The 288,358-nt window shown below is 37.8% G+C and overlaps 9 protein-coding genes and 1 long non-coding RNA gene across 22 annotated transcripts in view; 6 read left to right on the top strand and 4 right to left on the bottom strand.

The window, feature by feature from the left end:
* Positions 1 to 55,442, bottom strand: part of khdrbs3 (KH domain containing, RNA binding, signal transduction associated 3) — a 115,983-nt gene extending 60,541 nt beyond the window's left edge. For all 3 annotated transcript variants that reach the window (XR_015864068.1, XR_015864069.1, XM_088405666.1), the window contains exons 1-2: positions 55,035 to 55,442; positions 1,130 to 1,248 (exon numbers count right to left, since the gene is read on the bottom strand). Coding sequence is in view for 1 of the 3 variants with exons in the window: in XM_088405666.1 (XP_088261792.1) it covers positions 1,130 to 1,248; positions 55,035 to 55,125 (210 nt within the window). In the remaining 2 variants the exon portion in view is untranslated. The remainder of the gene's footprint in view (positions 1 to 1,129; positions 1,249 to 55,034) is intronic.
* Positions 55,443 to 66,364: 10,922 nt separating this feature from the next.
* On the top strand, positions 66,365 to 68,503 carry LOC148406612 (uncharacterized). Its single transcript, XR_015863921.1, has 2 exons — positions 66,365 to 66,520; positions 67,539 to 68,503. It is a non-coding gene; the product is annotated as an uncharacterized LOC148406612 (long non-coding RNA).
* A 320-nt stretch (positions 68,504 to 68,823) lies between these two features.
* On the bottom strand, positions 68,824 to 75,788 carry LOC148406613 (CMP-N-acetylneuraminate-beta-galactosamide-alpha-2,3-sialyltransferase 1-like). Its single transcript, XM_088404207.1, has 7 exons — positions 75,654 to 75,788; positions 73,534 to 73,779; positions 72,291 to 72,490; positions 71,995 to 72,162; positions 71,610 to 71,655; positions 71,391 to 71,510; positions 68,824 to 69,207 (listed from the first exon to the last, which is right to left on the bottom strand). Exons 2-7 carry the CDS (start codon positions 73,768 to 73,770, stop codon positions 69,040 to 69,042), a joined length of 939 nt encoding a protein of 312 aa, XP_088260333.1. The 5' UTR covers positions 73,771 to 73,779; positions 75,654 to 75,788; the 3' UTR covers positions 68,824 to 69,039.
* A 9,405-nt stretch (positions 75,789 to 85,193) lies between these two features.
* On the bottom strand, positions 85,194 to 91,937 carry LOC148406614 (uncharacterized). 8 transcript variants are annotated; one of them, XR_015863919.1, is made up of 6 exons: positions 91,788 to 91,924; positions 91,147 to 91,199; positions 90,676 to 90,752; positions 88,611 to 88,679; positions 87,130 to 87,352; positions 85,438 to 85,612 (listed from the first exon to the last, which is right to left on the bottom strand). XR_015863919.1 is itself a non-coding variant. In XM_088404209.1 (5 exons), exons 1-5 carry the CDS (start codon positions 91,846 to 91,848, stop codon positions 85,328 to 85,330), a joined length of 699 nt encoding a protein of 232 aa, XP_088260335.1. In that variant the 5' UTR covers positions 91,849 to 91,924; the 3' UTR covers positions 85,194 to 85,327. The 8 variants fall into 8 exon arrangements, 4 of the variants coding, with proteins under 4 accessions (XP_088260335.1, XP_088260334.1, XP_088260338.1 ...); XM_088404209.1 differs by lacking the exon at positions 88,611 to 88,679 and having other exon boundaries at positions 85,194 to 85,612; XM_088404208.1 differs by lacking the exon at positions 88,611 to 88,679 and having other exon boundaries at positions 85,194 to 85,612; positions 87,019 to 87,352.
* Positions 91,938 to 119,735: 27,798 nt separating this feature from the next.
* On the top strand, positions 119,736 to 170,549 carry LOC148406615 (CMP-N-acetylneuraminate-beta-galactosamide-alpha-2,3-sialyltransferase 1-like). 2 transcript variants are annotated; one of them, XM_088404206.1, is made up of 8 exons: positions 119,745 to 119,982; positions 148,331 to 148,732; positions 148,859 to 148,901; positions 156,810 to 157,003; positions 162,688 to 162,867; positions 166,210 to 166,255; positions 167,490 to 167,609; positions 167,677 to 170,549. In XM_088404206.1, exons 2-8 carry the CDS (start codon positions 148,617 to 148,619, stop codon positions 167,848 to 167,850), a joined length of 873 nt encoding a protein of 290 aa, XP_088260332.1. In that variant the 5' UTR covers positions 119,745 to 119,982; positions 148,331 to 148,616; the 3' UTR covers positions 167,851 to 170,549. The 2 variants fall into 2 exon arrangements, with proteins under 2 accessions (XP_088260331.1, XP_088260332.1); XM_088404205.1 differs by having other exon boundaries at positions 119,736 to 119,982; positions 148,331 to 148,901.
* Positions 170,550 to 171,555: 1,006 nt separating this feature from the next.
* Positions 171,556 to 184,870, top strand: cpsf1 (cleavage and polyadenylation specific factor 1). Its single transcript, XM_088405043.1, has 38 exons — positions 171,556 to 171,699; positions 172,319 to 172,484; positions 172,565 to 172,592; positions 172,672 to 172,805; positions 172,886 to 172,966; positions 173,168 to 173,319; positions 173,972 to 174,118; positions 174,182 to 174,321; positions 174,423 to 174,533; positions 174,626 to 174,719; positions 174,787 to 174,874; positions 175,046 to 175,186; positions 175,277 to 175,328; positions 175,404 to 175,477; positions 176,242 to 176,316; positions 176,391 to 176,471; positions 176,751 to 176,840; positions 176,914 to 177,093; positions 177,167 to 177,308; positions 178,120 to 178,298; positions 178,400 to 178,539; positions 179,824 to 180,004; positions 180,089 to 180,295; positions 180,383 to 180,472; positions 180,550 to 180,693; positions 180,768 to 180,920; positions 180,998 to 181,114; positions 181,182 to 181,272; positions 181,497 to 181,581; positions 181,689 to 181,830; positions 181,911 to 182,063; positions 182,132 to 182,308; positions 183,778 to 183,844; positions 183,919 to 183,966; positions 184,029 to 184,184; positions 184,264 to 184,393; positions 184,470 to 184,608; positions 184,682 to 184,870. Exons 2-38 carry the CDS (start codon positions 172,341 to 172,343, stop codon positions 184,727 to 184,729), a joined length of 4,401 nt encoding a protein of 1,466 aa, XP_088261169.1. The 5' UTR covers positions 171,556 to 171,699; positions 172,319 to 172,340; the 3' UTR covers positions 184,730 to 184,870.
* A 31-nt stretch (positions 184,871 to 184,901) lies between these two features.
* adck5 (aarF domain containing kinase 5) lies at positions 184,902 to 191,998 on the bottom strand. The gene is made up of 15 exons (XM_088405044.1): positions 191,879 to 191,998; positions 190,631 to 190,716; positions 190,408 to 190,557; positions 189,856 to 189,931; positions 189,572 to 189,772; positions 189,373 to 189,513; positions 188,623 to 188,736; positions 188,423 to 188,554; positions 188,255 to 188,338; positions 188,091 to 188,172; positions 187,160 to 187,238; positions 187,000 to 187,091; positions 186,682 to 186,934; positions 185,584 to 185,700; positions 184,902 to 185,510 (listed from the first exon to the last, which is right to left on the bottom strand). Exons 1-15 carry the CDS (start codon positions 191,963 to 191,965, stop codon positions 185,408 to 185,410), a joined length of 1,797 nt encoding a protein of 598 aa, XP_088261170.1. The 5' UTR covers positions 191,966 to 191,998; the 3' UTR covers positions 184,902 to 185,407.
* An 822-nt stretch (positions 191,999 to 192,820) lies between these two features.
* On the top strand, positions 192,821 to 242,866 carry ctdp1 (CTD (carboxy-terminal domain, RNA polymerase II, polypeptide A) phosphatase, subunit 1). 2 transcript variants are annotated; one of them, XM_088405658.1, is made up of 13 exons: positions 192,821 to 193,282; positions 194,194 to 194,277; positions 194,686 to 194,779; positions 195,073 to 195,201; positions 195,388 to 195,538; positions 196,105 to 196,195; positions 197,559 to 197,725; positions 199,023 to 199,991; positions 202,528 to 202,669; positions 204,316 to 204,531; positions 205,303 to 205,456; positions 217,515 to 217,735; positions 240,796 to 242,866. In XM_088405658.1, the coding sequence occupies exons 1-13, from the start codon at positions 192,987 to 192,989 to the stop codon at positions 240,935 to 240,937; spliced, it is 2,856 nt and encodes a 951-aa protein (XP_088261784.1). In that variant the 5' UTR covers positions 192,821 to 192,986; the 3' UTR covers positions 240,938 to 242,866. The 2 variants fall into 2 exon arrangements, with proteins under 2 accessions (XP_088261784.1, XP_088261785.1); XM_088405659.1 differs by having other exon boundaries at positions 199,026 to 199,991.
* A 14,713-nt stretch (positions 242,867 to 257,579) lies between these two features.
* Positions 257,580 to 288,358, top strand: part of kcng2 (potassium voltage-gated channel, subfamily G, member 2) — a 44,883-nt gene continuing 14,104 nt past the window's right edge. For both annotated transcript variants that reach the window (XM_088404421.1, XM_088404422.1), the window contains exons 1-2: positions 257,580 to 257,877; positions 266,297 to 267,143. In XM_088404421.1, the coding sequence (XP_088260547.1) occupies positions 266,370 to 267,143 (774 nt within the window). In that variant the 5' untranslated portion in view covers positions 257,580 to 257,877; positions 266,297 to 266,369. The remainder of the gene's footprint in view (positions 257,878 to 266,296; positions 267,144 to 288,358) is intronic.
* LOC148406620 (uncharacterized) overlaps positions 286,594 to 288,358 on the top strand; it is a 2,291-nt gene continuing 526 nt past the window's right edge. The window contains exon 1 of the mRNA XM_088404423.1: positions 286,594 to 288,358. This exon is cut by the window's right edge and continues 526 nt beyond it. Coding sequence (XP_088260549.1) covers positions 287,251 to 288,358 — 1,108 coding nt within the window. The 5' untranslated portion in view covers positions 286,594 to 287,250.

Genomic DNA, 288,358 nt, shown 5'->3' on the forward strand with positions numbered 1-288,358 from the left:
AATGTGCATTGTCATTCGTGACACAATTTCCAGTAATGAAATTGACACAATCTGTCTTTTGGAGTCGCTGACTATAATATGTGTAGGAGGTGACTAAAATGTAATTCTAAAATTTATCAAAGAAAACAAAGCTTCTGTATTGTTTTTATTTTTCATCCCAGAATGGTTTCTGCTTGTTTGGGACACCTGGCTGAAAAAATTTTTCACGGGAGGTACGGCGCTGAAAGGTTTAGAACCACTGTTTAATTATCCAAATCTTTCTGAGATCCAAGGAACTATGTTGAAGCAAGATGAGGAACTTTGTTAGTCGTGTTTGTCCAAATATAGAGCTTTCAATTACTCATGGTACTGTTCTATGATAATTTTATGACTTGTTCTGTTTTTTTTTCTTGGATGATAACACAATTTTATTCCTTTTTTATTTATTTATTTTTTTTCAGCAGAGCCGTAATATCCTGTTCATTCATGTCACTGCAGCGTCCATTGCATCTTGACAAAAGGGCAAAATTACGGTCAAACACATTCCACATAATTGGAAATGTTATGTAGCCATAAGTTAGCTCTGGTTAGTTATAAATAAGTTAGGTCTCAGAATGATCTTGCTAAAATGTCAAAAATTCATCAACCCATGAAAGTGTGGCATGACCTCAGAAACCAGTTGACCAATCTTCTACTGTGAAGCCTTCTAGTGCCCATTTTGGTTCGTAACGATGCATTGAAATGTCTTCCTGTTTGCTAAAAAATGCCTTGGGGAACAGCGAAAATGGCTGTTAGTTACCGCATGTCGAGAGAAATCCATCGCAGGAGGCAAGAAAATGAAATTCGCTGTGAGATAATTCTCCTCAATCATATATTCATAAATATTCATAGAGGTATGAATATGGTGAGACATCAAAGTGGCATTGATCAAGGTCAGTATAATAGAGATGTAGTGTGCGTTTGTGCGAGCGAGAGGAGGAACGACTCCTGAATACTGTTCGACTAGCGAGGATTTCTTTTTGATATGGTACATATAATAACACACAACGATAACAAAATATCATGGTGTTGTTGTAAGGAATTGACAAGCAAACTAGAGCAGGTTGCATTTTCTATAAATAAATCCTGCGCATTCGATGTCTCCACTTACTTTAGGAAACTGCTTGACTGGTATCAAAACTTTCTGGCCCAGTTTCATGTTCTTGTTGATGACGACGTCGATAAACTTCTCTTCCTCCTTGCCTTCGTCCTTCTGAATCTTCTCAATTTCTGAAAAAATAAAAAAAGGAAAGAAGTGATCAGATATTTGTATGGGTGCAATTATGTTCAAATGCATGTTCTCTCGATGCTTGAGTGTTTTATATCTTGGTACTCTGGCTTCCCCTCACTTTATTGAAGTCTTGAAATTGTCACTAGGTGTGAAAGTGGGTGATTTTGGATGTGCCATTCAATTGACTGGCAACTATTTCAGGATGTACCCAACCTTTAGCCCAAAATCAGCTGGGATGATGGGAGGGATGGTACAATTTTTCATTTTTTTTGTTGTTTTTTGAGTATCATATTTCTCAGAGTACAAGTTGACCTCGCTTAGCGAACCCCCCCCTTTTTTTTTTTTTTTTTTTTTTTTTACTATAATTTGGGTGAATTTTACACAATTTTTTTAGTGGTTACATAGATCCTGGCTTTCCAATTATAACACATGGTGTGTGCTTTTAAAATGATGAGATTACGGTCCTTTCAGAGTCATTTCTTCATCGTATCGAATAACATACTGTTGCGGTTATAAGGGGTAGGGTGGAAGTGAGACGAAGCAATCTATGCATGCACGTAGATGCAAATACTGAATAAAGTTTATCTGGGAAGGCAACTTCTTAGAGTGCCAGCGATTTTGAGCATTTTGATGCAGCTTTCAAGGCTGACAGAATATTGTATTGTATGACTATGCAGACATTGGTGGTATCATATGAAAGATTGGATTTAATTCTTTACCTAAAAAAACAAAGTCAGGTTCTACCTTATTTCATTGTCTCGTAATCACTGTTTGAAAATAGGTCATTTGAGTGACACCAAGCTATTTTGGACAAAAGGAGAAAGTAAAATTCTCACACATTTACACTTTGACACAAATATAGATTTTTAGTGTAATCTGAAACATTTCACCATTCCTTTTTTATGATTAAACCTGAGCAAAAACAGTGAAAACCTTTTTTTGATGGCAAAATAACAGTTTGTGTATGTATATAACTACATAACAACAGTGCTCGATTGGTATATAATTAAGAGGAGTACTGGCCACAAGTGACATCTATCCATTCATTAAAAAAAAAAAAAAAATCACACACCAAATAGTTCCTCGCATTTCAACGCATGGATATAACTCCTGAATGTGCTCTTCATCCTCATCATTTGTTCAAACGTCCTCATTCATTTTCCAAGAGCAGTCATCTTCAGACCCCATCCATTTTTTTTTAAATGAAAATCTCCAGAAGTGCTTTGCTGGAGCTTTTTTTTTTTTTTTTTTACCCAAGTGACGAGTGTGGCAAGATCAGAGCATGGAAAGTACATGCGTGCCACTGCTCTTGCATTTTTGTCTTGAACAGACAAGTCAATTCAGTCTTTCCTTTTCATAACCCGTCAAAGTCCACTTGAAAAATTGTTGACAGCAAAGAGGCAAATAGGCGGAACTTGACGAAAGTGCATTTAGCTATGTTCTGTGAACTCGTAAAAGGAAGCATACTACTGTATATCGATTTAGATATATATAAAAATTTTAAGCCTAGTACATAATATGATGTTAGTATTTCACATTAAAATTACTGTCATTCAAACACAGATATGTGGAGAAAATTGGTCTGGTTTTGAGTTATGCGATTATGAGTCGACCCCCCTTAATATGGGGAAAATGAGGGAAAAAAACTCAGAGAAATACAGTATTTTCTTTCTTTACTTTGTGCGTTGGAGAAAAAAGAATGCTTTTGTTTAGTGTACGGGATTTTATTCAATGAATGATACAATCTTTTTTCTTTGATCACTTTATTCAAAAACAGGATATTATATCAAACTAGTATATAGTGACTCCGCCCAAGTGTCAGACAGATAAGTCTGCTTAGTTGGAAGACAAAAGAAGGACAATGTTAAGAGGTGAGGAACTAAAATGCAGAGTATGTGACTAAAATAAACTATAAACTCAAAGCAATCAATTTCCAATCAATTGATTAATCGTTCAAGCTATAAACATACTTTCAAATTGTAAAACCGCCTCTCATTGCTTGACTGTATGCAGTTGTGGTGAATTTCTTTTATGCTTGTTGTGGTTCTGGCCCAGCAGCATTTCAGGAATCTGTTGCCAGGCAAAGCTGGTTGGTTGGAAAAAGATTTATTCTATAGTCTCATACTGCTGATGTTAGTGCAGACTCGCTCGTGAGGTCAAGATGGCAAAGGTGCACGTGCCCCTTTGTTCTTGCTTTTTAAAACCCTTTATCACCTCCTTTGCTACCCAAATTGTCCCGGCAAATGTTCATTGATCGAGTGGTCAGGGGTCCAGCAACCCCCAGCCCGCTAGGCTGGCCCAAGAGGAATGCCTTTGTTCTCTGTAATCTGACTTATAAGGTACATTGACAAAAACTACTACAATGAGACTCGGGTAAAATACTGTATTTTCCACACTATAAGGCGCACCGGATTACTCACACACCTTCACACACGCACACCTTCAATTAATGACATATTTTAAAACTTTTTCTACATTTAAGGCGCACTGGATTATAAGGCGCACCCTCAATTAATAACATATTTTAAAACCTTTTCAATCACAATATAGTAATACTCAAAGTAATAACAATAATTACTCAAATAATACCTCTAATCTCTCAATAGCATAACTCAATGTCAACAAGACCAACCTTGTTCAACGGTAAACACACAAAAAAAACAGGTAAAGCTTACTTTATCACTTCATTCCCCATCTACGAATCCCAATCTCAATATTGATCCATATATAAGGCGCACATGATTATAAGGCGCACCATCAGCTTTTAAAAATAATAAGGTTTTTAGGTGCGCCCTATAGTGCAGAAAATATGGTACTAAAGAAATTAATAAAAGTAAACAAACATCCCTAAATACTCTTCACAGTCACAGTCAATAGTTTGAAATAACTTTCATATTCAGTTTTCTTTTTTCCACTACTTACAATTTTCCTCAGTTGTATTAAATTACGGACTTTGACTTTCCCAAGTTCTACACCATTTCAATGTGGCTGCACGTACAATCATTCAATATTCATATTGCTATTTAGCCTTTACAGTGTACGGGTAGAATCAAATACATTTCAACTTAGTTATTACTTATATTGGATATTATTTGACTAATATTCACAGGCATACAACACCGTCCCATAAAGTGAAATCAAATGTAAAATAAAGTAATAGCAAGATTATTATTCATCATTACTATTCCTAGTCACTGACCTTTAAATTCCGCATTTCACACAAAGCAAAAAGAAAGCAAATAAGCACCTGTGTAATAATCTTCACTTCATCTTGCAGTTATTGAAAGGTCATAGAAAACATTTTAAAAAACTTTCATTCTAATAACTAAAGCAGCACAAAGGCCAGATCACAAATTTCCCCTGATTAAAAAAAATAAAATTGGAGGAAGAATGACTCTAAGCTCAGGCTTTGCCACTTGTTGAGAATACAAGCTCTATAAATGATCATCAAAATGAAATTTGGATCCCCTGAGCGACACTCATGCATGTGTTGCTACTCCAAACCTAATTTTCTTTTCATTTGCGCTGATATCAATTTACTTGTGCAGACTTCTATCTTTCATGTTCTCGGTGTGGGCGGACACTTGAGCATGTACTTTGCAAGGCACGGCAAGGGGAAAAAAAAAAGGTTGCTCCTGACACCTTTTTCTTGTAGCAGCAGTAGACTTTGATGTATTTGGAGGCGTAACCTTGAACACTTAATCAGATGGATAACAGCGCCCTTTCAGTGCTGGTGAAATGATTTTTGCAGAAAGGGCAGTTTGTGAATGCGAAGAAGCGACAAGGGAAAAAAAAAAAACTCCTAGGAAGAGGAAGGGTGAGACTGAGGGCAAACTATCTCAGATTTGTTTCGTGTAACAAAAATGATTTAGAAAAGAGATGAGGGCAGCCCAAGACTTTAGTGTTGTTTTTTTTGTTTTTTTTACTTTTTTTATTATTACTTTTGGTGACTGCTTCATATGCTGTGACTGAGTTTTAGAGACACACTCAAAAGAAAAAAAAGAAATAACACTAGGAGCCACAGAACCACAAAAAAAATGGTAGTGAAATGTAAGTCTAAAAATTGCAGGGATAGTAAAAAAAAAAAAAAAAAAAACATTTGTGATAAGCTAAAAACCATGACTTTTTTTTGCATAACTTTTTCCTTTTTTTAAGGTTGAACACACATTTTTTTTCCTAATTTTGGGCATAATTGAAGTTAATTATGATTTTTTTTTCCACTTCAACCACTCACATTGTTCAGTGGCATCAGTTCTATCCATACATATGTAGGTTGAATTTATTTACACACACGAAAAAAAAAAAAGAAAAATGGTCTGTCTTTGTAGTCTGTGACATAATGACACTTGATTAGCAATTAACTGGTCTCTACTGCCACCTACTGTCTTGAAATGAAACCCAAGTCAATAAAGAGTTTGCTGACATAGTTTGACCGCAACTCAACAAATTGTTTCAAAAATGACAGGAAAAGCAATGTCATAAAGCCTATCAAAACAAATCTCAAAATTTGTAATTATAATTGTTTTATATGGTCCAAAATTTGGAATACTTTTATTTTTTGCACACAAAATCTCACACATCAATCTGCAATCACATAGAAATGTCAGAATTAACATTTTTTACACGTGTTAATCATCTGCTAGAAATTTCAGGTCCCTAGTGTTTTTTTCTCATTAATACTTACTGATATCATGAAAAAAATCAAAGGAATTTCCATAATTTGCAATATAATGCCACAAGGGTTAAGTAAACCTCTAATATATCTGTGTATCATAATGTGCAGAAATCTTTCTGTCATTTTTGTGGACTACCGCTTTTCAAAAATGATGTTAGTCTTAAATCATTTTATTCATACTTTTTTAAAATCACAAGAAAAAATGTCATAAACAAAAATATTTATTATTTAGTACAGTGAAAGTTTCCGCGCCTACTATATACAAGATAATCAATTATTGAAAATTGTATAAGTACGCCTCACTGCATCCTTTTTCACATTAATGAAAGAAAAAAGCAAAATAAATCAATTTCCAACAACTGTTAATTACTTTTTTACAGCATTTTCAACAGGTTGCAGGTTAGTCATAAACAATAAATAAATAATAATAATAACCAAGTACCTCAAAGTGGAAAAAAAAAAAAAAGATTGACGATTTTATGATTATGGACAATTATAAAAGATATTATGTAATATCAGAACAATGCATTTATTTGTTGTACAAATTATTATATTGTTATCCACAAATCACTGTGTAAAATGTAAATAAAATTATATTTAATATAAATAAATATATAATATATGCTGGTAATATATGTGTGTAAATCTACATAAAAACTATTATCAAAATGTGAGAACATAAAATTTAATCTTACGAATTATACTAATGATGTAGGGCATAGAAGAAAAATCGTTTTACATTGTCTGTTTTATTTCTGGCTCACCACTTGTGGCAACCGATACAAATAACAAAAAGGTATGTCATGTTTTCCAAAGGAGTCACTATAACACAGTTTTACAATGCTGATTCATGTTCAAAATAATTTGCTCTTATTTTGAAAAGAAAACTGGACTATTCCTGTCACAGCATGAAATTAGATGATTAGATGATACCTGTAGAAACCCTGTTAAAATCTCACATATCCTCTGATTTAAATAAACATCTTTGAACAGAATGATGTAATAAAAGCAATTTGCGGACAAAACAGAACTCTAATCAAATAAAAAGGCTCAAAATGATCAAAATCTGTATGGTTATCCCTGTCTCATAAATTAGTAGAATGAGAGTTGAAAACAAATGTTTTACACGTAGACCGATGAACTACATACGCACATTTTTAAATTATGCTAATCCAAAGAAGTGCAAATTAGAGACAAAAAAGAGCCTTGTGATTTATCGATAAAACTCCCGCTTCATTAATATTGCAGGAAGTAATTAAAATTCTTTGATATGACTATTTTTTTCCATCATAAAGGATAATTGAGCTATCAGGGAGATAGAGGTATCTTTGAGCCCCAGTTCATCCTGAGGGTAGAAGAAAGGCACGCATTCTGAGAAAAATGAAAAAAAAAAAGGAAAAACAACATTAATATTAATGCATCACCTAGCAACATTCCTATTGCTCTCCAAACGCTCATCCTGTGATGTGTCACTGCGGAGATTATTGCAGAGATTGTTTCAGCTTCAATTTGACCTGATTTAATGATTTGACTCATTAAAAAAAAAAAAAAAAAAAAGTCACCTCCAAATTGACCTGTGGGTGAGCAGGTGCATTTTAGCAGTGGAAACACAGCCCGAACAAAGACCCATTTCTTGCGGGAATGTTGTTTAAAAAGCGTGTATCACTTTGGCGTTGTTAACAGCTGTTCAGAAGGAGGTGATCCAAACACCGAAGCCAGCATGCGCATGTTCTGCTGCATTTTTTTTTTTTTTTTAAGGAGACTCTCCCACGCCTGCAGATGATATTCTAATGGGGCCGCTTGGAGAAACACAAAAAAGACCTTCTATGAAGCTTCTTGGACAGTTAAGTACTGATAAGATTTTTAAAAAGCCACAAACTTCCCGCTCATTTCAAGCTTTCTCACTAAACAGTTTGTGCTGTTTTTTTTATTTTTTTGAAGATAAATGATCAAACTAGAGTTACCCAAATCCTTTCTCTATCCATTTCCATTTAAAAAAACTAAAAAAGAATAACACACAGAATTGATGTGAATTGACATGGTTGGTGCTCTATGTAGGCTTCCCATTAGCATTCTTTTAAAGGGACAATGTGCAAGATTTAGACAGGTTTTCATTACGAACAGCAGGAGGTGCTGCATTTACCCATGTCCGAAGCTATAATAGACATGGCAGCCTCCAGAGTGCCACTCCCCATCTAATATCAATTCATGATAACTACACCTACGATTATATTTAAAACATACTGTTGGTTGTTACACACATATTTATATTTTTAAATTCATGACCATTTAATTTATTCATTTTTAATGAAAAACGGTCTAAATCTTACACAGCGTCCCTTTAACATCAACGGCATTCAAAGTGTTGATGATAGGCTATGGAATTGTTTCCAACTATGGAACCTCTCAAGTCAAAAGACCTAAAATTTGTGTTGAAACATGTTCAGTGGAAAATGAAATGCTTTTCCAGAAATAAAGTATTTGTTTACCCGGACAATAAATGTGTCATATTGTTACTTTAAATGCATAAAAGTTATGTAAAAAAGTCAAAAAATTTTCACACCAAGTTTTTTTGCATTATTCTGATTAATATTGCATTTGTGGAATAAGACTTAAACAGCAAAAACCTGCATTGAAATTTGTCATTTTTTTGTTTTTTACATGAAATTTCGAACTCGACTCCAGGAAAACCAATTTTAGAAAGAAAAAAAATTGCAGCGGAATATTCAAATTGATGCAGTATTTCCACCTTTAAAAATGTCACATAAAATATGAAAAATGAACGGACACCGCTTCATCGCTTCTTGGTTTTGATTCCTTTCTTAGTAAAATTTGTGTTTTTATCAAGTGGTCCCATCCTTATGGCCTGTACCCATTTGTCATTAAAATTGTTTGAAAGTACACCTCTAATATGCCTTGCTCACCCACTAGTAATGAAAGCATCACTGCCACCTACTGTAGTGGATATGCAACTACACTTCATTCTACAACTGCATGCAAAGATGTATAAATCCAGGCAATAAAAACTCATTTTGCATTTTGTGAGGCGGCAAGTTTACGGCTACCCAATATAATGAGTCCATATGCAGGGGTGCACATAATTTATTTATTTTGTTTACTCACATGAGTACCAGGACATAGTATTTGGCACAGACCCTTTATTTCATTTAAAAACAGTCTTCCTTAAAGTCCTGTCTGTGTGCACACAGTCAACCTGCGAAAAGTTTCATAAATCCATCAGTTATGGTTTGCACGGTTGGTTCGGGACCCGGTTCAAATAGTCCAAGGCAGTCAGACGTAAATTTTCCATCAACTGTAAAGTGACAAAGAAAGCAATCTCCTTCATGAGAATGATATGAAGCCCTGACAGCCAGTCCAAGCTGCTTCAGTAAATAACCAAATGTCTTCAGAATAGTAAGACATAGGATACACGTGCTAAGCTTTGTGAAAGATAATGACAAAACTATTACATAGATCTTTCATTGTTCCTGCAGTTTGTTTGCCACCCAGCACTTCCCAACTAGCTTGTTTTTTAGCCATAAGTTGACCTACATTTACATGCTCTTTTCATGCCTGTCAGATAAAGCACAACTAAAAACTTTCAAACTTTTCAAACACACCGGTCTTGTTTGATAGATGAGGACATGAGCAATAAGTCGTGCACCACATTTAGGTGGGCTTCAAGCCATGGCACATCTTGGAGCCACTTTTCAGAAAAAAATAATTTTCAGCTCTGGCTCGGTTGTTGTCATGGGTGAAAGTTGAATGGAAGCACAGGACCTTATGCATCAGTGATTTCTGTTGCACATGCACACCTGCATACCAGCTATGTCCATCCCTCCCCATATGCCCAAAACTACATTCATATTCAATTGTGATAGTAGTTTGAGACTGGCCCTCGAAATGACTCGAAAAAAAAGTGTGAATTAATTAGTGCATTAAAAAAAAAAAAAAACGCAAGGGGCATGTGACTCAATTACAACCTACTTTATTGTTTATTGTAGCAAAACTCTGGTGCTTTACAATTAGTTGCAGATTTAGGTGTTTCATGGCATATGTTTTGTGCATTACCGGCTCAAGCTACAATGTGGAATTCACCTAAGTGGTGGTATTTATCTATGAGCAGTGTCTTCTGAAGATTTTTGCCTCAAGCATAAAAAATAAATAAATACATGCTGACAGGAGCTAGACTAGCATTAATGATCTCTTTGGTGAAAAAAAAAAGTTTGACATTTTAATTAAGCATCACGACATGTTTTTTTTTTTTTTTTTTGCACAGCCTTTGACGCTAAAGTGCTGTTACGTATGTTACCTTAAAGCGATATTGCTCTCACTTCTAATCATGCAGCGTGACAAAAGTGACACGTTATTTTGTTGTGGTTGAGCCGCTTTATCAATTGCCAAGTGCAAACACGGAAAAAATAATTGAGTCGGACGTAGGAGGAGAGTGAGTTTCACCGGCAAATGTTTCAGGCGGTAAAAAAAGAAAAAAAAAAAATCAAATGAAACACAACTAGAGTTTATATGTTACTGTTTAGTGCATCTGATGCCGACAGACTCATTACTTTTGTTTTGCAATGGAGCAGAAATGTCGCATTTATTATTCATCCGCTGAAAAAGATATACCTTAGCACTTAGCTTGAAAGGGAGGGGAAAAAAAACTTGCCCTCTGTACAAGTGACACAAGAATACATTTGAACTCAATTATGTGCAACTCCTATTTTATACTCACACTTTTTTGACATGCATCTCTTTACACATATTTAACATGATTCACATAATTCTAATTTCATATTTCAAAAATATACACCGTGGGGCCTACCATCTCAGATGGTATTGTGATTGTTCATCTCTCGATGAACAAAAATAGTTCTTGATAAATTTGATGAACGATTAGAGGTAGATTAATCATTTGCAGCTCTTTGTTCCATGTTTTTTCACATTTCAAAGTTATTCCACATTTTGTTTAGCATTTCAACATTCAAATAATTCCACAAAATGAAAATGCTTAGTTAATCAAAAATTAAACATTAAACACATCGTAAGCCCAACTGCTACAGATGAAAATCTGAAATAAATGGAAAATGTGAAAAAAAAAAATACATTTTATCCACTTTTACCTTTTTCCCCAGTATTATTGGTGCTGTCGAGCACTTAAATTTGGTCATATATTCATTAAATTGTCAAGATTAATCACGATTAATGACATTTTTAAACAATTGTTTTTTATGAAGCTTGTAATAGATATTTTTTTTAAATATTCAGTCAAACTACATAAATGTCCATTATTGTTAATTATTTCTTACACTTTATAAAACAGATTTAACCTCTATAAATAGAATAAGTTTTCACTTTGAAAAGATTTATCTGTTGATTATTTGTCAGTTAGTTTATTAATGGCATTAAAACAAATGTTATTGTCTATCTCTTTATTGGTAACTTACTAACTTTGTTTTTCGTGATGTGGTTGTTGATTGTGTCCATAATATGTCAGAAAGTCGGCATTAACTTTGAGCGTAAAAGTGGGCTTATGATTTATGACTTATTTTAGTTCAAGGCTAATTTGTCTGCTTCACAGAGGATGAATGAAACCTGGAAATTATGATCATTGGTACAATTTTCGGTCTCTGAACAACGAATTGATGAATTTGGTAACCAATTAATTGTTAATTAATCCCCGCACCTCTATTTTCAGTATTTCAATATCAAATAGAAGCTAATGTATGCACAGTGTGCAAGTAAAGTAAATGTTTTTAACGTAGTAAGGTCATACATAAATTCATTATGGAGATCACAGGGAATGCAAGCAGTAAAACCCTCATTAATGTTGCACTCAACTGTATTTGCATAAGACGATGCTTCCCCGTGTCTCAATAAATTAGGACAAACGAGCGTTCATGTTTCTGTTGTTTGTCGGGCTAGCCTGTGCCAAGACTCGTAGGCAGTCTGGTCAGTGCCAGACTCAGTTTGCCTCACACACATCTCAAGAGTGCTGCCAGTATGATCGCAAATTCGAGGCTGAGACCCTTGAAAGGGAAAATGCTACCCCAAAAAAAAAAAAAAAAAAATGGAACCCCTTAGCTGACTCCTGCACCGAAATCTTAATTTGACTGCAACTCCGCCAATGCCTCGACAAGGTCAGGCTGGCAGCGGGAATTCGTCTCGCCCCCCTAATCTGGAGATTACATTCTGAGCGGTCGGGGAGGCCCCCCCCCCTCTCTCTCTCCGTCCTTCCCTCCACTCATTTTGCCTCTGCAGCTCTGCCAGACTGGCTCTCGACTGCGAGGTAACGAGCCAAGACCCGCTTACAGTGTCGAGATAATTTCCTCGGATTAAGACAGAGAGCCCCTTGAGTGGCGCCTTCTTCATTTCAGACCGCGGTCTGTGAAGTGTCAGGGATGCATCCAGCTAGTAACAGACACTGTTCACAAGTCCTCTAAAAAAGGTTTTTTCCATTTGAGCAAAAAAAAAAATCCACTTCTAGAAGAATGCCAAAATGGCTCCAGGCATCCCGTTCCGAAGCGACATCACATGATCAACTTCAGAGCAGTGTTATTTGATCATCATTTCAATAGTTGCAGGGGGAATTCATCTTGGCGCCCATTCACTTGAAAACACACTTTGGCGAATGGGATTATCGTTAAGAGTTTTCTACCTGCCAAAATTCTCACGCCTCATCCACCAAATCACAACGAGCAGCAAAGTATCATGGGAGGAATGTCTGCAGCAAGAGCGCCTCTCCTCAAGGTGTAAGTTTTACTGCCAGGAATCTTAGAAGTTATGGTAAATTATCAATATCACAGTTTCGAACATGCCTTACTGTCTTATCCGTAATGCTACTTGCTAGCTGGAATCAAGCAAAACAGCACAAGTAAACTTTGAAATTTTGAATATAAAATTAGTTTGTTCCTTAGGCGTCATAAATAGGTTAATAGTATTCCAACAGTACTGGTACGAACGCAGCGTCATTAAATATTCGGTTTAAAGATATGAAAAAAATGAGCAAAAAGTCCCCCAAACAAGTTAAGACTGGGGATGCCACGATTTAATCTTTTCCAAATCAAATCTTCTATCAAATAGTCATTATGTAAATAGTCCAACAAAGACCCTCTGCTAAAATAAAAACATAGTTGATATATTTTTAGTATTTTTATTATTATTATATTAAATTAAACTATGTTTTGCTAAGTTTGAACATGAGTTGGTAAATGAATACAAATGCTCATTGTTCATTACCTTTTACACACATGAATTAATAGATCCCAACAAAACTTGTTTGTGCCGAGCATCAGCAATTACAATAAGCATTAGCATGCTAGCAATTACGTTTAAGGTCACCAGACACGAGCCATCACTGTTATATGTACAGGGTATTTAAAGTCACTTCAAGGCGATGCTGCAACAATATTCTATAGGTAAATCTAAGAACTGCCTGTTTGCTTCTATGAGGTCAATAACTTCCTGTTCTTTTTCTTTTTGATAAGCAGACCGGAACAGAGCAGTGTATGAAGACTGTGTTTGCGTATGTGCTGTCCCCCAGGGGGTACTGCTGTGGCATGCAAGGTGCACTATGAAATACTTTACTTATACTTTATTTTAGGTGACTAGAAAACGGTGGCGCAAAGCTTTAAGGTAGATATTTTCAGTGTACCTATGTTTAAAGTGGACCCTCCTGACTTGGTCGAATTTTCTTTTTACCCAGCTCTACTTGAGGCCTTTCGGAATTCAGAGACAAAGGCTTTTTGTTTTTGAATTCATTTGTTTTTTTTATTTTGTCGTTGTGTGCTGCCTCGTAACGTGAAAAAATCAGTTTGATTATGATTTTATGTTACTCTGAAGATGACACAAAGTGGCTTGGAAATACTTGTGAAGGCTCTTAATTGTCTCTTGTGACTGAAAGGATGTTTTGATTGATGTCTTGTTTGATCAATAGCTAGCCAATTACACAAAATAAACAGAAGTGGAAGCTACAAATCAGGACCAGACCCTCTGTATTTTTGCAACAGAGATTTTGATGAGCAACAAAACATTTAACAGTGCTCAAAGTTGGTGCAAAAGAGATTTGATAGAGGAAAAATGACTATTGTTTACTTGCTTTCAACCAAAACAAAAAAATGTTTTATTATTACTTATTATACAATTATTATTATTATTTATTATACAAAAATCTGATATTATTCTTTTAATCGCAAACACATATTTTATCTTTGTTAATAATCTAGACAAATACTACCAGGTACACATTAATATTGTTTATAATATTCTCAGGGTTTTGGCTAGAAGGTCTAAAAATGGCTGCAAATGGCTGCCAACCAGTCCAGGGCCTTCTTCTGCAAGACTGCTAGGATAGGCACCAGCAAGCCAGTGACCTAGTGAGGATAAAGATAAAGATATATTGTATTTCTCTGAATACAAGTCAAGTTTTTTTTTTTTTTTGTTTTTTTTTCTCATTTTCAACCCCATATTAGGAGGGGTCGACTTATAACTTAAAACAGAGCAAGTTTTTTCCACATCTATGTTTGTAAAACATTAATTCGAATGCAAAATAAGTAATATCATATCATTTATAAATTGCTTAATGGCTTAAATTGACTATATATACCTCTAATTTGTTATAGTTTGCATCTGTATTAGAGCGTTTTCATACAACGTAGAAAAATGCACTTCCCTCAAGTGCTTTCCTCCATTGCCTCTTTGTTGTTAACAACGAAGCTGCGTGAATAATTTTTCTGAAGGACTTTGACGCATTATGAAAAGGAAAAGACGACTTGATTTGTTGCCTTCAGCCCTTGGATGTGCACTCGATCAAGCTGGCATTGATGTCGGCAGGTGGAGGGAGAAACAACGATGGGCAACCTTCCATGCTCTGACCTCACAAAAGTCGTCCCTTGGGTAAAGAACATCCCAAGTAAGATGATCAGCAAATCATTTCCCAAAACCTCCATTTCAAATGGATGAGTCCGAAGATGACTACCCGTGAAGAAGTAACAAGGATGTTTGCGCAAATGACGAGCAGGAAATATAAAACGTCAGTAAGTTAAATGGGAGGCGATATTTGGCGTGTCAGTGATGATGACTATTGAGGCTTTTCGACAAATTAATTTTCAGCTGTGTCAAAAAAAAAAAAATAAAGCAGTGAAACTTCAAATCATTTTCAGCAATTAGCATCATTGTCTCGCACTTCTCTCGTTTGCTCCCCCCACCACAAAAACAACAGTATGTTATTCAATACACGGTGAAGAAATGCATCTAAAAGTACCGTAATTTCCTCATTTTAATAATACACACTATATGTTATATAAACGGACAGCCACAATCTCAGAGAAAATATTATATATATATATATATATATATATATATATATATATATATATATATATATATATATATATATATATATATATATATATACATTCTCTTCAACTACTAGGCCAAAGGAGGGTCTACCACAAAAAGGCTGGTAGCAAATGAGTTAAATGTAGGACAGGACTCTCAAATTGTTTGAAGAACTGGCAGCAAACTCTAAACTTCATACCTCATTCATAACTGTATCTAGGTCTCCAAGTCACTTGAGTGCACTCACCTGGAAAAAATACTGCTCGCTCTCTAGAACCAACAAAGAAGTGCCTGCAGTCTATTATGAAACAATTATGTGTAATATTTATAAAAAAAAAAAAAAAAAAAAGGAGTGCAGTATAAACCTACAGGGTGACCTGCAGTGCACATAATGAGCAGATGCAGTGATAGCATACAGGCTGCCTGTGCTGGTGACCCATCACTGTCTCTTAAGCACAGCACTGGCAAGACTCCACAGCTTTGTCTTCATTAGGCTATCAGCACACCACTGTGTACAACAAAACAGCATGGCCAGAAGACGCGAAAGTTCTGCCTGAGCGAAAAAGCAGCCTTTAGAAAAAATAAAGCCCCAGAGATAAATCAACATATTAATAATAAATCATCCAAACTGACTTCTCTTTTTTTGGAGGGGAACTCAAGAAAAAAAAAAAAAAAAAAACAAGGCCACCACATTCCACAATTAAGAGGCGCTGATATTTATGCTTTCGGTATCCTTTTCCTTAATGAAGTTACCCATAAAAATGTCATTAGGCTGTGAGAAAGGAGGCGGGTCAATGGGGGAAGGGGGGGGATCTGAGGATAAAACTGTGGGGCTTAATGAACATCATTATCTCCACCTCATCGTCAGGAGTTTTATCAAGATACGCGCTGAAATCATCATAATGAGCAGTTACTCCTTCACTTTCAAAGTCAAGCATCCCAGGTTCCATGACCCGCTGGGGATTAAATGGTTTGCACAAAATTCCAGATGGTTAGTATCCATCCATCCATGTTCTATTCTGCCAGCCGTGTTCAAGTTCATAGCTGACTTTGGGTGTTAGACACGGCACATATCTTACAATCACACCATCACCGAGTCGGAATTGAACCAACGCTGCCTTCACGGATGGAAGGTGAGTGAACCATTACACAACCAGTGACCTGATCTTTTCCAACACCAATGAAATGGAAAAAGAGGATGTGAATGACTGAAAATGATCAAGAAGAAGAGAATATGAAGACAACACAACCATATTGTCATTGTGGGCTATACCCTATTTGGCTTGATTTTAAGGTATCTATGTGAGGGTGTGCATGTGTGTGTGTGTGTGTGTGTGTGTATGTATGTGTGTGTATGTATATATGTATATATATATATATATATATATATATATATATATATATATATATATATATATATATATATATATGAGAAACTTGAGAAAGAGCAGCTGGAACGGATGTGAAAGGTTTGGGGTTGCGGGGTCCCCGTGGCAGTGGGGGTACTTGGACCAGCAACCCCCAAATTGGGTGAGTGGCTCTAGGAAATCCCGGGAACAACATCTGAAGCCTCAGTCCAGATGAGTGCAGTACTAGGAACATCGAAGATACTGCGCAAAACCCTCAAGCTCCCAGGCCTTTGGTAGAGGACCCAAACCTCAGGAGACACGGTAAGAAGGAGATTTTTTCCTACAAAAACTTTTTTTTCAATATTTTGGATTGGTACTAAAGTAATTGAGTACTAAAATAATTAAATCCAGAAGGTAATTAAGTACTGAAGTTTTTACTTTGGGTATTGAAGTGGTTAATTACTAAAGTACAAAAAAACAATCATTTTGTTAATTGAGTTCTTTAACACTTAAATACACAAATGATTATTTTAATGCTTGATTGCCTAAAATATTTGATGAAATTAATCGTATACTCAGATTTAGAAATCAGAAATGGATGACTGAGCACGCTGTTATAAGACTTTTTTTGCGGTGTTTTAGTAGGTAATATTTCAAATATATATTATAATATAAATATTTCACAAAGGGTACACTGAAATAAGGTTGAAGACCTCTGACATAGATTATATTATTGTTAAAAAAAAAGAAAAAATCCTTGACTTTGCGATCGTAAGTGTAATTTCTTTCAATTGTATGTAATTGTTACATTTATAACCATGAGAAATATGGTGACTATAATCTCAAAAATAAAAGCCATTTCATCTCTTTTTCTCTCTCTCATTTCCAGGATATTTCTTCACCGTTTGTCCTCTCCTGAGACTCAAACAAGCTAAGACAAGTCCTATTCTTAAATCAATTACGCTGTCGCTCTTGCATGCGAGAGAGCAGCAAATCCCAGATTATTGGGCAGAGGAAAGATCAATATTGCAAATGAATTAGGGTACTTTGATGTTCTGTGCTGGCGTGACCTTAGGTCAGCCTAGCTCTACTGTAGAAGAGTTTGACACAAACTAAGGATCAGCTTTACAATACAGAACATTTTGTTTTACCACATGTTTTATTGACAGCTAGGTCATATGCCTCCAGCTGTCCACCCGTGTTATTTATTTATTCATATTGGCCACACACACTCACGTAGAATGCACAACACAACACCACTTGAAGGTTGCATATTGATTTCGGATTTTGCGGATCACTGGCTTGGAAGTTATCAATACGTCAATAAACACATACGTGGATATTTATCAAATTAGAGTGAACGTACATTTCTGCCCGTGGACTTTCTTTCCACTTGCTGTATCGGTAGTCGGCAAGTAGACTGTAAACTTTTTAATAAGAAAGACTGACTGTTTTTTTTTTTTTGTTTGTTTTATAACCAGAGGGGTCAGACTGACCCATATAAAAGTTAGAGTAAATGTTGAATGTGCTTTTTCAGTACAAGACTTCTGCTTGGCTTGTGTATAATCAACGTATCAATCAAAAATTTCAATTTTATCAATCGTTTTGACCCTGGTAGATTTGTTAATCAGCGGGACTACCCTAAAAAAAAAGTTTCTGAAATTGGTGAATAATTACATTTGACTCCAGGTCAAAATTAACCCATTATTTCATACTATTCCAAAAAAAAAAAAAAAAAACATTAACAGAAGGGTTAAATTAAGTGTTGCCTTTGTTACTTTGTGAGTGGGTTTCCACAAAAAAAAAAAAAAAAAAAAGTTTTTGACGATTAAACACACCTCTGGGTCACAGGTCACACTGACCCAAAACACATTATTGTTGGTCCTTAGAAACGCAAATAAAATGCTGGATAAAAAGACATATTAGGTTTGTATTACATAGATTTAGAATACTAAAATCTATGTAAACTCTGGTAATTGGTTAATAATAATGGTAATAATTCCCACTTTACTTTTATAATAAGTTTAAGAGGCTTAAGTGGTGTCATTGCAACAAAACTGCAAATAGAAAATGTCAATGTAATGTCAGACATCTACATAGGTTTTTGCATAATCCACCATCTTTTTGTATGAATTCCCACTTGATTATCTTGAAGGCATTCTTTTCCATCAAAGTCCAAATCTATTACTCACGCTGGACAGTTTTTGTGCCTGTAAGCATTCCAACACTTTGGTATCACGGGACATACAGACACTGGGTCAATGTCGCATCTGCAGAGTACTGGTGTGTCCTCAGGTGAATTTAACACCCACACTACATTTGAGCCTGCCATGTGGTTTCATATATATATATATATATATATATATATATATATAAAACATTTCCGCAAAGAGATGGTATGTGAAAGGTTTTTTTTGTTTATTTGTTTTTATTTCTGTATTTATTTTTTACTGCCTGCCTGCAGCAACATCCTCTCTTTAATAGACTGAACATGCCTGCATCCTTAGCCCCAACATATTTATAGAAAATGGATGGATGGATGAATGGATATTTTCAACATAACACCAACAGAATACTGCAGAGTTGAATAGCAGTTCAAACTCAAAATCACTACTTTAATAGCATCTTCTTATGACTCCCTTTGTAATAATTGATGGATTATTTTGGTGAACATATAAAGACATTGCACATGGTGTGTGTGTGGCTACACAAAAAAATAAACAACCTGATAAACTGGACTATAAGCCGCAGGACTCAAATCATGACGAAAAAAGTCACAGCTTGTAGTCGGAAAAATAATGAAGACAACACAACCATATTGTTGTTGTAGGGTATATCGTACGTCCAAATTTGGGCAATCTGGCATGATTTCAAGGTATCTGTATATGTATATATATATATATATATATATATATATATATATATATATATATATATATATATATATATATATATAGGTATACGAAAACGTATTTTAAAGTTGTGGGAATTGTCACCTGAAGATATAACACAGAAGTGGAAAACTTGACAAGCACAGTGAGCATCAGAAACTAGACCTGCAAAAGTAGATATGAAACTTGACTCAGAAACTCGACACAAAGTAGACTCAAGTGAAAATTAGCAATGGTATATGATAAATATGTGATCCCAAATGGCAGAGGTGCTATATACATGTTAATAAAAGATGACAAATACATGAGCATTATGACAAAGGTGATACATACATGACCATAGGAACTACATAGCAAACTCATCTCAGAACCCCGTTAACTCATTCAATCCCAAAGACATATTTATATGTGTCTATAAAATCCACACATTCAAACAGTTACTTATTTACAATATATGTTTTTTTTTAATATTAATGTAAAGGAGGATCTGAAAATATAATAAGTTAAGAAAAGTTAATTTCCCAGTGTAAATGTACCATTAATCTCTAATCAAGTCCAGAAGGTCTGGTGTGCTCAGACCATATCAAAAAAGATTTTGATAAAGATGAGGCCAAGATGCAGGCTTAAAACGGTCTTCTGTTCATGGAACTGTGACAGGTTTTACACCTCTCAGCGAGGCCTTAACGGGTCTCGCTGGACACTAAGAAGGCAAAGGGGACTTGGCGCTATCTTCAGAGTTGTTTCAGACAACTGCACAGATGATGTACTTCCTATCCAGGGAGTAAAATGTGTCAAATGTGAGATCTAAAATTTAGCCAGGCTTTTTTTTTTCTGATGTGCATAGCTGGGTTAAAATTCATAGCTTTTTCATATTCGCCATAATATACGCTCGTTTGGGGGCCGTTTAGGATAATCAAATTAATTTACATCATTTGGACCAAGATAGTCTCGCATTGAGGGACAGAGTTACCTAAAAGCAATATCTTTGTAAAGAACACAAGTTGACACACTAAGCTCTTGTTTGAACACGCACATACATTATAAATATTCTTACACACTTTTTTTTTTTCATTAGCAACTACGCCTTGTTTTATAGCAATACAAGTTCTAAGTCGGTTAAGTGAGAAATGCTACCTGTGAGGCACGGATACTAGCTGAGCGAGTAATCTGCGATGTTTTATGTGGCATCTGCGTATTTAATGCATCATGTATTTAAGAAAAGGGGAAATAGTCTTTAATGGAGAATGCATCTTTTGTATTGTTTCATGAAGATTTGACTTGCATTAAAAAAATAATAATAATACAATGGTAAACTTGCAAGACTAAATCCCTGGCATTTATTTCTACAAATGACGTTCAGTGCGCTGTTAACTTGATTTACAAGTTTAATTGTTATTTCTGGAAATCCTTCTTAACAAGCTACAGTTAAGGAAAATGATTAGGACCAGTGAAGGGGGAAAAAATAATAATCATGAAAAAAACAAGATTCTCAATATCCCGTTCTCTATCTAGAAAAAGAAAGTAAGATTCTGTCTTACTCCGTTCTTTAGTAATCACTGAAAACAGTTCATTTGAGTGACACCAAGCTATATTCGAGAAAATGAGCTTTTTTCTGCACAACAGTGACTTTGACACAAATATATTTTGTTTAGTAGCATCTGAAACACATTAGCAGTCTTCCCTTCGATAAAACATGAACAAAACTGTGAAAATATGTTTTTGATGGCAAAATATGCTTGCCTATGTTTCTAACTACATTATAACAGTCCTCGATTGGCATAATATTTAGGGGAGCACTGGCCACGAGTGTCATTTATCTATTCAATAAAAAACAAAACAAAACAAATTAAAAAAAAAAAAACATCAGTGATAAAATTTCTTGTCCATTGCACTGAAAGAGTTAAAGTCAGAAGTCTCAGAATTGTTTTGTTTTTTTTTGTCAGAGTTCGGGGAATGAAGTCAGAATTCTTATCCTGAGAATAAAATACACATTTTTGTCATATATTCTGAGAACTCAAAATGTGGAAATTGTTTTAGGAAATTTGACTTCATTCTCATAATACCCACTTTAAGAGCGTTTTTTTTTCACCTTATTTTCAGAATTCTCACTTTAAAGTCAGAATTCTCAATTTAAAACTTGTCACTTTAATATCATCGCATAATTTTTTTGTACAGTCAAAATTATGAGAATAAAGTTGTAAAGTTAAAATTCTGTAACTGTAACTTTAGGGTGAGAGCTCTAAGAGCAAAGTCAGATTCATGACCTTAAAGCAATGATAAAAAGAACAGAATTTGAATATTAGTTCAGACTTCTGATTTTATTCTAAGAATGATCACATTCAGATCAGATTTCTCTTAGTTTTCGGAATACGTATTTTAAAGTCAGATTTTCATTTTCTTTTCCTTTTGATTTAATTTTAATTTTATATCATTCTCAGAGTTTTTGAAATGTTTTACTTTAAAGAGAGAATTTCAACTTTATTCTCAGAATCCAGCCCTTTAATTTAGGATTCTGAGAATAAAGTATCAATTCTGAGTTTATACCATCTAAAGTCAGATTCCCACCAATGTTTTTTTCCTTCAGTGGCTGTAATCCTTTTCCGTACACAGTTACTGTACAATATGTTGCTTAGCATGCATGTTTTTGGACTGGGGAAGCTTCAAACAAGAAGTCCAAGAATCAAATACAGAACCTCAAAACTGTGAGGCAGATGTGCCAATAAAACATGGTTTTGCCAATTGTATGGACTGAACAATGTTGATTTTAAACCCTAATGAAGTATTTCAGAAAAGGCTTCAAGAGGTGACTCATAGAAAAAGAGATGTTGGAAAGAAGCAAGAGTAAAGGGGTGGTTATCGAGAGGCGGTGGCCAGGCTTGATGGATTACATGGGCTCCCTCCCGGGTAAATGGACACCAGCACTCCTCCCCTTTTTAACAATGCCTCGGCCTGCATCGTCATTGAAATGTCTCCAAAGATGGAGGTGAACGTGTCTCCCAGCCGCTTAATCTGAGACGCTCACATTTTCCGGTGCGAGCAGTGAATTAAAGCAGCAAAAGAGCTTTTCTACACAAATCTGATATCCTTCTTGTCTGCTAATCTAATATCGCGTGTATGACAAGAACGAGGCAGACGCTCATTGATTGAGTCAACACTAATTGCAGAAAGAGCCCAGATTGTTTTCATAAAGGCTCAATACGAACAGAAGTATTTGGACATCTGATCATTAAACCGACTGCACATGGACTGAAAATGAAAGAAAATATGGTGCTGGACTAGACAAAAACGATTCCATGTTCTAGAAAAACTTTCTAAAATATTTTGAAGCTATCAATATTGTAGATGACACAGATGACAATGCTTTTAGTCAACTGCAAATTATATTTTGCAAAATAAAGGATGAGCTAAGATTTACAGAGGGAGTCACGTAAGTGGGGGGTCTTGAACTTTCCTCTGATAGGATACCGATGTTGCAGAATCGATATCAATCCAACCCAATGTCAGCAGGAATTATTATAATATTTTTGGGACTATGAGCCGCAATTGTATTTGAGTAAAAATACAATTTTTGTCAGATAAGCCACACCGGCTGCACAATTAATCAAAATTTAATTGCGATCACGATATTGGCCGCCACGATTAATTAAACTCATGCTCGGCGATATTAACATCACTACACCTCAAATCGAGCACTTTGTTATCCTACCACCAGGGACCAACGTTTCCCACATGTTTGCATGACCAAAGCCTGTGCTTTTAATCACCCTAATATATTATTTACCAGTGTGAAATGGCGTTGAGTTTCTCATCTGATTCTTAATATATACAGCACAGTGCTAGCTGTCAATTGTGACCCATTTAGAAAAATCCGATTGGCAAATAATTGGAATAATTTCGGTTTGAAATGACCGAAAATTATATTTTGACTGCTAATTGATTAAAATGTGCTTAAAAGTAAATAATGTGCTTGGTTCTAAGCGGGCTTTGTTTTTTCATTGGTTTGTGCTCAGCAAGTAAGGCCGCTGTGTTGCCCAGTGTGCCAATTGTTTAAATTATTATTTACTTTATTTATTTTAGTTAATTATTATTATTTGTAAGTATCAAGCATTGAAACTTTGTTTATATACAGCTTGTTTAAAAAAAGGGGGGAATAAATAGACATGTTTTAGCAAACATAATGGATATTCATGATTAATAAACGTGATTTCAAAATTGACCAAAATAACCGTGATTATTATTTTGGCCATAAGCGTGGATATTTAGAAAGATGGTAAATTGTCTTGTTTTTTTCCCTGGTTACCGCAACATCCTATTTTCAATAGACTGATCATGGCTTGTGTTTTTTTTGTTTTGTTTTGGGTTTTTTTTCCCAAAAGTCTATCAATTAAGGTACTTTTGCTTAAATAAAACCACTGCTTGTCATTCTATAGCAACAGAGTCCCAGCATTATGTTAGGGCACTTTGGCAACAACTCCTCACGATGAGCTGTGCGCTTGTGGCTGTGAGTGATAGAGCGGTGCAGAGATATACATGTGGGTGGAGGGTGCGTGGTTGTAAGTGGATGGATGTGACAATGACTAGGGGACACAGGCTCAGCCTGGACCTTTAAGAAAACATGCATTGCATTGTGGAGAATGGGCAGAGGGAAGGGGCAGTGTTCGGGGCTGCCTCTCACCATGTTCTGATGCACTATGCTTAGTGTGTTGCAAAAAGAAAATAACATTTGTGCCCAAAAAAACACTCATGGCCGTTTGGCCTCTGTACTATGGAGATCACTTGAGATGCAAAAGAATAAAAAGGCAAGGTTTTTATACAACATACAATAAAGCAGTGATTTGTATTTAGCACACTCAGTGCTCGTGTTTTTCATTTTTTTTTCATTAAAAAACAAAAAACAAAAAAAGCTATATTGTTGAGAGATGCGCTGTGAAGGTTCCCTGCATGCCAAACTGACAAGTTGACTGTAACTGCACATGTCATAGGCACTCCCCAGATGTCAACCTATTGCTGTACACATATTTGAATAAATCTTAAGTTATTACACCTTATACAGTAACTGTACTGTTATCCCCTCTCATTTCCATCCCTTGGCTGTAGCTGGGGAACAAAGAGGGCCGGCGTTGTTGGGTCCTACTATGTGGATTTCACATTTTGCGGGGGGGGGTTTCTGTCCCCAATAACAATGAAGTGTGAGGGGGTATATAGATTTTTTTTTTTTTTTTTTTAATACGCACAATGTACTTCTAGAAATGGGGGACGGGCAAATTCTACTTTGCAGAATTCACGTATTATGGGGGTTTTCAGGTCCTTATTAATTTCAATTTCAGTCAAATTCAATGTCGCTTGAATAATATCCACTATTCCCAAGTATTCCATATCCAATATGCCTTTGTTAATACATCATTTACAATTTACATCTTGCCACGCACAAAATATAACTTCACAAACTAAGTGTCAACACTAGGAAAGAGCAAAAACAGATGTAAGCTATAATGCATAAATCATAAAAATCATAAATGTTATATAGCGCTTAGTTGGCCCGGATTGACTATACCCCCTCTGATTTTGATGCTTGTAACTGTGGCAGTATAACTGACTGCCTTTGGCATTCCCTATTTAATGGTCTGTGCACTGCTAATGTACTATATTTACCCCTTCAATGGTTGGATGGATGATTTTGTGTGTGTGTGTGTGTGTGTGTGTGTGTGTGTGTGTGTGTGTGTGTGTGCGTGCGTGTGTGCCTATTTTATTTTTTGTGTTTGCAAAAACAAGCACATTTATGTCAACAATTATCATATTTCGATGACGGAGTAAATCTAGTTGTCCATTACAGAATGCAGTCAACTTCTATGTGATTTGTATCCATATTTGGAACAAGTCTGAATCTGGACTGAGGTCATGAGACTTCATGGTGTTTTTTTTTTTTTTTTTTTTTTTTTAATTCTTAGGCCGCAATGATCCCAATTGCATATCCGTAGCTTGTCTTGCGCTTTTACAGCTTATGTCACAAGGGATCATCACCGCCTCGCACAGCATGGATGAAGCGCTTTGAAGAGGGGCGACTCGTAGCTGCGGCTGCTATGGCTAAGCCCGTGGTTAAAGGTCATGCGGCTAAAGAGTGCACTCTTGACTAAATAAATAATGAGTAGAGGGAATGTGCAGAGCAAATGAACACATCGCCACTACTCATTGCAACCATCTCAACAAGATGTTGAAGCTACAAAAGTCCTCGACATTTATCCCCCTCTCCAATTACATATTCAAGGATCAATACCTGTGAAATCGTAAAGGATCTACGCAAATGATTGCTGGTTCAACTACAGGTACTGTAAGGGTTATTCCCGTAACTCTGCAAATGTAAGACACTTTTTTTCCCAAAATGAAGGCCAAAAGTATGGTTGTGTCCTATAAACTATAACTAAAAAATAAATAAATATTTTTTTTTCTATTGCCATGCACATGCACATACCCAGTGATTTTACAGTGTAAGAAAATTCCCAATGAATGTGACTAGAAAACCATAAAACTTATTAATGAACACAATTTGCTCATATAATTTTCAAACGTAATGGTATAATGTCAGCCAAAGAGTAAAATTAATTGATTTGTTTTACCCTTATAATGCCACAGGTATTGACTTGCACAAGCACATACCCATCATATAACGGCAAAGAAATGCCCCACGGACATAACAATAAAACAATACAAAACCACTAATGAACAATCTTACTGAAAGGAACACTGTGTAAGATTTAGACCATTTTTCATTAAAAAGGAATCATTTAAATTATTAGAAATGTAAAAAACTTAATGACCAACAGCATGTTTTAAATATAATCGTAGGTCTAAGTATCATTAAGTTGTATTACATGTGGGGGTGGCATTTCTCCGGAGGCGACCATGTTGGTTATAGCTAAAGACAAAGGTAAATGCAGAACCTACTGGTGACCGTAGTAAAAAAAATCTGTCAAATCCGACACAGTGTCCCTTTAAATACTTTTCAAAAGTATTGGTATAATGTTGACCAAATCGTAATGAAATAGTTTTTTTTTTTCTTTTTTTTTAACTTAGTCTATGCATTATGCATAGAAACATGCATAAAATGCATGCATAAAAACATTGTGCTCATACCATTTAGCCTACAAGTGTATTCAAACGTATTTGTAAGTATGTACGAACGGTTTTACAAAATTGCAAATACAAATGTTGCATCTGATCATGCATTCCAATATGTTTGCGAGTAAGTACAAATGAGTTTGCAAGTTAAACATGTTTACTCCTAATTGGCAGCTCCACAGATTCGTAATTATTGCAAAACACGATATGTCAAATCAGGGCAAACAAATTGTCGTCAGTTCTTTAAATAGTTTCTATGAAACCTTTCAGGAAGTAATGTCTGTAATCGCACGATATCTTGGGCTGTTCTTTTCATAATTTTTTTCAATTAGTGCACCTAATTGTCACTTACAGTTTACGACTACTCCTAATGTTGGAGGAGAGCTTTCTGGTAAATAGATTTAAAAGGCCAAATTGTCTGTTTCGGTGTTGGGGCAATCCGACTCATGGCACTAATGGTGGATTAATTGGCTGTAATTTTGGAAAACATCTATCCCTTACTCAGTCTATGTTTGGTCACCATATCTTGTTAGCATTTTGTGACAGGTTGCCAAATCTGAACAAAGGCTCTGTATTTTACTCTGCCATTTGACATGATTAAATTAATTGTAAGTGTTTATCCGGTGAGATAGCGTCAGCTTGTTAATTTCAAAGCTCGCTGATGCACTTACTGCTTTCCCACGTGTCCTGAATAGCATGTATAAATTTGGATTTTATGAATCTGGGAGCTAGTGTAGTGTTAACAAAGAAAACAGGCAAAAGTGAGCATTGTCCTTGGTCAAAAGTCCGAAAAGACCGCTTGAAATTACAAATAATCATTAAACATAAACAGCATTTTTTTTTTTTTTTTACCATTTTTATTAATCTTATTTCACCGCATTCTTTGTTTGTTCAGTGGATTTCTCATCCCTCTAATCCAGTCCCGCAGGAGACGATATGAGTGATCAAGTGCTGGAAAATAATGGCCCGGTGTTACTGGACCAGCCTGCGGGTAGAGATTAAGGAAATGAAAAAGGGGTTTGCCCAGTTCTTTGCGTCGCTCATGCGGTTTCATTATCCACCGCCTCCTAGAGGGGATGACACTCTGGCTCGCAGCACCTGCGCCTTTGCCTGTAACACCCACTTCCGCAGAAACATTTATGTATATTTTTTTTAAATGAGCAAGTCAAGGTATATCATCATAAAAGCATATTGGATTTCAAAATTTGGCCCTGCAATTATTTTGCTCCATGGGCAATACCTAATTTGAAAAGAGGGCCAGCAAACACATTACTACCCTTAATAATAATTGAAAAAAAAAAGAAAAACAACTCTAATGAACTTCAAGTGAAGACAGTATCGATCCATAGGCTAACAGTCACACGATGATGCGCCGGGTAGGAAATGGAAGACAGTGATTTAAATAATAGATGCTGTGCATTAAGGGGGTTTATTACTTTGCTGCCTTGTGTTAGGTCTTAATTGTTTGTCCATTCAGACTGGCTCTAGTATGTACTAAATAGAATTTGCCTAAGCTGAGATGTTGTTTATGGCATTGTTTGCCCAGTCTTTATTGAGCCAAGACACATAACTTAGAGATATAGTTCAAGTGTATTTATACTGTATGCTAAATTAACAATGATCTTCTCGCAGTTTACTCACAAAATTGGGCCTTTTTGGTCAAAACAAGTCTATTATTCTGTATGAATAGAAACAGGTAAGCCGGGCCGATTTATGGTTTTATTTGTATTCACAAAGGCAGCCGATATTATGCTCTCTTGCAGCAGTTTTACAATCACAAACTAAAAATGACAAAACACAAGAATGAGAATGGCCATTTATGCAATCGCGACCATTAACGACTTAAATTTTCGACATACATTTGATCTGAGCTGGCAGTGGAATTTATTCACTGCCAGTCAAATGGATTGTGATGATTTTGAGAGGTTTTAAAGGAAAATGGTGGATTAGAATCAATAGGATTTTCTTTAAAATGACCTGTCATCTTTTTGGGACCGGGAAAATTTTGTGTATCATACTAGTGGGATCAACACTTGGTATCTATGACCACTCATACAAGCATCAGTCTTTAAAAAAAATGGTATGAAACCTCTTGACAAGAAATTCCAAATTAGAAGAATAGAAAATAACTCAAAGCAATCACTGCCGTTAATGATAATAAACTTCAAAGATCTATTGACATCAAATGTTTTTTGACGATTTTAACAGTTAAACAGAATGAGTTAATTCCATGATATTTTAAGGAATATCGAGATTGTCAAAGGTCGGTCTTTCTTTAAAATGACCTGTCATATTTTGGGGGGGGCAGATTTTGTGTATTAAAAGTACTAGAGGTGTCAGTATCGGCAACTAATCAAGAGTTGAGAACTAATATTAGCATCAGTCTGAAAACAAAAGGGGTCTTGAACATCCCTAGTAATTGTAATTGGAATTAGATGGAGTGGTGTGAAAACTCCGCCTCTTACCTCAATTTGCGGGAGCTGTGCAGCATTTTGTCACCTCAAAATTTAAAATCAGTTTTTTTTCCAACAATAATGACCAAAAATAGGTTAAAAATATTTTATGCTGTTTTGTTAAAAAAATGCACTAGTCAGAATGAAGTGAACATTTATTTCTGCCTATTAAAACGCTTACTCAGCTCATCATTTTGTTTTATTACATCACTAACGGCGATATGACCTTTGAGGAAAAATGATGTAACTCCAGGCATTTGCTTTCATGAAGTATTCAAGGATTTTTGTCTCGTTGGGTGGTCAACGTGGGTGCAAACCCATGATAACATAAGATATTAACAGTTGTTTATCACACTAAATTAGTGCTTGAACGTGATTGAGTCTACAATGGTGTATTATAGAAATCTAGTCATTAGCATGGACTAGACTAGTTCAAGTGAAGTGGAATGAAAGGCTTATGCTTAAAAAGTAAGAATTTAACAACTTCTAACTTCTGAAAGATGACCAGCATGAGCAAACTTGTGCATGACTGATACAATAATCTGCTTATCTGAGGTATGGACACTAGAACTTTAACAGAATGCACAGGCTGACACGACATCCATACTCCACAAATGCAACCGCCGCCAGGCTGTCAGGAAGATGAAATTATGCCTGGCTTCATTTAGTGCTATGGGATTCCTGTGGCGAGAGGTGGCAGGTAAAGCTAATAGACTACTCTGGGCCGCAGTGGGGTTGTTGACTCAGCAGTGCCGCCGGCTGTCTCTCTAGGACGCTTCAGTTTGATGACAATCTCGCCCAGGCCGCAAAGGACAAATGGAGGCCCCGGGGCGGCATCACCTTCATGCTGTGATTGTTAAGGATTTACAGTAAACAAGATCAATTTTTGGACTCTTTCACAGGTGGAAACGTGCATTTTCAATGCTACATTTCAGCTAATATTGCAAACAATATTCTGAGTGCATTGCAGGTATTTCTAAATATTATGAGTAGAACTGTTACATGAAACCAAAATCACCTTTAGGATCCCGCCCTCTTGGCCAACAGCAGAACCCATAGTGCTGTTTTCTCTTGAAATGAAGACATTTTTTTATATCTTCAATTTCAAACCCATCCCACTTGTCTTGTGCTAGGATCATCCACGCTGGCGCTAAGATAATTTGTCACTTAAGTACTGCATCAGTCCAAAAATCGATATGAAAAAAATAAGTAATTTTGAAAAATAGGTTTGATTTAAAAATAAATTCCAAAATGAATCATGAAACAGTCAAAGATTCCCACCTCTAGTAGATATATAGCTTCTCAATATGGTGTATCGGAAAATTGTATTGATACGGGCCAATAGGAGGGGACCCCTTGGTGAAAACGCAAATTTTACTGTAGATCAGCAGTGTCGCTTCATTTTTCATGCTAGTTCCTATGAAATTCGCTGTGGTCCCATTCTATTGGCTCTTACCCATACAACAGTAAAAATGTAAATTTCCTAGAGGAATTGCTATTCGACCACTAAAACATATGAACGAAATAACAGTGGTGGTTTGAGAAACGACTTTAATTTGATCCTTGACCTCACTTTTAGTGAAGTAGATTGCATTTCCCATCTGAGCATTACTTCCATTTTACTTGAAATGTAGTGTATCACCCCACTCACTTAAATTCTTATCTAAATAACTTGTTGATACATTTTTTTCCAGCCTCGCTCGCAAGCATTTGCATGAAAGTAATCACATATTTTTGCTGCAAACAGAGGCGCCCAAATCCATCTGGAGCTGTCAGTCGAACCAGGCAATAAGAAAGATCCAGCAGCTGCGCTGACTGACGGAGAGGAAATTGAAGTGTCACGTCAACATTTTAACCGTATTCTGCCGCCTGTTGTCACCCAATGGCATGTTGCTGCCATCAACTTATCCCGAAAAGTGAGAATAACAAGAGAAAAGGGGATGCAAACATCAGAATAACAAGGATTGTTTTCCCATTTTGGTGCATCTTAACCACCCATTGCTGCCTTCAATGTCCTTCCGAGATGTAGGCCACCACTCTTGTTGCGTGACAGTAATCTTTGACAACGTTGTCAATGTCAGAGCAGCGACCTGAGACGTGCATATGAGCAAATATGGCTGTGAAAATGAGACGCGCGGAGGGGGAGGGGCGCGAGTTCCGCGCGTCGTCTCCAGGCTGACAGTTCACGCCGAAGATGTGGCTCCGTGTCATCAGAAAGTGAGAATCCTCTCTCACACCACAGCAGCGGCGTGTACAACGCCTCCGAGCATCGCCACCCACTGCACATCATTAGCATCGCGGCTCCCAACTGGCAAAACGCATGTGGCTTGCTCATGTCACATTCTGCAAGGCTCAGGGCAGCAGTTCCTTACTTCGTCCAGAATGCAATTTTGCCAGGTTAACGGGCTTATTTAAAATCTGCAGCAAAACATCTGGGCTGTTGAACGAGGGCAGGAACAGAATGAAGGAAAAAAAAAAAAAAACAGGGCAATGAATTAACACTGTCTAGCCAAGGTGCGAAATGAGCTTTTAAAGTGTACACATGCCAACTGTGGGCAGGTGATAATGGAATCGCGCCAGCGAAAGGTCAGGCTCACTTTTTGCGCTCTTGGTACAGCAGTCAACTTTCAGCCGATTGCAATTGTCATATTGTGACACTTTTTCCAAATGTTATTCTGGCGCAAATCAATGCCAGCAGTAAAAGGCGATAATAATGTTCAATGTTTGTTTATTTTCTATAGAGAATTCAGTAAAATACCTAAAGGGCCTATATCATGATATTGTAAACTTTCCACAATTAAATACATCCATACACATTAAATTTGGTGATTTTAACTTCTTATTCAATATGAGTTTTATTGTATCAATTTTTCTAAACAATTAAACGTCTCATTTGCTAAGGCTGCACCTCTTTTCGATCTTAGTCTCATATTTTTATTCGTATGTATATATATATATATATATATATATATATATATATATATATATATATATATATATACACACATTTATGGAAACATTTCATTAAATTAACTGTTTATTCTGCGACGAGATCTGTTTTTATTGGTTGTTGATGTCATCTAAGTGTTAAATGTATGAATATATGACTAAAAGACATACTGCTGCTCCTTTAATACCTTAATTTCTTGCAAAGGATGATCTGTCTGTCTGTCTATCTGTCTGTCATGTTGTTCAATGCTGGACGGCCACAGAACATCAATCATTTTGACCATTCGTCCTCACAAGGCTAAAACAATTCCAGCAGAGAAAAAAGGAGCCAAAAACAGGTGTATTCAAGATTCAAGAGTTTTATTGTCATAAGATTACACAATGTAATTCCTATTCTTTTTACTTCTCCGAGACTACATTCCACAATCGAGCAAATAATAAAGTAGGCAATAAAACAAAAAAAAAACGTACATTCCTGAAAATGAAAATGCAAAACAGTGTCAATACACCACTCTCACTAATACGCATTGCTCTTATCAAATCAGACCATGTGGGAACCTGGTATCATAGCAATAGTTCCATCCATGGATTATTTACTTCACACGGTGAACATTCGACTGTTTGCTCCCAAACACGCATACAGAATTTGCCATTTTGGCATTTTCCACAGTAAAACGTTGTAACTAACAAATAAAATGTTCCTGTTTTCTTGGCCAACTCGGTGCAAAATCTTTTATCCTCAACTCCGGAACCAAATTAAAACTAAAAGACGTAGATAAGGACAAATTTACTCTTGCAAAGGTGGTACGGGGGTGGTGTATAGGGAGGTATGAGTTTCTTCTGTTGTCGTGTTTTCTCTTAAGTCATGGTAGTCTGCTCGGGCGGGGTCAGTGTGAGAGATGCTTAGAAATGCATCAATGAAGGAAAATAATCCTCTGTAATATGGTTCCAAGCTCCACTGATACCACTAATTCTTTTGATACGTTTGCCCCAAAACAATGGCTTAATTTTAAAAATATACTCTTGTATTCCAATGTATCTATTTTTCTTACATTTTGAATATATCAATGGCGATTTTGTAGTATTTTAACTTCTAATTTCTACTTCTTGATGGTAAAAGCACAAAATCGACGTTTTTTTTCAGCCATCTCAGGGGGCAGTCATTTTGTCACTTGGTGTCAACTTAAAATGGCATCGGTTTGTCAGGGCTCAAGAAATATCCAATCACGGCTCACGTGTGTTGAGCTGAAATCCACTAGTCAGTTGGCCCCTTCAGCAGACACATACATTAAACACCTAAATATTAAATGTAACTAATATTAATACAGTATACTGTATGTGATAAATTATTGGTCAATAAAATCTTTTGTTTTACATTACAGCCAAAGCGCCTCAACAACTCAAACTCAACTGTATCAAATATGGCATATTTGTTGAAGTCAGCTGATCTTGTTTCCTTGGCCCAGACACTCTCAAAATGTTTCATTGCCAGATAGGCATGAAGAAATAGAAGTCTTAATTATGTTAGAAATTGGACACAGGCCTACGTGCATTTTAATTTGTTAATCCCCTCATTGTTAAATGCAAGACTTTTGTACTTTGAAAAAAAAACAAATCGCTATGGAATTAAAAAAAAAAAAAAAAACATATATGAAGCTAATATAACAGAGCAAACATGTGTTTTATTAAAGGCAATTTTCTTTGTTGGCTGTTATTTGCTGTAAGGTAATAACAACAAAACTGTCCAACATTGACAGAGAATGTCAATATTTACTGTATTTACAGCTCAAAAGAAAGAAATATTGACACATACAATATTTCTTTCTTTTGAGCTGCCAAAATGTATGTTTCCTGTTGGACCATATTTTACTCATGTAATCCTTTTTTTTTTCTTTTTCTTTTTTTTTAAAGTAAGCATACAACGTTTTATCAACTGTGATTTAGGAAATTTAAGGTTTGCAACTTGTGATGGCAAAAGGGCAACGTTTGAGAAATTTCAGAAAATTCAACGTCAATAATAGAGAGTAATAGCTGGTTTATGAGCACGCTGGAAGCTGTCGTTAGACAAAGATCATGGCACACCTCACACAGTTTACACAGCTGCCAAAATGAAAGTTCAATGGCTGGATCTGGCCCTTGTTTCAGATTTAAAGTGCAACAGTGAAGTATAGTGTTCCCTTGCAACATCGTGTTTCGGTCACTGCGGCTTCACTATCATGAACTTTCATTTGTGACCATAACTTTATTTCTCGTTGACCTTGTGATGTTTCTTGCTATTTTTCTTTCTTCTAAGTCGGACCAATGAAAAAGAAAAAAAAAAAAAAAAAAACTTTTTTTTTAACAAAACAAACAGAACAAAGAACAAAAAAAAATCATAAATGTTTCTCTATTTTGTAGATTTTCATCAATGAGCATAACTTTATTTCAAATATTACATCGCTACTTTTTTCTTCTAAGTTTAACAAAATATAGATGTTCCTTTCCCCCAATTCCAACCCTTTCCAAGAAAACATTCAAACAAAAAGAAAAAAAAATTATTTTGCATTGATAACTTTATTTCAGATATTTAATCGCTACTTTTTTCTTCTAAATTTAACAAAATATAGTGCTCCTTTCCCCCAATTCCGACCCTTTCCAAGAAAACATGCAAACAAAAAAGAAAAAAAATTGAATTTGCATTAATTCATAACTCTATTTCAATTATTTAATCGCTACTTTTTTCTTCTAAGTTTAACAAAATATAGATGATCCTTTGCCCCAATTCCAACCCGTTCGAAGAAAACAAGAAAACAAATTGAATTTGCATTACTGACGATAAATTTAATCCAGGTTTCCCCGACTTAAAAAACCTGCAGATAAGCTGCGCTGAACAATAAGCCGCAGGTCTTAAACCATGAGAAAAAAGTGGCGGCTTATAGTCCAAAAAATATGGCATATATAAGCAAATAATATAGTTAAAAGATATGTACATTTTCTTTCCTTTTTTCCAACAAAACATACAAACCTTTTTTGAATTTCCATTTGTGACCACAATAAAATTGCAGGTTTCCCTTGCTACTTTTCCTTCCTCTCAAAACCAAACCAGAGAAAAAAACATAAATTTTATGTATGATTTTTTTTTAATCAAAAAAACCAAACTTTTAAAAAAAATGGAGCAAAAAATAAATAAATCTCTACATTACAGATGTCAGTTATCGCAGGCATTTTTGCGAACATAACCCTCATGAAAAACAAGTTAAAACTGTACCAACCTATGCTTTGAATACAGTATGATCATTAGCGCAGGCAATTGTCACGGTCAACTCGAAGTTATCCCGTACAGATAAACATTTGCAGACTACTCAGTTTCAGCACAGGTAGGTTCCTTTTCTCCATTGTTCATTTATGTCGTGTCTTGTTATCACCGTTGCCGCAGCAACCTCGGCAGCTACAATTCTTTCTCCGAGGAGACGCAGAAGCGAATTTTGCTCAGAGGGAGGAGAGAGAAGCAGACATGCACAACTCATTAATTATGTCTCCGCTGAAGTATCGGTCCATAGCTCGCAGCCGTTTGACTCAGGCGGGGGTAATGAAACCGTGCGTGTCGAAGCTAAACGGGAACGCTGTAGGACAAAGGCTGGTTGGAGCGGAAGTGTCCCTGTCATTTAGAGCGGCCTTTCTGTCAAATTTTTAAACATCCTGACAGAGTGGGCGTACCATCTCAAAGCTGTTTTTGCCCAATCCAGGCATCGTGATTCATCAACTGTTTGGTTTTGGGTTTTTTTTTTTAATATATCGCTTGTCCTCATTTGAGTCGTGGGTAAAACTCCGTTTCGCCAATTGCAAAAATGATTACGGGAGATAATTTGAACCCGTTAAAGGGAAGAAAAAAAAGATTGACAGAGTTCTCACTTTAAAGAGAGAACTTTGAGAACAGTCAGAATTCTCGATTTTTGATCACTCTGATTTAAGGTAGAAAATTGACCAAGAATTTAGAATTCTTTCAGAATTCATTTTAAAAAAAGGTTGGCATGATTCATTATTGCAAACACACTTTTATCTTTTATCTGACTTTAAAGTGATGACTCTTGAATAACGGCAGGATTTTAAAAAATAGTCACATTTGACATTCATGTAAGAATCCTCAAAAACACAATTCTGGAAATAGAGAGTCACATTAAGGTGAGAATCCTGACAATTCTCAGAATTGTGATTTTAAAAAAGATTAGTGCAACTATTGAAAACTCACACTCAAAATTCTAACTCTTAAGTAAGAATCCTGTTCATCATCAGAATTGTGACAGAGAATTCTGACTTTATTCTCAGTTTGACCATGTCAGGATTTCAGATTTATTCTCAAATTTTTGACAGGGTTATAATACTGAATTTATTCCCATAATTCTGATTTTAAAGTGATGATTTAGAAATTATAGTCAAAATTCTAAAAATAGTCACAAATGTGACCAGGAAAGAATTCTCACTTAAGTCAAAATAAGACACTTAGAATAAAAACAAATTTGTCACTTTAAGGTGAGAATTTTGACTCTTTTCAGAATTTTAGCTGTTTACTGATTTCTCATTTTGAAAAAGTTTGGCGGGATTATTCAAAACTACCCTCAGAAACCTCACTTTAAAGTCACAATTCTGATTATTCTTAGAATGTTAACATTACACTGAGGATTCAGACACTAAAGTCTCACTTTAAAATCAGAATGACTGACAAGATTTTTGAAAGGTCAGAATTCTGAGAATAAAGTCATACCTCTGCAGCATTCAGAATTAGAAGAGGCACATGTCATATTTAATCACCACAGTTTGGAAATCCCTGATTTAGATATTGCCAACAATTCTGGAGGTAATTACGATTGAGGGTTTCCGAAGAGATCGTGTGACATCTCGGGTAAACAAAAACCTTTCAGATGACTGTATCAAATCAGCCTGGAGTGTATTTAAAGCGCAGTACTTATCGATACATTTCTTGAATGCCTAATCCTTGAGAAGGTCACGATCAGTCGGATAGTGTAATGAAATCCTTGCTATTGTGGGAAAATAAATAAATAAAAATCAGAGATGACCTAACTCTCGGGATCGAGGGACGGATCAAGTTGGGGCCCGCGGCATCGTCCAACGTCAATGGCCGACAACTGTGTTTCTGCAATCGTTCAGAGAGAACATTTATAACCATACGTTTTGCAAGCGGCAGATCAATACGGGCAAGTCTCGGCCCAGACCGAAGAAACATATCCAGAGAAACCACTCAATAACTCCAAGCTGAACCTGATGGCTGGATTGCTATTCATCTTCCATTATAAGCCACAGGCCAACAGCCACTACAAGTCGTTTTGTGACATATTCGGCTATTAAGTCTGGCACTGACGTGTACAGCAGGATACTGGATGGATTTTTTCTGTGTGTGATTGCTGCAATCATCAGATGCGGTCCATTTACTTTTTCATGTTACAAAGGGCAGAACCCAGTACCAATTTTAGGTTCAGCAACAACACTCTACACTGAATTCCAAATTATGAGCAGATGCAATTTTTGTTGTTCATGTTCCTTATTGTTGTTGAGGGTGGCTCGGTGGAGCAGTGTTTAGCACGTCTGTCTCAAAATCCACCTTGCCCCGGCTACCTGTGTGGAGTTTGCATGTTCTCCCCGAGCCTGCGTGGGTTCTCTATGGGCACTCGGCTTCCTTCCTCACTCCAAAAACATACATGAAAGGTGTATTGGACATACGAGATTGTCCTTAGGTGTAATTTGGTGTGTGAATGATTGTTTGTCTCTGTGTGCCCTGCTGGCTGGCAACCAATTCAGGGTGTCATTGAGAGATGGACGTTCTTTCTGATTGGACACAATTTAGCAACATGACTGCTGCCTATTTGCTTGGCATGCTTGTAAATGAATAAAGCCGCACAGCAGCGATTTTTGTTTTTCAATAAACAGAACCATGTAGACATTTTTTTTTGTTTGTTTTTTTAACTTACAAAGGGGTGAGAATATGCCCTGGTTATGTGTAGACAAGGTCGGAGTCAATAGAACGACTGCAGCGATTAATAGATTTTTACAGCATTACTCAAAATATGCTGCTTCTTTTTTTTTTTTTTTTTAATAGATCTTTTTCAAATGTATTTTATTTTGACCAAATCTTACCAACTCTTATCCATGGAAGCTATTATTCTGCCTTCAGGAAATCTCCACGCTCAAGGATAACTCAAAGGTTTTCAATGGGGCTCATTCAAGTACATTGTATAATAACTGAAATGAGTCCCTGACTAAATTCTTATACCTCAAGCATTTGACAGAGGTACTTTTTTTTTCCTCCCCCGGCTACCCATTTTTTAACTTTTTTAACCCATTCAATGCTTTGGTAGACTTTTTATTTGTAAATAGACCTGACAGCGTGTGACTTGACTCATCACCTAGGTCAACAACGCTACATTGTCCTGAAATCGAGCACAAGTGCTAATTACGCTAATTAAGGAAGCTTGAAAAAAAAATATTAACTGGAAAAACATCATATTGTATGGCGCACCTGGCTAACGATTAGCGGTGACTGCAACATTAGAAGTTAGCAGAACGCAGCAGTAGTTGTTAGCAGCAATGGCCCTATATACCTGTTTGATTACTATTCAAAGGTAGTTTGATAGATATAAATGACTCAACTGACACATTTGCAATTCCCACTTTTTAACAAAGTAAGTTTACTTAAATGTGCTGTTTTGGCCAGCTAAAATCACTACTGCCATGATACTGTGACTATGAAAGCATACACACAGTTAAAATTAAAGTTGGAAAAAGTTGATTTTTAAAAACAACGTAAAAAGTGGAAGTGTTTTGTTCATTTCGGCAGTCAAAATCGCTCTAGCAAAAATATGTATGCTGCATTCAGGCTTATGTCTCTGAAAATTAAAATTGATATATAAAATAAATGGATGTAGATAAAGTGACAGCAACTGGAATTTTGCAAAGTTGACATACTTTGTTTTGAGAAGAAAATTTCAGTAGTGCCCAAAATCTTATTTCCTGCAATAACTTCAAACTAATCTCTGTAACATAAGTCTGGTTCTGTGAAAACGCATCACATTTATTTTTTACATGAATTCAAATAGCTGATAATTCCATAGAATTCTATGCAGGCTGTCTGAATACAAAAATATTTGAAAGCCGCAGCCCCAAACCAGGGGACGCAATGAGTACAGTAAGTATTGGAATTCCACTATTCTGGGACAAACACTACTTAATTTGGAGGTGTTTCCCTTCATTGCACTGGCAAGGGCAGAACCAAGATTATGTTTAATAGCAATGTTCCTATTGTGCGCGGGAGTTGCTCCGGAGGGACTGCCCTTAAATACGGGACCGCTCAATCATGACAGGAGGATCCCATGTTGGAATGAAATGGGTCATATGATACTTTAAATAAATATGATAATGAGGCAGTAGCGATTTGCCCAAGGGGGTTATTTGTGATATGCGGCAGGAATGGGAGGTAGGCCTGGTAGTGAATAATACACTTTGCTCTGTTTATGTGTAAATGAGACTTCTGCGCCAACGTCTTCATTTTCTAACTTTGTAACGTGGGAAGAAAGCACAGAAAAGGAAGAGCGCATGCACTTAAATATTGAAATGATTTGCATGATTTTACCATAATTAATCATGATTACATTAGTCATACTCTTTTATCTGTTTGTAATATGCCTTGAAGGGATGTTTTTTTGACAGTGTTTAATACTCTCATTACCAGCGTGTCTTCGAGGCAGTGATGGATGCAGGTGGGGGTTGGGAAGCTGTTTTCAAAATATTTTCAAAATATGAATACATATTCTAAATATTAATATATTATCATATTAATAATATAACATATGTTTTCAAAATGAAATCCGATTAACTCATTCACTGCCATTGATGGCTATAGGCGTTAAATATCTATTTTTGGTGGGGTTGGGTTAGTTATATCTATTTAAAAAATATAAAAATAAAAACATTTTTTACTGGTCTGGTAGTGTATGGTTTCATAATCCCCTATATTGGATGCATGGTCAAAAATTGCAAAAAAAAAAATTGGGTCCTCCTGAGACCCATCTTATTAATTTGTGTCCAATGTAGTGGACACTTGTTTTTGACCTATACCTTTTGAATCATTGGAGTTACACTACTAAGTCCAAAGGTTGCACAGTTAATGGATTTTAATCGCAATCATGATATTGGCTGCCACGATTAATTAAGATGATCCTCAGCAATATTAACATTTAAAAAGCCGACGCCATGTCAAATCAAGCACTTTGTCATCCTACTACCAGGGGCCAATGTTCCCCACATGTTTGCATCACAAAAGCTTCTGCTTTACCACTGTGAAATGGCAGTGAGTTTCTCACCTGATTCCTAATATATACAGTGCTAGCTGTCAATTGACACCCATTTTGAAAAATCAGAGTTTGAATAAAATTGGAATAAATTCTATTTGAAATGACCGAAATTGACATTTTGACTGCTAATTGATGAAAATGTACTTGAAAGTAAATAATGTGCTTTTTTTCCAAGTAGGCTTCATTTTTCTTCATTGGTTTGCACTCAGCGAGTAAGTTTGCTGTGTTGCCCTGTGTGTTTTTGCCATGATTATTATTTACTTTATTTATTTTACGTTATTATTTTAATTTGTAAGTATCAAGTCTCGAAGCCTTGTTTATATACTGCTTGTTTAAAAAAAGGGCAATGAATAGACATTTGACCAAACATGATGAATAATGAATATAATCATAATCATGATTTCAATATGGCCATAATTGTGTAGCCCTACTAAGTCCTAGTGTTCTTGGTAGAGGACATCCTGGACTTTCCAATGATTTCTGGTGTGTGGGTAAGAGTTAACTTTCTTGTCTTGCTGAGACAAAATGGACACAACAGTGGACACAAATGAAGGAGGTTTTTGATTTGATCACATTTGGATATCAGATGGCTAAGCATTATTTTAGCAATATCACTTAAAAAAGACAGTAATGTTAACCAGCAATTAGGGAATCCAATTTATCCAATTCAATTGCTTGGTTGTATAAAAAAAAAAAAAAAAAAAAGAATATTGCACAAAAAATAACACAAATTTCACACTCACTCACAAGGAATCAGCTCCGTGCTGCGTGATGAATGGATGCAGGCCCTTGAACGTGGCGCTTGTACCATCAACAGACTGACAATTACCCCTTGCCGTGCGACCGGAGGAACGCATGAGGGGGGCCATGTAACTTCTGACAGTGAGATCAATGACACATACAGTGCCAAGTGTCCTGCAGTTGTGTTGATTCCCAGAATGGATATTGAGTAGAAAAAGGTCAAGCATGTGATTATAGCACTTTTTGGGAAGGTTACTTTTTTGTACTAGTATTTGCTTATTCCAAAAGATTATAAATGAGACTGTTAGGGTTTGTGCTTAAAAAAAAAGTACGCTGTAAAAGACCTATGCAGATTTTGCAATTATATAAAAAAATAAATAAATAACTGTTTCACTGCTAATATGCTATACAATTCTCACACTCGTTTCTTGAGTAAGGTTGTTACATTAATTAAATATTTATTAACTTTAAAGGCAAGTTAACTTTGTTACTTGCCATACCACCATTTCAATAAGTTTCATTTCTGGTTATACGGTCGTCATACAATGTCAAACCTGCTCCAAAGCTTACTCTTTGTTCGTGGCATCAGCTATTATAGTCGTATATTTATCACCCCTGTTCTGTATTTATTGATAGATTCAATTTAGTGTTGCCAATGGTTTGTTCCTTGATGTATCAGTTACTATGCCGTCGCTATGGTATTTTAATTTCGTATAGGATTAAAAATCTTGGTTCTCATTGGAATGACAAAATGTCAGGCTTTCAAGTTCCCATGTCAAACTGTCCACCCAGTTTCTTTCTGAGTCTAGTTTTCAAACCTGAATTTCTGAGTCTCGTTTACAGAGTCTAGTTTTCAGTCTATATTTCAGAGTCTACATTTTCTAAGCCTGGTTTTCCAGAGTCTAGTTTTCAGAGTCTGTATTTCCGAATCTAGTTTTCAAACCTGAATTTCTGAGTCTAGTGTTTAGTCTATATTTCAGTCTTCATTTTTTAAGATTTTTTTTTTTTTTTAATTTTCCTGAGACTAGTTTTCAGAGTCTATATTTGTGAATCTAGTTTTGCAGAGTCTGGTTTTCAAACCTACATTCCTGAGTCTAGAGTTTTCTGAGTCTATATATTAGTCTACATTTTCTAAGCCTAGTTTTCCCGAGTCTAGTTTTAAGATTCTATATTTCTGAGTCTAGTTTTCCAGAGTCTATGTTTCAGAGTCTATATTGCTGTGTCTGGGTTTTCTGAGTCTAGTTTTTACACATCTTGTTTTCAGAGTTAATATTTTTGAGTCTAGTTTTCAGACTCTAGATTCCAGAGTCTAGATTTTCTGGGTCTATTTTTCTTGAGTCTAGTTGTCCGTCTATAGTAATCAAGAGACTAGTTTTATGAGTGCAGTTTTTCAAGCTACTTTCAAATGTGCTTACAATTGATTTATCTGAATATAGACTACTTTTCCACTTTGGCATCCTGTCTTCTTCTGGGTCCAAATTCTGCTCCTAATGTGACAAACAAACTGAAGTCTGTTTTTGACGGGAATGGTTCTACAATTTTTTGTTGAACTTGGAATCATACCAATGGGGGGAATTAAATTTAGAGGTTCCGTTGTAGTCATAGAGTTCCCTATTGAATTGTGGTAAGATGAGTACTCAATACTTCACTATTGCATGGCAATTATTTTGTCATCTATTGACCATCATACGCCATTGAATGCAATGTGATCTGCAATGTTTTTTTTGTCTCTTTATGGCATTTTTCCCGCTTTACCACAAAAACAAGTGTCATGATCTTTGGGGTTGGCTGTACTTGTTTTGTCTCCATCATCAGACGTTTTTGGGTAACTGCTCTTATTTTCTGGTCTCGTCAAACTGCCCGTGCTGCAACGTGTCACTCAAATGTTGGTCTGATATTTGTCTGCGTCACAACTTCCTAAGATACTGGTCTACTATTGGTCAATGTCACTGTCAAAATGGGGGGGATGCTACGGACTGGATCACGTCTGAGTGCTTAAAATAACTATTTATTATGCATTTTACTGCTCGATTCAAACATGAATGGGTGAGCCATGGGTCCCAAAATTTCTACTGATGTTAAAGAGAGAAGTAAGAAGACGATTTATATGGAGACGAAGCTGGAGATAATCAAGAAACACGAAGAAGGCAGCATAGATAGACTACAGGTTTCCACGTTTAAGGCTAGGCTACCTTCACTCGGGAATAGGGCCATAACAAGCTTTTCACATAAAAGGTAAAATAATCCTTTCTATATTTTTATTCATGATGTTTTTTTAATTGTATGCATGTATATTATATAAACGTAGCACTCACTACACTATTTTGATGCAGTTTTTTCAAATGTATATACAATTTTGATGTTTTTACCTGGGGTTTTACATGCATTAGCGAATTAACATAGGTTTGGATTGCCCGCCATTTAGTGAATTTGCGTTACAAGCCCAACCATGGAACAGATTAATCTTGTAAACTGGGGGCCCACTGTATAATGAAATGATGACATAAAACAAAGCATGCATCAAGGTCCCTTGTGTTAGTGTTTTGTTGTAAAAAAAATAAAAAATAAAAAAAAAATCAATGCGCTTTCTGACGCTGATTCCAAATAAGATGCGCCAAGTGTGGGCAGCTGTTTCATTTACGTGTCTGAGTTTGTTTTATTGTCGGCTCGTGCATGCCACCTGCTAAAGCACTTTCACTGACAGCTGTGGGCTTGCGGTAACATTGTTAGCTGCTGTCAAATTTCCGAAGAGGCCTCCAGGTTTCTCTACACCTCCCAGCTTCCCAGCCGCTACATGCAATCCGGTCGGCTCCATGTGTCTCCTTATTTCCTTATCAGCGGCTCCAGGATGAGAAGCCGTCAATAGAACAACCGCGGTGAGAGAAAGCCATTCCTCATATCAACATGGCCCATCTTCACACCGGACCAACCCTGGTCAGACAGCAATTAAAACCTAAGCCCTCCAGTGGGGAGCGGGTGCGAACCACAGATCTATAAAGTTGATTTCAATCCATTCCCCTCCCACAGCCTCTCATCGACACATTTACTCTGTTGACTTGCGCGCCCGCTGTAATTACACTCATCTGCGGCAGACGCGTATTACTTATGGCACAAGAAAGCTCACCGGTGATACTTGTGATCCTATCACTAATGAATGAGGTGTGTGATAAATAGCTAAAGTTTCTGAGGGGAGGAAGAGTGGGGTGGTTCTAATTTCATAACTGTCAGCCAAAGTGACAGAGATGTTGTGCTTTGCAGAGAAAAATCAATAGAAACATGTCAAGACCTGGTTTGTTGAAGTATATGGAATCACTCTTTTGAGATATGGCAAGAACACTGCAGCGCTTTGCCAGTGCCAAGAATAATTCTCCTGCTCTCCTTTGTTTTATTTTAGATCCAATGTGTATGTTTTTGGGGTGTTTACATTTGATTCCTGAGTGTCTGCGTGCCACAACAATAATGGCATCTGTCTCTAATAGACACCATGCCTCTATTTGCCATCGTCCAATTGAAAAAAATACAGTGCCATCGCAAACATGCATTTCCTTTTTCCTCTTTTAAGAAAAAAATATTTGTGCAATTGAGGGAAAAATAGTTTTGCCTGCAAGCGGCAGAGATATTTTCATTCAGTCCAAACTAATTTGTACTCTAAACAAATACAGTACAACTTATCAGACTTACAGACCCAAACAAATTAAAAAAAATAATGATAAAGGGATACTAAACATGTTTATCTATTTTGTCTATAATTAATTGAACCACTACATTATTTTTCATGTACAATTCAAAAATTTAAAATGATATTTTTGTTCACGTGTTCTCGATTAAAAATGAATCACATGTCATGTTTGAGGTAACAATCACAGTTTAGCTCGCGGATGTCACATGACCACACCCAGAGAACAGGCGAGCCATGATTGGTCATTCCCAGTGCCTTAAAGGGACAGTGTGTAAGATTAAGACCAATTTTTCATTAAAAGGAATAAATTAAATGATTATGAATTTCAAAAAATTGCAAATGAATGTGTTTTTTATCATCAACAGTATGTATTAAATATAATCATTGGACTAGTTATGATTAAGTTATATTACATGGGGGGTGGCATTTCTCCGGAGGTGGCCATGTTTGTTATAGCTACGAAAAATGGTAAATGCAGCACCTGCAGCACCTCCTGCTGTCCATGGAAACACGGTCTAAATCTTACACATTATCCCTTCAAGCACATGTAATGTATTTTCAAAAGTATGTAAGAATTGTTCATAAAATTAGTTTTTAGATTAACTATAGACAAAGTATTAACTTTTTACTAATGAAAATAGTTAAATATTTTTATTATCCATTAAAAAGACAAAAATAAACATTGGTTAGTATTTTTTATCATCCAAAATTAATAATTGATAGGATGGTTATTGTTAAATTATTTAAATGTTTTACTCCTTGTATGGAAGTCTATAATTTCTGGTTTCTGTCAGAAACGTTACTTCCCCATCAGAGCAAGATGACCCAAATGAACCTGAAAAGAACGTTGTTGGAATTATGAAAATTTTCAGTAAATGGACTGTGAGAAATATTCTGTATCTGGTCAACAGGTTTCTACGTTGAATAACCCAAATTATAAAATGTATTCTGTTTTGATCAATTTATTTTAGGTTGCCAAATAATTCTATGTGTAAATTTTCATAATAAGGTACTTTTATGCATCGTGGGAAATTTTTAAACAAAAAAACACTGGATTGAGGGTGTTTACAAACTTTTGACTTTATTCTTTGATGAACCAAACATAAACTGATGGAATGGCGAAAGAGTACTTGTTTACGATTATTTCACCTGTGTGGTACTATGAAAAATGTTTGGATTATTTTTTCTTATTTGCCACTTGTCTCATTATATTCCACACGCAAAAAAAAATGTATTTTATACACAGGAAAATCTTAAAACCCAAATCCACATACATGTGGTACTACAGTAACTAACGACGCGGCTGCAGCTCAAAATTTAACGAGCTTAGCAGAGTTGTACATCTTTGTTTTTAACGAGCCTTTTATTGGCCGGCGCCTTGGCGGAACTTTAACGAGACACGCGGCCGAGCGACACAGCGAGAAGCACATATGAGCCGGTGGTTCCGGTGTCAAACTCTGAACGGTTACAGTAATTGTGCAACATGAGGTGGAGAGAAAAAATGGTCGTGCTTGTTACGATGCTCATTTTCTCCGATCTGACCTCATGCTTACAATTCCGCTGTAATGAATGTTTTACTGCCAATTGCAACAGTAGACAACTGTGAACATAGCAACAATGTGTATCTGCTTGTGTTGTCCCATTGGGAATGTATAAAAGAAATATCTAATAAACTTTGTTTTAAAGCACATTCTCACAAAAATTAAGGACATATTGTGTTTGGCATGCTACTCAGTTTTAACGGTTTGGATGGCAGCCTGGCGCTTTAAAAGGGGGGTAAAGTCAACGTCCTTTAGAAAGTCTGCACGATTAGTTTTTAGTATCACACTCCTAAAATAGAATCAGGACACAGAACCAAGCAGTAGGACTCAGTTAAGACCTCATGGTTCTAGTGGGAAATTTGCAATTTTTCCGACAACCTTTAATAGTCCTATAATTTATCTTTTCCTGTAATTGTCTAAACACAGAAGCATATTTAGACATTATGTTTCAGACTATTGTACAGAACCAGTCAAACGCAAATTCCTAACACGTTGCCAGGTCAAGAATTTCAATGATTTACCTTGAAAATGCACAGCAGTGACCCTAAAGTCATTTCAGACCATATGGCATCATCCGCATCATAAAGCTGACTGAAAAAATAACATGTGTAAATCATCCATGCGTATTCTTTTTGATTAATATTAAATAGATATAGTGGACCCATGGAATGTGGCATCCGTGGCTTACGTTTTATTCACGTTATGATGTGGAATACTGAGTTTTTTTTGTCCCCTCTTTGAGGCATTTATCCCACTTTACATTTAACATCAACAACTGTCATGACCTGTGGGGTTGGTTGTGTTTGTTGTTTTGCCCCCCCCCCGAGGCATTTTGGTAATTGCTCTTTTTTTGCAATGCGTCACTAAAATGCTGGTCTGCTATTGGTCGGCGTCTCGACTACATAAGACACTGGTCTACTATTGGTCAGTGTGAAAGGGTCTCGCAGATGTCTGTCTGCTATTGGTTGGAGCACAGGGTCACAAAGATGGTTGACTTGATCTCGTGTGAGAGTGCTTTCAATATCATATCTATGATGCATTTTAGTGCTTAATTCAAACTTGAATTGGTTATCCATGAGTCCCAAGATTGCTAGTCATGTTAAAGAGAGAAGTAAGAAGATGATTTATCTGGAAACGAAGCTGGAGATAATTAAGAAGTACGAAGAAAGCTAAGATAGCCTAGCCTAGGCTACTCTTACTGGGGAATATGGCTATACCAAGCGTCACTCAAAGGTAAATCCTTAAATTTTTTACTTATGATGGTATTTAATTGTATTGTATGCATGAATATTATATATTATATAAGTAGCACTTAACATCCTATTTTGATAACAATTTTTAATATGCATATACAATTTTTATGTTTTTAATTCGGAATTTACACACACTAGCTAATTAACATAGGTTTGGATTGGCCTCATACAGCGAATGTGTGTTTATATACTGTCTATAATATATACATATATATCAGAAAAAGACAGCTAAACTGAGCTCATTTTCCAAATATCAAAAGGTTATAGCCTCTTCCACCCCAAATAGCCTTATCCGTGTCACAGGGATGTTTGAGGGTGTAAATGATTTAGCGCACGCGCGTGTAGGTGACTCGGAGCATCTGTTTAGATAGCAACAGGCTCAGGCAGACGCAGGACGCCGGCTTATCTTGGCCGAGGTGCGCAGACGCCGCATCGCGCCGGCGAGGTGGAACGATAAACATAATTAAATTGAGTTGGATTACACAAAATGGATGGGATCAGTTGGGAAGGGGAGAAGTTAATCCAGTGCAATCCTCTATAAACGTGCCAGCCACACAAAAAGCGGGCAAAAATGAAGACGTTGAGGAAGAAAACACAGTGGCTGCCACAAGGAGATCAAGATGTTTTCCCAAAGTCAAACAGCAAACAAGATATAAACATAAACTATTTGTTTGTTGATTGCTCATTTCCCACTTGTGTCACATTCTTTTATGCATAATCGTGAAAACGAGAATCTTTCTTCTGACATGAAGGGTGAAGTAGTCCTGTTAAGTTGAATTTTTTTTTTTTTTTTGAGGGGGTGGCTCATATGCTGTCAAAAATGACAAAGTAACACCATTAGACCACTGCTGCCTTTGGAGCAAGTCAGGTTGGGTAGCTTGTGGTTCCATCGCAGCGGTAATGACAGTGATTAAATCATGTATGAAATTAGAGCGGAGCTATTTGGCCGCTATCGTAATCTTGGGTTACATCGTGATACGTGACTATTACCTGAAATCTGTTGTGTTAAAAAGGCCGTCGTGAAATTGCAGTTTTGGGGAAGTAACTTAATTGAAGCAAGATCAGACCTCAAGAGCACTGATAACCTGCAACCTCCTGCATGTCGATGCAGTATCGGTCTTGGATATTAAGAGTCCAGAATCATCAATAGCAGTCTAATTAATTGATCTATGTAGATTTTAATTATAGGCTAAAGGCGAACTTGTCCCTTTTTAAGTCACATTTAAAACGACAGAGAGGAGCCAATGAGGACTCTCTTCCGAAGAAAAAAAAAACATGCAGATGCCTTTTCTTGTGGCTTTGATTGAGGGTCTACTTTTGTACACAGCCTAAGGCGGCAAATTTGACAGTTTCGACAGCTGAATCCATAAGACGAGCACAAAATAAGCTTTGCCGCAAATGGCAATTGTATCCTTGCAATATGGTGAGGGATCATTTGGACAACAACAGCGGTGCTCAAACAGGAAACCAACAAGCGCATGGCTCCGACTAATGCACCTACTTAAAAAGCTTTCAAGTTTCACAACCAGGCTAAGCATATGGAATGTCTATTGTGTGGGATATGTTATGTGTACAATATATGAACATGTAAATGTGAACTCACAAATTTACTTAACGATTATTCCTTTTACTGTTTTCTATTTATGGCTTAGAAGTGTTGTCATATAAATATTTACTGTAGCAATGGTTGAGTACAGATATCAAGCATGGTATCAGCGAGTATTAGAGGTTCTCTTGGAGCAGTTTTACGATCATGAAATAGACATATAAATTAGAAGAGTAGAAAATTGTGATTAATTTAATGAAATTGGGGGGAAATAATGGAAATTCATGATTGAAATAAACAGGTCTTTCTTTATAACGATATGTCATTTTTTGGAGGGGGTTGCTAGTGGTATTGGTATCTGTGAGAACTGAGTACTGGGACTGGTATTGGTAAAAAAAATATATATATATATGCCATTGAACAGTCCTACTCTACTGTAATCATAACTTCATTTTTGGTTACTACTAAACTTTTTGACAATGGTATATTGCGATTGTATGAATGTTGATTATTATGCTCTCGAACGAGCTGAACTGTGCCAAAAAGCCTTTGCAAAATTTGTATACAGTGAGCTTTCTCCTATTTATGGCTTGAACTTCACAAATATATATATATATATATATATATATATATATATATATACATACACACACATACAGGACGTGTGCTGCATGGACTTCAATAGCAACAGTCTTGTGTAACATTGCCACACAGCCGCGAATGTGAATGCAACATTCTTCTCTGTTGCTACTGAATAGATTTTAACCGTCACGGATCTGCTGATTGTGACTGATAATGCGTCCAATATGCTCGCAGATAAACAGATTAACAACCTGGTACATGTTTCATGCTTTGCCAAGTATAGCTGCTGACTTGAAAAAGTTTATTTTTTATATCTTGTGTTTTTTTTTTTGTTTTTTTTTTGTGAATGCACTGAGAATTATTATTATTTTTCATTTGAGCAAGTTTTTCAGATAATATTATGGAACTGCAATTTCCTGTAATTTTCTGTCTTGCAAAGCAGACTAAAGTAGTGTGATGAGCAGACTAAAGTAGTGTGATGATTGCCACATTTATAGATTGAAGCAAAAAACTAGAAAACAGGTTCTGGTGTCGAAAGGTTAACATTTTACTACTAAAATGGCTAAATTGGTTTATCCTTCAAGGGTAACATTTAGCATCACAAATGATGCTATATTTATAATTTTAAACTATCAATATAGGTAATAATGAACAATTTAGGGGGTGTCAAGTCTATGCAGCTTTTTCCTTCTTGGTTCCTTTCCCCCCCGGTTTACTGTTACTGTTTATATAACAGAGTTTAAAGGATGTTCTTTTCTGAAAGTTCATTCATCAAAAATGCATTAGTCCACAGTTTGTCTTTTTCCCACTTGTACTTTTTTATAAAAAAATCTTCACAAAAGTTAAGTTCAATCAAAGGAGGGTTACCTGGTGTCTTTGAAACTATTGTCACTGTATGGTCCAAACTTTTATTCACATTTTCATCTGGTTTGAAGGGAACAAGATAGGTTTTCATTGTTTTCGAAACACTGATTATTTACGCAGTCACATCCATCAATAAATAGACAACTATGATACAAGTGCCATATGAGTGGCCCTATAATTCCGATCAACATGCAACCCATATTAACAGCAAATCAATGCACACATGAGAAAATAAAAGAGGTGCTATTTGGTTTTTGCAGCTGCCTGCTGGTCCTGGCCTACATTTCCTCCCTGAATCCCAGCGAGGCAAAGAGTTGTGCAAACACTCCGACTCGCTCAGCTCGTCTGAATGCAAAGCAGCTCGCCGGCGCTCTCTGTCTGGCCTCTTACAGCAAGTTCACTACATCAGGCGGGAGGTCGAGTTTCCAGCCGCTCCTTGGACCGCTCGCTGTGTGGCTCGGCACGTCAGCCAGCCGGGGATCGGAAGATCATTATCGCCAGCGAGCACTGTCCCCCCCACCCCCTGAAACAAACCGCTATCGCTTGCCTTTGATCCCGTGCCAAAGCTGATTCTCGTTCACTTCTGGGCATCCTAACCCAGGAAGTGCTCACACTTGAGGCCAAACTCAAGCGCGGCTAAAAATACCCCGCTGTTCCGTTGATGAGATGGGGATGTATAAATTAACGATGAGGCATCTTTCTCGAAAAAGATGATATTCATCCCAAAACTGACAGATTTAAAAGATTAGATGTAGCTGTTGGGTTTTGTTTTTTTGTTTGTTTTTTTACTTTGAGGGCAAGCGAACTGAGGAAGTAAGCACTATAGGAATCCCTCGTTTTTTGCAGTTAATGGGGACCGGATGGCCATGCATAAATTAAATATGTTTAGTAAAAACCTCTGTCTCTTTCTTTCCCATGCTAAATGATCTCTTAATTAGCTGTAGTAAGGCGGTATAACAGTCTCTTTTGGGCACAAACTTTATTTTTCATTTTTAACACATACTACAGTGCGATCAGTGAAGCTCCAAACACCCAACTCACAGTGCAGCACTGATACCAGCCCTCGTGGACTAGTTTGAAACTTACAGTATGTTTTAAAGGCTTCCTATCATGGACATCCAACTTTTTAGAGCTTTTAAAATACTTTGATATTTATCTCAAATTTTGGGGCAAATTTTTACTTTTTGTTATATTATTTCTAATTGGTATTACTATTAGTAGTAGTAGTAGTAGTAATGCTCAATAAGACTTTTTACGGACTAGAAAGAGTACTTGTTTGTTCCCCATGCCAAATATTTTCCCAGTCCATCCTTGACCACCAGGCTTCGCAAGTTTTCTGGAAGAATCCCCATATTTATAACACAAATTGTTACTATGGTCAAAACAAATAAGCAATACAGAGATATCTGCAACATTGTTGATTCACCATGGAAAGGTGATTTCCCTTTTGCCATTCATAATGAGTTACAGGTATTTACTGCTGTATTTTGACAATTAATTCCGTCAGACATAGTTTTGCTAAGTTTAAACTGGATTTACATCCAAAAGGGGAAATTCATGTAAATTGAATAGAGATAAATTAAAGACATCACAACCTGAAATGATGACAAGTTGGAATCAAATCTGTGATTTCCTCCACATAAATAAAAAATACATTGATGTGGGCTTTGTTGAGGACAAAGTTTCCCTAATACATGAATCAAAGACTTGATTTAACATTTGTTGCTGTTGGCATATCATCATTATTTACAAGGGTCAGTTTATAGTAATACTATTACCTCTTTTTGTCTTTGTTTTTGTTTTTTTTAAAAGAAGCTGAATAGGAGAAAACAGACAGTAGAAACACTTCCAAAGAAAGCAATCTGCTTTTGTTGCAGCACTTTGGACAAAGATAGCAAGAGTGTAAAGTCATTATTTAATTTACATATTCCACTGACGAAGTGTCGGCATGCTGCCGTCCGTCTGAGGCTTGTTAGAGGGGCACATGTGAAATCCTTGAGGGAGAAGAGCTCTGTACGTACAGTAAAAGGCCTGCACTATCAAAAGCAGTCTCTGGGCTTCGACTACATAAAACTCTTAATTTTAACTGAAAAGAACCCTCTCTGGACCTGGAATAATCTTATATTTCCCGTTTGTATGCTCAAACTGCAGCTACTCTTGCCACTGGCATAATCAAGTTGAGAATTCATCAGCAAGATGGCAAAAGAAATGCTGTATTAAACAGAGCCGTGTTCCATCTGTTGTGTAAGCGTGAGATAACAGTATTTGTCGGTTTTGAGAGTGGTGGCAGACTGTTTTCGGCCAATTTTTCTGCACTGCCAACTTGTGCTTACTTCATAAAATGTCACGGATTAATTCTTCCACTTGCCATGTGACCCAACTCAAGTCTTTGCTCCAACACAAATGGGGCACACTTGCTTTATGAAAAGACTTCTAAATTAAAATGTTGTAAAAATAAATAAACAAACATATGAATAAAAAACTGTCAAAATAAGTCCACAACTGTGTTTTTAAGAACAACATGTACACAACAAAGTCACCCCTATGTGTGTCAGTGTGAGTAGTAAGTAAAATAATAAGTAAAATAAGACAATGTGGTTGAAAGGTGTGCACACCCACTCGCAACTGGCGGTTTGGCTATTTTCAGAATTATCCATGTAGTCTATGTAGTCTATGTAGTCAATTGCAATAATTAAGGTTTTGCAGGAAATTCTGGCAAGTGCTTCAGACTTGTGACATTAATCTCCTGTGAAGTGTTTTTTTGCCAAAGAGTGGAAAATATTTTTACATTTTGTGCCAACTGATAAACTCCAACCGAATACAGGTCATAGGCTAAAAACTGCAAATGGTGGACAAAACTTGAAATAATTTATCTTGGCAAAAATAAAAAGACTTGGCATTCAAACAAGGCTGTGTAAACTTTACATATTCACTGTGTGCGGTCTTCGTGTCCTTTTAATGTGCCTGATAAAAAAAAGCATAAATTTATCATGGATTGATGTGTTCTCGAGTTCTCTCGCCTGCTTATGCATTATTCCAACACACGAAGGACCAAGACATTACAGCATTACTCCCACACTTCAAATATAATATATTCTACAATGAGCAAACCATTGATCTGAGAGGACAATGCCAAGTTCTATAATCACTTGCCATAAAACAGATGAATTTCCAAGACTGCATAAGAAAATGCAAATGCTGTATAACTGAGAAATGCCCATGTACAGTATATTTTGATATATTAATCCTTTACATGTCTTTTTAAACTCCAAGTTCATTATATATAAAAAAAAAAAAAAATCTAAAAGATCCTGGCCAGGACTGATTGGTCTAAATATTATATTGTGGCACATTTTAATTGCAAACTTGCACATCATGCAGATTCAAACAATCTGATGGTGATAATTAAACATACAAAGAAGATGAATATGCATATACTTTACCACTGGAAAGCAAGCAAACAAACTCTGCCTCACTTTTCAAGAGTTTCTTTTATGGCCCATGAGGAATGCCGCTTGAGAAAGCAGAGGCATCATGGGACAAGCAGAGCGCATGAAAGCATGAATTAGTTAGTGAATGTTTACACTGGACGTGTGCCTCCTGCATGAGGCATTCTACAGGCGCAATATTGAAAAGAAGACAATGGAATATATGCTGTTATTTTTCATTAAAAACTGCACATAATGAGACCTTTATGTGGATAAATTTGAGTCCATCTAAATTGCCAAACATCAATCATTTTCATAACCTGGGTTAAAACTTTGTCAAATGTCAGCCATTTGGTTCTCATTTATACACGCTTTTGAACTAGTCTTATCCAGGGCAGGTCTCCATTCAATCACAGGACACACGGAGACAAGACATCATTTACACTCACTTTCACACCCATGGAGAATTTAGAGCCTCATAACACGTATGTTTTTGGTGTGTAGGAGCAATCTGACATTGCCAGATTCAAACCATCATCCAGCCATCTGTTCATTTTCTCTTCTTGTTGGAATCGGGATGAGCAGGAGCCTATCTGAAGACTTCTGTCAAAAGGCACTCTATACAGTCAGCCGTTCACACCAAGACTCACAGTGAGAAATGAACCCACGCTGCCACGTGTGAATACCACTTCTAAATTATGAGTGACTTTGTCTGAAATGCAGTAAAACTAAATTGGGAGTATGTGAGACCCATATAGCGCTCCCTTTAACTTAAATTAATAGTCATTTCAGATGTGATTAGCTTCCACAATCTAATAAGATCTAAGTGAAAAAACAAAAAAAGAAAAACACTAGAAAACTGCTCTGCATCATTCTGTTTGCAACAACAGGAGACACGCAATTATGCACAAAATGCATCAGAAATCAAATGTTGCACAAAAAGTGTTGTATTAACCCATGGATGATATCGTTCTGATTAAGTGATCCTACTGAGTACGTAATGCGTGCAGTCATTTCGTTGTTAAACAACAGAACCTTACCTTGCTCTAGCAGCCGCAGAGAGTGCTGGAAAGCCGGGTCCAGCATTTCCTTTTCCGCCTGAAGCTCCGGTAAGTATTGTTCGCTCCCCATATCGTCCCTGGTCCCACCCACCCCCCCCCCAAAAAAAAAATAAAATAAAACCCAATCCTGGTGCACTTCGAGTAAAACTTGAAGAAGCCTAGAGCTGTTCCGGGCAAGCGTTGTCCAAGGAAAGAGAAGAAAAAGACGCTGATGTCAAGCGCTGTCGAGGGGCATTTTCTTCGGCCCCAGTCCTGCGCTCGCTCCCAATTACACACAGATGAATCACGTGACGTTAATTTGAAGCGTTACTGTTGTATTTATCCCATTCGAGAGGTGCTCCACCTCGTGTTCCCCGGTCGTGCTTCCTCTGTGGGCTGACAGCGTGCCTGAAGACGCTCTTGACAGATCCAGCGGCGAAAACCACGCCGCCTCCTAATTGGACGGGTGAGGAACAAAGGGGGCGGGGCTAAAGCTAGAACCTGTCCAGGGTGCTGAATCGTATCAGTAATATATATAACATTTAATTGTTATAAAAATCACAATGTCTGTCTACTCCTCTCCTTTAAGTGCATGCGACAAAAAGACGGGTGCCAATTTCAAAGAGCTCAAACAATGGAGTCAAAATGAAGTTAAATGTTTTAAATATTTAAGGAAGTTATGACGTTTGAAAAACTTTAAAAAAGCTGGCAAAGTGGCTCGTTGTTTCCAAGTCCAACAATAACAATAAAATGGCTGACCAATTTAAACCTTGGCCAGTATTTTGTCATTTTCTTTCACACAGTATTTTAGCCAAGGGATGACATACTCTTGATAAGTGGACATGCCCTGTGAACTGACACGTTGTCAACATCTATTCATTTTTTTGTAGCCGCTTATCCCCACAGGGGTCGCAGTCACCTATCTCAGCTGGCTTCAGGCAGTAGGCGGGGGACATCCTGAACTTGTTGCCAGCCAATCGCAGGGCACACAGAGACGAACGACCAACACACACCCAATCACACCTAAGGACAATTTAGTATGTCCAATTGATCTGCCATGCATGTTTTTGGAGAGTTGGAGGAAGCTGGAGTGCCCAGAGAGAACCCACGTGGGCTCGGGGAGAACATGCAAACTCCACACAGGAAGGCCGGAGCCAGGTGGATTTGAACTAGGACCTTAGAACTGTGAAGCAAACATGCTATTCACTGTGCCACCGAGCCGCCCACGTTGCCAACATCTGGGTGAAATTTCACCTCACTAGTGTTTTTTTTTAACGCTAACCCTAAAGATCCCACAGGTGCATGTGAAAAATTACACATACAGATTAAAGCGGTGGACAGAATGCCGCACAAGGGTTAAAAAAAAATAACTAAACAAATAAAAATAAAAAAATAAAAAAAACACTTGAATTACTTTGTCACGATCCTGATGACATAAATTTTGACATTGTATAATTATCGTCAGCATCTTACAAACTGGATGAAACTTTGTCCTCAATTACCTCAAATTTGGGAACGATATGGCAATATAAAAAAAGCAAGCGAGCTTTCAACATTTTTGGACAGCAAAGATGAGTTGTGCCTCTGCCTGAAAATCAAATATTTGAAAAAAGGCTATGAAGGGATTCCATTTTACCTTATACCTAAAATGGTCCTGGAAAACATTTGTAACCAGACAGTAGTGCAAACAGACCTGTGTGACCTGATGTCACCAAAATGGTTTGGTGAAAAACAGTGAAAAAAAGTCCATTTTCTCCTAACATACACCACAGTTTTTTATTGCCCTAATTTTCATGAGATTCAATTTCGAACAAATATTTTCATCTAAATTTTAGCCCAGCTATCATGTATCAGCACAAAAAAGAAAAACAAAAACGTGTGACTTCACTTAATCAATGCACTTGAACAAGCAAAGCATATTGAAGCTAAAAAAAAAAAAGTGTATGTATGTTAAGATAATTCCACCACCACCATATCTTCTTTGGCCACAAGGGGGCTACTTAGCATGAATAAAGCAATAAACAAGCACAAAATATTTTGATGGCCATTGTCATCAACGAAAGTGTGGCGAAACTGTTTTTGTACTTGAACGCTTTTGCTTTGAAGATCTGAATTTTGTCAGGGTGTTACACCGTCGAGTGTGTCCAAGCAGACCAAGAGGCTTGGGCTTGCCCTTTTTTTTATTTTTTTTTATTAAAACTTGCATTGTGGGGTGTGCCTCACCTGTTTAATCCCTTTTACACAGAACAACAATGATCTAAAAATCACTGATGAGATCACTCAGTTGCAGCAGATATTTGTTGTTTGGTGGTCAACATATTGTTCATGATGTTATTTGAGTGTCAAAATGCATAGGTCACACAGTGCATCTGGGCCTTTGGGACAGCTTTGCTTGGCCGATAATCCAGCTTCTGTGATTAAGAGACATAAATCTGATTTAGCTGAATGTATTCCTATTTTGCAAGATGAATTGTTTTATAAACCATCATATGCATTTCTTATATGAACCACTTCAGGAAACAGTCAGCTTGTAGTAGTCTAAATTAACAATCAGAAGGCTCCCTCATGCTATAATTGTCCTTTTAGCTTGTTGAAACAATTGATTGTTTGTAATTGTACCGACATGTTGTCAATAATTCTCAGGGAATCCAATCACCTTTTGCGGGTCAGGCATGCATTACCCATGGCCGTGTTTATGAATTAATGAAAGGGGTAAAGAATTGATTTAGAGGGTGGTTGTTTTAGAGCAGCTGTTTGCAGATGGCTGGACAAAGATGATTGGGGGTATGTGAACAAATGGATCAAACGTAGCCCATTTATGGGTCATAAAAGAGTCAACCCAAAATTTCGGTCAATTTTACCCAATCTTCTGGGTTGTTTTATTTCTTTCTTATTTCTTGTCAAATTTACCACAAAATTGGGTTCAAAGTTTTTTGTTTTTTTTTTAACTGGGAATTGTGTTATTTTTTTAATCCGACTGTTTTCAAAGAGCAGATATTAATAGGATTTACGTAAATAACAAAATATTTATTTTAAAATGAAGAACAAATTATTTAGAACAATCTATTTCAGAATTTATAATTTAAGTAGTAATTTAAAGTTTAAGTCAACTTCTTTGCATAACATTGTACTTTCATAACAGTTGGGTAAAAAAAATAACCCAATTATTGTTCAAAGGAGGACCAATTTCATATATGGGTTATTTTTACAAAAATTTTGTCTTGTTTTTTACAAGACATCCCTGTTTTTGAGGTTGTCTTTTACAAAATGATTCACTTGAAAGTTGTTTTGAGAAAGCAAGCACTAAAAGTTTGGTCAAACTGATCCAAATATTTTTTCTGTGCTTGTTGAGTCATAATTGGATTATTTTTAACGCAACAGTTTTTTTTTTAAAGTGCATGCCTTTATTTTGTTTCATACAGATGCGCATTGTCATTTGTGAGTCAATTATCCTGCAGACAAAGATATCACTACAAATGTAGTTCGAAAGTTTATTAAATCAGACAGACAATGATGGCACAGTGCTCTGTATTTTTTTTTCATCAAAAAATTATGATGACTATGGGGCACTTGGCTGAAAAAAATATTCACAGTGTACATTGAAAAAAGATTGAAAACCACTGTTATTGAATGTAACTAAAATCTGGTTTTCTTTTTTTTTTTTTTTTTTTGCAAATATGCATGTCCTTTATTGGAGAATCATATACAGTACAATCAATGTGCTGTATTTCTTCGAAAGTGTGAAAAAGAGATAAAAATCCTGTCAATATTTGTGGAGGATGCTGAGTTAGCCTCAGGTGGCTGGCTATACGGTTATCTGTAGGCCGATCAGCACCGGTTACATAATTGCCCTGTTTCTTTCTTAGAATTCCATTTTGTGAAGTAAATGTGACACAGATGAGAATCGAAACATGTACTCTATTTAGAAACTGCAAAGTGCCTGCACAGTCTGGTTGGGACTTATAAAAGCTATGATCGTGCTTTATTGACTACATCTAGGTGTGTGATTAATTAAACAGCAACTACTAGGAGACAACAAGCTCCTCTTTATCCATGTAACTTCTTGTCTTGGACCGTTTTTCCCCACTCTCCTCACATCCCTCTTGGGTATATGAGTGATTCACCGCAAAGAGAAGCGCATTATGAATCAGCTTACTTTTTAATCTCTCCCGGAGACCATTAAAAACCAGCTCAAATGCACTAATCTCCCATGCAGGGGAGCACTTTATTTATAGATATGCTTGCCATCTGTTGCGCCTTGTCTTCATAAACAAAAAAAAAAAAAACCTTTGCTAGAGTCGTCATCTAAGGCGCTGATCAAAGCCCTTCCCCAAGATATTTTTATTTAAGTCCTACAAGGCCAGAAGCAGCAGTGCGAACAGAGCCCATGAGGAATGTCCTGTCAGATGGGTGCCGGGGAAGAAGAATAGTGGGCTTTTATACTTGAGTTTTATTTTCAGCATTGGAAAATGGCCGTATTAGTCTAACGCCACTAAAATACACCAGAAGCTCCTACTTTTTCACTGTGACATGTTAGGGATCATACATGATTAGAATATCTTATCTCGTCAGCTTTTCAACAGAGGAATCTCCAAATTCTGAGTAATCATCATCATAAGACCTGTGGAAGCAACGCAAAATTGTGTTTATGGTGAGCACAAACGTACTTACAAAAAACTGTACATCAGCGAATGAGGGATGCTCTGCACATCCCAAAGTGCCTTTTATTGCATGACTGGATTGTAATGTAGCTGGAGTGACAACACTGCCTCTTAGTGGCCATATCAAATCTTATAAAAAATCTTGAGTGACTATGTACGTTATTATTAATAAAAGCAAGGCAATGTTTGCTCTTTCACTTTTAAGAATGGATCTCATCTAAAATAGCTTACGAACCCCTGTAATTATATTGAAACTGTATTTTATTCGAAAAGTATGATTATAAAATAATGGCAGCTAACACTGCACATCGTGTTAATGGTCTTATCTTGAAACATATCCACACAATTTTCAGTGCACTACTTCTCAAATCCCCAAATAGAAGCACAAGTACCCCTGCGAGGATTTTTACCCGAGTTGCTGGAGGCATGTAAATTAAAGCCTCTGTAAATTAAAAGTGAGAATTAATCATTGTATTAATACTGTATTGTTCAGTCAACATATAGCAACAACAGTTTTAGGAAAAAGTTAAAAAGCTGATACAGTACAAATAAACTTAAACAAAACACTCTTTTGAATTTGGCCTTTTGCTCCTCCACAGTCACACATGCAAGTAATCGCATGCTGTGGCTACTAAACGGCACCATTAAGCAGCTATTCAGCACAATTATACTGCCAGGACCCATCCATCAGTTACATTGATCACGCATGGTTGCCTTTGACGTGCACACACCCGTCTCCTGCCCTGGAAATGTTGTGCAAAAGAAACCTAATGAGAAACTGTCAGCGCTGCACAGGTAAACAAATCAATGGCACCCAGCGGTTCTACCAAGGTCACGCACAACACACACGCGCACACACACACACACACACACACACAAACACACACACACACACACTCAGACACATATACATGTCCATGCTGCAAGGAGACCAAACAAACTTGGAGTTAAAAGTGTGGCTGAAGGGTTTGTGGTGTGAAGGACATGAGCAAAATTGGGATATTAACACTGATAAGACAACTTAAAGCAGATGATGTCCAAACTAGGTAAAAATCATGTTAAAATGATATATTATTTACAAATAAATTATTCTTACCTTTAAGCCCTGCTTTGAAACCCTGACTTGTGCAGATTCACAATTACCTGTACCCACATTGGCTCAGTGGATCACACTCCTGAATTTAGAGGGAATTAAAATCCTGTTATGGGACTTTATCAGACCTTATATATTAAACTATTTTTGTAACTACATAGGAAAAACTCCCGACACTGCTTTGAACTCAAACCCAACTTTAAAACCTCTTCTTTGTAAATTGATTTTTTTAGGTTGATGCATAAAATACTTTATTTCCTCCCAATGCATTTCAGTATCTGCCGATTATGTGTAAGCAGCTGTAAATGTATAGTAAAAAAATAAAAAAAGATTGCATTATATGGCCCAATTAATGAAGTTATAAGGACATTCTTGTCATTTGTTTTTGTTAGTAGTCATTGAGTGGGTGTCATATTTAACATATTTATGCTTAATTTATCTTCCACAATGTACTTTATAATTTTTTTTAAACCAACTGTGACTAAGTTTTCTATGGTGACATCAATGTTCTTCCTTTGCATTACTAACCCATTGGTTGTAAAAATGAAGATTTGCTTTGATTTGTATGACAGGTCCACATAGAGAGCATCAAAACATTTTCTGAGATGTATTTTAGGATACGAGGTAATGGTATGGATTTACGTATAATAATTATACTAGGGTTACTTGCATGAAATTGCTGTAAAATATGAGAGTACATAAAGGTCAAAGGTTTAAAAAAGTTGGCATAAAATCATTTTGAAGGGACATAATCGACTGGCTGATTAAATGGTCAGGCCCTAGTTGAAACCCTATTTTTAAAACCTAAACCATGTTTAAAATTCTACTTTGAAACCCAAATCCAGGATTAAAACCTTACATTAAAACTAAAATTGCCAACTAAAATGAAATATGAACAATCCACACTGCAATATTTTAATGTTGTCATTTTATTTTTGCCCTGTAGTTAGTCATTTGATATCATTCTGCTGCAAAGGTTGGTGATTCGGAATATGTATTTCATTGATTCCCTTTTTGCATTCTTTCCTAATGCTAACTTAATAGCACTTTAAATGAAACCATCATGATGGTAATTGTAAGGATTTATAGCTTTTTTTGACGAATAGACATTCGGAGACATTCAAAATGTCCTAAAAGCTGTGTGTGACTCACCATGAATCACAACCAATTGTGTCTATTTGTTTTTTGTTTTGTTTTTAACACAAATGATACAAAGCATGGTTTTCTTGACAGGCTATCTCACTGAGCTCTTCCAGCAGCTGTCAAGAGGCTTATGTTGCCATTCGGCCTGGACTAGCACTTTCTGCTCTCCATTAGAACTGTCAGCTCCACTCAATGATGGCCATTAATTACTTAAAATATCACTTTGCATGTCAAATCCACTTCATATGCCACATCAAGTGACCCCACAATCAAATCGAAAAAAAATAAACAAATAAAATTTGGATAAAATATGTCACACATAATCCTACAAGATTAGTATGTATTGTTTCTTTCAAACATGGTATTGCATTGTATTCCTAAAATAAGGCGGAGTGATTCATCTTGTTTGCGGGCCATCCTCTGACTGACTTTTTTTTTCAAAGGTTCCATCTTGTATTGACACAAGTAAATCAGAAAGATGATTTTTTTTTGTATTTGCAAAAAATGTTCTCACAAAATTGTAAAAAATTCAGTATATAGTGTACATTGGCAGTTACATGCTTCTGTAATTGTGCACATTATTTTGTATGAAAAATAAGCAACTGAAGCAGTTTGAGCACTGTGCACTCTACATTTGTTCTATCTTAGAAAACATAGACTTTCAGATGAAGGTATCAGCATTTGTTTTAATGCTGTGAAGAGATTTAAAAAAAAATGAGATATTTCAGACTGGTAATTAGTTGATCTGATTCATCTTTTTGATCTTACCTAAGAATTTTCTGCGAAAAAAAACTTTTTTAATTTAGATGTATTGTATTAATGTGGTGGCTTGGTGAAAGAGTGGTATGCACGTCCGCCTCAAAATTCAGGGACTTGAGTTCAAATTCACCTAGCATCCACCTTCTTGTGTGGAGTTTGCATGCTCTCCTCGTGCCTGCGTGGGTTCTCTCCAGGCACTCCGGTTTCCTCCCACACTCCATAAGCATTCAGGGCAGGTGTATTGGACACTCTAAATTGTCCTCAAGTGTGATTGGTTGCATGAATGGATGTTTTTCCAGCAACCAGTTCAGGGTGCCCCTCATTCCCAAAGTCAGCTGGGAGGGAGGGAGGGAGGGAGGGATGGATGGATTACTGTGACATATCAAAAGATCGACACACAACAACAAAAAAAGTGTCCACAGTCATTTATTTTCTGTAACTGGTGCATTTGTAACCATTTACTTTTTGCTGGATTTGGATTCTATCGTGAGCTATAGCTGTAGTCCACGCTGGGTGTTTTGCATTTATGTGGTAGACTAAACTTGAGCTGCTTCTGTGGTATGCAAGCTCCTTCTCACATAAAATGCATATCACTCGACTTTGATCAAAGGTGCCATGTGGGCATTTTCAGAACTAAATTTATCATATCTTTCATATGCTCTTACATTTTCATGACTTCCTTCGGAACTTGCCCTTCTTCCAAAAACTAAAGCCCATCAGGGTGATCATTTCCTGAACTTTTGAGCGTAAAATGAACATACTGGTATTGACATGTCAGTAAGGATGAAGTGTTTCTTGTTGGGAACTCTGTTCTCTGTTTCCACTGGAGAGGCTCCGGTGTGAGGTGGCAAATGCTTTTTCAGTCTAAGGTGGCAATGTCACTCGAGATGAGGCGGTGGCGGTCTTGCTTGCCTGGCTGCCTGCCTGCCTTCCCCTCTTCCTCTTCGGACTCAATGGCCATCGATTGGGCCAGGAGCGACACTGCGTCCCAGGGAGGGGTAAGCAGATACACCTCGTTGCTTCAACAATCATCCGGCCCCTGTAGGGACAGGTCGTGGTAAATTAATAGTGTGCTTGCAGCGACTGGATATTGTTAATGTATTTGCTATCGATAGAGTGAAATAACATGAGTAGCTTCAGACTTACTTAACACAAAACATAAATCCTCCAAGACCAATGGGGTTCAAGGCAAACAGGAAGTGAGTTGTCGTAAGCTTCCTGCCTGGCAGGAAATGGGGCCCAGTCCCATTAGGTAATAACGAAAATAGATATTACTGCTTCTAGGATTGAAGAGTTAAATAAATTGAGTTGTAGAAATTTGAACAGAGATAGAGTATTAATAAAAAAAAGAAACGATGGTACTGTATGCCTTGGTGTTTTCACTAAAGAGGAATTTATAACATGTATTTTTTGTTGTATTTGCTTTTAACAGTAGCCAATATTCATTAAAAAACAAACGTTGGTGCAGGTAATCAGCCTAGCCAATAATGACTAACAGATACATATTAGCGATATCCATCTGAGACCCAGCCTGTTTATTTGTCTCCACTGGTGTGTCCATTTTGTCTCATCAAGACCACTGAATTAATTGCATCCCACGTAAACACATGAGACACCATTGTGAGTTGAAAGTTGAGGATGTCCTCTGCTGACCATACTAGGACTCAGTATGGTCGCTCAAAAACTAATGTCCAGTATAGTGGACACAAATGAATAGGCTGAGTTTCAGGGGGTTATTTGAGGAAAATATACTTCTTTTTTGTGACGTTTTGATTGTATTTGAACATTTTGTAGGAGAAACCACGTTGTCTACGTCTGTAGTGAGTGGCACCAGGTAGCACCCAAATTATGGGACATTGTGATTTTTCTAGAATATAATTTAATTTATTAACAACTGTAGGGACGTAAAAAAGTGTTGCATATTAATAATTACCTGTTTTCTTCATTAACACATCCACTGCTACTGACAGATATCAATGTCAAAGATCAATTTTTTATTTGCACCTCAAAGAATGAGTCAATTATTCTACTCTTCTACATTGCTAGCATGTATCAATGAATAAAATGTATATCTTGCTATAAATAACTTAATCATTTTGCAATAAATAACAATCATTTTGCGGAAAAACATTTAAATCATTAACTGCAAATAATGACTATAGATGTCAAAGATCCATTTTTACTGCCCTGGCAATGAATGAGTTAATATGATCAGTGTGAACACTTTCTTGAATAGCATTAATAACGACATGTATTTTGTGCATTTTTTTTTCTTCAGAAATGTATCTGAAAGTGGTAGTAATTCATATTACTTAATTCCGAATACGTTGCTCTCATCTTCAAATAATTTGGTGAACCCTGAGTCCTTGCCTGTGACCTTTTCTATTTTTGAGTTGACCGCTTGGCTCCTTAACATTGCTATTACTTATGTTTACATGAGGCAAAAAAAAAAAAAAACAAGGAGTGCATGTTACACTCCAGTACACCGAGAAAATCAGTCTCTCTTCTGTTAGCTCTGGGCAATTTGAGACCACACAGAACGACGAGGGAATGGTCACGTATGGGTAGGTTATAGATGGATTTTCTACACAGGGGCTTTTCATAAACACAAGTGAAGATATGTAATACAAAATATTAAGTAATCTTGATATAAAAGTGGAGCTACAGAGCGCACATTCTGTTGCTGTAGATCCCAAATGGATAATAATTCAATGCGTTCGTTAATCGTGCCTTACATCTACATGATTGTTGAAGTGTTATCAAAATTATGAGAAATGCTATTAGCTAAAGTCTGACCTCTAGTGGAGAATCTCTGCACAACTCCCAGTTCAATCGAGGTCATGTCTATTTACTTGATGTAATGGTTTAACCTTAGCCTTTAAACAGCCTATTTGTTTATCAATATGTCCTTGGGCAAGGCAGCAAGCTCCACCGAGCTTGCGATGACAAGTAAAGTCCCCTTGGGTAAGCGATGCGATCGGGCAAAAGGTAACAAGGAGGTCAAACATGTCAAAATGTAAAACAAGGTGTTCTAATTAAGTCTCGAATTATACTAATGGAACCATAAATTATTAAATATGTCAAAAATAATGGCCATCATATAAAACACAAACTATTCGGGGAGCGGGGAGGGTTCTTTTTGGATTCAGGTGACCATGTCAAAGTGATGTTAATGAAAAATAATGGGCATCTGATCAGTGACATTACATGTTGGACTTGCGTTTGTCTTTTGGTATCGAACAGAGCACATATTTGGATTTATAAGTAATGTTTTGGGGCTCCGAATGGCTCTTTTCATACATAATTCCTTTTAGTATTATATATATTTAAGTATTAGGTGAAGTTAGCTTTCCATACACTTTCGTTTGAAATTGTATTTATGCTAAATTCATTTGCACATATTTGTGTATAGATAAACATTTTTACAACAATTCGACAAATGCAAAAGTTTGTGTATGTATTGCAAGTGCATTTCATAATATTCCTGGAGTTTGAACTTAATTTGCGTCAACTGTAAAGTCAACTGTAAAAAATAACGTGTAAAATCAAATTTGTCGCCTCCAATCACCGCGGCGGTGGGCGGGACTACGTTACCATGACAATGACGTCAACGTTGGTGTCGAGTAACTATAAGGTCAAAATAAATGCAAGTGAATGGAACATGGTAGAGCGTGTGCGTGTAGGAGGAGGAGGTGGTGATGATGATGGAGGGGGGTAATAAACAACAGGTTACTCCAAAGTAGACGTGACGTATCCCGGGTGACCTTCGAAAGTATCCACAGGCTGGAATGAACGTCGACTCGGCGGAATGACGCTTTTCACTCGGCCCGGTAAGATGTCAGACAGCAGAAGGTTAGGGTCACGAAGAAGCTAGCTGATGCTAGCCGTTAGCCTAGCACAAGCTAACACTTTTATTTTGGGGCTTTAATCGGCCGTTCTGCGCCATAAAGTTACTTTCGTTCCTTCGCCTGCTGCAAGAGGAGTATTTCAACGCATTGGCGTCTTTAAAAGGCGAGTGCGTGTGCGTTTAAGTAATGTTTAGGGACTGTTTTGGGTCAGCCTTTTGACAGTCGCTTTTTGGCCTTTCATCAAGTGCTTCACCCAGCTGTGTGTGTTCGATGACGTCACAGTACGCCGGGTTTCTATTACGTAGCGTAATAATACTTTTATGGCGTGTATCAAAAGCGATTAAAAAATTCAAGTAAACACGCAGAGGTCACAGTCGCAGCTGCCAAGGTGAGAGAGAAACGGTTTAACGACGTTCGTGACGTCATGCAATATTTTTGTTTTTGTTTGAGATTTGTTGTTTTAAAGTCAAATAGTAACGGTTATATTAACAATATAACAATGTATTGTTATTCATTTATTTACCATTCATTTCGTAGTTTTGTTTTTGGCCTATACCTTTTGGCTCATTTAAAGCTACTTTACCCGACCTAACGCCCTCAGTCGAGGACATCCTGGCCTTTTGTAATGATGTCTCGTGTGTTGGGCTGGCGTGCAGTTTTTGCTGTCTTTCTGAGACAAAATGGACAAAACTATGGACACAAATGAATAATGAGTAATGTTGTTATGACAGGTCAAACTTTACAAGAAAATCAGCCGATAGATAGATAGATAGATAGATAGATAGATAGATAGATAGATAGATAGATAGATAATTTCAGATTTTCTTGTTTTATGTTGAGGTACCTTTGACTTTGGGGAAAATACATTATTCTTGTCTGTTTTTTTTCTGCACATAACAGCTTTTCTTGTAAAATATATTAATTCATTCTGACTTTTATCATAACATTCAGGCTTAAAAGAAAAATACAATTTTTATATAACTTTTTTGTTATTTTATAGCTTTTTTTCCCTGCATCAACCACCGAACTGTTCATTGGCACCAAGTAGTCGAGGGGCTGTAAACATCCCCGACTGGAAGCTGTCTTCCCCAACAGAGCTTTCAGTCTGATGTTTGCCGTCGCCAGCTACTCTGAGCCTCCGCCGCAACGTAGGAAGACGACAACTGCGTCGCAAATCCGGGCTCAGTTCATGTAAACATCCTACACTCAGCTGGAATCCACTGCAGAAGTGGCTGAGAGAAGGGTGTTTACGTGCGCTGGCTTGGAAGTAAGACGACAAGAAGCAGCAAGAGCAAGTACAACCATATTTTGTGTATATTTCAATGTTGATGACATAATGAACTGGTCCGGCTCATTAAACAAATCCAATTATGTGTAGGAAAACTGCTACAGTTTTCAGCAATTACTGTCAAACATGTATAATGTATTAGGAAATATTTCAGTTCCCTTTACATGGTCTTTAAAGTTTCTCCAGAGGCCAATTAAAATATGAAAATTATGGAAGATAGCACTAACTGGGGTTGGCTTTTGTCCATGAGCTCAGAGTCCAGTAACCCCTATTATAATCATTTTTGAGACAATATTCTAAGGATTAGCCAAGTCGGTGTAAATCAGGTTTAAACAAGTTGATCCAACCACTTTTCTTTGAAGTAAAACCTTCAAATACGTATTTTTTTTCTGTTAGTAGCTATAGTTTCTCCTTAAAATAAGTCAAGTAGTTTTTGAAGTTCTAAAACGATCTATGTCGTTGCCATTAAGAATTCTAATGTTGCACTTACCACATATAGGCCGCTAGATGGCAGCACTAGGCTTATGCTAACTACATAAGGAAAATCATTGCTACAAGAGCTGCTTACACGCTCCCGTTTTTAAAGATAGGCCTAGTTATTATGCATATACTGCTGTTGTTGATGTTATGTAAAACAGATGTGCTGAACTGAATTAAAATTAATCTTGTATTCCTTATTTTCGAGTATTTTAGTGGCATAAGTAGTGACTTGACCATCTGGATTTTCAAAGTGTAACCCATTAATTTGACTACATTTCCATTTGAGGTAAGAGCTGCCTCTTCTGCGGATTTTGTAAAGCTGTTCATAAACATTTCCTTAGGCAGTCAATCCAGGGAGACATCGTTTACTTTTCTTTGTCATTCTGTGTTTTAGTCGTGTGCAACACTTTGACTCCTCACTGTTAAGTGATTCATGAATAACATTGGTGCTTTCTAAATTTAATGCCTTTTTGAATGAAAAACGAAGAGTAAAAGAAAACTAGTACCCAAAAAAACGTCAGCACAAATATTTTATTCAATCTTTTCAAAAAGGACATATAATACAGCAAATATGTAAACAGTCTCTGTATTTAAGATAAGGCATTTTCTGTGCAATCAAATTGGTGGAAAAATAGTGTGGCAAAAAACGATCGAAGAGTGTATGCGTGCAGCATTAAATTTCCCTTTAAGGGAAAAGAGTTTGATCCTAAAATAAGCAAGAATCCAGCGCATGTTACATGCCCTTAAAAAAACGAATGATCTTCTTCTGATGCAAAGTATCAATGACCTCATATTCCTCCGCGCCAGGATGAGGTCCAGTTCTCAGTCCTTTGTTCTTCAGGACCTCAAAATAGTGACTCCAATTTCCTTCTTTGTCAGCACCAAACCCGAAAACACTGACCTGGTGGGAAAAAAAATATTAAAATCATATTAATGAATATTGTTGTAATTCTAGCACGTTTACACATATAAATGTGTATTGTGATCCGTTTTTATCACGTCTGGGTTATGCAATTTTTAAAAGGCACAATAATTTTTCAGCCAAGTGATTTATTTTAACTGAAAATTTCAAATGTTCAAGGACCCTTCAGCTCCTAACCTGTCTTTGGGGAGTGACAAGTTATGCATTGTTAGTAGGGCTCTCTCTAGTGGTACATTGAAGGCATATGTGTTTAAACACAGCTGACATGTATGTAACTTGAAGGTAGTATGTGTGATTTTTCGCATGCGCCTGTGGGAGCCTTAGGCATTACGGTAAATACAGCAATACACATTATACACATTATTACATTTTGTGACATAATTTAATGGTAACTAGACCTACAACTATATTTAAAACATACTGTTGGTCATTAAGAACACATTTACTTGCAAGTTTTTGTAATTTATGATCATTTATTTTAAATGAAAAACTGTCTAAATCTTACATATTGTCACTTTAGGTTAATGCACTGGTTCTCAATTATGTTTTGACCCCCCTCCCCCATCCCCCCAGAGAAAAGAGAAATCATTTTGTGCCCCCCCAACCCATTTTGCCAGACCAAACATAAACAAGATTATTACCTGTAAAAATTGTAATGTATTACTTAAACGGTATCCTTTCTAACATTGACGTACGGAAAAAGCAATGTTAACCAACTTCTGACTACTTAAGTATTTTTACAGCATTTTTACAGGTTAAAAGTTTATCAAAAGCAGAAAAAAGACCTGTGCATCAAAGTGCCTGAAAAAAATGGCAATCTTTATCACAATTACACTTCACATGGCAAAAACAAATCCCCTTGTGCCCGCCCACCCTAGGGGGAGGGAGGAGCCCACTCTACGTGTTTGCGCTTGATGTTTAATTCTTACTAGGGTTTTTTTTTAATCTGATGTTAATGTGCAGTCCATTTGAATCAAAGTACAATTTTCTTCAACATTTCTTTTCAAAATGTACAGAAGAATCAAGGTTGGTCAATGCCAGGGGTGTCCAAACAGGTAACTAAGTACTCAATTCTAGAGGTGGGCAACTTAGTTTTTTTGCTGGTCCGACATTCGTCAGAGCCCCTGCCCCTTTTCGTCATTGTCGGTCCATCATTTTTTTTCAAGCCATACGAAATTGTAATCCTCAGTCCGTCGGTTTATTTTTACCCAACCTTCCGCCACATCTAGAGGGTGACATTTGACTGTTTTTTCTGGTCCATCATTTGTCAGGCGCTGGTCTACTTGTGTCTGCATTCATACTCACACTTAAAATTAACACCATGTTTGTGATTCTACAGTTACACTGCAATTGAAACAACACAATAATATAAGTGTAACACAAAAACAAAGCCGGAAAAGGGGTTTAATCTTAGGCTATCATACACCATCATGTTTAATACAGGGTATGAGAGTGCAATTAGCAATCATGTCCACTGGATAGCATTATCATGCATTACATGTCTCCCAAACGGCGGATGCCAATTCTCATCAGATTTCTGCCCTACAGCTATAGAAGACTGTTTCATTTGTCTAAATGTCATCAATCAGGTACACTACAATTGAAACTGAGGTTGAATTTACTACAGAAAAAGTCATTAGGGAATTGAAAAACTATCCTGCATTTCCTGGCCAAGAGCCAATCAGAGAAATAATGCAAAATTTTGTCTGCAATCATTGGTTACTTGAAACTCATCCCAGAATGCTCTTAGAAACCTGAAACCAGGACTAAGACAAGGAGGAACTACAAATAAATCATTGGTAAAGTCAGCTGTGTTAAAACTATGAATTACAAGTAGTGAATTGAACCACCCTAGTTTATTCACTCTATTCAACATTTTTATCTCCACTGCTTGGTGGGACGGCAAAATAACTTTTGACACATTGACTCCAGGCTGGTTGCAGTTTGTGCTATAAAGACATAGCAATTTATCAAAAATACAAATTAGCATCCAAGTCCATTGGATTATATTTTATTAATCTTAAAGAGCTGTGGCGGGATCAAGGACAAATGCCCCCCAGGCCATACTTTGGACACCTCTGGTGAAACGCTTTCCCTCCACAGAAACTTTTTTTTTTTTTTTTTCCAAACTCCAATTCCTTAAATGATAAAGAGCCCCCTACCTCGTCACATAGGTGCAAGCTGAGCACCACGGTCATGAAGCCAGTGGATGGGTAGCGGCCTTTCTTTTTCAGCCAAATTTCGTGACAATATTTCATGAAGCCTGGGTTGATAATCATCACCTGTTGCAAGTCATACTCTTTTAAAAACACTTGACTCAAAGGAGTAACATTGCAAGAAAACAATAATGCTGTTTGTCAGTATTTATAGGTGAGACTCACAAAGTCCTTGTTTCCTCTCCTTGCTGGATTCTCTGTACCATTTTCTCTATTGGAGGTAAATATTGCACTACATGCATTTCTCATTTTCTTCATTGTACAATTTACTGCTCACTTTACTCTTCAAATATTTGAGAGTGGCAATATCATCCTGAGACCCAACCCACTGGTTTGTATCCGTTTTGTCTTAGTAAGGTAGTAAAGTTTCTGCAGCCAACCCAAACATGATATATGATTGAAAAGGCCAGGATGTCCTCCACTGTGGACACTAGGACTTAGACTAACTCCAAAGAGTCAAAACATAAACTCAAAGACAAATGTCCACTACAAGTATATGCCAGGTCTCAGGAGGATATAACAAGTACTAGTTTTCAAAGACGCAACCTACCCAGGGGCAAAGTTCTTGAGCAGCCAAAGCAAGTCCTTTATCTTAAAGGGAAAAAACACCAGGTGAGTTCTGTTGTTCAAATTAATGGCGCTCTCAGGATACATGACATGATGAGTTGTCTTGGTGCCAACATCTGCCTCGTAGCCCTTTGTGAATCCTCGGTTCATTCTACACCGATCACAATGTCAAGCGTTTGTTATGGAAAGTTGCGGTACCTTAAGACTTTCAGTGACCATGCTGCAGTAAATCCATTAGTTTTCCCATAATCAAGAATGGAAATGAGTCACTAGGTTTACCTTATTACGATGTTATGATAATCGATCAGTGGTCCATAGTGTGAGCCCATGAGATTACCCGAATTGCCCACCACCGCGCAACTCCTGCAACGGCTTGGTGACTTCTGCTCAACTTGCGTGCTGGGTAGTGGAAAGATGGTGAATAATTTGTTTACAGTTTCATTAAAAAAGCTGAAGGGCTGGTGTTCCAGCTGCAATTTCTGAAATATAAATACAGCAAAGAAGAGACAACATTAGCTACATAAAGATACAATACAAAATGGGTTTGTTCAATACATACTGGTGCATATATTGCATATATATATATATATATATATATATATATATATATATATATATGACCTATTATTGGCTAGGCCGATATTATGAAATTTGACATCTCGGTATGAGGACCGGAGTTTTGAGACCTGTGATCTAGTAAGTCAACTAATTACCGTAGTTTTGGTCCTAATTGGTGAAAGTAACTTAAAGTTAGTACTTAATTATCGAAAGTAATTAATCACATAATTCATTTAGTAGCAGGGATATTAGACCTTACTTTAGCCAAACATATAAAAATGGTTGAAAAATAAAAGTATTTGGGATTTAATGTTTGGACCCTTAAAAACAATAAAATATGTCTCAGATCGAATGGGTTAAATACATTTTTCACTTTGCAGGGACTTGAATGTATGCAAATGAAAGTTATTTAAAACAGCAAACTAAGGATACCATGTGGCTCAATCCCCCTTAGTCTAAACAGGCCAAACCTGTTCTGAAAGCCCCATGTCCCCTGCATGCCCAGGAGTTTTTTTGTTTTTTTAAATACAATGCCTTCAATAGTTTGAACCATGTCAAGCTAAGGTTAAGATTCTTAAAGCCAGCATGCACTTACAGTATCTGTAATATCTTAAAGGGGCAGTAACAAGCACCACCAGTGAGTAGTGAGCCATACAGACAAAACAAAGAATATTCACCAGACCCTTGACTACACTAATTCAGAACTCTATATAACGTCATCCACATAATCATACCACATAATAAGTAAATACTGAGTTTACTCCTCAAATATACTCTTCTTGTTCAGCTGCTTTCTAATGTAACCCAGTGCAAGTGTGTTCTGCAAGTTCATGGTAAAGTTTTGTTTTTGTAATTTCTGGAAACATGCGCCATGAAATACTTACAGTATGTAAACAGTATGTAAACAGTAAAATATTAAAAGGATCACACAAAAGACTCTAATTGGAAGGAAATGCACATCTACCTTCCACCAGTTGAAATCATCCTCCGACGTTGGGTTTGGTATGGACAAAAACTGCTTTGGTGATAGGGCCATCATTGTTTTCATCTCGTTCTCACCTTCAGTCAAACAATTCTCGCAACTGCAATCATGCAACGAATACAACCGTCGCAGGTCCCATTTGTCTTTATAGAAAAAACCAGCGGCAGTCAAACAAAGAAGGGTAAGCAAGATCCTGGTCTTTCCTGCTGTGGACAACATCTTGTGGACCTGTGAGACACAACAAGCAGAAATGTGACCTTGCACATAGAATATTCCAAAAAGACGCCACAACCGCTAAAATTGAACGGTTCATCTGCAAAATTCCTAATGTGTTTAGTTTGGTGGGTTCACACATTGATCAACATTTGTAATGGCATACCTCAAGGCTCAAGCTTTGACCCACTACTAATTTCCAACAAAATAATTTTTCATGGCATTGTAATTATTCAGAGCCAATCTTGAAATATGGCAAAGTATTGCCAACTTGAATGGTGTTTTTGACATTCTCCAAAAGCAGCTTCAATGGCTAAAATTGCTATGAATGCTAACAAAACATAAGGTGATGATTTTCTCAACTCTTAGATGTGTGATTCCCTGAGGTTCTCACTGTACATGTTTTACATGCCAGGTAGGTTTTTGAAAAAATGACATTGAAATTTGGATTTGAAAACATCTGCTCTGTGCTACATTTTCATCTGTAAAGGATGCATGAATACACTTGCCCATTTTTGCATACGTCACAGAGTACTGTATATCGCTTTGTTTTCTTCCTATATATTAGAATATAATTTTGGGATTGATTTTTATTTTATATCTATATTTTCATAAATGTATATTTTTTAAGTACTAGAAACCTAGAATTGATCTATTTCTAATTTTAGATTATTGAAATTAATTAACCAAGCCACCATATTTGATTGGACAGTGTTTTTAAAAAATATGAGTCCCAAGTTTTTTCAGTTGTTTTTTTTCCCTCCCTAGTTTTATAGCTATTTCAGGTAACGAGCGTTTATGTTTAAGCAGCCGCTCCATCGGGCAGCCACACCTGTCCTCCGCATTTAAACGAGTTGTGACCACTGTTGGAGATCAGCACTCAAAACCTGTTCTTGAAGATCTGCCCTAGTTAGGTATGGCTTAAATAAGCACAAAAAAATAAAAGATAGCACAGCCGTTCAAATCTAGAGCTGCTTGACTTGATTTTCGTATCTTGCATGAAATCTTTGAAGGCCATAGAAAGCCTAGCTGGGGAAAAAGGAAAAAAAAAAGAAGAAAAAACACCTAGAATTCCAGTATAATGACGAATGCCATTGTGAAGGGAACTCTTTGCTTTTTCCTCTGCAGAATATTGACCACAAGTGACCACAACAATGGTCAATGTAAAGACTGTGAAAGTGTGGTCTAAAGAGATCGTTAGAAGTCCTTAAATAAGGAGGGATCCATTACACAAGGTTTAAAGGTGAGACCATTTTTTTCAACTTAATATCACATGTTTTGCATCTTGCGGCTTCATCAGGCTGTGCGTTGTCTTATGCTAAAGCAATCACTGCGCTTAACACAGATATGTTGTAGTTCTCAATTAGAGAACGCTTTATTAAATTACACTCCAATTAGGATGATGTTCGATCTTTATTATATATTCCCTATGTTATTGCTGCCTGCGGGCCTGTGGCTATTTTTCCTAAAGAGCTGCATATTATTCTGGTAATTCTTCACAAGTGCATGTTCTTTGCTCCTATGGGGTTGTGTTGTTTTATTACCAAAGCTCTTCAGCCCCCAAAGGGAATTATTTTTCTGTTTGTGATTAACTCTACCTGCTTCTTTTCCTCACCTGTTGTCTGTTGCTAGTCAAATTGTTTTTTCCTTCAGGTACTTTTCTAATGAATACATTCAATATCAGTAAACCAGCAATTAATTCAGACCTAATTACTAAAATGTTTACTTCTACTGCATGCTTTGCCAGAAAGAAAGAAAGAAACAAACAAACAAAGAAAGAAAAAGAGAAAAAAAAGAAGACAATCCATTCATCCCACTCTCATCTTCATTCATTATGGTTGAAAAAATCTTTTGGGATTTTCAATGACAATTCAAAATCATGCACTTACCTATGCCACAGAGATGAGGTGTGACTCTGCTTGGTCAACGGTACTGACAGCAGGAATGGATAAGGATCAAGTAGAACAGGTAGCCAACATAAAGGGGAGGATCAGAGAGGCGGTGGCTTTTGTCATCCAGTCAAATGTACTACATCTGCGCCAATACATATAGGATACTTTTGCTTGCTATACTTCTCATAAAAAAGGCAAGGATGTCATCTCTGCGAGAAATCCAGTACCATTACCTTAATCTTAATACCTAGGAGCAATAATCTCTGTGTGTTTTTTCATGTTATCTGAGACTACATCTCAGTTTCATTATTTTTCCAGCTGAGCATATACATTAAAAACAAAGAGTGTCTAGCAAACATTTCCCTGTTCATTAGGTGGAACTCAAAATCTGGTTTCACAGACCTGGTTTTTGAAGCGAGCGTCACAAAAGCGGAGAGAAAAACAATCTTAGTAGATGAGGAACCATGGCAGTGTCGAGTTCCATTGGAGAATTGAACAATGAATTTTGTAAAAACAAGAACCTAGAGTGAGCCCATACACAGATCAAATGGCAATACAAAATGATTCACTTCCTATAATCACAAACTGAAAAAAACACCATGTTTGCTGAGTTTCGTCATGTGACATTCACAAGCTAACTGACTGTCATTTTAATTCAATAGGAAGTGGCAAAAATGGCTGCCCCCTGAAATAGATGAACACAGGTGAACAAGTTAAGGCAGTAACTGCCATTGAAAACTACAGTGATCCCTCCCACTTCGCGGTCTCAGATATCATGGTCTCAGTACTTCATGTTTTTTTCCAGGAAAAATTAAAATATTTCAAAATAAAAAAATTAAAAAATGCGCAAAAATCGAAAAAATTGAAAAAAGCAAAAACGTACATTATACAGTACTGTATTCATCAAATAACTAAGTAATATTAGTTAATAACTATGTTAAGAATTCTTCAAGCGTTAGAGTTCGTGACGTTTTTTATTTTTATTTTGAAATGCATGCTCTTAATTTGTTGGGCCGCGTTGCATTTCCGTTTCCTGTTGTACGTTCTCTGAGCGTCATTCGACTCGTTACGGTGACTAGTGGATGACGATGTAAGATTATATTTATAGTTTATTATCATTTATGTTGATAACGCACGCTACTGCCTATGTTTAGTAAGCTATGAGTGTTTATTCTGTTTATGTGTTCGTTTGTGTTCAACGTCATGACTTGCGTAGTCTTTCACCGGAGTCTTTGCGCAGATAACCAGTCCTGAGAAAAAAATTCTAAGGATAATAAAAGATAATGTAATTAATGTTAAATAATAGGAGAAAGGAAATAAAATACGCAAAAAATACAAAAAAAGGATCGTTTTTGGTTTCTGCGGCTATATTGAGGCGTACATAAAAATCTAGGAACTACTTCGCGGGTTTCAAACTTCGCGGAGGGTTGACACCCCCATTCACCGCAAAGTAGGGGGATCACTATTGTCAACAATCAATTCCAACTAGGCTAGTAGAAAATGAGCTACAAACACAACATTAAATAGAATATATTATTTAGTGTTTTTTAGATTTTTACTTTGGCAGGCACTCATGGTCAACAACAAGGTACTCTTTACCAGAGACTTTTTGAAAGATGAGTCCGCATTTCTACTCTGTGTGAAAACGTTTGTCAATTTTAGTTTGCACAAATAAACTATGCTTCTAAGGACACCTGAGTGGCAACTGAAGACCTCTGTATTATCTACGTAATGCTGTTTGGTGACATTCTTCAAAAGTATGAATGGTAACTGGACCGGAATTGTCCGTCCAACAAGATAATTGCATTTGTTTTCATTGTCCTATTATTGTGCTACATGAGTGTGTACACTCAATGACTGGCTCATAGCTGTATTTAATACAGAGCAATAAATTAGTTCTTAACGTTTTGAACTGTTACAAGATGTATTTACAATTTTCGTTTTTACTGTACTGTAGTTTGTACTGTATGACTAGCAGAGCTTTATTTTAGCTAACACTTCGGGTGATCAATTGTCACCAACTGCTTATGCCAATTTTACATATCGAGGTCAATGCATCTTTCATTCCAATCACAGCTTTCAAGAATTCACACATCAGAAATCAAAATTCAAAACTTTTTTTTTTTTTTTTTTTACTTAGGTTTGTTTCTGCTCGGATCGGTTATTTCATAAAATTCTGGCTTCTTGGACATGTGGTTCCTAAGATGTGAAAGGAAGAAATTTGATTGACTTTATAAGTAACATTCCTAGGACATTCATTGTCTAAACACACCATTCCGATTAATAGTGAATTTGTGGAAAATGAATTAAGCAACAAAATTCACCATTTTTGAACCATCTCTGGAGGGGTCCACTGTCCCTCTTGCAGTCACAACTGACAATGACATCACAGTTGCTCAGGGCTCATGTCACAGTCAACCACTGCTCACCTTACAATCATCACATGACCTGACTCAGAAAACGTGAGCTGTGACTATCATCACTTAAACAGCAGCTTAAATTGTACTGTTCTTTTTGAAGTGAGTTGAGTTCTGCAGCTTTGTTTCCATATAAATCATCTTCATATTTCTCTCCTTAATATCACTAGCAATCTTGGGACTCATGGATAACCAATTCAGTTTGGAATTAAGCACTAAAATGCATCATAAATATGATATTGACTGTCAGAATTTGGGGCTTTGAAACATTTGGAACAGGTATGTCCATTTACATGCGTTAGCAAATGGGGCGATGTTAATCACGTTTATACCGACCGAGATTGTGACATACAAATACATCATGGTACAAATAGGCACTATTTCCGCTTCACACGTTCTACTGTTAATAAAACCCATTATGTTACACATTACATTAACAGAGTAGTCAGTTTCCTCCTTGCTCCCAAAGTAACGCCCTTATTAGCCTCTGAGTGTTCCTTATTTGTTTGCTCCACTTGTAAATCAATCCTTTATTTTCATATGCTTTGATTACAAGTTTAGTGCTTTGGTTCCTGGGAAATGAAGATAGAGACCTTACAGAGAAATCTCAAAATCGATAGTTTTGTCCACGAGATCTAAATTTTACATTTATGTGAAACCTTATTCGCCGACGTGTATCCTTTTGGCAGAGCAGGTCACAAATATGTGCTTGTAGGTTACATGCTAAAAACATAATTTCTTATAATGCCATAGGGGATTGATCAGCATTTGCCTTATCATTATTTATAAAAAAAAAAAAAAAATGCTCTATTTTGTAGCATTGGACTTACATTCAACCGTATTTTAAAATACTTTCAAACTTACAAGCATTCATATTTAGACATGTTCATATACACTTGTGAGCATGTTTGAATTACTTTACCAGTCAAAATGTTTACAGCACATTGGCAGCTCCATGCAGTAATCAGCAGTTAAACAAATTGAACAAGATCAAACTGAGGTAGAAAATTCTGGTGTTCAAATTAAATTAACTTTTTTATTATTACAGAGTGGTTCATATACTAAACCTGTCCATGTAACTATGTATTTAAAAAGAAAACAAAAAGAGTACTTTAATACAAAAACAAGAACTTGTCCAAATCAAATGTCAACTGAAATAAAAGGCAGGCCAGTATTTTGGTTAATGATGTCACTTACAACCGGTAAGCAAACGTCCTCAACCTTCTTTTGTTTGTCAGAGCAAATATTTTCATGGGTCATGCGACCCTTGTTTCCATGATGTGCCATGTCAGCACTTTTTGCTGTATACCCGAGACAAATAAACTAATTTGCTGAAGGTGCTGAGGCGAGACAGGTGCTAATCAGATATCGGTTTGTCTGTGCGTACGGCAATTCTCATGTTACCAGCTGTCACTTGGTAAGTTGCTGTGAGGGAATCACTGACATATAGCGGAGAGGCTGCACATGATGTCAGTAAAGATCATAAAATTCAAGCCACCCAAAAAGGACACTGTTGAGAGGAATCAACCCGCCAGTTTCACTTCACACACCAACTAACCCTTTTGGCACACAAACATTCAAATCTTGTATTTGGTTCAATTTAATTGCGACCTTATCATAACTAAGACTTTGCAGAGTTTATTTTCTCATTCGGTGGCCACGAGTTTCTGTCAAATTCATTGAGGCTGCGCTTTTTCCATTTGGTGTTCCTCAAGGCTCAATGCCAGAGATCCCGCTTTCTTCCTCATTTTTGTGTCTTGTTTTTTTCCATTTGTTTTCATTTTGACTTTGAGTGCCAGAGATCCCGCTTTGTTCCTCAATTTCGTGTCTTGTTTTTTTCCATTTGTTTTCATTTTGACTTTGAGTGTATATCATTTTTTCTACCCTGTGATAGGTTGGTGTCTAGTTCAGGGTATCTCCAACTTTGAAACTGTCATCGACTCAGCGACTATATTGTTTGACCTGCAACAGCACTTTTTGTTTATCATTTGATGTGCAAGAAAGTGCACGTTTAATTCTCATATGTGGCTCTTTTTTTGTTAGTCTTTGTATTTTGTTTCCGTTAGTTTTATGCTCTTTCAAATGCAAAGATTTCTGAAATAGAAAAGAAAAATTAAGACGAAAAACATTTTTTGAAAAACTGAGCCAAACAGTCTAAAAATACCTGCTTGCAGGTTCGAAAAGGGTTAAGAAGAAGTATGAACATATTTATTTCGTACATAATTCAAGAGGATATAATGGCTCCTGTTTTACTTGAATCTTTACTGTCCCCATAACAAATATTTCTAACATCAAAATTATAGTAATATGGTGAGTCATGATTTCAAGCTCCAATTCCAAATTCCTCTATAACTCGAAAGGATTTCATATTTATTTTTGAACTGATCAATTGCTGGACATTGTTGACGTTTCCTATTCAGTCCATCCCATATTTTGACCCCATAGAGATTTAAAAAAAAAAAAAAATCATAACTGCTCTTGAGCATGTTATCTTGTCTTTTACAGATTCTCTGCTACCTAAACATCTAAAGCCCTGTCTGTATGCATCTTTATTTGCAAATGCTCATGCTATGTCTTGGAGGGAATTTAATTTTTGCAAAATGTCAGCCCCCAAATGATGCAACAATGATTCTCCTATGATTTCTTTTCTAAATGTTCAAAAGATATCAGTCTCTTGTAAATTACTATCAATGATCAGCAATTACTCTTTCAAATCGTAAAATCAAACCCGGCAGCCAACATGTTAAATTGCGCTAACGTAGAAGATAATGTTGTGTGCTTGTTTCGAAAATCACACAGAGGATTTCACTTCAGAAGTTAGGCTTTGAAGAAAGTCCGAGCACATATTGACAGTAAATACTGGGGATGTTCGATAACACTATTTTACGATTTCTACTTCTTGATCACGTAACGATCACAAGCGGGCGCCCGATATGGGTGCAGTCCTGAGTTACCTTGGGACAAGGCAGGTACTGTATCTGCACCAAAATGGATACCTGGTATAGATATTCGCCCATCTCCTATTAAAATAAACAGGTGTGTCTTGGTTTATTATGTGTTCTGGTCAAACCAGTTTGAAATAACAATGGACAGTCTCAATTAACACCTTAAGGATAGGCAAAATCTGTAGAATTTATTGAAGCATATTTTCTCTGGCTCTTCTTTCTGCAATTGACATTCTTCGCTCCTTTGCTCCTGGTGCGTTTTTTTTCTTGCTAGATGTAGGTAATGTGTCATGTTGCTTGCTTGTTATTTATTCATTCGCGTCTCAATACCAAGGGGCAATTTTAGACTGTCTCCTGGAGAAGCCCCAGGCGTGAATTAACTTGTGTATATGGAGTAGCTAAGATACCATACTGTTGATGCCGCAGACGCCAAGGTTTCAATGCCAGAAAGTCCCACGGGAAGCATGAAAAGGAAAAAAAAAAAAAAAACACAAAAATACAATATTTCAAATATTATCATTAAAGTATAAAAGCGCGAGAGTGCAACCAAAAAGACACTTTTACCTTTGGTTTGTTGATACAGAATGTACAGTATTGAAATGGTTCAAGGACTTTGGTTGCCATGGAGGCAGTGGCAAGATGCATGTCCCTTGTGTTCTCCTATTTCTGCATTACAATTCAACTTTCCTCTAGTGTATCTGAGGGATACTTTCCAAACCCACGCGGTATTCTAACCACAAATAATTGTATTTAAACACAATCAAATGTATCATAATACCTATGTAAACAACTTATGTATTTGAAAAATCAAAGCATAAAATGTAGGGAATATATTTCATGTATTGTGTTTTTCTAGATGTATCCTTTTTAAGGGGCAGGTACCTCAAGATCGGTGGTTCTTGAATAGGGGCACGTACCTTTGTGCCACCTGAAGGCACTTCGAGGTCTATGTAAAATTTTGACAAGGTTTCTACGGGTATTAGCAAATCTACTAGGTAGATTAATAGTTTTATTGCCGTGGCAGGAACAGTAGAGCTTTCTTTTCAAATTAAAAGCCAATTAATTGGAACAAAAAGACTCTCGCTTAATTGTGTTGTAGGGATTCTTTTGTAAGACATTGCATGTCTTTATTTGAAGTTTTATACAGCTGCTGGATCATTTTGTCGAGAGATACCTTTACAAATGTAGGGAGAAAATTCAGTAGCATGGCACAGCACTCAGTTACATAATTGGAGAAAAAAAAAAAAGCTTTAAAACCACTGCCCTAGATAACAGTCCCAAAAGAAAAAAAGAAACTGTGATATAAAGGAGAAAGACTATGCACAGAATATAACGCATACCGTATTTTTATAAACAAAGTTCCATTTAATTAATTTGTTTCACAAAAAAGTGCCACGTACTAGCATGTGACCTAATGAGAAAATAAACCCAACCTCCAAAAACCAGCAACACATTTTCACAATACAGTGGGCCCCCGTTTTACGAACTCCCTGTCTTATGTACTTTCATCTTACGACGTGGACTGCGGCATTTTTTTGTCCCCCTCTTACGCAAAAACCTTTCGTCTTACGAACCATCCAACATGCCGGTCAGTGTGTCCGCACTATTTTTTTCGCTTTGCTGCATCAACAAAAACAAATTTTCTCGCATGTCACGGAAATGCTGATATGCTATTGGCCGGCGTCACGTCAATCACAGAAATGCCGATATGCTATTGGCCGCACTCCCTTATGCTGCTTGATGGCACAAGCTGGTCTGTGTGTGTGAAGACTTTGCAAACTTATCTGTTAGACGTGGCTTCTAAAATTGCAAGTGGCGGTAAAGGAAGAAGTAAGAGGATGATGACAATAGAAACGAAGCAGGAGATAATAAAAAAACATGAAGGAGGCGCACACATAGTTAACCTTGCTCGTGAGGATGGCCGTAACCGCTCGACGATCGGTACAATTCTCAAGAACAAGGAACCCATTAAAGCAAGCAAGTGTTCTAAGGGCAAGACTTTCCTTGCCAGGGGACGGACCTCGGTCAACAACAAAATGGTGAGGCTTAAAGAGAAGGAAATCGCCGGTGATATGTTCTCGTTTAAGAAAGTTCTCGTATAAGAAAAAAAAATTCTGCGGGTTCCTCTCTGCTCCCCTCCGCCTCTACCCACCACCAGCTCAAGTCACGTCGCCCCAAAGGTAAATGTCATTTTTCCTTTGTATATTTGTTATTTCATTTAACTGTACAGTAGATTGTTACTAATTAATTTGTGTATAAAGTCGGGATGTTTTTACCTACGTTTTTTGCACGCGTTGCACGCATTCACTAATTAACATAGGTTTGGAATGCCTGTCACATGACCAATTCGAGTTACGAGCCTAGCCACTGAACGGATTAAGGTTGTAACACGGGGGACCACTGTATTAAACAATAAAGATGCCATTTTGCCACAAATAAACTCTATTTTTACCTTAATTTAAACGCATCGGGAGTTTACTTTTTCCAAAAGTTTGTGTCTAACCATTAAATTATGATTTCATTTATGTACAGTATTTAGCATGTTTAACACATCCCTGGCTTTGGGGTTACTTCATAAAGCCAATAAATGTTTTACTTTAATGTGTTGGATCTTTCACATTTAATTTTTACTTTTGATTGCGGGCCCAGTTGAATAATGCTGTATTGTTTACATAATTTTGTGAAAGATTGTCCAATGACCAAATGACCAGTGACTAAATGTCCAACTGATTTGATTACAGCTCAAGAGTGAATAAGAAGCAACCAATCTATATTTATTACACAATATATCTTTGGATAAAAATGAATAAAAGCTTCATTATCATCTACAAAATGACATGAATCCCTTCACATGCTAGTGTAAATGTTACATTTAACTTGATTTCTTTTCTAAATGTCCTTTCGAGCATCCTTCCATACAACATTTAAAACGCAATGATCGGTTTCCTACCGACAAGTCTTTAAACAAGCCTTTATGGGAACTCCATTATTTTGTATTAGCGCATGGTCACAACATCCTTTAAACTTGGTGAGTGATGACTTGCCTTAGCCGCTTTGGCAACAGCAGAGACTCATCCGTTTAAGTGGGAGAACTCGATTTAGTTCTGTCTGATTTACGATGCGCGGGCCAAGTGTCATGGTTCGTTTACCACTTGTGTAAGAGTATGAATGTGACACATGAGAAGGTTGAAAAAATATTTGTTTAGTGAAAATGAGTGCAATGAATGCATGCGGTTGGCCTGCATGGAAGAGTTGATGCAAATGTGAGTGAGCCATACACCTTGATGCAATTGAAAAATGTATTGATATAAATTGTACTATCCTATTTCTATTGTCTGAACAAAGCCTGATCTGTACAAGAGTCGGAGATGGAAGATGAGCATTATGCTGAATCAGAATTACTCGTCATTTACAAGTCATCTTGATAAGCACTCTCTCTTGTGGTTCAACTGCACAACTGCACTTTCAGAATTCTATAAAATGTCCTACATGGATTATAACAACTGTGATCGCAATAATAAGGGTGCACAAAATATTGTAATGACAATATTGAATATGACATCTATTTTGCATTTTTTTTAATTTTACACTGAAGCAGCTCTGCATGAAAGAACGTTTAACAGAAAACTAATGAAACGTGAGCCCACGTGTGGCTTAAAAGTTTTGTCTGTGGTCGTTCACTAATGTAAAAAAGATAAAGAACCATGATAAATGAATTCGATTTTTCTCCATATTTCAGAAAAATATATCTAGAATATCAAAATGAGACATACCTGAGGGTTGTACCCTAAGCCTATGACCACGTCTGTTCTTCAACAGTAGTGATACTGCGCATGCTTATGAAGAAAAAAAAAATGTCTTTTTTTAATAACTGTAAAATAAAGATAGGTTGGACAAAATATAGCTTTTTTTTTTTTAAACAGGACATGCTATGTGTGTCGATCTCATCTAAAATGGACCATCACTGCCCCCTACTGGTGATTGTACATTGTGATCAGGAGTGCTCAATAATACACTGATTGCGGTCAACCGGTCAATTGCGAAGGGAGTATTTGGTAGATTGCCTGATGTCGCACATGCAGGGGAAAAAAAGGCACAAACAATGGGGCTGAAAGCAAACTGTCGATGTCCATATGTGCATACTAATGATTTCACCAAAAACACTTCTGTTATTAGGATTTAGATTTTTCTGTTTATTTTGCGTGGTGATTGATGGAATAATTGTATATATGTATATATCAAATAAAAAATACATTGCTTGCATACCTATTGGCACGCACACACACACAACACAATTCCTTATTTGGTATTACTGTGAAACCCGTAACCGCCTTCTTTGTAATAAAATGAGAGCCCGAGAACACTGGAAGACCTTGGTGCACTCTACCTCTTTTGCAAAAGATCGTTTTTGACGTAGTCTTGGGTTTTTCTCCGGTCTTTTATTGATAACTCTGACATAAATACAGTACATGTGCATATCTGCGATCGTGGGGGTGCAGCTGACGGCAACTGAAGACTGTGCGTACAGCCAGACTGGCTCTGTAGATGAAGTCCACTTTCCCGTGGCCGGTTGCGTCAGCGTACTCCCCGGGATCTTTGATTGACGGCATCCGTAACCAGCAACAGAAATGGAGACGGGGAGAAGACATGTTATACTCAATTATATACTGTTACGTTGATTAATAAAAAAATAAAAAAAACTGAGTTTGTTTTTTTTTTTTTTTAAATCTCGTTGGCATGCTTGTTGAAGTAGAAGGGAGATTGAAAGCCCTGCCTGAGGCCCTAATGACAAAATAGAAAAGCGAAGCAAGAGGCTTGCGCTACTGACACCTAGAATATGAAAATCTAGAAGTCTTAGGTGATTAAGACAAGAAAAGGTTCCAGTCCTCCTGTGTGTATTAAAACGTAAAAGGGAGGTTGGAAGCCCTACCCGAGGCTCAAATGACAAAATATAAAGCGGAGCAAGAGGCTTGCGCTATCCCATGTGTCTTGAAGGAAGGAGACAAATACAAATTTAGGTCTCATGGTGGCCGTGGAGAAAGGCCTGGGAATCCAACAAACTTTAGCAAAACATTGTAGACAGACTGGCCGTATTTAACAAAACATTGCAGATGTACAAAAGAGAATGTACTCAAGATACCAAAACGCCATTAGTTGAGCTAATTGCAGACACCTGAATTAGAAGATGTATAACAGCAACATTTTGCCACTAAACCGAAAAACTGCTGATCCTGACATTGGCTTGATGATGACATTTAGGCATTAGAATAAAAGTGAATATAGTCCATGCAGAGTCTAAAGTTAAATCGGCAACTGATCATTTACAAAAGAAAAAAAAAAGCCAAATTACTGGCATGTACCAACAGTAAAGTAACAGAAGGTTGGGTGTCCAATCACTGACTCTGGCGATGATGTAAAAGTGTCTTTGAGCAAGACACTGAACTCTAATTTGCTCCCAGTGGAGCTGACAGTGCCCTGCGTGGCTGCAGTTTCCATTGTATGGCATTATATTTGTGCCACAATTGTGAGCGAGCAAAAAAAAAAAAAAAAAAATTGAGTGCAGAAAAATAAAACTGAGCGAGCAAAAACAGATTTTGAGCGCAGAAAAAAAACTATTGAATAGAAGTTGCTCGCTAAAAATTCCTTTTTTGCCTCTCTCGCTCAACATCTTGCTCGCGATACTCCTCCCTCGCTCGCCATCGCGTTCACTCAACATCTCGCTCGAGTCGTCCTCTGCTTGCGCTCAGTTCTGCTCACACGTTACGTTTGTGCCACAAAGATAGCCAATCAGAGCTTGTAAAAGCACATTGATTGACCGCTTGGTATCCAATGAGATTGCTTGTGTTCACCCGGAATGAGCAAACGAGAGTGCGTCACGGGCTTGGGCGGGAGAAGGTAGATTCTTTGGAAACAATGTATGGGCATTACTTTTATTATTTTTGCTGTATCGTACCATTTGACAGAACTACGTTGTTAGTTTTTGTATTTTAATACGCTCACCTCTTCCCGCCCAAGTGGATGTGACGCACCCTCGTTTGCTCGTTCCGGGTGAACACAACAAACAATCTCATTGGATACCAAGCTGTCAGGTACCATTGACAGACAGCACACCTTGGCTGTGGGGCGGAGTCTGACAATAAGGGAGATAAGGCATACGAAGCTTATCAGTCTCATCACACGTGAAGTAGCAAGCAGTTTGTTCCCGAGAAGGCCCCTAGCCGCATTGGGAACTGTGAAGTCGCAGGGCCTGACCATCCTGCAGTAATTGACCCTGAGCCTCCGGGCCCCCACCTGCACCGACAGGAGGCTGGCACAAAGGTTGGCTGTCTTCTGTCTGATGAAGAAGAAGATGCAAGAGAAGTCATCAGAGCACCACAACTTGTGTCAAATGAACAACGTGACATGTACCGTGATGCTTTCATGTATTCCCATTTAACACTTGATATATGTTTTTTCTGATCGCAAAGTTACACAATCATATCTATATTCAATTTGGTAACAATCCAACACTGTGGCCAGAAAAGGCACACCCGCCTGAACACACCCGCCATAACATCACATGGTTCAACTTGGAGTTCATTTGTGCCTGATAATGTTTTGTTATTTTTATGATTATTCCCATAATACTGAATGCACCGTTAAGTGTTGAGATTGTGACATACAGATTAAACGCTGTGTGGATGCTACTATGAATGTTTTGGAAACAAAACCAAAATGAAGACATGAATATATGGTATTGCATTGTCGAAAGTTTTGGTTTAATTTGGTAATTGCAGGCCAAAGTGGGTATCTGTATATTACATTATATATTTAAGGCATTATATATGTATGTACTGTATATGTATATTAGTGTTGTGAAATTTTTAGGATTTTCTATTAGAATCGTGAAAATAGTCTGGAAAAACAAATTGTCCTTACCGTTTTTTTTTTTTTTTTTTATCTGAAGCTTCAAATACACAAGTTTACAGAACAGCTAAGTGGTCTGCAAAGGAGTGCGCAGGGATAAGTAAAAATGAAGATCCTTATACAGTCCCACGGGAGTGGACGCCTACACAATTAAAAAAAAAATACTCCCCAGAGAGGAAATAATTACAACATAAAAGGGAGATAAACCATGGAGTACATTATGTCAGTGTTGGACTATCTTTCAAGGGTTTCTTGTTGCTCAGAAAGTTCCCATTTATGTTTGGTAAAAGGGCCTTTTGTTAAAAGCAAAGCCAGGCGGTCAATGAACAATAAAGCATTACGCTATGCTAAATAACCTAAATACTATTTTTTTCATTACAATGGTATATGTAACTATGATGAAAGGTGGCTTTATTATGAGGGATTTAAATTTACAGGAGGGGAATGATGGAATAATTGTATATATGTGTTCTGCCTAAGTAATATTTGTTCAGAAATGTTTCGAAATGTTGTAGTTCTTTTGTTCTGTCTACAAGATAGTTAGGACATTGTTGAGCCTCCAATCACGTCTTTGTTCCATGTAATTAGCTTCCGTTTTTTAACTATTTTGAAGGCGCAAACAGGAAGTCGTTGTGTGTAACGGTAGCATAAAGGGAGTGCTTAGGAAACAACGTGCTGCAACTTACCTACCTCATGCTGGACATCGCGTTTGTCTTAATGCTTTCTTGTCCCTCCAAACGCAATGGCTTTTCACTCTGAATGTTCATGAAGCTCAGTCACCCAAATTGCAATCAAAGGAGAAAGACGCTCAGCTACCTGGCTCATGAGACTATCGAGTTTGACTTGCTGTTTGTTGAACAACATTCACATACCACGTGTATCCAACACGTTGCGATAACAGCACAATACATATACATGTTATATAAACACGTTGTTTGGATACCTATTGGCACATACGCACACACAAATATACACCGAAACTGAAAAAACAAAAAACAGGCACAAACAATGAGGCTGAAAGCAAACTGCAGATGTCCATATGTGCATACTAAAGATTTCACTGAAAGCACTTCTGTTATTAGGATTTACAGTCGGCCCCCGGTTTACGAACACTCTCTTTTACGAACATTTTGACTTATGAGCGTGGTCCGCAGAGTTTTTTGTCCCCCACTTACGCACAGGACATTCGCCTTACGAGCAATCTGACATGCCGGCCATTGTATTTGTTCATATATTTTCGCCTTGCCACGTCATCAAAATCAGTAGTTAAGGCTTGTCACGGCAACGAAGAACGATATTGCTCTTACAATGTCACAGTCACTGTCTCAGTCACGGTGTCAGTCACGGTCTCACTCACGGAGATGCTATTGGCCGGCGTCACGTCAATCACAGAAATGCCGATATGCTATTGGCCGAACGCCTTTATCTAGCTTGATGGCACAGCTGGTCGGGACGGAAGGAAGGAGAGAAAATGAGTCAAAAATGGAAGGAAGGAATGTTGTGAAGACTTTGCAAACTTTATCTGTTAGACATGGCTTCTAAAATTGTAAGTGGCGGTAAAGGAAGAAGTAAGCGGATGATGACAATAGAAACGAAGCAGGAGATAATAAAAAAAAATAAAAAAATACGAAGGAGGCGCACGCATGGCTCGTGAGTATGGCCGTAACCGCTCCAATCTTCTAAGGGCAAGACTTTCCTTGCCGGGGGACGGACTTCGATCGACAACAAAATTGAGAGGCTTCTTCTATTATGGATTAAAGAGAAGGAAATTGCTGGTGATAAGTTCTAGTTTGAGAAAAGTTCCCGTTTAAGAAAATAAATCAATAAATTCTGCGGGTTGGTCTCTGCTCCCCTCCGCCTCCACCCACCACCAGCTCAAGTCACGTCGCCCCAAAGGTAAATGTCATTTTTCCTTTGTATATTTATGTTATTTAATTTAACTGTACAGTAGGTTATGTTACTCATTTTTAATATGTGTATAAAGTCGTGATGTTTTTACCTAAGGTTTTTGCACGCGTTGCACGCATTCACGAATTAACATAGGTTTGGATTGCCCGTCATACGAGCAGTTCGAGTTACGAGCGTAGCCGCTGAACGGATTAAGTTCGTAACACGGGGGCTACTGTAGTTTTTTTTTGTTTATTTTGCGTGGTGACTGATGGAACAATTGAATATATGTATATATCATATAAAAACACGTTGCTTGCATACCTATTGGCACGTATGCAGACACACACTCACATACACAGACATAAACAATTCCTTATATGGTATTACTTTGAAACTTGATACCGCTTTCTTTGTAATCTTTGTAATAGAATGAGTAAAGCCTGAGAACACCGGAAGACCTTGGTGCTCTCTCCCTCTTTTGCAAAAGATCGTTTTTAACTCAAGAGTCTTGGAGAAAGTCTTGTGTAACGCTCGTTTGGGCTAGGAAGGGATCTGACCACTGCCAAGATGGTAGGCTAAGGCAACACAAAGTAGGAACGACTATGGAGCCACATGGTGCAAATAACAGGCATACAACAACCCTGCTTTTCATTCATGTATTGTTACATCATATTGCATATGATGTATTGTTACATCATATGCAATAATCATATGAAGTCATACAGGTTATGCTATAATGATTTGCTATTAACAGATATGACCATATATAGCAGGAGATAGCTAATCTTTCAATATACTACAGACAAGGCAATCAATTCAAAACAACAACAGTCCAACTAAACACAGGTTTGAAAATCCTACCGCCTATAGCGGTGATTGGGTAGCTCGCCATCAAAGGAAGTCCTAAGCACAGTGGGGTGGAAAAAAAAAAACCTGACCTAAAACAAGGCAAAACAATGCAATTAACAATTATCTTGACAGTTAATCACTCATATTCGTATAATGTAAACCAAAAATAAGTAAGAACCTCGATTACAAAAACGTTAATACATAAAACAGAAATATTAATAATATGAACATAATTTGAATTTATGAATATAAACACAATCACATATCAAACTAGATACAATCATGTATACAAATTACGAAGCTTCATCAATTTCAAATGGTTCAAATTCAAAAGTAAAGTGCACTTAATTTGGTCCAATTTCAAAAGTCAAAATCACAGTACCCGAGTGTTATTGAGTGAATTGATTTCTAAGGTAACAAGTTAAGGAAAAAAACTGGCTGAACTAAGTGGTTGCCACACTAGTAGGGAACTTTCAGACTCACCAATGAGTTGCAGAGTAGTAACCAGGTGTGCAGGGTGCGGTGTTTGAATGAATCTACAATAATGCATGTTTGGATTAATCTGACGATCGACTCACGCATAATGTCCGGAGGTATAAGCAGCGGGGTTTAGAGCAATTTACCGGTGAGAATCAATGGTTCTGATGCGGATTTGCGATCTTTTCGGCGTTTAACTTTTTTTCTTTTTTTTTTAAACGGCGCGCCAAGCGAGTTGCTCCACAGCGAGAGCAGCTGAGAGTAATCAGGCACGGGCAATTGAAACGGCAAGAGCAGAGCTCTTAAAGAGACAGGATTATTTATTTTCCATGGGTTACACTTGGCTTTTCTATCGTCTCTAATTGATAACTATGACAGTGATATTATGTCCCTATGCAGTCTTATTACATCCTAATGATTAAACCAATAAAACCCAGCTACAGTAGTTGTGCCATGTTATGTTGATTAACCACTTGCGTGGTTTTGGGTCCGTGTTGTACTCGCCGGGTGATGCTTTGGAGTCGCTGTCCATTGAAGGAATAATCTAATATTACTTAAACTGATTAGCAATGCATTCCACTTGCGTTTGGTGCTACATGGTCAAAAAAGTTATTCACAGTGTCAGTGGATTAGCATCAAACACTCACCCTGTTGCAAGACAAAGAAACCATACTTCGCTGTGCTAGTGTAGATCCTTACTCTTTGCATGCCATTACAAAACAGTACAGCATTGTCCAAATCATCAAAGATAAAGCCACCAGTTTCAAAGTGGACAAACGCTTGTTCCAACTTGCCTTCTGAGTGAGAGAAATGGTCCTAGTGCCCACTTAACCCGCCCCTTCCCTGGTGAAAAACACAATTGACAAGTATACTCGAGTTTAATTCACTGGCTGTCAGAATTTCAATACTTCTTTGAAATGAGAATCTAATAAAGTGGTGTAAGTTTTTGTAAATTTAAATAAATACTGCAGTAAATCTTTAATGACTGTAAAAGTCAACATTAGGTTAACTTTGTGATAAACTACTAAAGAATTAGTCCAATTTCTATACTGTAAATGAACAATAGAGCCTACCCCCGCCCCCTTCTCTGCCGTAATCACCATCCTATGAATAAATTCAGAAATGAGCTCCAATTAAGCACGAGTTTCAGCTGTTGAGCAGTAACGAGATGCTAATGAAGAGCGCCGGTCTTTTTCTGGGATCCGGTGATTGCTTTTACAGTTCAGCAGCTTCACTACTTTTGTCCTCTGGCACGGTTGACGGACTTGGGTGGCGCTTGGTTAAGGGAAGTCCTGGCTAATTACTCTCAAATCCCTCCGACGTCTATTTGCGCCGATAATTGCCTAGCTGCACTTTCACCTTGTCAATTGTTCCCATTTTCAATTAGAAATTTTAATGGATCACTTAGGGGTAATGCAGCAATGTAGGAAAGATGAACACAACTGATGGGTTTTTAGACGACACAAAAATAATATTTAACAAATGAAATCAACTGTTCTAGATTTGCTTTTGTCATTTCTGGTTACTGGTGGTGCAGTTGCTTTGAGAAAGATATCATCATTTTATTTAATCCATAAAATGCCTAAAAAGTGTACTGACCGAATCTACAATTACCCTATTTTCCGCACTATAAGGCGCACCAAAAAGCCTTTTTTAAAAAAAAAAAAAAAGTGGATGGTGCGCCTTATATATGGATCAATATTGAGATTGGGATTCGTAGATGGGGAATGAATTGATGAAAGTAAGCTTTACCTGTTTCTTTTGTGTGTTTACAGTAGAACAAGGTTGCTCATATTGACATTGAGTTATTATGCTATTGAGAGGTATTATTGTTATTATATTGAGTATTATATATTTTGATTGAAAAAGTTTTAAAATATGTCATTAATTGAGTGTGCCTTATAATCCGGTGCGCCTTATATGTGGAAAAGGTTTTAAAATGTCATTAATTGTAGGTGCGCCTTATAATCCAGTGCGCCTTATAGTGCGGTAGATATGGTACTTAAATTTAAGCAGACTAAGGATGACATACCTCACTGATATGTTCAATACCAAGTACAAAGGGGGCAAGGTCAGCCCCCCCCACCCCCCCCAAATTATTTTACAGTAATGTGTTCTATGCTACCCAATTAGTCTAAACCAGTGCTTTTCAATTATATTTTGCCAAGCCCCCCTAAAAAAGAGAAAACATTTCATGCACTCCCACTCAACACGCCGACTATAAATAAGAATTCTATCTATAATAGTTGTATAAGTATACCTAAACCATTATTCTTTTTTACATTAACAAAGAAAAAAAAGAATATAAATCAACTTTCTACAGCCCTTAATTATTTTTTACAACATTTATACAGGTTACAGCTTAGTCTAAAACAGAAAAAAATAAGTTCATTAGAGTGCCTGAAATTAAAAAAAATAAAAATAAAAAAATCTTATTTTATCACAATTACACTTCACTTGACAAAACAAAGGCGGGGGGGGTCCATTAGATGAGAAGCACTGGTCTAAATATGGTCTTATAATTAATATGTAGAAGATAAATTAAGCATATAAATTAAGCAAAAAATCCACCCGTTTTAATCCATATAAGGTGTAGAAATATGACGATGAAATTAATCAGGAATGAGGTAAAAGCATAATTTAATGAAACGGGACGGTATTCATATATCACTAATAGGTTGCATGATCATTGTTTTAAAAAAAAGTTTGAATATAGGGTTAGCGTTAGTATAATACAAAATATCGGACTGGTTTATAATATTTACACTATACATTTTACATAATTAGTTTCTCCTAATAGTTTACTTTGGTGCGGAAATGTTGGTAATCCCTCATCTCTGTGTCAGATTTCATGGCATGTTTTTGTTGACTCTACTATACCATCATCGTCAGTAAAAATGAAAAGAAAAAAAAAATGCCCTGCACCCTTGACATTTGTGAATGACAAGATAAATATGGGCAATTAAAAAAAAAAAAGCACATTTGGTGACAATGTGATTGATGCCTTTACACATAAATACGGAAGCATATCTGATATTTAATATATTAATTGAAATAGCTCCTGTAATTTTTGGCACGTGCAAAGCACTGAACATTTTTTATAAGAAGTGAATATTTTAATTAAATTGTGGATAGGAAGTCAACGCTACGAATGTTTAATACATTTTTTGGTGAAATCAAAGTGATGACAAACATGACTACAGGGGAAATGATTAAAAACACTGTTCGCTCTCCTTCCTCTTTGCCTTATTAAGAAACTTTCAAGTTATCAAGAGGGAGAACTTTTAAAGTAGGTGTTTAATTCATGCATCCCTGCAGTGATTTCATCTCTCATTGAACATTTGCTTCATTTAACTGACACGTCCTTACTCTTCATAAGCCTCATCGTTTTAATTTTAAAAAATGAGGCCTTCATTTTTTGAAATCAAAGTATTTGCTGACTTTTGCAGAGATAAATCCAAGGAGATTCACTTAATGCTCATTTCTAAAAACGCAATGGCCCGTCGTAAAATATGCACGGCTTCTAGCAAGGCCTGCCTTTTAAAAACTTTTAACTACGGCGGTGTGCGTCTTCTCATCCAAACTTCCGACCTATCATCAAGATGCATGCATAGCATGTTTCGGATACTTGACTTTTATGCTTGCAAGGTTATTGCGGTTCTGCCAGTTCATTTTGAGAAACATGTAATTGGAAAAACTGTTCTGTGGGAAAGATTCTTCCGGACAAGGAATTTAAACGTTATTGTTCATCTGTCAAAATTGCTGGGTTAAGAGTCAGTTTGGTCAACTGACCTTAACTTGTGGAGTGAGAAGTCACATTTTCACATTTTCACCAACACGCCAGTGAGCCTGCGACCCCTGTGGGGATAAGCGGCTCTAGAAAATGTATGGATGGATATTTCTTCATATATATATATATATATATATAGATATATATATATATATATATATATATATATATATATATATATATATATATATATATATATATATATATATATATATGTATATGTTAGCAAGTTACTTCAAAATTTTAATGCATTATTTCTTACTTATTACTATCATTTTAAAGTAATTAGTTTCATTACATTATTACTGTATTTGAAATGTAATGCATTACACTACTAATTTTTTACTTTTATATTACTCTTGATGGAATAATTGTATATATGTATATATGTTATCATATAAAAACACTTTGCTCACACACCTCTTAACCTGCTCATTCACGCACACACGAACACACAAATATACACATACATACACACTCACACTAGAGACATAATCAACTCCTTATATGGTATTATTTTGAAGCTTGTAAACGCCTTCTTTGTAATCTTTGGAGTAAAACAAGGAGGAGAGCCCCAGAACACCGGAAGACCCTGGTGCTCTCCCTCTTTTGCAAAAGATCGTGTTTGACTCAGAGTTTTGGCTTTTCTCCAGTCTCTCATTATTGATAACTCTGACAACTCTCATCACTATAACTGGAAATATGGATTTGCCGTTCTAAATGTAGCTCATCAAGATTGCCTTAAGCCTAAAACCAGTACAAATCATTTTTTAATCTACATTGTATTGTAAAACTTTAAAGACAAGATAATTTTTTTTTTGTATTTAAATCCCTTTATTACTTAGCTTCACATCATAGTGATGCATTGTTTATGCCATAGGCAAAAACAGTGAATTTCTCAATTTCAATGTTAATATTCAAATTCAAGATCAGTTGTCTAGATTAGAGACACATGTTTAAAAAATAGATGGTTTTGTTGAAGCTAACGATAGCAGATAGCCTACATCATTGTTATTGTGTATCATATTGATACACATTGACCAGACCTATTGATAGACTATTATTAATATTACAGTGAAAATTAGCATTAGCTTAACTTGTAGATAGTTTGTCAAATTACTGGTCCTATTTTGCGAAGTAGAGCTTTTTAGGTGTCGCACACAAAGTGCACCAGCTATTATATTCTTATTGTTATCTCTGACAAACTGAAAGTAATGGCCGCATGTCCACCTTGTGTACATATTGTCCATTGTCCTGTCATCTGCTGCTGCCGCATTAATCTCTGCTGTAGTAGAAACTAACAACAGTAAACATTTTGTTGCAGACTTTTCTCCTCTGATGTCACAGTGTTTTTTGTGAATTTGAGAGCTATAATACACCATTTTAAGGCTAAAAATTCATTGTTATACATTACATTTCTCCAGTGGCAGTCTGTGCCATTCACACTTAGGCCTTCAGTGATTGGTGGACCCCCAAGCGCACTTGTACGCATTACTGGGCTACACAGGCTATTTTCAGAGCATTTAAACATCAATAAACCTGCATCACCAATTAAAACTTATCATTATTCGTGCCAAAACTTAGAATAAGTAATAATAATTTCTAATTATTTATCCACGGAGATTTATGTAGTTATCGAAGAGCAGGCACGTTTTAACAAGATTGTACGCCAAATTACAAATGGCAATTTAATATAAGTGTAACGTCTGGGCATGGTGACTTGGGAGGAGGAAGAAAGGGGACCCAAAAAATGCAGGAAAACTGAGAAATATGTGTTTCAAAAAATGAAGTTTGAACAAGGAAATGAGGCAGAACTGAACCAGGAGCAAAACTGGACAAAGTATCACCAGACAGGTGGACCAAACCAAACTAACGAGGACGCAGACAATAAAGCCAGACGCAAGTCATGACTTGCTTGTTCATTTCATTTCCAATAATAAATCCTTTTGTATTGACATGGATGCCAATTCTGAGTCACGTCAGTCCAATTTCCGTTTTGCTCTTAATTACCATTGTGGGTTTAAAATTTTTTTTTTTTAAATGTCCATGGGTCTGGCTTTGATGTACGTTATGCCCATAAGCTAACGCTAGCTGGTGAAGCAACATGTTTTTTTTCTTTTTTTTTTTCTTAAATAACTTAATGTAACTCCTTCCAACATTAAACATGGTGGATCAATATAGCACTGCCTTCCTACAGTGAGCGTCCAGTTATGTTTTCATGAGGCCTCTAGATGGTGATCTTATGACCCGATTGTCTATTGCAGCTGTCTAACAAAAATATAAGCCCGTACACAATATGTCATTGCACATTGCACCGATGGCTTTAACTGTTCAAGTGAATGCCCAGCGCTTCCGGGCCTTGCGACACACTTTAGCTGGATTCTAATTGGCTAAAAACTCTACACTAAAACTGTAGCACTTGTAGAAGTGTAACTATATGGATATAATATGACAGGAAAAGAACAGAATATGGAGAATAAGTTTATATAAATGTAAAAAGAAACAGACTTTTATTATAGTCTTTATAATAATTATAGTTTATTATTGTTACGATACTGTCAGGTTGTATATATATATATATATATATATATATATATATATATATATATATATATATATATATATATATATATATACTGTATATGTATGTGTGTGTGTGTGTGTGTGTGTGTGTGTGTGTATACAGTGTGGGCCCCCGTGTTACGAGATTAATCCGTTCCGCGGTTGGGCTCGTAAGGAGAATTCACCGTATGGCGGGCAATCCAAACCAATGTTAAATAGCGAATGCGTTTAGAACCCCCAGGTAAAGACATCAAAATTGTACATACATAAAAATTGGTACCAAAATTTATAGTAAATGCTACATATATATAATATACAAGTGTACAAGTAAACAACCATAAAAACTAAAAAATATAGAGATGATTTATTTACCTTTGAGTGGCGCTTGTTATGGCCATATTCCCTTGTAAGGGTAGCCTAGGATAGCTAGCTTCGTATTTCTTGATTATCTCCAGCTTCGTGTCCATATAAATCATCTTCTTACTTCTCTCTTTAATATCGCTAGCAAACTTGGGACCCATGGGTAACTCTTTCAAGTTTGAATTAAGCAGTAAAATGCACTATAAATATGGTTTTGTACCCACTTGCGATAGACCATAGACCAGCTTTACCATTCCACCATTTTGAAACGAGTGATGCCAACCAATAGCAGACCAGCATCTCCGTGAGGAGATGCCTATCAATAGCAGAGCAGCATTGTCGTGACGCGTTGCATGGCGGCATTGACGGCAACAGAATATAAGTGCATTCACCTAATACCGCCTGCAGATGGAGGCAAAACAACACAAATACAGCCAACCCCCTTGGGTCCTGACAGTTGTTTTTCTTGCAAAGCGGGGAAAATACCTTAAAGAGAGGATGAAAAAAACTCAGTATTCTACATCGCAACATGAAAAAAAATGTAATCCAACGACACTGTAACACGGGGGTCCACTATGATGCCTATCTCAGCTGGCTCTGGGCAGTAGGCGGGGGACACCCTGAACTGGTTACCAGCCAATCGCAAAGTACACAGAGATGAACAACCATTCACATGCCCAATAATACCTAAGGACAATTAAGTATGTCCAATTCACCTGCATGTTTTGCGAATGTGGGAGGGAGGAAGCCGGAGTGCTCAGTGAAAACCCCAGAGAGGAAGGCCAAAGCCAGGTGGATTCAAACCAGGTCCTTTGAACTGTCAGGCGGACGTGCTATTCACTGCACCACCGAGCTGACCATATAATGTAATGTCTACTAGTTAACTGACAACAAATGTAGCAATAATTAACAGGGTCACACTTTACACTTGCTGAACAAAAAAATGTTCATTTAAAAAAAGCCTTTTGATCAACCAAATAAATGATTGGTTCATTTTCTTCCACTTGATTCTTGTCGTAGTAGTGGTCTTGCCGTGTTGGATTTTGAAATGTTGTCACCATTTGGGTGAAATTTCAGCTCCCTTTTGCCTTCTTTCAATGTTTCCCCCCCCTGATGTGAAATGCCTTTGATGTAAAGATCAAAGGATTGGCTTTAGGGTTAATCTGATTTAACAACAAAAAAATTGACAGCTCTAATAGATATAATATAGATTGATAGATATATGGATAGTGTGAACTATAACCCTGAGGATCTTTGAACTCTAACCCTAATCGCTAACTACACGGTCAATCTTCACAAATGAGGTATTGCTCCAAAGGGAATTCAACAAGGATTACAAATCTGCAATCATTTAGATGCATATTTTACTAACTTGATTTTATGATAAATAAACTGACTTTGAAATTGACTTTGTGAATCATATGATCTTGACAACAATTTTAATGAAAAATTCACAGTAAAATGTTCTCTAAAAGATAATACACTCGTTACCCTATTAATTCCTTGTGTGCTCAATAGAAGACATCCAGGTCTTTTCAGTGATGTCTTCTGTTAGTTGTGATGCATTTAACTTTGCTGTCTCTTGACGCAAAATGGACGATGTGTGACTCAGTTAGAAAAATATGGACTATATACAGTATAGCCTATGTACATATACACATATTCACATACATATATTCACTGACGGGCATTTGTCAATTTTATGAATTTTTATACGTGTCTTTTTTTTTATTTGCTAACAAAGAAATGCAATTCCTTTTGACACAAGGTTTTTTTTTTTGTCTCAGTTTGAGAAGTCCTGTTTTGTTAGCAGTTCATGAATGCACCTCAAGCACAGTCAACAATGTACCTTTTACAACTTTCATGGCATAGAGGAAGCCCTGTGGGATACATTCTTGTATTTTTAGCCGAAACGGGACGGGAAAACCTACTTGTAACCGTTTCTCTTCAGATGTGCACTCACTCGTGATGCATGCCGAGGTCCCATTAGCACATTATAGCAGCGCAACGAGAGAAAGTGGGCTGCATGCGCCCGGGCAACCCCGGAGAATACTGTCACTTTAACATCACTGTCGCATTCGATTAAGAGAGACTGAAGGTAGACGCTTGCTCCTCGGGCTGCCGAGATGACAGGAGCATACGCGATGTGCCTCGGAAGGTCACAGCTGATCTGAAATTAAATGAACTTACTGAAATAACCTTTTCAACTTTGGCGAGATGTTAATTTTGTTGCATCATCTGCCATATACAATCCATTTCGTTTGGCTGCCGGTCACAAATGACCATGAGCAACGATGCCAAGACCCTTATGAATATGTTAATCACCAGGTTAATAACTTGAATGCATTACCCCTTATTATACATCATCGCTCTCCCTAAGTTATTACCGTCATTTTTATACACATCAAACCTTGTTTTAAAAGAATGCATCCACTTTCCACAAGTTATTCATTAAACTCTTCCATCGCCGTGATTTGTTTATCTCGCCTTTAATGGATGATTAATTCAGCCGCAACCTTGGAACAAAACAGCTGTCGTTGTTTTCCCCCCAAAAAGTTCAGCACTAGCCTAAGGAAATACTGTAAGTATGCATCCATTCTACAAAATTATAGCTCTCGTGGCGACTTGTTGCAAGGCAAAATCCTCCAGACTGTGAAGTGTTTAATTGAATATTTTCATCTCCAGAGGTAAGCGCCATTGTAACACCCCCCCCCCCCCCCCATTCTGTCACATCCACAAGCAGACTACGTGAGCAAGAGCCTCTTATAGAGAAAAGTCTTTTGATGAAATAGATTGGACATTCAGGCTGAGTTTTACAAGCTTCTGCAGCAGCCAAGTCCCCAGTGAGACATGATTCATGATCCAGTAGCTGGCCGTGCCAGAATGGGGTCATCTGCATAGACGACTCCATCACTTCAGACAGCAAAGGGCAAAGCCCAATAGCATATCTTGTTCTACAAATTGATATTTTCTTAATACTCTCCACGGGTGCTTTATCTGCCCATTTAATGTTACTAGAATTCAAATCTGCACCGATTTATATATATCTTTATCGTCTATACATCAAATGAGAATGACAGAGGTGGCTCAATATCGCCGCCCGTGTTTGTAATTTCCGCTTCTGCTCTGCATTTGAGCATTTCACTCCCGAGTTTTCGTATTCCGCTCACAACATTTTTTTTTTCCGGACCTGGCAGGTGGCTTATCAGAGTGCACAGCTGGGTTAAACACACATGCCGTATGTGCGTAACTGTCCATAATCCAACAGGAAACATTATGGGCTGGCGGCTAACTGTCGGAATTTGCCGTAAAAGGTCAAAACAAAAATCTTTTTTATAATATCCCATGCAATTAGTCTGAACATGACAATATGACTTATATAAGCTTGACCGCAATTGCGCGGCCGTATTGCTTTTGGACAAAAATTCAAGAGGTACAATGTACTTTTATGAACCAAAAGTTGCTTTTGTGTCTGTCGGAGTCTTAGCAATTGGTGTCTGCGATCATATCAAGGAAGTTTTTTTTATATGTTTCCGAAAGTTTTGGAGGAATTCTGAGGAATGCCTACGTTAGATTAGAGCACATACGCGGCAGGGAAAGCAGTGAAAAATGTCACCAAAGATTTCTATTTGCGATCTTTACATTTTGTCGAGGTATTTTGTTCCAACAGCTGAAATTCCAGACCCGCGATTGCAATTCATGTGTAGTTATGTTTATTGTACTTGTAGCAAAAAACATGGTTGCTGATACATAGCATTGGTGTCTAAAGCTATATACCATGATTTTATGTGCCCGGCCCACTTGAGAGTAGGTTTTCCTCCATGCGCCCCGTGAGCTAAAATGGAGGGTATTTCTAAAACTTTCAGAAATTGTGTAACTTGTGAGCAACAGTGACATCACTGTTTTGCGTTTCTGGAATATCCATGAAGCAGCATCAAAATCCACCTGTTTTGATTTATCCCAAGCCGCAACCCTCCGATGTTTTTTATTTGCTCACGGCAAAAAATGACATCACTGGTCGCTAACGGCCAATCACAACTCAGCTTTTGACCAAACTGAACTAATAAGTGAGCCATGATTGGTCTTTACCCAAATACTGGGAAACTATCATCAAGATCGAAGTGAGGGAAATAAATGAAATATCCATATATTGTGCCACTATTTATTTTTAAGTATCCATGAAAAGGTCATAACAAGGCATGGTGGCCCTTGGGAATTTTGGGAGTTTCCTGAACAGCCGGACTCCCGTATTTTCATGGTGGTGGACGAGGAATAGTATTCGTCACATGTGGGGCCAATAGGCCCCCTTCACCAATTAACACATACTAGTGGGCTGAATTTTTGGTCCAGTACATCCCTGCTTAGCATTAAGTAAATAGACAATCCTTAATCAATTTGATGTAGTGATTTGGACTGAGAGTTGTGGTCAACAGCTTGAAGTTGAAAATCGAGGTCACAAGTATCTTAAGCCACTGCTGTGCTGTTTCTCCTCAGCTTCTGCTGTCTAAGCAAAAAAAAAATGTCTTTATACTTAATATATTTCCTGTACAATCTGCGCAAAGCGACCTGTTGTCCACTCTCTGACTTGGAAATTGCTAAAGTAATTGGTTTTGTCTTCAAAAAGCCTGCCTTCATCTTTATGTATTAGTGGTCGCTACTTCCTTGCCTCTGCGCCTTATTCTCCTGTGAGTGCATTAAGTCGGGAAAACATTTCCAACCTCCCCTTGATGGAGGGGATTTTTAAAAATGAGGGCTATCAAAAGAGATTAAGGATAAGCACACCTTTGAGTGTGCTGTAGTGAAAATGTGGATTTATTTATTTATTTTAGAAGGACGCAGAAGGCATGCCTGATGATGTTTGTTATTATTTTTGGTTGCCTTGCTGCTCATTTCCCGACGAAGCAACGCTGATTATGCGTTATCCGTGAATGGGGAAATTGGAATTTTTCCGGCACGGTGGATTACAGGGGCTGTGTCAATCAACATAACTGGGCTTGGTGCAGGCAGGGTGTTGGTGGGTCTGGTGGCAAAGGAGACTCATGGCGCGCTTGCTTTGATCAACGCAGACTGGAAATGAATAATGCACATGCTGCACACTTTTCATGTGCTTCCAACCTGTTGTAGCAGAGCTTTCACAGTCACACCAATAAAAAAAATATCACCATAAACACGCTTATAGGGGTGGAGTCTTTGAGTTAGCCGGGACAATAGAAAATTGTTTGGTTAGCAACACCAGATTAACCTCATTGTCAAAAATAAATCAAATTATTCCAGTAGCCACTAATTTTATGCAAATCAGATTTGAAGTTTTGTCATCATAATTAATGCCACAATTAAATCAATGTAAATCAGTATACTTTATACCAGAGGTCCCCAACCACCGATAAACAGCTCAGTACCTGTCCGTGGATCAACTGGTACTGGGCCACACCCGAAGTAATGAACGATTTCTGTTTTATGTATTCTGAGAGCCATTTTATTTTGGAAACTGGCCAGACTCTCTTTAATTCGTTTTTGTCACTTGAGCCCATTTCATTCACGAATAAGTTGATATTTGTGAAGTAACATTCACATTCAATTGTCTACCAACTGCATCCTGTCTTTAACAGACTGAACATGCCTGTATGTTTAGTCCCAACATTATTTTTATAGAAAATACGTGGATCGATATTACCGACATATCACCAATAGAATACTGCAGAGTTAAATAGCAGCTCAACCTTGAAATCAACCCTTTGATAGCATTCTGTCCCCCATTGTTTAACTCACAGGTGTCAAACTCAAGGCCCGGGGGCCAGATTCGGCCCGCCACGTCATTTCAGGCGGCCCGCGAAATGCCTATTCCAATTCAAGTTTTCGGTCAAAATATCACATTTGTAAGTCAATTTGGGGAAAAAGCAAGCGCTTTTTTCCCTTACCCTTTCTCTGATTTCAAAACAAGTTGGCTGTGTGACAAATACACCCAAAGTGTATTTTATCACAGTCATCCCGGCCCTCTGACAGAAACTGTAACTGCAACGTGGCCCTCGATAAAAATGAGTTTGACACCCCTTGTTTAACTGATAAATTAATTTAGTGAACATTGCACAAGCTGAACATAAATAATATATAGAATCATATATACTGTATGCCATACATCAAATTTAAACGTCACAAACTTTTATACAAGATCTTATTCAATTTAGACATTTTAAAAATATTTGTAATAATATATTTTAAAACTCTTTTTGAGCACAGCCATTGATTCACATCTTTTGAGTTCTATTTCTAAGTTGTTCCATTAACTGACCCCTTGAACAATGATCATGAGGAAAAAGTCGCGACTTATAGTCCGAAAATTACGGTATTTTCTTTTTTTTTTATAAGAATCCCAAAATACTCAAAAGAAGCAGCCCTACAGGTGAAATACAGGATGAGCTTATTACTTTTAAACCACTCGTGTCGCGATATTGGACGAACAGAAAAAGTTTCTAAACACTGCAAAAAATGTGCCAGCCACCACAGCTAACACTGCATGCATTTTGTTAAACTAGCTCAGCCACAACTGAATAATGAACCAGTAAAAAAAGTGCCTCTTCTGTTTATTTCCACAATAGCTTATTAATTTTATTGCAGTCTTCTCAATAAAGAAAACTTTGAAAAGTGAAAACTTTATAACGGCATTGTAATTATTACATATTTTGCCAAAATCTCATCTCTTCTCGTTCTCATGGACTCAATCTTGTGAGACATCCTGTCTCATGGGATTTGTGTCTCATCCAATCCTTACAATCTGAATTTATTTTGACCTTTTCTAAACTTTGTCAGAGGTTCAATTTTTCAATACCTTTTGTGCATGTGGCTGCTCTATATCAAGGATATGAATGGCAGAATCTACAATAGGAAGCTCACTTCTATGCCTTTTTTTCCCCTTTCCAAATCTCCAATCCACTCATGGTCACTTTCTTCAGAGGATATTGAATACATTTCAGGCATTCTTATGGTCTCATCAAAAAGTTTTTGACTGATTCACAAAGGGTCATGACAAAACAAACATTCCATTCTTGATTTAACCCGAGTTACATCAGAAATCACTTGTCCAATATGCCAAAATCAATAAGGCTTTTGAAATTGTTAAAAAGCAGATACCCTTTATGATGTCAAACACTGATGTAATACCCCCTTTAAAATTAAAAAAAGGCACATTCTTTATGTGCGACGCAGCGCCCTAACTAAACTCCACATCATTCATCTTTTGGAGGAATCCCAAAGCACTTTGAGGAAGTTTAGCAAAGTGCCAGTCAAAACCACATTTGTATGGAAAACCAAAGCTGAAGGTTACCCCATCCCAAAGAAAAAAAAAACGCATTAGAAAATCCGAACAATTGCTTGATTCATGGGCTGACAATGCCCACTGGTTTGTTAGCGTGCCTTTGTCCAAAGGTCATGAAATTTTAATGTCAGCTTGTAATTACTAAATGAAGGAATAAAAGGCTTGAGATGAGATTGGTGCACTTTCTGCTGACCTGGCTGATCAATATGAACCATCCCCCGCAAAGGCTCACCCGCTGACGTTCAATCAGCAATGAATGGAAGATGGATTTCGCTCATTTCAGTTACTTGTTGGAATTCTCACCTTCACATGAGTTTTGCAGCACTTTTTACTCTAGGGACTGTATTTTTATTATACATTACTCGTACTCTTTTCTCCAACAATGACAAGCAGAGTGTCCTCGGTCGCATGAATATTTCACAACGTGTGATGCATTGGGTAGTTTGATTGTGTGCGAGAACATTGTGTGACCCATCTGGACTGAAGCTGGATGAAGGCTGTACATTGACGTTGGCTCCTTGAAAGCGTATGCTACATGAACGTCAATATTCTTGGGCTGAACTTTAGCCTCAAATGTGCTTTCAATCTACTTTGGCATATGGTACGAGCTTGGTAACAGATGGAAAAAATATCATTCCGCTGATAGGAGAAAATATAAAGAACCGGTGCTGCACTGAGTTGCGGTGTGAGATTGTGGTGCATGCTGGGCTTGAGAAATTGTTACCAAGGGAATAAATAGTGATGTTGAAAACACTTTCAGACAAAACAGAACATTTTATCTTTATAGACACAATAGACTTGTCATGGGTGAGAGCTTCCAGTTGTTGACATTTTGACATGGCTTTTTGGGCTCCTATTATTAGCTCTCAAAGATTGAAAATGATGCAAAAAAAAAAAATAATAACCTAACCATGTAACAAAAGGACAGAACTCAATTAGACGCATGGAGAAAATGCACAACAATAGTGAAAAGAAATATTCTTGCACAATGATACAACAAGTGTAAAGACCAAGAACAATCTCAAGCCCACCTTTTAAGGGTTTGGTCTCGTTTAGGAATCGATCAACAGCAACTCTGCACCTGAACTATGTCCTTTTATAGGGGGAGTTTCCTAATGAATGAGTTTTGATTACAGCTTGGCTGAATTACTGAAAAATATATTCTTGTGGAGCCAAACAGTCCTCCTACAAGAATCTCCAGTTGCTCCGAAATACTCCAGCTCACCTCCTAACTGGACCATGTAAGAGAGACCACATACCTTGAATGTTTCAGTGGGGTCATTATTATTTCTTTTGAAAATATGGCCATCAAAAAATGTCAACACTTCGTTGAAATAAAGAAGAGTTCCACCCAAATACGGTCGTTAGGATATTACTCTGCATTGTTGAGGTGTCACTGTACCGTAGTAAATACTGGAAATGATGATTTACGGCAGAGTGGAATCAGGGCGTTGTCATAGCCGCACAACAGCGCATCAATAAGTCGCGCAAAACTTTCACTCTCTGTCAGCCAAATAGTGAAGATGCTCAACCATAAATCAAAGTTGGCGCTGAAAGCTATTGGAAGGCTGCCGTTTTTATGCCTCCGGGCAATCAATATGACGCCGTGTGAGACGCGGACGATTGAGAGTTGCGGTAGTGGGTCCACGCGAGAGCTGAGACACCACCGGTGTCGTGCTCGCCTGCAGGGGGCCATTGTTTCAAATCTTTGTCCAATTATATTAGGCTTGCAGGCCCAATGTGTGTGGGTGTGCGTGCGTGTGTAAGACATGCAGATTGATTAGGCGGGTTGAGAGCAAGGCCATGGGTGTAACCAGAAGTGCTCAATATAGTTGGAGAACTTGTAAGGACGGCTTGGGGACTCCAAGGAAAAAAACATTTTATTCATTTTTTTTTTTTCGATTGTGTATTGGGACCGTGTGCCATGTTCTGACGGGAAAAAAAGCAGGGTGTTGGTCTAATTAGGTCTCCAGGACGAAAAATATGTGTCTTCACTTTTGATTTATAAGATGTAGTTCTCGGTGGAATCACAGCATGGCAAGAAGCTGGTACTTGGGATGTGGCAGCATTTGAGAACCGGTCCCACTGTTTATTTGACACAGCACATAGATGACGAGTTGGCTCAAAATTCGTTTTGAAATAAGAAAAGAAAATAAGTGTTTTGTTGTCCTTGAGCAAAGACATAATAGGAGCTATTCAAGAATGCTAATATGACCTTTCAAACTTTAACACAATTAGCCAATGTCGCAGCCAATTAGTCAATGACACACTTATGGGAAAAAAAAAACCAACAAACTGATGTTATGGTGGATTAATGACAAATGGCTTTTATTAAATGAATCATGCAACAGTACAGTTAGTGCCCTAACAGAATTTTCACTAGCCAATGACACATTCATGTTAACACAATTGGAACTAGCTGTGAAACGGTTGTTTTAGGAGATAAAAGACAAATAGCATTTTATTAAACCCAGGGCTTCCAGGGATTTTTCACTTGCCTGGCCTTATTATCACCCAACTTGGGTTAACTTTGAATGGGTCATAACGTTGTCAAATATAAAGATATTTTTACCCCTCAAAGTGTTCAGTGTCATTAGCCCTATCCATACATGTATTTGCATATATATGTACAATCCAATGCTGTTTCGTATGAATTAATTTTCATTTTGTGAGAAAAAAAAGTTCAGTGCTGCAGATTTTGTTAACAGGAATACAAATAATGTCATGCGTTGCATGAAATAAAACACCCTGTTCGCGAGTTACCATTGAAAGGTCTAATGCAAAAAATGTTGGAAATGCAAGGTTAAAACATTGGGTTATATGTCCAAAATTGACAATATTTCAATTTTTTAATGGCAGTAAATGAGCCCAACATGGGCTAAATTTGATATCTGCAAGCATTTAGAAGGGACTGCAGGGCGACATTTTGAAAGTTGATAAGTTTTGACAATCTATGCAATATTTTAGCCTCCTAGTGTTTTTTTTGTTTGTTTTTTCTATGTGCTTTTCCTTAGATATCACACATCAAAAACATCTAAAACCCGAAGTTGGGTCGAAATTTCCCCCAGGGGTTAAATGAGTGAATATACTAGTAGCACAGTGCCCTAGGACTTTTGTCACGAGCCAATGACAAATTCATATTAACACAATTGACAACGGCCAATAATACATTTATGTTAAACTGGAGTTAAGCAGTATGACATTGAAATAACATTATTTTTTGAGTGGATATGTAAGCAGTATGTTGCCTTAACACAATGGTCACTAGCAAATAATACGTTCATATTTAACACAATAGGAACTAACCAATGATGCATTCTTGTCAAACTGATGTTTCTCTAGATGAAAGACAAATGTGCACTTTATTGAGTAGATGAATGTTTTAGCAGTGTGGCGCGCTAACGCAATTGCCTTTAGCCATTGACAAATTCACATTAACACAACTGACACAAGCTGATGACACATTTGTCAAACTGGTGTTATGCAGAAAAGAAAATCAAACCAGCATTTTGCTTTGTATTTAATGAGTGACAGTCGCTGCAGCGCGATGTGCTAAAACAATTATCACTTGCCAATGACACAGTCCTATTAACGTAATTGACAGCATGACACATTTATGTCTGACTGGTGTTAGGCGTGAAAAAAAATCAAAATAACATTTTGTTTTTTAGGTGAGTGGCTGTTATTGCAGTGCAATGCGCAAACAAAATTGATACTAGCCAATGACAAATTCTTGTTAACACAATTGATGCTAGCCGATGACATGGACGGCAGGAACAAAACAAAATGGCTTTTTTTAAACACGAGAATGTTGCTGCAATGCAATGCGCAAACAAAATTTTCATTAGCCAATGACCCACTCGTGTTACAACTGGAACTAGAAATGAACAGTTTTTTTTGCTGGATTGAAGCCAAATGGCATTTTAAGAAGTGAGTAAATGTTGTAGCAGCGTGGTCTGTTAACACAATTACTACTAGCCAATGACACATTCTTGCTAACCCAATACCCGCTAGCCAATGATGCATTCATGTCAAACTGGTGTTCTGATGGATTAAAGACAAATGGCATCTTATTAAGTGAATGCTGAAGCAGTGCACTGAGCACACGTACACTCTCACAGACACCTGAGGATCAAAACAAGTGTGGGGATTTGGAGGATGCGACTCCCATCCGCTCTTCACCACAGGCTTTTATCCTCCTCCTCTTCTTCCTTTCACTCTATTTCCCTTTCAGCCTCTCCACTTGTTAGCTGGAGTGTTGCCGGCGTGCTAAACAGCCTCTTTTGCCACATTTCCAAGAACTTCAAAGCATGTTGGACGTGTACGCTAGGGAGGGGCTCCCTGCGCTGGGAGCCCCGCGTTTCTCACGCTGGTACCGGAGTCTCAAACGAAACACAACCCGGTGAAAGCGCTCCATTCACGTTCAAAGATGGGCCGAGTTTTACCAGTCTGCTTTGACTTCCAACTTTTTGTCATCCCCGATTGCAATAATAAACCGCCAATGTCAGTCTGAAGAGGACACAAAAGGTCAACATATTAATTAAAGTCTTTCCATGCTTTCCGTTTGACATTTAACACAGCGCCGGCGCCCTTTTGTGCCGCCTGCCTTGTTTTGCGTCCGTCCTTACAAAACAAGTAGGACTTTTTTCTCACCTTGAGATGGTCCGGAGAATGACAAATTCTCACGGTACGCGACGGGAACACGAAGTGTTTCATTTTGTCAAGAGATGTTGGGATTTTCTCAGCTTTATGGCTGCAGCCACCACATCGACAAGGGCTCAAATTACAAGGGTGCTCAAGAGGGCTTTAAACGCGCCACGCAGCATGCATGAATGAGTAATGAGGTCGTAAAAAACGGAGGACAAGCAAAATCTCGGATAATTTCAATTTTCCCCACTGTGACTAAGTGTCACAGCTTCATCCCTTATTTTCCTTTTTTAATCATAGAAAACAACACCCCCCAGACGCAATTAAATCGTTTCGTGACTAGTGTGTGGAACCTCTACATAAGGTGGTGAAGGTGAAGGATGCAGTTATTATTGCTGGATGTGAAAGCAGTTATTCGCTCTTTATTTAATTCATCAAAAAAAAAAATCCCTATGTTCACATAACAGTTTGAAATGTGTTTCTGCTGTATTTGCACACTATTAGAGTTCTCACAATGTGAGCAGCTGACCTTAAGCAAATATGGTTCATTCGCATGAAAATAAATGTTGCTCTTTGGCCTTCTGAATAATATTCCGCCTGAGAGGAAAAGAATAAGATAAATGAAAAAAAATGTTGTTCATCAATTCATCTATATATGTATTCATGGGCGACAGGAAAGGAAAACATCACAACTAAAATTCGAACGCCAAACCGGGACTACCAACCTCTTCCAACAATTTTTTGGGGGGTCACTCTGACTGGCTGTTACCTAGCAAATTATTGCATGGGGAGAAAACAGGAAGTGACAAATGTGGACTGACAATAAGCAAGGGATGAACATTGACAATTTCGCTCATTTTGCGCAGGATCACCCTCTGCATTTCAACGCTCAATTTCTGCTGACGGAAGAGTAAAAATAGAACTTCAGCACCGTGGTCCAAGAGATACCAAGTTGCATGATATTAACATAAGAGTATTTCAAAGACTTTGGAGAAAGCCACTATATGGGAAAAAATTCTGTATGTGCTGCCCCTGTAAAGATCTTTCTGAGGAATAGTGCCGTCGATGGTATGGAGGAATTTTGTATGCTGTGGTGAAATTTCCATCTTTTTTTTTTTTTTTAATGTGGCCGGCGGTCAGGCTGGCACCACAGTGGATAGATGTCAGTCACATTTGGCCAAAATCTAATGGACGTATCCACGTCTTAAACATGAACACAATTCCGGGTTGAGCAAATTGTAAAAACAGCTGGGTGAAAAACCAAATTGTTTCAAAAATAGATTGAACTGACATTTTGGGTTACTTTTTTATCGAAAAAAAGCGGAGCTCTCGAGAGTTCTGCCAATATTGCACTCTTCTGCACGTAGATGTCAAATGATGTTTCTCGTATATGCTGGAGCCACCCATCCAGCCTGGTGGTAACGGCCCACAATTCCCCAATCACCAGTGTGGTCTTTACCATCCACATTTTCTCAACTTCTTCCTTAAGTCCTTGGTATTCCGCCAGCTTTTTGTGTTCCTCTGGATTGCTACATCTATCACAATTGCTGTCTTCTGATGTTCATCCAACACTACTACAGTATATCTATCTGGTTGGTTATCACCAGTTTATAAGTCTCTGGAAGTCTCACAGGAGCCTGGTTGTTCTCCACCACCTTTGGTTACCATCTTTGGTAAAAACCTCCTCTGTAGGGCTCAGATATTCCAGCGAAGAACTGCTCTACATGATTCTGGGAGCCATTTCTTGTATTCTGTCATCTCTTTTCGCTAACCAAGAGAACCATGATAATGAAAACATTATTGAAAGAATGATGAAAAACCCAACATAGATGTCTTGCCAGTACAAGTTGAGAACGAAGAGCTGCCTCCTCACTTGATGTTTTTCTTTCATAAGTGACCTTGAGACAGGGAAAAAAATGCCTTTGTGTAAACATACTGCGGCACTTGAGTAATTACAGCAGAGTTTGCAGTTTGGATTCAAGACGTTTTCTCCTCCTCATACTCTCCCTGACCATACAGTAATTGGATTATTCCCACATTGTTTATCCCTTAATTTCCTCATTTCTGCACTGGGAAGCCGGGGGAGTATTCCCATAGCGGAGGCTCTACCCTGCATGAATATGTGTGAAAGGGGAAACATTGATCCATCATAAATTATCAGCTAAATGAAAGCAACTTTGCTTTTACATTGATTTTTTTTCGGACAAAATTGGGAGGTGAACTCATTAGCAAACGGTGAAGATGTTTTTATTCCCTATACGATGTAGAAGATCAATACAAAGTAGGATTTCTAAGACCTTGCATTGATTCCGCAGTGACAAGAAATCCATCTCAGTCATTAGTTTATTTTTTTAAAACAAACAGTATTTCTATAAATTGGAATTTTAAAACATGTTTTTATTAAATTATTTGTAGTTCAAACCATTTATTGTTAAGCCCCTCAGTATAAGGTGTGCTAAATGTGACGTCATTTTTTATTTTTTTTATTTTTTATATTTACTTACTGACATGGTTCAGACAGACATGAGGCCAGCCACTTTGACAACTTAAACTTTGGAGTTTTAGTAAGCACATTATTCTCTTTGCACTGGCTTGCCATTTGACGCTGGAGCAGTCTTGCAAAATTGCCTTCTGTCAAGAAGTTTTTATGTTCTCGACTGCAGTTTGGAGAAGCTTTGTGTCCGTCACACTTCTTTGATATGTGGTCCAATTTCCATTCTCTAAGTTAGGTTTGAAGCAGAACCTGTACTTTACTTCTTGTTGTTGAGTATCAAAATCTTGAACAATCTGTTGATGGCATGGGTTAAGCTTTTCATCACCTTTCCAAATATTTGTTGAATCAAATCTTTGATCGTCATGTGTCCCTATCATTGAAGGGGCACTCCTCAAAACAATAAAAATTCACCTGGAAACTCACATTCAACCAGACAATGACCCAAAACTGCCAACACAAACAAATATTTTACCAGGGGTAAAAAAGTGAAAACTCTCAGAATAATTAAGTCAATCATCTGACCTGAACTCAATAGAGCATGCATTGTACCTGCTGAAGAAGAGACGGAAGGAGTTTAGTGTTTCCATTAGTGGCTATAATTTGTCAAGAAGAGATCGCATTTCCAAAAAAAACTTGCCTAGGACAGAAAAACCTCATCAGGGAGCAATTTTGGAACACGGATTCAATGTCAGTTGGCAAGCAATGGATGGGGGAATGATATGAAAATCTGTCAACCTCTAATGGACGTTTGTATATATAATATCTGAAACCCACCCTGACCTTCACTGTTCTTTGTCTTTCATTAGTTGAGGTCTTCAGAAAGCACTTCAACACTGCTGATTAATTATACATTTAGACACAACAGCAAATGCATCTTATGCATGGTAATAATGAATTAGTCATCTTTCATCATATGTGACCCATATTTTTCTATTTGTAGCATGAATACGGCGTGAGGCTTGATTTTTAAAACAACAAAGTTGACTCGGGCTTAAAAAAGGAAATTCTGCATGGCCGGCCTTCCCATCCATTTTAAAGTGTGATGTCATTGTCACTTCTGATAAAAATCTACATGCCATGTCGTCGTGCTGACCTTTTCTCAAAGTGAGCCAACGAGTTTCGAGCTGGCCATTTGCGTTGGCGGAATTAGAGACACTCCCCAATCTCCCCCCGCCCAAGGCGAGGTTAAGCGGGCTGTCAAGACTTGAATGGGCCTTCGTCTTCTTGGTACCCCCACTCCAATCCGACCCCACCCAAAAATAAAGTGGTACAGTGAAAACCTATTTGCATATACAAAGATTCTTTTCTAAACACATCATACATTATTGAAGATGATGAATCGATATAACCCTTTCGAACCAATACGGAACCAGGGTTATGGTTGAAGAAGAAAAAAATTTCGGATTTTTAGCTTGTCGTTTTTTTGCATGTGTACTATCGGTGATGAAGCCCTTGTTCAAAGCGTCTCCAGATGTCAGTATCTCATGTTTATTAATTACAGACTATATATTCCGAAGCTGGGAGGGGAAAAATACAATTTGCCATCACCACAGGAATTCATCCTTGCAGTGCGCTTCTGGCCTGATGTGGATTCTACGGGTGTCTTTCATTTTTATGGGGGTAAGGGGGAGGGGTGTTGATCCCAGATCCAATTTACCGACAAGATGGAAAGCCAACACACGTGTCTGGCGAGGAAAATGGTTGCAATGGACAAGTCAAAGAATGTCTGAGGTTCCCAAATTGATGGCTGATAATATCAATAGATACAAAACTCATTGCATATTGCATATGAATGATGCAATGGAAAATAGTTGTACTACCAGCTAAACTACATTTTGAAATTAACTGAGTATCACCATTTTTTTTTGTTCATATTATAATATAATAGAAATAATGCATCCCTGGGCATTTTGCAAACATTATATTCTAAAGGAGTAAGTCATGGGGTACACTGTAAAACCGTTGGGTTCAAAATAACCAAATAATTGGACAAATTTGACTAAAATTTCTAGTTTGTTTTTGACCCATAATTTGGTTATTTTTAACTCAAATGTTTTCAGACTATCATTTACACAATTCCTTTACTTTGAAAATTTTAATACAATAATCTTAGTTGCGACAATCATGTTATTGTATAACAAAAAAATCCCCAATGTAAAATACAAGTCATAAAGAGAATAATAACAAATATTTACTAGAGACAATAACATAGTTGTAATCTAGAAATAAGTGACACAGATAATTATTTTGAATGTTATTAAAGTAGAATAACTGCTCTCAAGGAATGCGGGACACTAATGGAACATGGTGCGACAACAAAATGAGTCATAAAATGAGAATAATTTTCATTTTTCATTTTGTCTTTTCTTGTAACAATAGTTTTATTCACAGGAACATCTCATTGTCTCATTGGGGGGATATCAGGGATTGACAATTTCATAGTCGACGGGTGCGAGTGGCGCATATAAAGTGTACGTAAAATATGAACTCACCATTAACGCCAAAGTACCCAGCTTGTTTCCCTCTTCACACAAATGGGACGTCGGGAGCCTCAAATACAATTGCAAGCTCATCTGGTTCAATAACAAAAATGTAGAGAATCCATTCCTTGTCAGTTAGCGGGTCCTTTTTGGACAAAGTAGCACTCGAAGACCCAACCACAAGAAGTTATTTCAAATAGGACTCCTGGTGTTGTCGGTTAAAAACTTTCTTATTCTTCTAAGTTGTACACTCGTCACCTGTCTCTTGACAGGGTCATTCCCCCTTCCCGAAGACTTTTGTGTCTTCATTCAACTTATTTTTGAGTGAAATGTTGGCACTCAAGTGGCGCATCCAAGTGAAACGTATCCAAGGGAATACAGATCATTTTCAAAATAAAAGCTTTTTTTTTTTTAAATCGCTTTCAAACTCAGATAATACATAAAACGGAAATAGTTCCTTATTTCAGGTGCACCCCGGTACCAGTTGATCCTTGGAGCGGTACCAGGCTGCACACAGGTGTTTGGAGACCTCTGATATAATACATTCCCTCTCATAATCAGCATTATTTTAACTTAAGATGAGGTTTTAGACAGCTCACCCCATCATTTTCTTTTTGTCTGGGACAAGTGACGTCAGACCCACAAAAGACATATTTGAGTAAGCCTAATACGGTCAAAAGTGATCAGTAGTAACAGTAACCGTGTCATCATTGAATTGTGCAGTTTTGGTTAAGTCTATTAAACTGCCTCTGAAAACTAATCCAAATTACCTCAGGGGCACTCCAGCGCTGCTAGCTAGTGGCTGATTTATGGTAGACGCTAAAAACTGGCAACAGGCATCGTAAAATAAAGTGTCCGCGTAATTAAATTGATTTTTTTTAGTGCTCTGAATTGAAAGTGATTTCAGAACAACTTTGTGTTGATTACAGGGAGAAACAATTTGTGCAGTAAAGAGTTTTCATCATAGTTGTAACCCGCTTCCACAAAGAATTTCAAAATAAAAGACCACCAAACTGTTTGTGTCCATACATTATTTGCTATAGTAGAGATTATTTTGAAGCACTGGGTGGTCTCCTCAGAACGATTGGAGCTGTGTTTTACAATCATGTAGCGCATTCTGCTGTGTACCGCAACAATCTAAAAAAAAAAAAAATCAACTGTAAAATCTGCATTGCATTCTAGCCTAGGTTCATCCTAAGTTTTCTCCTGTAAGTCAAATATTCCAAACTTATTGTTAAGTGGTGTATATAGAAATGCCTGGCATACATTAATAATGGTCATGAGTCAACCGGAGCTTCCTGCATCATTCATCATTTGGTCCCCTGGTTCTTGCTGAAGCCTTAAAATGGCTGTCACAATACCTGATGGCGGCCGTCTAATCGACAGAAACCATTCAGAACAGATGCGCTCGTGCACACGGTCGTGTTGCGGACCGTATGCTCAGCTGGCCTGTCAAGTCGTCATCACGAGCGGTGCTCACCCATCTGTTGAGTGGAAGATTGAATGCAAATATCGCCGAATGACAGTAACGTGCAGGGGGCTTATCTTTTGTGTAAACAAGCACTTCCTCAGAGGCATGCTGCTGACAAAACAAAGTCGTACTGAAATAAGATACAATCTGAAGTCTTCTAAGGAAAACACACACTCGCTATTTTTCTAAAGTGACTTCACTGCTTTTAAAATGTTCTGGGAATTGGGATTGACGGCAATTGTTTGCTTTCCGTGACAATATTCTCTGCCTCCTTCGTCTGCTATTAAAGTGTGTTTTTCTTTGCCTTTTTTATTTCCACTGTGAAGCACTACACAATTATGATTTACCATGATCTGCTTTTGTGCACCAGTTATCTTTATTATGGCTTTTCACACCCCATGGGCTATTATTTATTTTTTCAATTTAAAATTCAGTTTTCTCACATCACATTTAAAAAAAAAATGCCCAGTCGTTCTCTATCACACATTCAACATGATATATTCACATCATCAGGTGACATATTCAAAAATTTTCTGTTTATTCCAGGGGCGTCAAACTAATTTTTATTGTGGGCCACATTGTAGTTATAGTTTCTGTCAGAGGGCCGGAATAAAACTTAAGTGTGTTTGTCACACGCCGGGTTTTGAAATTAGAGGCCAGTAAAACTGTTCAATAGACACATTGGAACCAAAAAAACCATTTGTTGCAAGTCTGGTGTCTTAGCCAGAAACCTGATGATAAATCATCATTTTGTGGGCCACATAAAATAATGTGGCGGATTGGATCTGGAACCTGGGCATTGAGTTTGACACCTTTGTAGAATCAAATGTAGGGGTTTCAAACTCACTTTTATCATGGGCCACATTGTATTTCTAGTTTCTGTCAGAGGGCTGGAATGACTATGAATCAAATAAATGTTAAGTGTGTTTGACTGTCACTTAGCTAGTTTTGAAATCAGAGGCTGGTAAAAACTGTTCAAAAGACAGATTAGGAAGAAAAAATGATTGCGTTTTACCAAGAAAGTTTTAAAAGTTGAAGACGACTTGAAAGTTTGGTATTTTAGCCAGAAAGTTGAAGTTAAATCAGAATTTAACGGGCCATATGAAATGATGTTGGGAGCCAGATCTGGCTCCCGGGGCCTTGAGGTTGATGCCTGTGGCTTATTCAGTTCACTTTGGAAATGATTTGATAAATTCCTAAAATCTTACATATCAAAAATTCTACTTTTTTTAAACAACCCTATGGTACTAGATTTTCACCAGTGTCGTTCCACATAAGTCAATACCATTCAAAATACCATTTCACATTTGTATCTTTCCATGTCAATTGATATAACTCAATACCTTCATATCCACACTTCAGAATGTCATTTAACATCATTTCACATCACTGAACATCATTCTGTACATCCTTCTGTATCAATTTACATCATCCCATATTTTTCATCAGAATGTAAGCATCCATGAGGTATTTCACCAGATTTTTATAATTCTTTAATGCGAAATGGTTTTCAACATTCCAAAAATAGACACAAAACCAAAAATTCCAACCTATTATACAACTTCCCTGAAACTGTTTCAGGTCATTCCATATCATTAAATAACATTCAAAATATAATATTGCATCAATGTATTCCAATTTAAGTTCATATCATTCAATATCATTCCACACTTTTGAATGGCATTCTACATCATTCCATATCATTTAATATCAATCAATATTCTTCCATGTCAATTCTACATGATCTGATCATTTTCCATTTAGCATTTCATCATCGACATTTGGGCTGCACAAATAATCAAATTTTAATCGTGAACACAACATTGGATTAATTTCGCTGATCCTCAGCAACATGACCATTTAAAAAGCCTGCTTCTGTACATGTCAAATCAAGCACTTTGTCATCCTACCACCAGGGGGCAATGTTTACCATATGTTTGCATGACTAAAACCTCCGCTTTTCTCACCCTAATATATTCTTTACCAGTATGAAATGGTGTTGAGTTTCTTACCTGATTCCTAATATATACAGTCCTAGCTGTCAATTGAGACCCATTTTGAAAAATCTGATTGGCAAAAAATTGGATTACGTAAATTTGGTTTGAAATGACCAAAAATGACATTTTGACTGCTAACTGATTAAAATTTGCCTAAAATTAAATAATGTGCTTGGTTCTAAGTAGGCTTCTATTTTTCATTTCATTTTTTTTTCATTTGCACTCAACATGTAAATTAGCTCTGTTGCCCTGTGTGCCATTTTTTAATGATTACTTATTTATTTATTTTATTATTTCTTTTATTTATTTATTTTACTCATTTATTTATTTTAGTTCATTATAATTGTTATTTGTAAGTGTCAAGCCTTGAAGCCTCTTTTATATACTGCTTCTTTGAAAAAAGGGCAATAAATAGACATGTGTGACCAAACATGATGAATAATTGTGATTTCAATATTGACCAAAATAATTGTGATTATTATTTTGGTCATAATCGTGCAGCCCTAATCTACATGTAAGGTTTTCAGATTGCTATAGTTTTATAATGACTAAAGGTCTTGTTCTACCTATTCTCATAATCATTTCACATCATTCCATATAATTCAATACAATTTGAAATAAAATTCCACATCAATATCTTTCAATATGATTTCATATTATTTCATATAATTCACAATCATGTCACATTGGAAATTTCATTCAACGTATCCCACATCATTCCATTTCATTCAATTACCTTCCATATAATGCCACATGATACCATATAATTTCATCCAGCATTTAAACAACCAGATGAATTTTCTCCAAAGAATGGCAACATCTTTAGTTTTACATCGTGCCTCTTCTCATTAATGTCGCCAGTAAGCTTGTTCCAACTAATGTGTCCAATGCCGCATGTTTTAGCCAGTTCTGAAGTAAAAAAAATAAATAAATAAATAGATAAAATAACCTGAGCTGACCTGAGCTCAACCCATTGTGTAGTGCCAAAGCTACGCTTGTTAACTGTCAGGATGACACACAAAAAAACATGCGAGCAGTTTCTATGAACCCAAAGAAAATGACCTTGTTAAGCTTGCAACTGAGCTAATGTAAAAATGTCTTCCGCAACTTTGGTTCGATTTATCATGTATAATCATACATATTTATAATGTGTCTTTATATATGTGTTCATATAGTATATGTATACATGTTATGTATGTGATATGGGTTATACATTAATATAATGTGTCTATATACTGTATATGAACATATCTATATATGTATGTATATGTGTATATACTGTATGTGTGAACATACATACATATATACATATATATTTGTTGAGAAATGCATTTTTAGCTCTAAAAAAAATTAAGGCAAACATTCACTGGAGGATGCTGAGGGGCGTGTAAGCCTCATGCCCCCTTCATTGCCTGAAGGCGACACGTCTCCTCCTCCTTTCCTCTTCTTACTCCCTCCAACCTCCTCATCCGCCTCCTTTTCCTCCTCCAGAACGCGTGGACATGCCGATGGTGTCAGGAGGACCAACCGGCTCTTTGCGCGCAGCGAGCGAGCAAGGAAGGAAGGGAGAGAGCAAAGGAGGAGGGAGCCAGTGTGCAGCGTGCGTTTCTCCTCTAACTCCAAGCAGCAGTGTTCCCCTCAGCATGCTTCTGCTCGCTTCGGATCTGCGAGCTGCCGCGCTGAATAACGGGACCACACACATCGGAAGCCTCCAGGGCGCCGTTTAAAAGTGAGTACATGTCCAAGAACTGCGTTATGATTTTTACTCAAGCACGTGCAGTCTAATTTTACTCATATAATCCTGTTTCTTTGATGTGAGGGTATGTAAGGTTGTTTAAACAAAAAAAAAAAAGTGGTACAGCGTGTAAGTTTTCTTCTTGTGCGTTACTTTACTATTACATGGTCATTACCTGAATTTAATTGAGAAGCTACGTTTTAAACGCAGCCTCTTGTTGGAAAAGTCGGCTTTAGGACAAACATCTGGGCTTTAGATGTTGTGGTTTTAAGGCTGCTGGCTCGATCATGCAGCGCCCCCCTTACCCCAAAAAAATGTTCCAGCAGTTGTTGCATGCTGTACTGTATTTTCTAATCATAGCCTATACAAAATTGATTTATTTTTATTTAAATATTCTGAGATATTTGTGTACAGTTTAGATACATAGGAAGAACATGAAACCAATGTTTGTTGCATGTACATTATATATATATATATATATATATATATATATATATATATATATATATATATATATATATATATATATATATATATATATATGTATATATATATATATATATATATATATATATAGATAGATAGATAGATAGATAGATAGATAGATGGATAGATAGATAGATAGATAGATAGATAGATAGATAGATAGATAGATAGAGATCTTTTAAATTTTGTAGAGCACAAAGAAAAATCTATAAATCATCCAAACATTTGAGCATCATGTTTCTAAAGGGAGGATTAAGACAAATGATCTGATTAATAAAGAGTTTTTATCCATCTCAAGGTAGCAGTCATTTTGTCACTTGTTAAAAAAAAAACAAAAATAACAAAATAACAAGTCAAATACAAAAATTCCAACGCTGGTTAAAGGCTCTGATAACAACCAATCACAGATGAACTTATGAATATCATGTGATTAAACACAAATTTTACAATAATATTACTCTCTTTGTGTCTTGTGTCAGCCTATTTGTGTCCACAGCAATGGACGCTCGTTTTTCCAGTCAATATCTTTAAACTCAATCAGGCTACCGCCTTAAGTCCTAATGTCCTCGGCAGAAGGCAGCCTAGCCTTTCCAATGATGTCTAACGTGTTTGGTTGGAATGCAATTAACTTTGCTGCCTTGCTGAGACAAAATGGACACAACAGTGGACACAAATGAACAGGCTTGATCACAGGAGGGTATTGAGATTATAATAATGTTACGAGATAGAATTACTTTTTTTGGTGCAAGCCATGGCTTTTTCCCCCTCTGCTGCATGCCCATTAGCATTCTGAAGTCCAGGTGGATGAGTGTTGACATCCCGTGCCTGCATTGTGTAGCAGATGTCACCTCATTTAACTAATGAAGGTGTCCGCAGAATGCTGCTCCATTTCCCAAAAGTAGACCCCCCCACCACCATCACAACTATCACCACCCACTTCCAAATCCACCACACTGTTATAAATAATAAGCAAGCCAGAATACATTAGCGACTGTGACCTTGGGAGACCGCAATGCTGTCTTTCAAGGAGGAGGGCGGGCACACATGGCGTACCCAGTTGCAATTATTAACAAGGGAAGCAATTATAAATTGAAGCTGCCAAAAGAGTGTTTTTTTTTAAACTTGTCATTCATCCTTGATGCTGATTGGGAACCATTGTGGGGGGGATTCCCAAGTCGGATGAAAGCACCTTTACAGCGCCATCATGAAAGTTTGGTAAAGTTTCCCAGATGATTCAGCTGTTTATTCACTTCACTGCTGTGTGGGCGGGACTATCATTTCAAATTCTTCTTCCCTCTGGTATTCAGCCCCCAACTAAAGAATTCCAGCGTTTAGCCAGATACTGGACTTTTTTTTTTTAAAGCACAGACTTTCTGAGCAAGGTCAAGCACCAAGACTGTAAGAGCTGGGAGTGATTGCACTCCCTTAGGTGGTGATCTCGTGTGTGTCTTCCAAGGACGTGTTTGCTGAAAATGTGTCTATTTTATTTCAAATACACACTTGACAGTGAATCTTAATATTTGAAAACAGGTTTAAATTCAAGGTCAAAATAAATAAATTAATTAATTAAAGCTATTCACGCTGACAATGCACAGCTAACTGAAAGTCCTTCCAGGTGTGGAGGAATTATAAAGCTGCTTGAAAAAAAAATTGTAAGATTTTCAACACATAACCTATTTTGAGGAATCAAAATTCTTAACATATATTTTTGTTTGAATGCCGTTTTAATTTCACGTAATTTCTTTTTTATAGTCAGTATTAATTTACAATACAGGTAAAATCACATTGAATAGGGGAGTGTTCCCAAACTTTTGACTTGTACTGTATACATAGTACAGTATTTCAAGTGTGAGGTGCCAAATCTTGTCCAACTTTTCATTTTGGGACATTTTTCTCCCTTGTATTTGGAAAAAAATGCCAAATATCCGCTCATAATCTTTGTCTTTCACTCAAAATCTGTGCTGATCTCAAATCCAATCCGTTCACAAGCCTGATACTTACGGACCAGCAGCACCAGCAACCCGTCTACGACCTTCCCGTTTGGAAAAAAAAAACAAACAAACAAAAAAAACAATGGTAGTAATAGACAGTTGGACTTTACGTTTTCATGATAGACGCCAATCGCAATTAATTAGTTTAAATACATTTTTAGTTATAAATCCTCCGTCTCATTTCTATTAGAAGCTTGAGTGTATGTCACATCTTCAAAAGTATTCTGATAGCTAAAAGAAGAGAGAGATGAACAAAAACTCCAATATATTTACAGTTCTGCCTTGGTGGAGGCCTTCCAAGGAGCGGCAAATGCCTCTGACTGCCCAGAATGCTTGTTACAGTTGGCAGTTAGACTGCCACCTGTTGTTTTGGCACACACTCGACAGGCTACGAATGCTCATTTGGAAAGTGATGTTTTATACTTTAACTGAAAGTTGGGGAAAATGTGCTGTATTTTTTTCAGTAATGACACAATGCCGGAAATAGCAGTAAAGAAGGCATTCATTTCTGTCCCTTGGGGCTAATTATTGGACTCCAAGGTGAATGTTTGAAGTCTTTCCAGACCTCCAAAAAGTACTGTAATGTTCCCAGGTTGTTGCGTGTCAAGGTTTGGCCAGAGTCGCTGTTAGGCCACCAGGGAGCTGCACCAAATAGATTGCCTCCACAGCTCTGTTGTATTTTTCCTCCACTGTATTCTCCCCGGCTTTGCTGATTCGTCCTCTGTTTCCACTTAACTGTTCTGGCTGTTATCCAGATGACACCTCAGCAACATTTTTTTCCTCCCCCCCCTTTTTTTTGATGCTAGTGGACGCATGCGGAACAGAGTACTCGCCAAAAGAACGTACTATTTGGATGACATGCGTACGTTCCACCCAGATTCCTTGTAAATGATTCCCAGACGCTGATTTAAAGATGCCACGGTAACAGGCGTCCTGTAGATAGAAATGCACTTAGGAGCCTCCTGCAATTTGGCTTTGCGCTGATGTTTAATGCGCATTGGCAGGTGCCTTCGAATGGACGCTTTCAGATGATTGTGATAGCTGAGCTGGAGTCATAAATCACCTTGGCTGCACTTTTAGATGTTTATTTGTAGTTTGCAGTGGCTACAGCTGTACTGAATTGTATTTGGGAGTGTTTGATTACTTTATTCATCTCTGTCAGTGGTTCACTAATGGGGTACCTTGACCCCATGGAGTATGTAAAGCCACTTTAGGGGGTAAGTGAAATTTTAATAGTGTGACTGAGGGTGTCAGCAAAGTTTATTTCCTGCTTTCTAATGCTGAGACAGGAGCAATACAGCTTTCCTTTCAAATTGTGAACTAATTAATTGGAACATGAAGTGACTTTTCTTAATTTTTATAGTAACTCCTTTGCAAAATATCGTATTTCTTTCTTAAAGAGACAATGTGTAAGATTTAGACCATTTTTCTTTACGGACAGCAGGAGGTATTGCATTTACCATTGTCCGTAGCTATAACAGACATGGCAACCTCCAGAGGAGTGCCACCACCCACATAATATCATTTAAGGATGACTAGACCTACGATTATATTTAAAACATACTGTTGGTCGTTAAAACACATTTATTTGCAAGTTTTTGCAATTTATAATGATTTAATGTATTCCTTTTTAATTAAAAAAAGTGTAAATTTTACACTTTGTCCCTTTAAACATTGGAACTACATTTGCAGTAGTTTCTCTAGATACATTTTATTCCGCAACTTCAGCAAACCATGTAACATACTCCATTTTATTTCTATTTAGCAATAGATCGCTTCATGTTCCAATTAATTTGCTCTTAATTTGAAAATATACTCTTCCTTTCATGTCATTAAAAAGCTCTAAATTAGATCATCTTTTAACTATAACTGTGTAAGTTTTAGACCGCCCTCCCACCTCCAGTCATTCATATGAACTTCAAGCTCCGTTGTCCAACTTTTTCTTGAAGTTGTATAGAGTTTCATGTTCTTGTAGTAGGCACCATTTGCCACATCTTTTAGTGATATCACCCAAAAGTGCTATGCTTTGAGCATCAATGCGCGTCAACCTCCCCTTACTCCCCTCTCCAATATGCAAGGTGTCACTCTTCAAGACCGCTTGACAGACTTCCTATGTGCTGTATTGTTTGAAGGACAAAACTAATGGTCAGGCCTTGCGGATCCACTGGAGGCAGCCTCCGCCTGGCCGCCGCGATAATTGGCCGGCAAAGCTGTAAAGCACCTGGCCAAACCTTTTAGCCGTGGCCAGACGCTCCCGGCAACACAAAAATAAAAGGTACAAAAAAAGGGGGGTAAGCGCATCAAAGTGTGCCCTAAGTTGGCCAAACTGGACAAAGTAAAAAGGGACTTTGAAAAATAACAGAGAATTGGAGGCCAATGTGGAAACACAACCTCAAAAAAGAGGCAAGCTGTTAATGCAGTGCAGTTCTACTCTACTACAACTGCAAAAATAAGCATTATACACAGCAGATTAACACTTTAAGTGCTGGTGGCATGGAAGACTTACTTTGTTGGCGAATTCTGACGAGACACACAAAACCATAAACTAAGTCATAAATTAAGTGCGCTATTTGAAAAAACAATGTTCAAATTACTGTTTTTTTTTAATACATTGCTTTTTTTTTTTAGTTTTGATTCATTGGCTAACTAACATTAATCGACAAAATAAAAACGTATTTTTATATGTTCCATTTTTTTTTTTTACCTGATTTTTCGATTAACCAACAAAATAATCAACAGATGAAGCTCAACATATTGTTGTTTTAGAGTCTAAACCCTAGGTATATATTTATATATTTTTTTCCTTTTTTCATGTCTAATCTTAGGCATTTAAAAATGGCTGGCACTGAATATGATAACTCATTATTAAAATAATCGTTATTTGCAGCGCCAAATATTTCAGTATAATTTTGAGCATTCCCTTTACAGTAAAACTCACAAAGCCTCCATTCAGTTTTGATGGGGATTATTATAAAAATTAATTTGCCCACACTCCAATAAATGCCTAGAGAAGCTAAACACCACAACACTCTTGAAGAAATACGATATATTGGACCTGATTAAATTGTTCAGGTCTACGCAACTTTGTGCCCAGAGAGTATAAATCCCCAACGGGGACCAATCACAAATGTGCTCCGTAACCCTGACAACAGTCTTTTGTGGTATTACACTAACACAGTCAAAAAGGCTTATTGTGTCTCGCTCCACCAGCAAGTTCACACTTAATTTCCAAATGCGTCATGGCTTTGTTCCCGACTCATGATGTGAATTTGCAACAGACTTGGTGAAAGACTTTGCAAAACATGGCGCGTTGCAGCCTCCGGGCAGACCCTGCTGGAGTTGTACAGCTGTGAGACAAAATGAATGAAAACATATATTGCTGCGACATCACACGGGCTAATCCTAATAAATGGGCCTATTGCTGCTGTAATTACTGACAAAATCATTAGTTTCTCTAATGCTTCACCACTATCAGCGTTTAAAAGCAGCTCATTTACATACTTTAGGAAAACAGCCCATTTTGATGATGAAATGGACTCTTTCTGGAAATGTAGAATAATTTCACTGCGGAGGTCATCTCAGGATTAATGAGCAGAATGAACAGAAATAGAAATCTATCACTTTGCCTAAACACAAGGACCACTTAAAACAACTGAGACATGCTTGTCTGGAGCTGCAGATGCTTAGTGAGATCAAAATGTTGAGGCTAAAGAATATACGGTAAGCCCGTGAGTATTGTTATACCGTAATTCCCTAATAATAAGATGCACCTGGGCATAGGATGGACTCGGACGGTGGCTCAGTCTGCTCGCTTCTTTGATTGAAAATAATGCCGTAACAACCTCAGCTAACAACAGGCAGCTGCAACAGGCACTGCCTGCTAACAGCCAACTGACGTTCGCCCTCCAGCTTGTCCCGTTACGGTAATTATTGTAAATAGGAATACGGCCGATATAAATATGCACATTTGTGCTTCAAAGCTTGGCTTATGTGACTGACAGATTAATCGTCCTCAAGTGGTGTCGAAAAAAAAAAAAGTTTGCATTTATAGGACGCACCCTTACTTCTGGCCTTAATTTTTTTGGGGAAAAAGTGGAGTTTTATGTTTGGGAAGTTACAATAATTTGTGACAGAGTGAGTTTTTTTTGTTTTTGTTTTATGGTTAATTTGGGAGTAAACTTGAATTTTGAGTGGGTGGCAATAAAGACACCAAATACTTTTTGTTTTTTGGAAGAGTTATGTTTGCCACTTTGCTACTTGTTCAATTCCACTATACACTGTGAGCAAAAATTATGATTCTCAAATGAGGGTACGTGAAGGCACTTCAGAGGGGCACGAGTGTGCACATATCAGCAAATCTAATATAATACTTTTTAATTCAAAACATCAAAAATTGTTCAATTTTTTTTTTCCAAACATGACAAAGCAAATTAATTGGAACACGACATTGCTAAATTGTAGGGCTGTACGAGTATGGCCGAAATAATAATCACGATTAATTAGATCTATATTGAAATCACTATTACTAATCACGATTGTTCATCATGTTTGGTTAAACATGTCTATTTATTGCCCTTTTTTTAACAAGCAGTATATAAACAATGATTCAAGGCTTGATACTTACAGTTCAAACAATAATAATAAACTAAACTAAATAAGTAAATAATACTTCAAACATTCACCAGTCACCAAGTCACCAATACAGACACCCATAACGTCTATTATTTTTGATGTATAAAATGTCGTAAAAATATGTACACAGATTTATCAAACCACTGCAGTCAATCGTCATCTACAGCCATCGAGGATTACTCAGCATTTTTTTCATTTTTGTGTTGGTGGCTGGTAACGGCAGCCTCACAGAGATTCAATACCTTAAAATTGGGCCAATATCTGATCTGATCTCTATTAATGGTTCTTGCCCATGCTTATTCGGTTTACTCAAGTATCACTGTTCTTCCTGACTTCAAAAAAATGTATTACTTGAGACTGGTTACCATGTGCCGTACACCAAATACTATCAACAAATGCTTTAGTTAGTTCAACACATAGTATGTGAAAAAAATGATTGTTCAACTGAACAATGTTTGCGCTCGAGGAGATTCCCCGCTCAGCATGTATGTAAATGGAATCCATAACGGCACACATATGCCGCTCATTTCCTGCGACGATTGTGAATAATTGCTGTCTTTGCTAATTCTGTAATCAGCAGTGCGAATACATCAGGCTTTGGCTACAGCTTGCGTGCGTATCACACGTCCACAGGCGCTTTCTCATTTCCAGCTTTTTTATTGCTTTCAGCGCCAAAATGGAAAAACCTATTAATCACAGTTTTTTTTTTTTTACCCTTCAGGCCCCAGTTTCATGTGAATATGTTCAAGAGTAGAAAAAAAGGTACAACTGTTGTAGTTACATACATCTGAAACGCTTTTATACAAAATTAAAGAAAGGTGTGTTCTAGTGTATTGAATTATGTTATTTCTGTGTGATGACAGAGAGGATTCCATTTTTGTGTGAGCGCATATTAGCTGTTTTAGAAAATGTCATTCAATATTATAACATAGCAGTCATATAGAGGACTATGTTTTAGTTGCGTGTAGAAATCATCTTTAAGTCTGTCCAAGACAGCCATATTTTTTTGTCTCAGTGCACCCATTTAGCATGCATATAAAAGCTAAAAAAAAAAAAAAAAAAAGTTGCCAATTTCCATTTTCACAGAGCTGCGACCCCAAGATGCTTCTATCCTCATCACTTTTTCGAGTGCATTTTCCTGCATAATTAACCGGGTGGCGTTTATTTTTAGGGTAAAGTGGCGCCGGTCCTGCCGCCGCGACTACACAGCCCGGAAACCTTGTGAATATGTAAATGAGGTGTTAACATTCTCGAAAGTGGGAAGACGCCGGCATCCTCGGCGTAGGCGCTGATAATAACATGACTCCTCATGAGTTGTTCCTAAAGGAAGTCATTTTACATTACATATTACATTTTTTGTATATTTTAAAAAATCAGTGGCAGTCACTTCGGCCTCCCGCAGACTATTTTTCAGAGCATTTAAACATCAATAATCCCGCATCAGCAATTAAAATGTATCATTCTACGTGCCAAAACTTAGAATAAGTAATAATAATTTAAAATTATTTGTCCACAAAGTTTTATAAAGTCCACGAAGAGCAGGCAAACACGTTAGCATACAATCACAAGATTGTACGCTAAATTACAAATGGCAATTTAATACGTCATTAATAAGGCGTCATTAATAATAAATATGACGTCATTAATGACGTCATAATACGTCAATAATAAGTGTCACGTCTGGGCATGGTGAGTTGGGAGGAGGAAGTCGACCGAGAAATATGTGGTTCAAAAAGGAAGTTTTAACAAGGAAATGAGGCAGGAACAAACCAAAAGCAAAACTGGACAACGTATCACCAGACTGGTCGACGAAAGCAAACAAACGAGAACGCAGACAATAAAGGCAGTCGCCAGAGGAACAGAAACATGAACAAAACCCCACACCAACTTTTATGACTTGCTTGTATAGTTTGTCTTGGCATTTCATTTTCAATAATAAATCCTCTTTTTATTGACATGAACGCCAGTGGTGAAAGTTGTTTCGGTCCAATTTCCGTTTTGCTCTTCAGCCTTTGTGAATTAAAAAAAAAAAGTCCGTGGATCTGGCTTCACTGTACGCTAACGTTAGCTGGTTGAGCTATATGTTTTTTTTTCTGTAGTTAACCACTTCCACAGTTAAACATGGTGGATCAATATAGCACCGCCTTCCTGTAGAGAGCGTCCACTTACGTCACGTTCTACATGAGGTTTGCTGAAGGCGTTTTTATGGGCTGATTGGCTACAGCCGTCTAACAAAAATATGGGCCTGTACACAAAATGACATTGCACACTGCACAGAAGCCCTCAGACTCTTCAAGCGAATGCCCAGCGCCTCCGGGCTCAGGCAGACATGATGTTTGCCATGAAGTCTGCCTGGTGACACGCATTAGCTGAAATCTAATTAGCTAAAAACAAAACACTAAAACTGCGGCACTTAGGAGGAGTGTAACCATATGAATATAATATGACACGTAAAGAACAGAATATGGAGAATAATTTTGTATATAAAATATGTATATTTACTAAAAATAAATTTAACATGAAATTGACAATTACTATAGTTGTTATAATTAAAATAGTTTAATATACTTATGATTTAACTCTGCAGTATTCTGTCAGTGTTACATTGAAAATATCAATCCTTCTATACTCCATAACTATGTTGGGGCTTAGTCTGTTGGAGATAGGATGTTGCCATAAGTGGGCAATGAAAAACGCTGATGTTTTGACCTGTGGCTTATAGTCCACTGCGACTTATCCATGACAAAAATGCTCAATTTTTTTTCCGGTGCGGCATATCCCAAAAAATACGGTATTCAGAGTAAATCCAAACATAAATTTTTCTCTTTTCAGAATGGAAAGGGCCCAAATATCCTGTAGACTACATATTTACTGCATACCTTTGGGCCAGGTCGGTAAAAACAGAAATACCGTGTGTTAAAGGCTACTTTTAAATGACATGTAGCATTTAGAAATAAATTCAGCTAAACAGTAAAATACCAGTGGCAACTTACTTTAAAATAGGGATAAAAATTCAAAAAGCTAAACTAGCTCGGTCCATTTCATTGGGCTTTGACATTCGCGTTCGAGGACACCTAACGTTCTTTTGATTCCATGTCACGTCAGAGCCTCCCGCGGGGGCCTCGCAGCAGGACTCGCTTCCTCTCATTTGGCACAAGCGGCGGCGTGAGCCCTTCAAGAGTGTGTCGCTTCCATTTGGCCTGATCAAACGCTTCGTTTTGCCAGCCGGTCTTGCGCTGCGTGTGTCACTATCAAAGGAGGAAGTAGCGAGTGAGCGCCCGCAACGAAACAGACGAAGCCCTCACCTTTGCTTAATCAAAGCATCTGCCAAAAGGGATGAGAAAAAGTTTTCCCGCTTTTGCACCCGGCGCCGATTGGACTTCCACCTGTATCTTTGTCCCACACACACGTGTCAGATTAGACTCAGCACTTTGACTCAGGCTCATAATCAGCTTAAAGGATAATAACGCCATTATTGAGTTTTGCGTTCTCTCCGCCGGCCACTCATCTCCTGTGGCCAAACCTTGAACGTCACTCTCAGCAAATTCAAATCAGCGCTTTTTATTACTTGTTCCTGAGTTATTACTTGTTCCTGAATGCAGCCATTTAATTCAATGGCACCTGTTTGATAGAGGTTCGGTTGCTGTTATTATGTTGACACTGATATTTCATGCATGAACTACTTGATCAGTGATGTGTAAGCTGAAGCTCTAGCGCCACATACAGTGTGGCTCTTTCTTCCATCTCGGGTGGCTCTCTGGATAAGGAATTAAAATGTGATGTGCTTTGAAGAAACCGCGCGTATGTCTGGGAGTTTAGTATTGAGTTATTGAAAAAAGATTTGCTGCGACTCGGTGCAAGAGTGATTAGCGTGTTCACCTCACAGTTCACAGTCCCGTGCTCAATTCCAGCTTGCTTCAGCCTTCCTCTGTGGGGTTTGCATGTTCTCCCCATGCCCATTTGGGTTCTCTCTGGGCACTCCGGCTTCCTCCCACATTCCCAAAAACATGCAAGGTAGGTGTATTGGACACTCTAAATTGTCCGGAGGTGTTTTGATTGGGTGTGTGAATGGTTGTTTGTGCCTGTCTGCCCTGTGATTGGCTGGCAACCATTCCAGGGTGTCCCCCGCTTAATGGCCAAAGACAGCTGAGATAGGCGCCAGCGACCCTTGTGAGGATTAGTGGGGATAGAGGATTGGTGGCGGACAGGTCCATTTTTGGATTTCCACAAAAACAGCCTCCTCGTGGGGCTTGTACCATGGTAATCCAACTTTTGGAGCTTTTAACCATGTTACAATGTTAATTTCTCACCCTAAATAAGCTGCAAAGTGTTATTTTCATTCATTGATGCATTTCAAAGAGGTCCAAGTTTATTTTGTGCTCTCAGCACCGGCACAGCTTTACCATTCAGCAGTGGTGGACCATCACGGTCAGCAAGGCCTTCTCTGGTGGCCTAACGTAACCCGGAGGCGGTAGGGCATTCGTAGACGGATATGTGAGCGGCCCAGATAAGTTAATAGACAGCTGTAATAGTCATCTAGAGGCCTCACGTTCAACATGACCTGAGTGGACGCTCACTTTGGGAAGGTGGTGCAATGCTCAACCACCAAGCCACGTGGTGTTAGCTTTGCTTGATAGCTTTAGAGGCGTAGAGTAGCTATTAGCCAACCTGTCCCGACTTGGCCGTATTTCTGACTGGGCTACCAGGTGCGTGAGCTAAACCTGGCAGATAGTTCTGCTGGGAATGCCTTTTGTTTGCGAAGGATCGATATGGTGTTTGGTGCTACACTGAGTTTGCAAATTTGAATTGTTTAACCAAGTTAGCAACGAGACACCAAAACACGGCGGGACACACACGCTACGGTGCTTTTAAAACTTATGGGGACACCTGAGTGGATATACAATATTGTTAATCTCAGTTTGAAGGTAAAAAGAGCTCCTCAATGCAGTACGGTGCTTTTGAAAAGCTTTTGAGACCACCCGATTGGACACATTGTACATCTCGGTGCCAAGAGAAAGAAAGCATGAAGAGCTGAAGAAAAATCAGGAGATATTGAAAAGACCGATGGATTGTGACCGCCGTGTGTTTTGGTGAGTGCAAGCCTTTTCTTCATTTATTGTTTCATTTTTAACATGTAGACGTTATTTTATTTCGTTCACCACTCTCGTACCACCTCCACACCACCCATTCAAAACTATAGACCAAACAGCAAAAATTTAAACGAGTTTTTCCCAAAGTAGGAATTGACTGCAACATTCAAATTGCTGTGACTTTATCAGTTTTTGAGCCAGAGTATTGCCATCTATTATAGATTATTTTAAGGGGAACTAAATGCAAAATTAGAATAAATTAAAAACTGTTTTTATTTTTGGGGACATAAGCCTAGTTTATTTAAATAACAAATAACTGATGTTCGCTCCATTGCCACCTATAATAGTACACTATGTGCAATACAATTACACTAAAAGCATTCCAATACACTGTACAAGCTTGTCAGTAATCAGTCATCAGAAATATTACTCGATCTTGATAAAGATGATAAAGAACACATGCCTGTCAGTATTACTATTATTATATCTGTCTACATACTCTCTATGGTGTTTCTAATTACTTGCTAGCATGAAGCTAGCAGACTTGAAAGTAAAGTTGTTTGCATGTGTACTTACAGAGAAGAAAGAGGTGAACGAGAAATCTTATCAAGATCATAATTGCAAATTTGCTCCAATCAAGTCAAGTTAATGAAATCTTAAAGATAATGTGGACACTCAGACTTTGTCCTTTCATTTCATTAACATTGATTGTTTGAGTGCATGTAAATCTACAATTGAAATGCTGCCACGCGTCAGACCGCATTTACTTTAAAAGACGAGAACTTTGGCACACGGCTCGGGTTGATAATATTGATGAATAAAGTTTTCGAGGCGGTTTCTCCATAAGGTTGCTCGGCACTGTAGTGGGAGTTCTCAGTACGAACAACCTGCAGTGGTCAGATAACGCTATGGCCGTGTAGATTAGACGAGGTAGAGCTAACGCTTTTCCCCGAGGACGTTCAGGTGATTTAATACTTGCGTCTTAATCCACCCCACCCCCCTACCCCTCCCCTACATCCACACACACGCGCACACACAAACACACGACTGTAACTGTCATGCTGTGCCTTGAGGGGGGGGGGGGATGTCCCTGGACGTTCCTAACATGCTTTAGAAGTTCCAAAGCATCCTTGATGTTTGATTCTGGAAGTACAGTAAATGGAGAAATGTAGCCCATAATGGCATCTATTTACATTTAGTAATCAAGACATGAGTACCAGGCATACCAGACACCTTTATAGGCTATCAAATTTCAAACAAAATAATCTATCTCAAAAGAAAATAAGAACCTTAATGTATCTCTCGTGTGTGTGTATGTATGTATATGTATGTGTTTCTCATTGATTCATGAACATCTGATCCTTTATCAAATTATTCTATAAATATTGATTGAAAATATAAAAAGACTTGAAAATCTGTCCCTGGAATTGAACGAGCTAACTGTTCCAAATCCTTGGATTTTCATTTTCTCAACGGTGAATATTTTCCAAATTCAGTCATTACTTTACTTTTACTATATGTTACAGGCCAAACCAAAAGCTGGATGTATGAAATTATGTTTTTGCATTCCCTACACTCAGATGGACACAAAACCATGCTTCAGTCAATTGATTCATCGACAGATGGTCACAGAATTGTTGCCTCATTTTTAGAGTGTGAGTGTATTATTAGGACTTCCTGTTTACCTGTTTATTTTTGGCCCCTGTCAATCATCCAGTACAATATGAATTGAGGCACAGCTTCGATTAGAGGAAGGATATTAGCACAGTTGGTGGCGTGTGTCGGCGAAAGTAGCGACTCTCATCAGAATTAGTGCAAGGTCGCAATCATTTTCCAATCTTGCGACAAGAGCAGTAATTAAATGTTAAGGGGCTTAACTTTGAAACCAGTCAGTTAATGAAGTAATTAAAAATAATGGTTTGTACAAAATAACGGTATCACACCACTATGGTACCATAATCCCTTCACCGGTTGCTTTCCTGTTTGAACAAACAAGCCACACCGCAGTTCTCCAGAGAGCCCAGCATTTGATTTGAGGTTAATCTAGAACAGATCAAATACCCGTCCAACCCGACTCACGCGGCGAGAGAGAAATTGTTACCAAAAGCAGTCAAGCATTTGGTGTTATGTGGAGTGACGCACAATCCGGCTTAATTAAAGCTTGTCGAAAATGAAACAAAGAGATGCAGTTGTAGGACAAGATGTGCTTGGCGGTTTCCTTTCGAGCATCTTGCCAAATTGTCAGCCAAATCCTCCCGAGTCTATTTCCCTATCGTAATTTGGTCGGCTGCCACGTGGAAATTCTTTTTGACGATGAATCACCTTGTGCTTTCCTGTTATCTCCCTCACATGACGTCATGTGTAATAAAAGGTCTTCCTACCCGTGTAAGGTCATTAACTGTGTGAGTAAAATCACGCCAAGAAAAAGGCGAATGATGACAAAAATGCAAATTAAAGTGATCATTTCCATGTTGTTCCCTCAGTGCTAATGATTAATGGGACAGCCTGGCTTAGAGATGGAGAACTTCCTTGACAAATCACATTAATAAAGAGGCTGTTTTATATTCTCATCCTGCTATCACTGGAAGTGCAGAAAGCCTCATAATAATGCTGCTAAAAACACTCAAATGTGGTTACAAAAAACATGCAAATGGAATAGACGGATCTCTTTTGATTAATACAGAGACAGATGTCCCATTTCAGAAAGACAACCCACATCAATAAACTTGCCTGCCCTACATTCTGTTCACCTTGCGATCAACTCCTCCCCCTAAAAAAATGGCTGCTTGCTCAAAGGGTGGACATTTTCCATTTGAGGGCTATGGCCATCCATTGATCACATTATAACTCAGCAGCGTGCTGACGCTTATATTTAGGGCTCAATTTTCAAAACAGTGCACGTCCGTTCAGCGTAAAAACTGTCCCATCTCGAGATTTGTGCCAAGGCATATCTAGTTCACTATGTTTTGAAATTTGTCTGAGTGGACCAAGCGTGTTCGCCCTTAGAAATTATTGACACACCTGACAATTTGGTGACAAAAAGTAGGATTGGAGTAGAATATGTATGTATGTGTATATACATACATATTTTACTCCAATCCTACTTTTTGTCACCAAATTGTCAGTAGTGTCAACATATGAATCGACGAGGTAGAGCTAACGCTTTTCCCAGAGGACGACAAGATTGTTCACCCTTAGAAATTATTGAGTGTGTATATATATGTATATATATATATATATATATATATATATATATATATATATATATATATATATATATATATATATATATATATATATATATATATATATATATATATATATATATATATATATATATATATATGTTACAAAGTAGATTACTACGTTTTTTAGTCCCCTCTTTACAGCATTTTTCCAGCTTTACAGCATTGAGAACTGTCATGACCTGTGGGGTTTGCTGTGTTTATGTTGTTTTGCCTCCCTCTTCAGGCGTTTTTAGGTTTTTGCTCTTTTTTTCTGGTCATGTCAAACTGCTTACGCTGCAATGTGTCACTAAGATATTGGTCGGCTAGTGGTCGGTGTAGCATTGCCACTATGTGGCCGATATGCTTAAGATTTGATCTAGTGTTATGTGGCCGATATGCTTAAGATTTGATCTAGTGTGAGTGCTTACAATATTGTATTTATTGTGCATTTTAGTGCTTGATTCAACTTAAGAAGATGATTAGTATGCAAACAAAGCTAGAGATAATCAAGAAATACGAAGAAGGCTAGGCTAGACCACCCTTTCGAGGGATTATGGCCGTAAGTAGCTCAAGTCAACATGTATATATATATATATATATATATATATATATATATATATATATATATATATATATATATATATATATATATATATATTTTGTTACATATCTTTAATAGAATAATCTCCAAAATGGTGGCAGGTTAGCCTGGTCCTTGTTGCACTGAGCCTGTATCAACAGACGGCTTGAGGCCAAGAGTAAAGTGCTGTGTGAGTGTTCCAAAATGGCAAAGTGGAGCTAGGGGAACAATCGACGGCGTGACGGCTCATCTCGAGCTGAACTGCTTTGTGCTTCCATTCAGGGACGACGGGCGAAGGAGGTAACTCTCTGGGGAAATGTTGGTGCTCCGGGCTGCTGAACGGAAAAGTGTGTGAAGGACATGCATTAAAGCTTAGTACACGGCAGTATGTGGAGGAAATATTGTTACCAAGATACATTTGATGAGTAGAAGGCACAAAGCTAGGAATGTTGAAGAACCTGTAATATTCTATGTGTTTATAGATGTGTATTTATTTATGTAGCACTCATTATACTATTTTGTTACCAACTTTTAATTTGTATATACAATTTTGATGTTTTTACCCGGGGTTTTACATGCATTAGCTAATTAATGTAGGTTTGGATTGCCCACCATATGGCAAATTTGCGTTATGTTATTCGCATATATATATATATATATATATATATATATATATATATATATATATATATATATATATATATATATATATATATATACAGTCGGCCCCCGGCTTACGAGCACCCTGATTTACGAACAATTCGCCTTACGAGCGTGGATCAGGGAGATATTTGTCCTACGCTTACGAACAAACCTCTCGCCTTACGAGCAATTCGACATGCCGGCCATTGAGTATGTAGAAATGTTCTCGTTTAATTGCGTCAATTAAATCGACAGTAGCGACATCATCAATCATCAGTAGATACTTGTGGCAGTAACGTGAACGCTATTGGTCTTACAACGTCACACTGACTGTCTCACTCACGGTGTCTAAATATATTACCATTTAAGTGTAGTGTTTGTACAGCTAAAGGGAAAAACAGCTGACATGAAATTAAATGTGCCGATTGCAGGACAAAGAATTGTCATTGGTTTAAATGTGTGTTTTTTTTAAATTAATTGTCAATACATTCCAACCGTTTAAAAAAAAAGTGCGAATAATTATCAGTCAGTCACGGAGATGCGAATATGCTATTGGTCGATTAAGGTCACCCGGTCTCACTCACGGAGATGCTATTGGCCGGCGTCACACGTCAATCACAGAAATGCCGATATGCTATTGGCCGAACGCCTTTATCTAGCTTGAAGGGACAGGATGGAAGGAAGCAGAGAAAATTAGTGAAAAACGGAATGTTGTGAAGACTTTGCAAACTTTATCTGTTAGACATAGCTTCTAAAATTACTAGCAGTGGTAAAGAAAGAAATAAGAGGATGATGTTTTAGTATCTGCGTGATTTGCACCCTGACTGAAAGAGTTACTGTAACACTGTAAGACCAATAGCATATATATCGCCGTGTTAACTTTGAGCGTTGGACTCTACCCCCTATGCTTGTACCCAGCTCAAGTCTCGTCGTTTCAAAGGTAAAAGCTAGTTATCCAATGTATTTATTATAAAATGCAAGTGTACAGCAGATTATGTCACTCAATTTTAATATATGTATACAGTGTGTCGTTTTTACCTAAGGCTTCTGCGCGCGATGCACGCATTCACGAATTAACATGGGTTTGGATTGCCCGCTATACGAGCAATTCGAGACACGAGCGTAGCCGCTGAACGGATTAAGTTCGTAACCCGGGGGCCCACTGTATATATATATATATATATATATATATATATATATATATATATATATATATATATATATATATATATATATATATATATATATAAAACAAGTCAGCACAAAGGTAACATGATTTTTTTCTAGCAGTTTAAAAAATAAATGATACTATGTACTATATACAATATATATATATATATATATATATATATATATATATATATATATATATATATATATATATATATATATATATATATATATATATATATATTTATATATATATATATATATATATATATATATATATATATATATATATATATATATATATATATATATATACAATATATACATATACATATACATATCGTAACGTGATCCAAACCTATGTTAATTTGCTAATGCATCTAAAACCGCGAGTAAAAACGCCAAAATTGTATATACAAATTAAAGATTGTTATCAAAATGGTATAGCGAGTGCTTTTTATATATAATATGCATGTATACAATTAAATAATATCATAAAGTGCACTATAAATACGTTTTTGTAATCACTCACAGAAGAACAAACCTTGAAATTTTGGAGTAAGTGATGCCGACCAATAGCAGACCAGCATCTTGGTGACCTTTTTTCCTCATCAGTTGAATTTCATGGCCTGTAAAAACAAGTCAGCACAAAGGTAACATGATTTTTTTCTAGCAGTTTAAAAAATAAATGATACTATGTACTTTCCTGCACAGACAGAGTGTAACAATGTGGTCCAAATCAATACCTTACCAAAAAATGTATTTTTTTGCTGGGCTTGAATGATCTCGCCCTCAAAATGTCAGGAGCAAGATAGAACAGAACTTTTTTAAAGTACCTTAAAAATCCACTACCACACGCAGGAATAAAGCACAAGCTGAACCTATCACTATCAGAAAGTTTGACCTTTAACTTTTCTCACAGTCAGACTTACAGTAATTCGCACCTCACCCAAAAAAAATGTGAGTGCTTATCTCGTGTTTGTTTTTAATCCGACAACAGATCTACCTTCATATTGGCGAGCTTTCAGCGCTGAACTTCTCCACTTCCTTTAATCATGTGAACAGACTTCAATGCACTCTGAAAGCCTCTTTATGCACTCGAGCAAGAAACAGCCGTCACCGCCGCAGCCTTTTTTTTTAATATGAAGATAAAACGCTGCCTGAAAGCCAATATGTGAGAATAAAACTCTCCCAAGTAAAGCGCCCAACTTAAAGCCTCTGCGGATTTGCAGATGTGATGCCATCAAATGTAAAAAATCTTTTCATTTCACATTCTCTCAGTCACAGTATTGGATTTAGAGTGGGAAAATCACACTGGAGGTTTTTTCTCTCCCTTCGGAAACAAAATGTCACAGACCTACACGTCTTTCTACGTTTGAACTCATAATTAAACCAATGCATTTTTTTTTTCATAAATGTCGTATAAGGGACCCCTGTTAATTCATGATTCGGAATTTTTTTGTGAAACATAACTTTCATAAACCGCCCTTGATTTTTTTCCAAACCATCGGCAGGAGGTGAAAATATCAGACTGAAGCAACACATGTAGACAAACAATATAATACAGAGGGGCCCCGTTTTACGAGATTAAGCCATTCCGTGGTTGGGCTCGTAAGACGAATTCACCACATGGCGGGCAATCCAAACCTATGTTAAATACCTAATGTGTTTTGAACCCCAGGTAAAAACATCAAAATTGTACACACATATTAAAAATTGGTACCAAAATATATAGTAAGTGCTACATATGTATATAATATACACGAATACAATCAGAGGCATCAAAAATAAAAACTATAGAAAGGATTTATTTACCTTTGAGCTGCGCTTGTTATGCCCATACTCCCTAGTAAGGGTACCCTAGGCTAGGAAAGCTTCGTATTTCTTGATTATCTGAAGCTTTGTTTCCATATAAATTATCTTCTTACTTCTCTCTTTAACATCACTAGCAATCTTGTGACCCATGGCTAACCCTTTCATCTTTGAATTAAGCAGTAAAATGCACGTAAATACAGTTTTGTAACCACTCGCAATAAAACAAAGCTTTACCAATCCGCCTTTTTGAAATGAGTGAGGCCGACCAATAGCAGACCAGCATCTCCATGAAGAGATGCTGACCAATAGCAGACCACCATTGTAGTGACGTGTTGCATGGTGGGCAACAGAAAATAAGTGCAATTACCTAAAAGCACCTGCCGATGGAACAAAACAACAAAAATACAGCCAACCCCCTAGGGTCAGGACAATTGTTTTTGTCACAAAGCTGGAAAAAAAATCGTTAAGAGGGGACACAAAAACCCAGTATTCCGTGTCGCAACATGAAAAAAAAAACATAAGCCAGGGACGCTGTAATATGGGGGTCCACTGTACTCAGGCATAATAATGGCAGGTATATTTTCTTTATCTACTGCAAGGAATGATTAATGTTGTTTCAGTTTACTGTGACTTACTGGTTGTTTTTTTTTGTTTGTTTTTTTGTTTTGTTTTTAGTTATTCTTGTAGTATTCTTTGTATCTTCATGACAGTATTATACTGTGCGTGTTGCAAATTCCCACAACACATTAGGCCTTAACCCTTTCACTCCCGTTGGGACAATGCCTCCCACAACTTTGCAAAAAAATCACAGTTGGCTATAGGAATCGTAGATATAAGATGAGATGGCATCCCAGTGGTTCATTACATACCTAACTACAGATTCTAGTGACATTTAAAAACTTTTCCATACACAACAAGCTAGGTTACATTGTACAATTTCTTGTGAATTAACGATCTAGTACTGAGAAAATATATAGATAATATGTACAATACAGTATATGTATTTTACTATATATTACACTGATTATTATGTATTGTAAGCATTTGGGGATAATTTTCACTTCTCTGACTCATTTCTTGTACAAGTATTGTGGTCCATGGGATATGTAGTCCCAGTGGTAGTTCTTGGTGGAAAAGGAAGTGGTCATTTTTAAACATATTTTACAAGTATCTTAGACAGATAAACAATTAATACATAACTTTAATTTAAAAACATACTAATTGGTAGAGAAAGGGTTAAAGGGCTAGTACACATTTGTGCCATTTTCAGCAGCAAACGTGTGAGTTCTTCTATAATTAATTTGACAGCTACATTGTTTTTCATAACTTTAACCTGTACTTATTGTGTTGATTGTACATGAATACTAATTTTCAGATCATTTATAGACATATTAACTTTTTACTGCTGTAAATACATTAAAAAAAAAAATCCCTTTCACATGAAATTTGAAGTTCCATTGAATTTTTTTTGGACCAGTTCGGTCCTATTTTCAAGTGCAACTTGCTTTATTTCATCATGTTTAATTTATCTATCATCAGTTTTCTGTTTATGTCTCTGCCACTTGGATTCCCTACAAGTGCGATGCTGTATTTATTCATCTGATTTATTTAGCTACAATAGTCTTTGTTCCTTTGTTTTGCTCTGAGGGCCCTTGTTTTCGCTGATGGCGTACTTGTCTTGTCAGGCCTTCAGTTGTGACCTGCCAAAAAACGAGACGTCAACATCCCGCAAGACAATAGCGTTCCTTTTTGGGCCGACGTATCTAATTCGTCGCTGCATCCTAACACGACAGCCAACGTCACAACCAGTAAACACACTGAGAAAATGACCTGCAGATCCCAAAGAGTAAAATAGGACGCAATATAGAGCGAGCCCCCTCCTTTTGCAGCTACAACGACTTCCATTGTGACTTTGACGACAAAGCAAAGGCTGCAGAAACTGTGACTGTGCTCCATTAATGGACCAAATTAACAAAACAAAACCAAAAAATGCTGATGTCTACCTTACATCTTCAACATAGCTGCTGGGTCAGAATCATACTTTAAGGCTATGGCCGCACAAGGATTTTTAAAACTACATGTTTTTCTCTTATGTGTCCAAAAAAGAATCATATCTGACAACACAACATTGCTAAATAATACAAAGGTCTGCAAATAATGATTCTCTTAACTCATTAACTACCATTGACGGCAATAGACATCAAAGAACCATTTTAACTCAGCTGCAGTGAATAATTTAACTCATTCGGCTACATAAATCAAAAAGCCATTTTAACTGGGCTGGAAATAAATTAGTTAATATTCGATTAATATGTTATTGGTCGATTAATCCAGCTGTTCTGCGAATACAAGTACCCCTGGGGGTACATGAAGGTACTTCAGGAGGTATGCGACATTTTAGCACGTATCAGGAAATCTGATCTAATTCTGTTTTTAATATAACTTAAAATAAATTTAAGGCTCAGATCGTACTGCATATATTATATATGTTAGATCTTGGTAACAGCAACCGCATATTTTTCTTTTCAAATAAAGAGCAAATATATTTGAACAGGAAGCAACTAATGAATATCAGCCCATTTTTTAATTGTAAATTACAATCAGTCACTAGTCACCAAACAATGGTCTTTTTTAAAAAATGATTTATCATTGTTTTTGGGGGGATAGTGAGGAGGGATTAAGTGACAGGAACCATATAATTTGTATGTATATCAGACCATTTTTTACTGTAAATTACAATCAGTCAGTAGTCACCAAACCATGGTCTATTTTTTAAAAATGATTTGTCATTGTTTTTGGGAGAAAGTAAGGAGGGATTAAGTGTGGTGGTACTAGTGATAATAAGTACTTGGTATCGTATCAGTGACTACTCAAGAGTTGGGTACTTATACTGGTATCGATCTGAAAAAAAGTAGCATCACACATACCAAAGAAAAAAGCAGGAAATATTTACCTTTGACAAGCTAAATTTCCTTGCATATGCACAATTTTAAATTATGAAAGGGTATGTTAACGATTCATCAATTGTCAAAAATATCATGACTATTTCTTTTTCAACATTATTTTTTCAACGCTGGAATTTATAGATTTTAGCTTCCATTCAGGGAATGCCTGAACCTAACCTTAGCCTAAAATATGTAAAGTATATATTGTAAAATATGATATATCAAAATATATGGTTTTATATATATATATATATATATATATATATATATATATATATATATATATATATATATATATATATATATATATATATATATATATATATATATATATATATATATATATACATATATATATAATATAAAATATATATGGCTTTATTTATTTTTCCACACATTATTCTTGAAGTGACATGTTAAAAAAAATCTGCCCATCCCCTTGATTTACTATACCAAAAATAATATTTTATTTATTGTCATTCGAATAATCCATTCGTGATTCCAGAGTGTCGCCATGCACCAAGTGACGGAAGTAACAGGTTAATGAATATAAATTACCTGGCATGTTAGAATGTGAAGTGCATTCATTTTGTGAGTCACAAACAATCCTCCCACGAGTCAGCTTGAAAGTGGTTGATTACATTCTCGGCACAGAGGACGAATTTCGTTTGACAAGGTGAATATTTTGTGCCTCGTGATGAGTACGCCGACCTTCTATCACTTTTTTTCATTTTGTCCGTCAGGTTCGCGTTTGGGGCATATAAAGGCGAAGACAAACCTTCACATTTTTCGGAGGTCTCATACAAACCGTTCCCGAGGAACAGAAGACTTTCGTATAGCGACATCCCGCCAAGGTGATGACTTTTCAAAATGGAAGATTAGGGCCCTCCTCCCACTTGCTTTGAGTGCAGCGTTTGCTGTCTCAGCTTGGCAAACTTTGATCAGCGTAAGTCTGCCATCCTTCAGTAAGACAAGGTCAGGCGACCCAGAAGTGATGTCTCAAAACGTCGCCAGCTGTCGGAGAGTACTCAAGATACGGCGGCGGTGGGGGGAAAGGGCTTCAAAGTGATCCGAGTCAAACAACGGCTTCGTTTATGGGGAGGAGCAGCTCTGTTCATTGGAGTGTCCCCAGGTTGTCAAATCTTCTCCCAGTAGACAATAACCCAGCTCGGCTTGTATGCAAATTTGCAGTCCACTGTGACTTATAGCGGCAAGTGGTGCCTTCGTGTGCGACGGCTTATGTCCTTGTTGCTGATAATGAGCGTCTGAACAAGATAAGTGCTTATAAAAAAATATATATATATCAAAAATGGTTGGATGAATTCACAAGCATATAGTCTATATACTCTGAAGAACAACTATTGTAAGATCACGGAGGTTTACACAAGGGCTGTAATTGTGTGTTATACTGCCCCAGGTGGCCATGGTGCAAATTTCAGAGAGCGCCACGATATCCATTAAATTGAAGCCAACAATGTAAAGAAAGCCAAAATGTTACCCAAAACCACAACGTTCCCTTCTCCAAGTAATGTTATGTTTTTGCACATTGTATTTTTTTCACAATGTTGCAATTTTATCCTCATGAAATGGAAACTTCATGGTAATGTAAATACAATGCTTACATTAAGACTCAACATAAAAAATATATTATAGATCGCTAGAATTGTTACATAGGAAAATATACTTTAAAGGGAAATTAAAACTTTTACGTTCATTAAAACCTTCTCTTAGTTTCACGAGAGCCATGTAATATTAGAAAAGAACAAATTCCAACTACATTTTCATAGACATTTGAAATTAGGCATGATAATAACCACTGTTTTTCATTGTAGTGAAGGGATACATTTTTATACTAAGTTATTTTACATAAAAACTAAGTTTTTAAGTTACGACAAAAATAATACAAGTAAAAAAAAAGACTATATATAATATTTGTAGAAGAATTATGTACAGTCATTTAGAGAAAATTAGTATTTTTACAATAATTTCATGTAAATTAGCATCAGAAAAAAATATTTTTGAGAACTAGCGTAATTTTACAATGCTCGATTTACACTTGAGTCGGAATATTTGTACTTTTTTTTTCCAATAACATGTAAGGCACAAAACAAATTTTACAAGATTAAACTTGAAATATTACATTAAAAAACATATATTAATATATAAGCATTTAAAATATGTATAAGATATCATTGTAAATTTACAATTAAGCTGGAATAATTGAATGAAAATTCTTCCAAAAAAATAATGTTGTAAGAAAGGCATCATTGTACAATTGAATTGAAAGCTTGAATTAAAATTAAATAGCATTACAAAAATTCATATTACAATGAAGTTACAATATGTTTATAAAGAAGTTTTTTCAACAGTAATTATGTGACAAAAGTCATAATTTTGTGAGAGTAATGTTGAAATATTCCATACAAATAAAATTTTCTTGTAAAATAGCATTCCAAAAATTTGTCATTTGTAAGAAAAAAGTGCTAAAATGTACTATTTTCAAATAGCATATAAAAACAGAATTTCCTGTTTCAATAAAGAAGGAATGAAGAATAGAGTTGCAATTTCTTTTCCTGACATAATATTGTTCATCTTTTGTGGTGATTTTTTTTTTTTTTTTTTTTTTTAACGTTTGTAGTGGTTCTGGCCCAGATGTGTTTCCAGAATGTACCGCCAGGCAATGCTGGTTGGTGATGAAAATGAAGGCCACTTGGACTCGGGCATCTTGTTTGGAAAAATATTTTATTCTATTGTTTCATACTGCTGATTTTAAAGCGGGCTCGCTCATGAGGCCAAGATGGTGAGCGCACACGGCTCTTAGTTCTAGTCTTAAAAACCCTCTATCTCTTCCTTTACGACTCAAATTACATGCCTTAGTCCACCTCTGCCAAATGTGGCACCTGACCATTGTTTTAGTTGTGGGGTGGTCAGGGGTCCAGTAACCCCCAGCCCCCAGGGCTGCTTCAGGAGGAATGCTTCCGTTCTCTGTTATCTGACTTAGAAGTTAAACTGACAAACACTACGACAGTGAGACTTTAGCAACATACTAAAGAAATTAATGAAAAAGTAAATGAAAGCTCAATGGTCATATCCCAAAATACACTACACTTTCCACCCATAAATTCCTTTTCACAATATGCTGATTATACTCTTGTAACATGACTTGTTTGGCCGTAAATGGTCATTCTTGTTGACTTGTTCACAAAGCTCTCAAGAACCAAACCGCTGTTGCATGCAAATCTGCTGTCCTCCTCCACTCAGCAACCAGCGAGCGGCGGCACATGGCAGCTTTCCTGCGCATCGGCTTGTGTCCTTCCTGCCAATAATAAGCGCCCGCCCGCTTCCTGCTTGGATCGGGAAAGCGACGGGCCCGCTGTGCCCCGGTGGCCTCCGAAGCCAATCCTCCTTGCTTCCCCTCCAGGGGTTACCATTTGAATGACCTGATCAATTTCTAATCAAGAAAGACCAGGAGGCTTTCTGGCGCCGTAATGTACTTTGCTACAAATCTTCCCTATGAGGGGGCGGCTTGTTAAGAGGAAAAGGGCAGGTTGAGTCTTTCCAGGGATCACTTTGCCTTGTATTACATCGTCCCTGCGCTATGTTGATTGCGCCATATCTTCTCTGGGAATCTGCTGTCAGCTAAATATAGATATATATAGCATTTATGAAAGCCCAAATGACCTGCTGGAAGATCCTGTTTGAATGCAGAGGGTGAAATAAAAAAGCCAAGGCACTGTGGGAATTCCGCCATCGGAGAAAATATGGGCTCAATAAAAAGCCATGCAACCTGTTTTTCAACCCGCGTCCGCCAAATGCAAAATGAGGTTCTGTGTTGATAATGCGCTCATCACAATGGTTACCGGGATGAGGAAAGCAAAAAGACAAATAACTACAGAAGCGATTAACATGACAATTTATGGCAGGCTGCCATGTGTCCCAATAAAGAACACATTAGTTCTGTTGAGCCTCCAATTTTCGCAGTGGATGCATTTTTAAAATAATTGATCCCACACACATTAAACACATCCAAACCATTTAAATATTTTAAAACTATTGCATGCTAAGGGGCGAACGTTAGCGGTTGCAGTGGAGGTAGCAGCTCTTTTCATCTCATCGGGTTCCATTCAAGGTCACAATTGTTCTTAAGACGTTCCTAGGTCATTCTGAAACAGTCTTATTTGCTTTTCCTTGCATCACAAAAAAGACTCTTTCATAATGTCTAAATTACCAAAAATTTGGCAAAATATAGCACAGCAGTTAAGAATGCCTTAAAGGGACAATGTGTAAGATTTAGACCGTTTTTCATTACAGCCAGCAGGAGATGCTGCATTTACCATTGTCTGTAGCTACGTATAACAGACATGACGGCCTCCGGAGGAGTGCCACCCCCCATGTAATATCATTTAATGATAACTAGACCTACGATTATATTTAAGGCATACTGTTGGTCATCAAGAACACATTTATTTGCAAGTTTTTGAAATTTATAATCATTTCATTTAATCCTTTTAAATGAAAAACAGTCTAAATCTTACACATTCTCTCTTTAAGAACAATTGTGACCTTGAAAAAAACCCTGACCAATACCCAAATGCATTCCCTTCATTTGTCAAAGCTATTTAAATGTATTTTTATTCAATATTTAAATTTTGGGGTCTCAGTGGGAAAGGGGCTCTAGACTACCCTTTGCATAATTTAACATTGATTGAATAAGGGGGCAGGTGTGCTTTCTTTAAGTTGAATATTTATTGCTCCCAGTTTAATGACATTAAAAAGATAAAACAAAATATTCAACCAAAACCTACTTGTACAATGATGATACGTCTGCTTATTAATGCTAACATAATGCAGAATGTCAGTTACGGGTTGATCATTTTTAGCATTGATTTGTTAAATTACATTTCACTTTTTTTTCATTAAAAAAATAAAAACTGAAGCCGATGGCCATTTTTCATTCCCATATGTCTGTGCATGTCATGTCAAAACCAACCAAATCATATAATATTGCTGGCTCAATGCTAAAATATAGTGTGGGATGCCTTTTTTGAGTTACTCATCATTAGCACATTTTTATTCAATTACTTTTCATAACTTTTTAAACTTTAAATTAAAAAAAATGAAGCTGATGGCCATTTTTCATTCCTGTATGTTGGTGCAAGTAATGTCACATCCAAGCAGAGGTTATAATAATGCATGTATGTTAGCTTAATGCTAAAATATAATGTTTAACGGACATTTTCGGGCTAGTAAAAAATGTAATTCCTTTTCAACATTTTTTTTTTTTTTTTAATTACAAGCAATACCACCCATGGCCACTTTCCATTGCCCTATGTCCATGCAAGACAGGTCACAGTGAAATCACGGACAAAATCTAAGTAAATAAGGATGTTGTCTATTCGATCAAGTGGTGATAATGACGCAGGTCATGGGGCGTCCCGACGAAAACGGGAAGGCCCCTAATCATAATTAGTAGAAAAGTTATGAATTAAGTGTATGTTTACCTAAGATAATTCTATGGCCATTTTATATGGAACATTTAGTCTTTTTTGTAATAAAATAAAACATATATTAAAAATCCCTTAGAAATGCAACCGAATCTTTTTGGTCGGCTTGAGAAAATTTTATGGGGGCTTTGTAATTCTATGAAGAGTGTGCAAACAAAAACAATTTAATAGAATTCTTTTGATAGATATCAAAATAAAAATGGAATCACTTTTGTGGGTCTTTTTTCTAGAAACTAAATGACCTAATGTTTGCATTTTAGGTAGATGATTAAACGAGCAGATGACCCATCAACCGCTGACCTTATTGAGGTGACGTGGAAGCGGAGCGAGCTGCATGAACCCCATTGGCCAGACCACATCAAACAAAGCATCACATTCCTAAATTGCATCAAGGACCTTTGGGAAAGCAGCTATGTGAAGTTCCAGGAACAGGAGAGCGGAACTTCTTCTTTTCCACGCATTTCACGCATTTTAAAATGATCCCGATGCTATTTTTATCCTCAGCGCACTCGAGGTTCCCGACCGAGTGACTCCAGGCGTGACAGCATGACGCTCCCAAAACACAAAAAGTTGAAGACTCTGGCACTGCTCTTGTGCATCGTGACGTTCACCACCTTCCTCTTCAGCTATACCTTGCGGGAGCCCTCCAGCTACTTCTTCAAGTACGCCTTCCGATTGGCCGCCTCCTCCAAGGGCTCATGCGCCTGTCGGCAGTGCATGACCGAGGCGGATGACGACCCTTGGTTCACGGAACGCTTCAATCTGTCCGTCCACCCGCTCTTGAGTAGAGACAACAGCGTCCTGTCGGATGAAACCTTCAAATGGTGGCAGGTATGTACTTGAAGTTTTTTGTAGCAGTTGTCAACTCGTCCATCATTAACTCGTTCTATCCCAAAGATATTTTAAAATTTTTTAGAGTCCAGACAAACATTCACTTTGAGATACTAATTTATATTTTTTTTCAATAATAATCATAATTATAATCATAAAGACTCAATCAATCTCAAAGGCATTTTAACTTGAAATTTTACATGTTTTACATTTTTAGGAGTCCAGACAAGCAATCACTTTCACCTACTAATTTATGTTTTTTTTGTTAAATGTTTTTTTTCTAAGGTAATAATCCCATCAACAAATCAAATACTCAAGTAACTGATTACCATACCCAAAGTAATCGATTACTGAGTTCACGCCACTCTTAGACCCTCACTTTAATCCAAAAAAAAAACAAAAAAAAACCCCATCTGAATTTTACAGAGCCCCTAAAGCAGGGGTGGGCAACTCCAGGCCTCGGGGGCCGGTGTCCTGCATGTTTTCCTGTTTTCTCTCTCAAACACACCTGAATCAAATGATTAGGATTATTCTCAAGCTCCAGCAGAGCTTGTTGATGAGCTAATGGTTTAAATCAGGTGTGTTGGAGAGAAAACTGGAAAACATGCAGGACACCGGCCCTCGAGGGCTGGAGTTGCCCACCCCTGCCCTAAAGGGACATGGAGAAAAAAAAAATATTGTGAGATCTCGCAATTTTTTTTTTCTCCATGTCCCTTTAGGGGTTCTGTAAAATTTGAATGTCTGGATCTTAGGAAAATAGCGTCAAAATATGTCTTTGGGATTTACTGAGTTAAATGTGTCGTATTTTGTCCAATCTTTTGATCTTTACATCAAAGTGATTTCACATCAAGGGGAAAGAATTGAAAAAAAAGAAGAAATTTAGGAGCAGAAGTTTCACCCATGTAAAATTTCAAGTTATTTAGTGACCTTGGAGTATGTCATCCCTTGGCAAAAATACTGCGAGAATGATGTGGAAGAAAATTACCTAAAAAAATGGTCAAAATACTGCACAAGGGTTAAGATCACCTGCAGTGGTAGATTTTGGTGTGATTGAATGAAATTTAAGGAAGTATGGGAGATTTAAACAGACTTTCTGTAGATTTCAAATCTAACACAGTGGGCCCCTGGTTTACGAGATTAATCCGTTCTGCGATTGGGCTCGTAACGCAAATTCACAGTATGTTAATCAGCTAATGTGTGTAAAACCCCAGGTTAAAACATCAAAATTGTGTACAATATACATATTAAAAATTGGTATCAAAATACTATAGTGAGTGTTACTTATATACTGTATATAATATACACGCATAAAATTAAACAAGATAGATAGATAGATAGATAGATAGATACTTTATTCATCCCCGTAGGGAAATTCACATTACCAGCAGTATCCTCAAGTCGAGATATAAAATATGAGAAATAAAGTACACAAGATACACATAAGTCCAGTACAGAAGTATACTTAAGGTGCTTGTTAACAGTGTAAACAGAATAGTGTGAATCGTTGGAGTCTAGTGCAAGTATAATTAAGGTGCTTGTATAAAGTGAATAGTGCAGTGCAGAGTATGAGGTTTAGAGTTTAATGTGAGCTTTTACTGCCCCGGGTGGAGTTGAAGAGCCTCATGGCATGGGGGAGGAATGATCTCCTCAGCCTGTCCGTGGAGCAGGACAGTGACAGCAATCTGTCACTGAAGCAGCTCCTCTGTCTGTGGATGATGCTGTGTAGTGGATGCGTTGGATTGTCCATGATTGATAGCAGCTTGTTTAGCGCTCGTCGCTCAGCCACAGTTGTCAGACTGTCCAGCTCTGTGCCCACAACCGAGCCCGCCTTCCTCACCAGTTTATCCAGACGCGAGGCGTCCTTCTTCTTGGTGCTGCCTCCCCAGCACACTACTGCGTAGAGGAGGGCGCTCGCCACAACAGTCTGGTAGAACATCTGCAGGAGCTTTTTGCAGATGTTGAAGGACGCCAGCCTTCTGAGGAAGTACAGTCGGCTCTGTCCTTTCCTGCACAGAGCTTCTGTGTTGGTAGTCCAATCCAGTTTATTGTCCAGCTGCACACCCAGGTATTTGTAGGTCTGGACAAACTCTACACATTCTCCTTTGATGGTTACTGGTTCCGGATGGGGTTTAGGCCTCCTGAAGTCCACCACCATCTCCCTGGTCTTGGTGGTGTTCAGGTGCAGATGGTTAGCGTCGCTCCATGAGACAAAGTCCTGGATCAGTTTCCTGTACTCCCCCTCCTGCCCACTCCTGATACATCCCACGATAGCAGTGTCGTCTGCAAACTTCTGCACGTGGCAGGACTCAGAGTTGTACTGGAAGTCTGACGTATACAGGGTGAACAGGACAGGAGACAGCACGGTCCCCTGTGGCGCTCCTGTGCTGCTGACAACAGTGTCGGACGTACAGCCCCCCAGTCTCACGTACTGGGGTCTGCCTGTCAGGTAGTCCGTAATCCATGCCACAAGGTGTGAGCCTACTCCCATCTCTGTCAGTTTACCACTGAGCAGCAGAGGCTGTATGGTGTTGAAGGCGCTGGAGAAGTCCAAAAAAGTAATCCTCACTGCACCACTGCCACTGTCCAGGTGAGAGAGGGATCGGTGTAGCATATAGATTATAGCGTCCTCCACTCCTACCTTCTCCTGGTAGGCAAACTGCAGGGGGTCAGTGGCATGGCGGACCTGTGGCCTCAGGTGGTGTAGCAGCAACCGCTCCATGGTCTTCATCACGTGTGATGTCAGGGCGACCGGCCTGAAGTCGTTGAGCTCCTCCGGTCGTGGTTTCTTTGGGACTGGGATAATGCAGGATGTCTTCCACAGCTGGGGGACCCTCCCCCGTTGCAGGCTCAGGTTGAAGATGCGCTGTAGAGGGTCTCCCAGCTCCAACGCACAAGCCTTCAGCAGTCGCGGGGATACTCCATCTGGACCTGCTGCCTTGTTGGGTCGCAGCCTCCTCAGCTCTCCACACACCTGGGCTGCAGTGATCTTGGGTGGGGGGGGGATGTCCTCCTCTGTGCTGGTGTCTAGGGGGGGAGGGTGAGCTAGGAGGGAAGCTGCAGTACTCCGGGGTGGGAACGAGTGGGGGTGGTCAAACCTGTTGAAAAAGTTATTCAGCTGGTTGACTCTCCCCCTATCTCCTTCCATGGCAGCACCCCGCTTTGTGCTGCAGCCGGTGATAGTCTTCATTCCATCCCACACCTCCTTTATGCTGTTGTTCTGCAGCTTCCGCTCCAATTTCCTCCTGTACTGCTCCTTCGCCTCCCGGAGCTGGACTCTGAGCTCCCTCTGCACCCGCTTTAGCTCCTGCTGATCACCGTCTTTAAAGGCCCTCTTCTTCTGGTTCAGAAGAAGTAGATTCAAAGCAGTCTCTCAGAGCCTGCTCTGCCTCAGTAGACCACTTCCTGAATGAGCGTGTGGTTGCTGGTAGCCTCCCCACTACAAACCAAAAGTGAGGAGGCTACCAGCAACCACACGCTCATTCAGGAAGTGGTCTACTGAGGCAGAGCAGGCTCTGAGAGACTGCTTTGAATCTACAGACTGGGATGTACTGCAGGGGTCACATGGGGGAGACATTGAGGAGGTGGCAAACTGCACTACAGACTACATCAACTTCTGCATGGACACTGTTGTTCCTGTAAGAACTGTTCGCTGCTATGCTAACAATAAGCCCTGGATCACGAGCGACATCAAAGGCCTTCTGAACCAGAAGAACAAAACAAAATCAAATATAAAAAATATATCAAGGATTGATTTACCTTTGAGCGTCTTATGGCCATAGTGAGTGTAGCCTAGCCTAGGCTAGGCTATCTTAGCCTTCTTTGTGTTTCTTGATTATCTCCAGCTTCGTTTCCATATGAATCATTTTCTTACGTCCCTCTTTAACTTCACTAGCAATCTTTGGACCCATGGCTAATCATTAGCGTAACCAATTAAAGTTTGAATTAAGTACTAAAATGCACTATAAATACATTTCTGTAAGCACTCACTGGAGAACAAAGCTTTAATGATCCGCCATTTTGGAACAAGTGACATCGACCAATAGCAGACCAGCATCTTAGTGTTTCTGGGACACCCACCAATAGTAGACCAGTATCTTGGGGAATCGTGCCACCGACCAATAAATAGCAGACCAGCATTGTAGTGACGTAATCAGTGACGCGTGTATAGACATATGAGCGCGACGTGACTCGTAAAGTCACACACGCACGCTGACCTCCATGTTCGAGGTATGGTAAGGCGAAAAAATGGCAAAAAGAGGGGACAAAAAAACGGAGTGGTCTTTGTCATAAGGTGAAAAAAACGTAAGGCAGGGACATCGTAAACCGGGGGTCCACTGTATACTGCAATGCTTTGACAGAACAAATTCTAAATAAGAACAAATTAATTGGAACATGGGGGTAATGCTAAAATGTGTTAAGAGTGACTCCTTTACAAAACATAAAATGTGTTTTATCTGATAAATTCTACACAGATGCACCTTGTCATTAGTAATGTAATTTTCTGGCAGGTGAGCCATAAATTAAACAAATTATTTTTTCTGTCTTCCGGAGTTGCTGAATAAAATGGAAAACATTTTTTTTCTAAATAAAAATAATCCAAACTAAAAGTAAATGTTACATTTAGAACACTAATTAATTTGAACAAAAATGTAATTTGTTTTTGTTCTTTTCAATTAATACCATACATGGGATAGCAGGCCTTATTTTAAATGTAAGTGTTATGTATATACAGTAATTTGGAATTCTTGTACATCCATATCAAAAAAGTAAGGTCAACATGAGAATTGTAGTTTACTTTATCACACAATAGTGTCCTCATTTTTTTTCTTCATCTTGCACTCAACAATTCTTACATAATTAAAAAAACAAAAACAAAAAACACGAACATCGATAGAACAGTAATTAAAAAAAAAAGGTAAGTAAAACAAAACACTGAAACTAACAAACCTAATTCACGGAATAAACCAAACTAACAATTAAATCTAATTGAAAATTAAATAGTAAACTTGGATGGAATTTATCCCAGGTCCCTTTGGCCAACAGACATTTGGCCAATCAACCAATCTGGCCACATTTTCACAAACAACCTTTCACACACGCATTCACACCTTTCACTAATTTGGAGCTGGGACCTTTGGACCTTTTTGTTTTTAATTTAGCGATCCCTTTTTATTTTCTTTCAAATAAAAGTGGTTGGCTTCTGAAAATAAACCTGCTGCGCTTATCTGGAAGGCAGCAGAGTGCATCCCCGATCCGGCATTCACCTCACACCGTGTCCAATTAGAGACCAGAGTTGAAAAAAGCCAAACGCAGGGTTGCCTCCTGTCGCAAGTGATTTGAGCAAACGCCTCGCAGACGAGGCCTCCCGAAGCAAATGTCATGCATGTCACCAGCTGACTGCCAATGATGGCAAGGGTGTGACCTGCGCATTAGCCTCAGCTATTTTTTTTTATAACACCGTACATCTCAATCCTAAATAGAATAGAAGGCACCCTATTTCCTCAAATAATGGTTGCCCTACTATTAGTCAGAGCCAAGTTGATCTTTTAAACTCCGGTCTAATTTTACAAGCACATGACTGAAAGTATTTGTGAAGTTAAGTTGGGGAAAAAAAATTTGGCGTTTTTTTGGTCGAAATTTGGTTAACTCATTTAATGCCATTGACGGCTATAGACATCACAGATGCATTTTTACAGGGCTGGAAGTGAATCAGTTAATCCTTACCCTGCCATTGTCAGTTCGTCAAGACTCTCGTATTACTTTACCTTTTAAGGTATTGGTATCTGTTGAGGCTGTCGATATGAGCCACTGATACTAAAGGCAGGAAAAACTGACAGAGAAAGTCCTCCTTGGCAGTAGTTTGCTCTATAATTCGGCAGTTCGACATATGAGCAATCAGCATATGTGACCGAAATAAAATCATTGGTCACAATGTTTTTGACATTTTGTTAATTGAAATTCTATATCTCAGGGGTATCAATGCCAAGTATCGGCAAGTACTCAATTAGTAGTGGGCTGAAACAACCCTAATTTTAGTGCTCTATATGGCTGCAGTTATTTTAATAATCGACTAATTTTTTTATCGTATTGTCGATTTTAATCAGACTTTTTGTAACTTTTTAATTTCCATCTCTCTTCAAAAACAGGGCATTACATATTATATTAGCATTACATATTATATCATATGCGTCAGGGCTGAATTTCTGTCGATTTGGACATTTTCAGATCCCTCAGTGATTGACCAAACGTGCATGATTTAATTCAGTGGTTGTCAAATGGGGGTACTTGAAGGAACTTCAGGAGATACTCAAGATTTTAAATAAAACAAACATGCAAAAAAATATTTTAAAATAATTATTCAATTAATTGTTTCAAGAAAATATAAGTTTATAAAACAAATTAAATAGGTTTTTCACTTTTATTATTGTAAAATGACTGATTCTCCCCCATACAAGAAAGGTTGGACCCAACGTGCCATGTGGGACCTCTCGTTACCTGTCAAGTTAATGATTTATTTTTGTGAATGTATCGCTACTAATATCTCAAAAGTTGAATATTTTTTATGTGGACAAATATTTATTCATAATTATTTATTTTTGAGAATGGGTCTAATAATAATTTATATAAATATATATATATATATATATATATATATATATATATATATATATATATATATATATATATATATATATATATATATATATATATATATATATATAAATTATTAATATATATGAACAGATCTGTAATGCAATCCCAAAACAAGACGCTTTATTTTGAGTAATTTTTTTAGTGGACAAATATGTATTCATAATTATTTCTTTTTGAGAATATGTCTGACATTTTATGTTGATTACCTTTTGTGGACGAATATTTATTAATAATCAAGTTAATGATCTATTTGTGTGAATGGCTCTCTGCTGGAATCCCAAAACAGGACACTTCTTGTTTAGTGATTGAATATTTTTCTGTGAAAAAAAAAAAAGTTTACTTTTTGTTAAGATTTGTTGAATTATCCAAATAAGAACACTTTAAGATGATTATTTTTTGTGGACCAATACAAATTAAGCTTGAAAGGGTCTAAAGGTTAATAAATCAGACACTGATGGCATGTTTTAAGTTTTTATAACCCATAAATGATTTGCACTGGTTAAGGTGTACTTGGCTGAAAAGATTTTTCAAAGGGGCTACATCACTGAAAAAAAAAAGGTTTAGAACCACGGATTTTATTCATTCAATCCCAAGGACATATTCTTACCTGTTTCTAAGAGTTTTTAAGAGTCCAAACACACGTTTTTAAGCTTGGCTATAGGATGGTCTGAAAAAAGGTTGGTGAATTAAAAATTAATTAAACAGTTTATTTTTACTGGTACTTTGTTAGTATCGGAGTATCCGAATTCCAACATGAAACAGAAATTTCAAAATACAGTATCTGGAGACTATCAGGAGTCTCGGTAGCTCTGTAGTGGTTGTTCCATAATGTTGTGTGCATCCATGTACCTGTGGCTTCAAGCTCTTTGGCTTATTTGGCAATTCAAAATCAATTAAATCCAGTAGTCACCTTATTGGAAGAAATTGCACACTATTTAGTGTACGTCAGAAGAAAATAAATTCCGGTGGGCTCTGAATGAGTTATCTAGCAGAAAAGTCTCGTCTCTGTTTCCAGCCTGCTTGGCACGCATAGCAGAGCGCACACATGCTGCTGCATTTCTTTTATCTGCTGTCTCAGCGAGTTGAAAGCCACCAGAAGACGACCAGGCCAGGAGCCCCCCCTTAGGACGAGTCAGTTATGTGTTGGCCTCATGAAGCTCCTTTGCCCTTGTTCAATCGCTTCCACTTAAATTTAGCCCACGGCCAATCGCACGTTATGAGGCCAATGTTTATGTGTGCCCCCCCACCCTCCAGTGGCTGCAGTTTGAGAAGCGACCAGCCAACTTCAGCGAGGTGGTGGAGGAGCTTTTCCAAATCGTTCCTGATGACACGCTCTATGATGACGCCGGGCCGAAGCGGTGCCGGACCTGCGCCGTCGTGGGGAACTCTGGGAACCTGAAGGGATCCAAGTATGGAGGCCTCATCGACTCCAGTCACTTTATTATAAGGTCAGTAAATCAATCTCTCTTTCTATGGGGAAAACATGCAAACTCCATATATATGTAGTTTTGTTCAATGTAGTTTACAGGAAGAGAAACTGAATTAAAAGAGGGTCATAGAAATACATTACAACGGTCTTTAAAAGCATTTTTTTTTTTTTTTAGGGGGGATAAGTTTCCATTAAATCCAAGATCTTACTCTACCATACAAGCTTCTTAGAAAATAGATGTTGAAAAATAATATGAAAAATAATATATATATATATATATATATATATATATATATATGTTTATTCAGATATATATTCAAATTTATATTTATATGTATAATTTCATCAATATTTAGAAAAAATGTATTTTTTTTATTCATTACAGAGATTAATTTTTGAAAATAAATAATTTAATCACTTCATAGCAATAATGTATGCACCAATTATGCACTCAACACTTGTTTTGGCTCCTATGAGATAAACTTTAGATCCAAAATGTTTTCTACATGCACTGGTTGGATAAAAACCAACTACTAATGAAATGGCAATTGTAATGGAAAGACGAAAAGTATCTTGGCAATGAAGCAGCATTGTCTTAATTAAAAATTCCATTTTCCCAAACATGATGTCACCGCGAAACAGCCGCCCCGCTTATCATCCGGCCCAGCCACCTCCATGACAGCCCTACGCCGTTGTCTTACCGATTCAATTATACGGTTCCGCTACCAGTGAGACACACGTTTCCAATCCCAGCTATTAGTGTAGCGTATTGTTGCATGGCGCTGGAAATATTCTCCGGTCTTTTTAATTCATCCCAGCGTGATATTTGCAGTCACGCCTGGTTGGGGGGCCGTGGTACTGAGCCAAAAGGTCATATGGAGCGGCAATCCAACAAGCTCGGTAACAATGGAATTCATTCAGTCGTTCACCAAAGGCTCCATCCATAAATTTTTTCGCTCCGAATGCAGATAGCGCAAGAACAATGTTTATTGGTAGTGGTGGGAATCCATCAGTCTTGTGTTGCTATTTGCTGTGCTGAATTGTGGATCAGTCAAAAGCTTATATTGGCAAGCATGATGTAAGCCAGTGCAAATAACTTCATTAAGATGGATAGCAATTGGTTTTCGGCGCATCGCCTTTGCTTGTTGTTTGAAATTGGCTTTAAAACTGGGATTGTGCACCACTGTTGATAAAGCAATGCCAGGCGTTACCTCATGAATTGGATTGCTGAGATGCTAAAAGGACAAAGAGTGTAATCGCGGGTGATACCGCAAGATGATACATCAACGTCATCGCTGCAAATATGCCTCCTAGTAGCTGCGTGCAGCATAGGCGATGACATCTGCTCGGATTGACTGCTTTGTAAATGACATGCTATCCTTCATGATTTTGTCTGTGAAAATAGAGTTCAGCCATCACCTATTTAAGGATGGGTATTTGCAACTTTATTCACTGATTCTTGATATTATTTATATATCTTGCTATGAAACTATCTTCTGTCTTTAGCTATTGATAAGCGGTTGAGAAGGTGGACGGACGGAGGGACGGGCTGGCGGGCGGATGCAATCTCCTTACTATACTTTTAAATTGTCACAATGTTACTAGTGGTGTCATGCATCTGACTAGGGTTACACATTTATGGCCAACATAATAATCACAATTATTTTGATCAATATTGAAATCACGATTATTCATCACGATTATTCATCATGATTGGTCAAATATGTCTATTTATTGCCCTTTTTTGAAACAAGCAGTATACAAACAAGGCTTCAAAGCTTGATACTTACAAATAATAATGAATTAATATAAATAAATGAAGGAAATAATAATTAAAACAAATGGCACACAGGGCAACACAGTTAACTTACTTGTTGAGTGCAAACCAATGAAAAAAATGATGCCTACTTAAAACCAAGCACATTATTTACTTTTAAGCAAATCTTAATCAATTAGGACTCAAAATGTCATTTTCGGTCATTTCAAACCGAATTTATTCCAACTTTTTGACAATTGGATTTTTCAAAATCGGTCTCAATTGACAACTAGCACTACGTATATTAGGAATCAGGTGGGAAACTCAACGCTATTTCACACTGGTAACAGGTGGGAAATTCAACACTATTTCACACTGGTATTTTACGGCTTTTGTTATGCAAACAATTGGAAAACATTGTCCCCTGGTGGTAGGATGATAAGTGAACGATGAAGCTTGATTTTAGCTGGAGTGTAGCTGGCTTTTTAAATGTTAATATTGCAGAGGATCAGCTTAATCAATTGTGGCAGCCAATATCGTGATCGTGATTAAAATTCAAGTAATTGTGCGGCCCTAAGTCTGACGAATGCTAACCCTTAAAAAACTTCCAAAAAAGATAGTGGATTAAAAAAAAGAAAAATATATGACTTTGTCAATGCCAAACTATGTTTATGCATTGCATTATTAAAAATAATTATATTAATTATATTAATAAAATTGTCTTCATAGATTTTCCTCAAAGTTGCTTTTCTTTACGTAGGTAAAAAGCTGCCTTACTAATCATGTCAGTTTTTTGTTTTTTTTGATGAAATGAAGATAGTCTTTTTATGTTCATAAAATCGCATGAATTTAATGATATTTTTTGGGAGGTTCTCTTCCTATATTCGTGGTCATTTTGTCCAAATAAATTTGCTTTATTTTTTACTGTTTTTTTTTTCAATAAAATTGGTTTACTTAAAGAATCTGCAAAAGGTATTCCGAATTGAATCAGATTATTTACTATTTACTCATTCTCTACCATTGACGTCAAAAGATGTCAAAGATCCATTTTTATGAGTTGGCAGTGATTTAGTTCAATGCAAATATATTGAGATACGTGTCAAATCGTTTTTCATTGGAGACATTTGTTCCTTACAGTACTGACAGGGTTCAATTCATTGTCTGTATAAAAGACAACATTTAACCACCTAATAGAATCGCATTGAATGAAACTAATTTGTTCAACTTTAAAACTGAAATGTCCTTGAATCATATTGCACAACATTCGAGAGCAAGGGAGAAAATAGATGTTGAAATTGTTAAAATATGAATACACTAAATCCGTGAAAGTCATTCATATTGGCAAAATACAGCATTATATGACTGGTTATGCCTAAGCACATCCATGCAAACGAATTCTATATGAAACACAGCTTAGTCAGCAGCATGCTCCTCCGGCAATGCCATGACATCATTGCTGCCTTGTGCATGATTTCACTTTTGCTCCTCGCACTTGTGTGAACTCTTTGCTTTCCCGCTTTAACGGTTTCTTTTCTTTTTAATATCTAAATAAATAAGCACAAAAAGTGCAGATCCTTAACGAAACGCTTAAAATTGAAAGTTTCTATTAAACCCTGCAGTCTTTTATGCATCTTGATCTGATGTCTCTGCACGCCTAATAAAATGTGCACGGTGCTCATCTGGAGGATTAGTCAGCCACGAGCACGTAAGCCACGAGCACGTATTTTGAGAAGTTAACCTTAGAAGAAGACGAAGGAGTAGAGGCAACAGCAGCGGTGGCAGTCAGCGTGTGAAATAAGACAGTAGTGAAATACCACTGACCTTTAAAGTGTTACTTGCTTATTACATGCTGCGTGAGCTCACGCTGCACCCCGAGCACAAGGGCAACATTTAAGGATATTGTGAGAAATTTTTGAAAAAGTAAACCTATCAACCCAGATTGACACAAAAGCATATGAAGGAAATCATTTGTAGGGTTTAAATTGGAAAAAAATGAAATTATATATATATATATATATATATATATATATATATATATATATATATATATATATATATATATATATATATATATATATATATATATATATATATATATATATATATATATATATATATATATATACAGTATATATATAAATATTATGGGGGTTATGTGAAGTTTAATTGCAATAAAATAAGAACTATCATCACTTGTATTTTTTAGTTTCAGGCACTTGGGTGCACTTTATTATTTTGATCTCCTTTAGACTAGACCCATATAATCGCCGTAAAAATTAATTAACAGTTGTAGAAAGTTGATTTATATCGCTTTTTTCTTTCGTTAATTAAAAAGGATACAGGTTTAAGTTAACTTCTCCAATTTTCATAGATTATTTATAGCCAGTGCGTCAAGTGGGGGTGTGCGAAAAATCTTCTCTTTCCAAGGCACTGTATTAGCTGTCTAAAAATATCTCAAAAATATTAAAATTTGTGTGGCGTTTAGCTTATCCAATGTGGTTCAAATGTTGTCCCAAAATACAATACTAGTACTTAATAGTACTTAAGTACTAAGAATCAGCGATGCAATGTTTTAATTACTTTGTTAGTTAAGTACTAAAATAATGATTACATTAGAGGCTAAAATTACTAAAGTAATTAATTACTCTATTTATTACATTAGATGCTAGAAATACTAAAGTAATTGATTACTGTAGAAAGTAATCAGTCATGTAACTAAGTAGTATTTAAATACTTTAGCAACAAGCACAATACAATAAGCACTAGTAATCGATACCTAGGTACTAAAGTAAACAATATTGTTAACTTTAATGTATTAAGTAATTGATTCCTTTAGTGCTTAACTTATGCAATTCTAAAGATGTATTTATACCTCTTCAATCCCAGGTAATAATGTCCGGATTTTTTTTTCCAAATATTAGCGTAAAAGAGAGTCTCAAAATTATTTCCCATACAAATGAAATACCTGGGTTTAAATGTCTTAGACTCTTGAAAGACACATAAAAAATTGTCTTTGGGATTGAATGCGTTATTTACCAAAAGTAATTGATTACTTTATTACTTAATTAATTTAGCACCAGACACTCCTTTAGCCCAAATGCTTAAAGAAAATGATCGTGTGATAGAATTTCTGCATTCATAAAAAGAAATAAAAATGTCTTTGGTGTTTATTCAAGTAACCTAATACAAAATTCTTAAAATAATGCCACTGGAAAAACAACAAACAAGCTAGTCACCGCTTAAACAATCTCCTTGGAATAAAATTGTTTTTGCAACAGTGCCATGCAAAATGTGCCTGTTAAAACCTTTCACCAGGAAAGGTGTGAGTTATTAAATGCACCAAAAAATATTCAGTTTTGAATCCCACCATCTAACAGGTGTTTATTAACTATTGACATGAAGCAACACTAGGAATCTTGCATGAACTTCACAAGTGGTGGACTCACATTCATATTGTGACTCTACTGTAGATGTAGCAAAAAAAAAAAAAAAAAAAGAGACTTCTTTTTCTGTGGTGAATGGAAACTAGATTCCTTTTGCCAAAAGTGGCCTGACAGGTTTTGGTGGAAAATGTCAGCCTGTTGCATAGCTGTCATCGGCAGAATGAGTAATGAGCAAAATGATATTGGCAAGACAGGGCATGTTACTCACAGGTGGTGCTGGGGGTCATCCTAATGATTTGTCTCCCGCGTGTTACTGACAGCTTGAATTCTGGCCAATTACCTCTGCTTGCAGGAGGGAGTATTGTCGGCCGTAATAACAGGGAGCCCAGCGTTGTCGTGCTGAAAATGGACATTGGATTGTTCTAAATTGCTGTTTGGGAGTCCACAAATTGCCAGGCCGGGAACATATTGTGCTTTTCTTTGTGTGCTTACATTGTGCTCAAAATAAATGTCTGTTTTGATCCGACAAATCAAATCTGGATAAATTGTGCTTTTTGCTACCAGAATGAACCAAGCTCCCACAGCTGGGTTTGAGGAAGATGTGGGCGCCAGGACTACGCATCACTTACTGTATCCGGAAAGCGCCAGGGACCTGGACAACGCCACCAGCCTGGTGCTCATCCCTTTCAAGACTCTGGACCTGCAGTGGATCATCAGTGCCTTGACCACGGGCACCATTAAACAGTATGTGTGGCTATTCACATGCCTCAATAGTTCATGATTGTTAACAAAGATATGTATAGCAAAAATACAGTAGTTCATGCCGCCCTCCTATAAAAGGGTTCATAAATGATGCCCTAGAGAGTCCGCAAAGCAAATCTTTTCTTTAAATATATAAACCTACTCAATTCACTTTAACGTAGTTTTCTTGTCACCAGAATGCCGCAAGATGGAGGCAAAGCATTAATTCACTTAAACATAGTTAGTAGGCATTTCGGGATCTGATTACTGTAGTTCATTCGTTATCCAGCCGGTTAAGAAATGACCCAGTTACCGAAATGGCTAGTTATTGAGTTTGTTAGCCAGCTATCTAACTATTTCTAAACATCCTCGAAAAGTAGTTAGTTAGTTAGTTAGTTAGTTAGTTAGTTAGTTAGTTAGTTAGTTAGTTAGTTAGTTAGTTAGTTAGTTAGCCAGGTGAATGAACTTGTTAGCTACCAAAATGGCTAGTCAGTTTGTTGGCCAGGTAGCTAGCTAGCAGACTAGATTCTTCTAAACATCTTCGAAAAGTAGTTAGTTAGTTAGTTAGTTAGTTAGTTAGTTAGTTAGTTAGTTAGTTAGTTAGTTAGTTAGTTAGTTAGTTAGTTAGTTAGTTAGTTAGTTAGTTACCTACCAAAATGGCTAGCGATCTAATTTGTTATCCTGGTAGTTAACAAATGAACTAGTTAGTTTCTGAAATGGCTAGATAGCTAGTTTATCTGCCTGCTAGCTAATGAATGAACTATTTAGTTACTGAAATGGCTAGTTAGTCTGTTAGCTGGCCAGGTAAGTTGACCTATCTAGCTAACTTCTTCTAAACATCTTTGAAAACTAGTTAGTTAGTTAGTTAGTTAGTTAGTTAGTTAGTTAGTTAGTTAGTTAGTTAGTTAGTTAGTTTGTTACCAAAACGGCTAGCTACCTCGTTTGTTAGCCCGGTAGCTAACAAATTAACTAGTTAGTTACAGAAATGGCTAGTTAGTCAGTGTGTTAGCCAGGTAGGTAGTTATCAACTTCTAAACAGCTTCTAAACCTATTTAATTAGTATTTTCATTTTAACCCTTAACTGTTTAATAGTTTACACGCAAAAAGGGCCTTTATTTGCCAAATGTTTTTCTATTGATAAGTGCTAACAGGCAAGAATTTTCAGGGAACGTAATTTAAATAATGGCTGTTACAGAGGCTTTCGGCCGTTTTGCTTGTTTGGACTATCGGCCAAAAGTGGCCGCTGTGCCCAGTAAAGGGTTAATGATGGCATTTCATGTACTGTCATCTTGCTTTATTTCATAAGAGTTTGATGGATGAATGAATGAACATTTATGTTTTCATTTTGTTTTTACCTATTTCACTTTGTGCTCCATTTACCATTTACTGATTAAGCCTATTCCGGAATTTACCATATTTCTTCAATGTGGTCAAAGTTCGCTTTCTTAATGATGTCTGTGTTTCTTTTAATGGCGTCACACTTCGCTTCATTTATCACTTTGTCATTTGAAAATACTGCCAAAAAAGGGATGAAAGGACACAGTAGTTCCTAATTTGCAAAATGGGGTTGCCACCAGTGGAAAAACATTTCTTTAGTTTTGATAAGAAAAATATTTTCAGTTTGTTGTTTTAATTGGAGTGAAACTTGGATAAATAAAAGTAGTAATGGGAGACAGTGTCATCAAACAACAGGTGAGATGATCATTAAGTGTATAAAAGTGATTTACTGTCATTGGAATATGGTTGGCGTATTAATTAAAATGATGAATAGGTCCAGGTGTAGTTTCGAATCCATTTTTTTTTTTTATTTTATTATTACGTGATATTTCATTCAAGTTATACTCAAGCATAAATGTGTCTTAAAGGCAGTTTGTAAAGTTGGTGCGCTAAGGTGCTTTTAAAAAACGACACTGCGATTTGCCAAAACAAGAATAATGCTCCAATAAATTCCTCCCCCGCCTGCTAAATCCTCAATGGTCTGTGGTTTAATGACTGAGCCTGCCTGATAGTAAAAAAAAAAAAAAAAAATGAATGTATACTTCTGCCTATAACTCAGCACCAGAGGTAAACCCAAACAAATGTCCCTAATAAAAGTGCAGTTGTTGCCCGAGTAATCATTCAGCATCATTAAATGTCATTTTACAAGCTGAAAGACTGCACCGTAGAAGGTGGAATTGTGTGTGTGTTTAAAGCACACTCTTCATTTCATGTTGGCTGTCCTGAAGTTGAGAAACTGAATGTAAACTAAACAGTAAGGGGTGAAAATGCATACCAGCTCCTTTCTCAAGAAAAAAAAATCTTATGTTCTGGTGGTATTTTTTTCTGTGGGTTGTTCTTGTGGTTTTCTGTTCTTTTCTGTTTTGGACATTTGTTATTTTTTAATTATCTTTTCGAGTTGTGGGGTTTTCTTCATATTCAACATCTTCATGTTTAACCCTTTCACTCCTGTTGGGACAATGCGTCCCACAATGATTGCGTCAACCTGCTTGTGTTAACCTGCTTCCCTTGTGTTGGCCAATCAGCTACCTAAGTTTTAAGTGCATTTAATTTCTTGTTTCCTTTCATCTCATTGTTGAAGTGTCATTGTTGATTATGTTTTTCCTGTTTCTCTAGTGTTAGTGTCCGTAAGTTTCTCTTCAAGTGTTTCCGTAGTGAATTTATTGCCGCGTTTTTTTTGTTGTTGTTTTTTTTTTACTTTGTATGCCTTTCTGTCCTTGTTTAGTTTTTACCCACTGCATAGTAAATTACTATTTTTTCAAACACACCCTGTCTCCCTGCAATTGGGTCCACATCTTCCACATCTCTCCCAACCATGCATGGTCACAAAAAAAAAAAACAGGTTAACTCGTGAGTGGGAGTGAATGAGATTTTAGTCCTTTCCACCCCCCCCCAAAAAAAAATAATTATAATTATAATTATAATGTGTGTGTAATTTCGCTCTTTCAGGAAAACACAATACAATTTATTTATTTATTTTTCTGTGCAACTCCCGTAGCTCTCTCTCACGCATTATCTCCCATTTCTCGCTGAGGTTTGCATTTCCGGATAACAAACAGATTCCGTATTTGTCACGCATATGAAAAATGACACAAATATAAGCCAAGCCGATGTGAATGTGAAATGTCCTCCTGTGGCATTTAATCTGTTTTGCTCAAACATGCGTTAACAACAATGACACGGGCCATCATCACCTAAATGAGATGGAAGGCGTTCATTGACTACTGCATCATGTGTGTGTCACATCACTAACTGCATAAACAGGCCGTAAAATGTAATTGATTGGCTGTTTTCAAGGTAATGACAGAACACGCTAACTTGGTCATTGTTTTGTCTCTTTGCGAACAGCACTTACATGCCAGTGATGTCCAAGATAAAGGCAAACAAAGACAAGGTATGTCTTAGTTTTCCCTTTCAAAGGTTTTTTTGTTTTGAATTGAGGATGTAATTTGTCTGCAGTTATAGCAATACAGCAATATTCATCCTCATTTTTCAAGGCTCGTTACTATGCATGAGCTCACACGATTACACTAAAGAATATGTAAATCAGGAGGGGGGGTGTAAATAATTCCTTGAAAATGAATGCCACCATGTTCCAATGTTACTGCAAAAATAGTTTTGTGTGCAATATTTTTTTTTAGTCTTTTCTGGAGGAATTGCTTGCTGATATGCTGAACGACAAATTATGGATAAGTGTTGAATGATGTAGGATGCTTCGGAATTATAATTGAACAATGCGGTATGATGTGAAATACCATTTATTTATGCAGAATTATCTGGACAGTTTCAAATTGGGACAACTTGACTTGGTTGTACAATGGAAAAATAGAGGGATTTTTTTTTAAACTACAGTTTTTGGCGTTTATCTTTCGTTAAAAAAATAGTTGAGGTAAGATTAGCAATTCAAAGTTGAAATGGTTTGTAAAGGTAAAAATGTGGATTATACAGCTTGGGGGAAAAAAAAAGCCCCCAAAAAATATTTGGCCTTTATTTTTGAACATTTGAAAAAAAAGATGAATAAACTGAACAGGGTTTGAGTTCATCAAAAATTGTTGAAATTAGCTGGAAATGAAAACAAACAAAAAACTCTCATGTTTAATAATTCCAGAAAAAAAAGACTCTGTGGTATGGATTTAATTTTGGCCTTTTTTTTAAATTGAAATGAACAGTTCAAAATTGGAAAGGTTAGTTAAAAAATGTGGGAATTAGAGTTGAGAAAATATAATAAATAATATGGAGCTTTTATTTTGAAATTGTGAAAAAAAATCTATATGCTAAACCGTTTGAATTGAGAATGGTTTGAATTGGTCCAAAAATGTGGAAATTGGAGGAATTGGTTTGAAATTTTTTTTGCCCTTTAGAATAAAATAAAGAATTTGCAGTATGGATAAACTGAACAATTTCAAGTTGGACAGTCAAAAATGCGGAATAGATGGAAAAAAGGCTTTACATTTAAAAATTGTTATCTTGGACCAAATTATTAGGTACACTTGCATCATCGAGAAAGGGTCCATCGGGAGCTTTTGATTCTGCCCGACACACCATTATTAAAGCTCCCAAAATAAACCCAAAACCAGCAATATTATTACTTTGCTTTTAGTAATTATTGTCTCATCTATCTTGTGCAGGTGTTGATTTACAACCCCAAATTTTTCAAGTACGTCCATGAGTCTTGGCTGGAGGGGCACGGTCGTTATCCTTCCACGGGCTTCCTCAGTTTGCTGTTCGCTATCCACATTTGTGACGAGGTAACACCAGTGCAACTTCTCATTCATAATTGAACATTTTCTAAAATGTGTTGTGCTCATATTGCAGGTGAGCGTGTTTGGATTTGGCGCAGACCAGAACGGAAACTGGCACCACTACTGGGAGGAAAACCTCTTAGCCGGCGCTTTCAAAAACACAGGAGTCCATGATGCCGATTTTGAATATAACGTCACGCATCTTTTGGCAGACAAACACAAAATCCGAATGTTTAAAGGTAGATGATGCCAGGAGGTGCCTGTGAACTGTTGGATGAACATCGTATAAACCCCTAAAGAGGAAGATATCTTCAGCTTCTGACCATATTTGTTACAGCCTTGATAAAGTGCCCAACCATGATCTAAAATTGGAGCAAAAATCCTTGGCAACTTTATTATTTGGCTTTTGAACACAGATTCTATTTTCCCTGGTGGCGGCAGCACTTCATCCCCACTTTGTCATTTTACAGTAGCTGCCACCCCAATTGTGTGCAAATAATAAAATTTTCCATATTTTTGTCCCTTTGAACCAACTGTGAGGCTTTATTTGTAGTAGGTGTCAAAAAAGAGCTTTATTTATGTTGAGACATAGCTCTATGTCACATTTCTCTCATGTAATTGGTCTAAAAAATGCGGTGCCTTATCTGTAATGATTTCGAGAGGTGGGCAGTTCAACCTTGCTGACAAAGTCCATGAAATGATGTTTGTCGATGTACCGCTGAATGAGATTTTTAAAACAACTTAGACTGACAGAACATTAGATTTGGTCCGTCATTTTAATCCATCATTGAAATTGTAACCACAATTGTGGTTAAAACACAACAAAACATCTGTCACAGTTAGTAATGGTTTATCACCTCACCCAGTTAAATAATCCCAATTTCCCCAAAATATTCACACTACCATTTACTTGGGAGCTTGGAGGTGTAAAAATAGTCTAAATGGGCAGCAAGCATATATACATATGCATACATGCACTCAGGAATAGCTAGTGAGAACTACAGCATCAGTATGTAGCAACCACTATTAAGAGAGAAATCGTCCCCAATAGTATGTTGCATTGAGCAACACTTTCTCCTCATTGCATGGCTGGGAAGTAATTTTTTTGTGCTGCATTTCAGTCACAGCTTCATGAACTGAATTGCATGCTGCACACAATCTACCTGAGCCAATTTCTTTTAAAAAACCTTAAGTAAAAATGCAATGTTTAGAATCAAGTATTAAGAGATTTTTGTGTTATTTTGCTTTTAAATATGAATGAATAAATTGTGTGTACAGCGATGCGCAAATTATTCTGATATGCCTTCCCATTTTAGTAGCCAATGAGCGCAAGTGTGACAATCTCACTCTGATTGGGTTAGCCAGGAAATCCAAGATAGAATTTTTTATTTTCACGCCAAAAAGGCATTATCCAGTAAATTAAGCTTAGCAAAACCTTGGTTTTTACTTGTAGTGTATGTGATAGATGCCATGTGTTCAAATGTGATTTATGTAACTGTCACTTAAAATTTATTTTCAAACAGTTAAAATAGATGGTAATATGGACAGAACGGAGAGGTCAAAAACCATTTTTAACACAATACTGCTCCCTAGTGGACGTGATAGCTTACAGTCTAGTTCTGATGACACACATTGAACATACATGCTGTTTGATATGTATCCTCCGTGGTGGACATGATTGCTTATTGCAGTCTGGTGCCAAGGGAACACACACTAGGCCCAACGGTGCCGAACTCATTTTTGCCGCGTGCCATTTTGTAGCTACAACTTCCTTCATTGGGCCGATATGATGAGGAAATCAAGTCCTTTTTAAATCGGCTTGTAATGTTATTATTGTACACAACAAATTGATGGCTTAGTAGTTTTGGAATCAGAAGTAAAGGATACGAGTTTGTTGAACTATTGTTGAAGTTACTGTTACAAAACAAAAGAAAAATGACTGCATAAACTTAACGTTCTTAGTTATTACACAGGACAAGTTAAAATTTTGGAACTGAGTTTAGCAAGGGTCATGGACATTTATATGATTTGTTTCGCCACATAAAATACTGTGAGGGCACGGATTGAGTTTGAATGAGTTTGAGTTTGACACCTGTGCACTAGGCTCTGTGGTGTGTGATTACTGGTGGTTTAATGTGTTTAAGCACACCTACTTAATTTGGATGATTAAAGTGGTTTAGCTTTTTTCTAAGGCCAAGCTGTGGACAGTAGTGTTTTGTGTTGTTGTTTTTTTCAGAGGTTTAATTCTTTGGATGAAGGAAATTTAATTTTGGGTGGGGCGGGTGCGTTGATGGCACCTACGATTACAATTATTGGCTTGAAAAAAAGGCGGACCAGCGATGACGGAAGAGTAGGCGGGGTTCCTAGGATGGACGCCTGACGGACCATAAAAAATGTAAAATACCCACCTCGAATGATTTGCATTTTTTTTACACAATTGAATTAAAACTACCAAGTGCCTTTACTGAGTGTAACTGGTGTCTGAAGAATTCTTTAAGCTCCAGCCACTGCTCTGTAAAATGTTTATACATTCCACCGAATCCACAGGGGGAAAAAAGTGATAAGAATTTGGACATTTGCACACAACTGCCTGTGCAGTTTCAAAATAATCATGTTACCTTCTGGTTTGGAATCAACACTGATGTCGATGGTAGTTGGGCGAACGTGTGATTTTATGTTTTGCTTCGTGTGCCTTAAAATATTTGGTTTATTTTTGTCCTCCGGGAGTGCAGTCTAATTTCAAATGAGCTGATTTAAATGTCATGTCATTTTGTGCTGCTGCCAAACATGTCGACAGTGCCACCAAGTGGACAACAATTTTCAAGCAGTTTGATTTTTTTTTTTGATGTAGGAATTTACTCTGTGCTCGTGATGGCACTGGTGTTCGAAGTATTGCATTTATGCCATCAAAATGAAATTTAAATAAACTTTCTGTTCTGAAAAATATGCATTGCATTGTCATGTTTTCACAAATTTACTTCACACGCAACTCATACATAAACAATTATCTCTTGACTCATATTATTTAGGAATTACAAGCGAAAGCCAAAATTTTCGATCCCCCCCCCCCCACCTACCGAAGCTAATAAGCTAATACTACTCAAAACTTGAAGTTGCACACCTACAAGCACAAAATTCAGGAAAGTATATTGAAAAGGCTTGTATCGATTGTTGAAATTACAAAATGGTAAATGCACTATTGTTTTTCAAGTCAGCGACTTGGCTGACGGATAATTAGAGCATTAAGAGTAAATTAGTTTTAAACACTAGGGTACATAAACTGATGAACCATGTCTACTTAATTTGTGTCCTTTCTACTTTATTAAACGATACATAAAGTGCCTTTTATTAAGTCCAGTCGTTAGCCAATGATGTTGGCTCCTTTTGCCATACAGTGGTGGCACAGCATCGTTATTTTTCTCATTGGAACCATTGTTGTGGCCACTAACAGGTAACAATTTTTAGCAAGCTGTGGTGATAAATGATAGTGATACTATTCAATGATACTTTTCAAATGATAGTAACATCCTGCATCATGAAAACATTACACTTGATTGACAAGTCCCCCCCAAAGCCTCCCATTTGCACTAAGATAGTAATATGACAGTCATGGTTACATAAAACCAAGACAAGTATATTTATAAGAATGTTCAGGACATTGCAAACAGCATTTTCTTTTAGCTGAAAACCATATGAACCGTTGTAATCTGTACAACCGTTTTGTCCAAATAAAATCGCATTATGTGATCGATTGTGATATTTAAATTATATATATATATATATATATATATATATATATATATATATATATATATATATATATATATATATATATATATATAGTATTATTATTTGTTATTATCAATCTGCTGTAAAAGTGATCATCTTTGTGGTTACGCAGATGAACGCTAGGGGCAGCATAGCGAGCAGCCTGAAACAGACAAAGAAGCAGATGAAGAAGAAGCTTCGGTGTACAGCAGACCAAGGAATTAATTTTATTTGGTTCCTACATTGCTATCAACGTCAATAAATGAGCTATGCCAAATGAAAAAAACAACCAAGGTTCTTCTCCATTTTGATAGTGTGTTTGATATAGGTAGGTTCACTGTTTTTATTCATGAAGAAACGGAAATTAGTCGACTGCGGCGGATACAGCATCGTGCTAACTAGTCTGACTGAAGGCGTAGCTATGTGCCACTGCTAACTTTTAATTTCCGAGGAACACTGCATTTCGATCAAAAACAATCATGTTCCTACCTCCATGTGGTTCGCGTTGAAAAAAAAAATACGTGTATCCAATCATCTTTCATTAATTGCTAATGGTGAAACCCGTAGCATCCTTAGCACAAGGATCAGGTCATTCACTGGCTTCAGGTGTATTAATTTTGTTTGTGTTGATGTTTGTATTGTTTTCTGGCTGTCTTAAATAATATTAGTGCAGTATATATCACTTCACCAAAAAAAGCTTGTTGCATGAAGATACTAAAATATCCCATACAATCAATCAAGCAATGGTGAGATGTCATTCAAATATAGCTACAGTGTCTTAGTTTTATTTAAGACTTAATTGTCCTTAAAGATGTGTGTGAATGGTTGTTTGATTTGTTTGTGTTTCCTGCCTCTTGTGTTAAGTTATTTTTCATGCTCCAATTGTTGATTGTCCCCTTTTATTTATGTGTTACAAGATGTTAATGTTTGAACATGACTGTTCCCAGACGCTGAGGGCAGCCTGCCGCCATGTACGCTGTGCACAGGCAGGCCCACACACCCACCGCCGTGGAATTCTCAGTTTACTGCAACTTCATTTCCAGTAAGGAGAAGAATCTCATCGTTGCGGGGACAACACAGCTTTTTGTCTACAGGATTATCCACGATGTCGAGGTAATCGTGTCTCGATGTGTCATCGAGTTTGTCAAACCTAAACGGGAAGCTTCCTCTGAATTATTTGTTTTTGTTTGCAGAGTACATCAAAGTCTGACAAGTCCTCAGGTATGTCCAGATACTATTTGCTAAGTTTTGCCTGTAAGGTGATGATGATAGTGATGATAATGTTACTTTGTTTCACTAGATGCGAAGCCTCGCAAGGAGAAGTTGGAACAGGTGGCCAGCTTTTCCCTCTTCGGCAACATCATGTCCATGGCCAGCGTGCAGCTTATAGGATCCAGCAGGGACGCATTGCTCCTCAGTTTTAAAGATGCCAAGGTTTAAGCAGTGCATAGTCATAAAGTCATGATTAAAAAAAAAAAAAAAATTCCTAAAACATGTCTGTGTTCTCTTACCAGTTGTCTGTTGTGGAGTACGATCCAGGGACCCACGATCTGAAGACTTTGTCTTTGCACTATTTTGAGGAGCCAGAGCTCAGGGTATGTGAACAGTAGTTGTACAGATGAACATTACTTCAGTAGTCACTTATAAACAGTGCTTTTTGTCCTATCCAGTGGCATTTTGGTGCCAATAAAACAACCCTCAGTCTCCCCCTTCAATAGGTGGTTCAGTAGATTTTTATCGGCACATAATGGGGGGAAAGTTTAATAGATTAAACAACCCTCCTTCCCAAATTTCAGGATGGTTTTGTACAGAACGTCCACATTCCTATTGTTCGTGTGGATCCGGAGAATCGTTGTGCCGTGATGCTCATCTACGGCACTAAACTGGTGGTGCTTCCTTTCCGGAAAGACACGCTGACCGATGAACAAGAAGGCGGCGTAGGTGATGGGTGAGTGTGCTTTCTTGTCAAATAGTTATCTATGTCAGTGGTTCTCAACCTTTTTTCCAATTATCTACCTCCTGTAATTTTCTGTTTTTTAATTCTGCAACTCCAGAAGATAGCTTGATAGCCTTATTAATTTGTATTTCTGGATCATCTGTTGGAAAATTCCATCAGTAATTGTAATATGCATCTAAACAAAATAAAGATGCAACATTTATACAAATTAGATCAGTTGCTTCAAGTATTTTTTCTTAATTTGAAAAGAGACCTATGGTTTTCCTTTTGGCATTAAAAAAGCAAGCAAAATGACGGTTTTCCTTTTGGCATTAAAAAAGCAAGCAAAATGACATTTAATAAATTAATTTGTTGCTTTATTTTTCATTTTGATTCAATTATTTTTATAGTTACTTTGTGTGTATTGTATTTTTTTATTAGATTTTTTATTTTAATATAAAGTTTGATTGAATTTAAATGTTATTTTAAATATTTTTATAAATTATTCATTAAATATTGATAAATTAATAAATTAAAAAATGTTAGATTTTCTAATGACTGCTGTTAAAATCTCACATACTTCCATATGAGGACCACTGGTCTGTGTGTTTTTATGGAAGTCATTTTACTCTTTTCTTTTTCTTTCTGTCTGTGTTTCCTGTAGACCCAAATCCAGCTTCTTACCAAGTTACATCATAGATGTTCGCGAGCTGGACGAAAAGCTCCTCAACATCATCGACATGAAGTTCCTCCACGGCTACTACGAGCCTACCTTGCTTATTCTCTTTGAGCCCAACCAAACATGGCCTGGGTCAGTTATTCATTGAAATAACAATTAATATGTGAGAGGTTATAAATTGGGCTGTTTATCCAGGCGTGTAGCCGTGCGTCAGGACACCTGCAGCATTGTTGCCATCTCTCTCAACATCATGCAGAAGGTCCATCCAGTCATCTGGTCCCTCATCAATCTGCCCTTTGATTGTACACAGGTCATGGCGGTCCCGAAGCCCATTGGTTCGATACTTTCTACCCTCCTTTCACTTACTTACACAAGACTGTGTTGTTGTTTTTTTTCTTTTTTTTTTCAATCGTAATTGCACTTTATTTGCCTTTAGGTGGTGTGGTGGTTTTTGCTGTGAACTCCCTGCTCTATCTGAACCAAAGTATTCCACCATATGGAGTCTCCCTTAATTCACAGACAAACGGGACCACAGCATTCCCTCTTCGTAAGTCTTCAAATCAACCCAAACACAAACAATATCCTTTCACTATCAAACTCGATACACTTTATTTTTTATATTTTATATTTCTTTTTCAGGCATTCAAGAGGAGGTCAAGATCACCCTGGACTGCTCCCAGGCGGACTTCATTGCCCATGACAAAATGGTCATCTCTTTGAAAGGAGGAGAAATGTGAGTCACTCTGATTCAATGCAAACAAGGATAAATGGTGTAAAACCTTTCCGGGTACTTCTTGTAGTTACGTGTTGACGCTCATCACCGACGGCATGAGGAGTGTGCGGGACTTCCATTTTGACAAAGCGGCTGCCAGTGTCCTAACAACTTGTGTAAGTGCTGCTTAGAGTATAATTACAGTGGAACCTTGACTTTTGGCTTTAATCGAATCACATTACAATTCACCATTGAAAAGAATTGAAATTATGTTCATCTGTCTCCTGTTACTTTTTAGCAGTTTATCCACTGTTGACATTTTTGTTGGATTTTCCACCTCCTCTTAGATGGTCACCATGGAGCCTGGCTATCTTTTCCTGGGCTCCCGTCTGGGTAACTCGCTGCTGCTCAAGTACACAGAGAAGCTGCAGGAGGCGCCACCAGATGAGGACGAAGAAAAGCAGGATAAAGAGAAAGAAAAAGAAAAGGTGAAGCTTGTTCATGTGTGTGTATGATGGTCATCCATACTATATCAGCAGCACACCCTTTTTTTTGACCTAACAAAAATTCAATTCCAGGAAGAGCCACCAAGCAAAAAGAAGAGAGTGGAGTCTTCGACTAACTGGACAGGTATTGTTTCATTGTTTTCATTTGGAAACACGTGCGTCATGTTTGTTTTATTTACACTCCGCGTCGGTTTTACAGATGAGGTGGACGAGATTGAAGTGTATGGAAGCGAGGCTCAGTCAGGCACCCAGCTAGCCACCTATTCTTTTGAGGTAATATTGCAGTGTGCTGTGGGACCTCAACACTGTAAAAGGGAAAAGAAAAAGTTATGTGAACTACAAAGTTCAAGGCAGCAAACAGATAAAACTTTCAGTTGATTATTTTGGGCCGTGGTTGCCTATGCAGTACCTTGTATTGTTCTCTAACTTAATAAGTAAAACCAAGAAAAACGTTTCTGACACTTATTAATTAAATAATTAATTACATGTAACTCAGAGTCAAATTGACCCAGATTGTTATTACTATTATAGAGAAACAAATGTAACACACACACTCTATGTACAATAAGTGTTGCCTGAGTTACTGTGTGAGTGCTTTTCCAATCAAAAAAAAGTTTTTAACACTTGGATAAATGCTCACACCTCCAGGTCATATTGACTGTTAGACATTTTTGCTGTTCTTGAGAAATTACCATATTTCACTGGAATGCACTGGATTTGGATTATAAGCATTTCAAACACAGGGTGACTAAATACACCCTGGGTCAAAGACACCAAGTGACATTATTGCTGTTCCTTTTAAACAAACACAACCGAAGGTTTAATTTATATTTTAAGGTTGTTACAATTTAAATTACACTTCTATCTCCGCCAAAAATGCAAGTTGCATTTTTTTATACAGTATGGCTATGAGATTGATTTTCGTTTGGATTTCAAAACAAATGTTCTTATACCAAATAATGTGAATATGTCTGTTCTAGAGCCAAAAAGGTACAGATCCACATTTTTTCTAAAAAGTGAGGACTTTGTGTTTGTAGGTGTGTGATAGCATACTCAACATCGGGCCGTGTGCTAACGCCTCTATGGGTGAACCTGCATTCCTTTCAGAAGAGGTAAGAGTCATTTGAAATCACTCATAGTCACTTCTTTGTTTGCATCTTTACCAAAACCTTCCTTCGACTCGTAGTTTCAAGCCAACACGGAGCCTGACCTGGAAGTGGTGGTTTGCTCCGGCTTCGGCAAGAACGGGGCGCTGTCGGTTCTTCAGGTGAACTGATTATCCCTGGTCCTCTTGTGTGTTTTGACATGCATGCAGAAGCTTTTTGCATCATCCTGAAGACCTGTGGTTGCAAGGCCCATCTATCACAGGTCCATTGCTGGTGCTACAGTATCTTCTGGATTTACCAGGGCTTCCTCAGAAATGTTTGGAGCGGCCTTTAAACAATCCAGTGACATGTCTTGCATGTTTGTGGAGTCATGTGCTTTTCATGTGCTATATTTGCGCTTGTGAACATAACATTTCTTTTTGTCCCCATTGGGTTGCTAGAGGAGCATTAGACCCCAAGTTGTCACCACGTTCGAGTTACCGGGTTGCCACGACATGTGGACAGTCATCTCAAGCGAAGTGAAGGAAAAAGTACTGTCTGAATCTAAACACATCTTTGTGGGATTACATACAAATATTTTTTTCAAGTTTGTTGTCATCCTAGGCTGGAATAAGTCAGGAGTCAGATGATGGCAGTGAAAAAGAGATTGGTGAGGAGAAGGAAGAAGGAGACAAGGAAAAAGAAGAGGGGAAAAAAGAGGAAGAGCAGAAGAAAGAGACGCTTTTGGAAGATGAAGCCAAGAAGCATGGATTCCTCATTTTGAGCCGAGAAGATTCAACCATGGTTGGGACAACAATTTTTGACTCATCTGATGAGCATTTACATTAATTATAATAAAAATTGACCCCTTGTGTAGATCCTACAGACAGGCCAAGAGATCATGGAGCTGGATACCAGTGGATTTGCCACTCAGGGAACCACAGTATTTGCGGGGAACATTGGTGACAACAAATACATCATCCAGGTCTCCCCAATGGGCATCAGGCTACTGGAAGGAGGTAATTATAGTGCTTTGGTGTCTCGTTCCTGTGTTAAACAATTGAACTTTGAAAATCCAGTGTAGCTCCAAACACTAAATCGATCCTTTGCAAATAAAAGGCATTCCCAGACAGAAAGACGGCAGTCTTGCTCACGCCCCTGGTAGCCCTGTCAGAAATATGGACAAGTCGGCACAGGTTCGCTAATAGCTACGCTACGCCTCTATCGCAAAGCCAACACTGCGTAGCTTGCTTGTTGAGCATTGCACTGCCTTCCTGCAGTGAGCATCCACTCATGTCACGTTCGTGAGGCCTTTAGATGGCGATCTTATGACTCATATGGCTATTACAGCTGTCTAATAAGTATACTGGCCGCTCACATTTCCATCTGCGCTTGCACATAAGGCCGCAACTGTTGAAGCGAATGCCTTAGCTCCTCTGGGAGCAGGCAGATTACATACAACCTGGTGACTCAAGTTAGCTGAATTCTAATTGGCTAAAAACGCCAACTTAAAACTACAACACTAGAAGGAGTGTAACCAAATATATATAATATTACATGAAAAGAACAGAATATTAATTAAATATATATATATATATATATATATATATATATATATATATATATATATATATATATTTAGTAAAAATTAATTAAAAATGAAATTGACTTTCATTATAGTTATTATAATTATCATAGGTTTTTATAGTTATGATAATGATGTCAGCAGAGAAGGCCAGCAAGGCCCTGAACCTCCACCACTGAGATATATAGATATACACACACATACAAAATGCACATTAATTGATTATATTCATGATTTTCCTTCAGTGACTCAACTCCACTTCATCCCAGTGGACCTTGGCACTCCCATAGTGCACTGTTCTGTGGCTGACCCCTACGTGGTCATCATGACAGCAGACGGTGTGGTCACCATGTTTGTGCTGAAGACCGACTCATACATGGGGAAGACGCAGCGGCTGTCTCTGCGCAAACCACAGATCTCAACAGTGAGTGATATGTAACTCATTTTTACATTATAGAAGCAGTCACTTTTTGATGTATTGGAAACGTAAATCCGGTGGAAAGTTTCATATTGTCTCTTGTCAAGCAATCACGTGTGATTGCGCTCTGCGCATACCGAGACGTCAGTGGAATGTTCACCACGGAGAACAGAGTGAGCTGTCCCATCGTGGAGGACATAAACATGAGGAATGTGTCTGAAGAGGAAACAGTCATCCAGGACCTCAGGTGAGAGTTCGCACTTAATTTTTTTTTCAAAAAGTGAATTTTCTCTTTTCAGCAGTAGACAAGCTTGACAGCCCCAAATACAGTGGGCCCCCGTGTTACGAACTTAATCCGTTCAGTGGCTACGCTCGTAACTCGAATTGCTCGTATGACGGGCAATCCAAACCTATGTTAATTAGTGAATGCGTGCAACGCGTGCAAAAACCTTAGGTAAAAACATCACGACTTTATACACATATTAAAAATTAGTAACATAATCTACTGTACAGTTAAATTAAATAACATAAATATACAAAGGAAAAAGGACATTTACCTTTGGGGGCGACGTGACTTGTGCTGGGTGGAGGCGGAGGGGAGCAGAAACGAACCGCAGAATTTATTCATTTATTTTCTTAAACGAGAACATATCACCGGCAATTTCCTTCTCTTTAATCCATAATAGAAGAAGCCTCTCCATTTTGTTGTTGACCGAGGTCCGTCCCCTGGCAAGGAAAGTCTTGCCCTTAGAAGATTGCCGAGCGGTTACGGCCATACTCACGAGCAAGGTTAACTATGCTCCTTCGTATTTTTTTTATTATCTCCTGCTTCGTTTCTATTGTCATCATCCTCTTACTTCTTCCTTTACCGCCACTAGCAATTTTAGAAGCCATGTCTAACAGATAAAGTTTGCAAAGTCTTCCCAACATTCCTTCCATCCGTTTTTCACTCCTTTTCTCTCCTTCCTTCCATGACCTTAATCGACCAATTGCATATCGGCATCTCCGTGACTGACACCGTGACTGAGACAGTGACTTGACATTGTAAGAGCAATAGCATATCGGCGTTACAGTGACATGCGTGAACAGTTGATTTTGTTGATGTAGCAAAGCGAAAAAAGGAGTACGTAAGTAAGTAAGTAAGTAGTAAGTAAGTAGTAAGTAAGTAGTAAGTAAGTAAGTAGTAAGTAAGTAAGTAGTAAGTAGTATTGACCGGCATATTGGATTGTTCGTAAGACGAAAGGTTTGTGTGTAAGACGGGCACAAAAAACGCCGCGGTCCACGCTCGTAAGTTGAAAAGTTCGTAAAATAGGGAGTTCGTAAACCGGGGGACCACTGTATTTGGATCAGTTACATTGATTCCGTTGTCTCGTTTTCAAATATCAAGCCTCATACGTAATCATCACGTGATCACAGAGATTTCAGCAAAGCTTTTGAAGCACTGTTTTGAGTAGACTATCTCACTCTGCTGACACGGACTCACGGAAGTCTTGGTGTTAAACGTCCCATCTCTGGATAAATGTTTCCACAGTAATGCAGTTGATGATGAGGAGGAAATGCTGTATGGAGACTCAAGTACCAGTGCTGCACCCCAGAAGGAAGAAATAAATCGCACTTCAGGACAAATCCAGCCCTCTGGAAGTGACTCGACCCCGGTCAAAGCTGAGCCCACTCACTGGTGTATGATCGTCCGGGAAAATGGCGTCATGGAGGTATCCATTGTACATTACTTTCTCACGTAGTATTGCTTTTACATAATGTATTCATTCATTTTTATTATTATTATTTTTGGAAAGATTTATCAGCTCCCAGACTGGAGGTTGGTCTTCCTGGTAAAGAACTTCCCTGTAGGTCAAAGGGTGCTGGTTGACAGCTCATCTGGTCAATCAGCAGCACAAGGAGAAGGAAAGAAGGAGGAAGTGACACGACAAGGAGACATGCCATTGGTCAAGGAGGTGACTATGGTTTCATTGGGCAACAATCACAGCAGACCATATTTACTGGTAAGCAGCTCGCCCAAGGATGCTCCGTGTTGATTTGCTCAAGCTCTCATCTGCAGTATTCCATTTTGAAATATTTTTGTATCATAGGTCCATGTAGAACAAGAGCTTCTTATCTATGAAGCCTTCCCTTACGATCAGCAGCAACCCCAAAATAACCTCAAAGTGCGCTTCAAAAAGGTAAGGCGAATCCAAGTGGAATGGGCTCACTTCTGGAGGACGTTGATCTTGAATTGTAAAGTTCGTCCCTGCATCAGGTTCCCCACAACATCAACTTCCGAGAGAAGAAATCCAAATTTAAGAGAGATAAGAAGGCTGAAACCGGCATCAGTGATGAGACTATGGCCAAAAGTCGTATTCCGAGATTTCGATACTTTGAGGACATTTCTGGATACTCAGGGGTAAAAGAAAGAAAATGCCTTTGAATTTTCATAAAAATGTTTAGTAGGCATTTACATTTTGTCACACATCTTAGGTGTTCATATGCGGCCCCTCCCCGCACTGGATGTTGGTCACCTCTCGGGGCGCGTTGAGACTTCACCCCATGTCCATCGATGGCGCCATCGAGTCCTTCTCCCCCTTCCACAACATCAACTGCCCCAAAGGTTTCCTTTACTTCAACAAGCAAGTAAGTCCAAGACGTATTTCAAAATAGTGCAAAATAACTTGGACAAAATTTCAATGTGTTTTTATACATGTTTACAGGGGGAGCTGAGAATTAGCGTCCTACCTACATACTTGTCCTATGACGCGCCATGGCCAGTGAGAAAGATCCCATTAAGGTGCACCGTCCACTATGTCTCCTACCATGTGGAAACCAAGGTAAGGCAAGGAATCAAAATGTTGGGAATTTCTGATCATGACATCTTTCATTACGGTCCCCTTTTAGGTGTACGCTGTGTGCACAAGCGTCAAAGAGCCATGTACACGCATCCCCAAGATGACCGGAGAGGAGAAGGAGTTTGAGATCATAGAACGAGGTTCACAAAAGCACTTCTTGTAATCTCGCTAAATGGAGACCACAAAATTAAGTACACCTTGCAGTATTACAATGCAGGTGGAACTGGGATTGGTGGTGCCTTTATAGCTTTATTCGTGCGCTGAGTTCTTCTCCCTTTATAGGGGTTTTGTTGCTATATTCATTTCTACAGCTGTCCATCAGCTCCTCACTGTCTTTGTGTCAGTTGTCGCCTTTTTTCAACAGACGAGCGCTACATCAACCCTCAACAGGAAAGGTTTTCCATCCAGCTCATCTCTCCAGTCAGCTGGGAGACCATTCCTAACACACGGTGAGAATGGAAAAGTCAGTGAGAAATTTGAGAGAAATCAGAATGGAAAATGAACTTTTTTTAATGTCGTTTCACATTAGTTGACTAGTGTCGGTTTTCTTCTCTAGGGTCGACCTGGAGGAGTGGGAGCACGTGACCTGCATGAAGACTGTGGCATTGAGGAGTCAGGAGACCGTGTCGGGCCTGAAGGGTTACATCGCCGCCGGGACATGCGTCATGCAGGGGGAGGAGGTCACCTGCAGGGGAAGAGTGAGCAACAAAAACAACAACTAAAACATTTTGGGATTTTTTTTTTTTTTTTTTTTTTAAATATGTTTGTATTTTTTAAGATTTTGATCCTGGACGTAATTGAAGTGGTGCCTGAGCCTGGTCAACCCCTCACCAAGAACAAGTTTAAAATGCTCTATGAAAAGGAGCAAAAAGGGCCGGTGACAGCACTGTGTCACTGCAACGGCTATTTGGTGTCAGCCATCGGACAGAAGGTCTCCTTGAGTCGAGAATTTGATAAACAAACAAGAAAAACTAATGTCCGGTTTTCGCGTTCCTGCAGATCTTCCTTTGGGTCCTGAAGGACAACGACCTGACCGGCATGGCCTTCATCGACACGCAGCTTTACATCCACCAGATGTTCAGCATTAAGAATTTCATCCTGGCTGCCGACCTAATGAAGAGCATCTCGCTGCTGCGCTACCAGGAGACCAGCAAGACTCTGTCGCTTGTCAGCAGGGTGAGATACAAACCCACTGTCCAAATACATCTTGACTGTTGGTAGGGTACGGCAACGCTGAGGGCTGAAATGAGTCATCAAGTCATTCGAGCACCTCAAAAGAATGTCCAAGGCATTTTATTGCCCAGGATATGCGCTTATTAGTGTACAAGTCCGAAAAAAATCTGTTTACTGGTGGCTTTGGCTCACCTATGACTTCGCCAGCATGAATTAGGATTTTGCAGATTCACGACTTCAAGGATTTTTTTTTATCATTACATATTGAACCTAATCCTAACATTAGAAGATGGATGCCATCACCTTTGGCAATTCAGCGAAGCGAGTTGTTACAGTTCGTAATAGAACGATCGTCCGTATGGAAGCTGCTTTAGCAATCTGGATTGCCGACTTCCAACGGAAGAAGAACATCGTGAAGCCCTTTTTTTTTTAAGTCTCACGCAGATGCGGTCATATTAGTAGTAGCGGTCTGGACGTTGAATTAAAGTCTAATCTGTACATGATCAAAGATGATTACAATGGAGGGTTTACTCTTGAAAGACCATTTCATTATAAAAGAAATCAAGGGAAGAGGTTTCCAGCGGTCTGGTGAATGTCGTCTTTGCTCCTCTGTCTCTGCCTGTGTGTTGACAACAACAGCGCCGGGGTGCGCGTCATGAGTTAAAAGGCACGTACCTGTGGAGTTTTAATCCACTCCTGCCCCACTGGCAAGTTCGGGTCGATCATGAAGTGCACACACAGGAAAGGGCACACAAGCACACACATTGTCGGGGCACAGAGAGACAGTAAGGAGCAGACGTTCACCAGACTGTTGGAAATGTCTTATCTAGATTTTTTTTTTTTAATAATAAAATGGTGTTTCAAATGATGTTGCTTGTTTAAATTGTATTGGCGAGCAATGACGGCACAAGTTCTCTCGACGTGTTCGGAGAAAAAGTGGGCGTTAATAGAAATACGGTTCGGTTAGTTTTGGAGTTGCCATGTTCAGTTGTGAAGATGTAAGCAAAATAAAAGCCACGTTGTTGAGCCATATGAGTATGAGCGCTCTTTGATCTGAGCTGCTTTGTTGATGAGCCGCTCCAGTGCAGCCTACGCAGTCTCTCTCTCTCTCCCCCCAACAAGTTCACTACTGTACAGTGTATAAGGTTTAATAATTTAAGAACAGTAATATTTGTTTTAATAATATAATTTTTAATAATATCTTTATTATGAAGACTTTTCACTTTTTTTTTTTTTTTTTTTTAAATATTGCGGATTTTCAGCTATTGGGGCCGGTTCTGGAACTTACCTACTGCGATAAACGAGGGTTCATTGTATATATATTCTCTATCAATTCAAATATTCTCTTGGATATATGATACAAGTACATCATCTTCAATTTTATTTTACATTTTTTGTAGAGGAGGCTCCTTCAGTGATTTATTGCACTGTTTGTTTGGCATTGAGGTCATTTTGTCTTGTTTTGAGAACAGGATGCAAAGCCCTTGGAAGTGTACAGCATTGAGTTTATGGTGGATAACAACCAGCTTGGATTCCTGGGTAAATATAAGGATGCACTTGGGAGGGGGAAATGACAGCTTTTTGACCGCATTTTCACAAATATCTCCTTCCAGTGTCGGATCGTGACAAGAACCTCTTCGTCTACATGTATTTGCCGGAAGGTTAGTCACATTGTAGAGGTTACGCAGCTGCATGCCCTCCTGATGTCAACTGTCGCGTGCAGCTAAGGAGAGTTTCGGAGGAATGCGTCTGCTGAGGCGAGCTGACTTCAACGTGGGCGCCCACGTCAACACTTTCTGGCGAATGCCGTGCAGAGGGGCCATGGACACCAGCAGCAAAAAGATGCTGACGTGGGACAACAAGCACATCACGTGGTTTGGTGAGGCAACCGTTTTTTGTTTTTTTTTTCTTTTGACTAGATGAATAGGGGTGTGCCTAATGCTTGTCTGTTTCCATAGCGACGCTGGATGGAGGCATCGGGTTGCTTCTCCCAATGCAGGAAAAGACGTACCGCCGACTCCTCATGTTGCAGAATGCTCTTAACACATTGTTGCCTCATCACGCCGGGCTCAATCCGAAAGCTTTCAGGTTGCATTCAGCCCAGTGCCGGATTTCTTACAAGGAGGTCATCTCCTGACATTTTATTTTTCACCCCATCCTGCAGGATGATGCATTACGAACGACGAGGCTTGCAGAATGCTGTGCGGAACATCCTGGATGGAGAACTGCTCAACAAGTTTTTATATCTTAGCATGATGGAGCGCAGTGAGCTGGCCAAAAAGATCGGTACCACTCCGGACATTGTAAGGAGCAAACACAGAAATCGATCACATTTCATACAGTCAGCCAATTGATATGCATTTTGTTTCTCTCCAGATATTGGATGACCTTCTGGAAATTGACAGAGTAACAGCTCATTTCTAAGAGCCGCATTCCCACATACCATTTTATAGCCAATGGGGAAAGTCTTTGATCCCATTTTTTGTTTTTCTACGTATTCCAGATTACTTTTTGTTAAAAAAAAAAAAAAAAAAAGTAAAAGTCCTTCAAAAAAGGTCTGTATTCATTTGTGCATCAGCCAAATCATGACAATGGGTGAAAAAAGGAGGTAGAATCATTTATTACATTTAAACATTTTGGTTGTTGCTTTATCCTTGGAAGTGAGAATTTCCTCAAGAGAAAATGAACCTGAATTACAAAATACTTAAATTACAAATGGACACAATCTAGGATACTAATATTCATAATAGCTTAATCAAGCGATTAAAACGATTAACTTTAAATACCACACGTTGTCTAACATACATATCACAGGACAAAAAAAAAACCTGCTTCAAAATGGCTGAGACATGTCAACAATTTCTCTGAAAATAGCATTGGCTTAAAAACCTTAAAGTTTATAAGTTTAAATTTGATAAATAAAACCATTATAATAAGCTTTTAGAATAATCCAAAATGCTCACTTTGAGGAGTCTTGAGAACGACAGCACCTATAGCATGTTACAGCCTCAAACTCTTCCCACAGTTCATTGTGATTGGAAGCACAGCCTGGCAAACTCGCTGGCGCGACGTCAAGACGAGTGAGGCGAAAAGTTCCACGCGCTATCGCAGGTATTCGTACATGTCTGAATCCAGAGAGATGAGACCAAAGTAGCTCAGCAGGTTGACCAGGGAGCGGGTCATGCTCATCACCACCATCTCTGATCTGAAACAGGACTCACTGTCAGTGGCATTTGTCACTGTAAAAAAAATTATAATCTGAAAATGTAATGGCTAACCTCAAAGCAAACTCGAACTTGAGGCCCTCCCACCTGGTCCACAACCAGCGAGCAATCCAAAATCTGTGCAGCATACTGGTCCTTTCTACCTGGATCTTCCCCCAGCATCGCACCGCACTGTTAGCCAAAAATTATGATCGTTAGCATCGTAACACTGGTAATATTAAAAAAAAAAAATAAATAAATAAATCATTCTGCGGTTCTCAAATGGGGATATGTGTAACCTGGGAGAACAGGAAATTTTACCAGGCTTTCTGCAGGTATTGGCACATCTAATACCGTAACAGGAACAGTACAGCTTTCCTTTTAATTTGAGAGCTATTTATTTGGAACATGAAGCAGCTCATTTTGTTCTGATCTCATGATGTTACGTGATATATCTTCTGGAGTTGCTGGGGGAAAAATAGGACTCAAAAGATATTGCTACAAATGTTTAACAAGATTTAACAATTCTGACACAGAGGGCATAGCACTCTATTTTGAGGGGGTGGGGGGGGGGGGGGGGGGATTAGTTTCATCTAGTCAGGTGGTACTTAGCTGAAAAAATACTTTACAGGGGGGTACTTCAGTTGAAAAAAAAAAAGTCGAGATTCACTGGTCTATATAGTCAAAGGCTAAGAAAAACTTGGAAAACATGGAGGACATGGCTTTGTGGACTGGAATTTGATGCTTCTGGACTCAGAGGTTTGATGTTGGTGTGTGGGTTTTTTTTGTTTTTGTTTTTTGCACTTCATTTGTGGTAAGTTTTCTTTCATTTCGGCGTTTGTTATTATTCCCTTTTTTTTCCAATTTGCATTTTTTGTTTGCATAATTTGCCTGATTCCTTTGTAACACCCATGCCGAATTTTTGACTATATTTGGGTCATTTTATTCCACATCTCACACAAGTGATTGCACACTTGGTGGTGTAATAACTAAGAGGTCATGCCATGTTGAACCATCTGGGTGAAATTTCAGCCCCCCGCTGTCTTCTTTCAATGCTTTCGTTGATATAAAGTCCAAAGGATTGGACAAAATACCACACAAGAGAGACTCGGAGTGTAATTGTGCGTTCCTGATCTAATGAAATGCATTAGCACCGTCCTTTCCGGTAGCGACCTCTTAGCCATGACGAAGTAGCGGTCGACGGGCGCTCCCAAGGTGATGTTGATGCTCCGGACTGTGTTGATGTTGCGGAAGACCAGCAGCATGGGGCGGGGCATGGCCTTGAGCACCTGCATGATGCTGTTGAAGCGATGTACGGCCATTTGGCGCATGTAGGCCGTCTCCTCTTGACTCAGGATGTTAGATAGGCGCAAGTCGCGCATGTCGATGGGCCGCTGCAGCAGCATCTCGCAGAAGAGGAAGTACTCTGCACAGGTCATATTATTCATCTATTTCTGTTTGTTTTAGATTGTTTGCCAATTTAAACCTTACCTTTGACCCCTAAGGCATTTGAGTACATTTCCATGGCTGCCTCATCTCGCAGGACTATCGACCTCCATAGCTTACACAGAGCCACACGGTCACTAAGAGGTGAGTAGAAATATTACGCACGGAATATAAAATAGAATCTTTTCAAGAATGGTACTCTTACTGTTGGCTGAGATGCTCGTACAAGCCGTGATCCAAAAGTACCAACTCCACCTTGTTGTCAGGACCTCGCCTCACTAGAACTGAAAAGATTCATTTCCTCAAACTGTGAGTAGGAGATGGTCAGTAAATCGAGTTGATTCAGTTTAGTCATTTTAAAAACAGGTGATCTGAAATTTAGCTGAATGGTAAAATTTAAAAAGTGGCAGAATATAGGATGACATTTTTACAGTGTCCGGACTCTTAAAAATGTAAAATTACATCTTTGGGATTAAGTGATTTAATTTGGTAAAATAATTTTTCTCATTCACATCATACTTGTAATTTTTTTCTCTTGCTGTCGACTGAAAATGACATGACCACATGACCAACAGGTGAGCCATGATTGGTTGTTGCGCAAGCCTTGAGTACAGTTGTCATTTTCAGTCAACAGTAAGTAAAAAAAATAAATAAATAAAATTAACAGTTAAAAAAATGGCAAGATAAATCAATTATCCTTTAAAGCAAGTTTTTGTGACTTTTTTTTTTTGGGATAAAACTGATTTCAAATCTGTTTATTTTTTTTGTCTGAATATTTTCCACAATAAATCAAAACTCTCAATGAACGTTTGTTGGGTATGTTAATGCAATTACAATTAAATTGTAATAATCCAAAATGGTTTAAGAAAATTGATAGTTTATTTTTGGCCATAACGCCCAGCCCTAGTAGAAGCATTTATTTCCCGATCTTTAAAGTGTGATCTATATTTATTCAAATTGTATATATTGTATATATTGTGTAATACACAACATTTGAATAATTGCAGACCCTGCAAAAATTCACTGTAGGATAATCAGCAGTAATTCAATTCAAAAAATGAAACTTGCCTTTTATATCGATTAACTACACACAGACTGATATATTTCAAACGTTTGTCATAATTTAGATGACTTACCATTTCCAGGATGGGGATCAGCATGGATGAAACCCGTGTAAAATATTTGCTCAGCGAAAGCTCGAATCAGCTTGTCTGCAGTCTGTGAAGTAGAGTTTGAACCCAAAAATATTCAAGACTTCGCCGTACGAAAAAACTTCCATGGTCTCAAGTGCGCAACTTACATCTTTCAAGCTCAGTCCTTGTCTTTTGATTTCCTCCACATTGTTGATCTTACAACCGTTGCAAAACTCTGCGGTCAAAACCCTCTTGAAATGAAAATGAAGATGGATGGCAGTATTTTTTATTTATTTTTAAATAAGTAAGATTATCTTCGCAGCGTTTAGGCTCACCTTACTGGTTTGCTCCCAGAACACTTTGGGCACCACGATAAACTTGGAATGTTTCAGCTCGTCGGCGCACCTCTCCGAGTTCCTGGCCTCGTTCTCGAAGTCCAGCTCTTGAGCCAGAGTCCCCTTCAGGTCCTTTATGAACATCCAGGAAACATTATTCAGTGCATTATGGAAAATAGACTTCTGATGTGCTTTCAGACCTTGAGGACCCATCGGAATCCAAAGCTGGGATGCATGAACTTGATGATGTCCAGCAGGATCTCCAACGTCCTGATGTCGCCATCAAAACGGTCCCTGAGGTCAATGTACTGCACCTGACAAGGTGGAATTATATTGATGGGAATTGTCTCGTTTTTTATATTGTTAGCTGTGGCTGGGTGCTTTGCATTTATGCAGTAGGCTACAACAGGGCTACTTCTGTGGTAAGCAAGCTTTTTACAAAGAATTCATTTTACTTATGCTTTCTCAAAGGTGGCGTTGGGGCATTTTTAGATTAAGTTTACCATTCCTCTGACTTACAACCCCACATGCTCTTCCATTTTCATGTCTTCTATTTTACTTCTGAACTTGCCCTCCCACCCACAAGAGGAGCCAATCAGATTATTTTAGGTACTAAATTAATCAATTACTTTAGGTGATTAAGGACTGAAGTAATTGAATACTTAAGGTAATAAGTATTAAAGCAAAAGTACCTGAAGTAATTGATTCATATATAAAGTAAAATGATTACATTAGATATTTCTTTAGCTAAGTTTCATATTTTAACTAACTTTCATATTTTATTACTTTAATGTATTAGTACTTAATTCATTTAGTACCAGCCATTTTTAGAGACTTCTTTAGCAAAAAACTTAAAGCACTAAAGTGATTACTTTCGTAAAGTACTGAAGTGATCCAGTACTTAAGTGCTAAAGTAATCAATTATATAAGGTACATTCATCAGGGCTCACCTTGACGGCGACAGCGGTTCCGTCCAACAGCTCCGCCTTGTGAACCTGTGCCAGGCTGGCGGCAGCTATGGGCTCGTAGTCGAAGCTTTTAAAAATCTCCAGCGGGCTTTTGTTGAAGTCTTCTTGAAAAAGGGCGTCCACCTGTTGCCAGAGAATAAAATCTCACCATGTCCTCTTTTGTCTTACTGGCTGTCCTCACCTCTTTGTATCTCCTGTTCAAGGCTTGGTCCTCCAGGACCTGCAGGGTGCGGATGTACTCGGGAGGCAAGAGGTGGTTGAAGGAGCACAGACCTTGGCCCAGTTTGATGTATATGCCGCCATTCTTTACAGCGCCCTCCACCATGCTCTCTGCCGCCCTCTGGTGGCAAGCTGACATCGCTGACGCGTAGGATGGGCTGCTCTAGCAAGTATGACGTCACAGACAAAGCAAAAGAATTTGGTGCAACTTGAACATTTTTTTTTTTTTGGTGACCTGAAGCTTACCTCATCCAGACCACGAAGAGCCACATTGGTGGTCCACCAGTAGTCCACCGATATCACAAGTCCCACTGAAAGTGATCTAAAACGTAAAAGAAATTGTCAAAAGATATTTTATACACACACACACACACACCCATGTGTGCGTGTGTGTGCGTGTGTGTGTGTGTGCAGCTCCTGGTGCTGCGCCATCGGTAGACCAGTTAGTGTAAAGCGCTTTGAGTAACGGACGTAGAAAAGCGCTATATCAGTGAAAGTCCCTTTGCAGTCCTTTTAGTTACATCCACAGATTCAAATCCAAAGACCTAAAAACAAGGGTTGTATTTTTTTCCAAACAGTTTATTTTTAATTGACATTATTGTGTATGGAATTTTAATTGGTAAGTTCCCTTTTTCAGCAACAAAAGTGTCAAAATATTTAAAAATAAATAAATAAGAATAACTCACTACGGTATGCTAGAGTTGGTACAGGTCAAATTAATATTGCTGTGACAGTAAGTAATCTCTGTGCACCTAATATTGTGGCCAGAGAGAGTTTGTACGAAAGACTTTTCCACACCTGCAGAACCGACCAAATCCTTCAGTCACGATCCTCATTTTCCGCCGCTCTCTTTGGTCCGACACGGCGTACCGCAGACCTGCCACCACTGGCACACCCACAGCAGCGGTGGCTAGCGTCTTCCATAATAAACCTCTTTGCCTTCCTTCCCTAAGGATAGTAAGCTCAAATTATCATTTGGTTTAGATCATTTTATGCTAAAAGCATCGCTCATTTTTAATACCTGAGTGTAGTGAAGCTTCTGGAGCACTGCGTTGCTGAGCCAGGATTTCTTTGGAGGAAAGCAACATGTTGGAGACATAGCCTGCACTAGTGGGCAAGAAAAAAGAACAACAAAAATGTGAATAATCACATGACCAGGAAGCAGGGCTAAAAAGCCAGTGAACTCTGGACTTTAAACAGAGCTGAATTAAATGAGTTACAGTGTCTCAAAACTGAGGACACCTTACTTTGTTCGTGAATACTTTATTTTATGTTTTCATGAGACAATACTGAAGTCATCTTGAACCTTTGCTTCTTGAGCAAGGAAGTCTTAGATCAGGGCTGTCCAAAACCTGGTCCTTTGAGGGGCGGTTTTCTATATGTTTTTAATATTTCCATCCTTTAAGACACCTGATTCAAATGATTAGGATTATTATCAGCCTTCTCCTCAGCTTACTGATGGTCTGATCATTTGAACCAAGCGTCTTGGGGGACGGAAAAATCTAGAACATGCAGGGTAGCGGGTGGCCTTTGAAGACAGAGTTTGGGCACCTCTGGCTTAAAAATATGTTTGGGGTCATGACCTGCTTCAGTATATCACGGTAGACAAACTTTTTGGCATGCATAGTTCCCTCAGTTAGTAGCTTAGGGCTGAGGTCTCATCAGACCACACTGGTTTAAAAAAAATGCACACTATTACAGTATTACACTAATTACTTTCCACTGTAGAACCCAGTGGATTGTAAAAGTTACCCCCACATGTTAAAAGTTATATATAAATATTGATGTGTGTTGGGAGGGCAAAACGAGGGAATGGGGTGTGGGAGGATGGTTGAGTAATCCAAGGTCAACATGTCCAGCCCAGGACACGCTGAGTCTTGTTTTTGTTTTGGATGTCTGCACGCAAGGGACACAGTGTTTCTAATTGATGCGGGGGTGTCAGGGACCTGGCAGTTCAAGCGTCAAAGTCTCAGTAATCGCACTAATGTATGAAAATTAAAACTTTTTAAAATGTACTTTATAAAATAAAACAAATTAGTTAAATTTGCTTAATTTCACCGTTGCTGAATTGGTCGAATACCACTATGCCGCAATTAAAAACAAAAGTAAACAGTTCTCTGTATGCTAAATTAGCAGACACATTTAGTTGCTAAAGCAACCTGCATGACACTACACTTCTGTTAGCCACGTTTACTCCACGGGCTAATTTGCTAACCAGGATTGAATATTAGCCAGCGATTTGTTTCGAAATGAAACGTAAACAACATACAGCTCCCTGGATCTTCCTCGTCATGTTTCCAACGTTAGAACAGCTCCTCGCACGGATGATTTGCATCCAAAATGACTTTCTTCGCATCAAATAACCGTACTGGACTGATGACGTCCGATTGGGAAGCCTGCCTACGTTTTGCATGGCAGGCTTGCTATTGGTTAGAACAGACAAAGACTAAACAAAAATCAAGAGAAGTCCCTCTACCGTACTTTCGCTTTTGCTAAAAAACTTGCAGCATTAATGTACTAGAGTCTAGTACATTAATGTACTAGAGTCTAGTTACTAGACTCTAGTACATTAATGTACTAGACTCTAGTACATTAATGACTCTAGTACATTAACTCTAGTAACTAGAGAACGCAGTTAAATATTCTAAACTTATGCTTTCGCTGTTCTCAACCTCACTCACGCCGTATATATATATATATATATATATATATATATATATATATATATATATATATATATATATATATATATATATATATATATATATATATATATATATATATATATATATATAATTTGTTATACTTTTGTTATACTTTTTATTCTTGGCCAGCAAGCAAACGCTGCTTACATATAAAAATCCGGTGGCAATGTTTCTGACATGATAGAAACAAATCTTTAGTCGCACTCTCAGATAAATCTCAATACATAAAGTTAATATTCACATTCTTAGCCAAGACACAAGCACTTCTCCATGACCTAATTATACATTATTGCGTTAACTGTGGAATCTTCACCAAAGGACAGTGAATTTTGTGAAGATGCGACTGAGAAATTAGTACAATACATTGAAGTCAGATGAGTTTACTAAGCGGCAACGTAATATGGTCGCCAGTGGTTTCCAGCATCCAAAAATTGTCATCTCCACCGGAAGTTGTCATCCCTACCAGCGTGTCTGCAGTGTTGCCACTTCCTGTTTACGGGCGGGAAGAGTGAACAGAGCTGGCTGTCGAAGCCTAGCGAGTTTAAATCCCACCGCGGTGGTTTTAATTCACCTGGAAGCTGGCGCTTGGTTGCTTTCTAATGTTTCGAGCGTTGCGACGTGTCGCGAGAACGCTTTAAACGGAACATTGCAGAAGATTTTTCCTTTTCGCAGATGGAGGTTCCTCCCGCTGATTCTGGCGGCGGCGGCGGTGGTTCATCAACGCTGGGCCCCGCGGTGCAGGTGTCGAATATCCGTTGTACGATAGGCACGCTTCCCTGCCGTCTCTTGGAGTGGAAAGTCAAGCCGGGATCCTATGTGAACGTGGACTCAGTGTTAGCGCTCTGCGTCCCCATCCCAACTGAGCAGGGAGCAGAGACACCCAGGCTACCCGAGAGGAAGGTGAAGTCGGACCGCGCAGGGATCGTTAAGGAGCTGTGCTGTCACCCAGGACAGGTCATACCACCCGGGTAAGTTACTTGTTTAAAGCTTGTTATTGGTCACTCGCAACCGCCGTATCTGTTGTGTAGTCGCCGAATCCTGTCAATGTTATGCTAGCTGGCTAATGAGCTAACTGCTAAAGCGTGGAAGCTAACATGAGAGTTAGCTTTTTTTTGGCAACACGCAATCAAGCTAATGAAATGACAGCGTTTTGTTTTGGAGCTGGACTACCAAGGTAAAATGCATGTATTTTAGCGAAGCTCATTTTGATGACTTTCCACAAAGTTTTATTGCAACATTCAGTTGATTTACACGTAGTATTTATTAAGTCGTAATATTCAAACTGCTGCGTTGGGTTTATATTTGAAACGTTTTTAAGCTCTTACTTTGAAACCGGAAGTTAAGCGTCGTTAAGTGGCGTCTATCTTAACAACGTACTGTGCCGCGTGTGTGAAATGTGTTTTTTATGATCTCAGATTCTGTATTGATCCGGACATTAAATGCTTGACAGTTATTCATTTTTTTATTGTATAACTAAATTATGAGAGATCGTGAAACTATGATCATTCTCTCTCTATACAGTGTGTATATTATATATATATATATATATATATATATATATATATATATATATATATATATATATATATATATATATATGTGTGTGTGTATGTACATGTATATATATGTATATAAAATGAATTTGTCATAACTATTTAAAAAGTTAATAACTGTCACATTTAGTAGCATTAGTGATTTAAAGCTAATTTGTGTTTTTATATCCGAATGTAATGTAATTACATTTGTACAGTAATTGTATTTAATGTAATTTGTAAGATGATTTAATGTAATATTGTAATGTAACTAATTATTGATTGATTCAATTAAAAAAAAAAAAAAACGACCCATGACTGTGTTGTCATTTGTATTTCCCCCCCAGGAGTGTCATTGTCAGAATAGCAGGATGCAGCCACCCAATCGTGATGAAAGGCTTATGTGCCGAATGTGGCCAGGACCTGACACAGTAAGGGCATGCAAAAACATAGTTGTGGTCAACAGTGCAATCAATGATATGTTTGATATGCTACCCGCACTTATCTGATATCACATGTTTTATGTCTTGTCACAGAGTGAAAAAAAACTGTTTAAAATATGTAATAGTAAAATACTAATAGTATTTGTGATGCCTTCAATTTTAGAAGTCCCACTGAGGTGGCGCCAGAGGATTGTATTTTGACAAATCATTTGCACTACAGCTAACCTTCTCAGCTTTCATTGAAACCAACCAATTTTATGGAAATCAAACCAACTTCTACTTGAAAAGCATCTTCTTAATAGCTTAAAAGCTGCTTTTCTTCTGAGTCACCGTATGCTCAAGTACACAACAGACCACCCTCTCTATCTCCTCTGTCCGTCTCGATCTCCCACTCAGACTGCAAAGCACAAATGGAAACCAGCAAACTCCCATCTCCACGGCAACCGTCTCCATGGTGCACAGCGTACCCGAATTGATGGTCAGCTCAGAGGTGAGCCATGTGACTGCAATACTGCGTTCTTTTGTTGGAACATTTTATCATTAAATATCCCACAATTCTAAGGGTTTGTGATGCAGCTTGTAGTTATTGTCTTAGATGCAATAGCAACCTCATTTACTGTATCTTGAATGACTAACTGGCAGAGTAATACCGTTAAAAATCCATTCAACAACTAATTTAATGGGGAATGTAATACACGCATACTGCTAGCCCCAGAAGCTAACTTAGCAGCCTAATCCATCATCCCTTATTCATGCTCTAAAAAATGTTTTCCATCCAAACAGCAAGCAGAGCAGCTAGGCCGAGAGGACCAGCAGCGGCTCCACCGTAACAAAAAGCTGGTCCTGATGGTCGATCTGGACCAGACACTCATCCACACCACCGATCAACACTGCCAGCAAATGTCCAAAAAGGTCCATTTTCATAACATACACTGCTGCTACACTGTTGCTTCGATCTGCAATTTCCAAGTATTTTCAGCTGTAGATAGCAATTGACATCAAACTATACATCAAAAATGCAAGGTGGATTGATTTAAATACTACGTTTACTTTTCAGAGCACTAATTTGAAGGCTTTATTCTTTGTCTTTTCCTCCAGGGCATTTTCCACTTCCAGCTGGGGCGAGGGGAGCCGATGCTCCACACGCGACTACGGCCGCATTGCAAGGAATTCCTTGAGAAAATTGCCAAATTGTACGAGCTGCATGTCTTTACCTTTGGGAGCCGGCTTTATGCACACACCATTGCGGGTAATTTTCCCTCTCATTTTGAATCATTTTGATAGGCAGCCCTCTATTGTACTTCCACTTTAGATCCTTAGGGGGGCGCCATCTGCAAATATATTGTGTTCAATGTGTGATTATTATTATTATATATGTTCGTTATAGACTTATTTACCCTTGCCGTTATGACTACCAGAGAGCATAAACTACATCAGTATGAATATTTTTGATTTCCTCCTCCAGCGCTCTGAAAAAAAAAAAAAAAAATCCCATCTGTCCCCTCAGCAGAATTTTGATTCAGTGTTGGATTAAATTGAGCTAGCGTGATATAGGCTATCCTTTATTCAGGTGGCAGTCTTCCATCAAGCCGTGTGGTATAAAACCCCAGCAAGGCACTGTTTTGCAGCCCTAGTGATGAATGTTTAATGCACTTGGAATTGAAATTTACTACCTCTGATGAGTTGGGATGCCAGCCGGGGTCTCCAGCTGCTGCATATTTCCTGTCAAGAAAGCAAGAGTGGTTATGAAACATGTTGAATGTGATGCTTGATTCAAAAGAGCAAATAATATTTTCTTTGCATCTTCTTTCTTAGGCTTTCTGGACCCAGAAACAAAATTATTCTCACATCGCATCCTGTCAAGAGATGAATGCATCGACCCCTTCTCCAAGACGGGGAATCTTAGGTGAGAATTGATTTGTGCATTTAATGCCAAATTTACAAATTTGATGAATAAATAGATCGTTTAAAAGGGTTGTTGATTAACAAAAGAGCTGTCAAAAGTTCTTTTTTTTTTTTTAATTGTGTTATTCAGTCAGCATCTGTAAATTCAACCTAGTTATCTTATTAAATACCACAACTAGAGCAAATAAATTGTAATACCTTACAAGTTAGCTAAAGGTAGGAGGATAGCTAAAGGTAGGAGGAAAGCAGCTGATGGTACGCTTTTAATTTCTTTCGTCAACAAAAGATCTCAAAATAGAAGAAACAACAGTACATTCGTCACGGAAGTAGACCAATGTGTTTTTTTTTTTTTTCATGGCTGACACAGATTATTAGCAGTCAGCAACCATAACTGATAACCTATATTTGGAGTCGATATTTATCTACAGTTATAGGAGAAAAAAAAACACTTATAAACACGTGGTTAAATTGTTTTTAAGTATGCCCCTTAATTAACAGCTTTTTAGATTTCCATCATTTATTTATTTATTTTAAGATATGTTAGACAACAAATACATACCTTCATGATGCTCCCAGGGTTGTCAGGGCTTAAAAAGTTCAATGACAACTGAAGAAAATTGTTCACGAGTGTGTCCTACAAAAGTCGAGTTCGCTCTGTCCTTTGTTTTAATTTAAAAAAAAATGGTACAAAGGGTCTCTATGAATCTCTTAATAAGTTAACTGAAATTCAAAATTAATAGTTCGTTGCGGTTAACGCAGGGTTAAATTGATTTGTTATCTGCAATGAAATTTAATGTGGGGAAAAAAAGAGGCTGATATTCTTAAAAAAATAAACGTTGCAGCCGATAATTGTCTGTCCCTTTTCCTAGCATACCATTTTATTTTCCAGTTTTTAAAGAGGAAGCCTACCGCAAAGCCTTCTTTACATAATGGTCCATGTGCCCCCAATCGTGTAAACATAGACATCTGATTAATATTCTGTTTGTGGAATTAGAATTAAGCAGCAAAATCCACCTATTCTTATCACTCTGAGGAGGTGGCCATTTTGCACATTTTTGCCAACTGAAAACATGGTAATACTGTACATTCGGAAGCTGAGCAGTGATTGGCTGTTTGACTTTTTTATGTTGACCACCTAGGTCTATTATGTCACATTCTTGTTTATGTTGTTCATTGTTGGGATATTTATGTATTTCCTCATTACTGTTCGCTATGATTAATTTGCTTACTCCTTTGTCCCTGTCAGATACTGTTCATTCGGATACCTAGGAGCTGTGTTTAATTTTGAAAGAGAATGCCTAATATCGCCTTTGAATGTACAGTGTGCCAACAAGCTTGCCTTGTCCTTCAAATTGTCCTACCAGGTATCTTTTCCCCTGTGGGGACTCGATGGTGTGCATCATCGATGACCGTGAAGATGTGTGGAAGTTTGCACCCAACCTTATCACTGTGAAGAAGTACGTGTACTTCGAGGGCATCGGGGACATTAGCGCGCCGCCAGGCTCGCAAGAAGCTCTGATGGCCAAGAAAGGTAGAAAAGACAGATCATTTTTATTTCTCTGTCACAAAAATGTGTCCTTGTTGCACACAGTAAATGTGAACCAGTCCAAGGATGTGTTTTCAGTTCCTTGCACAGTCCATTTTTAAGATAACAAGCAAAACTCCTGTTTGTTCATTGTTTGAATGACGTCCAGAGTTTTAAATGAGGACACAAAGTGCAGCCTTCTTCGCTTGACCTGTAATCAAATTTGACACATTTCTGCCCAATGACCAATTTTTCTGACAAATGGCCTTCTATGAAATCTGTACCTAAGATTTGTTCAGATAGTTCTTACAATACATCTTTTGGCAAAGCAAAGCAAAGTGCAAAAGCTGGCCACTAGATACCCACTGAATACACCATTAGATGCATTCGATCACTTTCGAGTCCTGTTGAGAAAACAAGTGTGTCTTTGGAACTAATGTATTCAAGAAAGGTGTTATGGCTACAGTTTAAAAAAAATACAGTTTTATAATAATTTTACAAGAAAAATGATGTGAAATTATGAGTGTATATACATATTCCCACACAAGCTGAAATGTTGTTACTGTTTCTAAATTGACACTTGAGGTCTATATATATCAAACAAAATTATTTTATATAATTATTCATTATATATCTTTCCCAAATTTCAACACCATTATAATTAAAACCCTCTTCTCTAATATGAATTTTCTTGTGGAATTTTATGAATTTATTCCACTAAAGTTAAGTTCTCTTTCCTAATGACATTGCAGTTATTTAAAATCAGTGGTTCTCAAATTGGGGTCCCATCTGGGGGTTCCGTGAAAGCACTTCAGTGGGTACATGCGGGAGCAGGGGTCAACAACTCTACTTTAATGTTTTATAATGCTGTGGCAGGAGTGTTACATTTTCAAAGGAAGAGCAAGAGCAGATGAATTAGAGCAATTGGAGACCCCTTTGAAAAATATTGTGTGCTTTCATTTTGTCCAATTTGATACGGATGTATATTGTTAGTGACACAATTTTCCAGCAATGCTTAGGGGGGTACTTCGCTGTAAAGGTATTTTATAGGTAGTACTACTAATTGAAAAAAATGTGAATTTGTTTTTGTAATACTAAGCTTTACTCTCATAAAACATTGATTATTTTGTCATGCTACAACTTTATTATTCTGACAATTTTATTCTCGTGTTGCTCTTGATAATCATTCTGCACTAAGGTCACATGTTTATAGCTATTTATTTATTTATTTTTACTGGAGCCTTCATTCAATCATTCTGATGCGCTTCGTACATGAAATGATTCGGGTGCCTTGTACCCCCAGCAGGAAATCCACCAGGTCGCCCTGTAGAGGGAACGGAAGTGTATGAGCCTCTCGGAGCAGATGAGCAAAATAACGGCCTCAGGAAAAAGTCTGTAAAAGATGGGTCTGCAGCATCCCGCTGTTCTCAGGGCGTCCCAACAAATGAACGGACACATCCCGCCGCGCCTGTACCAGATGAGACATTGACGGAGAAACTATTACAGGCTGATGAGGAGCCCTCAGCGAGAAAATCTCAGGGGGTTGATAGGCAAGAAAATAGTAAAGAAGAAAATATGAGTAGGACAGGTGAAGCGCAGGACAGCGCGAACTCTTTAACGGCAAACAGTGAGTCCAATAATCTGGACTTTGACCTTTCCAGTGATAGCGACAGCGAGTCTCTTAGAGAAAAAGCGCCCTCAGCGGACGGTGACGGTGAAACGAAGAAGTCCGAAATTGAAGCAACCTTTCAAGACAATGGCGAGGAGAGCACTAAAATCCAAAGTTCGGACTCAACAGGACCTTCGGATGTTCTCCTCCCTGAGCTGGGGAACGGCTGCTCGGACAGGAGGGAACCGGAAACCGAGTCGCAGAACAGCGAACAGTCCGGGGTGACCATGGGGGAGGAGCTCCTGGACCAAAGCATGGAGGACGAGGAGGAAGAGGCAGTCGATAACGACCGGGATGATCATCTCATTTACCTGGAGGGGGTTCTGGAACGGATTCACGGCGAGTACTACGCCCGCTACGAGGCTTTCCTGAAGACCGAGGTGCCCGACACGCCTGACATTCGCAAGATCGTCCCCGAGCTTAAGAGCAAGACCTTAGATGGCACCACGATTGTGTTCAGCGGCTTGTACCCAACCAACTACCCCATCGAGAGGACTCGCGAGTACTACCATGCCAAGGCCCTGGGGGCAAAGATTGGCAAGAACTTGGTTTTGAATGCACAAGAACCTAATGGGACTACACATCTCATTGCAGCTAAATCTGGTACGTACTATCAGTTTAATCACTTCAAATTTTGATTTCTGGTACTACCATCTGGAACTCACTTGAATTTGTGATTGAGCATACAATAAACCAAATCACCCCCCCCCCCCCCCCCCCCCCCCCCCAAAAAAAAAAATTAAGGCATCATCATCATTCAACTCATACAGAAACTATAAAAAAAAATCATTATAACTGATTTAGTTTGGAAATAATTTACTATAAACCATTTCACAGTGTTCATCAGTGTTAGCTAGCATTCTAGCTTTTTTGTTGTTTTGCAAAATGTATAATACACAACCCAGGCAATCCAGTTTATATATTTAACATACATACATAACAATAAAATAACATGCAATAAAATGTATACACATGAAAATAAAGACTCCCCCCTCCTAAAAAAAAATCAATAATAAATATAATAATTGGCACTAATTCACATTGCAAGCAAGGGTATCTGCAAGTTACTCCTTTAAACATTTTTGCATGAAGAGAAATTATTGACAATCTTTTTTGTTATTAATAAGAACCATGAAATAAACCCCAATCAAAAATAAATTACTGGGTTACATTTAGGAGATCACATTAAGAATGTGAAACTTTTTTAACAAAACATACAAAAGACCAATAATGCACAATTTATTTTATCTTTATATTTGAAAACTTATTATTTCCTCCATCATACTTGTTTAAAACATCATGCTAGCACATCGGCAAGAAAATAAATGCACACAAACATTTTACACTACAGTATTACATCATTAAACTCGACTTTAGGCAAATTCTAAAAAAAAAAAAAAGTATACAACAGTAGCTATCTACATTGAGAGAAGAGAAACATACTTTCAGTTTCACTTTTGATGGTGACGTGATGCATTCATGGGCTGCTGAGAAAACCAGCACATCTAAACAAAACTGTTAGGCATCAGGGATTAGATTCTGAAACTTTCCTTATGGAAAGGAAAAAAACAGCTCTTTGCTATTTTTGTGCTAGGGCCAAATCCATGTCTAATATAACATTTTGCTTTGGCTCCACCTTGTGGCAGCTATAAGCAGTTTTAAAGCACTACTGAAAAATTAATAAGCACCTGTGATTCTTCCTTTTTTCTGGCCTCCATATTTTGCATTTAGTCCATTCAGCCCATTGAGATATGTCCATTAGCAGTGTGCTTGAGCTATTCTGAAGTGATGGAGGATTTTCTTTGCCTAATGAGGTCGGAATCCAACAAGGGTCATCCAAGGCTTGTTAAAATGTCAAGCTTTCCCGCCTATTGGCAGCGGTGTGTATCTCAGCTTCGTCAAAATTGTTCTTGAGAGAAAATGGCTGATTGAGTTAGTTGGCAGTTTCAATAAAGAGAATGCAAATAATGTGGCGTATGCTGTGCACGCACGAACAAAATGCCTCCCGTTGTCTCGCAAATCTCGGGAAGTAATAGCCATTCAAAATGAAAACTCGTGACTGTATATGCCACCAATTCAATTTAGCCTCTGAAAACAAGTGAGCAAGGGAAGCGGGGCCGTTGCCTTGGGAGCCGGCCGCGCTGTGAGACACACTTGGCAATCACTCACATGTTACAGCAGTACAAGAAGAAAAATTTGTGAAGACCAGGCCCGAGTAACATTTGCTCTTTTTTTTTTTTCTTTCATAGAACCCTATAAAACGTTTTTTGTTGTTGTGATGGAATACTTCCGCAGTCTATTTAACCGAAATCTGCATTGTGTTGCCAATTTGCCTCATGACACGACTATATTTACCCTATTTTAGCCATGGGCAAACTACGGCCCGTGGGCCATATGCGGCCTGTTAATATTTTTAATCCAGCCCAACAAACTTGAAGAAATAATCAGTCAGAAGGGGAGTAATAATGTTAATTTCCTGAATTGCTTTAACATAGCAAATGTTAGCAATAAAAAAAGGCATGTATTGTTAATTTATTTTTCAGTTTTTGCAAGTCGTTTCAATAAGTAGTTAAATAAATGGGACTTGAAAAACGTAGTTGTAATACTTTTTATCCGTTTTCTGTTGTGATTAAAGCCCATGTTTTCTAGACGTTGCTTTTTTTTTTTCTTTTATGAGGTAGATTATCAACACACTCCATCCAGCTACTCCTTGTCAAGCCCTTTTGTCAATTTTAGAACCTTTTGTGGCCCTCGAGCCAAGAAGTTTACCCACCCCTGTTTTAGAGCAATATTTCCTTTCTCAGCTAAATAACCAAATTTCAAACCTTCCTAGGAGGCCAATTTAATAAAATACATATTGCTGTAATAGTAAAAGATATTCGTCTAACCTATGACGGTCTAGCAATTAGAATTATTCAAGCAGAAATACTTCTCTCTTCGCTCTTGAGTTGGCAGAAAAGTGAAAGGACAGGGACTCCGGAAGACCAATCTTGTTATCTTTGCACGAGTATCGATCCAGCAATTATTTTCTCCTCCAAAGTCTGACCATTGATCTCAACTAGATGTAGAGTTTGTGTATTTACCACTAGACTTTGAAATAAAATCTCCCAAATTTGTTTTGCCCCCTTTGGTCCACTAGGTACAGAAAAGGTCCGTCAGGCACTGGGATGCAAGCACCTTCACGTGGTCAACCCCGACTGGCTGTGGAGTTGCCTGGAACGCTGGGAGAGGGTGGAGGAGCAGCTCTTCCCGCTAAAAGAGGACTACTCCAAGCAGCCATGGTGCGTTTGTTGAATTGAATCACAGTTTTCATTGAGTTAGGTCTGACTGCTGTTTTTTACCAACTGTAAATTTTGGATGATACGTCCCACCGCCGTTTGAACCACAGCGGCAAAAATTGAGTGAAAATGTTTTTTTTGTCTTGGAAAGTTGTAATGTCAGATATTTTGCAGAAAGATGATATGTGGAAGATTTTTTTTTTTTTTTAGTCTAAAACTTTTTTATTAACTGCCTGCTTACAACAACATCCTGTCTTCAACAGACTGAACATGCCTGCATGTTCAGCACTGACATATTTTCAACGTAAGGAAGACCGAATACTGCAGTTTAAACTCAAAATCAATACTTCTGTGGCGTCTTCTCCTTTTTCTGTTTGTGTGAATTAATAAACACTTTGTACGCAATTCATAAATACAATCATATACTGTATATACATACGTATATCTTGCAAAGTTACACACGTGACAAACTTTTATACAAGAGATCATTCAACTTATACTTAATTTTTGTATTTTTAATACTATATTTTAAAACTCTTTTTGAACACAGCCATTGATTTGTAGAATAACTGGTCACTCCAACTCCAAAACCGATCATGCATGGAGCAGACCACCCCTGCTCCCCCTTCTCACTCCTTTTATTCACGGTTGGCATGCAACCCTTCTATTTTCTCCCTTTTCCATTTTTATTTGTGTTTTGCATACAAACCAGAAACTCACTCGGCTGCGCACAAGCCACAAACTGACATCTTAAGAATGATTTGAATTACGTTGGCGAAAGTTTTCCTTCTTTGCTTTCAGTAGCTTAAAGAAACATGATGGCTTCATCTGAATGGTGCCCCCCTATGAAACATAATTTGCAATTACTAGATTTACGATTATGTAGAAAAAAAAATGTTCATTTGATGGAACACATTTATTTACACCTTATTGAAATGTATAGTGTGTTTTTAAAATGAATCACTGTCTAAATATTACACATTGTCCCTTTAAGAGTTGCTCCATAAATTAACACCTTGAACACATACACATATTTGTTTACTGGTGGATTGGTTCCTGGTGGCTCATTTAAAAAAAAAAAAAAAAAAAAAAAAACTACGGATACGCCGCATTGGACTATCAGATCAGGCTCAGATCATGATAAAACATTGTGGCTCGTAGTGTGAAAATCACGATAATATTTGAGTGTGCAATCGAAAACTGATGTCAATTTTTATCTATCAATTTTTGAGCTAAAGGTTTCCCAAAAACTACGAAATAAATGTGCAAGTAATATGGAATTTAAATAAAACATTAGGACGGAGTAGTTTATACTACGGGGTGACATATAGTCTGTAAACTTCAGTAAATGTTACTCTGTTAGATTTCTGTTTACAGACATTAATAACACCTATTGGGAGCTGTATACATCTCTCCCCTCTCAATTGTGACTGCATAAACATGTTACCACAGAGCTGAATGAGTCCAATCATAATCAGATCTCTTTCTGCAGCTAATCAGTGGAATTTTGATTATCTGAAGGGTAAGAACAGAGAAATTTTTGGAATAAGCATGCCAATTTTAACAACCCAAAACAACCCAAGATCAAATCACGCGGATGAAAACATTGTGGCTGATAATTGTGAATTCTGTTTTCCTTCTGGTCAAAGGAGCAACAATCCCACGGCTTTCATCGACAAGCAGAGCTCCCGGCACAAGCCTGTTTTCCAAACCCCGCCCCCGATCCAACACAGACCGTTACCAGCACCTCCCGAGGTTCGAACCTATGACCCTGTCACCGGGAAGCTGATTCGCAAAGCCCCTCAGGCGTCGCTGGCGGCGCCTTACCTCCAGGCGTCTGATCAACAAGAGCAGTCGTGTCTCAGGTATTGAGCCTGATGATTTCATGATAAAGTGCTGGTGCAATAACATTACAACACTTTCCTCACACGGGTAATAATAGATGTGATGTGACTTTGTGATCCTTCTACAATAATTTTCTGCTATAATTTGTATGCTCACAAAAATATAGCTATAAGGAAAGGCCGACTCTTGGGTATTGTTCAGAACTGTGGTGGTACTACTGGTATTTGTCTTTATAGTATTGACAAAAGGCTCATTCGTTACATATCTTAAGTACTGTATGCGGTTGGTCCAGCGGGTCCCTTTTTTTTTTCCATCCCGCTTTTCAAGTAGCTTAGAGTGCAGATACCGTACTCACCCAATGACTCCCAATGGAGATAAAGCTTTCCTTATCTTCTCGGTAGGGCAGTAAAAAAAACTCACACTTAAGTGATTATTTGTTGCATTTCTTCGCTGGAAATGATGCCGCAGTTACAGTACATCACCATTGCTTCTCACTGGTTGTACGAGGCATGTGTGACCATTTCCCTGACATTACATGATAATGAGCTATCATGAGGAAAAAGTGGGATTAAGTAAGTCAAGGGTAACAGACACAGCAGATTTGCATCAACTTGAATTTTAATCATCAAAGAAGATTTAATGAAGTCTTAACTTCCTCTTTCCGCTTGCCTGGGATTTACATATTGTATGATCTTGGCTTTCTCCATCACTTTTCTCTGAAGTCAAGCCAAAACTAAAAAAAGCAAACCCTCATCCAGTATTTATTTTGCTAACTAGCTTTTATTTTTCAGGGGAGCACTGAATTGTCAACAAGTTGTGACAGCGGGACCCAGCCAGGATGACGAGTCACTCGGGCCCGCTCGTCGGAAGCGTCAGCCGAGCATGTCAGAAACAATGCCGTTGTACATGCTTTGCAAAGAGGACCTGGAGAGCATGGATAAAGAGGTATGATTGGTCTCGGTGACTTTAGTACCATGATGAGTATTTTTCTGGAGGTAGAGTACAAAATAATTGTGTAATGCCGCGTGTGTTAAATTGAAATAAAACCGCATATTATACATACATAACCAGTGTGAAAAGAGGGTGTGCACACTTATGCAACTGGAGTATTGATAATCTTTTTTTTTTACTCCCCCTCCTGAAAAGATTACAAACAGAATTTTTTATCATAATAACACTTGAGTTATTGGTCACATAAATTCATACCTGGGATTTTTAAGACGTGAAAATGCATCCTTAGCATTGAAAGGGTTAATCGTGGAAAATTGTCATTTGAATAACGCTGTGTAGGCATTTTATACTCAGCGTCTGTTTATCCTCGAGCTCAGTCAGAGGTTGCATTTTGTGTACAGGAATGAGAGTTAGTTAAATGAAAGGTGCCCCCAAGGACTTGGATGTCACAATAATTGGTCATGGTTTGACGGAATACCAAACAGCTAGTGCAGTTAATAACTCATTTAAAGTAAGTCATTTAAAGTTACCCTGTAATTTAGTTTGAAAGTGCAGTGCCATGCCTTTCCTTTTTATTTATTTATTTTCCCCTTCATTTTCTTTTTCTCTCACAGATAAGTACAGATGCAAGCGAGAAGCTAAATCAATTAAGAATTTTGCATTGTTCTTTAAATTATCAACTGTAGTCATACACTGAACCCCAAAATGTTCTTGGTGATAATATGTACTGTGGTGGATTTAAACTCGGGTCCCTAAACTGTGAGGCAGACGTGCTAACCAGGCACCACCGAGCCGCCTCCATTTAAATCCTCCATTTAAATCAGGGGTATCAAACTCATTTTTACGTGGGACACATTGTAGTTATAGTTTCTGTCCGAGGACAGTTATGACAGTGAAATCAAATACATTTTAGGTTGTCTTCGTGACACTTCTAACTAAATTTGAAATTAGAGGCCAGCAAAAACTGGTCAAAAGAGAAATTGGGAACAAAAAATGCTTGTTTTTTTTTTTTTCCCCTCAATTTTTTTAAAGTTGAACTTGCAAATTTGGTATTTTAACTAGAAACTTTTAAGTCGAATCAGCATTTCTCAAGCCACATGAAAGGATGTGGCTGGCCAGAATGGTCCCTCGGGCCTTCAGTTTGGCACCTGCGCTTTAACTAGTTAAATGACAATAGGTTTCTACAGTAAATCAGGTTCTAAATAACAAAAACAATGCAATGCACGATGCAGTGTTCCCTGGGTCAGCAGAATCCCTGATTTAAAATAGTTTGCTGAAATTAACAGTTTTAAAATGATTATTGGCCATTAGATTTTTACAAAAAAAGAGCCACTAAAATTCATTAAAACGGGTTGTACCGTATTTTCCGCACTATAAGGCGCACCGGATTATAAGGCCACCCTCAATTAATGACATATTTTAAAACTTTTTCAATCACAATATAGTAATACTCAAAGTAGTAACAATAATAACTCAAATAATAACTCTAAACTCTCAATAGCATAATAACTCATGACTCATAACTCATATGACCAAGCTTGTTCAACTGTAAACAGGTAAAGCTTACTTTATCAGTTCATTCCCCATCTACGAATCCCAATCTCATTATTGATCCATATATAAGGCGCACCTGATTATAAGGCATGCCAGCAGCTTTTTAAAAAAATTGAGGCTTTTAGGTGCGCCTTATAGTGCGGGAAATATGGTAGTAATAAATAAGGGTAGTTTTCACACTGCATATAATATTCATCTTAAATGTATGTATTTTTCTTCCATTTTCTAAACCTTTGAGTAAAATCAAATATTTATAGAATACTTTTTATGAAATAAATTGCAACACAAAGTGCTGTTCCAAGATATAAAGTAATATTTCAGAAAAGCAGATGTTTTCATTGGCAATAGTACTACAAATATGTTATCATCAAGCTAATAAAAACAGAATGACTTCTTTTCTAAATTTGTCCATGAATTGCATACGTTTTGTAGCGTTTTATACTAATAAGTAGCATTCCTGCTGCCAATTGAAGCTGTCGTGAACACTGACGTTCCTGCAGGTGATGAGTTTGAAATAAAATGGCGAAATCACACCCATGCTTGTGATTATTTACAAATGGAAGACAACTCAATTGTTTTTCTCTTATTATTAATCTGGAAATGTTTCCTCATTGCATTTGATATTAAGATGAATGCCAGGGACACTCAAAGCATATTTGTGTTGCTGTTAATGAAAGTCTGATCAACTATAATAGCCTCCGAGGATGTTGCTATGGCAAGTCTCGGCCCGACTGTGAAAATGATGTCACTAATGTTGTTCCATTATGTCCTTCCACTGAGATATCTGCTGGATAATCTGTCCAATAATTGCCGCTGCGTGTAGACGGAAATTGTGAACTCGAGATCGTTGCTGCCACAGCTGGAAGTACAGGCACTCTTATTTTTATTTATCAGAGTCCCAAAGACCTGTCTTTTTTTTTTTTGATAATTATGGTACCACAACCATTAATAATTAGCACCATTGTGTACATTGCCACGGTTTGATGGACACAATTAATTTGCGCCATAATTAAATGCCAGCCTAATTTACTGTATATGTCGCGCTAGTCAAAGATCGAGTTGGTTAATGAGGTGTTCAGTGTCCACACGGTGCTTTGTTACTCAATCGCACATGTGTAAATATGGCTTTTTACATGACCATGAAGTCAGTGTAGTTAGTCTGCATGTAATAATTATATTATTTGCCTTTAAACTTTGTCAATGACAAGTTAAAGTCTTGGAGTTCTCTTATTTGCTCATTTAGTGGCTGTTGATTCACTAAAATGCAGATTTGGAGGCATCTATGAGAGCAGTGGTTCTCATTTTTTTTACACAATGAGATCTACATATAGGTCAAGTCAGTGCTTCCCAATTCCTTTTTATGAAGACCAAACTCAAGGAAAATGAAAACGTTTCACCCCCCCACTTGCTGCTGCGACTATAAATGAGATCATCATCTCTAAAAATTGTACAATTATACATAAAATTTTATCCTTTTTAACATTCACAAAAGAAAAAAAACTGTTTAAGCCAACTTTCAGCAAATTTTTACATTTTACAGGTTTTGTACAGGTTACAGCTTTTCTGAATCTGAAATAAATAGCTAAGTGCATCAAAGTACCTGAAAAGAAAAAAATATGCCAATCTTTATTCTAGCTCGAATAATTTATGACCAGCTTAACAGTTTAATACTGAAAAAAAATTAATAATGTAAAAAATGTAAATTGATCTGGAACATTAGCACCAATATCAAATATTTTAATTTAAAGAAAAAAGTATAAAACATTGTGCTGTTTCTTTTTTTTTATTTGATCACAGTAATCAATAATTTGATTCAGAAAAAAGAAATCTTGTTGACAGTGATTGAAAAAGTTTAGAACTCCCGCACACTTTGACAATTAGAGCGCCACTGCACCGCCAGGTGCTGGAGACTTGCAAGTACACTACACAGAGCAAAAGCAAAGCCATTTTCCTTATTACCTACTGAAATGTTCAATCTGAAAAAAATTTACTTGGACAGGGGTTCTTTTCATAGTTTTAGACGAGGTACAAAACAACATATTTAGAATATTTCGTTCATCTTTTTTTTTTTTTTTTTTTACGTTTTTTTGTGTTGTTTAATAACGCTTGTCCTCACAAGGGTCATATGTGAGCTGCTTGTTTCTTGCAAGACTAACCATTGTTGGACATCCGGTACAAACATTTTAGAAAATGACCCAGATGAAAGGGAGAATCATTTCGTTTCAAATGTCACCTGAACTTAAAGGGCAGTCTTTGACATTCGTAAATGTTCTGCAACTTGAGGGCACATGGAAAAAGAGCCGGTCTTTAATTGAGTGACTATGTACAAATCGGGGAGTCTGGTAAATGTCGCCAGTGGTGACGAGTCATTGACGCAGATGTGACGCACAGCTTTAGCCAGCAAAGGAATCACTCGGATATGTATAATATACTGTACTTTGAACATATTGCACCTCTATTTTTTAGCTCTCACCTTATATGTTTGGGAGCTATTAATTTTGCTGGATCTTTGATATTTGAACAGATTTGGAAAAACACCCTAAGAAATACATTTTGATATGTGCTGCCAAGATTTATTAACTAAACATTTACCTTGACTATTTCTAAATTGTTTTAATAATAATTAAAACAGTTAGAGATAAATCCCGATCATGTGCTGGGAATTCTGAAACCACATTTTTCCAGCTGATCGGAATCCAGGAGAATCTGGTTTTATTTTTTTTCAAGTACTACAAAGCAACAACAACAAAAAAACACATCTGGAGGTACACTTAAATGGCAAAAAGACAAAAATATATACATTTTATACGATGCATCACACACATAACATCACAACACTTACCTTATGTTCCCAAAATATCCACAATAAGAGAAATCTTCAAAGTAGAGGTTGATTTTTTTTTGCATTTGTTATAGTTTTTTTTTTTTGTTTATTATACATTCATTTCATTTACAGTATTTTTTAAAATTCTGAATGCTTTTTCATTCATCAAGTTAATTTTCTTTAGTTTTTGATTGTTACACAATTTGTGTTTTTCTTTACTGACAATATATTTTTATGGTTTATTATATACAGTGATCCCCCCTATTTCGCTGTAAAGGGGGGGTGTCAACCCCCCGCAAAGTCTGAAATCCCCGATTTCCTTTCTCCTATTATTTAACATTACATTGTCCTTATTAACATTATTGTATATTCATTAAATAACTAATATTACTTAGTTTGTTGAGAATTTGTTCTCAGGACTGATTATCTGCACCAAGACTCCGGTGAGAGAGTACGCAAGTCATCACATTCAACTTCACATTTATTTTGGCTCATGTATGGTGTATCATGTAGTATCTGTTGAATAATAAATCAACAACGTTAAAGTCAGTCAACTAACATATAAACACTTAATCTATGAATTTACTGTATTTTTAGCCGACATCAGCGGGTTAGCAACAACTAACAACAACTGCTAACTATAAAGTGCAACCTCTACACAAATGAACACATAAACAGAATAAACACTCATCGCTTACTAAAGATAGGCAGTAGCGTGCGTTATCAACATAAATGACAATAAACTATAAATATGAGCTTACGTTGTCATTCACTACGTCACCGTAACAAGCCGAATGACGCACAGAGAACGTATAAACAGGAAACGGAAATGCAACGCGACCCGACAAATTAAAAGCATACATTTCAAAATAAGATAACAAACGTCACAAACTCTAACGCTTGAAGAATTCTTAACATAGTTTTTAACTAACATTACTTAGTTATTTGATAAATACAGTACTGTATAATGTAATTCTTTGCTTTTTTCAATTTTTTTCCAGTTTTGCGCATTTTTTAAATTATTTTTTTATTTTGAAAAATTTTTAATTTTTCCTGGAAAAACCTGCAAAGTATTGAGACCGCGAAGTAGGAGGGATCACTGTATAGTTTTGTTTACTGTAGATATTTTTTTCATTTGCAGTATGTTTTTGTGTATTGGTTTTTTTTTTTGTTCATCATAAATGTTTGTTTTCATGTGTGTTTTGTCATTATACTGCATGTTTTTTTTTCCATAGACAGTATTTTTGTTGTTTTTTTTCAGTGAAGTTTCAAAGCAGTAAAAACCTAATTTTCTCAAACATGCATGAACATTTTTTCTGATTTCCCTCATTTAAATGCATTTTCAAGATTCACCTTCATTGGAAAAAAAAATCTGCAAAACAACGAGGCTGCAAAAGAGTTTGTTGTGAGGGAACACTGTATATACCATAGTACAGTCTCCCAAATTTGCAACTCCTCGATTTCAATATTCAAATCCTCCTATAATTAACGTAAACTCAGGGAAATTGATTTCTTTAAAAATTGGACTCAAGATTTCCTTGTAGAGTTGTTTTTAATATATATATATATATATATATATATATATATATATATATGTATATGTATATATATATATATATATATATATATATATATATATATATATATATATATATATATATATATATATATATACACATTACCAAAAAAGGGCTTGTGACGCGCTCTACCATCAAACTTTTACCCAGTAATACGGCCCATAATCTGCATTTTTTAGTCAATGCAGATTTTTGGCACAAAGAATTTACGGTATGTGTAATAAATAATGACACTAGTGTTACTTCTATACGACCGCCGTAAATGTTAAGATGTTTACCTAAGGGTAAAAAAAAAAAAACATTTAAATAATTATCGAATTGCAGACATTTGGCAGATTATTTTCGGCAATGTTTGAAGTTTCATAATGGGGCGGTTTAATCACCCAGCCGATAAATCTGTCGGGTGCCAGTTAAGTAGTAAATATTGATGACGTGTTCATTTCAGAACTTCAACCTAAAAGTTGAGTAGAATGAAGTGTTAGACACGACACGTCAGTGTTTGTGTGACACCGCAGGACACCCTCGGAGACATGACTCATTAAACCCGCAATCACAGGAGAAGGCAGCCTAGTCATCACTCACGGTAATCCCTGCCCTTCCAGATATCGATCTCACACATCCATATTGAGGTGTAATCCTCGTTAGATGCCAAGGGACAACACGTGGGACAACACGCTTCTCTCTTCAGAAAGACCTTTGGGAAACACGTCTATCATAAAACTGCAATAAATGATTTTTGCCCCCCCTGGGAAAGTTGGCAACAAGTCATTGTTGTACTCCGGAGAGCAAAATTCATGAGATCCTTCACAATTAGAATTATAAATGAGTAAATAGTGATGTGATTTATCAGGTCAAGACAGTTGTCCTGCCCCATAGCGTCCAATTACAAGTGGTCCTGTCAGAAGGTCCAGGTAACTGGCCAGTTGCATTCATTTGTCATGGCAAAGAGCGCTCATCTGGAAGAACATATTTCAGATAAGCAAGTGCTTAGCTTTGTTTTCATTTTCTAACTTTACATTGTGTACTCGGAACACAATCTTGCTGCAATGGAAAAAAGGCCTTCCACAAACTGTTCCCATATTGTTTTAACTAGGGCTACAACTAACATTATTTTTTGTTTGGAAAATCATTTAATCTGTTCCTTATTTTCTCAGTAATTTCCATTCATTTATTCAGACCAGGATTTTTTTTCTCAACTTGACTGTGCAAAGTTTCAAAAGAAATGTAGAATCAGTTAATGGTTAGGACTGTATCATCCCAAAGAAAGGATTAAGTATGAATCAACGCGAAGAGAACAATGCTGCTTACATGGGCGACTAGAGAAAACAGATATTTACTTTTGAGATGCTGAAATTCTGAAGATCTGAACCATTTTGACTAAGTCCAAAAACTTCTTAAAGGGATAGTGTGTAAGATTTAGTTCATTTTTCATTACGAACTCCAAAAGGGGCTGCAGGTTCTGCATTTACTATTGTACATCGCTGTAACAAACATGGCTGCCTCCGGAGAAGTGCCACCTCCCATGTATTATAATTGAATGATAACTAGATAAACATGCTGTTGGTCATTAAGAACACATTCATTTGCAATCGTTTAAAATTTACAATAATTTAAGTTATTCTTTTTTACTGAAAAATTGTATAACTCTTCACAATGTACCTTTTAAATACCTTGAAATACTCTAAAATTGGGGATATGAATACCCCTCAAGGTATGTGAAAGCACTTGAGGGCGTATTGGGAAATTTTAATGGGGTTTCTGCAGGGACGTGCTGTGTAACTCATTAAACGCACCTCGGCACACGTTGTTGTCATCAGGCAGAGGCAGAAGAGCAGACGTTCACCAGACACATTTTTTCATGGAGAAGAGCTGACACCCTTGACTAATGCTTACCTAATATTATCCAATTGAGCACTTTAGTGCTAACTGTGACCGTTGGAAGTGTTTCCACACTTACAACACAACCATTAACTACATCAATTCTAACTGAAGAATGGAAGTCAATCTTTCATATGGCAGCACCCATAGACACAGCACACAATAGTCTGTTAGCTTTGAAAAGTGAGTGAAAATGCTAAATATACTGGCCCTCTAGAGGTGTCCTTTTTCAATAACGCTTGGCACTGAAAAAGTTGAAATGCTTTGCACTGGTTGGGAAGCAATTAATCATCAAAAAATGGTTGTGAAGCACTGATTTACACCGTTGCCCTTTCAAATGGTTGTTATATCACTTGAAATTTAATGTAATGCTTTTTAATGCCGTAAGAGTAACACCACATTTTTATTTTCAAATTAAGGGGAAACTAATTGGAGCTTGAAGCAATGTAATGCTAAATTGTTAGACTCCTTTTCAAAACAATGTATTGCCTTTTTATTGTTCATTATTATATTGTACATTCTCAGTCTGTCTGTATTTCTTTTGCTCAGACATTCAAATATTCTCACTCAAATATTTCCCTTCTTGGATTGTCTTTGATGTAAAACAGGCGGTTGTTGAATTAACAAGTCAGTCAGCCTTTTCCCCCTATCCAAGGTAGCAGCATGGCCTCAAGTTAACCCCAAGCTAATGAAGAACTAAGGTGTATGTTTTCTTGTCTGCCTCTCCACTTGTACATTTGATTCATCCAGCATCCCTCTGGGCGACAGATAAGCCTCGCTGTAAAAAACGCAAAGACCTTCCTCGGCGGAATCCTTGCCAACTTACTGGCTGACCGATTACCACCTCTTCATACCTCTTCACAAATGAAGTCAGTATTTCAGACAGGGGAGTGAAGCCTAGATAATCTTTCTTCAGTGGCTTTGTGAAGCTGTCCGCCTGGCAAAGACGGGGGATAGTTTTATTTCATAGTCACCTAGCGGAACAAAATTGGCACGGATAAATGGACCCTGAGTCTCATTAACTTTGACTTTGCGCTGCAGTGGTGGCTGTTAAAACTCTTTCGCTCTTACTAATGATGGTTACAGATGCCTAAGATTAAATCTTACTGGTGTGAATAAATTAACTAATTTATTGTCATTGATAAATGTCAAGAATCCATTTGAACCCTCTTGGATCTTGTTGGTCAAAGTGACCCATTTGACTTTTTTTTATTAAATAAATCCAGAAACTTTTTAAATTAACACAACAATATATTTTAAGGTTTTTGGTTGAAATTTGATTTTAAAAATTAAGTTTATTATTGAATTGAATCATAATTATACTCTCTTAAACTCTTGATTCATCTTGGCTTTGATCTAAAAAGTCTTTTAAAGTATTCCAGAGGTATTTTCCCCATTCCTCAGACAGCACTTTCCACAAATCATTTGTATTCTTAATTTCTGATTGAAAAGTTTGGCTGATTTATCTGATTGTTTTGTTGATATTTCCTTTTGCACAGCTTCATCTGGTGGATGCATAAGGGAACCCCAGACACTACTGTAGCTTCTATTCTATGTGCCTTATAATGCGGTCCGGGTTAAATATGAAAATACATTTTTAAAAATTGGCCATTCGTTGAAGGTGTACCTTAGAATTCGGTGCGCCATATGGTTCTGAAAATATGGTAGTACAGTGATCCCTCGCGACTTCGCGCCTCTTGCGCCATCAGTGCATCACAGATTTTTTTTTGGGGGGGGGCTATATTGTGGATTGACATTCGTTGATGGTTTCCTGCATGCCAGACAGACGAGGTAACGATAAATGCACTTGCCACGGACGTGCAACTATTGCAGAACACATATTTACTTAAATCTTAAATGATTAAACCTTGTACAATAACTGAACAGTTACTCCTTTCCATCTTTTGAAGTCTCGCGGCAGGGGCGTTCATATTAGCGGGGCCTGGATGTCGAATTAAATTCAAATCGGTACATAATAAAACATGATAACAATGAGAGTTTACACTTGAAATAACATTTTATTATAAAAGAAATCTTGGTAAGAGATTTTCAACGGTCCAGTGAAGGTCTTAGTTCCGTGGTTTTGGAGGAGCAAGAACAGCCTGCGAATGAGTCTTTACGAGGTGTAAAAACCAAGCGCGAGTTGTTGCGGGAGTAGATTACAACTCCTGCCCTCAATGGTCGCGCCAGGAGCCAATCGCGTGTCTTATAGAAGTGCCAATCTCCCTCTTGAAATCAAGTTTGAGTGTCTTGCTGGTCACTATAAGGTCTTTTACCAAATAACAAATGAACAGCAATGAAGGATTTCATAACAAATTTCACTTGATGCCGAGGCAGGAAATCCACTTTTACTCATATTTGTTTACAGACAATAAAATATACATTTTCTCTACTGTACTCTTTCGAAATCTATTCCCAATCATACAGTAAAACCAACTTGTCAAAAAAAAAAAAAAAAAAAAGCTGTTTGCCGAAAAGTTGCCTCAAGAGACCTCCCCAACTAGACTGCACACGCTACTATGAGATTAATCTCTGACCGGCCAGTCAATTTCTTAGAGAGAGAGAGAGAACATTTCACCTCAGTCACAGTTTGACTGCAGTGCATTTACAGCCAAAGGCCAGCAGACTCTAAACTAGCTTTTGGATGGGGAGCTTTGAAAAGCTTCTCCTGCACTTTGTGTGGCCTTTGATTATAGCCGGGAAATGGATGCAGCGGGAACTTTGCCGCATTACATCTTGCAATTGTTCGTACTTCCATTTTTAGCAAAGGTCAAATGAGCCATGGCCATTTTTAAAATTGTGGTAATCCAGAGCACATGACTGCATCTGCTGCGGCTCACAGTCCAATAGCATTATGATTATAAATCATAGCTTGCGGCAGTGTGTACGTAGATTATTAACAAAGTTTCTGCACATATTAGGAAATCTAATTTTATGCTTTTTCATGCCCTGTTAGGAACGCATGGTTTTTCCTTTCAAATTAAGAGCAAATTAATTGGAACAATAAAGAACCGGTATGCTGAAAATTTTACATAATGCAAAATGTATGCTTTTATTTTCAGCATTTTTTCATCCCAAATTGCTGGTTCGGAGGTACTTGGTTGAACAAAATATATCACATCATCGAAAAATAGTTGCAAACCACTGGATTGGATCACTTGGAAATAGAAAAAAAATAATAGAAAAACGCACCTATAGCCAACATATGAAAACAGAACAAAAGAAAAATATAGGGCTGTGCGAGTGCCAAACGATGTATTCGTACTAGGCAGATAGATGGCCTTTTTTCAATGTTTTGGTCTTGCATTGGAAGTTGATACTTGGAGCAGCTGCTTTCACAAACTACGGTAATTAAATTTAATTAAATTAAAAATATGATAAATATTGTATAATTATTGTATTTATATTATTATATTATATTATATATAATATACAAAAATTGCAGTAAAGATACACTTTAGAATATTTAAAAAGTTACCATTAATTTCATGAATTTTTATGGTTTTCATGAAGGAAAATGCAATATTGCAATAGATATGTTTCTAAACATAGGTGGAAGATTTTGCTTTTTAATCCTCAAACTTTCCTTCCTTAAATCTTAAAACAACACACAACACTATGTTCCGCGTTGTACATTTTTCAAAGAGAACATTAAAGTTAAATAGAAATGTGCCTTCAAATCTCGGCTCACATTAAAGTCTCATAAAGGCGCCAACTGACATTGGTATGTACGAAAAACCACTTTGCTTTTTCATTAAGAGCCATTTGGAATTATGCAGCAGCAGATTTACTGACTTCCTACTGGGAATTCAAAATGGCTTTCTCGCCATAAAAATAGTCCGATATGACTTTTCCAAGCTAAATGAACGGAACCTCATCCTGTGTCGTGTAACGACGCATTTATTCACCGATAAAGATTTACAACACTCAACTCTGATTTATCATGATTTTTTTTTTTTTTTGTCACGGTCACGGCATGTGACTGCCACCAGTCAATGACAGGCCGATTGTCAATGCATCACTGAGAGGGAATTGATCGTAAGCCATCTGCACGAAAGTGATTGACCTTGTAGCACTTACAGAACAAGGTCTCTAGTTAGGAGCCTCAATTCTAATGAAAGTGTTCCTGCCACAAACAAAACCGTCAGTTGGTGATCCACATGCACTAAGTGTCATTACTGAGTCCGGGAAGTCAGAATCTTCTTGTCTTGTTGAATAGGTGGATGACATCTTGGGCGAAGAGAGCGACAACGAGAGCGAAGGGCGAGGGAAAGAGAAAGCCGGTAATGAGGAGGCGGAGGATGAGGAGGAACAGCAACGGCAAGAGGAGCAGCGGCAACAGCAAGGAACCGAACCACTGGCAGGAGTGGTGATGCTTGGAGTGGACGACCCGGTTCTGACCAGGGCAGCTGAGGCCAACCCGCTGGTTGCAGAGTCCAGGTGAGACACATGACCCTAATGTGTTAAATGAATACAGAGACAGCGCAAATATTGTTCGCAGTTTTTCTCCTAAATGCCACGCAAGATTTTTAAAAGTGAAAACTTGACTTCCCTTGCTTTTCAACAAAGAAATAATTCTACTGTCCCCCACCTTAAACGTTTACGTTACTTTTTCTGTACAATTGAATACCTTTTAATAACAAAATGTTCCACCTGCTATCCAACAAAAATGAGATTACATGTGGTCAAGCCTCAAGTAAGCACCAATCACAGCTCACCTGTCTTCTGGGCTTGGTCATGTGATATTCACAAGCTGAGCTGTGATTGGTTGTTACCATTGCCTCAAACACATGATGTCACTTTCTGTTGACAGCAAGTCGGAAAATGTGTTTTTAAAGGTGTGAACGTATACGAAAAATGACTTTGCCATCAAATTAAGTACAGGCAAAATTTTACTGCATAAAATGGTTAATAAATTTAGTATCCCTTTAAAGATACTGTAGAACTAAAATATCTCAAACTAAAAATATGTCAAACATTTATATCTTGAATTACTGTTTTTAAGTTGTGAGTGTGTGTGTTGTTTTTTTTATTTTTTATTTTTTTACAGCATATTCGTTGATTTTATTTCTTTTGGTGGCAGTGGATTTTTTCTGCTTTCATTTGCATAAAAATGTTCAATCCATCCTGTGACATTTTTCAATATGGAAAAAGTCCTGTTTTTTAATAAAGGGCTGGAATTTAGAGACTGTTTTTTTATATCCTATTTATTGACAAACTAATGGACAGATTAATCAACTACTTAGATATTCATCAGTAGCAGCCTTACTCTACCTTCAGCTGTGTTTAAAAAAAGAATAATTATATTAATTATGCCTTGTAGCCTTTATGTGTGGTTCACTGGCACAAATACTACTTAAAAAAAGGGAATCATGATCCTGTGGGAAGTTAGGGAGTCACATTTGAGCCTTTTAGGCATTTATTAATACTAGCATTGAGAGAGAACTAAAAGCGTGTTGTGCAAATACAGTCAATCTTTAATATGCCCATTTCTCAAAAAGTGTGAACAAACACGTTCTTCAGTTCTTGTACACTGTAACTTACATAACCGCTCTTACATAAATTTACATGGCTCAGTTAATTAGCTAGGCTAGGTTCAGATCAGAACCACTTTTAAGTTAATGCCAGAATGTTTAATGAGTTAACGATGATGTCGTAGCATCACAGAAAGATCATCCAATCAGATCCCTCGACTGCTTACTGCCCTCACGAGGCCTGCTCCCTGAAAAGTGTTATGATATGCTACTTCATTTTATATATATATATATATATATATATATATATATATATATATATATATATATATATATATATATATATATATATAATAAACTAAATATAATATGAATCCATGTGAATATTCTCTCCAAGAAATATTTTATTCATCATTATTTTATTCATCATTAAAGATACCACTTCCCCTTTTGTCTTTGCACTCTTTTCATTGAGCCTTTTCATTTGTGCTGAAAGCACCTTAGTTTTTCTAGAGATGAAATCATCTGATTTTCCTTGCCCTCAATATTTGCCATGACGATTTAAAAAAAAAAAAAAAAACACGGCTTAATCAGTAAGCCTGGGCTGGAACCAGACTGAGTGGTCCGCTGCCATGGCGACACGTCCAAACAGACATCAGACATTTCTCAGCAAGCAAGAGAGTCCTTTATTGCTGAAGGACATTTTGGTTCATTTTCAGTCTGCAGGTATCGTTTTGGTCAGATTGCATTTTCCCGGTGTGCATATGTAATTCGGCCAGCGCATACTGAACATTGTCAACAGGTCTTCACAGATATGACACCGTGCAGCTTGGGCCGAGAAATTGTCAAATTTGCATACACCTCTTAATCTTTTTGAATATACTTTTCTTTGGTCAGATATTTACATCCATTTCCTTGACTAACAGACCTTAAAGTATTCCTTATGGTAGCCATTAATTCAGGTCGTACTCCTCAACAAGGTGTGGAGTGGTTCTGTCTATTCAGGTTCTGCATCTGTTGCTAAGATACCGGATGTGTGTGTTCTTACCACACTTGTCTGCCCTGCTCCCGTTGATGACAATAATTATGCTGTCATATTCTGCTTCTTGTCATTTTAGTGACAATGATCATCTACAATTCTCACCTTGTGTTGTAAATAGTTTTGTGTAATTAGATTCATAAGATTTTCTGCCAGAATGACCTCGCACCAGAGATTATTTTCAGTATAATTTTCCCAATCCCCTCATGTAGCTCCCAAGCATGATATTTCATTTTAAAATAATAAAATCTACCTGACAGTTGGAAGTTTCAATCTGTTTACCTTTGAAGTTTATTAAATTGCATTTTACTCCCCAAAAGTGTGCCTAGAGGGACTTGGCAACGAAGCAACTGGTCTGGTTTGAGGCTGGTCTAATTGATGTCTTAAAAAAAAAAAAAAAGCGGTTGGCCAAGCCTGATTAAGCGGCCCAAATTGACAGCCAAATAAAAACATGCAAGGACACTTGGGAACTCAAATAGTCTCTAATGAATTGTGAGGGTAAACTCTTATATTCCTGTCTTTTGCAATTAGATACTAAAGTTCCATGTGGAATGTGACAATAAGCGAAAGCCTTGTATTTTTATAAAAATCAAGTAGATGTTTCTGGAGACCAATGTTTTCGTATCCACTGCAACATAATATGGAACAAAATACTTTGTTGAATACTGGTTTCCCCATCGGAAATAACAGAAAGTGAAATAGTCAAGTTAAACCTTAGCTGTCATAAAATATTTATTGACTCAGTCTTATGCATTGTTTTAACATCTAAATGAAAAAGTCATAAAATTTTGATAAATGAAACACGTTAATGTAACTTGATAAAAACTGCTCTACCAGTTTGGAATAAAAGCTGCACCGAATTGCCATTGGAGATATCACAAGCATATTCTTTAAAGGGACAATGTACCCCGCCATGTAATATAATTAAATGATAACTAACCTTACGTTTGTATTTAAAACATATTGTTGGCCATTAAGAACACATTTATTTGCAAGTTTGAAAATGTGTGACTAGCTGTCCACCTTAATTGATTTGTAATTGTCTGTAGATAAACACAAGATGACAACAAAGCTCTTAAACCTGTTCACTGCCAGCCCAGTTAAAATGGAACTTTGACATCTACAGCCGAGATTTCAATGTAGTAACTTGGTATTAAGATGTATGCAAATTGTGGCAAATCACTGTTTTTACATTTGATAACAGCGCAGGAGACTTTGCAGCTGATAGGTTGAATCTCACGTAGCTCCAGAAGTGCCTTCACATACAGTACCCGCATTCAACTGCAGGTGTAAATATGATGAGTTGACAATGTAATTACATTGTTATCGCCTTCATACAGGCCCACTGAGAGAAACCATGACACCGTATCCTGTAGGACGTATAAATAGTAACTGCTAGCCACTTTTCATGCAAACTTTTAGTCTTTTTTTTCTCCCAGAATTTTGCTCAGTTTCCAAACGGCACGACCCGCAAGGCATTCAAATTTTGACGTGACACTGAAAAAAATCCATTCTTGTTATATACATAATTGGACCCTCGCATTGCTGTTGTCAAGCGTCGTCTCGCCAAATTTCCTGCCTCTGTGGCCACGCATTTATTCCGAGTGACGGGCAGTCGCCCCCTCTCCCGTCATCGCGGCTGTCCCCAACGTATTTGACTTGGGATGTAAGGTGTGAAGCCGCGAGCCTTCATGCTTGTTCTAACCTCTCAGTGGCATGAAGGTGATGAAGGCGGGTACTGGTTCGTTAAGGTCTGTGCTCAGCTTGTCAGACAGCCAGGTGTGAAATTCAAAAATGTGTTTCATCTTTCCGTGCCGCTCGTCGTTTAAAAAAAAAAAGTGGTTTTGTGTCTGTTGTGGGGATGTATGCGCCTCTAGCTCACCTTATCCCGCCTCTGCTATCTCTGAGCTCTCTGATGGATTTGAGGGAAGATAAACAGCCAGCACCTGCATTATATATTCTCTCTACCAATATTGCCTTTGAGCGTGTCTGATGTATTTTTTAGACTGTGTCATCCTGCAGTGTAACTAAGCCTGAGTGGAACTGTGCTGAATGCTTACTGGTGACTGGAGGATAAGTGATACGGAAAAGGGATGAAAGCACCATTAGAAAACATCCAACTTTACAAAAGTGATAATGACGTTTTTATTCAAATTGTCATTTTACGAGGAACAATTTGCCACCCCATATAGTTAAAGCAAATTGAAAAAAAAACAAACCACACACTAATAATGAAATGTTTACATGCACAAGATTCAAGTCAGTCTGGCAACAATGCATTTTTGGCTTGATTAGTTGTGGATTTTACAACAATTATGCAACTAGGATGTGGTTACTGCGTGTTAGCATGTGTTTGACAGTGTAGTTGTTTCAAAACATTTGACGGGCATTGTACATTTTAAAATTTGAAAATGGAGTGCAATATTATTACACAGAAATATTTTTGCAATCTTCTTTTAATTCAATTACTGTCAGCCCAAATAAAATGTTTTTTTTCTTAACGTCTGGGTGTCCGAGGATTTTTCACACGCCTGGCCTTATTATGACCCAACCTGGGCTGACTTCGAAAGGGTCAAATCATTGTCAAATATATATATATTTTACTTTCAACCCCTCAAAATGTTGAGTTTCATTAACCCATAAAAATACATATTTAGAAGCATTACAGTTTTTGCTAAGAAAAAAAAATGCTTAAATTATTGTATAAATTTTGTTCAACTTTATAATTGTGTCCCACTCAGAAGTGATCCGTCTCAAACAAAGCCAATTGGCAAAAGATAAGAAAGTGAAAGGCGGGGCTAATACTTTTGCAAGCCTGTATAGTTGTCTGCTGCCAGCCCAGTAAATATGACATTTGGCAGTTACCTTATATTCATGAATGAGTTAAAATAGAGTTCCCCAAATGTGAACAGTATGTTTTCTTTTCAAATTAAGAACAATTGAATTGGAACATGAACTTAGAGCGAAAAGTGACACATTTGCTAATAGTTTTATTCTGATATGAAATGGCTGGTGAGTCACACATAAATCACGATGTTACACAATCTGTCTTCTGAAGTTTCTGAATAAAACACACTTGGAATTCCACTACAAATATAGTTTAAAAAAATGTGTGAACTAGACTTACAGTAGATGGCTTCACGTTGGGGTTACTTAGCTGAGAAAAAGAAATATTTCACTCGGAGTGCATCATTGAAAAGGATGCAACTTTTCATAGCAAACTGCTTTGCCGCTTTTTGTTCATTGAACAGTGGATCCAGGGTCACTTTTTCTGCCACAGACAGCTAACGGACACTTTTATTTCTTTTTGTGTTTATCAGTGATCATCTTGAACTCATTTCTGTTTCAGAAAAAATGTTTTAGCCTGAAAACACTATTCTTAAATTGACAATATGTATCATTAGTGCTTTGCAGTAAATGGCACACAGGGGCAATTTTCACTTTGTGCTAGATGTTCCACTGTTGTTGAAGTCTGCAAAAGAAGAAGGAAAAAAAAAAAAAACGTATACGATTTGTTCCAACCCATGCGTCTGTAAGCGTGGCTGTTATAAGTGCTGATTCAGCATTATTAGCTATACATGTTAGATGAATTATTAAAGCACATGAAAAAAATTATTATATGCAGTCACGCATAGTCATGAGATTGCCCATAGCAACACTTTCAAAGCAGAGCAGCCTGGAAGCACATTCGTGTTGATTTGATTTGTCCATCAATTTCGTTTTCTCGTGAACCACTCGTCTTGTCGGCCCGCATTTTGTAAATCCTTCGGAATCCTAATTTGCTTTTTTTTTTCTTCTTCTTCTACAATCTGTTGTTACATGACCCCGAAGTTAAGAGAAGCCCAATCCATTCTGCTGAGTCCACAGGGTGCCGGGTCCCTCCTTCAGTGTAAAAGAGCACCTTATTTTCTCAGGGAAAAAAAAAAAATACAGGGTTGCACAATAGTATTCCCAGACGGTTCCCTAATAGTACCAATATCCCTCCTTGGTGGAGATTTAGTCCTGGGCTGCTGATGAAACTACGGTGGTACCAATTTCTCGTCGGGTTATTGTTGCTGTGGTCCTAGAACAAAATTGATTTTCTTTTTTAAGGGAGACAGAAAAAGCATTTTCCAGCATTTTTATTTTTTCTTATCTTTGTTACCAAACTTTGTGAGAAGCCAGGCTGCAAATCACTTGTCATGTGACTGAAAGGGAGGATTTCTAGGCACCATTTTGTCAAACTGCATTTGCGTCGGGCAATTACGATTGGGGATAATAACAGTCACTGCTCCTTATTAAATTTCAATGTGTGAGTATTGTTGCTAAGTAAAGATATCCAACCTCGACAGGCCTTATTATAAGGTATCGACACTCGTTGAGGCTGCTGATATCAGCCGATGATACTAAAAACACAGATGCCTAGTAAGCTCTGGTAAGGTAAAATCATCATCTCCACCAGCAACTAACACTTATTTTAGTAAACAATTAGCTCCTTCTATCCCATATGGTAAATATGGCTGGTGAACTAAAAAGGATTAATTAAGTATTAATTACTTTAGGTAATTAAAGTTTTAATTGGAGTAATTGGTACCATTCCCTTTAGGTACCTACCTGTGAGCAGTTGAAATTCAACAATAGAGTCATGATTGGGAAAAAACAAAACCAAAAAAAACCAACTGATAATACTGGGAAACAGAAGGAAAATCACAAGGAAGAAAACCTACTGAAGTAAGCTTTTACTTTAGATACTGGGCGTGGTTTGGTCCTAACATTAGAAAAAAGGGCAAAAACTTTGTTGTTGATTTTTTTTTTTTTGTCAAAGTAAAAGCAGTTGTTTACAGTTTTTTTTTATTCGACACAAACAAATCTGCATATATGGGGGCAACAGAAATAGGAAAATATTTACTGGTGAGAGGCTGAAATTCCTATTTTATATTAAACTATGGCTCAAAATGATGAATCAGTTAAATCAATTTAATAATCAATTATTTAATAAATAATCGATACACAGCTTCTGTCTGCATCGGAAATCTCTATTCACATTTTTGTGTCATAGCGTTAGAAGAAAACTATCAAAAATAGTAGTAGTATCAGTACTTAGTATCGGCGAGTAGACAAAGAGTCTTTACGGTATGAAACGTCCCTATTAAATTGTACTTCTTGCTGACAAGCTCATGAAGCCAACATGTTTCAAAAACATATTTTCTGTCGCCAAGAATGACTTCAAAGATCCAAAGAATACCTTTTCAGAATAAGAACCCTAACAACAAACTGCGGCCATTGTTCTTGTTGTTTTGTTCCACAAACTGCATGTTCGCCAATAAATATTCATCATCGGTGCGACACAATGGCGACTTCAAATCTTCTGCATGACAGGCAGCTATTAAAGCTGCACTGTACATTCCACAAGATCACATTCAATTCTACTTTTGTTGTTTTTCCCTGCACGTCGTACAGTCGACTGCTCGTCTTGGTCCCAATACGTTCCATTTCCTGGTTCAAAGGTCATCAGCACATTTTCGATCCCGTTTGATGAAGCTAGGTTTATTCGGCGCATTCAGTGTTTCATCGCAGTGAATAAATCAAATCTTCTTTGAGGATGTTAATATTCTGGTAGGAGTCACTCATTTATTTTGATAGGTAATTTGGATGCAATTAGATTCCCTAGAATGTAAATCCATAATTGGAAACCCTATCACTGTTTCAGCAGCAACCCCAAGCAGCACGCTTGATTGTAAATTGCTCGTCAGCATTGTTTTTCTCTAATGGAATAATACGCTCTCGCCCACTATAAATTCTCCACTTCTCAATAAACATCGCAAAAGTAGTAAATCACCGTACTTTGCTTTGATCACCTAATCAGCTGCTGGCTCAATTGCTGGGATCGCCTCAAAATGAGCTGGCCAAGCCTTTGAAACGTAGCAGCGCCCCGGAACGAAAATTCAATTATTGAAATGTCGCAGCTTATCTGACAAACACTCTCGGTCGCCTTTTGATCACGGTTTGCTTTTGACACACATGAATGTTAAAAATCAAAATATAGGTCTTCTTGTGGAGAAAATTGCACCCATTTTCTTCTTCTTTTTTTTTTCTTTCATTTTTTCCCGTTATAAACATACGCCTCTTTTTTGCTTTTCGCTATTCCAGTTGACATTTCAACACTGTCATTATTTCCATTTGATATGAAAAAATATTGTTTAATGACCGAAACGTTCAATTGCTGTGTCATTTAGATGTTGGTTTCCATTACCCTTGTGAATATTTTTTTTTAAACCAGACAGGCACAATTATTTAGCTTCATTTCACTCAATGAATGAATGAGGGGGTTATTTTGATCATATATACTGTATATAAAAATGTATAGTTTGTACATACAAAAAATAAGATCAAATTGAAAATAAAGCCAAACCTAACAAAAACGTACTCTTTTCGAAAAGGCGTAGGAAAAAGTAGAAATACTCTTTTCTTTCATTTCCTACCTCTACTGATTCAATCACAAAGACACAGTTGTGTGTGTTTTGGTTTCTTTTTTTTTTTTTTTTTTTGAGTCCAGAAATTCAAACCCCGGTTTTTATATTTGTCTTTATTTTTTTCTTTAGGATGTTGGCTTAAGGATTGTCTAAAAAATAGCTGGTGATGATTGAAGTACTAAAATAATCAATTACCGCATTTTCCGCACTATAAGGCGCACCGGATTATAAGGCGCACCCCCAATTAATGGCATATTTGAAAACTGTTTCCATATATAAGGCGCACCTGATTAGAAAGCGCACCCTCAATTAATGACATTTTAAAACCTTTTCAATCACAATATAGTAATACTCAAAGTAATAACAATAAGAACTCAAATGATAACTCTAAACTCTCAATAGCATATTAACTCAATGTCAATATGACCAACCTTGTTCAGCTGTAAACACACAAAAGAAACAGGTAAAGCTTACTTTATCACTTCATTCCCAATCTACGAATCCCAATCTCAATATTGATCCATATATAAGGCGCACCTGATTATAAAGCGCACCATCAGCTTTTTAAAAGAATGAAGGCTTTTAGGTGCGCCTCTTACTGAGGAAAATGGTACTTTAGGTAATTAAGCATTGAAGTAATGGTCTTGAGGTACTAAAGTAACCTCCAAGAAATTCTTTCCTTTAATATTCATTACCAAGTGTAATCAATTACTGTAGTATTTAAATACTCAAAGCAATTGATTAGTCCCGTAAAACGTAACAGTAAGTGACCCTTTAGGTACCTGCATACTGAAGCAATGGATTTCCTTTGTGCCTATTACTCAATCTAATCAATTACTATAATGCTTAGCTTTTTATAGCAAATATGTTAAACTTAATTTAACCAATTCTTTATTGAGCCCTGTTTTTTGCTAAAATATAAGTATTTGTAGAAAAAAATAAAGCATCGTTCAGCCTGTATGGTCAAGGTAAATAGGAAGTCATTTAATTAAAGATTAAATTAAAGATTACCAACTGAAAAGCAAACATCCAATATTGATATTGGCCCGATATTCTAAAATTTCTGATGATAAAACTCAAATACAAGCAGTCCATTCCAGACTCCGCTCAATTCGAAAAAGCTTAATTGCACACCTTCACTATAACATGCACCAAATTATTAGTCGTGCTGTTGATTTGTTAGAACATTAAAGAAATTCAGGCGCTCGTATAGACCAACAAATACGGAACATACTGCATGTTAAATAAAAAAAAAAAAAAAGTAAAGCTCCTTTTTCTGTCTGCGTCTCATTTGGGTCATGAGAAATGGAAAATGAAGTCATTACCTCTCCATAAGTTAGACACCCTTGGAGTTTTCTAATTAGATCCACCCTTTTGTGAGTAATTGTTTTTATAGATTTCCTGATACCCCAAAGACTGCTCTACCGGCGTTTCCTTCGTGTTTGTTCAAATGATTGCATCGGATTCATGAGAGCTTCGGTCGACTGGCTGACAGGACTTTGTTCTTTTTTTGAATGCCGAACACCCATGCGTGTTATCTTCTATATATGATGAGCTAGCGTGAAACCCCAAACAGTCTAATTGATTCTTGTATATGGCGTAAAACATACATAAACGCATGGGGCTGTATTGATTGTGGCTTATGCACTGTCAGAGCGCTCTCTGTTCGATTGCGCTCCGTAATTATAAAATGTGGCAGGGTTTAAGCCGGAACGAGCGACAAAGCAAGCGTGTCCTACTGCCACGCTTTGCAAAGGTTCTATTTGGAAAGGGTGCTGCTTGAAAGGAGAATTCCAGCTTTGTTTGTCTTTTAAAGGTTCCCCGTCACATGGATTATGGGAATAATGTTAATATAATGTGAGTGCCGCCAATACGGATGTGTTGAGTGCTTTTGATGAACTAAGGGGGGAAAAAATGGCAATCACCATCGTGTCTTGATCATTCTCGAGTTGTTACCACATTTCTCATCAATCAAAAAACGGGAAATTGAATGCCATCGGTTCTAAACTTGAATCTCTTTGTTTTTGTTTTGTTTTTTTTTCGGGGGAGGGGGCTCCTAATACATTTTACTTGTTTTTTGTAGCTTGTTGGTTGTGTACATTTAATATTTTAGCTTACCATTGAACTTTGATTATTTGATTTGGTTTCATGTCACAGTTTTTAAAAGTCAAATTACAAAATGTACAACCTGTACCTTTTTTGTTTATTATTTTCATAAACCTTTCCTTCAAGTGCCACATTTGGCAATACATTTGTTCATTTATGTTAATGTTGTTCAACTCTCAAAATGAGCATTTTTTACAATGGTTAATTGTCACTAGCACCTTTCACACACTATCAGTGGTTAGCTTATATATAGCTTGTATGTGTGTGTGTATGTGTGTACACATACATATTTTATATATATATATATATATATATATATATATATATATATATATATATATATATATATATATATATATATATATATATATATATATATATATATATATGTGTATATGTGTATGTATATATATATATGTGTATATGTGTATGTATATATATTACTGTCCAAAATATTAAAAGCACAACATTACTATTAATCATAAAACATTAACATCAGTAATAATCACAAGATGTTTCGTTTTTCATTTATTAAAAAAAATCAACTCATTATTATACTTTTATAATTTTATACAACATCATCTCGCAGGCTGGATTAAACACATTTTGTAGAATAGAACTGGCCCACTGGCCATATGTTTGACACCACTGGTTTAGCCAAACCTTTAACCTGTATAAATGCTTTAAAAAAACAAGTTAACATTGCTTTTTCCTTGTGTCAATGTTAAAAAGGATAGTTTAAGGTATACTTACACAATGTTCATAAATAATAGCCTTATTTATAGTCAGTGTGGCAAGTGTCTTTGTGTGTGTGTGTGTGATTACTTCAGTGCTTTGGTACTTGATTGCATACAGTAATCTACTACTTTAGTACTTGGTTACATAATATAATCACTTAATTTAGTGGTTATTCTCCCAAAGTAATTGATTTCTTTATTAACAGCCACATTTAAACTCTCCTCTAGCCAAACATTTGGGGGGGGGGGGATCGAAAGCCTTTGTCAACCTATTCTTTCCCAGGTGTGCGAAACAGGGCAATCAAGGCAGCCTCCACTCGATGTTCTAGACGCTCAGCCATGCGTGCGAGGCAGCAAAGTACAAAAAATGCTGAGGCAGGATTTTAATTTATGAAAAGTAAAGGAAAAAAGGAATACGTGAGTAGCAATACCGAAACTGCAAGTAATGTGAGCCATTTTATTTTCTTCTCCTTGGTCCGTGCCTTCAAACTGCTTGCCTAAGCAATTTTTTTTCCTATTGCTCGGTTATAGCTCAATTTGACTCCCCTGGGAACGACAGCCTCTTCGGAGCTGTTGTTTATCGCTACACATCGAAAAGTGGTTTAAAAAGAGTCTCTGGATAATGCATAATAAGGTTTGGTTTGAAATGTGTCAAACTCACATTTACCCAAGTCAGTCTTGTGAGCAAAATATCTTTGGGAAATGTTCATCCATTTAGATCTGATCATATTTTTTTATATCCCTATCCCGAAGGTTGACGAGAAGTTTACATGAAAGTTCAAACAAAATCTACAAGTAGTTGACATCAATTGACGTCGTCGGTGCTCCTTGGTAGATTCCCGTTGACGTACTTCTACGTCACTGGCACTCAAAGTGTTAACAAAAGGTTCTTGAAGTGCAAAAGTTAAGTGCCAACTAATCTTTTATTAACTTAATAGTAAATGCTGATAATCGATTAACCCTTCATAACCTCTTGAGCCTATTCATTTGTGTCCACTGTATTGGACTTTGGTTTTGGCTTAATATTTTTGAGTCGTTAGAGCTACTGTAGTAAATCCGAGTGTGCTCAATATAGGACATTCTTGCCTTTCCATTGATGTGTGCGTTTGAGTGGTATCCAATTCACTTTGCTGGCTTGCTGAGGCAAAAATTGATAAAATGTATAGTGGACACAAATGCTGTACTTTTTTGTATTTAAAACGGTCCAAATTTTCTGAACGCAAGATGAAAAATGTTTACATCGTCCATATTGCTTGGGTTTTTGTTAGGTTAAAAACATTTTTGTATTTACTTTGAAAAACAATGCTAAACAATTTTACCTATTTTCCAACACGACACAGATCAAAGCAGTAATGGAAACATAATTTGTTTTTTGCACTTCCAATTTGAAACAATATCCAGTTTTGAATAGAGGTTTGACAACCGAAACTTTATTTTTTAATATCGGATTTTGTCAATCTGCAAAATAATTGACAGATTAAGTGATTATTCAAATAATGGCGATCGTATGAGTCAATTACCTTTTTCGCTTGCTCGCTCAGGAAAAATGGACGTCTATCGCCGTGGCAGTGGATGAGTTAAGTACATACCGACTATTTTGTTTTACTCTAATGCCTTTATTAGGACAAATTAAACATAATATTGCTCATAGGTGAGAATATGATGTACGCTTTCTGATTGTCCGTTTTCCCAAAATCAGCCGGGGTAGACTCCAGCCCGCTAATGACTTGGATGAATGTAAGCAGTTTATAAAATAGATGAATGGATGCATAGTGCATTGCTAATGTCGATTTTGGCCGGCTGCAACTCAACATATCGACTTTTAATCAAGCCCTCGCTAAAAGAGATGCCATCTTCTTTCTAATTACCCAAATCGCACCTTTAAGCGTTATTGATCGGGAAGCATCCAGCGCCGTCTGCGTTCGCCGCTTCCAATTTCAACTCATATGACTGACTATAACTCACATGTCAGTAGAACTGCATGTCGGAATTGAGACTCCTCGTTAGGAGTACCTCATTAGCGGCCACCTTTTGGCGGCGGGGCAATTAGCGCCATGCGGAGGTTACGCTTTTAGCACAGTGCTCTCCGCCCACTCAAATGGCTGATGAGGAGGGCATGGAAGATTATCAAAGTAAGTTGTTCTGTGGCTTTTTTTTTTCATGTTAGGAATCATGTTCAAAAACACATTCGCCTTTTAATTATCATTTCCGGATGAAGTGATAGCTTTGTATACGGGCTTCACAGCGCATAATAAATTCAACAGATGAATTTGCCTTGTTAATTAAAGTCCTCCTTGTGCATCCCTTCGCTCGGACGTTCCTACTTTTACTTTCAAATCGCACTCTTAGAAGGCTCCGAGTACATTTTCGGAGTGGCAACAGATAATGGGAAATCCGAACATGAGGGTACATCTGCAATACATTTTTACAGATAATGAACTCATACTATCCCAAAGATGTACTTTTAGTCATTTATTTATTTATTTTTTCATTTTTTTTTCTTTTACATATTTTTCAAGTCTTAGGCTAAAAGTCCTAAAAGATCTAAAAATGGCTGGTAGGTTCTAAAGTAGTCAAGTACTTTAAGTAATTCAGTACCAAAGTAATGGATTACTTTGGTCAGGTACTCAGTAATTGAGTACCTTTTTATTACCTAAAGTAATCACTTAAGTAATACATGATATCAATTATTAAAGTGATTATTCAGGTATTAAAGTATAGTGCACCCGCACTTTACAAAGCCCCTGCCTTATGTTTTTTTCACCTGACGATTATTTTTTTTCTTTAAGGCAGTGCGTCGCAATTATATTGTGCCAAGCCCCCCTCCCTCCAGGATAGAGAAAACTTATCGCGCCCCCGCCCCACTCGATGCGCTGACCATAAATAAGATTATTAGCTATAAAAATTATATAAATATACCGAAACCTGTATTTGTTTTAACATTAACAAAAGATAAACAAAATCTAAATGAACTTTTAACTGTTAATTATTTTTACAGCGTTTTTATCTGGTTACAGCTTAGTCTAAAACTGAAAAAAATGACAGTGCATCAAAGTGCCTTAAAAAAAAAAAAAGACAATTCTTAATTTTTTGCAATTACACTTAACTTGACAAAAACAAAGCCTTTTCCCTGGGGTTATCCGCGCCCCCCTTGGCATTACTGCTCGGGGGCCCACCCCACTATTTGAGAAGCACCGTTTTTGAGAACCAAGGTTAAATAATGAACTCAGATTTTTCTCATGGGAAAAATGCAGCCTTTGCTGATACATATATTGATTGTTTTCTGACCTTCACACTGCCAAGGCAAGAGGTTGCATTTCCATCATGAAAACATTTCTAAATTAGGAATGCTACTTTTCTCCTTGACACGTTGCCTGAGCAGGCTTTATTATTTGTCAGTGATTAAAGATAAAGCAAGGGCATCCGAGGTGGGTGGGGCGGGGGCGCTGGTTGTGAAACTTCGGAGAAAACCAGAACTTGACTTTAAATAGTCTGGAACTGAGTAGCAGTGCTTTTAAGGGGATTAAGCCGTTTTGGTTCAAAAGTTTGCTTAGAACAGGATCAAGTCGAGCAAATCCTTTTTTAAAAGTTGAGATATTTGGTACAGGTCACTGAGGGCTGTCAAGTTATTCTTAATAGATTTTTTCTTTCTTAAAGTTTTTGTCTCAACTCTATACCGACATGCCATGTAACTCATTTGTTTTTTTTTTTATGTTTATTTTTAGTCTGACAGCCAATAAAGGTCTATATGGATCTGTGTTACTGTGTTAACAGTTGACTTAAATGTCCACCAAACGGTTTTATAGATGTTGCTCACCCTGTCAACACCAGTATTGTTTGTTTTTTTTGGGAAATTGAAACAAGATATGAGTAAAAACAATTCATTTGATTTGAAATTTTGAAAACTTTATTTCAATAGCAAACTAGGAAGCTATTTTCTAGCATTTAATTACTTGTAATTTTAATTTAACTAACACACAATAAGCTGGAAGGTAGATGGGTTAGGGTTGACAACAAAAGAAAACATTCATCCTAATCTACCAACATATTGATCACATTACAAACATACTAAATGATTGCACAACAAACATACTAAGTGATTGCATCACAAACATAGGATAATCCATATGTAGTTATTCTAACAACATATCTAATACAGTGGGCCCCGTACAAGATTAATCCATTCCGCGGTTGGGATCGTAACGCGAATCCGCCATATCGCGGGCAATCACAACCTATGTTAAATAGGAAATGCGTGTAAAACCCCAGGTAAAAACATATATATATATATATATATATATATATATATATATATATATATATATATATATATATATATATATATATATATATATATATTTTTTTTTTTTTTTTTTAATCAAAATAGTATAGTGAGTGCTACCTATATATAATATGCAAGTATACAAGGTATAGAAAGGATGTATTTACTTTGAGTGCAGTGAGAGCTGTTTATGGCCATTTTCCATAGTGAGGCTAGCCTAGCCTAACTTAGCCTTCGTATTTCTTTATTATCTTCAGGTTCGTTTCCATACAAATCATCTTCTTACTTCTCTCTTTAACATCACTGGCAATCTTGGGACCCATGGCTGACCAATTCAAGTTTGAATTAAGCACAAATACATAAATACATTAAATATGTTTTTGCAAGCACTCACAGGCGAACAAAGCTCTAACATTCCACCATTTTGGAAACCGTTACGCCGACCAATAGCAGACAGACATCTAAGTGCTTCCGTGACGCCGACCCATAGCAGACCAGTATCTTAGGCACCCACCAATAGCAGACCAACATTATAGTGATGTATGCCGCGTGTATAGACGTACGAACGCGGATCGACTCGCAGAGACCGTCATATTTGAGCAGTTTGTGTCCTAACAAAAATGGTGTGAAGAGGGGACAAAAAAACACCGCAGTAGACATCATAAGGTGAAAACAACACAAGCCAGGGACGTCGTAAATCGGGGGTCCAATGTATATATCATGTTTGATTATTGCATTTTTTATTTTTTGTACATACATTAAGTAACACATTGTCCCGAATGAGTGTGGTTGGAAATGGGAGAAAAATAAAGGTACAGACGCTCCTCTACTTAGCTAATTTAAAAAAAAAAAAAAATAGTTGGAAAAAAAAGAATGTCAAACCAAAAAAAAAAAATCACTGTTTTGTTAGGGACATCGAGTGCTGCTCTGGGAGAGAAAGATCAAGTTGACTGTGTCCGTATACCATCAAACCAGGAGGAACTTTAAAATAAAAACATACCAAAGCCATTCATGTCATAAACATCTTGTTAATGGTACAGTTTATTTTGAAGCATCTTGCCTCTCACAACATTTCCTGCTGCCCTCTGGAAACATTTCCTACTTTCCTAAAATGGAGAACATTGTCTTAGGAGCGCATTCTCTCCGTGTACTGTACACTATATAAATGTGCCTTATCTTGCCTGGCTCATTTTACTCTTTGTTGAGCGATATCACTGCAAAAAGATGATCTTTATTGGGAACCCCTGCACTATATTATCAGCGAGGGAATGACATACTGGGCGGAAGGTTTGTTTACGATGACAGCGCCAGAAATGCGCTAAATACAAAATCTGACTTAAAGGCAACTCATCTCATATCTCTGAGTGTAAGCCAAATGTTTGTATGTACGTCTGTACCACAGTTTTACTGAAATTGGTTTCTGCGGGTCTGCATGTACACAATAATTTCCTAAGTAGGTCCATTAACCAGCAGGATAAGAAAAATCCTATTGCTGAATGCAGTGTGCTCGGATTTGCTTCATTTTCTTCACCCGTTGCCCGAATAAATAATCATGAATCCCTTATTTGATTGGAGGTAGACCCTCACATTAACCTCTAACCGGCCAGTCTTGAACTTGCTGCCCCCGGAAATGAAGGTTAGTGTCAACGTGGAGAAGACTTTTTTTTTTTTTTGAGACACCACCTCTGCGTGGTCTGCGGGGGTCCGCCCAGGCCTGTCACGTCGGCGGCCTCTGGGCTGATATGGGCCGACATCTAACCTTTAATGAACACAAAACCGCAGTCCTGCTGTTGTGGGGAGGGTGCCTGACAGCACTGCGGTCTAATGAGGGCGGGCTTCTCAGCAGAGTTGGTGTCAGAACCCACCGATAAGTAGACAACCCGTACGCACCTCATTAGCATCATGTAAAAGTCCTTCTGCAGTGTTTGTCACGGAGAACCTCGAGTGGCTTGGAAAGAGGGATGCCGTGTTTATACTTGTAGCAATGCCTTCTAGAGACACTTAGTAAAGGACACTTGGTCCTGTTGTCTCCGCCGAGATGCTTGGGACTGTCAATGGTCATATGGTGCAACTTTGCCACCAAATAGACTCCATTTGCAGTTGTTTAGAAATGAACGTATGGTGCCAGTTCAACTTCTACCTGTTTTGACCATCTATAGTCATTTTTTGCCTCCTAGTATTTTTTTATGCTTTTGTTAGATATTTCGAGATCAATGTCTCAAGTCGGGTCGAAATTGACACAGAGGGGTTAAAAAAAGATTAGTCTAATTTGTTTTATCCTTTTAAAGAGCAACAAATTATCAAAATGATTCCAAGTACACCGCTGTCACCAAAAGAAAACAAAAAGTGTGTTTTATAACACATTCGAGACGTAATCGGCTGGATATCTACGTATATGTGTTTGTGTGTGTGTGTGTGTGTGTGGGGGGGGGGGGGGGAGTGGAGGTATATATATATATATATATATATATATATATATATATATATATATATATATATATATATATATATATATATATATATATATATATATACACTGTATTTGTACTGGGCTTGAGGAGGGTCTAAAATATCCTGAATGACTTAAAGACATTTTAACAAAGGTTGGGGTTTGAATTTTTAAGTTTTGGCACCAATACTTGCCAGTGTACTGTAATTGAATATCGGTCCAAATTTTGCCCACAGTTTACAAAAATCAGTGACATCCCCTTGTTCCGACCTACCATGCATCTAAGGAAAAACTCTGACAAAACCCATTTAAAGAAACAACTGCAAAAAAAAAAGAAGCCTTGAAGCAATCGCAGATGGAGGTAGCAGTAGCACTGTGCAACATTCATTACATGATCTGATACGATGCTGTGCAGCATTATTTTAAACCGCATGGGAGTATATTTAATGAAATGAAGCACAACAGGTAGACGCCTTCGGGTATTTGGGTCTCCTCAGGACCACTTCAGCTCGGTTTCATGTAGAATTCTTAGAACAATAGCCTCACTTCAGTCGTCGCCTCCCCAGGCGGGAGAGGAGGGTGGGTAAGTGGCAATAAAACTGGCTGAAGTACAGAAGAGAAAAGACAAATACGTTCTGCCTTAAAATGTTGGGTCAAAAAGAAATCACTTTCTTTTGGTTCATTCAAAACTGTTGCTGTTTGGGTTATTCATTTTTGTTGAGTCAAAAGCAATAATGCACAAACCTTTTTTTTCTAAAAACAACCCAAATTTGGTCAAAAAGAGACTGACATACTTGTTACAGCTTAGTCTAAAACTGAAAGAAAATGACCAAGCTGGGTTATTCATTCATTTATCCCCCCAAAATTGTGTTAGTAATTTTGACTTTTTGTGCCAAATAAGGGGAAAAAATGTGTATTTATGTTTTGTGTTTTATTTTTTTTTGGTGTTATTTTATTCCTTTTATTCAAACTAATGTTACGAGTTCAATATATATTAAAAGTTACTGTAAGTTGGTCCTTTTTTGACCAAATTTTGGTTTCCCAAATAACAGTACAGCAAATGCTACAATTGTAATTTGTCCCTGCACAAAAAATACGTGTTAAAAAAAAAAACATCTCATAATATTAGCCAAATTGCCATTCATTCAACACAGTTCAGTACTTTTAGTACCTTAAGTCAGTGTTTTTCAACTACTCTGTGCCGCTTTGATATTGTCAGGTGTGCCGTGGGAAATTATCCAATCTGTGTGCTTGTGCGGTCTAGCGCCTGGCAGCGTACTCATGTAGTACGCTTCCATACCGTGCACAGCAAGCTCGCTCCACTCCCCTTCCCTCTCCTCTCGCGATTAAAAAAAAAAAAAAAGTGGACAAAAACTACAACAGCGACAGAAAGCCCCATCTATACGTTTGTGATGTGTTTTTTTAGAGCGGTTGTTTTATTCATCATTTTAAAAAATTCTCAAATATTTGGATAAGTAAGGGTGGTACTTAATGCACTTAGTAGTTGATTATTAGAGTAATTTAAGTCTTGAAATAACCTGTTACTTTAAGTAATTACATACTAAAGAAATCAGCTACTTTAGTAATCAGTCAATTTGGTAAATAATTACTTTTGATACTAGAGTAATTAAGTAATCAATGACTTGAAGTACTAAAGCACAGTACTCTCGTAACCTTAGTAATCAATTACTTTGGCCACTAAAGTGAGTTGATAAAAAATGAGTTTGACACCCCTGGATTGGACTCTTGAAAAACGTAAACATGCTTCTTTGGGATTGAGTGAGTTAATTTTTAACTCTTAATTCTGGAAGCAGCACTGTGGAATAGCATATTTGACTGAATGTTGTTTATATGCAAACAACATTGCTGTTATTTTGCTGCTCTGTTTCTTTGGCCTACCGTGTCGTCTACATGTCCTTGATCTTGGCATTCCTAATTCCTCATTGGTCCACTTGAATGTATTCTTCTTTGGGCAGCTAAGTGAATCCGGTCCAAGTGGAGAACAAGCGCTTGTTAATTGCACTGAGTAACTCTCAAGGCGCTACGCTGTGCTCACACACACACAAATTATTATTAGCATGATCTTTTTTTTTTTATGTCTTTTGTTGTTGTGTTTTTTGCATCCCCTCCCCATCTGGCCGTAATGCCTTTTATGTTTAACGAGATGGCAGCCATGGTTGTTTATCTAACTTTTCATGGCAGATTCGAATGCTATTAACTCATTCAATCCCAAACACGTATTTTTAATGTGTTTTAAGAGTCCATATATTGAATCCCTGATACATTTTTCCCCTCCAAGTGTTTGACAAAATGAATTGAGTGAGAAAAGTAATCAATTACTTGAGGTAATTAAGTAGTAATCAATTACTTAACCCTCTAACAACCTCACCAAGGCAAAAACTGTGTACCGTATTTTCCACTGTATTGTGTATATGAATTGCCCATTTTAAAATTGGTTTCATGTATAGGGCACACCTCATTATAAGACACATAGAACAGAAGCTACAGTTTACAATACATTTACAATTTACAGTAAATTTATAACTGAAATGCAGAGGTAAGTATTGAAGAACCTTCATAGTAATTAAATAACTGATAATTAATGTTAGCTCTAAATAGCATTTGCTGTATCTTCCTCCTTGACCACTAATAATTGATCACTATGATTCCTTGATTAATCCAAATTTTAAAAAAAAATGTTTATTTTGTTCTTTAATTTAAAAACCAGGAAAACACTCAATTTCTTTTGTATATGATAACCAAAGGAAATTGATTACTTTAGTACTCAAGAACCACCAATAATAGATTATTTACTATTAATTACCAAAGTACTAAGATAATTGATAACTTTAGTATCAATTACCTCATGTTCTAAATTAATAATTAATAAGTAATTGACTACTTTAGTACTCAAGTACCACCAATAATTGATTATTTAGTATTAATGACCAAAGTACTAAGATAGTTGATTACTTAGGTATCAATTATCTCATGTACTAAATTAATACTTAATAGTGTAATTGATTACTTTAGTACCTAAGGACCAACAATAATCATACTAAAGTAATCAGTTACTTAAGTATTAAAGATTAATTTAGATACTAAAATCACACTTAGGTACTAAGTTATCAGTGACTTGAGGTACTTAGTTTATGTTAGTATTTAATTCCGGTACTTAGAGTAATTTTAGTAGTTTTACATTTCTTTAAAACATTATTATTGTATTTTGTTAAGCCTTAATACTTTAGTACTTGGGAACTAAAACAAACTTTAATTATTAAGATAATGAATTATTAGTCATTAAGAACACATTCATTTGCAAGTTTTTGAAATTTATAATCATTTAACATATTCCTTTTTAATGAAAAATGGTCTAAATCTTACATTGTCCCTTTAAAGTACCGTATTTTCCACACTATAAGGCGCACCTAAAAGCCTTATTTTTTTTAAAAGCTGATGGTGCACTTTATAATCCGGTGCGCTTTATATATGGATTAATATTGAGATTGGGATTCATAGCGGGGGAATGAACTGATAACGTAAGCTTTACCTGTTTCTTTTGTGTGTTTACAGTTCAACAAGGTTGGTCATATTGACATTGAGTTATTATGCTATTGAGAGTATAGACTTATCATTTGAGTAATTTATAGACTTATCATTTGAGTTATTATTGTTATTACTTTGAGTATTACTATATTGTGAATGAAAAAGTTTTAAAATATGTCATTAATTGAGGGTGCGCCTTATATATGGATAAGGTTTTAAAATATGTCATTAATTGAGGGTGCGCCTCATAATCCGGTGCGCATTATAGTGCGGAAAATACGGTAATTAAATTATTATTATTGTAAATTTTTACTTTTGTACCAAAAGTAATTTCATACTTTAGTGTAAAAGCACCAACAGAAATTGATTACCTTAGTACTTAAGTAATGATTGCAATACTACTTAATTCCCTCAATAATCAATTACTTCAGCACATACGTAACCAAAAGTAATTGATTACTTCTTTATTTACCTGTTTTAGACCAGGCTTTGGCCAACCACTTGGAATAATATTTAAAGAATTTAACTCTTTGAGTGTCATGGACGAGGAATCCCGTCAAATGCACTTTTTTTTTTTTTTAATTGTTAACAATTAATAATTGCCATATTTTTCGGACTACAGGCCAACGACATCCTATCTTCAACAGACTGAACATGCCTGCTTATTTATCACCAACATATAGTAAATGAATAGATTTTTTCCAATAGAATACTAAAGAGTTAAATAGCAGTTCAGACTCATAATCAATACTTCATCATCATCATCTTCTGTTTGCAACATCATCTTCTGTTTCCTTTTGTTTGATTGTTTATTTTAGTGAACATACACACACATTGCACATAATTCATTTATACAATCATAAAAATAAATAAATAAATCCAGAATTACGGTCAGAAACTTTTATAAAAAATCTTTTTTCAGTTTATAATTATTTGTTATGTTTTTATTACTATATTTTTAAAGCTTTTTGAGTACAGTCACACATATTTGCTATACCGTTTGTCTTCTTGTAGCTAAAAAAATCGAAATAAAAACTTGCAGTGGAGCCGCAAGGCTCAAATCATAAGAAAAAAAAGTTGCAGCTGATAGTCTGCAAAATATGGTACCTATTTTCACAAAGTGATTACCAAAGAATGGAATAAGGAAGAAACATATTTTGGTTGAAGAATAGAATCCAATCTTTTGTATGGTACCAGGTACCAAGTTTGCATAGACATGGCACCCAATATTTTGTCGGCCTTGAAAGATGAGTGAAAATGCTATAAAACACATGGCACTGAAAGATTTCATTACCTGGGATTGAATGTCTGATCATAAAAAAACTAAAAAATGTCCTCGGGTTTCACTGAAGCGCACGGGAGAACACGAAAGGAATCCATTCCAAGTTGTCTAAAACGTCCTCTCTCATCTCCAGAGGCCACAAACGCAAGCACGACGACAACAGGGAAGACGAGTCGTCCAAAGAGTCCAACGACGAAGAGGAGGAGGAGGGAAGTTCCTCGGAGGCCGACGAGATGGCCGCCGCTTTGGAGGCGGAGCTCAATGACTTTATGTGAAGTGGGACGCGTCACACTCACGTTGTAATTAGAAAAACGAATGTCCTGTACAGAACAAGACATGTTGCTGTGTTTTCTAGCATTAATATTCTTGATCGCCTTTTTGCCGGCATCAAAACATTTGATGTTATTTTATGCTGAGGATTACATGTAGGAACAAATTTGATACTTTTGAGTTAGTTTTTTTTTTTCTATTTCAATTTTTATATTTGTTAAAAAAAAAAAAAAAAAAAAGTGGCACTAAACCTTTCAAGTGTTGTGGCCGCTTATGCCAAAGATTTGAGTCGGTTTGCCAAGTTGTGCAGCTATTTCACATTTTATTGGTGTCCACACTGCAACACCCTTCCTCATGTTTTTGTACATATGTGTGTGTTTGACCTCTAGTGCACTTTGAGCCGCAATTAACCCCAAAAGTTAACACATTTTCTTGACAGCCTTTCCTAAATAGTTACACTGGAGCCAATGAACGTGGTTTATAAAAAGAAAAAAAAACCATCTGTATGGATATGGGTCAATAAAAGGGGACCACTTGGTGAAAATTTTTATTTTTTGTGCTTTTTTTTGTACATAGAGCTGAATGAGCTGAAAACACGAGCTCCAAATTTCCCTTCGTTTCTTTTCTACCAATTTCTGAACTCCGTAGCGCTGGGAACCCCCATTTTGAGAAAAACAAAAACAAGTTTGCCGTGTTAATATATTCAGTTTTATTCTGTATTTCACGCTTCAAAGCAGTGAGTTTCGTAGAAATCAGAGCGAAAAATGAACTGACATTCCTCCGTCTTCAACTTCGCTTCTTGTTTTTTTCGTAGAAAATAGCGTGAAAAATGAACCTACATCGCTTCAACTGTCTTCAACATCGCGTTTTTTTTTTTTTTATCTTGAAAATAGCGTAGAAAATAGCATGAAAAATGAAGTGACATCCTTTCAACTGTCTTCAACATCTTGTTTTTTGTAGAAAATAGTGTGAAAAATGAATGGACATCCCTTCAACTGTCTTCAACGTCGCATCTTGGTTTTTTGTAGAAAATAGTATAGAAAATAGCGCGAAAAATGAACTGACGTCCTTTCAACTGTCTTCAACATTACTTGTTTTTTTTTCTTCAAATAGCGTGAAAAATGAACTGACATCCCTTCAACTGTCTTCACCATCGATTCTTGTTTTTTTCGTAGAAGATAGGGTGAAAAATGAACAGATGTCCCTTCAACTATCTTCAACATCGCTTATTGTTTTTTTTTCATCCTTTTCTCTTAAAATTTGCATTTTCACCGAGTTGTTTCCACCTATTGGCCCATACCTACAGACACAGATATGTATATCCATATATGTGTATATGTATATTTGTATGTATATTTATATAAGTATACATGTATATATACTGTATATGTATGTATCTATGTATATATACCTTGTATATATGTGCTTACATATACTTTACATACATAGAGGCAGTCAGCCAAAATTCACATTTGTATTTGTAAAGGGAATAGAAAGTATCTTAACCGCTGTGCTAACTTGTTGCCTATGCTGGTTCATGGGAAGTGTGCAGTGAACCCCTGCTTCATATTGACAGTTCAGAAATTGCAAATGTTTATATTTGCTGATTTAAAACATTCTGTGCTCAGGCCATTGCTTTGTCGAATAGAAAAAAGGTTACTTGCTGCCATCTTGTGGCATCTATAGGCAGTTACAAGTCAGTCCTAAATTAAGTTCATATTAAGCTACTTTTTAGTTTTACTTATGCAGGGGTGTTTTGGCTATAAAACATTGACCACTTGCTGGCTCCAGTATTAAAAACCTCAAGCATTTCACAGCCCGTCATCCCACGTGTTACGTATTCATGCTCATTCTGTGTTCGATTTTCCTACTCTGACAGAGAAAATGCGTTGACTAAATAAATATGTTTGAAATAAACAATGTGTTGGCCTTTCTTTCCGATTGATGTGTGTTTTATTTTTGCTGCTGCATGACAGCTGGGGCCCTTAACTGCGTAATCATGATGTGCAACACCACAAGACTCCAGCCACTTAATGGTTCCTTTGTCATGGAAACCATCGGTGAGCCATTAGGCCACGTTCCATTTTGCCCCTCGGCTTTGGGGGTCATTAGATGGCCGCTAGTCATCAGTTTAGGGAAGGGACAACGTTTCCTCTTGATTTCATCAATGCTGAGTCACTGTTGATGTCCTTGTCAAGGGTAATACAGATGTCAACGAAATATTCCAAGTTGATGTTCCAGTCCTTTGCATTTAAGAACTTAGTGCCAATCATAGCATTTGTTGGGTTATTGTCCATCTGCACTGTAAAATGACGTTTAAAAAAAAGGGGGGGGGGGGCACTTCCATTGGAGATTCTGCTTTCAAGAGAAAACCTGTGCCAGGATGACAGCTTTATATTTACCATGTGAATGTTTTGGTGAGTGCAATGCTTTTTGACTTGGAATGACTTCAAAAAACTGCAACAAATGGTGAAGAACTGCTACAATACTCAGAAGGTAAGGCATTTGGGTTGCTCCTTGAAAGAATTACAATATACCAAGGTGTTTTTCCTACAAAAACAGATGACCCTTATAAATATTATATTAAATATTATAAATAAACTAAGTAAAAAAAACACATATTAGTATGTCATTTTTTCCCCAAAATATGACCATTAAGGCATCTTTTTATTGCAAAAAATAATTTTTTAGTCGCAAAAAACGACCATGGATAGTAGTATGATTGTTCTGCAAAAAAATGACCATTTATATGTTTAGTTCTTTAAAATAAAAAATAAAAAAATCGGGCATTTTTCCGGGAAACAACAAACATGTATCACATGTAAGGTGATTTTTCTGCAAATAACAACCATGTCTAGGAAGGCATTTTTTATGAAAAATATATGAAAAAATATGACCATTAAGGCATCTTTTTATTGCAAAAAATAATTTTTTAGTCGCAAAAAACGACCATGGATAGTAGTATGATTGTTTTGCAAAAAAATGACCATTTATGTGTTTAGTTCTTTAAAATAAAAAATAAAAAAATCAGGCATTTTTCCGGGAAACAACAAACATGTATCGTAAGGTGATTTTTCTGCAAATAACAACCATGTCAAGGAAGGCATTTTTTATGAAAAATGACCAACAATCACAGTGTTTTTTCTGCAAAAAAAGAACACATATGGCAAGGCTTTTTTTTCCAAAAATTGACCATGTAAGGCATTTTTCCAATAAAAACAACCATGTATAGTAAGGTGTTATCCCAATAAAAACCATAAAATATGTAAGGTGTTTTTTCTGCAAAAAACAACCATATACAGTAAAGGCGTTTTTAAGGCGTTTTCTCACAAAAAATTACCATGTATAGTAAGGCGTTTTCCCGGCAAAAAACAACTATGTATCCATGCAGGTGTTTTTTTTCTGCAAAGAAACTAATCACCTATAGTACGGCATGTTTTTTTTTTTTTTGTTTTGTTTTGTTTTGTTTTTTTCGAAAACGTATAGAGCATGTTTTTTAAACAACAAAGGTTTGTTTTGTTGTTTTAGTAGTTTTTTTTTTTCAGCTGCTCCATCATTAACCGTTAAAATATTAATCATCTTCGCCAAGTTCTTTATGACTTTTATCCTCGGTTCTTTTTTCGCCCTTCACTTTGTGGCATTTGTTTTTAAATATCAAAGTCTTTTCACATTATACGCAGTCTGATTTTATGTGTGGCGCCTCCGTGCAGTGTTTACATAAGAGGGATTTTTCCAAAACATCACAGCGGATTTGCGCAAGAAAACAGGAAGTAAGATTATCATTAGTGAAAACAGAATTGTGGACAAAAGTATTCAGACAAAACTTGCATAATCAGTCAATTGTGGGCCTGACTAGAATAACATCTTTTTTTAGAGGCATGAAACACTATACTGTTAAAAAAAACAACAACATTAAAACAGATGCAAAGTGTGACTCAGCGAGGGAACCATTACTAGTCATTAAATTGCCCGCTGTTCTTATTGGCTTCCATTTTATAGGCAAATCCTTTTGTTTTCATGCTATTTCTTTTTCTAGATCATTTGTTTTATCACTTATATCTGGCAGGAAAAACATGTGCCCACCATCAGGCCCTTTTATGATGAGGTCATCGTGGACAACCTCGCGTTCTATAAAAAGAACCAAGACCAAGTCGGATAAATATGACCTCCTCATGACCTCTGGAAGCAAGAAGTGGATCATGCAGGTGTAACTATAGGAACTGCTATGCAATTATTGATTTTTGTTAACTTAAAACCAAAACTGTTTCTTTCAACAAAACACAACAAGTTTTTTTTATAGTGTCACTCGGTGGACAAGGTGGGCACAGCACTAGCTAGCGACAATGATTTGCAGTAGCAAATGGGCACAGGCCAAATAGAATAGAACCACTTGGTGATTTTTTTCGATATTTGTTTTTGTGCTTTTGTATTGTTCGTTATACATAAAAACAAAAAGAGAAAAAAGGTAAATGCCGAACACCCAAAGTCGAAATCTCGTTTTGTTTTTTTTTCCTTATGAAATTTTGAACGCCACAGCTGTGGGAACTCCCGTTTTGAGAAAAATGCAAAAGTAATCCTCATTTGTTTTCTGTTTTTTTATGCTTCAAAAGTGTGGATTTAGTACCAAATAGCATTATAATTAAGAGTCTGTTTTAGGTGTGCAACTAACAATTATTTTTAGGGATGTTCGATAGCACGTTTTTCAAACCGATACCTGTACAAATAGTCAAATATTAAGTAGTCATAAGTAATTTTGATACGCAAACAAGTCCCCAAAAACACAATGATTGCACATTTAATTGAAATTGGGCAATATGAGATCAATATGAGCAATATGGGACATCCCTAATTGAAGTACCGGTCAGTTATATGTTGATGTAGGCTCCAAAATCATGTTTATGATGCCTAAAAACAATTTGAGGTATTCTTCTCAAATTCCACTAAAAGGTTAAGGAAAACAGACAGAATTTCTACATGTGTACTGACTACACTGCATTTGAGAAAATCATCACAGTTCCAGTGGTGAAGTCAATGCATCCAGTACGGCATGTCCTTTTGCTTTTATGTTGCATCATATTTGCATCAAATTCCAGGAAAATGAGTAGGATGTAGGCAGCAATTTGTCGCGCAAACATGCAGGCGCTTGTGTCGTTGAGCTGCTTGCATCTGCCCGATTGGCCCTACGATGTTGATATTGTCTTCCTCCGCAGCTGGACCGAGCCCGAGATAAGCGTATTCATTTGGACGAGCTGGAAGTGCACCATCAGGCCCCATTCATCTTTAATGGTCTCTAATAATAAACAACGCAAAGCTTACCGTCGCTTACCGCCCACCACTGATTATACAAAAATGGATGGATTATTTCAACATAACACCCAATGACTACTTATATGATTGATTAGTGAACAAATAAACACATTGTGCATATATATATATATATATATATATATATATATATATATATATATATATATATATATATATATATATATATATATATTTATATATATATATATATATATATATATATATATATATATATATATATATATATATCAGTGGTTGGTCTTCAGGGCCAGCAAGGCCTTCTCTGCTAGCCTACCATACCCTGACATTCAATGACAGTCAATTTTATCTTAAATTCATTTTACTAAATATATATACTACATATTTTTTAATTTATAAAATTATACAATTATTTTCCATATTCAGTTCTTTTTGCGTCATATTATAGCCATTGGTTAAGCTCCTTATAGAGTGTTATAGTTTTAAATTGGGGTTTTTAGCATACTAGAACTCAGCTAACATGTGTCACCAGGCTGCATGTAATCTGCCTGCTCCCGGAGGCGCTAAGGCATTCACTTCAATAGTTGCGAGCATGTGAGTGGCCAGTATCACTTAACCCATTTAAGCCCAAATTTTTTATGGACATGAAAACATCCAAATCATATGCAATTGGTAACCCTTTGAAATAATCAAAAACTTAAAAAAAAAAAAGTAAAATAGTTGATGAAAAGGTGTGTTTTATGACCAGTCACAACAATGTAATTACCGTACTCATTGTGCAAACACACCAAACCAATTTGATTAAGTTCAGCTGCATATATCATCTTAAAGATCATGTGTACCAAAAATCTTTGTTTTTTTAACATACTTTACAAACCTTTTGTTTGGGAGCTTTGAGGCTGTCATCTTTCTCTCGATGTGTAACCACAAAGTGAACAGCTCTGGTCATGTGACAATATTCTCTAAACATGTGACATTGCAAACATTTCATCTACACAATGTAGTATTTCAGTACTTCATGAAAAATGATTGAAAAATCATTTAAAGAAGCCTCATATATAGAATAGGGTTAGGGTTGAAATGGATTAATAGACAGCTCTAACAGCCAATCGAGTCATAAGATCGCCATCTAGAGGCCTCACGTTGAACGTGATGTGAGTGGATGCTCATTGCAGCAAGGCGGTGCAATGCTCAACAAGCAAGGTACCTTGTAGCTAACATGTCCCGACTTGGCCATATTTCTGACTGGGCTACCAGTGGCATGCCCTAACCCTGGAAAATAGTTCTGCTGGGAATGCCTTTCGTTTGCAAAGGATCGATTTGGTGTTTGGAGCTACACTGGATTTGCAAACTTCAATTGTTTAACCAAGACAGCAACGAAACACCAAGCACTACGCGTTACAGTGCTTTTAAAAACTTCTTGGGACACCTGAGTGGATATACAGTAATGTACTGTACATCTCAGTTCGAAAGGTAAAGAGAGCTCGTCAATGCGCTATGGTGCTTTTAAAAAAACTTTTGGGAACACCTGAGTGGATACACTGTACATCTCAGTGCAAAGAGAACGAGAGCATGAAGAGGTCAAGAAAAATCGGGAGGTATTAAAAAGACTGATCGATTGTGACCGCTGTTTGTTTTGGTAAGTTTTTTCTTTATTTATTGTTTCATTTTTAATACATTTTTGTGATTTTACTTCATTCATATTCATCTAAGAGTAAAGAAATGAAATGATGTTCTTATATTAAACTGCAATTTGTAATTTGGAAATAACAAATGAAAGGAAGCTGGAGATAATCAAGAAATACGAAGCGCTGCCTCACCTAGGCTACCCTTACTAGGGAATATGGGCATAAAAAACTCAAAGGTAAATAAATCGTTTCTATATTTTTTATTTATGATGTTTTCTGATCATATACATGTATATTATATATACGTATCACTTACTATACCAATTTTGAATATGTATGAACAATTTTGATGTTTTTACCTAGGGGTCTAAAGGCATTAGCTATTTGACATAGGTTTGGATTGCCCGCCATACAGTGAATTCGCCTTACGCCCAACTGCGGAATGGATTAATCTTGTAACAAGGGGGCCCACTGTACTTTTATGTACACTTTTATATACAGTACCTGAATATATTTTCACATATTTTCAAGCTCTTTTCTCCAAAATGTACTGTTTTGACGAAATGAAACTGAATTATTATGCTGGGAAAATTTGTTTCAAAATGGGGCTTCCAGGAAATATGGATTTGAAAAATTCTTTATTAAAAAAATAAATGAAAAAAATATTTCCACCTTGGGTTTTTGCAATTCCATTCTCTACATACAACAAAAATAAAAAGCGCTATAAGCGAAAATTGAAAATTTCACCAAGTGGTCCCATTCTGTTGGCCCTTATCCATATACTTTACTTTTGCGTGTGTGTCTGTGCCATAGTGAAAGCTTCTTTGAGTCAAAATATTAGAGACAGTTCTCAGTGTGATGCGGTATGCTTCCCTGCTGAATCAAAGCAAACCACGCGGTATGTTCAAGACCCATTTAACAAGTATTTCACCGGCTTGCAAGGAAGATGTGATCACATAAGAGTGGAACTGTGCTCGCTGGAAAGAGAAAGGACGAGGGGGGGGTTCTGTCTTCTTTCTTTCTAACCCTTCTCACAATAAAAGCCAACCAAGCACCCCGCCACCTGATGGTGCCAATAAAGGTAGGAGGGGAGATGTTGTCTCTACATTGTGTCACGCACACACACATGCAAAGTGACATGCATTGAGACGATTACAGCATACCTTTTCTCCATTCCTTCTGGCTCATCTGAATTTCTAATTCATGTGGCCGTTGCCACCGCCAGAATAAAAGGCGCGCACAGTAAGGACGCATACGAGAGCGTGTCGATCACGGCTCGGGCGACACCTCCGCGGGTCTTGCCCGCGCCCACTTCCTGCTCCGAGCCGCCTGCTGACATTTGAGAAAAATTGAGCGCACAATGGGTGTCATTTGTTCAAGTGCCTTCTCTTGAAAATGATTTGTCCATTATGAGTCATTATCAGTGAAAAAGACAACTTAGGAGTGAGGAAGCCGAGTTCTATTACGCTTGATGTTTGCCTGGCCGTTTTTGTTGTCGCGTCTTACTGTGGCACCATTGAAAAAATTCCATGAGGAACAGTTTCGTGAACTCCAGTACGTCAAATTTACCTTGAAAGTTTTTTTAAACTTTCTTTTGAAGGTTCCTAACAGTGTTGGGCAAGTTACTTCAAAACAATAAAGCAATAAATAATAAAACATTCTTTATTATTTATTACTGTCAATTCAAAGTAATTAGTTACAGTACATTACAATATTTTATGTATTTTAATTCCTTTATTGCTTAGCTTCTCAGCACAGAAACTGTGTATTCCATAATTTCAATGTTAATATTCAAATTCAAGTTCAGTTGGCTAGGTTAGGGACAGATGTTTCAAAAATAGATGGTTTCGGTGGGGCTAACGTTAGCAGCTAGCCTACATCATTGTTAAGGTGTTTAACCTCCTGGCTAACATGAGTTTTTGTATGCTTCATCTGGATACACATTGTCCAGAACTATTTATAGACGATTATTAATAGCATTTTTGTACAGAGAAAATTCGTGTTAGCTTACCTTGTCTTTATTGCGAGTTGTGACAAGGATCTCACTGACAAGGTTTCCAAATGCTGGTGAATTACATTGCTGTTATAATGCATTACTCCTAATACTGGTTCCTAATAATCAGAATTGGAGGCCTTTTTGTCAGCCATTTAGTGCGACTGTCTTTGGGACATTTTCTGGTTGTGTTGCTTCATAGGCTAACATCATGATGCTAGGTGGCTACATGTTAGCATGTGAACAGAATTCTGCTAATTTGAACCCCGAAACCACATAAGCAGCGTACAAACAACGTTACATAATGTAGATGGTGATGGGGGCAACAACGGATTAAAATAATGGATTAAATCTATCGGGCTTAGTCCGTAGTTTTAAACAAATATTTTCATCATTCGTCGGTGATAGTACAGATGGAGTGCGCACCTCTGGTTGTTAGCCATCTTGTGGAATAGCCTCACATAGGCACGGATGCTAGCTAGCTGGGTGTTAGCCTTGTTACTCACATATTTACAGTGAGAGATCAAATAAGTAAAATCAAAAGCCGTAGTTGTCAGAGAACTTGTGAGGTAGCCTCATATAGCCACATAAGACTAAGCAAAGATGCTAGCTAGCTAGCTAGCTATGTTAGCATTGTTGCTCACAGATTTTAAGCAAACAACATTTTGTTTTGATCTTGAGGCCAAGTAAGAACAGTTCAAAGGCTATGTTTGTCAGACATCTTGTGAGATGGCTTCACATAGCCACTTGAAGACTTCAACAGCGATGCTAGCTAGCTAAATGTTAGCATTGTTGCTCTCTTACAGTAAACAGAATTGTGTTTCTGTTAACATTGAGACCAAATAAGCACAGCACAGTCATATTGTCACGGCTAGGCATGGCGACGTGAGGCGGTGGAGGGAAAGGGGCTCAAAAACGCAGGAGGACGGAGAGGGTTTGCTCAAACAAAAGTGCACTTTTAATAATAAAACAGGGCAGGAAAAGCAGAAGACAAAAACTTGACAAAGTAGCAAAATAAATGAGGAACGGAATATAACTCACGAGACTAAATGGGACTACGGGGGAAGACTGGAGGACGAGTACAGAGGCACAGGGAACACGAAGTGACGAGGTACAATAATCCGACAAAAGCAACAGAGGGACGGTGGTTTAAATACAAGGAGACTAATTACTGAAAACACACTACAGCTGGACGGGGACAGGAGGCAGGGGAACCGGATAGGCTAACACGAGAGGAGCAGGGGCACACGGACAACAGGTGGGCGAGATAAAACTAACGAGACTGAGAAAGGCAGATGCAGGGAAAAACAACACGAATGAATGACGAAATGAACCAGGAACTACTAAAACTAAATCCAAAAACCCGAAAACCCCAGACAGAACGTGACACATATTGAGATTGGGTTTATATAACAATGCTAGCTAGCGAGTTACATATAGTATTGCTGCTCTCACTGACTTACGGTAAACGGAATTGTGCTTTTTTTTTAACACAAGACCACTTTTAATTTTTAAAGAATTTTTTTTTTTCTGGTCTTAATTACTGTTATTATAGATTTAAGATGATCGGCTCGTAGAAATTCTACGGCTGTACTGTCATGTATAGTCATACGTGTAAGGTCTAGAATGTATAAAATGTTAAGATTTAATGAATGTAGTATTTGCATAGATGTGGTAAGTTTTTCAAATGTATAATTTATATGAGAAGAATTCATGTTGAATGTTAATTCTGACTTTTCAAAAATATATGTTACTTTTTTCAATTAATTGCTTTTAGATGATATGCTAGGAATATACATACAGTAATGCAGTGATATATTTGACATAATAATAATTTTGTTTAATTTTTGCTTTTAGCTGATTGACTTGGAATGGAATGCAGGAGCAGTTTGTGACTTTTGCTACAATTTAAAATAATCCAATTAAGTATTATTACTGTTTTGCTTTTGGATATTATCTCGTAATGGAATGAATATATGCTGTATTTGATTTGATTTTATTCAGTTATTTATTTGGTGATACTGCCTCTTTATGAGGCACACTGGGCCCACTCAAGCAAACAAATAAGGTTCCTTGACAAGTAAAGGCTGTGTTCCCCTAAAAGTAGCGTTCAATAATTTTTGTGATATGAAAAGCCATAATAGATATACTGTAAGTGGTTGAACCTTGGAAAAAAACACATAAAAATGTTCGCTTTTGATGGATTCTTCCTTCAAGACAACCTTCAAGCAATGTTATCACATAATTGGCCTTCAAACGGAGCAACAAAATGCAGCATTAATTTAAAGCCCATCCTTGGCAGCATTTTAAATGTACTTTTTGGCATCTTTGCAAATGCGATAACACCTCATTTGTGTTTTTTACTGTTTTGTTTGGATGCACGTGAGCATCTTAAGTCAAGGTTGACTCCGGGCTTAGGTGCGAAATCCAGCCCTGCGGTGAGCATCTCATTAATGGCGGCGGGTCATAATTATAAGACCAAAGTGCAGTACCCTTGAGAAAGAAGCTATATGTCAAAAATAATAATAATAGTAATAAAACATGAGAATGAGCATATCTAATCAATCCTACAAGGATGGAATGCTGAGAATCTCAAAGACTGGAATGTGAGCATCATCAGGAAATTCTCTGAATGGCGCACAAATTAGGACTTTGTGGCGCAGCCTGCATGCCAGATGTGGTGCGGAATTAAGATTGGCGGCCATGTTGTCATGAGGCGGTCATTCCCACATGTTGGAGATAAAAACTAATGACCCTGTAGGATGTTTTGGTGCAGAAGGGAGACAGGACCAAACAACATCAACATGCAAAGTGCTTACTCCACACAAGAAGAATTCAAACTTTCAAACTGGGGCAGTGTATCTCTTTTTTTTCTTTTTTTTCCAACCCCTCTGGAATATTTAAGTTAAGTAACCCTTAACCAAATTGTGTCACTAAGGACAACGCACATCCATAACGTTTTGCACTATCACACAATTCAGAAATAACTTGCTTAATGTTACAATTAACTTGCTCTCAATTTGAAAAGAAAACTGTGTCATGTTACTGTCATGTCATTAAAATCATGCATTTGACTTTGCTGATATCTACAAAAACATTGAGAACATCTCACTTACCCACTACTTACCCACGCTCCATGTACCCTCATTTGAGAACTTCTGTTTTGTTTCTACGGCGTGGGCATCCGGGTCCAAATGCAATCCATCAAGGTCAAAGACTGGCTGATAGAGTGGGGCTAATGGCTGCATCAGTGCTGCTCTAAAGTTACTCATCAGATTGCTTATATTTGTTATCTCAGTCAAGCATGAAAGTGATGCTTGTTTTATTAGGAGGACTACACAACCAGTTTGTAAAAGCTGCATTAAAATGCTTAATTGCTCATTCATTGCCAGCCCAGTTAAAATATATCTATTTTTTTACTTATATAGCTGTCAATGACAGTGAATGAGTTACCGTATTTGCTGCACTATAAGGCGCACCTAGACACCTTATACGGTGCACCTTATACAGTGCATAAGGCACAAATTTTCATTTTTGTGGGCCGAAAAATAACTCGCCATTCTCCAATTTTTACTGCATTTCAGGAATAAAAGTATTTTTTACAGTTAATATTTCAATTACACCCTGTTTGAAAATTTGATATGCTGTATGTGCTCCAATTTTGAAACTATTTATACAGTAACAAGGCGCAACTTTTTTCTTTCTTTTTTTTTGTAAAAGTGTGATTTTATAAAATGAATCCAGAAACTATTTTTAAATTAACAAAACAATATATTTTAATGTTTTGGGTGGCAATTTGATGATCAATAATTAGGTTTAGTGATTAATAGCATCATAATGATATTCTTTTAACTCATTCAATGGCAGTGACGTATTAGGAGATTGAGGACATTCATTTCCAAAGATTTAAGTATGAAATTGATACACAAGCATCTGGGATTGAATGTCTGGACACTTAAAAAAACGGGAAAATACGTCCCTGGTTTTGCATGAGTTAAACTCTTGATTCGTTTTGAATTGATCGGCTGTAATCAAGAGGATTTTTTTCCCTGTTATTCAAATATTTTTCCCCAAATCACCGTTAATATCAATTTCTGATTGAAATGTTTGAGTGACTTATCTGATTGTTTTGTTTCGAATCCCTTTAGCGCAGCTGTATCTAGTGGCTGCATAACCCAAGCTCAACCACGACTGTAGCTTCTATTCTATGCGCCTTATAATGCGGTGGGTCTTATACATGAAAAGACTTTTAAATTGGCCATTGGAAGGTGTGGCCTATTATCCAATGCACCTTATAGTGCGGAAAATACGGTACAATTCTTTAAGCAGTCAACAGTACTGAATGATTTAAATAGAAATGTGGATCCTGTGTTTAGATCACACATTCAAAGTGAATGGGTGCTTGCGTCACTTTATCAGTCCATGGCGGGACATGTGAAAAATAATCCTATTACACTTTGCCACATTTGTAAAGTCCTTTTACTCCCACAATTCCAGCTTCACCATTAGCAGCCTAGACCATGACTCTACTTTGCCTCCCACTGATGAATACCCCCCGCCCCACACAAAACATAAAACTCAATTAAAATGCGCTGGCACTCAGTGTACTTGTTGTTTATTTACAGTACTGTCTGTCCCATTGAGGGACCAAATTCATGACATTTTTACACTTTCCACAGGTAAATATATGCATATAAATTACATTTGGCACATGGGCGATTTCATTTCTGATCAAATATATGTGTTTTACGGTGCTAACATTTCTAACCAGGAAGTAAAACGTGTGGCTGCCATGCCCCCTTTTTGATATCGTTCAATGCAGCCGGCTACAAAGCCTGTATCTTGACCGCTTATCCTTGCGAGGGTTGCAAAGTGATTGAAGGAGCCCAAAACAGGCCTTTTACTGACATTAAAACACAAAACAGTGTCTAGAGATCACACTCACTGACATACATTCCTTCTCTCATATCAGTCCCCGTAGGAACCCAATATTCATGACATTAGTTACGTCTGCGGGTGACTGACATTGAATGTCTGGCTGTGTTCTCTCAAACACACATTTTCACCACTTTCCATTTTTCACAGCAAAACGCTGGAACTAATAAATGGAAAGTTGTTTACTTGGCTGATTTGGTGCAAAATTTCTCCTCCTCAATTTTGTAACCAAAATGAAACTCAAACACACATTTTCACCTCTTTGCCATTTTCCACAGTAAAATGTTGGAACTAATAAATGAAACGTCGTTCACTCGGTCGATTTGGTGCAAAATTTCTCCTCCTCAATTCTGGAACCAAAACAAAACCAAAAGACGTGGATAAAGGTGGTGTGTATTTACTTTTGCACAGGCAGTACGGGGGTGGTGTAGGGGAGGTACAAATTTCTTCTTATAAGTTTTTCTTAAAAATGCATCAATGAAGGAAACTTCAGCAATTTGCCAAATTTAAGATGCACTTTTTTCCCAAACATGAAGGCTAAAAGCATGAGTGTGTCCTATAAACGGTAACTTAAAGATTATACATAGAAATTTTTTTATTCGACACCATTTGAGGAAGATTGATCCGTCAGCAACATAAGCCAGATTTGGATGTGCATTTTTATATCATCCATATCCTTATTTACAATATTTACCATAAAAGGACGAGCTAGAAGGTGGACATCAGTTAGCTGTTAGCAGCCAGTGCCTGTTGCAATTAATAGCAAGCTTGTGTTAGCTGAGGTTGTTACAGCATTATTTCCAATAAAAGAAGCAAGCAGACTGAACCACCGTTTGAGTCCATCCATGTTCAAACACAGAAATATCACTGACACGGAGTGGTTATGATGTCTCCAGCTGATTCAATTAAGAGTGGGGAAAAAATGTGCAAAGGTTAGAAAACACGGAAATATATTTATTAATTTGTGGTCTTTTGGCATATGTACATAATCATAGTACGGATGTACGGATGCAGCACAACTTCGGGTAGTGATGGCAAAGTGAACTCAAGCTGAATCACAAGAAGTATAAACAACTGCTTTGAGTGAATTCACCGTTACATTGGCGCTGCTTTCACTGACACCAAACTGTTGTTGCGTCCTACACAGTAACATAGAAAATATCAGAATTTGACCCCCCAAATTAAGGGTGTATTGTATACACAAATCAATATTCTGCCAATCATAAAATCTCCAAAAAGTTGACTTTTCATGATAGGACCCCTTAAATTCCACAGAATGAAAATTACCATCAACCACTGGTACCAAAAGGGTTGGGGCCAGACACACAATTGGTCTCTTAATTGGCTGCCAAAGAATTGTTGCTTCATGGAACAGGACTACCCCGCTACTTTGCTACATGCCGTCATTAGTGAACACCCTGATCACAAGTATGGAGTGTCAACATTGAACTACAAGGACATTATATATTAGTGATTGCTGCAGGTGCTATATTTGACTCATCCTAATCACCCATTCATCATAGTGTCCATTCATGACCCACTCCAATACCGCAGCCCATCCCGTTAGATGCAACAGGAAACTGCACTTAGCATTAGTTATTGTGCGGCAGTGATCATACAGCTGAGTCATACCATGTAATAATATTGTTTCTAGTTTTCACAATGTATCGATGTTCACCATCTCTAAATTACACCCAATCATCCACTCTCTGTGTTAAGAATAATTGTATAAAGGTTATCCCATATTTGTTTATGCAGTAAGTATATTGGTATGGTAGATTAGGATGGATGTTTTCTGTTACTTTTGGTTGTGAAGGAAAGGAATTGAGGCCAGTCATGCTTGATGTTCCTGAGGAAGAAGATCACAGCATGAACTCAAAAACTGCATTCCTTACAATCATAAACTGATCGTTTACATTGTGGCCAAATGTCTCCACAGCAATGACTTTTGTACTCAGGGCCAATCCATATGAATAAATGAAGAGCGGAAAGAATTTGTAACCTGGAGGGAGCTTTCAGAAGATGAAGGTTCCTGGCCGTTCTCCTCGTGAGAAAAGGTTTGTTGTCTACTCTCTCTCTCTGCTTTGTTGCTTATTAAATTTTCTAGGTTGTCTGAACCTCACACAGTGTACCACATATACTCCCCCAAAAAGACAAAAAAAATGCAAAATTAAAATGCAAAGAAAGAAAACAAAAAATGTGGAGATACATTATTTGTAAATGTATGGGCAAAACTGGTTGCCAGCCAATTTCAGGGCAGACAGAAACAAACAAACGTTCACTCACCCAATCACAATTAAGGACAATTTAGTATGTTAAATACACTTGTCATGCATGTTTTTGGAGTGTGGGAGGAAGCCGGAGAACCTGCATGGGCATGGGGAGAACATACAAACTCCACACAGGAGGGCATTGAGGTGGATTTTAACTCGGGTGCCTTTAACTGTGAAGCGGACATGCCACCGAGGGGCCAATAAATAAATACATGTTATATTTTTGTGTATTTCTTCATCATTGTCTATTGAGGGGAAAAAAGGCTTCCTACACCTGGTCCTTTTGGAAGAAAAAATAAGGGAACAAAAGCCAAAAAAGAAAAAAAGTTCAATCTTCGGATTTCAGGGGCTGTAGAGTTTTCGGGGAACACAGAGTTGACGATTAATCGATTAATTTTACTGCACTGTCTGTACGAACCTTCTAAATGGGTTTACCTCAAGTGGAGTAAAGAGGGAGGAAGTGGATGACCACCAACCCCTATGACGTCGTCACACTCTTTTATATGTAACACACACGCACACAGAAGACGCACACGGTTTGGGCAGTGCAGGGAGAAGCTTCCTCACTAGGGAGTTTTTTTTTTTCTTTTCCTCTTCTTGTTGTCCACGCTCAGCGGAGCATCGTGAGAGAAAGGAAGCGGAGCTGGCTCTCATCGTGCGCGTAAAATGCGCATCTGGGTGGACTCTCCGGCGCTCGCGTTTGCCTCCCCCCTCCCCGCTTCGTCCGGCGGCGTGTGCGTGGGAAACTTGCAGGCGACATGCGGCGCGTTGACGGCGGCGCGGACGCGTGGAACACGTTGAAGCAGATGGACTCGAGCTCGGCCAGCTGGGTGAGTCTTGCGCTTTCTTTTCCTGTATGAAAGGCGAACGACGGATGTTTTTGTCTTTTTTGAACAAGTGCGACGTATCAATGGTGCGAATTTACTTATTGCTCGTAAGGGTTAACTCGGATGCGCTCATTTGATGAGACCTGTGAGGTTTCATCATTAACCCTGTCTTTATGACATCACTCCGCTAGTAACTTAAAATGACAAATGCTCACTTTTGAAGCGGACAGACGTGACGACATAGTGTGCGGGGAGGATACCAGGAGTTCAAAGGTTAAAAAAAAGGATGTGAAATCACATTATGTCGCATTCGAAGTGTTGTTATTCTTATTTACAGTGCTCCCTCGTTCATCGCGGGGATTACGCTACAAATAAGTAAGATCCACAAAGTAGAGGTTGATTTTTGTCAACTAAACACGTTTTTTTGTTTATTTTAGATTTATTTGATTTGTAATATGCTTTTAAAATTTGATTGTAAGATATATATATATATATATATATATATATATATATATATATATATATATATATATATATATATATATATATATATATATATATATATATATATATATATATATATATATATATGGTCGTTCATTCCATATAGTTTTAAAATTAACAGTATATACTTGTTTGTTCATCATAAATGTCATCATTTGTTTTTCATATAACTTTTTTCATTTGTATTATTTTCATTTATTAAATATGTTTTCATTTATTTTAAGGCAGTAAAACTCTCTCATCTACAGTTGAACATTTTCTCAGAGTAATATTAACATGAACATGTCCTAAACTTTCTCTTGTTCAGTTACACTCTCAAAATTCAAACTTTAATGGAATAGAATCCGCAAAACAGCGGGGTCGTGAAAAGTGAGCTGCATTATAGTGAGGGAACACTGCAGTCAATGTTACCCACTACTTTGGACCTATAAGTAGGTCAGCAGGGAGTAAAAAGAAACATTATTATGGATCATAAAACCATGTAACAAAAAAAAAATCTAATGACACAATCTCATTCTGATTTAAAAGTTTCTTTTATCCCAGGTATTACTTAGTCTATTATGATAAATATCAAAATAATAAATCAGTTTGTCACCCATCTGAATGCCAGTACTATAGTTTTTTTTTTATTATAATATGATAATTACTTATTACCAAATACAAGTAAAAAAAAAAAAATCAAATTATTCCAATGTGATGGTTATTCAAATGATATTTTTTGCAAGATTTTAATTATAATCACAGTAACTGGACGTAATCATTGCTGCTATCATATTATATGTTAAAGAAACTGATGAAAATAAATATGTACTTTCTAACTTTCTAAATAGTAGTTTTTGATGTATTAAAATTATATTTAAATGCTTTATAATTGATTTTTGAATTCTAATCAATATTTGCCAAAGAAAACAAAACAAAAATTATTATTGAAAAAAATCCAAAACATTCATTAAAATACTTAAAAAACTCCAAATATTGTCTCAAATAATCTTTCATTATGAATAATGTTCCTTCTCTCTGATTTACTATCAGAATTAATGAAACATCATCCATTATTTCTTAAAGATTCTCAAATGTTAATGATTTAGGACAATTATTATTATTATTTTTTTAAATCTGATAGTGTTTACTTTTAAAGGCCTCCTATGATTTTGTGGTAGTAATATACATTTCTTGTCATGGTTGTGGAAACGCATTTTATCATTCTAATCGGAGCCGAATCATTAGGAGTGAGGTTCATGTCTCCCAAACGCAAGCGAAAGCGTTGAGTGGCAACGTCAGTGACATTTTTTTGAAGTTGAGCGCAGCCTCTCAGTGGGCGCAAATGGTAAAAAGGCTCTCGTGTGACAAGTCCTCTCCCAGCTGATTGTTGCAGCTCTTGACGTCCGTTTTGCATCAATCACTTTGCTCTCTGGCTCATTTGCCTGCCGCGGAACGAGACCCTGTGAGTGATGGAGACCAATCAGGGCGGCTTGGAAGCCTGCCGCGAGGGGAGAGGGGAGGGGGCACGGTCAAGATCTCTGCACAAAAGAGACTACAAGCCTGGGATTCTTGTAAATATTTGATTTGATCTTGACAACGTGCTCAGCATGTATAACAGTGTAAATTATGTTTGCCTCAACCTCTGGCATCAAAGGGGAGTCAACCCCTGGGTCAGACTGCCTAAACCAGGCCTACTTAGCCGTCTTTTCCATGTGACATGGCTCACATGAGTGAGTGTGATCACTTGCACACTTTCAAATTGGCCACTGTGAGTTCACTGTCATTATATAAGCTTGACAACACTTTGGTGCAAACTGTCGTTTCTCCAGTGCAATGCAAGGGACGTATTTTCACATTGTTGAAGAGTCCAGACATTAAATCCCAGGTACTTTAAGTATTCAATCAATGAGAGTTCCTGATACCATAAATTAGAAAAATGCCGTAAAGAAGGCACAAAAAAACCCGTAGTATTCCACTTCATAACGTGAAAAAAAAGGGAAGGCGGGGACGCCGTAACCCGGGGGTCCACTGTACTTAAGTACATTAAGGGAATTAAATCCCATATACTTAGGTATTAAATCAATTCTTGTCATTCAATGCCATGGACAAGAATTATCGTCTTTTAAAATAATAATAACATTTATAAATAATAAAATTCTGGTCAAATACATTTTTTTAATGGAGATGAGCTGACCACCTTGACTAATGCTTACCTAATATAAGCCAATTAACTGTGACCACTGGATGGCAGTGTTTCCACACTTACAACACAGCCGTTAGCTACAAGCAAGTGTAACTGAAGAATGGAAGTCAATCTTTCATATGGCAGCATCCATATTTACATCAACAAGAGCACACAATAATCTGTTGGCCTTTAAAGGTGAGTGAAAATGCTAAATATACTGTCCCTCCAGAGGTTTTCTTTTTCAATAATGCTCGGCACTGAAAGAGTTAAATGTCTGGGATTGAATGTCTGGACTTTTTGAAAAAACGTGAAACTATGTCTCAGGGATTGAATGTTAAAAAAAAAAAAAAAGATGTGGCTGTAGGTTGGTGCAATCTAGCCAGTCCCATTTGCATGCATGACAGGGTTTTTGTTTTGTTTGAAAAGTTTCCTTTGACGTAGAGAAGCTGAGGAAGGTGACTTACATATGATGATTTATGCAAGTCCACCTGGGAAGTAGTCAAACTTAAAATATGTATGTGGTAAAATATGAATGCAGTGACAACATTTTGAGATGCAGACTCACTGGCTACAACATTAGGTACACCCGCACAATAATCAAAAGGCATCTTAAAGTAAACATGAACCCTTGTAGTATTTTGACCAGTTTTGGGTTATTTTTTCCACATCATTCTCAAAGTATTTTAGCACACTCTTGGTAGTGTGATGACAAAGTTGTTGTGCCCTGTTGAAATTTGACATGTTGTCACCATCTGGGTGAAATTTCAGCTCCCAAAGATCAAAGAGTTGCACAAAATATCACAGAAATTTTAAAATGCTGGGTTGTTTTCCAAACCCACCTGCTGGTTATCTGTGGAAATTGAGACAATTGGGTTACGTTTACATAGTGCTGGGTTAATTATTCTGCCCGTGCAGATTGTATTGAAGATTAGGTCAAGTCTTCAGTCTAAGGCACTTGGTATAAATAACCCAACATTGGCCCTTTGGTACCCAGTGTTGGATTAGCTATGTTACCCAATTTTGGGCACATTTGACACAACCGTTTTGTGTGTTGCTGATAATGTTCACACCTCCAGTGCTGAGATGCCATGAATGGAACCCTTGTGGCGTTACAGTACAAATTATGTAAATTCCTTTGATTTTTTTTTTTTAATGATATAAAAGAATCAATGGTTAAAAACACTAGGGAGCTGAAATTTCCAACAACTGATTCAAACATAAAATTTCAAAATGCAATAATTCTGACATTACTGTGTGATTGCAGCTGGACACACGGGATTTGGCGTGCAAAAATAATCATTGTCCAAATTTTGGACCATATAAAACCATTAGAACTAAAATTTTTGAAATGCATTTTAATAGGATTTATTACATTGATTTTCCTGCGATTTTTGCAACTTTCCATTGTGTGGCAGTCAACCTATGTCAGCTAACAGAAAATTATTTGTTGACTTGTGCTTCACGTCATGACAGTAGGTTGCGGTAGAGACCACAGTTAATGGCTATGTCTTAAAGCAGGGGTGTCCAAATGTTGTCCCCAACGTCCGGTATTGCATGTTTTCTAGGTTTGCTTCCTGATTCAAATGATCAATTCATAAGCAATTTCAACAGAAGCCTGATAACGATCCTGTGTGTGTGTGTGTGTGTGGGGGGGGGGGGGGGGGGGCACTGAAAAACATGCAGGACAATGGCCCTTGAGGACTGAGTTCTTAATTTTTTGTGGGTGTTAATAAATGTAGCCTACTATGTATGGATAGAACTGATGCCACTGAACAATTTGAGTGGTTGAAGCAAAAAAATCATCAATAACTTAAATATTACGCCTTTAAAAGCATTTACAAAATTAGGAAAGAAAATGCAATGTGAATAGTTTGCAAAGTGTGTGCACAAGGGTTAAAGAAAATCAAATTGAAAAAGATTGTGCTCTTCTACCTAATGAGGGTGCTAATGTTTTGCGCTACAAATACTTCATTATGAGCCATTCATACCCTTTACATAATAAATAACAGTATTAAAACTTAATAAGCGCCGTTTGTGTCGACGCATTATATAAACTTTGACAAAGCATGTTGCGATTGTTGACTAGCTTCCCTATACAGTACTATGCAAATGATCAGTGCTTGGAATGTGTACAGTGTTGCGTTTTGCATTTTGTCAGCGCAAGTAGCTGAAGATTTTTTTTCCGTAATTCATCAAGTATAATGGATCTTTGGTTTATTATGGGTGTGTGAAGATGACAAAATCAGTTACACTCCTACTTACTGTTTTTCATTTGATTACTATACGTCAGTACTTCTCAAATAGCGGGGTGGGCCCCTCTTTGGGGGCTGAGGAAGGCCCATAAGGAAAAGGTTTTGTCTTTCCCATGTTAAGTGTGATTGGAATAAAATGATCAGCATCATTTTTTTTTTTTTTTTGTATTTCGGGCATTTTGATGCACTTTCTTTTTAAGGCAACCTGTAGCCTTTATACACACTGTAGTTAAAAGTTGTTGAAAGTTATGTTGTTTTTTTTTTTCTTTTGCTAATGTTAAAAAAGGATACAGTTTTAGGTATTCTTCCACAATTTAAAAAAATGATCATCTTATTTACAGTTGGCGCGACGAGTGGGGGAGCCGTGAAAGGTTTTCCCTTTCCTGGGGGGGCTTTGTAAAATATAATTGAGAAACACTGCTGTACGTTAATGACCTTGAAGTGACCCAAATACACACGTTCATTGCAACTATGGTGTCACCGTGTTAGCGTAGGTTAGTGGTAGAATACTGCAGTGCTCTGATTTACATGTAAATTTGGATTACGTCACTACCATGGGAACAGAACGTTGTCATAAACCAATAAAAGACCAGACTCTGGTGGAGGGGGAGAAAAAAAAATCGACTCTGTCATCACCACTTGCTATCAGCGAGAAAGTGGTTTAGAATAGCCAATTGGGACTCAAACGCTAACAAATTACTGCTACTCGTGTTAATAATGCAGAAAAAAAACATTTTGTGGCCACGCCCACACCCATGAGAAATTTTTGACATGTTATTTTTCTGCCATTTTTACATGCATCCATGGCATTTTATACTCCCTTGACAACTGTTATTTATATTAACCGTCCTGTCATGTTTGTTTGTAAGGAACAACATTAATGTCCCTGGGTCACTTTGACCCTGTGCGTATTCAGTCACCCATATGTTTGAAAAATGTGTAATCCAAATCCAAGGTTTCAGTTTAACCATTGTTTTATGACCAATTTCTCAGAAACAGCAATAATGTGTCTGAATCAATATGACCCAGTGGTGTGTTTAATTATCCAAAAGTGTAAAAAACTCATAATTCAATACAATACTTAATTCATCCCCATTTTATGACTGTAAAATAGAAATAACATTCCGGGTCAATTTGACCCGACGTCATGTTTAATTATTCAAATGTTTCAAAAACTATTTGGTGTGTGTAAACCTGCTAAACAGCAAATCTTGTGTTTCTTTTTTATACTCAAGAACAACAATAATAATCTTGGGTCATTTTGACCCAGGTTTTTCTTATTTATCAAAAAAGTTGTGAATATTTTTATTTTCAAAAGTTTTTAAAAAAAAATGCATTGACAAAAATTGAAACACATGCCATTTTTGATCGATATGTTGATTATACAAAAGCCAAGCAGAAGCCTTGTACTGAAAAACTACATTTAATCTTTCAAATGGGTCGGTCTGACCCACAACATAACAGGAGGGTTAAATGCATATTTACATTTAAATGTATGTAATAAAATAACATAGCCACCCCATAAAAAAATTAAGTTACATAAATTCTCTCAAACCTACTAAAATACTGACTACATTTGATCTCAATCGGCAAAGTCTCCTTCAAAGAATATTATTAAATTTAAAGAAAACAAAAACAATTTAAAATTCAAGATTTATAGCATTCAAACACAAATTGCCTCCGAGTAAATAGTTGAAAAATGCACAATTTTACATGACTTATTGAAGAAATTAGAGTACAGCAAATAACTGGCTTTTTATAATTGACTTTTTTTCCCCATCCAAAGCGAATATTTCCGATACAGCCAGTGGAACATTTTGCCAATCACAACAAAACAACAAACACTAGAAGTATTTTGACCGTTTTATCTCAGCAGGACGACGGCTCCAGATGCTCGCCTTAAATAAAAGACGACGTGTCTCAGTTTGTTAACGTGAACCTAACTCATAGCTGTGCGTGCATCATTCTTGTGGAGTTCAAGATAGGTTCGCGGAAAAAAACAGCTTCTTCTCTCGTTTACCTTTTATTTCAAGCCATTAGCTCTTTCATGTGGAGACTTTTAAGTGTGTGGTTGGGAAAGGTGCACACTGCTGCCACACAACAGTACACTAATACAGCATAATGCAAGCTCCTTGTAGGTCTTGTAATGCAGTGTATTTAAATATCATTGTGCCTGAGAGGTGCATAAGATGCTTAATGCATATTTTCTCTTATTTTCCTCCATTTTTGGATGATTCTGGTAAATGTACATTACCAGTCATATGTTCTGAGAAAAAAAAAACATCACATTTAAATGGATTCAGGTCAAGGAATTCAAGTTATTAACTCTTGAAAATGCACAGTTGTGAATCAACAATCATTTCAGATCATAAAGCATCATCCACATCATAACCGAATATAATTCCAGATCATAATGCTTCATTTATGTCATAAAACTGAGTGAAAGTATACCAAGATGTGCAAATCAGTTATCTGGGCCAAATAATGCCTACTAGAAAAAGCAAAGCTGTGAACTAAAACAATCCAGGTCTTTAGGCATCATTCACACTATAATGCTGAGTGAGAAAATACCAAGATGTGCAAATATGCTATCTAGGCAAAAGGTTCCCACTTGAAAATGCAGAGCTGTGAAATGAAAGAATATCTACTGTAGCTCATAAAACGTCACCCACATCATAGAGGCGAATGAGAATATAGCAAGAAGTGCAAAGTTATCTGGGCAAAATGAGTCTGTTGAAAATGCAGAACTGTAAACTGGAAGTTATTCCACATCATAAAGCATCATCTGCATCATGTAGGTGAGTGAAAAAAAAATACCAATATGCACAAGGTTTTGAGCTAAACATGCCTGTTTGAGAGCATAGCTGCGAACTGAAATGTTCCACTTTGTGAAAAATCATCCACATCATGTGGCTGTCAGAAAATACCAAGATGTGAAAAGTTGTTACCTGAGCTTAATGACTATAATTGAAAATGCAAAGCTGTGACTTGAATCTACATCATAAAGCTGAGTGAAAAAATACCAAAAAGTGCAAAATGTGACTACTTAAAAAAGGTAGAACTATAAACAGTAAATCATTCCACATCCTAAAGCAGCATCCGCATCATATAGCTGAGTAAAAATACACCAACGCTGTTACTGTATCTGCGTAAAATGGGCCTACTTGAAAAAGCAGAGCTGTGAACTGAAAGATTCCAGCTCATAAAGCATCATCCACATCATAAAGCTGAGCGAGAAAACACCAACATGTGGATATCTGCTATTTGAGAAAAACCTACTTTGAAAAATCTTAATTGATCAAAAATATTCTTTCTTGATTAATAATTAAACAAATAATTCCTTCATAATGTTGATGATGTGGGTAATAATCTATAAAATGTGTAAATATTGCAAAAACTGTAAATGGTAGTGTTTTTCTAAACCTTTGACTGTTACTGTACCACTAGACTATCAGCGAGCTGAAAAGGTATGATGACTGCATCTGTTTTTCTGCGACAGAGCGCGGGCGCATTGCTGAATGGCTGACGTGCCGCGACCCCCTTGCCCCGCTTCGTGAAGCCCCGCGGTCGCCATGTACCAGGAGGTAGCTTTCCTGGCCGGCAGCACCGAGCGCCAGTTCACCACCTTCCACTTCAAGCGGGTGGAGAACCCGCAGGAGGTCTCCTCCAAGAAGGGCGTCTTCTACAAGCGGGCCCAGCGCCTGCTGAAGCCCGGGACCCGCCCGACGGACCCTGACGACGGGGCGGCCATCATCAACGTGGGCGGCATCAAGTACCGCATCCCCTGGTCCACCTTGGACGAGTTTCCCATGACCCGGCTGGGGAAGCTGCGCGGCTGCAGCAACGAGGCCGAGATCATGGACGTTTGCGATGACTACGACGGCAGCCGCAACGAGTTCTTCTTCGACCGAAGCCCGTCGGCCTTCCGCACCATCGTCACCTTCCTGGCGGCCGGCAAGCTGCGCCTGCTCAGGGAGATGTGCGCTCTGTCCTTCCAGGAGGAGCTCCTCTATTGGGGCTTGGAGGAGAACAAGCTGGACTGGTGCTGCCTGAGGAAGCTCCGCCTCCGACAGGAGGAATACAAAGAGATGCGGCGGCTGGAGGAGGAGGAGGCCGAGCCGGCCCCGCCGCCGCCCTGTGAGGAGAGTCGGCAGCCGCCCGCCGGCCAGGACGAGGACCAGGACCAGGAGGGCGGCTGCATGCGGAGGCTGAGGGACATGGTGGAGAACCCGCACTCGGGGATCCCTGGCAAGATCTTCGCCTGCCTCTCTGTCTTGTTTGTGGCCATCACCGCCGTCACGCTCTGTGTCAGCACCATGCCGGACCTCAGGGAGGAGGAGGAGAGGGTGAGTTCTTCCGCTTTACCGGGGAGGGGGAGTTCATTGGAACCCCAACCCTGGATTCAAAGAACAATCGACGGATGCGTTTAAAGAACTTTCCTATCGAGAAGTCCCAAGTACCGATACCAAAATTCAATACCTTAAACAACATTTCCGCCAAAACACAATGGGATAAGCCCTATTTCTCCCATAATAGCACATTCCTTAAAATTTCATGAAATCACATGAAACTGCTCCAAGAGTTATTGATACCATGAAAGGCCACTTTCGATACTTTGTATCAATTCTTACCCTTCCCTACCGGACGTCTAACTTCCAAACCGACAACCTGATTTCAACCTCTATTTCCAAACGCTAAACCGGTCTAGTAGCCCTAAACCTGCCTTACTACACAAACATTAAACACGACACCTGACTTGAAACCCTAATTTGAAATCATTCCACAAGTTAAAAACAAAACCCTAAACCAGACTTGAAACCCCAACCCTTGTCGAAACTATTAGCATGTCTTGAAGCCTTACTTTAACATCCTATACCTGCTTTAGAATGTTAATTTTATACCATGAACCTGGTTTAACCCCTTGAGGGAAATTTTGACCCAACTTGGGCTTTTTGATGTGTGAGATCAAAGGAAACACATTAAAAAAAACCCTCTGAGGCAAATATATTGTATTGACTGTCAAAACATGACGACTTTGAATATGCCACGCTGCCGTCCCTTCTAAATGCTTACAAACCGGAGGTCAAGAGGTACTGCACACTCCATAGGTGTCAAATTTAGCCCATGTCGGGCTCATTTACTGCCATTCAAAATTGGAAATATTGTCAATTTTGAATATTTTGAAAATGCTTTATTGGTTTTTACATTAATACTTCCAATGGCAACTCCCGAAAGGGGCGCAATGAAAATTTTTATGTTGACATCCCAAAATCACCGGGTGGTGCTAACAGCCAACTGACATTTGCAAGCCTTCAATGACTTTGATGATTGGCTTAGCCTGGACTTCTACAATGCACAAGTATGGATACCCGGTATCATTACTCACTCATTCCTACATTTTAAACCTGTCAATAAAAAAGTGACATTTAAAAACATTCTAATAAGGAAATTAGTCACATATATGATTCAGTGGTTTGGTGGTAAGAAAGTGACTCTAAATAAACCATGTGTATCTCTACATGTTGTTCCCTAACAAAAAGGGTCAGTCTTTCAGCGGGACAGCCTTAGGGATGCATGCCGCTCCAGTACAACTGAGATTATGTTGATGCGGCGGCCCACATCCTTTAGTGTAAATCATCTTGACAGAGACACAAGCTCAGGGACACACGGCGGCTCCTTATTGTGCTGGCTGCCTTCGCCTGTCACTGCCGCGCCACACAAGCCAACGCCGCACAAAGACCGGCTAACGACCACGCCGGTCATGGGAAAATGGAGAGTATTTCTTCCATTTGGAATCTTCTCACATTTGCTTCCCAGCACTTTTTTTTCTTTTAATATTGTTATATAACATGATGCTTATTCAAATGGTAACTCAGAAATCCTAATCCATACAGATAAACCTTATTTACCAAAACCTTATCTGACCAATTGCGGAAGCTGGTTATTCATTTCAGATCTGTTTTTGTGAGATAAAAAGGGAAGCAGCACTGAAAATATGGCATGCAGTTCCTGCGCATACTGTACTGCTAAATCAGAATTCAAAAGTTTTTATTTATTTATTTATAATCTGCCATTAAACAACAACAAAAAATCCAATTATATTGTTTTGATACCACATCGTGGCATTTACCTGCCAAAGAACTAAGTTGAAGTGAGCTGAGGGACTTCATTTAGACCAAAGTACTGCCCCGCAAACACTTGTGACATTTTTGTACAAGGGAACTGCATTGACATGAGTTGAGGAACCTGATTTAGACAAAGGTAGTGCTTTGGCACCATCGTGTGGCATTGATAATCCATTTTTTTGACCAAAGGCAGGTTCCAGCTCACGCGCCACAGATTATCATGCTAAATATGGCAGTGCCATCAAACCAAGAGTGTGGAAAAATACTTCCCCAAATAAAAGACAGACTTTGTAGCATAAACGGACAATAGGTACTTGCTCAGCTCGTGTTAGCTGAGGTTGTTTCGGCATTATTTAAAAAAATAAAAACAAATAAAGAAGCAAGCAGACTAAACCACCGTCAGAGATTGTCCTTGTTCACACACAGAAATATTAATAAACTGATAGGATCATGTAAAAGTTATGATGTCTCCAGCAGATTTAATTAAGAGTGCACCGGTTAGAGATCACGGAAATGTATTCCATTTGACTTAATAATTGCGGTCTTTTGGTATATACTCACAATCATAAACTTAGTGAAACATGGATGTTGTGCAACTTTGGGTATTTATGCTAAAATCAACTTGAGGTGCGAAGAGAGGAAAAGAAAAACAACTTCAAGCACATTCAACTTTACACTGGTGAGGCAGGCGTTCACTGACTGCTCACAAAGTGGGAAATCTGAAACACTTAACGCGCAACAAATACATAAATTACAGATATGAACAGAAGAAAATATGAATGTTACAAGGATCTAAATTAAAACAATAAAAAAGTAGGAATTTTGCAGGGGTGGCGTAATTCTGAAAAGAAGTTGCAAGTTTATGAGAAAAAGTCATAATTTTGAATTTAAGACTCAAGACTTTGTCATATGCATAGTAATACCACCCAATAAAATTCTTATTCTGTTCACTTCCCTGAGCAGACTACATTCCATAATCGCGCAAATAATAAAGTAGGCAATAAAAAAACTAGAGCGATAAGGGCAGTAATAGAAAACCAATAATAAATGAATTCTATGAGGAAAAAAATACCTTTGTAAGAATAAAGTTGTAATCTTATGAAAATGAAAACATGATTAAAACATTTCTGATTATGAGAAAAACATGATGATTATTTTGATATTTATGATATTCATTCTTTTTTTAAAAAACAAAAAAACAGACCTTTCACTTTTAGCTAATTGCAAATCATGGGTGAACTTTTATTCAGTGAAAAATTAAAGAGGGTGTGACAAATATATTGAGAATATTTACATAAAAAGACAAAAGTTGAACCTGCAACCTATGACATGCTAACAAAGCAACATTATACATATAAGTGGTTGACATGTTACAGGTTGTTCACTGACAGGCACTGAAAACATTCCCTGAAAACACAAAAACCATGTTCTCCATGTGATGTGTTCATTAGCGTGGGGCAGATCAGCGTTAATGTAAAGGCTGCCTATCAAGTCTAATGGATGTTCTCTAATGATGGCGCTTGTAATGGGCGAAGGTGCCCGCCCTTCTACGGAAGAAGATGCCGTAATTAGCTGGAGCACTTCACCATGCAGCATCCTATTTCATAAAAAAAAAAAAAAAAAAAACACAAGTAACAATGTGCAATGCCTTTTCACAAGTGTGTGCTAACAAAGTCCGTTGCCCGTATTGACATCGCTTACTTACTCTCAATTATGGCGAGTAGCTGCTCTTAGACTACTGTGACGATTGGAAGAACTGCAATAAACATGCTCTCCATCACGTAAAGGGCCGGTTTACAGTACATGGCACGCTGTTTGGATTCATACTAGCACCAAGACGACATGTTTGCAGTCTCACTCTGCTTAGCTCGAAACAATCCATCCACTGTAACTAGCCAGCTGAATAGACAAAAGACCCAAGAAAAACAAAACAAAACAAAAGAATTACACAAAAAATAGCCAGACTAATCTGACTGACTGGTGATGATTTTTCTAAATGAGTGGTATGATTGGTCTGACCAGACAAGTCACTTGTCTAGACTGCGTACTAGACCAGTGGTTCTCAATCTTTTTTCAGTAATGTACCCCCTATGGAATATCTTCTCAGCCAAGTACTCCTTAACCAGTGCAAAGCATTTTGGGGTTAAGGAAAAAACAAAAAAACTTTAAAACAAGACATCAGTGTCTGATCTATTAAACTTTAGATCCTTTTTAACTTAATTTGTATTGGTCCAAAAAAACAAAACAAAAAATCAACCTTAAACTGTCCTCTTTTGAATCATAGAAGAAATCTGTTATCAAAAAGAAATAACTTAATTATTAATGAACATTTTTACACACACAAAAAAATCAATATAAAGTGTCAGACCTGCTCTCAAAAAGTCATCATTATAAACAATTATTTGTCCACACAAAAATTTTATTCCTAAAGCATCCTGTTTTGGGGTGACAGCAGAGATCTGTTCACAAAAATAAATCATTCACTTAATTATTAATAAATATTTATCCACAAAAAATAATTAACAAAGTGTCAGACCTGTTCTCAAAGACAAAATAATTATAAATAAACATTTATCCACCGAAGAAGATTAAAAATAAAGCATCCTATTTTGGGATTACAGTAGAGATCTCTTCAATAAATTATTAACTTACTTTAATTATTAATAAATATTTGTCCCCCCTGAAAAATTAACATAACGTGTCAGACCTGTTCTCAAAAAGAAATAATTATAAATAAATACTTGTCCACAGAAAATTTTCAACCTCAAGTGTCCTCTTTTGGGCTCATGGTAGATGTGTTCACAAAAATAAATCATCAACTAAATAGGTTATGAGAGGTAGGAAACCATTCTAGTATTAGGGAGAATCTGGCTTTTTACAATAATAAAATTGAATAATCTACTGAGCTTACATTTTGTTTTCTGAACATAGTTTCCTGAAACAATTATTTTTAAAGTATTTTTTCACGTTTGTTTGTTTTATTTAAATTCTCAAGTACGCCCTGAAGTTCATTCAAGTATCCCCAGGGGTACTAGTACCCTCATTTGAGAACTACTGTACTAGCCTAGTCTAGTGACTAGACTAGACTATCTGACTGGACTAGTCAAGCTAGTCTGAGAGGATTAGTCACTAAAATAGACTAGCCAAATAAACCTGACTGTACTAAATACTAGACTAATCTAGCTAAAGAGAAAAAGATTGACTAGGCAAAACTAAGCACCAATCTAGACTACACAGTCTAGTCAAGACGGGCTACTAGATGAAACAAGTCTGACTACTCTGAATGGGCTAGTCACTAGGGCTAGACTAATCACAATAGCCTGACTCTACTAGTTACGAGTCCAGTCAAAAAACTAAATCGGACTAGCCTGGCTACTCTAGTGAATAGACAGGACAAGTTTATTAAAAAAAAAAAAAAAAAAAAAAAAAAAACTCGTCTGACTGGATTAGTCACTAATCTGACTGGATTCCTCACTAGGTTAATTGATTAGATTAGTCTCTGGACTTGTCTATAATAGTGAATTAAAAAAATAGCGTGAGACTTCACTACACTAGACTAATTTGGCTGGACTAGTCAACCTACTTTGATTCTTTTTTTCACAACACTAGATTAGATTAGACTCGACTACCTGATCCTCTTGTTTGTACTTGTTTGTTGCAGTTCACATGAGACAAGACTCGTCACAAAACTAGGCTGCTCAGACTAGCCCGAATGTACCAGTCACTAGACTAAACACATTTTGAATAGACCTGCCTCTAGAGTATTCACTTGATGAGACTAGTTCAGACTATTTAGTAGACTAGTTTGATTGAATACACCACTAGATTAGTCACTAGACCAGACTAGTTTAAACTAGTCTAACCTATTCACTAGACTAGTTTTACCAGACTAGTCAGACGAGTTTGATTGGTTTATTCACATCACTAGATTAAATTTAGACGCCCTGATCCAGTACCTGTTTGTTGCAGTTCAAAGTGCTTGCTGCACATAATTAAATGCAAGTACAAAAAAATAAATGTGTAATTAGAGATTATTGTGGTGGTGCCAGACAGCAGCAGCATTGTTCGTATGTATCACTTTACTTCTTGGGAAATGCTTCTTGAAAATTGCAAACATTGGTGTGCGTGCGCAGGGCAATTTTAACAAACACCTCCAATAACTTCCTGCTGATTTGGATGGTGGATGAAGTCATTGGATTCACCTCTTTTTTTGTGTAGGTTAAAGCTAATAAATTTATGTCCATTTTCTTGCAACTGTATACGTAATTTTGTACTTAGGTGGCTTCTTGTTGACTACAGAAACATCCGCAAAACCTTTGTGCAGTTTTAAAGATTCGCATAGCAAAAGACACAGATGAAGAATTTACTTCATCTCATCTTAAGCCATCAATACTCCGTTGATGAAGATGAATTTGACAGAGAGGTGACGCTGGCGGACGTTTCTTTAATCACGCTCGGCTTATGCTCCGTTCACAGGGGGGAATTAATGAAATGAAACGGGAGTCCCCCGGGGTCTCAAAAAGGGGAACGTGCACACGTTTTGGGTCGGAATCGCGGCGATGTTCGGGCATCAATTAGCAATTGGGTTGTCATGTAAGGTAAAACAGGGGAATGCGCTTACTCCGAGGCGCGAATTTTGCATTCAATATGAAATTATCCTTCTGCCTTAGCATAAGTCGTAACACTGCTAATACTGTTATTGTAAATATTAAATGAATATGCAAAATATATCCAAATGTAGTGAACCGTCTAATTTATATGTGGATGAAGTTGCAGGGCAGGATGGTAATGTATCACAGGAAATTGTGGTGCACTGTGGTCACATGACCGGACCTGATGGTCACAGTGTGGAGTGTCATGTGATGAGGGCAATGGCGACACATAGTGGTGAACGCAGGTAGTGCAGCGATGTGATGGAATAATGCGCCATGTTGATGTAACATTGAGCCAAATTGATGTAAAATTATCATGTAAATTATTGGCTTAAGATACCAGTCAGAATTGACCTCGACTGGAATAAAACAAATAAATGAATATAATATAAATATATTATAAATAAATATATCATAAACAGCAGACACCAAATCATCTCTGAAGACAACCAACATTAAAGAAGTCCATGAAGTCAACTCACAATGTAGACACATTGTGAGGCCATAAGATCAAAGCAAGCTTTTAGCAATAAGTCATGCTCAATATTACTCTGTAACTGCCATTGGAAAAAGTGTCAATTGATCACAAATGTTAAGACCTATGTTCATGTTTATTCTGTAAATGTGCACATATGATATGTTATTGCCTTTTTTAGCCTGATTTGAAATATGCAACTTGTTATTACCATTTTAAACTGTATCTTTGATCAAGATACAGCTGAATCATATCGGAATGTTCGTGTGTTCAAGTGGAAAGTTACTAAACGGCCAGCACAGACACTGAGCTGCCAGGTCAGCATACCAAAAGAGGAACAAATGCCCATGTATGCTTATTCTTGGTGGAAAGGCTGCTGCCTGGCCTTGAGTTGATATTAGTCATGTCCGATCGTTCGATTAAAAGTGCTCAAAGTGTCACAGTGACACTTTCACTTCCTCCATTTAAGGCTAAGATCGTTCATTAAGGCTAAGATCGTTCAAAGTCCTCCATTTAAGGTTAAGATCGTTCAAAGTATGTTCCATTACGCGTACATCGAGTCATGGGATTGAGGTCCTATAAAAAGGCCAACACCCAAGACTCGTAGCTTCCTTTTTGCCTTTGCCTGCCAAAAGCGTGAGGATCCTCTCCAGGCTTCGGGTGTAAACCACCAAGTCGGAGTAGGACTCTGTCACTCTCAGAATTGGACACTTTTTAAATTCTTGCGACGTTGTTAGCCTTCGGAGGATTTCAAGCAGCAAACCGGTAAGGAAGTCATTCTAAATTCTAAATCCATCCGATAGCCCAACTAATAATGTCATTAATTCGCAATGTAGGAGGATTGAAACTGATCACTTTGATCCTCTTTCAAAATTGGTATTAGACTTTTTAGAAACTTTCCACTCCTTTCATTATGTTTTAAAATCTTTATTTCATTATACTTGTTTTTGTGCATGGTTTTTCATAGCCTTGGACGAAGTTTTATCTTAATCATTTATTAGCTGAAAGACAAAATGTATTGAATGTGTTTTTGTGTATTATGTATTAAGAGGGCATGGTAGGCCCAGCCATGTACTTTTTGATACTGTGAATAATTATTCGCTTTGCTTTCGCTAAATAAATACTTCAAAATTTCATTCTTTATTCTATCTCTGTCATTTTTATAGACCAAAATTAGAGAACCTCCTAGTCTTTTGTAAGTGAAATAATTATATTGCCTTTACATCGGCAGTGCCATTCTTGATTAAAGTTTAGTTACTCAGAGTTGGTTGAAGTTAAAACAAACGTACCCGAGTGGTCGTATAAGACTGCTAAACCCTATTCTGGTCTTAACAAGTGCAAATGATCTTTTAGAGTGAGGAGCAGCCATATATAATTTGCGTAATTTTTCTACCTTCTCGTCTCAACGGTTACTCGACGAGTCGGCGGATTAAAGTAAGATGGGTAGGCGCTTAAAAACTTAAAGGCTGTGAGCACCAGAACGTATCCTCCTCGACACCGGCTTACGCAGATGTCCGTCGCCTGGCGATACAGCGTTAGAGCTGTGCTGGACTAACGGGACGTCTTAACCCTTTAATTGGAGAGTCGGTCAGGACTGTTAGTTGTCCTCAGATAGCTGACAGGACTGCGGTAAGAGCAGATCAGTCATGTGGCACCCCAAGATGGGACCCGATTAACAGATATTGCGTAAAAACGAGTATTTGAATCCACGGTTCCGAAAAATAGAAGTCGGTTTTATAGACGTTTTCTTCCCAAAACGTTGCGAGCGCGACTTAACCTTGAATAATTTCATGACTGAAAGCTTAAATTGATACATGATAGTATCTTTAAGGAATAGCCCGTCCTAGAAAAGAACTTTTCAAAGCGAGACTAGTGCGGTCTTGCGGCGAAAAGAATAAGACTGTCTTGTATCAAAGTGAGACAACGGCGACCAGTTTCCTCATTGTGTATGTGCCTAGTGTGGCTGATGTGCCTAGTGTGGCTGAAATGCGCTGCCAATTGCTGCTTTGGTGCGCAGTAAAATTAATGTTAATGTATTTAGCCGAAAGAGCGGCTGAAAATGCTATAGTCAGAGGAACTGTGTCATGGGATTGCGTAATCTATCGATTGGCAGAAGAAAAAGAGAAAACTGGAAGTCAGAAGAACTCAAAGAGTTTTAGACCAAAGCTTCCCTTTTTTTGATTTTTTTGGGTTCCTAGATGAGAACAGCAATCATCCGAGGAACAAGATTTTTAATGAACACTTGTTGCAGTGGTTGGCAATACTCTGTTGAATACAGACTTCCAGGAATTGCAAGCCTACACGGGACCAGTTGGTCCCTTGGGTTCTATTGCCTGTGGATCCTAGTGACTTGCAGCGTGGAATTCGCCTACCAGCGTGCACAAGTAAAAGTGACTTTTGAATGAAGACACTCTAGAACCATCGACAAGAAAACATCCCACCGTTGAAGACATCCAACGAAGAGACGACGAGCTTAAGTTGGAAGTCTTGGAAAAGTTTGAAGCAACGCTATAGAAAGTGAAGCTGAGTAACCAGAAACTGTAGTACGTCCCTGCCCCAAGGCGCAAAGGGGAGGCTTCGGAAAACGACAGTTTCACTCCTACAACATAAGAAGAAATTGCTAGGGAAGACAATGGCCACTAGCAGCAAGACGACAGAAAACCGTCTATTCTCCCTTGAAGAGGGAGCCATGAAAGAGGCACCAACACCTCAAGACTTTGGACAACATGACCTACCAGTACAGCTTGTGCTGTACGGAGGGGGCTTGCAGTATTGGCCCCAAGAAGAAAAGAGAACACTCGAACTGTTGAATCCATCCACCAAACCAGAAGACCTGGACAAAAAAGTGGAAGAAGCCGTCAGAACAAGCGGAATCTTCTACACCCAGCTCACTGGCGTTGGAGGCCAGCTGATCCTAGTGACAGGACACCCCACAGTGAAGTATTCCAAGGACGAAGCCGAGGGGTGGCTCAAATGGTGGATTGGAATGCTGGAAAAATACAATGTGATAACATTATCAAGCACTGCGCAAGTCTGGGACGCCGTAGTGAAGATGTTGGCCGCTGAAGCAAGAATTTCCAGTGAGCTGATCGGCCCAAAAGAGACGAAAGCGTCACCCCGTTACACCGAGCATCAGAAGTTCTACAACAAGATAGCTCAAATAGTTCAGAAGAAAAAAGGAAAAGTCGCACCCCTGTCCGAAAGAAACGACTCGGACATGGAAATCACAAATCTTGATCAGGAGGAAGATCAAGACCAGGTGGTGACAGGCACCGAAGGAAGTTCCCGAGAACCTCCCAAGAGACAGAGCTACTTATCACAATTCAGCCCTCTCGTGAGGACAGAATCTCTGCCACCTATACCGTCTTCCAAGAGAACCTACATGGGAAACGGAATCACCCTGTACCAGTACTATGGTAGTATCTGGGACATAGTAGGGGATGCCCTCATCGTGATCACGGATGAGACCCTATTTCCTTATGACAAGAAATTCCGAACGGAATTGTTAAGTGAAGGGGCAGAAGATTACAGAAGAGAAAGAATAGACTTCCTGGACCAAGACACCGGAGATCGCTTCATCGTGTTGAGCGGCGGAGCCTCCAATCATTATCTTTTGATACATGTTCGCTTCCCGAAGTGGGGAATCGAAGTGGAACAGAAAAACTACCTAGAGGAAATGGCCCAAAGCCTTGCCACTGCAGTAGACATGGCATTGGAAAGAGGAGCCAGAAGAGTAGCCATTGATGTAAATGGAATCAAGTCCGGACGGATGTCATGGAAAATTGCTGAAGACATCGCAGCCGGAGCCCTCAAGGTACATGTGTCTTCTTTGACTGCCAGAGAAAACGTAGAGTTTGTCATAGGGATATCTACGGGGCAGAAAAAAGAAAGAGAACAGGAAGCCATGAGAGTTAACTTGGAACAAGCTCTCAAGAAAGCTGAGCAACAGCTACAAGAAGCTCAACAACAGCAGGAAATGAGACAACCTGCGAGGCTGAAACCACCCAGCGTGGCTTCATCCATTTTGACCTCCACGCCAAGGAGTGTCACACCATCGCCTGTACCCACACCAAGAACCAAAACAGTACCTGTAAGAAACGAAGAAGTAGAGATAGCAGATGAAGCAGAACGAATGGTTAACGTGAGCGGAGGAGCACCAACCCCCAGCGGGATACCGGCAACTCCAGCAAAAAATAGCTCGCCCCGAGAGGAGCAAGCAAAGAAGAAAAGACGTCAGACCACTGTGGTAACATTTGACCCTGCAGCCGCAACACCACCGGAGTCAACGGACTCCTATTGCCCTCTACCACCGCGAACCCCTCGTGTCGAAGTTTTAGAAGCACTAAGAGCAGCACCTCAGAGCGCAGACAACAACACTGACGACGAAGGCATGGCTGCGTTCCCTGAACCAGTACCAGAGGTCCCGCAGAGTGAGGAAGAAAACCTCAGCAATGATGAGAACGAAACATCCGAAGATGAGCGAGTGCCCGAAACAGCAGGCACTGACGGAGGGACTTCTGCTGAGGAAGAGGATCGACAGTCCGTAATATCATCGGCCTCCCCCGTAAGTACGGGGAGTCAGGCTCTGAAGGTGATTAGGGGAGCTACTCGCAAGGGCATTAAAAAGCCGCAGCCAATTTTGGACATCCACCGTGCGTCTGAACGAATGGCTAAAAATCCTGAGATAGGATGTCTCATGACCAAGGATGGGAGGAAGACTTTCATACCCGAAGTAGGACAAAGAGAGTACTTGCATCCCATGTTTTGGTTGGAAAGAAAAGAAGAAAAGGTGACCATAAATGTGAGGATCACCTACAGTGATGCCATGAATCTGCTGATACTGCCAACATACCACAATCTAGTGAGATGCACAGACCTAACCAAGAACTTCAGAGAGGGATTCGTGACTATCTTGTATGACGTAATGGGCAGAGTTTTGAAGCAGGCCGTTTATGATCATGCTAAAGCGGCGCTCAAAGCTTATGAAGAGTTGGATCAAGACGATGAGCCTACAACAACTGCTCCCGCACCGCTCGAAACAACACCACGAGTAGTGACTTTGTCAAAAAGGGGAATCAAGGCCACGGTTGACCAACCTGTCCAGAACGTGGGATATGGAATTGTGCACGAAAACCCTGAGAAGGACATGAAAGCCTTCAAGGCCCTGAAAACAATGGTTAGACCCAAGTACCAAAGAGAGACAACAAGAGAATACTTGTATGCAATATGGCCCCTGGTCCGAGATGCACCATGGGGAGAAGTGGCAAAGAAGATGTGGCTCCAATTCGTCACCGGAGATCCCGTCGGCCCGGAAGAAACTGCAGACGAGGTCTACAAAAGATGGGTGGATGACGAAGAGGAGGATGAAGATACCTACATCGACAGAGCCAAAGACCAACTGAAACAAGGGGTAACACTACTGAATGTGTGGTACAAGTTGAAACAAGTCATAACCCCTACTAGATACGTCAAAGTGTTAAGAAGAATTACAGAAGAAAGAGGAAGTGATACAACTTTCATAAGGATGGGTCCAGATGCAACTTTAAACAAAATTGAGGCGTCAATCAAGCAATGGGACCGGCTGGCCAAGCACTACAGTGAGAAGAGGAAGGCCTCGGCCACCCCTAATCGCTCGCGAGGGAATGAACAAACGCCAGCGCCGAGACCACAGCAACAACAACAACAACAACAACAAAAGCAAGCCTACAGTAAGCCTCAACAACAATCAAGGTCGAACTACTCAAAGGATCGACAGCAGAAACCAGCTGAAGACCAAGGACAAAGTTCAAACAGCAACTTAAAGCAGGTCTACAAAAAGACAGGACCTGGAGCATATGTTTCAAAAGAAGAATATTTGAAAATGACACCAGAAGAAAAGAAGGCTCTCCATGAAGCTCGTAAAGAAGCGAGCTCTGGAGAGCCCCAGCAATAATGGCAGACGAGGCACGGGTCATTCTGTTGAAAGGTGCCTACCGAAGAGGAGACTGTCTCTATGCTGACATCGAGGGAGTACCCTACTTGGTGGACACAGGAGCACAGGTGTCGATGACCCGTAGAGCCTTAAAGCCACTAGGACACCTATCAGTAATAGTTGCAAATGGACGAAGAGAACAAATGAAATATGGAATATGGCTAGGAATTGTTTGGATCCTTGGCCCTTACAATTTATTGTCATTAAGAGATTTGGAAGAAATGCAAAGACCCAAAAACAAGCGACAATCAATGCAGAAGAGATTGAAAAGACTGAAGATGAAAGCAATACGAGTAGGTCCAACAGGAATTGCACCACCGCAAGAATGGTACAAGCCAGTGGACGTGCCCGCTGTAAGAGAACAACAAGTACAAGATAGCGATTTGTCGCCTGAAGGAAAAGAAAAATTGGCCAAGATCTTGGACAAAGCAGTTGTGGCACACTTCAAGAACGACTGCGGAGACCTTGGACCAAGGTATGTGCACACAATCGAAGGAGGAGTGCACCCACCAGTGAGACAGTACCCAATTAATCCGGGAGCTGTAACAGAAATGGACACAATAGTGAGAGAACTATTGGCACTTGACATAATCAGAAGAGAAGAAAATCCTATCACAAACAGCCCAATACAAGCCGTGAAGAAACCAGATGCAGTTGGAGGAGGATGGAGGCCAGTGATCAACTTTAAGGCTCTCAATCGCCGGACAGTAGCGAATCGAGCTAGCCTCATCAACCCCCAAGCTTCACTGAAGACTCTGACAGTAAGAAAATACAAATCGTGCATTGACCTTGCAAATGGATTTTTCTCCATGAGACTAGCCAAAGCGTCGCAAGGAAAAACAGCCTTCACCCACAAAGGCAAAGCCTATGTGTGGCAAAGATTGCCACAAGGCTACAAGAATTCACCCAACGTGTTCCAGACAGCAGTTTTGGAAGTGCTGGATGGACTGGATGTCACAGTGTACATTGACGATGTGTTTATTGCCAGTGACACGGAAGAAGAACATCTGGACACGCTGCAAAAGGTGATTGAAAGAGTCTCAGTCGCAGGTCTCAAACTCAATCTGAAGAAATGCCAACTTGCAAGATTCCAAGTGGACTACTTGGGTTTTCAAGTGACTGAGGACCTGGGACTATCAGAAGGATATCGGAACAAGATTGAAGCAATCCAGCCACCGAAATCCGAGAATGACCTGCAGAAAATATTGGGATTGTGCAATTACGTCAGGGATCATGTTCCCTACTACCAGAAAAATGCACGACCGCTGTACGCCAAGCTGAGGAAAACAGCGGCTGATCAGAAACTATGGACATGGTCAGCAAAAGACCAACAAAACTTGGAAAACCTGAAACAAGCAGTCAGGGAAGCTGTGCGACTAGAAACAAGAAGCTTAACAGCAAGATTAGTTGCTGTTATACTCTGCGAGGGAGAAGATGCAATGGTAAGCGTCAGCAACGAAGGAGCAGGACTAGTTGCCTTGTGGACCTACACACTGGATGATGTGGAGAAGAAGTTTCCACAAGAAGAAAGGGAGCTAGCAATAATTGCCAAGTATTGGAGCTCTTTGAAAGACTTGGCCCAAGGACAAGGCATCAAGGTGGTCACTCAAAGCAATGTCCACCGATTCCTGAGAAAAGCAACCCTCGAGAGCACCAAAGCCACTAACGTCCGATGGGGAAGATGGGAAGACATCCTGTTGGACCCCGACCTGGAAATCGGACCTGACAAGGCTGGCAAAAAGCCAAAGGTGGAAGAAAAAGAAAAAGAGAAGCCCTATGACTGGGTTCTCTACACCGATGGCTCGAAGAAAGCCGAAGATCAAAAAGCCCATTGGGGCTTCATACTCAAAGAAAACGGGGAAGAACGAATAAGACGCAAAGGAAAAACATCCGGCAGTGCACAAGCAGGAGAAGCTACAGCAGTGCTGGAAGGACTTTTGGAAGTCATGACAAGAAACATAAAACGAGTGAGACTCATAACTGATAGCCACTATTGTGCCCAAGCTCTCATGGAAGATCTGACCATCTGGGAAGAGAATGGTTACGAGAGCGCAAAAGGGAAACCTATTGCACATAGTGAGCTATGGAAAAAGATAGCCGAGATAAGGTTATACCTGAACATTGATGTTGTCCACCAGAGAGCCCACGTCAAGGAGGGGGCTCACTGGAAAGGTAATGATGAAGTTGACCGATACGTCCAAGAGAGAAAAGTTGTAGTTGTAGGAGCAACAAGCTGGGACAAGACCCCGCGTGGAAGGGTGGTCCCAGAAGAGTTCGTGAGGGAAGTGGTTACGGCCGTACATGAAGCGCTAGGCCACGGAGGCCCTTTGCCCACACGAAAAGAGTTGGAAAAGTTGGAACTTTGGATTCCCGACAAGAAAATCCGCGAAGTTCTACGCGACTGCGTACCATGTAACCAATACAACACAGGACGACGAGGACAGCGGGCGGATGGACTGACAATCAAGAGCACTGTTCCCTGGGGATCAATCTGCATGGACGTAGCAGGACCCATGGGAGTAAACGGCACTAAAGGTGAGAAGTACCTTATTGTGCTTGTGGACTCAATGTCAGGACACTTTGGCGTGAACGCAGTGAGAAAAGCTAACGCCAATAGTGTCATAAAAACCCTGAATGAGGGATGCAAATGGCTTGGCATACCAAAGGAACTAAGAACAGACAATGGGACTCATTTCAAGAACGCTCAAGTGGACAAATGGTGTCAAAAGTGGGGAGTGACAAGGATCTACTCGCCCCCTTACACACCACAAGCCAACGGCGTTGCTGAAAGGACCATTGGCCTAGTCAAGAATTGGCTAGGAAAAAATGCAAATGGAAAAGAATGGAGTGAAAAATTGGTGGAACTGGGCGTCAACCTGAACGGGAGAAGTCGAACTGATAGACCCTCCCCTTCGGAAGAATTGAACCAACGGCCTTTCGTTGCCCAAGAGGCGGGGCGAACATCAGATATAAAGACTCAACCAGCAAGAAAATGCCCATTTCGTGTTGGTCAGCGAGTCTGGATCAAGTCCCGAGAAGCGCCAAGCCATCTTGCAGTAAAAGCTAAGTATGACCGAACTGACATTGTTGAAGAAATATTAGACAGAAATACAGTGCGTCTAAAGAAGCGAGGAATTCAAGGAGTGGAGCAGCTCAAACCACTATCAGCTGATTCAGCTCCAACCAAGAGTAACTAAAACAAAAGAAGAATGGCATCAGAATTTGTACCACCCTATGTCCGCATTGCCGCGGTCAGAGGAGCGGTCGTCACACGAAGAACCGCAGGAGGAATTTATGTTGGAAGAGCGCTCATGAATTTGAGCAATGCCAAGAAAGGATATCTGCTGAAGGATGCAGATGAACACTTCGAATGGACACTGGATCAAGAAGCCTGTGTCATTTGCCTGAGACCAAACGCCCTGCGCACTCTGTTCTCCGGAGCCAGCTACTTGAAGCCAACGGATCTTGAGTTGAGCCCGGAGGAGCAGATTGAAGCGGAGGGAGGCTATGGCCTGGAAGGAAGAATCTCTCCGGCCAAAGTATTAGACTCATATGTATGTGAGCTATGCAGAATGAATCCACTACCAAGGATCAAGTTCTTCGCTCAGTGGAGCCTGGATCTCAGCAAAGCTGACCCTACTGACGGGAAGTGCCGTTGTGTGTGGGACGGCTTTGAGGTGAGATTCTGTGACCAGTGCTTAGAAAACATAACGGCAGGAAAACTTGTCCAACTGAATGAAGCAACTGGAGGAGAACTGACAAGAGCAGTAACCCCGCTGATTCCGTTGCCACCTCTCCTTACATACGGGGTGGGCAACAGCCAGTGGAGTAAACAGTTGGAGGTGCTGATAGCCCAGAATTGGCCTGAAGCTCCTTCTTCTGTTCCGGCGTGGCTCCGACGACTGGTGGAGCCTGTATCAAGTGTGATGTATGTGGAAAGCTACGGAGAAGATCCACAAATCAACAAAGTGAGGAGAAAATTGGAAAACGCAACACAAGGCCTGTGGACACTGACAACCTGGGCTAGACTGTTGAAAGAAATGATTCACTCCGGAGCGACCCAGGAGTGGGAAGATGGACCAAAAGCACCCGAAGAGATCATTGGAGCGGACAGTGCACTGCACACCTATGTCACTGCCCTAGATCTCACAGAAAAAGAATTGCAGTACAAGAAGAAGGTAATTTGTTACCATCTGGCGCCGTACACCAGCAGTGGAAGCAGGACACCCAGAGAAGAAGAATTTGGAAAACTCTGGTACCGACCACGTCCTGGGAGAATACGACACCCGGAACAAGCCGTCATAATCAAAATCGCTTTCCAAGTCACGATGATACCTTATGATGGGATCTATGCCTTGGCCATAAAGCTGAGGGTGGGGACCGCCGAAAATTACCTAGAAAAACCAATAAGTGGAAATTCAGCGGAATCCGGTGAAGAAACTGAAACAGCGAATGAAGAGATAAATGATGACAAAGCAGAAGAATCCAAAAAAGGGCAGTCCCCAGAAGAGGAGGAACCAACTGAGGCTCCGCCCCCCAAGCTTAAAAAGCCCAGCCTGACCGACAAGCTTCCAATCTTGACTAGACATCTGAGCAAAGAGTCAGCAGAGAAGGAACTCTCCAGGCTGTGGAAGAGACCGTCAACCAAGACCGAGGGAACCGAGAACCGCCTGGCCATACTTGGTGAAGCATGCAGCCGGCAATTGGAACCCAAAACGACCTCAGTGGAGGGAGAAACAACAGAAACAGAGCAATGATCCATGGTGCGCTCTACAAGGATCATGACTACGTGCATATTGACCACACGACTGAAACGGACAAAGAGAAGAAGAAACTGGAAAACGAAGTTTTGATACAATCTATTGGAGAAGAGAAGGCGAAAATATACACAAATTACCATGCTTTGAATGACTTGATAAGAGAACGTGCAGGTAAGAAATTTCCTTTTATGCTTAGAGGACGCCTGGACTACTCACATTCATGCATCGGTAAGATGTCTCATAATTATCTCATTGAAACCGACATCACTTTCCGCAACGGAGATTACTCCGAACCCAAGAAAACCAAAGAACAGCTGCAGGAGGACTGGGGCTCAATGCCAAATCTGTTTAGCAACCCGCAGTGGTGCTATGCGGAAGCAATACTCAAGTATCCTACGCCTCGACAAGGAACTGAGCTTTGGAGAACAAAATTCCCCCCTGGATTGCCTTGGGTGCTGAATGCCCACCAGGATGAAGACATACTTGTCAGATGGGGACCAAACTACTATGATAATGTACAACCGCCTTACATCGAGATCTCCAGGACCACCAAGGAGGACAAAGAACTCCTGTGGACAAACGATAGAGCCATGTTTTTGGAAATCAAGAAAAGAGAAGCTGAAGAAGCAGTTGGGACCTACAACAACTTCAAACAAGTGCTGATTGTGAAAGTTGTAGGAGAAGACTTCTGCCGAGACAACCCACCGACTTTTTCATGCTTAAGAAACCATGAGTCCAGCAGAAACTCTTATTGGAAATTGACCTCACTGTTGGATGAATGGAGGCAACCTGTGTACGAAGAATTGATACAGGTATTGCAAATAAGACCAATTAGAGCTTGGAGCAGAGAGGAACACAAGAACCGCGCAGCGGGAGTTAAGGAACTGCCAGGAGAAGGGCGGGACCAAGAGGTTGAAGGCCCCTCCCCCAAACCAGGCGTGGTCCAAGTCACTGCGTGGAAGTGGGCGATGGCTGAAGACTACAAGAGGATTAGAGGAGCGAAGGGTCAGAAGTGGCAGACATCCAGCAAGAGAGCATCGAAGAAGACCTCTTGGAGAGCGGTCTCCACTTAGAAGACCCCATGGACAACGAACCAGAACCGGGCTCCTACCTCCACCAAACATCCCCGCAATTGATTTATGCCAACATTGAACCGATATACAAGAACACAGAACTCCTCAACGATCCAAGCTCTCCTCAAAGTGATGCACCTGAAGACCCATCTAAAGTGGTGCACCACTATGAGGAACCAGTGGTTGTAAGCCAACAACCACAGTCAATGGAAGAAATAGAATTAGTGCCTATTGAAGAAGCTGAACCTCCGATGATATCTACCCAGGACTTCAGCCCCAGCAGAGGCTTCCCTCTATACAAGCCATCCATCTTGCCTTTGGATGAGATACCTTGGGAAAAATATGTTTGCCGAATACTGTTTACTTGTTGTACGATAATCTTAGTAGCAGTATGGCTCAACTGCTGGTTCGGTGACATACGAGGCTGCAGAAAAATTGTCAAGCCTGACCCGCTAGAAATGACAAAATTCGAATATGGAACAAGCAAAGAATACAACCAGACCTGTTGGAAAACCCGAAGCAAGAAGATCAAGATACAATGGACCTACCCATACCCACTGATTGATTCTGGGGGGCTCGAAGGACTTATCAGAAAAGTTAAAGACGATTTGAAACCCAGAGTCAAGACAGGGATTGAACTCCTGAAGAATGCAACAACGTTTCGAGACCACAAAGAAGACTTTGAATTCACAGTCCATGATGTGTGGATGCTTGCTGGAAAATTGGACACTCTAGCTGAAATCATTTTGTTGATAAAGAAAGAAACTAGGTTAGTTAGAAGAAATTGGATTAAAATAGGGAATGAAACAGGAAAATGGCACTATTCGTCATATTGCTCTCCCTTGCCCGGGCGTGATGACGGAGAATGGATCGAGGGGACCAATTGGGTAAGAGACGCTCCAAAACCTAATAACACTTGTATTGATTTCCGCCCTAAGTGGGAACCTTGTTGGAGTTGTTTGAAATTAAATTGTGTGCCTGAAAAATTGTTAACCACTCCGGCACCAGTCCCCGCTAACCGTCATGCGCCGTTTAGAGCTAGAAATAAGAAAAGATTGGGGAGATCTATAAAAGTTCTAGCTAAACACAAACTTGACATAACAAAGCATCAGGTAACAAATGTATGTCTTTTGGCACAAAAACTTTCAAATTGTTATTGGAATGTTGGCAGTAAATGTACTGAACAATTCCAGGTTTTAGTAGCCACAAGCATTTCTAACCCTGAATTTGAGGTAGCAAACCTCTGGGTAGACTCCCCCATCCAACCAATAACTAAAGTAGATTATGAACATTGGTTGAATGTGTCTCTCCCCTGGCTATGGGAGAAAAGACTTGACCTCTGGTATGAATATAGAACCACCCAAGGCTCTCACCATTTTTTCAAAACGCCTCAGAACATGTGGGTTCAGCGACTCCCAAACCCAGATGATCTGATGTCTGTACCACAAAATGATTTTGACAAAATTGATAAATGCGTAGCAGATAGAATCTACGACGCTCTGCACCAACAACAATGGTCTGTAGGGAACTCACCAAGGTGCCCCCTATACGAAGTTCAAAAGCTAATTTCGGTGCAATGGTTATATAATTGTTCTGGCCTAAAAACCAACAAAACTGTGAAGGGAATCTTACAGCAATGGAAAGAATTCCACACCAGAGATCTCACAAGAACATGGTGGGGTTTTTGGAAAACTGAAATGAAACAATATGTAATGCCTTGCCTAAATGTGTCGACCAACTACTGGGTCAAGTATCAGTATGTTGCAACTGTCTACTCCAAAGAACAGGACATTTGGCCCTCGTACACTCCGTACTTGTATGCCACTCCTAGACCTTGGAGGATGATTTGTAACAAAGAAAAGACTCAATGTTCAGTTACTTTGGCCCGACGACCTTGCAACACTTGGCCCCAGTGGAAAGATTATTGTCAAGAGAACTTTCCTGATGACGGTTCTACTGACGATGAAGGAGCCTTTTGGACAAAGCAGTCCGACGGGACATGGAAACGCAATCGACACGGAAATGAGACTTTCTGCCAGAAATGGATGAAAGACTACCAACTGTTCATCGCAAAACATCGGACTGCACCCACAAGGTACCGGCCTAATCAACCTCATCCCCTTCGCCAAATCATTGAAGGACACGCGCTCAGAAGGAGCCTGTGCTGGGGACAGGAAGTGATTGGCTACGACTGGGTGGGCCCGAATAAGATCTACAACAACGGGACTTGTCACTCCCCCGCTGAACACTGGCTGCAGTGTGGCAGCGGCACTGACCTCCATGATTGCGCATGGTACGAAGTGGTTGGCCTGGCCTTTGTCAAAACCACCAAGGCAGCCATTAGAACCAGCGTTGAGATTGTGGGGGAAGGGATGTCTGCTGTTGGAGATTGGATGGCTGAAGCAATTGGGGGACTGTGGAGATGGATTCTGCTGGCGATCGGAATCATCGCCGTTGCAGGATGTATCTACCTCATCACCAAGGGTGGAGTCCAGCGATTCATCT

The sequence above is a fragment of the Hippichthys cyanospilos genome, chromosome 21, assembly GCF_059441005.1.
Source record: "Hippichthys cyanospilos isolate Australia breed blue-spotted pipefish chromosome 21, RoL_Hcya_1.0, whole genome shotgun sequence".
NCBI lineage: Eukaryota > Metazoa > Chordata > Actinopteri > Syngnathiformes > Syngnathidae > Hippichthys > Hippichthys cyanospilos.

What these genes read in the sequence shown, in the direction of transcription:
- LOC148406613 (XM_088404207.1), bottom strand. Translation starts at nt 73,770, where the DNA reads ATGTTGTCCACAGCAGGAAAGACCAGGATCTTGCTTACCCTTCTTTGT. An exon ending in TATCATAACATCGTAATAAG is followed by an intron (nt 72,163 to 72,290) that starts GTAAACCTAGTG and finishes TGATCGGTGTAG; the next exon opens with AATGAACCGAGGATTCACAA. An exon ending in GCTTGCACCTATGTGACGAG is followed by an intron (nt 69,208 to 71,390) that starts GTAGGGGGCTCT and finishes TTTTCCCACCAG; the next exon opens with GTCAGTGTTTTCGGGTTTGG.
- LOC148406614 (XM_088404208.1), bottom strand. Translation starts at nt 91,848, where the DNA reads ATGCAAAGAGTAAGGATCTACACTAGCACAGCGAAGTATGGTTTCTTT. An exon ending in TTTCTTTGTCTTGCAACAGG is followed by an intron (nt 91,200 to 91,787) that starts GTGAGTGTTTGA and finishes GCATTATTGTAG; the next exon opens with ATTCATTCAAACACCGCACC. An exon ending in TACTACTCTGCAACTCATTG is followed by an intron (nt 90,753 to 91,146) that starts GTGAGTCTGAAA and finishes GCCTTGTTTTAG; the next exon opens with GTCAGGTTTTTTTTTTTCCA.
- LOC148406615 (XM_088404205.1), top strand. Translation starts at nt 148,617, where the DNA reads ATGACGCTCCCAAAACACAAAAAGTTGAAGACTCTGGCACTGCTCTTG. An exon ending in ACCACGGGCACCATTAAACA is followed by an intron (nt 162,868 to 166,209) that starts GTATGTGTGGCT and finishes CTTTGCGAACAG; the next exon opens with CACTTACATGCCAGTGATGT. An exon ending in TAAAGGCAAACAAAGACAAG is followed by an intron (nt 166,256 to 167,489) that starts GTATGTCTTAGT and finishes TATCTTGTGCAG; the next exon opens with GTGTTGATTTACAACCCCAA.
- cpsf1 (XM_088405043.1), top strand. Translation starts at nt 172,341, where the DNA reads ATGTACGCTGTGCACAGGCAGGCCCACACACCCACCGCCGTGGAATTC. An exon ending in TTGAGGAGCCAGAGCTCAGG is followed by an intron (nt 172,967 to 173,167) that starts GTATGTGAACAG and finishes CCCAAATTTCAG; the next exon opens with GATGGTTTTGTACAGAACGT. An exon ending in AAGAGAAAGAAAAAGAAAAG is followed by an intron (nt 175,187 to 175,276) that starts GTGAAGCTTGTT and finishes ATTCAATTCCAG; the next exon opens with GAAGAGCCACCAAGCAAAAA.
- adck5 (XM_088405044.1), bottom strand. Translation starts at nt 191,965, where the DNA reads ATGCGAAGAAAGTCATTTTGGATGCAAATCATCCGTGCGAGGAGCTGT. An exon ending in TGAACAGGAGATACAAAGAG is followed by an intron (nt 189,514 to 189,571) that starts GTGAGGACAGCC and finishes CTCTGGCAACAG; the next exon opens with GTGGACGCCCTTTTTCAAGA. An exon ending in TACGAGCATCTCAGCCAACA is followed by an intron (nt 187,092 to 187,159) that starts GTAAGAGTACCA and finishes CTCACCTCTTAG; the next exon opens with TGACCGTGTGGCTCTGTGTA.
- ctdp1 (XM_088405658.1), top strand. Translation starts at nt 192,987, where the DNA reads ATGGAGGTTCCTCCCGCTGATTCTGGCGGCGGCGGCGGTGGTTCATCA. An exon ending in CAAGAGCAGTCGTGTCTCAG is followed by an intron (nt 204,532 to 205,302) that starts GTATTGAGCCTG and finishes TTTATTTTTCAG; the next exon opens with GGGAGCACTGAATTGTCAAC. An exon ending in TGGAGAGCATGGATAAAGAG is followed by an intron (nt 205,457 to 217,514) that starts GTATGATTGGTC and finishes CTTGTTGAATAG; the next exon opens with GTGGATGACATCTTGGGCGA.